The 255423-nt window shown below is 42.1% G+C and overlaps 3 protein-coding genes, 1 long non-coding RNA gene and 2 other non-coding genes across 7 annotated transcripts; 2 read left to right on the top strand and 4 right to left on the bottom strand.

Moving 5' to 3' along the window:
- Positions 1-48257: 48257 nt before the first annotated feature.
- Positions 48258-169932, top strand: GTF2F2 (general transcription factor IIF subunit 2). The gene is made up of 8 exons (XM_033104974.1): positions 48258-48498; positions 59740-59813; positions 70125-70143; positions 71318-71462; positions 112925-113006; positions 145157-145256; positions 158374-158517; positions 168951-169932. The coding sequence occupies exons 1-8, from the start codon at positions 48433-48435 to the stop codon at positions 169068-169070; spliced, it is 750 nt and encodes a 249-aa protein (XP_032960865.1). The 5' UTR covers positions 48258-48432; the 3' UTR covers positions 169071-169932.
- On the bottom strand, positions 99648-108202 carry KCTD4 (potassium channel tetramerization domain containing 4). The gene is made up of 2 exons (XM_033104972.1): positions 107876-108202; positions 99648-101301 (listed from the first exon to the last, which is right to left on the bottom strand). The coding sequence occupies exon 2, from the start codon at positions 101103-101105 to the stop codon at positions 100326-100328; it is 780 nt and encodes a 259-aa protein (XP_032960863.1). The 5' UTR covers positions 101106-101301; positions 107876-108202; the 3' UTR covers positions 99648-100325.
- Positions 169933-203802: 33870 nt separating the features above from the next.
- LOC117021862 (small nucleolar RNA SNORA31) lies at positions 203803-203932 on the bottom strand. The gene has a single exon (XR_004422947.1). It is a non-coding gene; the product is annotated as a small nucleolar RNA SNORA31 (small nucleolar RNA).
- Positions 203933-204411: 479 nt separating this feature from the next.
- Positions 204412-208456, bottom strand: TPT1 (tumor protein, translationally-controlled 1). 2 transcript variants are annotated; one of them, XR_004422874.1, is made up of 7 exons: positions 208288-208456; positions 207952-208025; positions 207211-207401; positions 206692-206797; positions 205787-205903; positions 204763-204934; positions 204412-204676 (listed from the first exon to the last, which is right to left on the bottom strand). XR_004422874.1 is itself a non-coding variant. In XM_033104687.1 (6 exons), the coding sequence occupies exons 1-6, from the start codon at positions 208313-208315 to the stop codon at positions 204932-204934; spliced, it is 519 nt and encodes a 172-aa protein (XP_032960578.1). In that variant the 5' UTR covers positions 208316-208456; the 3' UTR covers positions 204728-204931. The 2 variants fall into 2 exon arrangements, 1 of the variants encoding a protein (XP_032960578.1); XM_033104687.1 differs by lacking the exon at positions 204412-204676 and having other exon boundaries at positions 204728-204934.
- Positions 205003-205133, bottom strand: LOC117021860 (small nucleolar RNA SNORA31). The gene has a single exon (XR_004422945.1). It is a non-coding gene; the product is annotated as a small nucleolar RNA SNORA31 (small nucleolar RNA).
- Positions 208457-217362: 8906 nt separating the features above from the next.
- LOC117021502 (uncharacterized) lies at positions 217363-227492 on the top strand. Its single transcript, XR_004422875.1, has 4 exons — positions 217363-218525; positions 220429-220607; positions 221964-222072; positions 227172-227492. It is a non-coding gene; the product is annotated as an uncharacterized LOC117021502 (long non-coding RNA).
- Positions 227493-255423: the final 27931 nt, after the last annotated feature.

The following is a 255423-nucleotide window of genomic DNA, read 5'->3' as shown; positions in this document are numbered from 1 at the left end:
CTATTGCCGTGGACCCTGGACCTCACAGCTGCTTCTACTGAAAACACTGGACACTGGATGCTGCCAAGGTCACTGTCTTCGCCCAGCACCAGAACAGTTCTCGGCACTGCACCTGCTTCTTGCAAGTACCAGCTTTCTAGTCAAAGGCGGGGTGAACGTACCTGACTGGCACGTGCCCTCGATGATATTCAAGGAAGGCTGGGAAAGCAAGTATCTGGTACTTTCTGGTTCTGTAGTGAGTGCAGGCTCTGGGCAAACAGAGCACAGGGCTGCAGAGCTTAGATGGTCAGCATGACTGCTGTTTCCCCCACGTCGCCTTTTCCTACCATAATGCGGAGTAATACTTGCTTCCCTGTCCTGGAACTTAGTGGGAGGATGGCGGGGCGGGAGGGGGGTGGTGTTAGCAAATGGAAGCACAACGTGCGCAGTGCAATTTGAATTTCAGATGAACGGCGAGTAATTTTTTAGTATAAGTATGTCCTGCACAATATTTGGAACACTTTCCACTGAAAAGTTATTTATTGTTTATCTGAAAGTCAAATTCAACGGGCATCCTGTGTTTTATCTCACAGCCCTCCTTGGAGGTACCTTTTCTGTATTATGTTATGTAGAAATATTATACCAGGGCCTGCTTCCTGGGGATGCTACTGTGCAAAACTCATGTTCAAGACAGCAATAGCTCAGCCGCCTTACCCTGGTTTTGAACACAAAACTTGGAAATTACCCGGACTTCCTCTTTGCTCCCTTCCCATTACAGATGCTCACTCCTCCAAGTCTAGAGCCATCCGGGTTGAAGGTTATGTCTTTGAGAAAGCAAAGGAGAGAAGCACGTTAAAATTTAAAACCTGCTTACCCAGTCACAGTAAGAAACAGTAGAATAGAGTAAGCAGTGCAGAAAGATTTTATGAATTTTTTATACTAGGCGCTCTCAATTTCTAGGGCCTCAAGCTTACTATGACTACACTTAACAGGGCTTTGCTGGGAGGTGAGACTAAAAAGTAATGCAGCTGACTTTCATGCGTGGTGTATGGAAATGTGTCTCTGTGAGCCAACACTTACTGGGGCTCTCTCAGCCCGCGTGGCAAGCTGGATCCATCACCCAACTGCCAATTCGTTCCTTTAATGGGAAAAGGCAAGTGCTTTGCCAAGCCACTGCATTTCAATATATTATGGACAAAAAACTGTTGGACTATTTCCTAGTGGTGTGTAAAATCATAAATAGCACACACAAGGCACACAACTTTGCCAGATTCTTCTAAGGTCACCCACACAAAGACTTGACTCATGTACCCAGGTCTTACATGAAGGATAATTAGACCTTCCCAAACCAATGTCGGCTTTCTCTGGCCTGCCAGAGAAATGTCCGCAGTGGATATTCCCAAGGACAGAAAATAAATGGTGTCTTTTAGAGCTGGTATGAATGTTAGAATATATTTCACTAGCTATAAGGATCAGGTCCTTGAGAAAGAACTAATTTATGTGTTTGCTTAAATTAAACTCTTTTCAATTCCTCCAACACGCCTTGTCCCTCCAGTTTCAGGGCTTTTGTGTGTGTTGTTCCCTCCTCCTAGAACACGCTTCCTTGCTTGGTCTAGTTAACTCCTTTAGCTCTCTACTCAAAATCGTTTCCTCAGGAAAACATCAATTGCCTGACCCCTGAGACTAGATCAGGGCTCCTTTTAATGTTTTCAGAGTTGACGCTACCATTTCTTTATAAGTTTTATCATGGTTGATAAGGATATAGTTGGATTCCAGAGTGAGTCAAAAATGATACCATCCAAGAGATTTTTTCCATTTTTCCTTCTCACTCAATTTTCATATATGCTTTTACCCCTGCGAGCCACTCGTAAGGTCCTGTCCTATTATTATAAATGAGTAATTTGGCTCCCACCATGCAAGACAGCAGGCCCTTCCCTCGTCAGTCAGGAGAGAGGAAATGTCTCTCAGAGGTCAATATTGTTTAATTAAGTCTGCCTCAATCCTCAGCCTAACAAGAGTGTTTCAGAGACGATGGCATCACAGCTAAAGAGCATCCGTCCCCTTGACCTAAGGAAAGAAGTAGTTAATTTTTTGTGCATATTTTTAAAACATTTTTTTCTATACCACACAGAATTTTATGTAAATGCATGTCATTTGTTCTTTTATTATTTGGGTGCAATGTTTTTGCTTTCTTCTGTTCTACTTGGTTTCTTCCGTCCTTTCTGTTTTCTTCCCCTCCCTTCCAACACCAGCCATTCCCACACCAACACACACACAAACCAGACCACTAACCAAAGATGCCTTTGCCCATATTTTTCTCCAGGCTCACAAAATCATGTAGAGAGATTTGGAGGGCTTGGGATTATGTTTTTGCTTTACAGAAATGAGATCGTATTATATACACATTTCTGCATCTTTCTCTTCTCATTCAACAATACCTCATGGAAAGCTCTCCAAGTCAATTGGTTTAGATTTAATTCAGTCTTTTTAATGGCTGAATAATAATTCTTGGTTCCACTATGCCATAAATTATTCAGCCATGGGCTTTGTCTCCAGCTTGGTGTCACAACGAATAATGCTATAATAGCATCCATGAACATGTGTTTTTATGAATAGTGGTTTCATGTCTGTGGGATAGATTCCCAGGTGTGGGCTTGCGGGATCAAAGGCACACTAAATTTTAATCTTAATAAATATTATCTTCAATTGCAATTGCTGTTTCCCTAGAGCCATTCTTTTCTCCCCTTCTCTCCCTCTAGTTCTCCTTTCCCCACTTTCTTGCTACATCCTTTCTGTCTTTTATTTTTTATAATTAAAAGCTTGACTTGTTCATCTTCGGTTTAATTTTATACGCTAAAATGTAAGTTATTTGTGCTAATCTATGAAAATACAACAATATTATAAAATTTAAAAAATCATCACCGTGTTAAAAGTCTCAACAGGAAGAAGCCCTCTTGGCAGGGGGCCAAGTAATTAAGAATGTGACTGTAGGTATGTAACCTGATACCTATTTTCTTTCTCTTTCTATATTGAATCAAGATATATATTCATAAACACCCAAGCACTATGGCAACTGAATATTATCAGTAAAAAATTGTGCGATCCCCCTGCCAATGTTTCCTGGGTAATGCATTATATGGGACACTGGTTTTCTGAGCATATTCTGCCCCCAAACCCCACTCCTAGGACTATTTATTCACTTGACAAATATTTAAGTGTCACTGCTCTGTGCTAGGCACAGTACTAGAGGGCGGGGGGCACATCGCAGTAAATGATGAACGTGATCCCACGTCACAGAGCTTATCTTCCAGCTGAAGGGAAAGATATTAAACTAATTACGCGTGTGTTTAACACTTTTATTGTAATAAAATACATATAAAACTTTTAAGCCATTTTAATTTGTCTTTTATGAAAGCAGCCTATATTCTGTGAGTGCAGATTTAAACATCTTTAAGTGTACAGTTCAGTGCAGTAAGTATAGTCACATTGTTGTATAACCATCAATACCATCCATCTCCATAACTCTTCACTTTGCAAAACTGAAACTCTATACCCATTAAGTAGCTCCCGTTCCCTTCTCCCCCAGCTCCTGGCAACCGCCATTCTGCTCTCTGTCTCTATGGCTTTGAGTCTCCTTATGTAAGTGGAAGGATACAGTTTGTCTTTTTGTGACTTATTTCACTTAGTGTTATGTCCTTGAGAGTCCTCCATGTTGTAGCATGTGACAGTGTTTCCTGCCTTTTAAAGAACAATGTCTTATTGTCTGTGTGTAGACCACATTTTGTTTCTTCATCAGTGGATACATGGGTTGCTTCCACTTTTTGGACAATATTTCTTAATTTTTTTCTTTACTGTTTTTCCCCCCACACCGGACTAATTGAGCTGGTAAACACAGGCAAAATATTTCTCCCACATACCGTGTTTTCCCGAAAATTAGACCTAGCCAGACAATCCACTCTAATGCGTCTTTTGGAGCAAAAATTAATATAAGACCCGGTCTTATATTATACGTATTATGTTCGATATTATGTTTGATAAGACCCAGTCTTATTTTACTATGTTAATTTTTCTTATGTTAATTTTTGCTCCAAAAGACGCATTAGAGCTGATTGTCCGGCTAGGTCTTATTTTCAGGGAAACACGGTAACTGTCACTACACATTCCCAAACAGAGTAAATGTATGTTTGAACCATTATTTAAGAATTTTTTTTTCTCTTTCCATCATCATATATTTGATCCCCTTTACCCTCATCTACCACCGCCGCTCCCCTTTACCCTCTGGTAACCACTAAACCATTATTGTCCATGTCTACGAGTTTTGTTTCTTCATTTGTTTTTCTTGTTCTTTTGTTGTTTTCAGTTTTATATACCACATATCAGTGAGAAAAAAAGAGAAATATTAACTAGAGATTTCTCTCTGGTGCTATCTCCTTTCCTCTCCTTGATTCCTCCCTGATGAAATAATGAAGTTGTGTTCATTGCTCCAGATGAGGTATGGCAGGGCAAAAAGCTTTTCTGAGCGTTTCTTGGGCTGCTGTTGTCTAACAGCCTAGGTGCTTAAGGAAATGGAACCAGGTAGGACTCTAGCTATCTTAACAGAAAGATTCTTGACCAGATATCACTAAAGACAAAGGGTCACTCCCAATACCTTCCGTTCCTCCTCCTTCTCTGTATAACTATGAACGCTTGCCCTACAGAACTGTCGGACCCTTTGGGACCCCAAATCAACTGAGTATATTTCTACCACCACGGTTGAACGGGATCTTGAAATATAACTTTATATTTCTCACTCACCAGAGCTGCAGACTGAGATCTCGACTCCTATACACAATTAATGATTCAATTACAACATATAACACCCTATGAACGAAGGACTGCTTTCCATGGGAGCCTGTGACAGGGGCCTCACCTGAGTGGGGGGAAGGGGCGGCAGAGGATCGGGTTAGGCTTCCTTGAATTTGAGTTCAGATATCAAGGATGAATAGGAAGCACCTTGACAAGGGACGTGGGTGAAGCGGTCATGTCTCACTTCCAGTGCTGCTAGCTCCTAGCATACCCCTGTCCTCGGCCTGAAAAAAAACATTCCACTGCTTTTTACCAGGAAAACTTGTCCAGCACGTCCTCTGGCAATAACCCCAGCTTCCCATTTCTGATTAGTATTGTTGGGATGCCCAAAGCTCCATGTGGATGTCATAATTTCTAGGAGTTTTACATTGAGCATTCTCTGGATATTTTAAGATGCCATCTTGATCTTCGCAGCATATCTGCTAAACATCTGAGCATTCTTTACACAACATAGACAAATCGGCTCACATATTTTTTTCTCTTGTAGTATTCTTATTGATGTAAATGATGTTGGATCTGCTGGCAGTTTCTGGGTGTGGGCCAGGATCCTGTCTTGTGAGACCGAAGAATGTAAACACGGACCCAGGAGAGGCAAAGAGTTTTAAAAAGAGGAGAATTTATTGAAAGCAAAGGGTCAGAGCTCCCAAGTGGGAGGGGGTCCCAAATGGGGATGCCCAGTGACTGAGGCAAAAGTTCTTACTTTTATTTATATTTTTTAGTTAAATTAAAGTTTATTGGGGTGACAATTATTCGTAAAGTTACACAGATTTTAGGTGTACAATTCTGTAAATACATTATCTGTATCTCACATTATGTGTTCACCACCCAGAGTCAGTTCTCTTTCCATCACCATATATGAGACCCAATTTACCCTTTTCTAGAGCCCTGCTCCCCCCTCCCCCCTTACCGTCTGGTAACGCCTAAACTATTGTCTGTGTCTATGAGTTTTTGTTCTTTAAGTTGTTTGTCTTGTTCTTTTGTTGTTTTCAGTTTATATACCGTGTATCAGTGAAATCATATGGTTCTCTACTTCTTTTGTCTGACTTATTTCGCTTGGCATTATAATCTCAAGATCCATCCATGTTGTCACAAATGGTACTATTTCATCTTTTCTTACCGCCGAATAGTATTCCATTGTGTCCACAACTTCTTTATCCATTCATCGATTAAAGCACATTTTGGTTGTTTGCAGTGCTTAGCCACCATAAATAAAGCTGCAATGAACATTGGAGCACACGTGTCTTTATGTATAAATGTTTTCAGAGTTTTTGGGTAGATACCCAGGAGAGGGATTGCTGGGTCATATGGTAATTCTATTCTTAATTTTTTGAGGAACCTCCACACTGCCTTCCATAGCGGCTGCACCAGTCTGCATTCCCACCAACAGTGTATGAGGGTTCCTTTTTTTCCACAGCCTCTCCAACACTTGTTACTATTTGTCTTGTTGATGATAGCCATTCTGACTGGGGTGAGGTGATATGTCATTGTGGTTTTTATTTGCATTTCTCTGATGATTAGTGATGTTGAGTATTTTTTCATGTCTATTTGCCATTTGTATGTCCTCTTTGGAGAAATGTCTCTTCAGGTCCTCTGCCCATTTTTCAATTGGGTTGTTTTTTTTGTTGTTGGTGAGTTGTATGAGTTCCTTGTATATTTTGGGTATTAACCCCTTATCGGAGGCACTGTTTGTAAAAATCTTCTCCCATTCAGTTGGTTACCTCTTTATTTTGTTGATGGTTTCTTTTGCTGTGCCGAAGCTTTTAAGTTTGATATAGTCCCATTCATTTATTTTAGCTTTTATTTCCCTTGTCTTTGGAGTCAAATTCATAAAATGCTCTTTGAACCCAAGGTCCATAAGTTTAGTACCTATGTTTTCTTCTATGCAGTTTATTGTTTCAGGTCTTACTTTTATACCTTCCCCTGTCTGCTTGGGGAAGGGGGCTGGAGCCCTCTAATGGAATTCGTCTATCAGGTCGGTCCTGTTTGCTCATCTGGAGGGATTAACTGAAATAACCCATTCCTGTCTATCAGATCTGCTCCTTTGTCCGGCCAGAAGGGATTTGAGATAATTTATTAACCTCGAGGCGCATTCTCATATCTTTGTCCTGGAGTGAAGAAGACATTCCAGAACCTGGAGTTTCAGGATATGTCTGTTTTTTTTGTTTATTCTACCAGGGACCTCCCTATCTACCTAGCAACATACTAACTAACTTGTCTTATTATTCAATCCTAGCATCTATCCTTCATCATACAAAGCCATCATGTTAAGAAGCAACTAAAGGAAAAATAGGTTCCCGACATCATTAATTACTCCATTTTTTAGCAGACACAAACACTTTTTTCCTCTTTGGCTTTGGAACAGTGACTAGGCTGCCAGCTGCGACTGGTGGGGTGGGGGGGCATTAAAAGCTTTAATCACCAGAATGAGCTTTGTTCTTTTTAAGGAAAATAAGACTAAATTAAAGGCACACTCAGATATTTTTCTCCTGGTTAGGACAGACACAAAATCTGGTGATTAATTTCTCATACACCTATCACTGATTTTTTTTTGTCAGATGCTATGAGTTTAGTAAAAATGTATTGAAATATAAGCAAATTATAATTTAATTATTTAGACTATTCTATTTTCTGTGCTCCAAACTCATATCCAATTACTTACTACGTTTCCCTTAAATATCTCACAGGCATCTAAAAGCAGGGGAAATGCTTTGTAGATTCACAATGCTTCTGAAACCAAATATGTGGGGGTTTTTCCCCCACACCAAGCAATTTTCTAATTCTCTGTGGGCACTAGGTGTTCAACAATTCATTTCAATTCTGACCCCGTCTACCTGAAGAGACCTTCAGATGCCACACGCTAAGGGCTCAGTCCCACAAGACTGCCCCCCTTCAGACACCAATCACAAGTCCCAGGTTGCCAACTAGCTATAAATCAGGGGTTCTCACAATCCCCTACTCGGGTTTGTGAACTTGCTAGAATGGCTCACAAAACTCAGGGAAACATTTTACTTACTCTTACCAGTTTACTATAAAGGGTGTAACTCAGGAAGAGCCAAGTGGGATTGATGCATAGGGCCAGGTTTGGGAGGAGGGGTGCTTGTGTGAGGAGCTGCCCTGCCCTCTGTGGGTCCGCCACCCTTCCATCGCCTCCATGTTTTCGCCAAGTCAGAAGTTCTCTGATTGATTGACTGGTTGGCCATTGGTGATTAACTCAATCTCCAGCCCTGCTCCTCTCCCTGGAGGCCAGAGTGTGTGTGTGGGGGTGGGGGGGGATGAGGGGTGGGGCGGAGGAGGCGGGGCTAAAAGTTCCAAACCCCTAGTCAGTGGTCAGTTCCACTAGCAACCAGCCCCAGCCTCCAAGAGTCACTTCGCTAGAGTAAATTCAGATATGGTGGGAAAAGGCTTATTATGAATAACAAAAGACGCTCCTCTCAGGAAGTCAGGGGGTTTTAGAAGCTCTGTACCAGGAACTGGGAGCAGAGACCAAATGTATTTTTCTAATTAGGTCACAGCATCTTCGGGTAATCTTGTCCAAAACTGAAGTCTTGACTGTTCTTTCCAAATTAATAAATATTGCCGATATCCCCCATTTGCTCTATTTCCAACTCTGGAAAGCATTTACACACGCTGTCCTCCCTGCCTAGAATGCTTTCCCCACTCCTGATCTGACTGGCTCCACCCATCTTTCCGACCTCAGCTTAAATGTCACTTTGTCAAAGAGGCCTTCCCTGACCCTCTCCCAATCTAAATGATATTTTCTCATGTTCTCCTTCATAGCACCTTGCAGTTTTAATAGTGTGTTGGATGATTTTTTGTGTCTTGTCTGGCTCGCCCACTGGTGTGTGTGAAGACACGGGAGTCCTGACTCTTTCTATGAGTCCCAGCAGAATGCCTGCCATACAGCGGGTGCTCAGTATTTGTTGAATGAATGAGTGAATTAAATGTCTATATCTGCATTTCTTAACATAAGCTCCCCAGAAATTGTTCTCCTGGATGATGGTACATGTTTCCTGATAGAAGGGGTCTGTAGTCAAATAGGCCTGATCGATAACTGAGTTAAGCAAAGTTAGACGGGGTTCTGTACTGCAGGATTCCTCAGGGCCGGTAATTTGCTACGGACACTGCAATACAGTACTTGAGAGGAGAAATCAATGTGAGGTTTGTCAAACAAGTTAAATTGTAGAGCCCTGACCTCACGGAGTATCTTTCAAGATGAGTGTTCTGTGGACCACACCAGGGGAAATTCTAGTAAACAGTAATTACTTAGCATTTACCTTAGTAAATGCTCTGCATATGTTCATTTTTTAGGTCACTATCTAAACCTTCTGTATTGTTTCACTTACTTTTTTTCACAACTTCAAAAAAAAAAATTTTAGAGCAATTTTAGAGCAATAAAATTGGGAGGAAGGTACAGAGATTTTCCACAGGCCCCTCACCCCTCTTTTCAGAGCCTCTCTTGTCATCAACACCCCGACCAGATGAGACATTTGTCACAAGTGATGAACCTGCGCTGACATGTTGTCATCATGCAGGGTCCACAGTTTATCCTGGGGTTCACTCTTGGGGTTGTACCTTCCATGGGCTTGGACAGATGTGTAGTGACAGGTACATGATTACGGCTCCTCCATGTCTTTGCATGACGTGATAGCTAAGTTCTTCTTAGTGCTGAATGATACGCCACTGGCTGGCTGCACCACAGTTTATCTATTCCCCTACTGAAGGACACCTTGCTTGCTTCCAAGTTTCAGCAATGATGACTAAAGCTGCTGTAAACATCTGTGTGTGGGTTTTTGTGTGGACAAGGGTTTTCAGCTCCTTTGAGTTGAAAAGATACCAAGGAGCGTGATTGCCAGATCATATGGTAAAAGTATGTTTAGTTTTGTAGAAACCTCCAAACTGTCCTCCAAAGAGGCTTGTGCCAAATTTGCCTTCCCGTCAGCAGTGAACTCTCAGAAGGACCTCTCCTTCCTGTGGCTCCACATCCTCGCCAGCATTTCATGTTCTCACTGTTTAGGATTTTGGCCATTCTAATAGGTGTGTACATTTCATTTATTTTTCAGGATATCCCTAGATGTTATGTAATTTATGAAATATCCAACAGCTTATAAGAGTCAGGATTTAAATCTGGTCACTTAGACTGCAAAGCCTGAGCTCTCAATTATGCAACACAGACGCTCAAAACAGCCTCCAGAATCTTCCACATTATCTGCACATATAATCTCCTGTCAGGCAGACAGATGCTCTCCACATGCATGTCTGAAGCTGCATGTATGATATGAAAACTTTCTTGTATTTACTATTACTCTCTTTCCATGCAAGTAGTAGTTTTCTATTGCTGTGTAACAAATAACCACAAAATTAGCAGCTTAAAACAACCCTCAGACATGAACTCACAGTTCTGTAGCTCAGAAGACCAGACAAGCTGGACTGGGTTCTCTGCTCTGGTTGTACGTGGCTGATATGGAGGTGCTGGCCCTGCTGTGTTCCTTTCTGGAAGCTCTGGCAAAAAACTCGCTTCCAAGTTCATTCAGGTTGTTGGCAAATTCAGTTTGTTGTGGTCGTAGAACTCAGATCCATCTTTCCTCCCTTGCTGTCAGCCAGGGGTGGCGCTCATCTCCTAAAGGCCACCCACATTCCTCGCCACATGGCCCCCTCCATCTTCGTTGAAGAATCTTCCTCACATTAAAACCCTCTTGCACTTTAAGTCTCTGACTTCTCCTGTTTCTGACACAGATTTAAAGAACTCATCTGATGAGGTCAGGCCCATGTGGATACAATTTCTTAAGGTAAACTATTTGGGACCTTAATGACATCTTTGGAACCTCTTCACAGCAGCACCTGGATTATTGTTTGATGTACTAGCTGGAAAAGGGTGTGTTGCGTACACCGGAGGCTGGTGTCTTGGGGGACATGGTAGATTCCTGCTTCCAGAAGACATGTGCACCCTTTCTTCACTAGATTGTCAGCCATCCAAAGGCAGGGACCATATCTTTGTTCTCTTTGCATCTTTTGCGTCAGCACTTAGCATAGAAAAGGCACTCACTTCCCATTTCTTGATGGTTAGTTATCCTCACCCGTCACCATTATGCTCATTATGCATAGTCTCCTCGCTGGAACTGGTTCTGTCCTGAAGCTTTCATTAATTTATTTTGCTCTAAGTCATACTTTTCAAAATAATGACTAGAAAAGTGGAGTTCTGAGATCCAAATTCAACCTTTTTCAGAAATGTCTGTGATGCTTGGTGTTAATTCTCTAGGAAATGGGGAGGAGAGTTTCAAAACTTGATGGATTTTAAAGAATGTAGCTAGGTACCGAGATCTAAAAAATTCCATAACTTCTTCCCTTAGCTATTTTAGAGTAAAAATGTCAGAGAAGGAGTGTACTTGTAATGTTGGGTGCATTCACCACAAATTTCTCAAGGTCATGAATACGTGCTAAGCAGAAAGAAGAGTGCACTATGTACTGCTAGATGACTTCCTGTCAACAAAATGTGGTGCCGACAACTGAATCCTACGATATACAAACGGATAGCTGTCGCTCTGTCGTGCCCAGTAGTTCATATCACAGAAACCTGTTTTCTCAAGAGTGCTTTTCATGAAAAGAGGCAGTGTCGATAACGGCATCTCTCTTTGGCTCATTGGCCTATCAGTACCTGACAGTGACTCTCCAACGGAGGCTGGGAACAGTGAAATGAGAGACAAACTGATGGGAAATTTTTAAAAACTTCGACTGCCAGATTGTCAGACTTGTAACAGTGGACGTGGGCCATGCCTAGCCATGTTCTCCTCTGCTTTACAAAAATTAAGAAACGGAGGCATGAAGCCACTACCAGGATAGTTTTCCATTGTGATTCAGCTAAAATGATTAGGACAGATAAGGAGGTAAGACAGGACATGAGGGACCCAGAAGATTGCATCACAAATGAGTACTGCATCTATCAGATCCTTGGTGGTCTTGAAGCTCTGTTTCTATGTTGGACCAAGTGGCCTATTTCTACCTGCACTCCTTGACATCTCTTTGGTCTCCTCATACCTCTCATTAGCACCTGCTATGCTGACCTAGTTCCGCCTCCTCCTTTTATAGACACAGCACCAGGACTCCACGGTGTTTTCCCACAAAGGACAGAAGTCCACCTGGGCCGAGAACCACTTTCCAAACTCCCAGCTCTGGGGACAGTGCTTTGTAGTAGCCCTCATGTGGTGCTTGGACCACATTCCCTTCCTTTCACAGTAGCACTTTGCTCACACTGCAACCAAGCTGGATATCTTCAGTTTCATCTTGATTCCTGGGGTCTCCCCCACCTCCATCCTGCAGAGGAATAACAAAAACATTAAGTGAGTGAGTGGAAGAAGAGGAGTCCATGAAAGTCACTGAAAGAACTAGCTGTTTAAGCTAAAGGGAAAGCAGTTTAAAAAAAAATTATTTTAAGGCTTTGGGAGAAGAGAGAATTTTAAGGAGGGAGTGATCAGTGTCGAATGCTGCATTGAGTACAAGCAAAATATGCGCCCATTGCATTTGGAAACTGCAACATTACTTTTAGTAAGAAGACATCACAAGAAAATGAATGAAAATGAAAACAATTAGAGCTTGCCAATTTGCTTAGAGAGAAATTTATAGCTATAAGCACCTTCTAGAAAGAAGAAACCTAATGACCCAAGTTTTCACCTCAAGCCATTGGGAAAAGAAGAGCAAGTTGAACCCAAAGAAAACAGAGAAAGGAAGTAAGGATTAGAGCAGAAATGAATGTAATAGAGAATAGAAAAATAATAGAGAAAACTCAATGAACCCAAAGTTGGTTCTTGGAATAGACTGACAAAATTGACAAACCTTTTTAATGAGACTTGTCGCGTCCCGCGAGACAAGGGTTGTGGGGAGCGAGAAGGGCAGCGCAGGGTTACGAAAAGACAGTAGCCATGAATAGAGTTTAAGCAGGGCCAAGGGACCTGCAGCCTCGAGGACCGGGCTGGGGGTCCTAATGGGGCCTACGCATTAGCTTTTATTAGTTAGGTGGGGAAGTAAAGGAGATAAAGCTTGTCAATCTCAAGATCTGTGAATATTCAAGCTAAGCACCCTTGCCAGCAGGCAGCTGGACCAAAAGTCTCAGGATGTTTGTACTTCCCCAAGGGACAAGACCTATATACATATGAATAGATGGAGAGCACCTCATTGAATCTCTTCCCCTGCAGGTTTTGGGAAGGAATGCAGCCACAGAGGCAGAGGCTCTCCTTAGCTGGGGGAAGGTGGGGGGCTGTGCCCACCTCTATCAACCCTGTGGGTTCTCCTGTAGGTCCCCACGACTGCGCCTGGCTTAAGTTGTCCTCCCCCCCAACCCCCCGTGGGGAATCTTACTTGTCATTGGCTGACCAGCCATCTTGCTGGGGCCAAAAGGGAGACATAAGGTGTAAGCACAAAGGTGAAGCAAGGTCCCTGAAAGGATCGTCTCACAGACCCTCCTTGCTTTAGGGGCAGGTACGAGGGGACAGATGGTAGGCTGCTGCGTGGCAACATAGACTGACCAAGAAAAAAAAGAGAGACGATTCAAATTACTTGAATCAGAAATGAAAGAAGGGACCTTGCTATTGACCTTCCAGAAATGAAAGGATTATAAGAGAATACTATGAACTGCTGTATGTCAACAAATTAGGTAACTTAGATGAGATGCACACATTCCTAGCAACACAGAAATTATCAAAGCTGACTCAAGAAGAAATAGAAGTGAGGCTAACATTCTGGCGGGTGCCTAGGAGGTAAGGAGGTGCAGATATGCGTAGACAATTCTTTGAAGAAGGTTGGCTGTGAATGCAAAGAGAGATGTGGTTTATTAGAGAAGGATGAGACCCACAGAGAGTCAGGGTTTCTTTTTTTCTTTTCTTTTTTTTTGGGGGGGGGGCGGGGGGTTCTGTGTTTAGGATGCAGAAACTTGAACACAGTTTTGTAAGGACCAATGGGGATGAGAGGTGGAAGACACAAGAGGAGAAAGGAACAGGGTGCCTGAGGAGGCAGGGGGTGGGGTCGTATCCAGAAGGAGAAAGTCAGTGCCTTGCCTGCCCTCAGCCTCAAGGACCAGGGAGGGGGGAGACAAACAGCCTCTAGGTGGGGCGGGTCACAAGGGAGGCCGCGTCTCCAGGCCGTGTCAGAGTTACACTAAGGCAAGAAGACAGAGGGTGTAGATAGACTGAGAGTGTGTTTTCAAGTGAACAGGGGTCTTGGAGAACACACAGAGAACGATTAAAACAGAGGCCAGTAGTGGGACTAGTGGGTGGCGGTACACTTGAGTCTCGTCACCATGGAAGCCAGGCAGAGCTGCATTCCACGTCAACCCTGCGCAGAGGACTGTCCCCAAAGTCCTTCCCTCGTACTCCAGCCTGGGCTGAGTGACTTACCCACACACCGGCTACCCTGTGATTCTTCTAGCATAGAAGTTAATTGCGTTGTACCCTGGCATGTTTACTTGCTTATTTCCCTTACTAAATCATGACAGTAATTAGTATCATCTTTCCATAGCAGTTTTTGCAGTTTTCTTTTCTCACTTATTTTTTTAGATTGCCAAGTCAGTAATTATAAAGAGGAGCTTTAAAAAAAATCTTTTACTGTGCAAAATTTGAAACCCGTACAAAAGCACAGGCAATAGTATAATGGCTCTTGTCAGCACCCAGATTCAGCAGTGGGTAATTCATGGCCATGCTTCCTTCATTTACGCCCCAACCACGCCCCCACCCTCATTCTTTTCGGCAGTGGAGTTGCAGGTAAGAAAATGGGGGCTGAAGGGCTGGAGATGAAAAAGGAAAAGTAATTCAAACCAGGAGAGGGAATTTGCATCAAGTGAGCCTCGTGTGCTGTAGTCTGCAACTAAGGAGGAAAGAAATGAAAAGGCAAGGATGTATTACGAGGACACGGTGTTATTTCGTGGATGCCGAGAACAGGAATGTGTCTGGGCTGGGCTTCAGAAAGGAACTGAAACGAAGGCCTGTGAAGCTTCCAGGTCTCTCTCCATCTCCCATCTGTGCCCCTCCATATGGATTTGTCTCACTCCTCTCTCTCCACAGACTTATTTCTTCTTCTATCCTCTGCAGGCTCGCAGTGAAGATGGCTGCTTCACAGCTGGTACATTTATAACTTGCAGCTCCAGCCACATAATGAGTATGACCTAATTCTTCCTGCATCCCAATTAAAAATTTTCAGAAAAGAGAATCTTAACAGGGCAGCAAGCACTAGATACAAATGCCAGAGGTCCCACACTGAGACCTGTGGATCGGGGTGGCACTTCCCAAAGCGGGGAGTCCTATTGAGCTGGGCAGGTGTCTACTTGCAAATGACAGTGCAAGAACCAAACTGACATTCAGGCACGGGTCAAAGGGCATGGAGATTGGCTGACTCCCAAAATCTCTGTTTCCAGGTCATTTTGTTTACACCAACCAACGCATCATTTGAAGTGGGTCTTAAAAGACCCAGCCTAGTTTTCCAGGTGGAGTGGGGGAGGCAGTCTGGACAGAGGAAATAACGTTGTTGGAAACAAGGAGGCATTGAAACGGGCTTCCTGAACGAGGAGTGAGGGCCCCTGAGGAGATCACTGCTCCGAATCCATATTGGGGTCCCAAATGGGGGGAAGAAAAGCAGGCAGAATAGGTGGGGTCAGATTGTGAAAGACTTTGGATGACAGACATTTGAACACAGCGTTGTCACGTGTCATCTACAGTTAAGAAAAATAAATGCAGTGGTAGAAACAGCAGCGTGTCACGTTAAACCATTAAAAACAAACATGGCTGCCAATGGAAATTATTCCTGGATTTCTTCTGGTCTTCACTTAATTGGTATTTATAGGCGACTGTCTCCCGGATAAATCGGAGAAGTTAAGCAATCGCTGCCCTGGGCCAGCAAATGATGCAGTTTGTTCAGCGCCCTCCTCCTCACCACCTGCAGAACAGAAGGCAAAACACTGCACCGTGCCTCACAGCGAGGTTGGAGGACGTTATAAATAGAGTCCACGGGAAAGGTGCATGGAGCCTCCCAGGAGGTCAGCACACTGCGAATTCCGCCTTTGAACTGGGGGTAAGAAACCCTCCGAAAGGAAGTGGTATATGAACGAGCCAGACTTCCAGTGAGATGTCCAAATCGCGGCACTTCCGTCTGATACCACTATTTCAGCCTAACTCACAGATGAAGGCCACCTGTCCTCTGTGTGCTGCTCACCTTCTCACACTAATGGACTCAGCCAAAATCTGGTTTCAATAAGTTTCCACAAGTTCCCCTTGACTTTGAGTAGCTAACCAGATTCCTACAGTGATAATACTGTAACCCATGCGTGATGAACTCTTCGGATAGTCCGTTTTTATTTCAGCTAATACCACAACAAGTTGTGAGCAGAACTTGAATTAACTGTGCAGATCTGAGTAGCGGATGTACAGTCATGATTCATCAAACGGAAAATGACAGGAGCAAGAACACACATTGCTGGTCGGAGGATGAATGAGGCAGTGACGACCCCTTTAGACACAGCTTTGCCATGTCTGCACGTGGAAGGCCGAGAGCATGGCTTCCTTTCTCTCTGCCCCATCACGTCTTCCTGTCATAGGCAGGAGGGCAGTTTATGTCCCCTTACACAGTGAGGAAAGTCATGAAAAACAGATGTATTTTAAAATAGAAATACCATGTTTCCCAAAAAATAAGATGTAGCCAGACCAACCGCTCTAATGCATCTTTTGGAGCAAAAATGAATATAGGCCACAAGCGGGTTGGGCCTCTCTGCTCTGGCTAGAGCAGGCCATGACGTGGAGGCAGAGGCCCATTGGCCCGGCTCACTTTCATCCTCCACACAGATGACATCCCCAGGCACTGGGCCACCCAACAGGCTCCAGAGGCCACTGAGAGAGAGCTCGGATCAGCTTGCTCCTGGCTGGAGATTTTGCCTTCAAGTTCATGTCTTGACCTTGGCTTCTGTAGGTTCTCTCTGCTCCAACAGAGATGGAGATGGAGGAGCTGGTGAGCCATGTTTTCTTCACCCTCCTCCTTTTCAGAGGCTTAGTAAGCTACGCCCCTTGCACTGATGGGAATCGGGTATGAACAGTGGTGTCTAGACCACAGAAAGTTAAGAGTCCTGAGAATCCCTACGAGGGATTATGGGGCCAGTGTGGACAGCAATCATGTTTTATTCAAGTAGAAATAGTTTTTGGGTGAACAGCAATAGACTGGGCTCCTCTTGTGGTCTGCTTCCCAAAATCACCCCTTCACTATACACTAGAAACGCTACACCTTCTCTGTGTCTGGCCACCGTGGCCTCTTCTTCCTCCCTGGCCTTTAACTTCCCCTAGTCTATTTATGATCTTTAATAAGCAATACCCTTTCCATCTACCTTTGTGTTTATAGACTTACATTTTTATCACGTGGGAACTCCATATTTTGTATTAAAGTCCCTCCATTATAGTATAATATGCATAATGCATAGGCAGTCACATCCCACCACAATTTCATAGCATGCCAGGCATAAGTCCAAGATGCAAGATGTTTCTATATTTTCATAATCCACCTTGGGCTTTAATTACAATGAAACAATAAAAGACATGAATACACCGGTCTTGTGGTTTCATCTTTGACATTGGCTTCATGTTGACTATTCCTATGAAAATTCAAGCATTTCTCCTCCTCAGATGTCCCCCCAGTCTGCTGAGAGCATCAGAAACAAGGTATCTGCAGCCTCGAGTGTCCAGCTCATTCAGTCCCACTTACCTGCCCTGACATACAAACAAAACAAACCTTTAAGATATTTATGTGCTCAGAGGCAAACTTATCGTTTACCCCAAAGTGAACGACTTCGATGAGCTGCTGCTCTTCCTGAGTAAACTTGAACTCACATTCCTGAGAACTTTTCACACTTCACACAAAGAAACCTTCAGCCTGCTACTTACATAAAGCCAGACGAAATGGTGAAAGGACCCCCAGAACATAGACAGATTGTCCAAAACAAGCTTTCATTGATGAAATGGAAACATTTGGAAACAGAGAGCCCGTTTGTCTGATCTCCTAAAACTGCTCCCAACAACCACTCCCTCCTTTTCATTCTCTTTCCAGAAACCAGGTGGTTAATTAAAAACAAAGTGGGGAACTGCATACACAAAAGCCTGGAGGCATGGAGAAGCCTTTCATCTGAGAAAATGAAAGCAATTGAGGACATTGTGCTGAATTCAGGGGCATAGTGTGGTTAGGGCCTTAAAGACGGTGGAGACTTGATGATCAACGGCCTTTCGTTAAGAAGTTTGTGTTCTCTCCCAGGGTTCCTCTGAATGGGGCACCCTCTGTTATGAATTGAATGGCGGCCCCCAAAAGTTATGCCCACACCCTAAGCCCTGGAACCTGTGACCGTGACCTGATTTGAAAAGAGGGTCTTTGCAGAGGTGATTGATTTAAGGATCTTGAGATGAAATCATGCTGGGTTATCCAGGTGGGCCCTAGATTCAATGACAAACATCCTTAGAAGTGACAAAAGAGAAGAAAGCCCCGTGAAGATGGAGGCAGAGATTCGAAGTGATGTGGCCACAAGCCAAGGAAGCTGACAGCCACCAAAGGTGAAAGGGCAAAGAATGGACTCTCCCCCTGGAACCTCCAGAGGGAGTGTGGCCCTGCCAATGCTGTAACTTCAGACTTCTGGCTTCCAAAACTGTGAGAGAATAAATCTGTTGTCATAAGCCACCAAGTTTATGGTCATTTATTACCACAGCACTAGGAAACCGATACACCCTTCCGTACTCTGGGCTTCTTGGTGATCTACCATTCCTGACTTTCCTGAGCAGCCCGCGTAGTCAGGCCCTTCCTGTCACAGTGGCTGTCACACTTCCCATGTTGTCTCTCCCATTGGTCTTGTTTCATTTTCTGGTGACACCCAGCTGTCCTTGGTCTTCTCTTCAGCACAGTTGTACAATGCCTCAACCCTTCAGGGACTGTCTGCAAGGATTCCTGGACCCCTTTCCACAAATGGGATCGGAACCTTGGGACTCAGCCTCCCATTTCCATCCTCCCCTTTCTCCCCTTCACTTGGGTTTTGAAATGAGGGTAAAAACAGATTTAGATTTGTTCCTAAGACAGTGCCTAGAGCAAGCCTCCTGATAGGCTTTCTTATCCGTCAGTGGGAACATCGCCTCTTTACCTTCTTCCGCTCTTGCCACCCGAAATTGGCTCTCCTTGCTTCTCTTGACTGAGTTGAAATAACTCATGGAAGCTATACAGATGCCTTCCTGGGAGAAAGGCCAGAACTAATCAACTCACAAAATCTCTAATAAGAGGTTAAAAACATAATTTGAGGCACAACTGACAGAAACAGAAGGGACTTCTATGAACTTTACGAAATGGTACGTCCGCTTCCAAAATCCCTTTCTACTTTGCTGTGTCTGGGTTTACCTCCATCTTTCCCCATCCCAGGTTCATTGTCATTTGCTTCTGGGGCCTTCTTCCCAGAGTCCCCATCCCATCTGCCAACTTCAAATGTTTTGCTCAGTGATGCAGCAGGTTCAGTTCTGCCTCCCAGCTTGTGCTGAAATGCAAGTTCAGCAAAGCCAGAAGCCCACCCTCCCAGAGGAGGTCCTCACCTAAGCAACCCAGGTGAAGACCGCTCTCACCCCAAGCAGTTGGTTCATGTATTTATTCAAACACATAGAGTGCTTTCCATGATAGGTCAAGTGAAAGAAATTTTTTTCACCTCAGAAACATATGTAACTTTGATAATCAGTAAAAAAAAAAAAAAACCCCAGAAAACAACAACAACAACAACAACAACAACAAAAACCTTTTCAAAAATTAGACAACACGTGTGAAACTGTAGTGTGTATGATATACCCAGGCAGAAATAAATGTTGTTAAGACACAGCCTAACTGTTGATAGAATTATGGAATCAAAACAATTTTTTAGGAAGTGTACCAAGATCTATCAGCATTGAATATGCTTTCTCTTAGGCCTGGAACTCCTCCTCCTAAGATTCTATACCACAAAAAAATATCTCCCAGAGGTGTACTCAGATATGCTTATAAGATGCTAGTGTAATAGCAAAATACCAGAGAGAGAACTGCTTACAAATAAATAAGAAAATAGTTCAATAAATGACAGCATACCCACACAAGGCATGCTGCAGCCATTCCAAAAACATGACTTAGACGTATGTATTCTGACCTGGAAGGATGTTTATGGTACCTGGGTGGGTGTTTATTCTTCACCTGGATCAGGACTGTGAATTTACTCACTTTACACTCTGGTATAGAAATAGAATGTTATTTCCTCATATCCCATTATAGATCTGATCTTATGAACGCTCATCATTTGGGGTCACAAGGGTACAAATCTCATCCAGAACCAGTCTTAACCCAATCTAATGATCCCCATAAGCATTTCAGTTACTCTTTCTCTGCTTGGATAATTCAGGCAAATGCTCAGTCCTAGTTCTCTCCAAGAGGAGGTCTGGGTCTGTGGGGAGGAGTGTGATTTTGGGGGACCTCCTGGCACAGTGGGGCTTCTGTGGGGTCTCCTGTGGGGTCTCACAAAGTGTCCTGAGGTGTGGTGTGTCCAGTCCCAATGCCTGCGCCCTCTGCTGGCATCACACTCTCCCCTTCTCTCACTGTAGCCTAAATGATCTTTCAAAAACTACAAATCTAATCATGTCACTCCTTTGCTAAACAAACATTAACACCTCATTGCTCTTAGGAGAAAGACAAAGCGGAACCCCATCTAGGAGCCCTTGCATGTGTCATCCCTCAGTTTCTGCCCTGCCTCAACCTTACAACCCCACCCCACCCCAATGCACACGGCCCTTCTTTCATTCCCTGGATATGCGAGCGTTCTGTACGTACCTGCCATCCTCCCGTGTCCACTTCCCTTTGTTAATTCCTGTGGTTCTCCACATCCTTTCCAAGCATCCACCTTCCCTGAACTCCTTGATGTCCTCAATTCTCCCCATGACGTGCCACAGTATATCTCTCCTTAATGCCCTTATCACAGTTGTAACTTTATATTTACTGGTGACACATAGGGTACCCGAAGCATGTCACATGCTTGATGAGTGTTAGTTTTTCCTTCTCCTTCCTGATTTATGCTTCAGGCCTGTGTGCCAAGTGGTGTCCCCTCAGGGAATGTCTGTTATCCTGCCAGCTATTTCTCACTACAGATTAATAAATTGAAATTTGAGTTCATAAAGCAGTTGGTGAATTTTGATTAGAATGAGTCAGCTCCCCAAAGCCCCATTGCATAGAACACTGCACTGTTGTATTCATTTCCTGGAGCCATTGTAATAAATTGTCACAAACATGGATGGCTTAAAACATTTCTTCTCATGAAATTATAACAATGGCAGTGTGATGGGAGCCTCTTGAAATCTCCCCTGGAATTTACAACAAATTGAACAACTATAACTCCACAAAGGACTCCCTGCACAGCAGACAGTCAAGACGAAGAGGCCCACTACTGAATTCACCTAAAGGTGGGTGAATCGCGATAGCGGGGGAGGAGGGAAGGGAGAAGTGCGGAGACGGAGCCGCGCAGGCGCAGGACGCAGACCTAGCTCAGTGCTCCGAGCTCACTGCATTCCGGAACTACCGCAGCTGCAGGACAGCGAAGAACTCGGACTGCTAGGGCTCCACTTATGGCCCACAGGGCTGAGGGGGCAGCATATAACACGGCTGAACCCAACGCTCACGGCAGAGACCTCAGAGAAAAGACTGAGGGAAGAAGGCTGAAAACGGTGGTTTAAGCCCTCACTGCCGAGCAGAGAACGGAAGCCTTAGGCCCTGAGACTAGCCGCCCCTTCCCTAGCCTCCCAGAGCTCGCCCCACCCCCACCTGCCCAATGCTAGAAGCGGAACAGTAGCAGTGTCAGATCAAAAGAACAGAATATTTGCAGTTCTGAGAACTATGGTCCACAGACACGGACTCGCAGCCCAACTAGTTCCAGCAAAGGGGAGGGAGCTGTGGAAACAGGACCGGCTGTGGTGGTGGTGGCCGCCATTGCTCTGGGCTACTTCTCACAACCCACCCCACCACTGTCCCCACCTATCTGGGCAGATCCCTGCAGGAGTAAACAGAACTGCTGAAACACAGGAGCTCTGAATCTGGTGCAGGAAGAGCTTTGGGACTTCAGGAGCTCTCCACATCCCCCCACGGAGATGGTGCCCTATGACCCAGATGAACTGTTCACAGAAGAGAAGCCCGCCTTCCAGGGAATCCCCCCATTGTGTGAGAAGCCAGAATAGTACAGAGAAAATATAACACTGCCATGTGAGAGAGAATAAAAGGCTGCAGTCGGACAGAAAATAAAACCAACACCTACTGGAAAACGAAAGACCTCTTTCTATCAACCTGTTGCAGAACCCACTCCTGCAGATGTCTAGGAAGAGAAATAATAAATCATTAATTACCATGAATAACCAAGGTAACAAGACAGCTCAGGAAGAAAATGAAAAGTCTCCAGAAAATGAACTTTAAGGCATGGAAATATGTGACTTAAATGACAGAGAATTCAAGATTGCAGATCTGAAAAAACTCAATGAGATGCAAGAAAACAGACAGGCAGTTTAATGAACTCAGAAACACAATCAAAGAACAAAAGAATATTTTACCAAAGAGATTGGAATTTTAAAAAAGAACCAAATAGAATTTCTGGAGATTAAGAACTCAATAAAAGAAATGAAGAATGAAATAGCCAGCTTAGGTAGTAGAGTTGACCAGATGGAAGAAAGAATCGGTGACATCAAAGATACAAATCTGGAAATGACACAATAGAAGAAGAAAGAGACTTGAGACTTAAAAGAAATGAAAGAACTCCACAAGAACTTTCTGACTCCATCAGAAAGAGCAATATAAGAATAATGGGCATACCAGAAGGAGAAGAAAGAGAGAAGGGAACAGAGAGTATATTCAAACAAATAGTCGATGAGAACTTCCTAAACTTGTGGAAAGAACTGGATCCTCGAATCCAAGAAGCAAATAGAACACCTAATTACCTCAACCCCAACAGGCCTTCTCCAAGGCACATTGTATTGAAGCTGTCAAATAAAGAATCCTCAAGGCAGCCAGGGAATAGAAGACAGTAACCTATAAAGGAAAACCCATTAAACTATCATATTTTTCAGCATAAACTCTACAAGCCAAGAGGGAGTGCAATCAAATATTCAGACTATCGAAAGAGAGAAATTATGAGCCAAGAATAATATATCCAGCAAAGATATCCTTTAGATATGTAGGAGGAATAAAGACCTTTCCAGACATACAGAAGCTGAGGGACTTTTCTAACACAGGACCTGCATTACAAGAAATACTGAAGGATGCTATTCGACCAGCATAAATGGGGATAATTTGTGGCAACCAAAACATAAAAGGGGGGAGAGTAGCTTCTAAAAGTTAAATTGTTAACAACAGTTATTTATGGTGAAGGGGTTGAAGAAGAAATTTTTACCTTCTACTTTAAGCAGTTGTCTGTTTGAATTCTTTGCAACATACATGTAATACATATATTTAACTTTTTCCCCTCAAGAAACACCCAGATAAATCCAGACTGAGACATTTTTGAAATAACTGACTTATATACTTCAAAAATGTTAAGGTTATGAAAGACAAAGACAAACCGAGGAACTGTTCCAGTTTAGGGAAACCAAACTGACTTGACAACTGAATGCAGGTTATGAGTCCAAATTACATCCTGGACCAGAAATTTCTTTTTTTTTTTTTTTTACTCTAAAGGACATTATTGGAACAATAGGCAAAATATAAAGTCTGTGGACTACGGGATGGTATGGCATCAGTGTTAAGTTCCTGATCCTGGTTTGTACTGCAGTTATGTAAATAAATGTCCTTGCTCTGAGAAAACACACGGAAGGGACATCATGTCTACAACTTACTCTTAAATGCTTTAGAAAAAAAAATATATTGTTTGTGTGGAGAAAGAGAGAATCAGAGGTTATAAAGCAAATGTTGTAAAATATTAACTATGGGGGATCTGGGTGAAAAGTACACAGGAGTTCTTTATACTGTTCTTGAAACTTTCTGTAATAAAAAGTTACTTCCGATACCCCTTCTCCACCTTCAGAAGAGATTGGAAAAGTTGCTTCCTCATCTGCTAATAAATAATGGTACTTTTAGCTCTTGGTCATGTGATGATTAAATTAGATAATGTAGGGATTAGCAGGTCACAAAACCAAAACTGAACAGTCAACTTCCAAAGTGGTTGAGAATAGAATCCTCTCTAGCTAGTAAGTACAATCAAATTTATTGAGGGTATATGGAGCTCACAGAACTGTTTAGAAGAAGAAAAAAATAAAACAAAAACTGAAAAAATGAAACAACCTAGACCCATAAACCAAACCCACATTAACCAAAGAATTAGTCTGCCAAGATGGTTGCTGCCCCTGCCACTGCTAGGAAGATAGAGACTCGGGAAGCCACCAGCACAGATGCTGTCTGACTACACTGCCTCCACCATCATCCAAACCAGCCAAGGGAAGTTTCATAGCCAGCCTCTCTCTCCACAGTCTTCATTCCAAGTCAACGTTTCATGTGTATTTACCTAATCAGGGAAGCCTAAAAAGTATCTACTAGTTATGGAATTTTCCACAGCATGGGAGGTCAGCTCTCCTAATCCCCAAGCTGTTTGTTCAAGGGTCAATTGTAGATCGAACTGCAAAGGATTCTGGGAATGTAGTTTTTAGTTTCCCAGGCTTTGTGGTCAGACAGTCATGTCAGCAGGTGGTTGGAATGGGTGTGGAGAGTCAATATCTGCCAACAGTCCACCACTGTAATCATTCAACCTCTGAACCTTCTTATATTTACATTTCTGAACAACAAAATACCTGTTTCACCTAAATGTCTCCCCTTCTCCCTAAAATGGGAAGCCCAAGGCACCTGAGTCCCTGCATCTATCTCTAGGGAATTTCTAGTTCTCTTCTAAATTAACCACAATCCTGTCTTGATATCCTGTAACCTGTGGACTAAAATAAAATTTAACCAAAACCAAAACACATGTAAAATAATAGGGAAAATTGGCGGGGAGAGTGGGAGTAGGGTAGGGCAGGAGTGCAAAAACTATGCTAATACATATAAAAATATATACCTAACAGAAAGACTTAACAGATACACAAATTGGCTCAATGCTTAGTGGCCATATATTAAAATAAATACTCTGACAAAGGCAAGACCAAAGCTAAATATGACCATCGTAGAATGGACTTCTGGGATATGTGAATAAATCTCAAATGTTATCAAAATATTTAAATTATAAATTTTAGTGCCCTACTTAAAAGTTGTGACTAACAGTGCAAACAACATTCTCAGCCCTGGGTTTCTCTCATGGTCACCATACTAAGCATTAGGAATACTAATTCACCAGTTCCTTCCAGCTGCAGTTGGAATTGTAGCAAGACTTTTTTTTCTAGCTCTGCCAATAGTCTTTGGCTGATGGGGAGGTTACCACTGCAGTATAAAGCTTTCCTTCTTTTCTAATTACAATTGACTAAGTAAAGATTTATCTGCACCTCCTGGTCTCGAAGATCAGTAGATCGTGATAATGCAATTTCGCTGAAGCCATCTCACAGACTGAAGCTCTGCTTGGAAACGCCTTCCGTGAATTTTTAGAAGTACACTTAAGACTGCTGTAGTGATTAGTGCTCTTTCATTTCTAATATGTTAGCATGCACTTTTAGCTTCATCACTTGAGAAAATTTTGTCCTTACGTCTTGGAAATAGAAATTTTTCCGTGGACAGTATAATTTGCTTAACTAGTGAGAACAAAACATGTTTTGGATACTTCCGTTTTCTCCACCACTTTCTTCTCGTCATACATTTTTAATCTTTATAACACATGGGTCGTGAATGATTGTCACGCTCCACATGATTTTGGTGGGTTTTCTTGCTTGTGAAATTTTGAGGTGGCAAAGTTGATACTCTAAAATTAAAATTCAGCCTTATAAAGTGTGAAGAAATCTCTGCTAGAACTTTTAAAAAATAAAAATAAACCCAATGACCTAAACTTAATTAAATACTAAAAAATTGTATATATTCTGAAGCACATATGCCTGCCATTATGCTTCAGCCCATTCTAGAAGGGAAGGTGGGAGTGGGAGAAAAACAGCCAGAAGAAAGGAGAGACAGCAGGGCAGACCTGGGAGGAGTAGATGGGGAACTAGATTTTGGGAAGCACAGTTGTGCTGAATCTGCCCTTGAGCGTAAGTGCCTCCTTATATAAGTGTCTCCTTAAATCTTGAGCCCTGAGAATCTTGCTAGCCTCACCTTGGTTGGCCCTCTGAATTTCCATTAGCATCCCGCAGCCCTACCCCAGAATCTCTTAGAATTTACTCTTGGTATGTAGCTTTTTAAAATTTATTTTGCTGGGTCATCTGAGACTTAATTAAAACACTTAAAGTTTTCTCTTAAATTCTTTTTTTGTAACTATTTGTTTAGTTCTCTGTCTTTCATGTTGGAGGGCTTAATAAATACTTAGTGATTCCAAGCTGTCCAATCATCGAAGAGCGAGAACTAAAAATCTGATTGGCTTCCTCTGCTGCCAGCCACGATGGAATAACAGTGACCAGATTTATTCCTCTATTTGAAATAAAACAACACAAGAGAAATATATAAAACAATGGTATTCAGACATTTAGCATCCGACAGCACTGGACAATGATTCCTGAGAACAGGAAAAACACATAACATAAGCCCTACAAATGTTCCAGCTTACCGGTTAGAGCAAGGTTGCAGATTACAAGTTCAGTACTAAAAAGCAACTGTCTGTATAGTATACTAGTTAAACTCATAAATTGAAATTTAAAAACAATGTCATTTATCCTCACATCACAAATATGAAATACTTAGGAATACATTTGTCAAAGGACGTGTAAGACCTGTACACTGAAAACTCAAAACATTGGTGAGAGAAATCAAAGACATACATAAATGGAAAAATGTATTATGTTCATTGACCAGAAAACTCAATATTACCAAGAAGGCAATTTTTTCCAAATTGATCAATAGAGTTAATGTAATCTCAATAAAAATCCCAGCAGGTTTTTTGCAGAAATTGAAAGATGTTTCTATAATTCATATGGAAATACAAAGGGCCTATTCTAGCCAAAGCTATTTTAAAAGAAAAACAACATTGGAGGACTTACAGTACCTGATTTCAAGCTTTATAAAAAACTGCATTAATCAAGGCAGTGAGGTACTAGAGTAAGACAAACACATAGTTGAATGGAAGAGAATAGAGATATGACCATATATGACACATACGGTCAATTGATTTTTGACAAGTTGTCAAGGCAATTCAATGGGTAATCTTATACAATCAATAGATAATCTTTTCAATTAATGATCTTGAAACAATTTGATTGTCATATAAAAAAAAGAACTTTTACCCTTACCTAACACCATAAATAAATTGAAGAAGATTAATTATATACTTAGTATAAGAGTTAAAACTATAAAGCTTGTAAAAGAAAGCATAAGAGAAACTGTTGATGACCTTGCATAAGCAAAGATTTCTTAAGAGACAAAAACCATGAATTGTAAGAGAAAACTTTATTAAATTGGACTTCATCAAAATTAATGATTTTTGCTCTTCAAAAGATACTGTTAAACGAAAAAGCAAGCTCTAGATTAAATGATAATATTCACAAAACATAATATTCACAAAACTGCCAAAGGATTTTATCTAGACTATACCAAGAACTCTTAGAAATCAATAATACAAAACAAACATCATAAGAAAAAAATGGACAAAATATTTTAACAGACATTTCACAAAAGAAGATATATAGATGGAAAATAAATACCTGTACATAAAAAGACGCTCATCATTAATTAGTAACTGGGAAAATGCAAACTGAAACCACAATGAAATAGCATTACACACTCACTAGAATGGCTTAAAGTATGAAGACTGGACTCAAATACATGGTGATGGAAGGAGAACTGACTCTGGGTAGTGAACATACAATGTGATATATATATGATGTATTACAGAATTGTACACCTGACACCAATGTAACTTTACTAACAATTGTCACTCAATAAACTTTAATTAAAACAAAAATTATGAAGACTGGACATTCCAAGGATGTTGCAAGGAAGTTGATCAATTGGAACTCCCAAACTATGTTGGTAGGAATATAAAATGTAACAACCACATTGGAAAACAGTTTGGCAGCTTCCTAAAAAGTTAAATGTACCTTTACCTGTGCTATGCCAATCCTAGGTATATATCCAAGAGAAATGAAAGCATATGCTCAAATAAAGACTTGTACACAAATAGCCAGAGTACTTTATTTCTAATATCTCAAATGTCCCTCAGTCAGTGAATGAAACAATAAATTGTGATATCTGCATATAATGGAACACTATGCAGCAATATAACAGAGCAAATTATTAATCTATACAACAACATGGATGAACATCAAAATAATTATAGTAAGTGAAAGAAGCAAGACAAAAAGTACACATCGTGTAATTCCATTCATATACAATTCTAGAAAGAACAAATTAATCTGCAGGGTCAGAAAGCAGACCAATTTTGCCAGGAATGGAGGGACAGAGAGGACTGGTCACAAAGAGCATGAGGAAACATTTGACAGAGATCAAAGCGTTCATTACCTTGAGAATGGGCTTGGTTTTAGAAGTTTATACATATGAATTAACTCATACATTTATATGAGTGCGATTGGGTTCTCTGTGTGTGCAAGTTGATTCAAAGGTTCACTGTGTTGAACTCTCTAGCAATTTTCCTCCTGAAGAATAATACTCATTGTTCCTTGTACTTTGCCTAATCCCAGATTGATTAACATTTCAATAATAATGTTCCTTTAAATATTCAGAAACTACTAACACAACTGATAAATCAAAGTCATAATTTCACAAATGAGTCTTCCCAGGCATTCAAACATTGGTTTGCAAATGTAGTCAATTAAATTCTTTGCAAGTCTAATGCCTTAGATTCCTTTAAATGCAGCAATTACTTTAAACGCAAGCAAAATATTTACATAATATTTCAATGATTATAAAACTGATCAGAATACTCATAATAAATAAGAAGGAGCGGGCCAGCCTGGTGGCTCAGGTGGTTGGAGCGCTGTGCTCCTAACACTGAGGTCACTGCTTTGATTCCCACATGGGCCAGTGAGCTGCGCCCTCTACAGGTAAGATTGTGAACAACCGCTCTCCCTGGAGCTGGGCTGTTGTGAGCAGTGTCCGGTGGTCACACATGCTGAAAAAGTTCTAGAGATCTGCTGGGCCACAGTGTGCATAGAGTTAGCATTACTCTACTATACACTTACACACTTAAGTGGGTAAGTGTCCAGTTTAAAAAAAATTTTTAAACCAACCTTTAAATCTACCCACTTGTTCCTTGCTAACAGGACATCAATTACCTTTAAGATAACCAGGTGCCTGGCCTCAGGGGAAGTACTTACTTTCGCAGCCTCCCTTGTAGCCATGAGAGACCACCTACCACCACGTTTGGTGTAGGCAGAAATGTGCTGAGAGACTGCGAATAGCCTTTTCTTACTAAAAGGTGCAGATGTGACTACCATGAGGCTTCCCCTTGACTCATTCTTTCTCGGAGGCAGACATGATACCGGGAGCTGCAGGGACCAACTTGTGACCATGAAGCAAACAAAGATCAACAAGCGAAGGCTTGATCACCAGTAAGATAGAGCCTGGCGCAGGTGAAAAGCTGAACCAATGCTGGCAACCACTTTCCTCAGGACATCTAGTGATATGAGATAAAAAACAAAACAAAACAAAACAAAACAAAACAAAACACCAAAACCCTCTTCTATTGAAGCCTCTACTTGTTACACTTTTTATCGCATCCCCACCTGATGCAGAGGTATCTTTGCCCAAGCACTGAGATGTAACTTTCTCCATGTAGCTGAGTCTGTTTCTAGGCTTCCACCTATCATCTAGCTTCCAAAATTGTGCTGAGCTCTTTCCTCATTTGTTCTCTTTCACCATTCTATTTGTACTTAAAAAAAAAAATTAAAAATACATGCAGCATCCTTTTAGTGGGGATTTGGAGGAAGAAGCAATAGGAAATAAATGTTTGACTGGAAGTCCTTCAATAACCTCCCTGCTCTTACTCTTTCCCACCTGGTCCACATTCTACTTTGAGAAATCTTTCTAAATTGCAAATCTTACCATGGTCCTCATCTGCATAAATCCATTTGTGTCTGTCACATAAAAGAAACAGTGCATTTCTCCCACACTTGAAAGTAAAACTCACATGGAATAGATGTGATTAGCTATTTGTTCCAAGACCCAAATGTATTATCCCAAGTGGGAGAATGAGCCCATCATCCCACCATTCCCACCTGGGGAGAATCACAGGTGCAAAATGCCACCATTGCCAATAGATGTGTATCTGGACGTCTCGCAGATGAAAAGGTAATTAAGAACCACGGTTTAAAGAGACGTGTGTAAAAGGGGAAGTGAGTGGAGCCAAACAGAAGTGAACCAGTGAAACATGAAGTCAGCAATGAGCTGGTTCTTTCTGCCTGACATGCAATATCTGGGCAGAGTAAGGTTTTTTGTTAGGGAGAGTGAGAGGTAATCATGATTGTGATGTCCACAGTGACATGCCATCCGTAGACAATCCTCAGTGAACTGCCCAAGCTGCACAGGCAAAGGTCATGCCCCTCCCTGGGGAAGCCTATATCAACAACCAATGGAGGGTGTCTTAGCCTGGGCTGTTACAACAAAATACCTTTGACTGGGTGGCTTAAACAACAGACATTTGTTTTCTTACAGTTCTGAAAGCTGGAAGTCCAAGATCATGATGCCAGCATGTTTGGGTTTTGGGTGAGGGCTCTATTTCTGACTTGCAGATGGCTTTCTTGCTGTGTCCTTACATGGTAAGGAGAGAGCGCAAGAGCTCGGGTCTTTTCTTATTATAAGGACACACTAATTCCATCACAGGGCTTCACCCTCATGACCACATCTAAACCTAATCACCGTTCTAAAGGCTTTCCCTCCAAATACCATCACCCTGGGATGTCAGGGCTTCAACATACGAATTTGGGGAGGACACAAACATTCAGTCCATAACAGAGAGGAAAACAGGCCTGGGCAGCTCAGCCCTACGCAGGACAAGCCTGTAGGGCCATTCCAGCTTCAGAGCTCACCCGAGGGCTGGCTGAGGCCGTTGCTGGGCTTGCATCATTCCCAGCTCAACTCAGCCTACTTCTTTCCACAGGTGCTCGTCCTAAGGGCTCCTTAATAAACATGCTGGTGGCTAAACTCCTGACGTGGGGGGCGGGGGGAGGGAAGCCCCTGGAACAGCTGCTTTGCAATTTAGCAGTAGGTGTTGACCACATGTCCTCATTACCGTCTTCATCCTCATGAACAATGTGGTGAGGGATCACTATTTTCTTGCTTTAAGGACAAGAAAACTGAGGGTCAAAGAGGGCACTTGCTCAGGGCCACATGGCTTATTAGAAACAAGGCTGGCATTTTTTTTTTATTAGTTTCAGGTGCACAAGACAAAGTAATACTTAGACGTTTATCATTTGTATCCCTCACACTGTGTGAGCCCCCCGCCCCCATCCAGTATCCCTCTGACATCACACAGAGCCATTACATTTCCATGGAATTTTTTTTTTAATTAAAGTTTATTTGCGTGACAGTTGTTGTCACACAGCGGCATGCCCCTCTGTCCCCTCGTACCTACCCCTAAAAAGAAAGAAGAGTCTGTGAGACTGTTCCTTGCAGGGACATTGCTTCACCTTTATGCCATCTCCTCGTTTGGCCCCAAAGGATGCCTGGCTAGCCAATGAAGGGTAAGATTCCTAAAGAAAGGAATGACCTAAGACAGGCACAGTGATATGGGGCCCACCAGGAGAATTCACAGGGTCAATAGAGGTGGGCACAGCCCCCACCTTCCCCCGTCTAAGGAGAGCTTCTGCCTCTGTGGCTGTATTCCTTCCCACAACCTGCTTGGGATGTGATCACATCAGTTCTCCATCTCAGTAAGTTTTCAACATAAAGGTTTTGTCCCCTGGGGAGGGACAAACAATAATTATTTACACATCATGGGACTTTCGACAGGCAAGGGTGATTGGTTTGAACCAGTTTTCTGGTATGGTGTATGAGACTCACAGACGTAGTAAGAACAATGCTACTTCCCTGTATGTGCCTCAATAAAAGCCACAAGGTGGCCCGATTCGGGGCTCGCAGTCCTTTGAGGCTGTGAGACCCTTGACCCTGTTTCAAAACTTTCTTGATTTGTTTCTTTCTTAACCCTTCGCCGCCCCTTCTCATTCTCTCACTGCCCGTGTTGTGCTGGATGCGACAGACAGTGGTTAGTAAAGTTACATAGATTTCAGGTATACAATTCTGTAATACATCATCTATATACATTGCATTGTGTGTTCACCCAGAGTCAGTTCTCCTTCCATCACCATATATTTGATCCCTTTTACCCTCATCTACCACCCGCCCTCCCCACTTACCCTCTGGTAACCACTAAACTGTTGTCTGTGTCTGTGAGTTCTTGTTTGTTTGTCTTGTTTGTTTGTTGCTTTTGGTTTTATATCCCACATATGAGTGAAGTCATGGTTTTTTACTTTTTCTGTCTGATTTATTTCGCTTAGCATAATAATCTCAAGATCCATCCATGTCCTAAATGGCACTATTTCATCTTTTCTTATGGCAGAGTAGTATTCCATCGTGTTTAAGACTAGAATTTAATCGTGGTCTCTGGACTTGGATCTTTAGAGGGGGTGAGTAGCCATGGGAAAAAACAAAACAAAGAAATAAATAACAAAACAGACCTGTGCATTTGGTGCCCGGGGCTGACCATTCAGGCCTCTACTTTCTTTCTTTTTTTTTTTTTTTAAAGATTTTATTGGGGAAGGGGAACAGGACTTTATTGGGAAACAGTGTGTACTGCCAGGACTTTTTTCCAAGTCAAGTTGTTGTCCTTTCAATCTTAGTTGTGGAGGGTGCCGTTCAGCTTCAAGTTGTCCTTTCAGTCTTAGTTGTGGAGGGCGCAGCTCAGCTCCAGGTCCAGTTGCCGTTGCTAGTTGCAGGGGGCACAGCCCACCATCCCTTGCAGGAGTCGAACTGGCAACCTTGTGGTTGAGAGGACACGCTCCAACCAACTGAGCCATCCGGGAGCCCAGTGGCAGCTCAGCTCAAGGTGCCGTGTTCAATCTTAGTTGCAGGGGGCAATGCCCACCATCCCCTGCGGGAGTTGAGGAACTGAACTGACAACCTTGTGGTTGAGAGCCCACTGGCCCATGTGGGAATCGAACCGGTGGCCTTCGGAGTTAGGAGCACGGAGCTCCAACCGCCTGAGCCACCCGGCTGGCCCGCACGCCTCTATTTTCTAACAAAATTGCATTGCCATGGCTGAGAGTATATTCATTTAGATGCCAACATGCTCACAAGTTATACTCCAAGGCCAGAGGCACTCAAAACATTAAACCAACCAGCAGAATTTTAAAGTGTTGGTGCTTGAATGCATTGTCAGGTGTTCTTTCTGGGAAAGTAACAGGCGAAGCTGTTGTAACTCTTTCTAAGCAATATGGTACCTAGGACACACAGATTCCAATGGTCTCCTTGGCAACCACCCCAAATCGAGCTGCTCGAAGATGAAATCCCGATCTTTGTTCATGCAGCAGACCACATGGGGTCAGGCACTGTTTACCTCGCTAGCAGAAACCACAGTCACTGGGATTTTAATTGCATCCTTAAGATCAGTAAGAAAAGAAGTAAACAGGAGAAATGAGAGCAGTTACTAACGAGCACATAGTGACCATAAAACATTCAGCTAGCTTCTTTGAAGCATGTACTTTGTAAAGTGTGCTTCAGAAGCCATTGCTTACACACATACACACACACACACACACACACACACACACACAACATCTTTAGGGCTTCAAACACTGCTTTCTCTTCATTATAATTCTAAACTCACAAACCGAACTCATTATGTGAATGTTTGCTTTGGGAAGATTTTTCAGTTATATAGCAAATTGACCATTATATGTTCGCCTCATCCAGCATTGCTTTTAACGGCCTTGGCTCCCAGAAGACCGTAATATTGAGCAATTGTGGAGTCAAACTGAAGCTAAAGGATGGAGATCAATGTTATCCCTTTTCATTAAAATAGCCTTGCTGGGGTAGCAGGTGCTGACTGGTCACATAACCAACTGCGGAGTCCTTGACAGATGGGGTCTAAATTACATTTTCTGTTCCCTTTCTGAACTCTATTTCATTTATTTATTTAACTAATAATTATTGATGTGTTCTTGATATGAATATGTCAGGCGCTCATTAAGACTTAAAAGTACTGATACACAGTAGCATAAGCAGGTTAACAAAATTACTCCACCAACCAACCATCTGCACCATATTGTTTAATCACTTGTATGTAAATGTACACAGGACTAGAGATATTACGGCAGCATGGCACCGTGTTTCTCATGTACATAAAAAGAGAAATACTATTTACAAGGGTCCAAAAGGAGCGATTTTATAAAACTGACAAAGTATCTTGTATCACAAATCCATTTTTTCCTTTACCCTTTAAAAGGAATCACTTTGGAAATCTGACCTCTGAGGAAAGCAAATGACATTTTCAAATACTAGCTTTAGCTTTTTCTTTATTGGCTGCTAACTGAAGGAGCTGGAGTGCAGGCAGGCAGCCCAAAGCACCCCAGACCACTGCATACGATTCAAGTTAGTCCTGATGTATTGTACTCCTCTCTTTCATCTTACTTTCCTTTTTCTCTGTCCTTTTATTCTCCTCCCCATTTTCTTTTTTTCCTGCCTAAGGGCCTATTAATGGAATGTAAAGGATGAAAAGGTTTCTAGTCCATGGCTGGCGGCAAGTCTAAGCAAACTGGGGCTTTCTCACTGCGGATGAACCTCTTCCATTTTCCCGGCATGCCCCGTGGGTTATTGTTAGAGATGCAACTTCAGAAGACACACAGTGGGTGCTGGACATATTGTCAGAATCTCCCTGTTTCCAAAACACGGTGAAATTTCGCAGTGATTTGTGAAGCAGTTTTGAAAGTCAAGTCAGAGACTCTTGGAATCCTTATGGAGGTAATTTGTAGGAAGCTCTCAGCGGCAGCAGTGCGTGTTTTAATGTATGTGCACATACTTCTTCTCCAATGAAGACATTTCCACCCACGTTCTCTGGCACCTGTCTTCCTATGCAAACTTGCGCGTACTGTAACCACTCTCACACGATGGTAGGAGAAAAATAATTCCACTTGTCAAGGAATTTGATTTAAAAAATATTAAACTTTACATATTTTGTAAAGGGAAGGGAATTGAAAATTTCTGATTTGCATTGTTCTCTGCTACCCCCAGTGCAATGAATATTCGAGGAAGAGTTATTGAATAAAATGACTGTATGAACTAACCATCCCACCCCCACCCCCATTCTCAGTGTTTTCTGTGCATATGAATCACTTGCGGAGGTCGTTAAAATGCAGATTCTGATTCAGTAGGTCTAGGGTTTGGCTCTAATTCTGCTTTTCTAACAAAGCTCTCAAGTGATCAGATATCGTTAGTCGGGGGACCACACTTTGAATAGCAAAGTTCTATTTCAAACTTTCCGTTGGTATTTCCATCTTAAAACATACCACTGAAATTTCCTATGGTAGCAGCTATTTCGTTTTATTCATTAGATTAGAGATTGCTAAATTAGACTGTGGTGTAATTTGCCTTGTTGCATTACACATGAGTACTTTGGGACTGTATACTAAATAAACTGATTTACCTAGGTGCTAAAAGACATGGGTAAGAGTTTTTTTTATCTTTGTTTTTTAAATTTACTTTTCAATTACAGTTGACATCCAATATTATATATTATGTAAGTTTCAGGTGTACAACATAGTGATTACACATTTATATAATGTACAAAGTGAGTTATATAAGTCTAGTACCCATCTGACACCATACATGGTTATTACAATATTATTGTCTATATTCCCTGTGCTGTATTTTACATCCCCGTGACTATTTTTTATAACTGGCTATCTGAACTTCTTAATCCCTTTCACCTTTTTCACACACCCTCCCAACCCCCTTCTCATCTGGCGACTATTGATTTGTTCCCTGCATCTATGAGTTTTTTTCTGTTTTGTTTATTCATTTATTTTGTTTTTTAGATTCCAAGTATACATGAAATCATGTTGTATTTGTCTTTCTCTGTCTGACTTATTTCACTTAGCATAATACCCTGTATGTTCATCCATGTTTTCATAAATGGCAAGATTTCATTCGTTTTTTTATGGCTGAGCAATATTCCATTGTATATATGTACCACAACTTCTCCTTCTCCTAATTCTTCTTCTTCTCCTTTTTTTCTTTCTTTCTTTTTTCTTTTTCTTTTTTTTTTTCTTAGCTTATAAACAACAGAAATTTGCTTTTCACAGATCTGGAGGCTGGAAGTCTGAGATTAGGGTGCCAGCGTGAGCCGCTGCCATCCCCCTTCTGGGTCAGACTCCTCCGTGTACACCACCTGTTCTTTATCCATCATCTATTGACGGGCACTTGGGCTGCTTCTATATCTTGGCTACTGTAAATAATGCTGCAGTGAACATAGGGGTGCATATATCGTTTCAATTAGTGTTTTGAATTTCTTTGGATAAGTACCCAGAAGTGGAATTGCTGGGTCATATGGCAGTTCTATTTTTAATTTTTTGAGGAACCTCCATACTGTTTTCCTTAGTGGCTGCACCAATTTATAATCCCATCAACAGTGCACTATGGTTCCCTTTTCTCCACATCCTCGCCAACATTAGTTTGTTGATTTGTTGATGATGGCCATTCTGACAGGAGTGAGGTGATATCTCATTGTGGTTTTAATTTGCATTTCCCTGATGATTAATGATGTTGAGCATCTTGTCATTTGTCTATTGGTCATCAGTATGTCCTAAAAGAAGAGTTTTTAATCTGCGTCCATTGATGAAATTGTCATTTCTTTCATGTACAACAAAATGTTGGCTGATTCAGGTTTCTCTGGATGGATATTCCTAAAGGAAGCACTCTTATTTTTCTAGATGCTATCCCATTTGCCTCTTAAGTTATAAGAAGAGATTTTTAAAGGAGCATGGCGGGGGGTGGTTTCTACCAACCCCAGTACATCTATACAATGAAAGGAGGAGCCTGTATTAGTTATCTGTGGTTGCATGTCTCTGCTCTGTGAGGGCTAGGACCTCAGCTGGAGGATTCAAAGACCAAAGCACTGAAGCCATCTGAAGGCCTGACTGAGGCAGGAGGAGATGCTTCCAAGGAGCCCATACAGCTGGCTATTTGGTGCTGGCAAATTGATTCCTCTCCACATACTCTTTATACATGAACATCTCTAAGCAAGGACATGTCCACAGGGCTGCTGGAGTGTCACTGTGGTGGTTGGCTTCCTCCAGAATGAGAGAGCTGAGAAACACAGACCTTTCCCCTTTTGACTGAACCTGCTGACAAGACAGACCCTCCAACATGGTTCTTTAATTTCCTGTTCTATGTCTCATAATTGATTTGCTAAGATTAGACTGTCCCCCTGAAACTAGCTCACCATAGAGAAAAATCTTTCTCTTCTGACTGTAATCAAGTGAAAGCTCAAACTGCTCGTCACACGACAGCCAATAAGTTGAGAGACAGGAGTTGGGGCAAGGAAACTGACTTCATTCGGAGAGTCAGCCAGCCGCGCAGATGGTAGAGTAGTGTCCTAATGAGCCATCTTGAGAAAGTACAGAATTCAAGCTTGTTTTATGTCAGGGGAAGGGGGTGACTGATGACCACAGACATCTGGACGTCAGCAAGGGTCCAGGGGGGATGGTGAAACTTCCTTGTTCTTGGTCAACAAACTCCAGTTTCCGTAGTCTCGGTCATGAGGTTCCCATAAATCTTTGGATAAACAGTCATTATTTTTGCACATACCTTCCTTATCTCCTTGGTGAGATAGTTTCAAGCTGGGAGGTTTCAGTAATTCCTAGGCTACAGGTTAGATCTCTTTAATGATTAGCATTTCTACGTGCAGAACTAAGCAAAAGTTGCTAACTGACATGTTACGGTAACTGGGTAGGCTCAAGCAAAATGGAGTCAGAAAGACTGATTATTTTATTTTATTATAAAATCACTGAGAATTCTCCTGCTTTTAAGCTGTATATCACTCCATCTGTAACCTGTGACTGCTTCCTACAAAAGTCTGGGACAAAAGCACCCTGCTGAGACACTCTGATCTTTAGATCTAGGTTGCTCCCCCTATTGCAATAGCATGAATAAAATAAGGGGAGGGAGTTAGGGAGGGAAAGGGAGAGAGAGGAGAGAGAGAGAGAGAGAGAAAAATGAATAAAGATGGAAAGCTAGCCTTGTTATGAGAGCCCTGGAGATCATATAACTTCACTTTCACCACATTCTGTCGTCCGAAATGAGTCACCCTAGATCTGGCCAGTGTAGAGGAAGGAGTACTATTGGGCTTCACATGCTGAAGGAAGGAGTATGAAAGAACTGGGATATATTGTAAAACCACCCAGAATCATAGCAATGGCAGCAGTGGCAGTTGCCCAAGAAGATAGGCAGTAACTCTCATCCAAAAACAGCGTCTTCTGGCATTCTCTCAACACAAGTTTTATAGTTTTTGTTTTCCTTGTCTGGCAGAATTTAAATAATACACAGAACATTATCTAAATTCATATAGTACTATAACATATTTGCTCTAGTCTGCCTCTTCACACAAGAGGATATTGGTTAAATCTGTCTGCATATGGAGAGGAATTTTTATCCTAGGATTTGTCTCTCTACCACCTGGCAACCCCACCACCACAACCAGTACAAAAATTCCGGACTGTAAGGTGCACTTTGTAAATCATCAGTGACTCACATTTTATGCTGAAAAAAAGAGAGACATTTTAGTCATTGAGGGAAGAGATTCTTGGAATGAAACCTCATACAGTTAAGCAAGATAATGAATAAGCTGAGTCTAAAGATTCACAGTAATTATTTCATTTAGAAGATGTTAGGAGAAGATAAAAAATATTTACTGAAAACAAATTTGCATTAGAGTTAAATGAAAAATGCTCAGTTATAACTCTTGTAAGTCTAATGGTCCATCCTTCATCTGGGTTGTTAGTAGCTATTGGATTCAAGATTTACAAGGAGGATGTTTGACCTAAGGGAAGGCAATTAACATCCCTTTCACAACAAAACATTCATTTCTCAAGGTCTCTAAAAGCTGGAAGGAATTGTAAAAGAATCGATACAATAAAATCAATTTTAAAATGTTTTTTACATAATGCTCTTTGGATTCAGGACATAGGAAAATTCTGATTATTTTATTAATGAGGGTTACACAGGAACAAAAGAATATAAAATGAGAAGTTACAGCTAATGGCTTTCTCTCCTGCCATAGTGGAATCTGAGCCTTGAAGCCAGAGAATTAAATTGCAATGGAGCAGAAGTATCACTAACTACTGTCTCCTCTCTGAAGTCATGCCATCTTGATCAGATGTGTCCTTCCAAGTATAGTTTGAGTTTATTGGTCTTGAGGCATCACAGAAATGTGTCCCTATGGGACAGTTAGTTACAGAGCAAAAACTCAGTGACTCGGTCCAGTTTATCCTCACTTGGTGGTCACTCAGTGAACTGTCAATATCGGGGAGCCAGACTTGTGTGCAAACCGAGTGGGGTTACCTGGCACTTGATTCTCTTAGTTTAGCAATCACAGCAGGAAGACAGTACCTTTCTTTCTAAATTTTTGACAGGCAAATGCTGTAGAAACCTATTATATCTAGGAATAAAAATAAGTAGGCAATCAGCCAGTTGCAAATTTGGGAGCTCCAATTTTAATGGCCTATGGAAGTTCTTCTTGACAGGTGATCAAAGGATGTGGTGGGAAAAATACAACAAAAACGACTATGGCTTTGAGGTTGAAATATAAAGAAAATGTGAGCCTGGGAATCAGGACATTGGCAGGTGGATGGAGAGCTGATTTCCCTAGGGTCCTCTTCCTGTGTTCAGAATGTAGTTTTGAATTCAAGTGCTCATTGACCAGTGACCCAGCCTTCACCTGATGAAAACGTTACACTGCCTTCACTCCAGGTTATGCCCGAATCAAGTTTTTATATTTTAGTTTGTGGAAATGATGTTGAGGAATTTTCTCCAAAGAAGGAACGGTAGAATTTGAATATAACAGTTTTTCAGTCCCTAAGGAATTACTGGGTCTGTGCAATAAAAATCAATTAGTGGCAAAACCACAGAAAGAAAGAAAACCAGACTGATACATCTCATGCTGGGAGTGCATAGAGCACATATGAAGTAAGTAGTCTTTGCCTCCACCAAAATCAAACCTCGAGATCTAATTACCCATTTTATTTGTAGGAAATAAAAGAGAGGGAGAAACATCATAGATGACATCCTGGGGATGCAATTAGCGAAATCCAGAATGTAGGAAAATGTACAGGACAACTAACCTAGTTTTTTTTTTTTTTAAATAAGAAAGAGAGAGAGGAAAAGAGAGAAAGAACAAAGAGATATCTCAATCACAATGTATGAACAATCTAGACTATAAAAAATGTTATTTATTTTTAATTTTAAGTGTTTCAAAATTTTTTAATTAAATGTATTGGGGTGACATTGGTTAGTAAAATTACATAGGTTTCAAGTGTACCTTTCTATAACACATCATCTATATATCACATTTTGTGTTCACCGCCCAGAGTCTGTTCTCCTTCCGTCACCATATAGTGGACCCCTTTACCCTCTTCCAACTCCGCCCCTGCCAGTTTTAGGTGTTTTTAAAAATTGTGGTAATATACTTAATAATATAAAATTTACCATCTTACCCATTTTTACCTGTACAGTTCAGTGGCGTCAAGTACGTCCACCCTGTTGTGCAGCCGTCACCACCATCCAGCTCCAGAACTCTCTCATCTTGCAAAACTGAAACTTTGCACTCATTAAACAATGACTGCCCATTCCCTCCTCCCCCAGCCCCTGGTAGCCACCATTCTACTCTTTGTTTCTACCATGCTTTTATGAATTTGACTACTCTAAAATCTCATATAAATGGAATCGTACCATTTGTCCTTTTGTGGCTGGTTGATTTCACTTAGCATAATGTCCTAAAGGTTCATCCATGTTATAGCAGGTGTCAGAATTTCATTCCTTTTTAAGACTGACTAATATTTCATTATACGGCTATATCACATATTGTTTTTCCTCATCCATCAGTGGACACTCAAGTTGCTTTCACCTTTTGGCTATTGTGAATAATGCTGCTATGAAAAAAAATATTTTCAAGCTCTGGCCAAAGTGATGTGTAATCCTTTCCCCTTTCTCTTTTCCTGCGGGTTGGAAAAGACAGATGTTGTGGTCCACTATGTAGATAAGAACGATACCCCAGAGATGGTGAAATAATAAGATGAAAGAACCCTGAGTCCCCCAACAACTTCATGAAGCACAGCCACCATCAGCTCAGTCACTTAAATGAGAGAGAAGGAAAAATTGCATTTACAAAGCTACGGCATGAGTGCTACTTATAGAAAGGAGCCTTAAATTCACCTTTTCTCGACTCTAGCCATAGATGGGGGAGGTATGTTCTTGCTGTAACTAATATTTTCACCTAAACCTGCTCCTAAGTTTGTGTATTAAGGTAGGAAATCTCATCCATCAACAGGAAGGCCCCAGCTTTTGCTCTTAGCAGTAATGTGGACATGATTCCTCATTGATATTCAGCACGTATGACTTCTCTGGCTTTGAAATTTGAACACTAGTGAGGATCCATCTGTTTAATATGGTATTTTAGGACTTACTGTTTATTTGTGATTTTTATCTGGGCACTTAGATCAAGTATTTCAGAGCTGTTTCCTAACTATAATTTTATTTACTATAGAAAGTATAAATGTTTTGGTAAATTATATATGAAAACAAATTGGATTTCATTATAGCAACGACAGATTACATTTTATTATGGTTTATTTAACACTTTATTCCCAGGGTAATCCCCAGTGGGCAATCAAAAGACTTAATGACAGTGAAGGCTTCTTGCAGGCCACAGCAATTGTACGTCACATCGGACAGAAGGCACTAACCGAAAGCAATTCAACTGACTGTCATCCATCAGGCAAAACGCATGCAGAGTCTGGTCTCACCTCCCAGAATGAGCAATTTGGTGCGTGTGTGTGTGTGTTTGTGAGTGTGTATGTTTTATTTTCTTATACTGAATTATCACTTGGTAGATGGTATTTTGCTACAGCAAGGAATCATAAAATCTTGTCAATTCTACCTCCTAAGTCTGTGCATTTCCAGTTCATCCATGTGTGCCTTTCCGCTGCCACGTATCTTCCTAATCAAAACTACTACCCTCTCCCACTTGGATCAGTGCAGTAATGTCTGAACTAGCCTGAACTAGTTTCCACGCTGGCCCCTCCAATCCAAAGTTTTCCCACAGCAGCTGGAGGGATCTTTTAAAAAGTGTAAATCTGATGATTTCATACTCAAGCTTAAAACTCTCCTTAGGGTTTACATTTTCTCTGAACTGCCTCCCCACTTGCTCCCTGTGCCCTGTGTACTGGCGTCCTCTTGTTCCACAGACACCAACACGCAAGGTTCTTCTCCCTCCAGGGTTTGCAGATGCTACTCCCTTTTCCCAGAACACTAACGAGTCAATAAATTATATTAAACACAAAGGTAATAAGAACTAAACACTCATCACTTCCTAATTATTTTACTATTACCTATGCTCTTGAAGTGATTTACGTCTAACGTATCCACATGGTCAAATGACTGTACAATGGCATGATGTGACGCCTCTCTTCCAGCTCTGCTTTTGGGGATATCAGATTGGTAGTTTGAAATGGGCTGTGGGAGGACTACATGCACCTCAGAAATCGGCAAACACTAGAAACCAGAGCTTTTTCAGGGGCAGGGTTAGGAAAGCCAGTTCTTCAATATTTACTAGCACTTCACTGCCTATAATAAATTTTTTGTGCTTCCTTTCTGTTATTTAACTCACTATAATTCATGCCGTTACCAAATACTTAAATGTGTAACTAGTGTTGTCATTTTGATTAGTTTTCTCGTTTATTCATGTAAGAACTCTATGAGGTAGATATAATAACCCCATTTTATAGCAAGGAAATTGGTGTAGAGATGTTAAAATAATTAGACCAGCTCGCAGGTGAACCAGGACTAAAAAATATGTTGGACTCTGAAACTCACGCTCTCTACAGAAACAATTTTCTGTTTGCATATGGCTGAGGATACCCGGAATCTCCCAGGGGACGCAAGTATTCTGCGAAAGAAAGACTTGTTGAGGTGAAGGGAGAGGCAGGGAGAATCGAGGAGGGAGTGTTATAGCCTTGGTGTGATAGCAAAGCAAAATCATCTTTCTCTGACATCACTGATGTAGGCGAAATCTAATTAATTTCCACATTGCCACATTCACTGGTAACTTTTGATTGAAAAATATATGTATAGTAATCATTAAATAGTAAGTCTGGATTACTACTGTGTTTCCCCAAAAATAAGACCTAGTCGGACAATCAGCTTTAATGCGTCTTTTGGAGCAAAAATTAATATAAGACCCGGTCTTATTTTACTATAATAAAATAATAAAATAATAGTAAAATAAGACCGGGTATAATATAATATAATATAATATAATATAATATAATATAATATAATATAATATAATATAATTAATATACCGGGTCTTATATTAATTTTTGCTCCAAAAGACGCATTAGAGTTGTTTGTCCGGCGAGGTCTTATTTTCGGGGAAACAGGGTAAGAAGGCCTTTGTGACAGTGTTTTTTTTGTTTGTTTTTGCCTATGTTTCTGAGTGAGTGTGAACAAAGAGAGACTCTCTGGCTTGGAAAGGCACTGGGCCCGTGTGCCGTAGCCAAGCACAAAATTGAGGCGTGGACTCAGCCACCTCTTAATATCACTCTAATCCCCTCAGCTCACTTATAACGTCTCCTCTGCTGGCTTTGCTGCTTGGAACTCTAATGGCTGCATGATAGGATCGTGGTGTTCAGAATTTACCAGGCATGGGGGAATTCCTGCTGTACGACAAATGGCAAAGAGAAAAATTTCCGGTAAACTTTCTCTCAGGCCTCACACCTTGGAGTCTGACCTGGTTTTAATAAACTCTATCAATGTGGGATTAGAACAGCGGTTCTCAGATTTTGGTGTGCCCGAGAAATGCCCAGGGAACTTGCTCAAATGTCAGTTTCCTGACCCACGTCCAGAAACCTGACTTCCTTCATGAGGATTGGGGCTCAGGAGTCTGCATTTTTAGCACATCCCCTCAGAGGATCCTGATGAGCTTGTCCAGGGACCAGGACGCTGAGAACGTTCCTGTTGAATGAAGCACGTTTGGTGGTGGCTGGGGTGGTTGGGGGATTTATTCCTGCTGCACCTGATCCAGAAAACCCACAAAGAGAACGTAGTTCTCCTATGAAGCACATAGGGCTGCTTTGAGGCCCAAACCAGAATCCAAGCCCTAAGGGAAAGTGGAGTCACAGGTTGGTCTAGACACTACTGGACTTCTTGGGAAAACTTCAGCTGGCAGTGAGTACTTGGGCCCTCCCTCCTTGACTTGCATTTGTGTCTTAAAAGACTTACCAAGAATGTGACTAGTCAATCATCTGGAAGAGTAAAGAATTTTAGAGTTGCCTTTTGAAGCACTGACCTCAGCATGGGTGATGATTCGTTTTATGGGTCAACTTGACTGGGCCTCAGGTTGCCCAAATGTTTGGTTCAACATTATTCTTGGTGTGTCTGTGAGGGTGTTTCTGGAGTGATTAACATTTGAATCAGTAGATTGTGTAAAGCAGCTTGCCCTCCCCAGTGTGGGTGGGCTTCATCTAACCCATTGAAGGCCGAAACAGGGAAAAAAGGCTCAGCAGTAAGGGAGAATTCGCTCTCTCTACCTGTCTTCCATCTGGGACATCGATCTTCTCCTGCCTTTGGACTAGGACTCAGATTGCGACTTACACCTTTGGCCCCTGCTTCTCAGGCTTTTGGACTCAGACTGGACGTACAGCGTCAGCTCTCCTGGGTCTCCAGCCTGACAACAGCAGATGTTAGGACTTCTCAGCCTCCATAATTGTGTGAACCCATTTCTTACCGTCTTTCTCTCTCTCCATCTGTTTAATATGGTATTTTAGGACTTACTGTTTATTTGTGATTTTTATCTGGGTGCTTAGATCAAGTATTTCAGAGCTGTTTCCTAACTCTAATTTTATTTGCTATATAAAGTATGATAGAAATGTTTATATCATAAACATTATGATAGAAATGTTCTTATCATAAACATTATCTCTCTTTCTTGGTGTGTCTGTGAAGGTGTTTCTGGAGTGATTAACATTTGAATCAGTAGATTGTGTAAAGCAGCTTGCCCTCCCCAGTGTGGGTGGGCTTCATCTAACCCATTGAAGGCCGAAACAGGGAAAAAAGGCTAATACAGATTTGACTAATACAGATTTGGTACTGCAAATGGTTCTAGAGGAGCAGAATGTTAAGGATGAGTTTTCTGAATTGGTTCTAGGGTTTCTGCAGTTGGCTGTCTACTCTGATCAGATTTAAAGATGTGAATGACTCTATTCCCAGGAGTAAAGAGAGCACTGATGATCCATGGTGTGATTGGGCGATAGAGTTCCGTAAAATATCTGCATTGGATACACCTCATCAACCACTTATAAGAAGCAAAGATCTGAGTGACTGTGTATATGATACTATTGAACATTTTTAGAAACCTAACCGATATCATGAGATTGGCTGGTGGCTTCCATGTTGCTGGATAAAGTGATGACGAAAGAAAGGGATGAGCTCAGGGATTTGAACTCCCAGCTCAAGCACGGCATAAGTGACCTGAAAGCTTCTATGTGTGCCCTGAAGGCGCCCTTGTCTCCTGTAGCCTCTGGGCTGAGATTGCTGAAAATCAAACGTAGACTCTGTCCTGTGACTGGCTGAATTACAACACAAGTTGAACTCCCCGCCTCATAGGGTGTCTGCTGTTAACGTGAAAGCACTGACTGGGGATCCTGGAAGTTGGAATAGGGACATGTGGGAAGACCCTGATAAAGCTGGGGACATTGAGCCCCTGAATTCTGATGAATCGTCTTTGCCCGTGGAAGTGGCCTCCCTCCAGTGGAACCAGCCTCCCCACCTCCAGGGGTAGCAATGCTTCCACCTCTTATCCCCCTCTGAGGGGATTAATCCTACTTGTCTGAGGAACCTGTAACGGCTTCCCCTAAGGTGACAATGATGATTCTCCTGAGGACGCACCACTCACCACCCCTCTTTGCTTCTAGACCAATTCCAGCAGGCCCCTAAGGATGAGGTACAAAGTGTGACCTGTGAGGAGGTGTGCTATCCTCCAAAAGAACTACTTAGGTTTTATAATTTATATGAGCAGAAGTCCAGAGAACGTGTGAGAATGGGTAGTAAGGGTTTGGGATCATGTGGAAGGAACACAAGTGGATGAGGCCAACATTATCGTTGTCTGGGGGATTGTAGGCCTCAGGAGGGGAAGGATCTGGCTGCAGTGTGTTACAGTATCGGTCTCCAGAGCAGGTCTGTAACCCTGGTGCAGAGCCTCTGTCCTCCTGTTCTCTCAACACTCATAAGCATCCGTCCTCAAGCTGGAGGGGGTTTGAAAAGGACAGATAAGGGAAGTTCTTTATTCAACAGTGTGTGAGGACAAGGTGCTCAATATCTTGTTGGGTTTTTTCTTCTTCCCTATATAATCAGTTTTAAATAATCACCTTTTCTTTTCTCCTCTAGCTGTCTCTTCTTATTTAGCTATTTGTTCTCCCCTGATCCCTATAAACACACACACACACACACACACACACACACACACACCCATGACCCATAGATCAAGGCCCGAGGTCCTAATTCTTTAAAGTCCCTTACCAGGGTGCTCCAAATTAGCTTAATTCCCTTCTCTCAAAGTCTCATATTTAAATTTTTTTCCTTCTATTTGATTAAAGCAACTTTCTTTACCCACTTGTCCTTTATATGTTTTAAGGCCTTTTCCCAAGCTGTGACACAAAAATGCAACCTTTCTGGGGTAGCCAGTTAGCTCAGCAGAGCGTGGTGCTTTTAAAAACAAGGTTGCCGGTTCGGTCCCCACATGGGCCACTGTGAGCGGCACCCTCCACAACTAGATTGAAACAACTACTTGACTTGGAGCTGACGGGTCCTGGAAAAACACACTTAAATAAAAATAAAAGTTAAAAGAAAAATGCAACCTTCCTTTTCAATGCATGCCTGGTCTTCCATCTTTCCTATTAGTTTTCCCAGCTGATTTCAGAGACAGGATGGCTTTTCCTTTACCCTCACAGACATGGAATCTCTTTAATTATGTGCATAGATCGGATGCGTGATTCAATATATTAGTTGCCATTCTTACAATATCTTACTATTTATTTCTCTTTGGTGAATGTTCATTGAGCCAAAGCCTATTGAAATCTGACAATAGATGTTGCTAGATGTTGTGGATGTCTAAGATGAAAAAAGCCCTATTTCTGCATAGGAGGAGCTTACAGTCTAGAAAGCAAAGGCAGCATGCAAACACGTATATTATAAAGAGTCATGGGAAGTGTCACACACTGTGATATGTGAAGCAAAGCGAACTTCCTCTGGGGGAGTTAATAAAAAGTCTCGTAGGAAGTGATATTTCTATTAGACTCGAAACCTAAGTAGGGGGGGTCAGGGGGTGGGGGAGAGTGAGGCTAAGTGAAGAATAGGGCCTGCGAGTAAAGAGGATCGAATGTGCAGAGGCCCTGAAATAACTGAGTTAGATTCTGACATGTTTGGGGCGGTCTGATGGGTTCAGTGCGGTTGGATGTGGGGCGGGTGCATTGACTGGCAGGGATCAAATTGAGAGGGCCCGTGTAGAGAGAATTGAATTTTATTCTAGAAGCAAGAATACTGTTTAAGCAGGAGAGTTTAACAACCAGGTTTCCCTCTTTCACGTCCACTGTCACTGACTAAATTACAGGGACCCTGGGTTTTGGAGACCGAAGGGGTGTGCTCGGTTTGCTTAATCAGAGGTGCTCAGGGCAGCCTCTCAGTTGAGACACTGCCTTTTTTTTTTTTTTTTAAGCTTTAGAAACAGCATGTTTTCAGTATCTCCAGAGCTACTCGGTCCAACCCGTGCCCACATTCACTTACTCTGTTTATTATCCCAACACTCTCCTCCTAATGCTGCCTCTCCTCGGCCACGGTTGGACATATACTGACAGCCTTTGTCTCTTTGAACCCCATTTTTCTGTGTCGACACTTTCTTCAGTTCTGCTGCCCTAGTCTTTTAACGTATTGCTGACGTTTTGGCCCAGGGCATCCCACGTTTTAATCACTCGGACGCCGTCGGCACCAGTAGCCACGCCCACTCCCCACAGCGGCCGAAGCAGGAAGTTTGTCTGCGCCCGCGCGCCGTAGTGACGGTGGCAGCGCGCAGGCGCAGTTGCGGGCTGCCGGCGGCGTGTTCCTCTTTCCGGGGGTTCCCAGCTTCCTGGCCCGAGGACGCCGGCACTTTCCCGGGGGCCTCCCGCCGCGGCTCGCCCCGGGCTCCGGACGCTCTCCAGCTCCCGAAGCCGCTGCTCTGGGTCGCACGCCTCCTCTGGCGACAGACCCATGGCCGAGCGTGGGGACCTGGACCTGACCGGCGCCAAACAGAACACCGGAGTTTGGCTGGTCAAGGTACTGTCCGCGCGACTCCCGCTTGCGCTCCTCCTCGTACTTTATGTTGTCAGTAGTTTCAGCGAGTCGAGACGGTCCCACGCCGGCCGTTCACCTTTTAAAGTTCTCCACGGTCATCTCCTTAGAGCTTCCCGTGTCTTGAGAGGCAGGACTCATTGTTGCGCTCGTTTGCAGACGAGGCAATTAGGGACCCACAGTGTCTGTCCTTCAGCCAATTAGGAGTCCGAACCTGCCGGGAACGGGTCTCCATTCCCCACGACCTGGTTTTCCCGGGGCCCGGTCTCGGTGTCCCCGATTCGCGCGGTGCATTTTACCCCAGACTGAAGAATTTCTGCGTCTTCTCCTGGTGAAACTGGTCATCATCGTGAACCTGTACAGGAAGCGGAGCATGTCTGCTGCTGCTGCCTGTGCCATTTTCTCGGCCAGAAAGGAACACTGATCTCCGCGTACCCTTAAAAAGTGTCCTCTTAGGGTGATGGCCCTTCAGGGAGTTCTCGGGCGAGCGGAGCGTGCTGAGCTCACGCCGCGGGGCCGGAGAGTTCCTTCAGAGCACGACGGGGCTCCTGAAACTGACCGTCAGAACGGTGTTTTGTAAAGACACCAGATCTTGATCAGCCCTTAGCCCAGCTTTACTTTTTCATATTGGGGAGTGTTGTCTCTTAGGAGAGTTTCATAAGATACATAATCAGATGTGATTATGAATCTTTGAACTTAAAGGAAAATGTAGGGACCTTTGGTTAGTTAAATTTTTAAAAACTTTTTTTTTTATCACATGGCTGAATTCTCATGAATTGACTCTGAGGGGCCCTCCCTGTCCACCTCTTTAAAATAGCTCATGTCATTCGCTAGCACGCCAAACCTGTGTTATATAGTCTGCAAAGCGCTTTTCAGTGTGAAGTCCTGCTGTGGTGATGTGTTCAGTGTCGGTTACCTCCCTCTCCCCAGCGCGGGCATGCACAATCACATCCCGTGAGAGTAGGATCTTTGCCTGTCACACCCAGAATTGTGTTTGGCACCTGGTAATTGCTCAACAGATAATGTGATGAATGAAGCATCTCTTACTCTTCAACCCAGCCTTAGTCGCTGGCACTCGTTTGACTTGTCACAGCTATATCAGTATGCCTTAAAAAGATGGAGTAAATGAGCGTTTCTCTCTCCTACTGCATGCTAAGTGGAGGAGAATCATTAAGGAGAACTGCCTTGCAGACTGAAAGAGCTTGAAAATATGGTGGAACTTTGGAACTTGAGGTGATGCACTTATGATTGGAGCACAGTAAACGCTCCATAAATGTTTACCTTCCAGGATTCGGATGGGTGGACAGAGCCATAGCGTAGTGTACCATGGAGAGTGGAACAGAAACGCAAGACTGAAAATGCATGTTAACATGGTGTGTCCTGGGAAACAAAGAGGAGATTATTATGTATTATGCCTAGAGCAGAGAGTCTGCGTAAAAAAGGGGGGACCACATACTCATATTGCTGTATTGTGAAATGGGGCTGTCTTTAGTCTCTAGGAAGTGAGGACCCTTTTGGAGGGTTTTGAATAATGCAGCGGTGCAAATGATTATTTCAGGAAGAAAAAGTTTGAGGGGAATCTAACCAGAGTCAAAATTAGAAAATTATCACAGGATCACTGGTTTGTGATAATGAAGTCTGAGGAGTTAGGGAAATGTTTTTAGTAAGTTGTTAAGACTTGGTGATTGACTAAATGTGAAGGTGAAAGAATGTAATGAATCTCAAATGAAGTTCACAAGTTTTAGTGATCTCTCATGTATGGCTATTTGAATATATTTTATCTCTAAAAAGAACTCAACTGTTCTTGTTTTACAAAGATAGTTGTCATGTTTCGTTATTTATTGTTTGCAATATCATTGTTTCCTGGTATCAACTTGGCTGTAGTATTTCTGTTTCTAATCTTATGTGTCAGAATCACAGGTTTGCAAACCTTTCCAGGGTGTGAAAGGACTTTCTTGTCTGTTCTTGTCCAATGACAGCCTTATCTCTGAAAGAGGACGAGAATTGCTAGCAAATACTTTCTGTTCCAAAATCCATTCTTGTTCCACCTTTATTTGACAACTTTTATTTCTGCTCTAGTTAAAGGAGTCTTAGTAGGCAGTGGGGTTTGATTTGCACAGCTGTCAGATGGTTTGAACTTGTTTCCTTTGCACTGGGGTTCACATCCAGTGTGATTTTCATGCCCAGATCTTGAGCATACTTGGATTTGCATCTCTGAATCGTAGTAATAAATTGCATTAAATAGTAATGGTAAATTTCATTTTCAGCTTTCTTTGTGTGATATTAAAATATAACATTTGCTTAGAAAGTGTGTCTTTATTCTCATCCAGTCAGAATTTGTGAATAGAACCACATCCTGATTTCAAGTCTTTTCTCTGTATGTTAATCTTTCTCATTATAAACAATACCTTGAATTCTGGTCTTTGAGGATAACATTGCAAAATAGGTGAGTTTCTTCTTAGCATCTAAAAGTTAATAGGCCATCTTGTACATATTTTATTAATTCCATAACTAGACAGGTGTAGAACAGGTAAGTACAGTCAGAGGTATACTCGTACAAACAAGATCTCTGTGAGTTTTGAGCAGGGAAACAGTTTGGCTGGAACAGGGAAGACTTTGTGGGGAAGGTAACAGTTAAGAAGAGCCTGTGGAGTTGATTAGTTAGAAAACACTTCCCAGCAGGGCTGGGGAGAACTACAGGTATTCAGGAAAAGGCAAATGTAGTAAATTTTGTACCAGAATATCCAGTATGTGTACTGTCTGGCCTAATGAAATGCCATTTCTGGGGTTTGAATATCTTAAGTCTACAAGAGAATAATGATCCAAACAAGCTTTGATAGATGATAGACGTGGTTGGGTTTCTCTCTATAATAGATGTCACCTGTGAAAACACGTAAGCAGTCACAGTTTTCACCTTGTCTGGGAGTCAGTCCCTTGTAGTTCTTCAGTCTGTGCCACTGTTAGGTCACCAACTGGTCACACCACCAGCACACGTTGTCCCTCCACCAAATCACGATTTAACATGGTGGATGATATTAGTTCTGTTGTTTGGCTCCCAATATTTAGACTGCTAGAAAAATCATCTCTCCTTATGGTTGGCTGGGGGGTCAAGTACATGATGGCGAAGAGGAGGAGATAGAGCCAGCAGGTCATTAGGAGTGAGGGGACTTTAGTAAGTAATGAATACCGTCCTGGGTCCTGAGTTATGAGAAGTGCCTCCTCTTTTTTGGGGATGGACAGGTGGAGGCATTGACAGGAACTGCATGTGTAACCAACAGCTCTCTAGCCAGCAAAAAGAGGGGTTCTAGCCCAGTCAGCCTTCTTAGGAATATTTTGACTGATGTTTGTTGGAGGAGAGGATCAGGACAGGAGGGACATCCTTCCCTGTGAAAGTTATGTCCTTCGTTCAGTGACTCAAATGCCACCAAGTTCGGCCTTTGGTATTTCACAGGCAGGTAAGCAGTTGGACATTGGCTGCCAAAGAGAAAGCTATATACAGGGAGAGGTGAAACTGGGATGGGTGATACCCCACAGCCTTGCAGGGGAAAAAGGAAGTTACAGTTCTTGGTAGCAACGATTTTACAAAGAGAACCTATGAAGTAGGTACTAATTATCTATATTTTTCAGGTGGTAAAATTGAGGCTTAGGGAGGTTAATTGTCTTGCCCAAGCATAGGACAGTGATTCAGAGTTAGGTCTATTGGGCTAAAAGCTTATGCCAGCAACAGAAGGTGTCTCCCCTCCCCCCCTCTCGAGTCTCTTTAATGAGTTGCCTCCCTGGAGAACAGAGGTGGCGTGGGGACTTCATTTTTGTGACCTTAGGTCTCGTCAGCTCCATATGTTGACTTTCAAGAGGACACGGGAGTTGCCTGTCATAGATTGGGTTCCGTGGGAAGCTGACTCTGAGATGGAGATTAGCATGCAGGGGGTTACTAGAGAGGTCTCTTGGGATCACCACCTGTGGCCGGAAGGATGGAAGCAGGATTGGGCAGAGGGTGTGCTGCAGTCTGTGAAAAATGAGGGCAGTTCCCCAGGGAGCCCTCGCGCTGTGCCGAGCGGGGCAGGCTGTACCCTGTGTCTGCCAGTCTTTGCGTGAGGTTTGCCCTGGGAAAACCAGAGCGTGTGACCTTGGTCCGAGAGCCGCTCATCATGGAGGCAGTTCCAGAGGGCCGACAGCTCAAGGCCGTGTGGCCACACTCCGGCCGCTGAGGGAACAGGCCTTCGGTCCTAAACGGGGAGGTGGGTGTCACAGCGCACTGTCCACTGCAGGGCCCTTCATTTGCTTGTATTTGGAGAAACAAGGCTTCGGAGACGAGTAGTCGTTGCGGAAGTAGATACTAGAAGCCACGTTGGCAGAGAAGCTTAGGGGAGAAAGTTGAACCTGTCACCTGAGCACCTGGCTTCAAAGGCAGGTTGACCCTATTGGTCACCCAGCTTGATTGGTCCAACGTGCCCTCACTGATGGCCAGTCCTCGTAGGGGCTCGAGTGTGTCATGGTGGGCACGGTGGCCCATGCTCTGTACACAGGACGTACAGTCTGTGCAGGGACAGACATCCGTGAAATGATAGTCCTGATGAAAACACCCACCACAGGTGAGGACACCGAGGCAAGGAATAGTGTTTCAGGAATGTGAAGAACAAAGGAACTTGACCCAGGGGGTCAAGGGAGAGTCAAGGGGAAATAATGCTGAAGGGAGTCGTTTTCTGTCACTTTCTCTGGTTTTGGAAAATCTGAGAAAATAGCCCTTGTACCTATTATCTTGTCTTGGTCTAATTTATTTATTTAATGAATGTGAAGACAGTGGAAACAACACAGATATCTCACAGGTGACATGTTGAGAAGAGTGTTTTGGGGAAATTTACTAAGAAAGTAGATTTCAGGTGTTTTCATCCCAAAAAAGTACTTATGTGAGGAGAGGATATGTTCATTATCTTGACTGTAGTAATCATTTTACTGTATATTAAATCACGTTGTACATCTTAAATATATACAATTTTGTTTTAAAAATGAAACGTTTTAACTTAAAATATCAGCTGTCCAAAAAAAAAAAAAGTGTTTTGGAGCCTTGGAATCATGTACTGTGTACCATTTTTTTCCCCTCACTTTTTTCAGACTTAATGGGCTGGAACTTCTGGGAAGCCCATTTCCATAAGCTGTTGGTGTGGAGAGCTACATGTGATTTACACGCTATCCTTGTCTTCTGTTTTTCGTTGCAAGGGGGTAGTGTTTTGGCAGCTCTTGAATTAAATAAGTTGGTGGGTTTACCTGGGAACCTATCATTTTATTATAATAACGATGACAATGTAGTATGAGTTCCAAACTTGTTTTTATTAATTGACTTCTGGAACATAATCTTTAAGTTGGCAGTTACTCACTTATATTAGGTGTAATTTATTGTACTGAATTTGTTAAATTTGTTTCAGTTATGGTATGTAGTTAACTTAGAATTGTTTTCGTATTGTTTGGTGGCCTGAACTGTAGTCTCCAGCAGTTTGATCACAGTCTTCTGACCTGTTTAATGTGGTGAAGAAGTCGGTGTCGTTCCAGGGTTCCAAGACTCCAAAACATTCTTGTCTCCCCTTTAGCTTAACAGCATTTCAAGGAGCCAGCAATGAGGGGACAGTGGCAGGTTGGACAATGCTCCACTCCACTATTGGCGTTTTCCCTTTTTACCCCTTATTTTAAGGTGGATCTCTGAAATAAGTTTCCCTCTGAGAACGCAATGCGGTTTATTACAACTGAATTCCATATCCTAGGTGTATCCCAAAGCCATCGTTGTCATTACATTAACATCAGCTGTCGTTTCTTCAACAGTATCCAGTCGTTAATGGAACAGCTCTGCTCCCAGTATGTGCCAGCCGATTCTAGATGCTGGGGTAGGTAGTGAACAATACACAAAGTGTCTGCCTTCTGCAGAGTACGTTCTACTGCCGAGGGAGAATAGACAGTAGATACAGAGAAGGTGAAAAGTGCTCTGAAGACAAAGGAATCAGGGTTAAAGGAATCAATAGGACGCTCTTAAATGGGGGGGGGCCTCACTGATAGGAGGACCTAAAGGACATTATGGGGCGTGCCCTGCAGGTATCTGGGGAAGAATATTCCGGACAGAATTACCAGGAAATCAGGTCCTCAGATGGGATGGTTCTGGGAGTGTTCACAGATTCGTATAGTTAGAATCGAGAGGGAGAGGATGAGGCCCTGGGATAGCAGGGGCTGAATCGTCTAAGCCCTCCCAGGAGTCCCACCGGGCCACGTGGAAGCCAGTAGCCATGGGGAGGCGGAATGGCCCGCTGCTTGTGCAGCTAGCTGGGGTCAGGGTCCTGGCTTCACCACTTTGGGCAACCGATAAGTTTCTGGTGCCTCAATTTCTTCATCTGCAGAATGGCAGGATGATCATGGAGTTGTGGGGATTAAGTGGTGTTTGTGAAGTGCTGAGAAGATAGCTGGCGTGTAGCAAGCACTGTGGAGGTGTCTGTCAAAGAAATCGAAAGGCTTCGAGCATAACACTGTCATCTGATGTACGTTATAAGATGTGCACTGTGGCTGCTGCATGGAGAATAAACCGGTCGTGGGTCAGAGCAGAAGCAAGGAAATAGGAGGCCATGGCAGCAATCGCACAGAGACGATGGGACCCGGACGGGAACCCTGGCATTGGTGGCAAGGGGTGGGAGCCGGGATGGCTGATAGGATGTGTCAGGTGGCTGGATGTGGAATGTGAGAAAAAAAGGAGTATTCAGGGAAACTGCACGGTTGCAGACGGAGTGCTGGAAGAATGGAGTTGGCTTCACGGAGACTTGGAACATTGGAGCAGGAGCAGGTTTCTGAGGGAGAAATAGGAGTTCTGCTGTGGCGATTTTACGCTTCACCTGTCTACGGAATGCGCAGATGGAGAGTTTGAGTCGGCGGTTGGATGTGTGGGTTGGGACTTGGGGGGAGAGCCTGGACTTGCTGTAAGTTGGACAACTGTCAGATGGTGTTTAAAGCCACGAGACTGGAGGAATCGCGTGAGCTCAGGTGTGGGTAGAGAAGGGAGGCCTGAGGACTGAAGTTAGGACGTTAGGAGGCTGAGTCCAGAGAAGTAGGAGGAAAATCACGAGAGACTGCGGGGACTCGAAGCCACGTGGAGAAAGTGTCTGAACAGGGAGGAAGCAGTTCGCAGACGCTGTGGATGAGTGTGGCAGCGGAGGACTGAATGCTCACCTGGCAGGACGGACACTGGGCAGCCTCGGCCGTCGTGAGATGCGGTGGGGGCGCGGAGGGGAACGTGTGCAGAGAGACGGCAGAGGAGGAGCTGCAGGCAGTCAGCACGGACAGCCTTTCAAAGAGTCCTGCTGCAGAGAGAGGCAGAGAAATGGGACGGGGTGGACAGACTGACGAGTCAGCCCTTACCAGGCGTGCGATCTCGAGCGCATGTGCTCACCTCTCTCTCCCTCAGTTTCCTCATTTGTAAGATGGGGAAATCATACGATTGTGAAGGATTGAGTGGTTAATGTGTTTAAAACACTTAGAAGAATGCTTGTCACTTAATGTTTATCTCCTGCTATGTAAACATTAACCACAGACTTAGTAGCTTCCAGCAGCACATTTATTATTTCATTGTTTTTCTAGATGAGCCTCCTAGCGTGGCTTATTTGGGTCACCTGCTTCAGGGTCTGTCACAGGCTGTGCTCTGGGTGTCAACCAGGGCTGGATTCTCATCTGAAGTTGTAACTGGGGAAGGATTGTTCCCGAGCTTCTGGGCTTGGCAGAAGTCGGTCCCGTGGGACCGAGGGCTTCAATTCCTAGCTGTCTGCTGGCTGGCGTCTGCCCTGTTTCTTGCCACATGGGCCTCTCCCTATGGCAGCTTCCTTCATCAGAGCAAACTGGGAAGCCAGTGAGAAGCAAGATGGAAGTCACACTCTTGTGTAACCTAATCACTGAAGTAACGCCCAGCACCTCTGCCGAGCTGTATTGATTAGAAGCAAGTCACAGGTCCTGTTCTCGCTCAGGGATCGATTTCACACATCGGTGTGACTATTGGTGTGACTGTCGGATCATTGGGGGCCGTCCTAGTCTCCCCGCTGCATTCAGGGAGAGCCTGAGTGTCACCACCATCATTTTTCTGATGGGGGAAGAAGTAGAGAAGGGGATGGAGGAGAGAAAAGGGAGAATTGAAGGAAAGGTGTTTAGACTACAGGGAGAGAAATTCATGCACAAGTGGGAGGATTGGCCTTAACTCATCTCTTGTTTTAAGGGGGGAGCAGAGTAAGGCCCCACCTGGCCAAGTGATAGATTTCTCTTTTGATCCTTGTCTTTCCTCAGTGGAAGAGGGAGTCAGGTTGTCAGCACAGAGGGAAGCGGAAGGTAGCGGTGATAGGTTGGAGGAGTGAAGAGAACACGCGGCGCATGTGCAGTGAGAGAGCGAACCGACTAGGTGATGGAGTTACGTGGCCGGGCGTCTGACAGGCCTCACTTGACGTGAGTAGCCTGTATTTCAAGTGGGACCGTTTAGCATGATTGTGAATGTCCCTTCACTGCTCATGTGCAAGTGTGGAAGAAGAGGAGGAGTACAATGAAACCAAGTAACAGAGATAAATAAGTTACTAAAATGAGTGGTAGGACCGATTGGCTTTAATTTCTGCCGGGCCAGTGTGACGGAGGGAGACGGGGCAATGGAGGGCCGTGCAGGTTCTTTACAGAGAGACGGGAAGGCGTGAGCAGGTCGGGGACAGTGTGAAGACAGAGCCGGTGATTCCAGGGGGCGGGAGACTTAATTGTTGGAGTGAAGTGCTGAGGGGAGAGCCAGGAAATTAGCCGGAGGTGGTCAGCACGGTGGCTTGAAAGACAGACTGTGGACCGGGCACTGTTACTGAGAAAATCCTGGGGGGTCTACATACAGGGCTCATTTGAGCCAGTAACGTGGAATATAGTGAAGAAAAGACACCGTTTCCCCCCCCGAGGACTTTATTGGGGAGTATAGCTTGCAGTTGATTGGTGGAGTGGGCTGCTGCCTGCACCAGGGACCTTTTGCATTAGAGTAATTGACACCAAGGTTCCCTGGAGTTAAAAATCAAAGGCAAAGTGAGAACCAGAGGCTGCCTTGTCAGGCAGTATTTCCAGATAAAGGCCGTAAGGCGGTGATTTACGCAGTCCAAGGAGGCAAGCGTCTACTTGATGTTGTAGCAGCATTTGTGCCGATCAACTTCACATCACGGGTTTAGTTCTGACGGAATGGTGTGCACATCTGCTCGTTGACTAACCGGTACCCGCTTCCTCTGACGCTGTTAACAGCACCCTGATTTTGCTTCGTGGAAACCTCGGCTCCCCCTTTTCAGTCTGTGTGAGCTAATGGTGTTGACTACGGCTCCGCAGAGGAGCGGCCAGTGGAAGGGTCTCACCTCTGGGGTCAGCGATAGGCCCAAGGAAGGCCACGTGACCTACTCAGCCGTGACAGACACCACATATTTGCTGGGGGCTCTGAGAAGGAGACCTCTTGTTCTTCAGGACCTGCTGCAGCCATCTTGCTACACAAGGAGGTGGCTGTCAGAGAAGTGAGTCAGTGGGGGCGGGCAGGGGGGAGAAGAGGTACGAGGTGGTGAAGAGCCCTGCGACATCATTTGAGCCCTTAATCGGGCCACCTTAAAGCTGTTAATATAATACCTCTGGAGTTTCCAGTTACTTGGGTCAGTAAATCCTCTATGTTTCAGTGGGTTTTCTTCTCACCCATAATCAAAGGAGACCTAAAGGGTAGAAACAGTTACCATATAAGGAGTTGGCCTGGTCCTCTAAGCTTGTATGAAAAAGTGGGGTGTAGTGTAGCTGAAATTATGCTAAGACGTGGAATCTTCAGAATCTTCTTTCTCTGAGATACTGGCTAGCTGTGTTATTGTCACCCTCTGAGCCTCAGTTTTCTTATCTATAGAATGGGGAGAAGGATAGCGGATTTTGTGGGGTGATTGGAGGATTAATTGGGATGATGGACATAAAATGTCTAGCCTGGTACCTGACACTGTGGGCTTCCTTCCCCCTTCCTCTTTTCTAAACTTTGAGCATATTGTCTGATACATAGTACTTATTCAATAAATTTTATTGTAAGGATTGCAGACATGATTGAACAAATACCATTAGGGTTTGACCCTTTTATTCCTGAAATTTTACAATATCCAATGCACTGCAATTTGTTTGACTAATAGTCAGGTGGTTCTTTTTGCAAATGAACTCTTGCTAGATAGATTTTCCTTTCCAGCTTTGGAAGCTCTCTGTGACTTCTTTATATATTCATGTTCCTGTTACCATTCCAGGATTATTATGGGAAATAATGACGACACTCACTGAGTATTTGCTTTCTGTAAGGCATTACGCTTCGTGCTGTATTTATAGTATCTTGCTGTACTCCTCACAATAGCATAACCATAAAGATATGTGATGACTCCAGAGTTCAAACTCTTTAGAAAAAAATGAGATGAGGTACATAGTAGGGATTCAGCATATCGTCCATTAATCTTCTGACTGCATATATCTAGTTACAGACACAGTGTGGTGTATTGATTACATGGATGCTGGAACCAGACTGCCCGGGTTTGAATCCTGGCTCCATCTTTTGCTAATTATGTAACATTGGCTAAATTATGTACAATGTTACATATTTAATCCCGGTATGCCCCAGATCCGTTATCTGTAAAATGGGGGTAATCAACAGTACGCTGACCTCATAAAAATGTGAGGATTAAATGTGTAAATGTGTGGAAACGGCTTAAGTGTCAGGAAAGTAGTAGTATATATATCGTAGCTATTTAATAATTTCTTGTATCTCAGCAGATGCTTCATAGTAGTCAGTTACAATCTCATACATAAGAAAACTTAACTTTTAAAAATCATCTTAAACTCAGTGGTGTCTCAGTAATACCATGTCAGAGTGTTACACTCTTCTGAGAAGCCTGGTAGCCCTTCTCATCTCTGAACTTCTGTTGGACTCGTTGGCAACAGAAGTTAAAAAACTTCATTGTTAAGTTACTTGACCAGTGTTAGTTTGATGTTACCAACTTGGTCCAGCGAGCTCTTTGAGAACTACAGTCATTTCTTGCATATCTTAGTTTCCCTTCAGGGCGCAGAACATACAAGGAGAGCTTGATACTTAATGACCACTTATTAAAGGCAGAAAGTCATATAGAAGCAGGATATCATTTTATGGTGAAAATGATTTGTTAATACCCAAAACCGTCTTACTGCTATTTTACTTTGTTCTAGGTCCCGAAATACTTGTCTCAGCAGTGGGCGAAAGCCCCTGGCAGAGGTGAAGTTGGGAAACTGCGGATTGCCAAGTAAGTTACTTACATATTTTTGACTTTTTAAAAACCTGTTTTTAAAAATTGTACAAGTGCTTTTAAATGTAATTACAGTTCTTTTTCAGATAATTCACCTGGAAAATGAAAAGTAATGAGCATGTCAAGGCTTGTCAAGAGATAAGGTTAGGTTGTAGGGACTCGTGTAGACACACACACACGCACACACGCATGCACGCACGCACCACCCCTCTATTGACAGCTATAAATATAAAGTCAAATTTATTGGTAAAGCTTACTGGCAGTGAAACAGCAGCGTATGTAGTTCCTTCATCCCTCCATTCTCTCCACATCTTGTTGGGAGGTGCGCTTGGGTTGGCATAACTGGATGTACCAAGTTAAGTGCTTCAGTAGAAGGATTTTGCCATCTTGCCACTGTATCTGTTTGTAGAGGCATTGGAAGAGGGTTGGGAACACCTGGTGAACAATGTAACTAGTTTCCTGGTGAAGGAAATGGCCTTGCTTTTGCTTCATAACAAACCACCCCAAAATTTAGAACAGAAACCATCTTATTTGCTTATAATTCTTTGGGGCAGTTCTGGTTGGGGGGGGGCAGAGTGGCCTCCCTCCTGTGTCTGGTGGTTGGCTGGCTATCAGCTGTGGCAGGGCCATGTGTGTTTCATCTGTTGCATGCTCATTCATGTGAGGGTGAAAGGGTTCTTGGTAGCAGATGAGAGGGGCAGCCCCGTGCACAAGCGCTTTGTAAACCTGTGCTTGCGTCTTGTTTGCCCAAGTCCTGTTGGCCAGTGGGACTCACATGGCCAAGCCCAGATTCAAGGACAGAGTAATAGGCTCCGCCTCTTGGAGGGAGTTGCTGCAAGGAATTGTGGTCCGTTTCTGCCAACTCCCATGCCCACATTCCTGATCTGAGAGTCAGCTAGCAGCCCTCTTAATTGATTGACCTTCAGCAAAATTTGACGTGGTTGATCACTTCCGTCTTCAAATCCTTTTCTTCACGTCACTTCCGGTTCACCACTCTGATTCATTCTCGTCTTCCCTCACTGGCTGTTCCTGCTCAGTCTCTATTGTTGGCTCCTTCTCATCTTCTCAGTCTCTCAATGTTATATGACCCTAGGGCTCAGCTTTTAGTTCTTTTCTTCTCTCTCTTTGACTGACCCTAGGTGGTCTTATCTGGTTTCGTGCACATCTGGTTGTATTTAGATACATCTCAAGTATGGCCTCTCCCCTGATCTCCAAGACTCGTATGTTCTTGATGGTTTCTAGTTGGATGTCTCAGAAGTATCTCCAACTTAGCAGTCGCTCTTCCTCTGTTCCTTCTAATGTTCTTTCTGGAACACTATTTCTCTAGATATCCGCATGGCTTGGTCCGTACTTCTTTTAGGTCTGTGTTCAAATACCAGCTCAGCGAGGCCTTTCTGACCACCCTGTATAAAACAGCAGCCAGCCTCTCCACATTTCCCACACTCCGTTTCCCTCTGGAGTGCTTACCACCATTCTTTCATGCAGTTGATAAATGCTCACTCGGCTTTCACAGTGCCCACCTAGCGTCCTGTATAGTGTGTTTGTGTGTGTTCATCTCGCCTGCCAGAATGTACTCTCCACAAGGTCAGGATTTTGTCTGTGGACTGCTGGGTCTTCAGGGGCTACAACAGTTCTTGCATACTAGACATCCGTAAATTCTTGTCGAATCAGCGAGTGAAAACTGCTAAGATAAATTTAGTAATAGTTGCTGTTTTATTCTTTTATTTCCTTAGACAGCAGTTCCAAAAGTGAGATAGTTAGAAAACCAGTCTATGAACATTTTTAAGGCTTAAATTTTTCATGCTTGTTCTCCCAAAGTATAAAACCTAGACCTCTTTTTGCCTGAAATACCCACTGTCTCTGTGCAGGGCTTATATCAGGTTGCTGCAAAAGTAATTGCGGTTGAAAAGGTTGAAAATAATTGCAAAAACTGCAATTACTTTTGCACCAACCTAATATCTTGGGGGGGGGGGCATGTCATTTTAAAGTTTCCTCATTGCAGCCAGTCAGCTGTGGAGTTTGGATTTGGTGGATGCCCTCTGGCTTTGGCCCTTTGGAGGAGCAATGCTGTATTTTTGGATGGTGTCATGTCTTTAAGAAACTTTGATGCTTTCAAGTATTTATGCCCTAAGTATTTTGTTCTTTATCTTACTTGCTGTTATTTGAGATGTATATTTTAATTCCTTATTTTGTCTTAACCAGATGTGGATTGGAAGCAGGTGTGCTTTTATTTCCCAAGTTCTTCAAGTTAGGTAGGGACAAGTAATACATCATTTTTTCAAGAAATGACTGTACATTCTGTAGTGGGACCAGGCTTGAATTCAGTAAGAAAATGCCAGCGTGTTCTAGTTCTGGCTCCGTCTTTCACATCAGGTCACTTAATCTGCCTTTAGGTTCCTCATCCCTCAAGCCGCCTGTTTTGTAGGCTTTTTATATGAATCTAGTGAAATAATATGGAAATAGTCCTCACTTATTTGTTTGTTTGTATATTTGACTTTATAAAATGAACACATTTCTGGAAAGTGGTAGATAAATCACATTTTTTTGTGAGTTGTCCTTCTTTTATTAAAAAAAAGGAATGCATACTTTTAATTGAAATCTGTGGCGATTTTTTTTTTCTTTTTCAGCTTGTAATCCTTTGTAATGCAGATAATTACTTACTTTTTTTTTTTTTATTTCCCCATGGAGCTCAGAATTTCTCATAACTGGTTTTACTGGAAATGGGAGTCACACTGTACAATCTCAGAAATGTACATCACTGAAAAAAGACAGGCTAAAGGAAAAATGTACTTCCATGATGAAGTGTGTGGGATTGTAGAATGACTACACTAGACAGAACTCAAGACGGGGTTCTCGCCCCAAGTGGCTGTTGGTAGTTGTTTTTGGCCGTGGGCCTGAGCCCTCTAAGTCTTAGCTTTCTTGTTTGTAAAATGTGGGTAATAATGCCTTCCCAGCCCACAGAGTGTTTAGGAGACAAATGAAATAGCTTAGGGTTTGTTAAAATACTTTGGAAACTCAGATGTTCTCCTTTTTCTACCATGACTGTTGCATTCCTGAAAACCTCTGTGTAAAGAAAGTACCTGCTTAAGGAATGTAAAATCTTTTGGTATGGGGAGGAGAGGGTATTATGAGAAATAGAGAAAAAGGAAACAGGGCTCAGGGAAAGCTAGGCAAACCCCAAGTATTACTTTGATCCCTAAAGTAAAATAGTAAGGATAGCACACTCAATACGCAATAATGGGTGTGCTGCAGTTTTTCTTTATCACCTGTCAGGGGAAGAGGACTTGGGAGAGGCAGAAGGGAGGGAGCACGCATGCAGCTGTGGGTGCGGCACCTCCCAAATTTGGTTCCGTTTTGATACCTGAAGAAAGGAGAGTCCAGTTATATGAGTAAGCTGAGAGTAACAGCCTTTTTAACAGTTGGTAACATTTGGGCCGCTTTTGTCAAGCAGTTTATGCAATGTTCCTAAACCATTGTACTTGGATTATTTTTATACCTTTGGACATCTGATGTGTACCACATTTTAGTTAGTTTGTAATTTTGTTTTATTTTAAAAACCAGTCTTCTTTCTGCATCATCATCCTGCCTCAGAAAACTTCAGGTTTCAAAATGTTTGACGTATTGTCATATTTTACTGACAATCATGCAGTCTATACTAACATGGTTTATCTCAGAGACTTAATTTCTAGCTTTCTTTCTAAACACATTTAACATTCAATGTCATCTGGGGGCCCACTAATAATAAAAACTATGCAAACAAAAAAATCAATAAGATAGAGTTTTTCTGTTATGAAATTGACTGGGTTTAGAACAATGTTATATTATTGATAGGAGTTTAATTCGGTACAAACGTTTTGAAGGGCAGTCTGGCAACGTATGTGTACACACACACACAGACACACACACACACTGCTGCTCAGAACAAAGTTCCAGTCTTTTCTCTGCCAGTTAGCTCACAGTGCAAGTATTGTGTTCAGTTCTTGGTGACGTCCTTATAGAAAGAAGAGTGGAACTGGGATCAGGAGAAGGCTGGAAATGTTAATAATAGAATAGCATGCCTGTGACGCAGCAATTTCTAGGGACTTAACTCGTGGAAGTAACAGGTTAGTGAGGCAAAGATTGACATACAGAGATACTCATTTCACTGTTGTTACAGAGAAAAATTAATAACATTCTCAAATTCTTTAGGGAGTAATTAAGTAAACGGGCACATTTTTAAATTATTTAATATTTTTATTTTAAAGCAATCACAAGCTACAGAAAAGTTAGGACAGTAGACAGAACTTTTTTACTACAAACAAGGACATTGTCCTACATAAGTATAGCACACCCCGCCAGTCAGCAGATTAACCTCAAATACTGCTGCTCCTCGTCCTTCGAGCTCAGCCCAGGTTTGTCCATTGTCTCCATAATGTTTTACAGCAAAAGGAGCCAGTCCACAACCTCCTCTTGCGTTCAGTTGTTAGTCTTTAGTTTCCTTAAATCTAGAACACTTGGAAGTCTTTCCTTGACCTGTGCACTGTATAAATAAATGTCAACACTATTGATGCTTACAAGGCACTTATAAAATTTGGGGTCATTTGATGTTTTTTCATGACTACATTCGGGTTATTATGCATCTTTGGCAAGAATGTCACAAAGGTGAAGCTGGGTTCCTACTGTCTTCTAGGAAGGTTTGTATGTTTTCATTTTGTCCCGTTACCAGTAGCGGGAACTTTGATGAAGGAGTGTCTTCTAAGCTTTTTCACTAAATGTAGTCTCTTCCGCCTTTGTAATTATTAAGTGTTCTGTGGGGTGGTGCTTGGAAACTATGTAAGTGTTCCATCCCCCATGAAACTTTCCACTTTACTTATTTATCTGTGTTAGTATGAACTCATGCATTCCAGATTTATTCAGTGGGTCACTATTTGTCACCATTATCATTTATTCTGATGTTCAAATTGTCCAAAATTTAGCCATTGGAAGCTTCTTCTAGCTGATTCCCGTGCCCTTTTTACCCCCCTTTATTGTGATAAACAAACACACAAACACATAACATTTAACATCTTAACCATTTTTAAGTTTACTGTTAAGTATTGTAAGTCCTATGGTCTTTTGGCATGTCCTCACCATTCATTAAGTGCTTTTTGTCATAGAAAGATGTTTTAGACTCATCTGTACATTTTTGTCTGAGCCCTGGAGTCATTAATTTCTCCCAGGAGCCCTGGTTCCTTCTAGAAACTAAGATCTGGGTACCACAAGTGCACATTGCTGCTCCCAGGCCTCTCAGTGGGCAGAGCTAGGGAGTATACGATGTGTGACAATTAAGTTCGTGAACTTGCCACCGTGCGCTTACATTGGCAGTACTGTACAAACAGCTCGGGAAGGTTTCATAACCTTGGTATATCAGTGTCTCACAGCTGTATTTGTGTCGATGTGTGGCGGTGTTTTGATGAGTGACGTTCATTGTTGTTGTTACGTGTTTTGTGTGCCATTGTGAGAATGTCTGAGCTTGAATTAGAGCAGCGAACAAACATTAAATTTCTTGTTCAACTTGGCAAGAGTGGAAGTGAAATCAGGAACATATTAGTCCAAGTTTATGGGGATAATGCCATGAAGAAAACGGCAGTGTACAAATGGATTAAACGTTTTTCTGAGGGGAGAGAACGCATCACTGATGAAGAGAGGTCAGGGCGGCCAGTAATGAGGAGAACTGATGAAAACATTGCAAAAATTTGTTGAATTGTGCGTCCAAATCGTCCACTGACTGTGAGAAGCATAGCAGACCAAGTAAACATCGATAGAGAAATAGTTAGGAAAATCTTAACTGAAAATCTTAGCATGAGAAAGGTGTGTACAAAAATGGTCCCGAAGGAGCTCACCAATGAACAAAAGCAAAGGAGAGTTGAAGTTTGCCAAGACCTTTTGGAGAGGCAAGACGATGTTTTGGGCCGTATTATCACTAGTGATGAAACATGGGTGTACCAATATGACCCTGAAACAAAGTGTCAAAGTGCACAAGGGAAACCAGCCAGTTCTCCACGACCAAAAAAGTTCCGTCAGTCCAAATCAAGAGTCAAAATGATGTTGCTAATCTTTTTTGTTATCAGAGGGATTATTCATTATGAATTTGTACCAACTGGATAAACAGTTAACCAGGTTTACTATTTGGAAGTGCTGAAAAGGCTGTGTGAAAAAGTTAGACAAAAACGACCTGAACTTTTCACCAACAGTTCCTGGCTCTTGCATCACGACACTGCACCAGCTCACACAGCACTGTCTGTGAGGAAGTTTTTAGCCAGTAAACAAATAACTCTATTGGAACATCCTCCCTACTCACCTGATCTGGCCCCCAATGACTTCTTTCTTTACCCAAAGATAAAGGAAATATTGAAAGGAAGACATTTTGATGGCATTCAGGACATCAAGGGTAATATGATGACAGGTCTGATGGACATTCCAGGAAAAGAGTTCCAAAATTGCTTTGAAGGGTGGACTAGGTGCTGCCATCAGTGCATAGCTTCCCACGGGGAGTACTTTGAAGGTGACTGTAGGATATTCAGCGATGAGGTATGGAGCACCATTTCTAGGAGGAACTCGTGAACTTAATTGTTAGACTTTGTATGGACCCACACAGCTTCACATCTGTATTTATTTCTGTACATACATGGGAAATCATGAGGCGACAGCAATATCCAGTTGCAGTCCAACATCACAGGGTATATCCCAGTCTTCTCCTTTTTCATATTCTTACCTCTTCTGAAAGTGAGAAACCTGATTTCTGTTATCTGTAAGATGTTCACTCTTTTGTTCAGACCTCTATTCTTACCAGTGTGTGAATGCCCTCCTCACCTTGCTTGGACTGTAGCACCCCTTTGCTCAGCTGCTACCTTTGCTGTCCTCCCCAGGGATGCTCTCTCAGCCTATCCAGGCTTCCTTCCATCCCCTGTTCTGAGGCTGCCCTCTCCTCGTGGCCATGCCTCCTTTCCTCTCGGGCTCTACCTGCCTGCTTCCGTGTGTCTTCCCACGTGGATGCCCTCACCCTGCTAGATTCTGACACACTCTGTGCTGATCCATTCTTTAATGGGGATGCCCTCCTTACCCTCCTGAGCTTGGACACCTCGCCCTGGGTGCCACCCCAGGCACTTCCTTTCCACCACACTTGGACTGTGACCACCCTATTCAACCTGCTCTGCAGATACCTGCTACCTTACTTGGCCTCACCTTGGTTTTTGAGCTGGATTGTCCAAGAGTGGGATGTATAAGAATTAAAATCAAAACAAAATGAAAAACCCCTGAAGCAGTTAAAGACTTGGTATTATTTGATTGGTTTTCTTATCCCAGAAAAGTATGTGCTTTATTGACTGTTGGTCATTAGTGAAAAGTCTGGCCTCATTGGTGTCAAATCCAAGAAGTGCTTAAAAAGTGTAAGAGAAAGGAAAGACAAATGATTAGAGAAAAAAAAGGAAAGAGGAACAGACTGGAGTCTAAAGAAGGAGCTGTGGGGTGTTGAGAAATGGATTCAGTAATGAAGTGGAAACCACGCAGCTTGATGAGGCGGTCGGTAAGAGGATGAGCCAGATGTTTACTTGTGTCATTTCGGAAGATGTTACTGTGTAGTCGGTGTTCTTCATGTTAACCACAGGGCATCATGGAAAGGGTCTGTTGGTTATAATGTAGAACAGCAGAAGTCACGGGTGCTTCATACATTCACACACCAAGACCAAAGAAGACGTAATCCTTTTAAAAGAAGTTTTAACTTTCAAAGATTAATTTTTATTCTAGAAAATTAACTCATCCAGACTTCATCACACAGACTTCATAATTAGTCATCATCCAGGCTTCATAATTAGCTAAGATGCCATTGTAATTATGTATATGTGAAAATGAAGTTGTCCTCCCTCAAGTATTTCCTAATTGCACGGGTGATTTTCTGATCACCCAGCTAGAAGTGGCAGCATGATCTCTAATCCATTTTTTTCCTCTTGCTGCCCATTTCCGGTCATTTCCTCTGTCATTCTGACTCTGCCATCCATGGCTCCTTGCCTTCTGCAATTACCTGGCTCAAGCTTTCATTAATTTTTTTTTTTTAAATTGAGGAACAGTGTGTTTTTCCAGGACCTATCAGCTCCATGTCAAGTCGTCGTTTTCAATCCAGTTGTGGAGGGGGCAGCTCATTGGCCCATGTGGGAATCGAACCAGCCACCTTGGTGTGATGAGCCCTGCGCTCTAACCACTGAGCCAACCAGCCGCCCAAGCTTTCATTACTTTGTGTGGGTTTTTGCCCGAGCCTTAGTTCGGTTCAGTAAACATGCGAGTGTCTGTGTCTTCGCCTGCAGTGCCTCTCTCTTAACAGGCGTGAAATGCGATGCCTGTGGACGCCAAGTTCAGGAGTGATGGGGGAGGGACTATATGAATTCCGTGCCTGCCTGTCTGTGCAGGACGAGGGGGTTGTTGTCATGCTGACCTGGGCAGGCGTGATTGCCAAATCTTCCAACTCTTCATAAGAGAGTTGCAAATTCATATTTTTATGTGCAATCCGAAAAAAGGTTTTTCAACTTCTTTTTAGATAATTTCCCAACAAAAAGAAGATTGACAGTGCATTTGAAGATATTAAAGACTCTGAGAAGTCCTACGGTTAACAATTCTGTTTAAGATTCTGGACTCTGCAGTTTGTGTGAGAGGCTCTTTCCCACTTGGCTCCAGCCCACCATTCACTGATGTTAGAAAGGATGTGCTGGACACCGTCTCGTTTCTGGGGTTCAGTTGGATTATTCTCTTAGCCTGCAGGGCTCCCATGTTGACCTCATCCCTCACTCAGTTCATCTTTTCCTAGCTGACTTTTCTGCATTTCCATGACAGCATGTTTTACCTCTGTCATAAAGTTATTATCTTGTTGTAGTTGTTCATGATTGGATCTTTCTCGTTAAACTGGGACCTTCTTGAAGATACAGACCTGTGCTCCTCTAGACTGTGCCCCTGGCACAGTGCCTAGTGGGTGGATAGTAGGCCCTTCGTGTCAGTGAGTGAGTGACAGCACTGAGTGAAGGCTGGTTGGAACATCAGGCTGAGGCCTGATGCTGGAGCAGCAGGAGTTTTCTAACTGGCCTTCGTAGCCATTCCATGTAGATTTTTTGGTGCAGGTTTCTTGGAGCGTATCTTGGTATTTGTTATTCTTTTGCTCAAGTCAGTACTTGTGGCTCTCCATTTCCTACAGAACGGAGTCTGTGCTCTGTAATGCGATATGCAAGCTCTTCCATGGTCTAACCCCAGCTCCCCTTTAGAGATCATCTTTCACTTTTCCTTATTGTGTTCTCTCCCTTCCAGCCAAATCTGATCACATCTGCGTGATCAGACTCTTCTGTGGCTTTGTTCAGCTATTTACTTCTGCTACTGTAGTCTCATCCCGTCCTAATGAAACCGCATTGCCCTTCAAGACTTAGCTCAGACCTGCCTCTTTGGTTGAGCCATTCCTTCTCTCTTAAAATGGAAGAAATGGTATCCTGCCTGATTCTGGCACATTGTGACGCTCTTAATTAAACGTTAAAATTTGTCTTGTTTTATAGTTATGAGTATAGTTTTTATATCTTCTGCTGGCTGGACCTTACACTCAGTACTTTGCATATAGTAGGTATTTAGTACGTTTTTTTAAAATTAGGGTATTATGCAAGGTGTACATTGGTTCCATATTTGTAAAAAAAATAACATTTAAAAGCATGCAATTCAAATATGTAGAAAATAGTCTGAAAGGATATTTACTGTACCAAGACGTTAACAGTGGAATTATGTCTGTTTTAAAACTTCTGTTGGCTTGTCTGCATGTTTATATATGGGTGTATATTGTTTTTAGAGTGGAGAAAATTATTTATAATTTTAAAATATTGTTAAATTTAATTTTGATCTTTGAGATTTTGTTAGGTAAATGAAACATCTTCAGCTAGACAAAATAAATAGTAAAATTTGCTGAAATACTATATATCTGGTATTAAATATTCATTTACATGTTAATGAATGCTAAAAATGCTCAGAAATAAGATAAGAATTGTAATAAGGTCATTATTTAGATAAGATCTTGTTAGTACAGGTTGTAATAATGTTAAGTGACACAAACTTATAATAAAATGCTTCTGTGGAGTTAATGAGACTTTTGTTTTTCCTATAGGATTACAAATAGGATAGTGGAGGAAAGCTAAGAGTAAATATTAATCTCTGTAAATGTAATATTGTATGTAAATATTCAGTAGTGTTATTTCTTTTAATCCTCATCAGAAACTTGTAAAAAACATATAATCTAAATAATTAAAGTTTTTTTCCTTTTCTCTCTTTTAGGAATCAAGGAAGGACCGAGGTAAGATTATTTCTGTTTAAATTTTATTTAAAACATGAGATTATTTTACTATGAATTAGTAAAGAGAGGGTGGTGTCTATATTCTGGAAAACTCCACATCAAACTAGTAGCTGAGGGACAGGAACACATAATATTAATAGTATAAACGTCAGTCTTGTGTGAATGAATGAACTCTTTTCTAGTTGTTCATTTTTAGCATTTTTCTACTTTGACCTAAAGTATCCCCTCTTCCAGTGCTTACGCAACTTAGTATTACTTCAGTAATATTTTTATATTATTTCAGTGTGGCAGAGGCGTGTGATGTGGATTTTTGAGGGCTTTAGAAGTTGACCCATTAAGTCTAGGACATAATTCGCGGTAGAGAGATATTTAATAAATGCTTCATAATCTTTCCGTGTGGTGAGGAGACTAGTATTTTATGTTTATAAATTCCTTCAATGTAAAATTTGATGTTCTTTTGGGGAAGATCTGGTATATAGTAAAAATCATTTTGAAAGAGCACCTACTATGTCTTTTTATTCTAAACTTCAATGTTGAGTTATCCATTTAGACATTCAGTTGTATTTGTTAAATTTTCAAAAAGAAAACAGCACCATGTACTCATACAGTAGTCATTAAGACCTAAAAAAAGAAATCTGTCCTCTGATTATGGGAGTGTTTAAGCTTTCTAAGTAGCTCACTTTTCCGCCTTCAAGTATAATTGCTTTCTTAATATTCTTCACATACTCACTTATTCAGCAAATCCTGTTTTCCTTGTATGTGCCGGGCACTTTGCTATAAGATACATACAAATACATACATATATATTTATATGTTTTTACTTAAGGTTATAAATGTAACGAGACATGGTCCTTTGACCTCAGAGACCTTAGGGGGGAAAATTCTGTTTCTATTTTGGAAATAGAATTTCTACAGCCGTAGGTCAGAGAAAACATCTGAAAGCTGTTTGTATTTATAACGGTAGAGGAGCCCCATTATTCTGACAGATGGGAATTGATTCTCTTTTTATGACTATTAAAGATTTTTGGATGAGATTTTTTAAATGCTTAATAAAATGACTAGAAAAGATTCACATTTTAAAAAAATTACTTGAATTATAATCAGAATTTCTGCACAGATACTTTGAATATAAAAGTCTATTGTAACACGCGCTGCTTAAATTATCTATTATTAGGTGTCATTTACCCTGAATGAGGAGCTTGCAAATATTCATGATATTGGCGGAAAACCAGCTTCAGTCAGTGCTCCGAGAGAACATCCATTTGTCTTGCAAAGTGTTGGAGGACAAACATTAACTGTATTTACTGAGAGCTCATCGGGTGAGTGAGAAGTATTTAATATGATTCCCGCACATGTTGTATAGATTTTTCTGTCTCAACATAGTCTCCGAGGTCATTGCCAAGGCTGTTCCCGCCTCTGTTACTCATATCACGCTTCCTCGGTGCTCTGAGTACTTTACTGTGATTGATGACAGATTGGCTGTTACTCAAAACGTTTAATTCCCATTTGGGGCATGAAGAAATAGAACAAAGCAGATGGAAAAGTGTGGAGCATCAAGTTGCCTTCCAGGATGTTGAAGAAACAGTGTTCTGAGTTTTGCCAAGAGAAGGTCATCTGGGCCTGATTTGGTACATTGGTATTCAGCAACTATAAGTTGTTTTTTAAAAAATACCGCTTAATATTAGGGGATATTTTAGTCTGAATTTTTGCTTTCGCATGCTTTCTATACTAAGAGGGACTGTTTAATGCAGAGATTAACTTCTTTTAATTGGTATTGATTTCCAAGAATATAGTGTAAATAAGCTCTGCGTAGAAAATATTTCAATTTTTTGTGTTTGCTCTGAGATATTTTAACAGTTCAGTAGGTCAGGAGCAGGTATTTCAGTTTGTGAATTAAACGTTTTGGGGAACTTTTTTGCGGCATATGTTTATGAATATATGTTTATTTTCATTGTTTCTTGGTTTTTAACCTTCACTGAATTTAGAATATTGCTATTAAAGCAGCAGGCCACCTCATTTTAGTAGGGTTAATTTCTCATATGTAATTCAAAAAGTTTATTGGTGATATAAAAGAAACGATCCATGATTTTGGTGTATCTTCATTAAACATTACAGAAAGCTGTAAAAAATTACAGTGTTAAGAACATCATAGTTAAAAAAAGGAACACGCTCACATAAATTTTTTGTGGTGTCTTGGATTATCATCAGCTTGGATTACCACAGGCTGAACTAAAAAAATTAATTCTTTTTCCTTTTTTTCCCCCCTTGGATGTAGAATCTAAAATACAGTAAACTGCAATTTTTCTGTCATCTGGTTTTAAGGTAAAAGATTTGTTTTATTGCATTATTCTGATGCTATAATAATTGGTAGTGTAGTATTATAGGAGGTAGAAAATGGTAAGCATTTTCTCCTGAAGGAGATTAAACCATTCAACAAACATTTGGTGTTTGCTGCGTCATGGGAATCATTGTGAGTGCATCCGGGGAATCTGACATTTGTCTGTGGTTGATGGGATTTAGTCGGACCTACTGAACCTGTGGAGTTTTCCCTACTTTTTTGGTTGTCCTGGAGTGGAAGAGGCACAGAACCAAGATGGTGAAAAGGAGGCAGAGCTGGAAAAAAAGTTTGAGGTAGGGGAGCTTGAAGTTCCTCTGCAGAAAAAGAAACCTGATTTCAGATTTTTTTTCCATGTTATTATGTTGTTGGTTTTTCCAGAGCATGATTTATTGCTGGTACTTACACAAAAGACAGTGATTTTGAAAGCTAGGATTTCTTATCCTCAACATCAGTCTTCCGTTTTTAATGGCGTCCATCCTGGAGTTAACGTTGTGCCCTTTTTGAACAGTTTGTGTTCACATTATATTCCAAAGTGAATGTGGTGGTAAGGATTATCTTGGCAGGAATGTGGAAAAGGATCAAGATTGTCATCCTTCTTCTGGAATTTGGACAATGTGTGCTGCTTTGTAGAACTGTGATGATACAAATACAGGGCTAAGTTGCTATTAGATGGTGTCTCTATAAGGGAATTTTTTCTTAATGGCATTAATCATTTTCGCGTCATTGTTCATTGACATGAATTTCCTGATTTATGAAATGGGAATAATAATTTACATTTATATATAAATATCGATATATTTAAATCATTTAGAACAACACTCAATATATAGTAACTGATCAATAACTGTTATTATTATTATTAGATCTTATTTTTAAGCACTGTAGTTTTCCAGTTTATTTTAAGGTACATGCATGCATTTGAGCTTTATCTGGGTGTATATCACTTGATAAAATTCAGCCAATTGAGATTTTTATGTTCAGTGTTTTTTGATTGCCCAGATGACCAAGAAAAAAGCTCTAGAGTTGCTCTTAACAGTTTATTTTCTCTTTGAGGAGCCTTATGTCGTTTGCTCTTTCTGTTCATTAAGACATCAGTTCTGTGACGGGGTTCCCTGGCTCTGTGACTGCCATGACATACCTAAAATGCTGGGGGGTATCGATGTATGTGCGCACGTTTCTCTGTAGGACAGGACCGTCGCTCTCAGTGGGGTCTCAGAGGGGACTGTGACCCCCAAAAGCTTCAGAGTCACTACTCTGCTGTTGCGTTGGTTGGTCATGAACCTGCCAAAGTATATGTAACTGAGCCATTTTACATCGAGTGGGCATGTATTTTACACTGAAATATACGTGAGGCACGCATTACCTGACTATTTTTATGTTTTCCCTCAAGCATACACCTGTACTGCTTATAAAAAATTGCTTTCTAGACTCTTCACTTCTTTGTAATAGTACACTAAAAACAGGTCTATAAAACATAGAATTTTATAAGAAAAAACCTCATTTGAGTTTAATGTGTTAAGTTTAATTTTAATAACTTTATTCCTTCTGTTAACATACTTCTACTGGTCTTTAGAGGCCCCTTTCAGCCAGTTTTTCTAATGATTAAATTCTGTATATTTGAATGTCTTTGGGAGGATGGGATTAGGAGGTACTGATATGTTTTACATTGCTTTGTCCTTAAAACAATCCGTTTTATGAGCATTTTAAATTACAATTAATTTGTATCTATTTGGGTATCCTATCTGAGAGAACATGTCTTATTTTTAAAGGCTGTTTTAGGTTTACCCCTCTTCCACCTCCACATTTCTCTGTGAAATTCTGAATAATCTATTTCTCTAGTAACTATTTTCCTTGGGATTCTATAGCTAGTACCCTTATCTCTCTATCCTTATCTAGGTGGAACTGCCTCATGTGTTGGGCCTTTATTCGTCCCCCCACCTTGGGACTTCAGTTTAGTCATTTTTATCTACTGCTTGTTGGCAGCAAGATAACTTGTATTTCTTTTTGTCCTTTGCACCCTTGCCTGTGTTCACACTTCGGTTTTCCTCTTTATAATTGCCAGTTCTAGACTAGAAGTGTTCACTCACTTGTTCAACAGACATTTTTAATGCTAGGCCCTGTGCTAGAATACCCCTGGACTTGTGTTCAACTAGGCAACTGATATGTGCAAAAATAGTTGCTACAGAAAGTGCTCTAATGGAGTTATATACAAAGAGGCGGAAAGTATGCGTTCTGCCTGAGCAACTGGGAAAGGCTTCAAAAATGAAGATAATACTGGATTTGGGCCTTGAAGTATATGAATAATTGTGCATGAGTAGGAAGAAAGAAAGCGAAGATAAAATTCCTTTTTCTCGCCTTCAAGTATTCTTCTTCACTTTGCTTTCTCCTACCTATCATACTTTGTCATATCTATGTAAAAATGTGTTAAATCGCCTCAGTGAGATCTAAGGAAAAAAGCTCAGGTATGGAGTTCGTAGTCTAGTTTAGAGATGAAAAGGTTTGAACTGGAGCAGTGGGAGTGGAAAAGTGGGAGCCTGTTCTGGAGGTAGTAGAGGTCATTTTAACAGTTTTTGCTGATGAATTTACTGTGTGGGAGTTGGGAAAGTGAGAAATCTTTGGATGGTTTCCACGCTTTTTTGGCTTGAGCATCTGGATGAATGATGAGACGGTTACTGAGTTAGAAAATATTGGGGAAAATGGGCAGGGGTAGAGCTAGCCGATGGAAACACGGTCACCTTTTGCTCTGAGTTTTCATTATCTTTGACCCCCTCTGTAGCAGTTCATTGATTCAACAAATTGATATTTTTCCTTACTTTTTTCAGGCCCTTTTTTATTTAGACTAGGATACTTTAGTGAGCAAAATCTCAGCATTCAGGGTGCTTACATTTTAGTAAGAGGAAACAGCAACAGACAAATAAGTAAAATGTATCACCGGCTACAAGGTGGTAAGGTCTTGGAGGAAAACGTGGGACGTGCAATCAGGAGTACGGGGTGGGGGCGGGGCGGGGTCAGCGTGGGCCCGTGGAGAAGATGGGATTTGAACAGTGTCTTGAACTCCTTCAGAAGAGTTAGCCATGGGAGTCAGTTGGCCTACTAGACATTTTCAAGTCAGAGGGTACACTTTTACGCTAAGGTGGGAGCTGCCTGGCACATTCTCGGAGGAGCAGGGTCCGTCAGTGTGGGTGGAACAGACGGGCAACAGGGTGGAGGAGGTTGTTAGGCCAGAGAGGAGGGGTTTGGCTGTGGCAGATCCTAGAGGATTTGTAAAGCATTGCAAGGATTTGGGGTTTTACTCTGAGTGAAGTGGGAGCCACTGGAAGGTTTTGAACAGAATAGTGATTTGATCTGACATTTTAAAGGTTCACTCTGGCTGGCAGGTTGAGGAGAGACCTTGGGGGGCACGGGTGGAAGCTGGAGATTATGGTGGCAATCCAGAGGGGAGAAGACGAAACTGGGACCAGGGTGGCAACAGTGACAAAAGCCTGGTCTCTCATCTGATGTCCAGTCCCATCTTTAGTTGATTCAACAGGCAGTCCACTTGGGTTTGTTTATCACCTGAAACCCAGAAGGTATGAAATGAAATTCATGTCTTCATTCCTTTATTCGCCATCTATCCATATTGCTGTCAGTGACACATTCTGTAAGTCTCTTGGCCATAATAATTCTCATCCTCCTCTTACTCTCACAGTCAGTCAGTTGCCTCATTGGGTCATTTCTATAGTATAAATCGCACACCCACCTTTCTTTATTCCACTTAATCCAAAGCGGTCCTCTGAAAACTTCGCCTCCCTCTCACCCTCTTCTAGTCCAATTTGCTGGAATCCCTTACCTTTTATAATACCTTCCTGACGACTGCCTCTGATTTGCCTCGGCCAGAAGTTTGTTTCCCTTTCACAGTCATAAGCATCCCTCCCTTCGCTGCTCTAGCCTTTGTTGATTCTTCCTGCATCTGGACTAGTATGGCACTCAGGTTTGTATTACTCTTTTGTCCGTTAATTAAACCTTGTGGGCAGGGCACCATGGCTCATGCTTATCTCCGTAGTGTCTAGTGTAGGATTGAGCACATAGTAAATGGACTGGTTTGTGCCAGCAAATGTGTTGAAGTAGTCTATTTTAGACTGGTTTTCATGTGAGGTGACTTGTTAGTGATGAAAGGATGGGTTTTCTTCCTTCAAAGTTAATAGTGTTTTTCCTAAGACATTTGAGATTCAAAACTGAATATTAAATTTCTTTGTTCCCTACTTTATTTCTTGCTCATTATATGTTTTTTTGGTGCAGATGATTCTTTTACTTTCTCTCTGCTAATCCGCTTAGTTCCGTGCTGTGTGCTGTGACAGTTAGTTAACAACTGTACACATAATAAGACATATTTCCCAGACAACTCAGCAGCTGATACAAGTGGAAGTATGCCGGAATTTGTTTGGTGGTGACCTACCTATTTGCTTTCAGCTTGAATTTGGTAACATACACCAATACACATGTCTTAGAATGTATTCATTTATATTTGAGGAAAACATGTGTCTGTGGGGATGCTCTTTGAAGATGCTGAATTACCAGTCATTTTCAAAGCTGAACTGATACTGTAGAATTTATAACGTGCCTTGTACGGTGCTGTTTTGCAAGTGGGGTAAATGAAGCATAAATAAAGGTAACATTTTCATTTTTAACTTGAATTTTTGGGTGCTGATGGAAACATTAACTTGAGAAATGGGATATCAGGTATATGGGGTGAGATCAAACAATATGGTGAATGTTTAAATAAAAAAATTATTATAATAAAAGAACATTGCCATTAATCTCCTTCAAAATCCTCCCCCCCTCGCTTCAAACACACTTATCCCATCGTTCTTGCCACTTTCTGAAGCAGTTCTGGAAGTCCTCTTTCCTGAGTGTCTTTAGTTGGGCTGTCGTGGCTGCCTCAAATGAATCATTTTGGGGAAGAGCCAGAGGACACATGGTGCCGGATCCGGTGAATAAGCTGGATGAGGACACCCCATAATGTTTTTATTTGACAAATATTGCTGTACCAGAAGCGATGTGTGACACATAACATTGTCATGATGGAGGATGATTGACGGCACACTTCAAAACACACATTCTCTCTACTGTAGCTCACGCCTGACTGACTGCACTGAACAAGTTGACACTTGTCACACACTGTTACCAAGGTTCCACGTGCCTCTTCCTGTATTGAAGATCCTGCCTTTCTGTTGGAGGGCACTCGGCAGCAGCATTCACCGTATTTGGTGAGCACAACGGATCACACATTGCTTCTGGTATACGGCAATTTCTGTCAAATAAAAGCATTCAGTGTGTCGTCATCAACCTTACTCACCAGATCTGGCACCAGGCAACTTCTGGCTCTTCTCCAAAGTCAAAATGATTCAGGACATCGAGGCAGCCAGGACAGTGCAACTAGATACGAAAGAGGACTTCCAGAACTGCTTCAGAAAGTGGCAAGAATGATGGGATAAGTGTGTTTGAAATGAAGGGGAGTGTTTTGAGGGGGAATAATGGCAATGTGTCTTTTACTGTAATAAATTTTTTAAATTTAAACATTCACCATATTTTTTGATCACACCTTGTATAATTTTTAGAGATTTGAATTCAGCTTCGTGTATACGTATGCATGCTTGATAGCATTCAAACAGCAGCTGTTTTCTTCTTCATTGAATTTTTTTTCACACTGCTCTTAAACATTAATTACACTCTGTTGCCTGAATTATCACCATGTGCGTATTGCTGGTTGCAGTGCAGTTGGATTCCCTGAGATTATTTTAGCCTTATCATAATTGTAATTATCCTGTATCACTTTAGTACAGTGGTCTCAAACTTTTTAGTTTCAGGGCCCCTCTATATATTATATGTTAACCTAAATGACACATTTTTATGAAAAACAAACAAACCATTTTCCAAAATAATTAGTGGGAAAAGTGGCATTTTGCCAGTCTCGTAAATGTCTGGCTTAAAAGACAAGCTGGATTCTCATATCTGCTTCTGTATTCAGTCTATAACAATGGTATTTTGGTTGAAGAATCTGAAGAAAATCTAACCTTTTGCAAATATGTAGTTAAAAATGGGAGGAGCACTTAGTAGCACTTTCAGATAATTCAATTCTTTTGATACTATACCAAAACTCTACAAGTGGTAGTTTCTTTCTTTTTTTAATTATTTTTTTCCAGTTACAGTTGACATTCAGTATTATTTTATATTAGTTTCAGGTGTACAGCACAGTGGTTAGACATTCATATATAACTTATGCAGGGATCCCCCAGTCAGTCTAGTACCCACCTGGCGCTGTACATAGTTGTTGCAACATCATCTACTGTATTTTCTGTGCTGTACTTTACATCCCAGAGCAAGTGGTAGTTTCTTAAAGATGAGTTGCAAGACAGGGTCTGAAATTCTATCAGCAAACTTTTTATATTGTTACATTGAAAGCCACTGGTTTTATCTTGTACTTTGAATGAATCTTTCACTTATGCATGATTTTGTAACATCATGCATCCATCATTTGGTGAATAATGATTCACTGAGTAATGCAGTTCTTCCACATGTTGACACATTTCATTATACAATATCAAAATTTTGCATTCATTAACTTCACTGATTTAATCAGAAAGTCTTTAAGTAGTGGAGAGTTGTCAAGCTTGTGGTGGGTACAAGTTTTTCAAAACTTCTAATTTTGACTTCAGAGGTTGAATTTTATTAATGGCAATAAATACTGCCAGTTGTTTTCTTTGAAAAGATGGGCTTATTCCATTCGTTTTGAGAAAATATCTTTCAGCTACCTGAGTCTGACTTACCAGTTTGTCAATCATTCTTACAAATAAAAAATCTTCCTGAAAAAGAAGCTCCTTCAGCTTTTAACTCCGACAATCACACACATGCTTTTCTTTGACACAGGCATCCTGTGTTGGTATCCAGCAGAAGTGCTTTATGTGATTTCCCATTTGGGGTCACAGAATATTAAAGGATGTGTACCAAGGGTCAGAGCCGAATAAACCACAATTTTTACTGTTCATCAAGACAATTCTTAAGTGAAACTGCCTTCTTAACTGTAGTGGGAGGTGGTAAACAATACACTGGTACAGTTAGATTTGTGGTGGCCCCAGGAGTTTTACCCACCATTGCTTTTGCACCATCGATGCAAATAACAGTGAAAAAGGCAATTGCGTATTTTAATGAAAATATTAATAGTTTTGACTTGGTGGACACCACATGGTCTTGAGGACCCCTCCTGTACTCTGAGGCATGCCGGTTTAGTGCTGTGTTAAGAGAAGATGTACGCTCCGTTTTGAAGTGTTGTGTTGTGTTGAACCCTTTTTACTGGCTGTCACCTAATGGAGACACTTCCTCCACTCATGGCAGTGGACTACTGCCCTGTGTCACGGCTTGTTGTTGGTGTTTTAAGAGTTCAGTACCTATTTTTCGACTGGATTTGAGCCTCTGTTAAACTATTTCCTTTAAGTATTTATTATTACACTTATATGTTGGTATATAACCTGCCTTCACATTCTTGTCTTATTTAATTCTCTCCACAATCCCAAGAGGGAATCACTTTTAAATCAACTCTCTGTTGTGTGGATGAGAGAACGAAAATTCTAAGAGAATGTGTGACTAGACCCACTGTAGTTCCTCATATTTAGAAATACATTTTTAAAACAAGCTCTTTTTAAAATAGGTAACAGAAATGCTGCTAGGTCTGCCTGAGAAATGCCTGCCGACCGAGGTCTGCTGAGTTCTTTGGCAGCTCTGGGTGGTCTCACCGCCCTGCCCTCACATGGCAGCCATCGCCAGGTCCCATCCGGGCTTTTCAGCTCTCCCAGTGAAGAGTGGGCAAAGGCCCCTGTGGAGAGAAAGCAAGCTCTGTTTTTTTGCCTACTCTGAGTAACAGTCATGCTAGTCAACGTTTGGAATCATACCAGTTTCTGACACTCGTCTACTTGTGAGGAAGAACAAACTGAAACAAAGATGTATGACTTTCGTGTTTTGTACATTTCCTGAAATGCCCCCAAGGTTTGAGGCTGACTACAGAGGTTCAGCGTTGAATTTTACTGCCGACTGCCTGAGCCATGTCTACTCTCTGAAAAATTAAGCCTAATAGCAGAAGATGTTTCTTATTTAGTGTCTAGAAAGAATAAAAGGCATGTTTATAGGCTTTCACATTCAGTTATACATGCATAATTACACGGTTAATACGTACTGTAGCTCTAATAACCTGGGGATGAGGATGAGGGGAAGAAAAGGCAAAAGCTGGATGGAGTGTATGGGTAATATTAAGGTTTGGAGTCACAAGTGAAATTCATTAAAATGTATGATTTACGGGGCAGCCGGTTAGCTCCGTCGGTGGCCAGTTAGCTCATTTGGTTAGAACGCAGTGCTCTGAACAACCAGGTTTCCGGTTCAATCCCCACATAGGCCACTGTGAGCTGCGCCTTCAAAAAAAAAAAGTATGATTTACTCTTCACTTTTTTAATAATGAAATATTTCAATCCTATGGAAGTGTCGAGAATAGTGTAACCTGTGGGTCATATTTTATAATTGTTAATATTTGCCGTGTTTGTTATGTTTAAAAAGGAAACAGAACATTTTAGATAGAGTTGGTATGCCATTCTTTTTCCCGCTCCCACGCCCACCTCCCTTTCCAGAGGTGATCATTACCCTGGAGTTAGTGTGTATGGTTGTGCCTCATTGGGATGAGCCTGCAGTTGCTACAACAAAATCTTTACAGTTTCACTGTAAAAAACCCAAGACCGTTTTTAGAGATAGTTTAAGCCGTGTTGTCCAAATTTCTAGCAATTAGGGAAGTTCAATGCTTAGACTGAATAGAGATTTTTTTAGTATGGGGTATGTCTATCTTGACAAGCCTTTGTTTTTGGTTTCTTCTGTTTCTTTAGCACATGAATTTTTTTAAATTTCCTGAATTTTAGCATAAATGATGTGATCAAAAATGCTTACTAAGAAACTTAAAAATTCAGTCCCATGTTTTCTGGTGGAAATACTGATGGATCAATGAAGAGTGTAAGGTTGAAAGAAGACTTTTGACTTCTGTTTCAGCCTTAGCACCTTTTTTTTTTTTTGGTAATATAGTCTCTCTATATCTGTCTTGTAATAATCACACTGACAGTGTATGAATTAGATAATATTTATAGCATTATTCCTCCAAAAAATTGACCTATAATTTATGCAAGGAATATCAGCACATTTGTTTTTTCTTCAGTTTTAGTAATTGTTACGAATTTATTAATGTAAACAAAATCTCCAGCTCTAGTACTCATGAATTCCACTTAAATATGCCTAAAATTGACTGAAGTTTTGGTTGTGATTTCTGTTAAATAACTTTATCTTGTACCTCTGCTTTTTGTATATCCTTGTTTATGATTTAGAATTTTTTTTTAATTAAAGTTTATTGGAGTGACAATTGTTAGTAAAGTTAACTAGATTTCAGCTAGCTAAAATGTACAATTCTGTAATACATCTATATATCACATTGTGTGTTCACCACCCAGAGTCAGTTCTCTTTCCATCACCATATATGTTTATGATTTTTATGGAGAATGTCAGACAGTATCCTTAAGGTTTGTGTTTTTTTTTTTTTTACCTTTACTGTATGTTGTATTTGCCTATTCCTAAAATTTTGTGACACTCAGCTTTTATTATCAACCCTGCCCATTTCCTGTTTTGTAAAGCAGTTGAGAAGAACTTAGGAAGTTTTTATCATACCTAGAGGAAATGACAAGCTGTACAAACACAATTTTTTTCTTTTGATTTTTCTATAGCTTCCAGGCTGTAAAGTTGGTTCATTGTTTTGATTCATGTATACCTAAGATCTTTGGAAGAACCTGGCTTCTTTACAAACTAAACGCAGCTTAGTAAAATCAATTTTACTGTGTAAATTACAGAGGTATAAAAATGAAGTCTTTAAAACAATTTTAATTTTAAAATATTTTTATTTATAAAAACTCACTCATTTTCTCTGGCTTTTTCAAATAACTATTGCTTTAACAAAAACACGTCATTCAAGGTGTTTGTTGCACACAGGCATGGTTCTCTGTCTTTCTTTGAGCATAAGTGTATTTATTATTGTAGCAAAATTTAAATTAGAGAAAATGCCAGGTGGCTGGTTTTCTTTCTCAGCCACGTAGCCTCTCATTATAGAAATAGAACCCACGTTCCTTGGATGGCTTTATATTTGTTGCTTGAAACCATATTCTGTTGATACGGTGATACTACTAATCCACAGATTCCCTATATAAGCTGAGGCTTTACAGTCGGTTTATTACTTTAAAAGGCCATGAATGCATAGTCCTTATTTTAAAAATCATGCAGAGTACAGACGGTTTTCGTGTATAATAAAAAAGTCGCAGCCCCTCCTCCCACAGGCTCGCTAATCCACGCTTTGGGAGCCCAGTAGAAAACCTACATCACAACAGAATAGGAAAGGCTACTGAAATGAATTTGAAGCCTGCACTTGAACTGTATTCTTGATTATATTGGCTGTGATACAGAGTACCTTGTATCATTTAAAATTCTCATAGCTGTTTGATTTGAAAGAATTACAGAAACTTTTCATCGAAGCATTTAAATTTACATTTGCATCTTAAGCATTGATAGCCAACAAATAGGCGTACGTAACTGATTGCGCACTTATTTTGTTCACTGTGGTGAGGACTTTACATGAATTATTTCATTTCTCCCATGCAACAAGCCTATGACGTAGGTACCACTGTGATTTTATTTGACTGATGAGAAATGGGGTTTACATAGGGTATAATTTGACCAATATCATGTAGTTTGTAAGCCTTGCCCTAACTCATTATACTAGTGGTTTTCAGAGTGTGGATGCACAATCCATTTCATGAGTAATAGACAGCATTTAAAACAGAAAGAGAAATAGAATGGAAAAAAATTAATGTTTTATATCTGAGCATTTCAAACATATCCCAAAGCAGAATAATACAACGAACCCTATGTACTCCCACCCAGCTTTAAGGATTCGTGGTAGATTTTTCTTTTCCCCCACCTCAGCATTATGGTAGATTTTTAAAATGTACTATCAGTGATTAACAGCAAGTTACTTTTATAAGAAGATACCATTTTACTTTATTCGTGTATATTTGCACCCCTCATCGCCCTGCTGAATTCTATCTCCTCCGTCTCTATAAGGCTGTGTGTCACTGTGATGTATAGCTTCACTTAGTGTAAACCTCAGTGCCTTCATAAACTCCCTCCTGGGTTTGCCCTGAAGACACAAAAGCAGTCTGTTCCATCGTTGTCTGTAGATTATGGATGTATTTTTACCGTGCCATCTTCTAGATGTATATTTATGGATTCATATGTTTTCTAGTACAGTGGTTGCTACCTGAGGGCGACGTGGGCGACATCTGGACACAGTTCTCATTGTCACAGCGAGGCAGATGCGTGCTGCTGGCATGTGCTGGTCAGAGATGCACAGCCTGCTGTGCACTGGCCAGCCCGTCACCTGGCTCCGCCTGCCCGCCGTGTCAGCAGTGCTAAGGAAGCCTCCCGGGCTGCGGTGAGGGAAACTCCTACTTCTAGGGACGAGCAATCGGTGTAACTACGAATGGTTTTCAAGTTATAAGATACAGCAGTGTCCCCTTATCTACTGGGGCCCCTTCCAGGATTCCTGGAACTGCGGGGAGTGCCGGAGCCTGTACACTCATTCACCATGCTTTTTCCTGTACATGCATATCTATGATAAAGTTTAATTGATAATTAGGCACAGATGAATTAACAACAGTGACCAATAATAAAATAGAGCAGTTATAACAATATGCTGTAATGAAAGCTGTGTGAATGGCTTGCCGGCCATTGTTAAGTACGGTAAGCGTGACCGAGCACGAGCTCTGCGATGCCGCGACCTGAGGTGATGACCTGGCCGCTGCCCTGTGACCACGGGCGGGAGCCTATGGAGCGGGGCCGCGCTGGACCGAGGGCCGGGCCACGTCCTGTGTGGGGCTGTGCGCGGTGGCGCGTGGTTTCCTCGTGCTCCTCGGATCGCGCGGGCTTGGTGTCTTCGGACCGTGGTTGACCGCAGGTGCCCCAAACCACAGAAAGAGAAACTCCGGATAAGGGGGAACGACTATAAACGGTTATTTTGAAGGAGCCGCAGGAGGGACCAGAACCTGTCACCTCCCCAGTGGTGGTTTTTCTGTTGGTCGCCTTCTCTCCTCCCCTCCCCCTCCTGCCCTTTTCTCTGTGTTATATCAGAAACAATTTGTGTAGTTACAGGAGACTGTGCTCCAGGCTTTATCTTTGTACTAGGTTTTAAAATTTTTTTTAATACCTACTCTTAAGCACCCTAGTTTTTCACTAGCCCTTGTCAGACTACTCCTTTAAAGCAATTTTGGGTGTTTACCACAACCATAAAACCAGGTTTTTCTTATTCTGTACAAGTCCTGACTGAAGAAAATTCTTAGAGTAAGAAATATGGTGTTTCAAACATTTTACTGCTCTTGAAAAAATTGTTACATATAGAAATATGTCCTCTGTGCTTCTACCTCAACCACTTTAAATCAAGCTTGGTTGTATTTTAAGCTTAAAGATTCATATGTAATAAAGAAAGACAGGCAATATAAAGATAAAATGTGGCTGATTTCTCACCTATATATTAGTCGAGAAGAACTATTTATAGGGCTTCTCATGATAAAGCTTACTAGGAAAGAAAAATAAACTTTCCCATCCCCCCTTTCTTTAACTTTTCATTGTGGAAAAACTTTAAGCATATACAAAAGGAGAGAAATAGTATAGTGAATTTTCATGCACCTGTCATCCAACTTCAGGTGATTAACATATACCAGTCACTCTTGTTTCAACTACACGCCAGCCACTGCCCTTTGTACCTCACTGGATTATTTTAAAGAAAATCTCGCACAGTATACCATTCCATCCTGAAATTCTTCAGTACGTGTCTCCATAAGTATTCCTTTCTTAAATACGTATATAACCACCATTATGATACAAAAAAAAAAAAAAGAACAGTAATTCCAAAATAGCATCATAGATAAGTCAGTGGGAACTATTTAATGCTCAAATTCCAATGGTTCTTCATTTTCCCCTCTTTATGTTCTGCTTCCTAATTTATTATCCAACTCTATTTGAAGTCACAGTTTAGAGCTGTACAGCTTATAGCATCCACTTGTAAAGGTACCACTGGAGAAAATACAGTTCATCAGGTCATTCGTTTTACTCTGAACGCATGAAGCGTCTTTCTGCAGAACTGTTTGAGAAAGTTGGCTGATAAAGTGACAACAGAAAATCATTTCTAGAGCTGTACCAAGACACTGATGTCAGACTGGTGACAGTGGTGTTTTTGGGGTGGGGTTAGGGGAGGGGAGTGATACTTAAACTGTGTTTACTGAATGTCATGATTATTTTCAAGTTGAAAATTACAATTAACAAATAGATACGTTTTAGTATACGTGCTGCCAAAACGAACACAACAAATAGATCCAAATAGATCTATCAGTATATCTCAGTATAAATAATAGGAACATTATATACAATTTATGTACAAGCGTCAGTTTAGAATATCAATTTCTTACTTGGAAAGTTAAAGAAATTGATCAAGAAGAATAGAGAAACCGATTTCATGTAAGTTGAGTTTAAGTTTAAAATAAATCTTTTGAAAGTTAGGTCAATTTTTATGTCTTTAATACTGACTTAGTGAACATTTTTAAGTTCTGAAATAGAATCTCATTCTTCCCTGTTCTTACCAGCTGTTAGAAATGGACAGGTATGACCTGGCCAGGGGTGAAGCAGCACTGATGGAGACCCAGCTTACTCTGAAAGGCTGCTGTGTTTGAAAAGAAATTCAGCTCAAGTCTCTCTCTCTTTTTTTTTTTTTAAGAACTCTTATGTATATGCATCAGTCCACAGTTTCTTGCTGTACTCTATCATTAGCTATTCCACAAGCAGAAAGGGGAAAACTCTGCAGACACATACTGTTTTGTGTTTTTTTTGGTTCGCTCTAAAAGAGCCTTTCTTGAGAACATTTTATGGTTTGATGTTGCGGCCTTCTAGCCTCTTCTCATAGAGAAAAAAGCACACCACCGAGAGCTGTTTACAGCACCAGTTTCTTTCAGATAGCTATGCAGAACTTCGTGACTGAGGATTTGGCAGACTTTGGTCTTCGTGTGTAACTTGTCATGCATGTATTGGAGTTACTGTTTCTAGAGACAAGCACCTATACTGTTCAGCAAAGGAGAATGATGATTTAGAGCCGTTCTCCATCCTTCTTCAGCTTCTGGGTGAAGGGTGATGTTTCTTACATTCCCCAGTTAGGCACTGACTCCTGTGGATCAGGGACTGTGGCATAAATGCCGTGGGTACCCTCAGTGCCTGCCCATTGTCCCTCAGCCATTCCTGTTTCTGGGCACGCCGACCAGCTTCTGAATCTCAGCATCCGTGTCTCTGCCTGACAGCTTTCTCTGCTGGCAGCTACTCCAGCCGCCTGGAGGGCAGGGCAGATCTGCCAGGAGTTGGTGGTTGATACCAGCTCCCTGGGGAAACTCTGGGCACACGTTCCACACTGTCCTCCAGCGTTCGGCAGCTTAAGCAACAGTTGTCCCCCAGGCTACACAGCTTGTACCAATTTTCTAAAATGATCTCTTTATTGACTTCTTTTCTCTTCCTGCCTCCCCAGTTCTCTTTCAGTGTTTTGGGGTCACCTCGCAAATAAGCTACCTGAACGTTAAAACCTTGTCTCAGAGTCAGCTTCTGTCTTGTTTTGAGAGCTCTGATGTCTTTCAGCCTTTTCTTTCTGGGTGTCTGTGCAGCCAAATGATTTAAACCCTAATGTGATTCTTAGGGACACTGCACGTAAAGCATCCTGTAATAGACCCAGACAGCCTGAGACGGAGGTGTAGGTAGATGTGAAGTAGGAAGGCAACAGGCAGTTTTAGAGCAGACAGTGCTCTCACCCCTCCAATGCTGCCTGTTCCAGCTGCCGTCCCACAGCTGCGTGCTGCAGAACATTCCGACAGCCGGCTGCTCCCACTCTGTGCCTGACCACGTGGCTGCTGCCGTCACTGGGCTTCATTACACGTCCTTTTGTCCTACCATTCTCTTCCTTTGGACTTCTCCAGTTCTACCATGAACCATCGTTACGATCTCAAGAAGGTTCTCTCAGATACCGCCTCTGAGCCTCTTTCTGACTTCAGCCGCTAGTCTTTCAGATATGCATATTCTCTATATATCCTCTATATTCTCCAGCTTTTTGAAATAACTACTTAAAAGCCATTAGAATATAGTTTAGTCAGGAAGACAGTTGCAAGGGAAAAAATTCTGTATGCACAGTGCCTCATTAGCTGAAAAAAGCTATCATTTGTTGGAAACAGTTTCATTTTGAGACTATAAAAATCATGAAAATAATTCAAATAAATTAACTGCATCAGTGATTCAACTGACATTCATTTTCCACAAAAGCCTTTACTTGCTACTAAGTCTTGGCAGAAGAAAAAAATATTAAGAGGTATTAAGTGAGAGGAAGAAAAATTAATTGGAGCCTGTGTAGAAGTTTACCAGACTGTGTGTCTCCCAAAGATAATCATAGTCTCTTCCTGTTAAAAAAAGAGGAAAAGAAAAAATTTTTAAATGAAGTTTAATGTTTCTAATATTGCAGTATTTTTAAATGATACTGGTTATGTCCACTATGAGACATCTGCTTGAAAGTTTAAAAAAAATAAACTATATTAGAAAGAAAGCAAAGTTACTCAGGAAATATAAGAGAGTAGTGTAGAAAATTCAATCTTGAATCTATAAATTAAAAATCAAAGCACAGCTACCACTATTTTATATTTTGATCAGAGTGGTGGTTACATGGATATATTCATTTTATGAAAACTCATTAAAGCTGTAAACTTATGATTTGTGTACTTTTCTTAAATGTAGGTTCTATTTCAATAAGAATAGTAACAAAGAAAGCAAAGTAGAAGAAGAACACACATTTTTCTGAAAATCCGTTCACCTTAGTTGGTTCAAAAAATTAGATGACAGGAAGAAAAATGAGATCACGGGGATTAAATCCCATTGTATGAATTTGCTAGGGCTGCCATAACAGAATACCGTGGCCTGGGTGGGTGGCTTAAACAACAAATTTGTTTCCTCACAGTCTGGAGACTACAAGCCCAAGCTCAAGGTGCTGGCAGGTGTGGTATCTCCTGAGGCCTCTCTCCTGGGTGTGCAGACGACAGCCCTCTTTACGTGGTCATTGGTCGTCCTCTGTGCACACGCACCTCTGCTGTGTCTCCATGTGACCAAGTTTCTTCTTATAAGGACACCAGACAGACTGATTAGGGCCCACCCTGACTGGGGCGTTACCGTTTACTATTTCTGTCTTGGTTAGGCGTTCTCCTGAAGCTGCCCCTGTGAGTTACGATACGACATTTGCTTGGGAACCTGAGAATGACTGTGCCACCAAGTTTTGTCCGTCCTGTCGTCTGTGCATCACTGGGGAGTAGTACATGCATGGACTTTGACCAGGGGACTCTTACTGGCTTAATTTATAGAATTAGAAATAGAGCTGTTTAAAGAGTAATTTTCTCACGTTACCAGTGGAGGAGGGCACTTGCCTTTTGACCCAGAGCATTTCTCAATAGGAGGAGTTGGTGTTGTGTGTTGTTGGATATTGGTTGAAAGAGAACTCATTTTACTAAAAGTAATTCTGGCGTTGATAGTAGTGGCTTTGCTGCACAGGTGAAAGGAAAGTACATTGAGAGAATAAAGTCATAGACTAAAAGTGGAGTGTTAAGTAGTAGACCACAGATGTTTTACGACAAGACATTAAACTACATCGATTTATTATCAGAGTAAAATAGGGGCCAGCAAAGTCTGGCCTTTTGAAACTGATATCTCCCAGATGTGGATTCTATGATTTGGAAAACGTAGTTCTCATGGCCCTTTTCTTTGAATTAAAGATAGAAGACGAAGGTGCTTAAAGATGAGCAGGTCTGGGGGTGAAGTCAGGAATATAACTCATGAATTTATGTGTGTTATGGATACTAAAACATTACTAGGATAAGAAACTGAATCCAGCCTGCAGGCCTGTTTCATTTGTTTTTTTTTTTTTTTTTAATAAATATTGATGATTTAGGGCATTCGTTGTCCAATGGCCAGAATAGTAACCATTATTTCTTATTTTCTATTTACTTGTTTCACATACTTATTTTACCTGCCCCATCCCTGAAAACCTTTGGACTTGAGACTCTGATTTCAGCCCAGTCTTCTTTTTTGAAGTAGCAGAATTATTTTAAATGTTTCTGAGAAGCAGAACTAGAGACCAGTGTTCTTACTCTGTCTGTGTCCTTCCTGCCATGAAAAGGACAGGAAAAAAGTGAAGAGATGAGGAAAAAGCCAAGTGATCTCCGTTTGGACGCAGAGCAGAACTGTAATGTGCTATGTAGTTCTTGCTTTAAGAGTCAAGACAAAACTTTAAATTAAACAAGTTTAAGTACTTTGGGATCCTGCGTGACTGTTGCAAAGCATTCTGATACTCGTTCTCAGATAAAGAAATCCTGGAGTGGGAATCTTAACATTCCTGAAGGTCACCAGACCCATGTTAGGGATGGAATCTATCGTTTTTTTGGTTAGGGAATTAAAAAATTCAACAGTGCAGACTAGTGGGGTATGTATGTTTCCCAACTATAATTTAGGATGCAAAGCACTCTCTAAAAAACAGTGTAGCCTATAAATACTTATCATTTGTACAGTGCGTTATAAACTTGTGTCGCGGTTCTGTCACATGGTCCTCAATTATTCTGGGAGGAACAATAACGCCAGGTGATTTGAGCAGATTTAATTTGATCATCAATTACCAGATTGTTATTATGCTAAGACCCAAATATTTTGAAGAGACACACAGTTCCTGTCCTCAGAGTTAGTGTCTAAAAGGGGGTGAAAGGGAGAGGGGTTTCATGGGAGCAAAAGAGAGGAAGCAACCCGTTCATGCTGGATGGGTGAGAAGCAGCACTGAGAATCTAGCATCTGAGTTAAGACCTGAAGTATTCGTGAGGGGTCTGCCATAAGCCGGCAAAGTGTGCGTGTTGCGCGCTGAAACAGCACGCAGACATTTGCCAGCACGACGGATTCGGACACTGCCAGTGCGGAGTGAGGAGACGTGGGGCTATTGTGTGTGAATCCAGCTCTGATGCTGGCTGCTTCCCCTCATAATGGGTCTCGGTAGCTCCTGACAGCCGAATCTCGGTGAAAATGCTTTGGGAGCGTTGAGGACGGGCAGGAGGCAGGGGCTGTGGTGCCGGGAATCTCAAAGACTGAACAGAGCTTCTCAAGGAAAGGTTTGGGGGAAAGGGCTGGAGAGATATCTCTCTCTTGTGATTTTTTTCATTTTTCTTTCCATGCTATATTCTGGAAAATTTCTTTTTCCTGTATTCCAGCTCACTAAAGCTTTCTTCAGTTGTGTCTAATCTGCCATTTAAGCTTATCCAGTGAGGTTTAAATTTTACTTATTATATTTTTTATTTCGAGATGTCTTCTTTGGCTCTTTTTTGAATCCATGACAATTTTCCTCCTACAAGGACAGAGAAATTCTTGGCAGTCATCTTCAGGGACAGTCTGCTCAAGGCTTGACATGTCTCTGGTAGGATAGCCAGAGGATTGAAACTAGGTGACTGTTGGGTGACCATGTAACTTACCATCCAAACAGAAACATCTGTGAGAGTGAAACAGTGTGTTATAAACTATATACTGTGTTGGCAAACTAGGACCTGTAATCATCCTAGTTACAATTCATCAGGGACTTTTCCAGGCCCTGCCTCCCCTCAGAAGGTAGACGCCTTTGGATGGATTGTTTGTTTGTTTTTAAGGTAAGGAACTCCTGTTAGGCTTTCCACCTGTGCAGCCTCTGTCTGGACTTGGAGATCTGCTCTCCCCACAACACATACACACCGAGCCTTGAGAGACTGAACAAAGGGTCTCGTTTGGGTTGGCCCATGATCTCGGGGATTCTTGTTTTCCCTATATTTGGAGCTTGGTGATTACTTATTATCTTGTGGTCTTTTGGATGCTTTTAACATTTTATTCAGCTTTTATAGTTGTTTTCAGTGGTAGATTTGATCTAAATAACCTAGCCCTGGGGAATAGGAACAAGTATAGTTAATTTACTTGAAGTAACAGAAGAAAGAGAACAGAAAGAACTGTTGAATATCAAATAAATATTTCTTTTCCACAAGAAATAAAGAGTTCTCAAGTGGAGGGCAGAGGGTGTGAATGCGAGGGAGGAGGAATGAAGGGATTGGAGCGTTATGTTATTTATTTTTTTTAACTACAAAAAGGTTTCACTTTTTGACAATCTGTTGATTCTGTTATAAAAATTAGGACATTGTTTTCCTCAAACCACAATTTCTGAATTTTTATTCATTATATTTTCACTTTATCAAGGTTTTAAAGTTAACATTTTGTTCTACAATTAATTCCCCTGCTGTTTAACCTTAGGATTAATTTTAAATAAATTTGTGCTTTCTTCTAGTCTTCTAACCAGGCCATCTTATTCCTGAATTATTGACTTTCATTTATCCCTTCATTGTCTTGATTTCAACTTTAGATCCTCTCATTTTTCTTTTCAAAAAAGGCCTATGGGTGACTTTTACAAAATATGCATGGTTTCTTTTCAGCTCCGTTGTAGAACTTTAGTCTCCATTTTAGACTCAGTATTTAGTGTCTATTTTAGATACATATTTATAATTTTATATTGAGAGAAAATCAATAATATATTTTATGCAGTTATCTCTTTTCCTCAAAGAGTACTAGGTGATTAATAAATGTTTATTTTTAAGCTGACTGTACACTAAATGCTACTGTAGAATTGATTTACTTATTGAACTATACTTTTTTCCCACTCCACACTTCCTGTCTTTATTTCCTTTGATGTCAAAAGAAATAATTTTGACATCTAATTTTTAATAAGTACATTTTTGTCTTAATTATAAGCTCTGATTTAATTTGGTCAGTATTGCATATAGCATATAAAAAATTAGTGCTCATTTTAGTTTTCTCTAGTTGTGTATGTTTGTAGTGAAATGGATTGACTTGTTATTTTTGCAGGCTTATATAATTGAGGCCCATTAATTACCTTAATGCATTTCTTTAATAAATTTTTATTCAGTAAAAATTGTTTAATTAAATTTTCATGTATCTCTTAATGTTTTCTTCAGAAGGGTACAGTGACATGCTGATGGCATGACTTTTTCTTTAAAAGTATATTTTTGTACTAGTCAGTTGCCCATCTCTTAAGTGATCCTTGCCGTATATAGTCATAAAAAACAAAAGTGATATTCGTGTATCTGGGATCAGTTCTCTTCCTACACCTCACTCCCTTCTCGCTGGCTGCCTCAGAATGAAAGGGCCACACATTTCAACTAACTGCAGCTTGGAATTTATTTTCTTATTCATAGTAGTTTTATTTTATTTTATTTTATTTTTGTAATGAGAACAATTAAGATCAGTTAGCAACTTTGAAGTTTATGATACAATATTCTTTTCATTTTATTTTTTTGGAAATTTTTATTGGGCAATATTGGGGGACCGTGTGTTTCTCCAGGGACCATCAGCCCCACGTCGTTGTCCTTTAGTTGTGGAGGACGCAACTCAGCTCCAAGTCAATGTTAGTTGCAGGGGGCGCAGCCCACCATCCCATGTGGGAATCGAACTGGCAACCTTGTTGTTCAGAGGTTGGCTCTAACCACCTGAGCCATCCAGCCTCCCCTCATAGTAGTTTCAAGGAACTTCATTGTTACTACTCTAAAATAATGTATCATTGTGAAAAAAAGCTTGGCCCAGAAAGGTTTTGGGGGAATCCTTGAACAAATAGCTAAGAGTGTTTTAAATATGTCAACCTCTAACATATATAAACATTTCTTTCTAATGTTCTTAAAAACAATCATATTTATATTATAAAGTTGTTTGAACTCTGTTTTACATAGATGGAGCTAAAAAAATACAGTTTTCTACTTTTCAAAGCTAAAGGGAGAACTTGCTGTAGTATTTGAGAGTGGGTTCTAGAACCTGGCTTGACTGATGAGTTAAAACCCTCCTCAGTCTCTCAGGAGCTCGGAAACCTTAGTTAGACACTTCCCCCCCACCCCCCAAACTTCAATTTTCCACTTGTAAATTAGATGTAGCAATAACAAAAGTGCCTGGCACTAGTTACTGCTCAGTAAATAGTAGTGGCCTTTTATTCTTTATTTTACTCTTTTATTTTTATATTTATAATTGTTGTCGTCATTGTTATTCTACATGTGTAATATGAGCCCCTAATTGTGAGGGCTAGGATTTTGAACAGAGATGAGCAATAGACTAAAGGTAAAGAAGGGTCTTAGGCTACAAAGACAGTTTGAAATAAGTGTCCATACAAATATGGGTCTAAGAAAATGAATTGCCTTGGCCTGTACGAACTTACAGGAACATTCAAAAGAAATGTGTCATTAATGTGAAGCCCAGCAGAAGATATTATTAGCAGCTTTAGCGAGCTGGGTGGTCAGTCCAGAACGACTGACCAAGCACTGCCCTTGGGCCTGTCCTTCTCTGTTTGATTTTATACGAGATTGGTAGGGACTAGGTTAGCAGGCATCCTTCTTGGGTGCTTTGAATATGAGCAGTTCTGTCTTCATCCTGTTTGATTAGTTCATACCCTCGCTATAAGTGACTAGAAGCTAAAAGACGCCTGGGTTCCAAGGCGACAGTCGGGGGCGGGGGGCTCTCTAACCGTATTGGTTTTGGTTGACATCTTTCATTTATTAGTTTGCCGATTTTCAAAAATACTTTTTCCTTCCAATGGATTCTTCTACATGTGTATTCTCGTGTTTAAGTCTTCTAATGATTTATAAACAATTTGCCTCCCAGGTGGCTGTGGAAAATAAGGTTTTAAGCAACAATAACTTTATATTTTATCTTTTAAACCCGTGTAATACAAAAACAATGAGTACTTATTCAGATGTAAATATAAAGAAATCTTTCTGTGGATGAGTGGGTATTGCTTCCTAAAGGATCATCAGATTCTGGTTATAGAACCGGAAAAACTCACCTATCATTTTCCTTTGGGTCACGTTTGATCTTTTTTTTTTTTTTTTTAAAGTATGTGAGCTTTAGCATTGGTGCCCCAGTATTTTAACTTAAGTGTAAGAAGCTAGCAGTAGCTCTTCTCGATCCTTCCGTTGCCATGTTCTTGGGGGGAAATGTCTAATTATTTGAGTAGTTCACTACAGGCTTATTAGCTTAGATTAGTTTATTACCTGAAAGTAATACTAGCTACTTAGAGAACAAACAGTTGCCCTGCTGCTTAAGGCTCCAAACCCTCTCTCTGTCTGGGGGAAGCTTCTTAGCTAACTTTCTTCGTTTATCCCTTTTCTTTCTAAAAAATTGGTCACGTCTGTCTTTCAGCTTTCACCAGTGCAGTTTTTCAGGCTCTGTTTCCTTTCCCTAGTTTTCTTACTTTGCTCCCTCCCAAAAGACTCAAGCAGCATACCGGATCTTAAGCGTGTTTAATTGGATCTTAAGCGTGTTTAATTGCTTGATACTGCAGGGAAATGAAGGGGGTTTCTGCCCTTCTCCAGCCAGCCTCACACTCCACCCCACCCCAATGCGAGGGGGAGGCGTATAGTGCCACAGAAATCCGGAAAGTTGTTCCTTTGCCTACTTGAAATGGGTTCTCTGTCCTAGTTTTTTCTTGTCTCAAGCTGACCAGACTGAGCTGATTCCCTCTCGGTTAACTTTGGCATATTCCAGTATTGTAAGCCAGTTCTCAACCTAGTCGTATGAATGGAGCTGCCAACCTTCATCAGCATCATCCTGCCCGTTTTCAAGGCCCGAGTCTTCTGCCAAGTCCCTCACTGAGCTCCCAGGTCTAATCCGAAGGGGGTGTCACACAGTGTTTAAAGCTTGGCACTTGGGAGGCTGCAAGTTGCTTAACTGTATGGGTCTCTTTCTCATGTGTAAAACGGGTTCTACCCACTTCTACCTGTTAGGATTGACAGACATTCCGAAATAGCAGTGATCTAAACATACTTTTCTTCTTTGCAAAGGAAATTCCGTGGTAAGCAGTCAGCTGTGTATGGCTGTCCCATGATTTTCAGCAATGGTCTGCCCAGGAGCTTGTGGCTTCCATCCTCACAGTGATGCTGGAGGATGTGTGCAGGTACAGCCATGACGCCCGCACCCCAGGCAGCATGATGGAGGTGGCAGGGCCACGCAGAGCGCTCACCTGGCTTGGAAACCCTGTACAGGACTGAATCCAAAATCACACCCTGCGAGTTTTGCTTGGATTCCATTGGGCGGAACTTAGTACTTGGCCACAGAACACTGGGAAATACAGGTTTTGATCCGGGTACAACTGCCACAAAGAGCAGAAGGCTGGGTATTGGGAGGTAACGGGCAGTCTCTGCACCTCGCTTTAGAGGAGACAGTGCACGGGAAGTACTAGTACTGTCTGCTGCCCAGTGGCCCTCGGGGTATGGGCAGGGCAGGGTAGACTCAAAGGTCCAGGTGTGCCAGCATGTCCCCCTTTTCTTACTCCTTTCCACCCATGCATACACTTTTCAGGGAAGTGTCTTTTATAATATCGTAATTCCTGAAACTCAGAGAAACAACCAGAGATGCTCTCTTTGAAGGGAAGAGGGAGGTAAATAGTGGTGGTTCCCTTGTTGAGAAACCATTACTTTTTGTAGAAGAGGTTTTTTACTTCATTGGGAATTCTTAACATTGGTAGAGTTGATATGTCTCTTTCACTTTGAGTTTTAAATTCTCAACTGCTTTTCTTGCCCACTGCCTTAAACCAAAAAGATCATTGTTTTGGTACATATTCATTTTTTAAAAGATAATTAAAATGAATTCTACTTAAAAATGTTTTATTACATACTTTCGTTACATTTAAAGTCTTAGCGTGATACACAGAATGAAGACTGGGAATGAATTTACTTAATGCATAGCCTTTGGCTTCACTCAACACCTCAGTGTTAACTGTTAAATTTTTTTATCTAACTTTGTTATTTTTCTGTATACCCATCATCTAGTGAATTTTACAGTATACAATTTTTTGTTCTGTAATAGCAAGAGATAGTGTTAACATTTATATATGATACAATATTAAGCATGCATTTGTTAGAAGGTCTCCATTCTGTTCTTGTCTAAATAGAAAGTCTAATTAATGTAAGTGTGTGTTTTTGTGCCTGTTATTCATGGTTATGTCAGGAAGATACCTTTACACTAGATAAGATAATAACCAAGGCTTATTTAAAGTCTTGTGGTGGGTGAGGCACTTTGCATATCATTTATCATTTATAGCCTTCAGAAAGCTCTATCAACTAAGCATGGTTATCTTCATTTCACTGTGAGGGTGTTGACGTTCAAAGAAGCTCAGAGTCTTGCTTCCAGTCACGTAAGCAAGTTAGTGGAAGTTAATCGAACTTGAACCCAAGTCGGACTCGAGTCCGCGAGTGTTTCCCTGTGCCACATTTTTCCTTCATAATCTGTCCGTTAGGTGGACTGGACAAGTCCTGAAGTTCACCTCCTTTTCAGTTAACCTGATGTGTGAACATCTGGGTTAACCAATAGATAGACTTGGGGTATTCTTTATCCTTGTGAGATGATTCAGGTCATGTTCTTTAAGTGAAATGACATGAAATTAAAAATATTATTTGCCTTCCCAATATCTAGTTTTTCACTCAACATTTTAAGAGTTCCTGCACTGTGAGGTTTTATCAAGTGAGGCATACCTGTACTTTGGTCTTCTGTACTCAGCACATGTGTTATGGATGCCTGTTTTATGCCACTTTCTAAGTGTGAGAGAGATAGGCGGCCTGCAAAAACCACCTGCTCTTGCTCTGTAGCTCCTGCTCGCTCTGGAACTGCTATCTGTACTTGGGTTTCAAAGCTTGGCTCCAGCTTTAGCTCCTAGTAACTGTGTGATCTTCGCAGGGTCTTAGCCCTCTATGCCTGTTTCTTCGTCTGTAAGAAGGAAAGAATAATAGTACCTTTCTTAGCGTCAGCGTGAGAATTGATTGAGATAATGTATGTTCGTAGCATGGTATCTGCCATGTGATAAAACAATGTTACCTTTCATTATCATCTTAAAATAGCATTTGAAGTATAAGTAATTTTCTTTAAAAAAAAATAACTGAACAAGCTTAATCAGTAGTATCGTTTTCAGTCTGGGATAGTAGTCTTCTTATATTATTTGAAAAGTCTCATGAGTGTTTCATTTGTTCTGTGTGCTGCCATAGACATTTTAGAAATATAGTACACTAAGAGCTATGTTTTATTTTTCATATTTTAAAGACAGTGCTATTATCACTGTATGGGGTAATTCCTAATACAAGAATATATGTATGGCTCATGGCAGGTCTAGTAACCTACTGTTTTTTTTTTACCTTTCTTCTGAAAAAGAAGGAAAAGTCACTGTGATTTATTCCTTGGAGGAAAGATTTGAGGAAGAAATTCCTCAGTCAGTGCAAACAAAAATATTATGACAGCTTCACTGTGACTTACAATTGGCACTTTGTATGATTTCTTGAGTTTTTTGAAAGGAAAGTATTTCTAAGTATTTTTTTTAAATAGCAGAATTTAAAAAATAGATATTTTCTATACACGTACAGCACAGTATTTAGGCACTTGAATATGTAAATCCAAGTGTAAGCAATTTTTGAATTTTAAAAGGTACATTTATGAAAAGTTATATAAGAGTAATCAATATAGTCAGAATTTATTTAAGTTGTTTTAGGATATAATGATTATTAAGTTGTTTTAGGATATCATGATTTATCAAAAGCTTGAGAAGGAATTAAATACATCCACATACGATTTATTTAGAGACAGACATAAAAATGAATGACAGATTTCTTTAAGTAGTTGTTTCCATCAATAATAATTTTGTTCTAACAGTTAAATTCTCTTGTGAATGGATGCAAAAACCTTACTTATAATAGTTCTAAGGAGATTTATTCAATTATTATCTCCTGTAAAAAGATATATCAGGGTTACTTTTATTATCTATAATGAAATCCTGTTAGAGAAAATCTTGATTTGACTTTAAATCACTACCATGTTTGTAGTTACTAAGGTCCAAATGCCAAGGAAAAGTCAACTCACAAACTGGATAGGTATATAAACTGTTCAGTTATAGTATCTGCTAAAATAGATCTTACTATTTTTTCTGTTTTCATAGTTCCTTTAAATCCTGGGTAAGCCATTTTCAAGTATATAAGAGAAAATTTCATGTTTTAGTAAAACACAGTTTTTTTCTTGTTACACATAAAAGAAGATTGTGTGGTTGATGTGGACTGTTTTTGTTTTTTTTTAATGTGGAGTTTTTAAAAGGACTTCTTTGTATAATAGATTTTAAAATATTTCTTTTAGTATGGGCAGCCAACTTTTGTATTACCTTAGATGTAGCTGGAAGTCAGTTATAATTCTGAGAGTATCAGCTTTGCTGCTAATTTATTCTAAATTTATATGTGTGACCCAACTTTTGGCATGTATGCTAATTTATGTAACCTCAGTCAAGATTTTCAGAAATCTTTTGTTGAACTTTATTAAAATTAAGATTTAGTTACCAGATTTAGTGGTTAAATTTTAAAGGAGCAAATAGAAGATGTAATTTGTTCTTAGAATCCAAAGAAAATAAGTGGCATAGAAATGATTTAGCTGCTAATTGGGAAGAAAAAAATGCACTCACATTTAAAGCCAAGTGTCTAGATCATTTCATTGAGACAGCCACATGTACAACTTAATTTTAAAAAAAAATAACTTCTTGTTTAGCATGAAGAAATTGAACACAACTGGGTGAGTCTGAGATTTAGCACCCAAATTGGTACTGCAAAGAATCAGTGAAGTTCTTGCATAAGAATAATGTTTAGTGATGCTCATTTAACATTTTTGAGCTTGAAAAATGAATAGACACTTAGGGTGATTGTGAAAATGAGTTCTGTATTATTCTAATTCCATGCTGTGTTGGAGTATAGCCTGCCGAGAAATAAAATCGCTGGTTTTTGTCACTTGCAAGACCAGACAGGGATACTGTAGCCTGCCCGTCACTACATCGATGCATAATAATGTGTGAAATCATCAAGTGGTATATTTGTTTTAAAAGTGACACACGTAACTTTTTATTGTAATTATTAATACAAGCAAAGAAGCTAGTAGTGTTTTTATTTTTATTTTTTTATTTTCATCAGGCAGTTTTCTAGGAATGTTCAGCAGTATATCAATTCAGCTATAATTCTGGTATGCGGTTACAGAAACTATGAATAAGCTTTTGGTGCCTACCATTAAAAATTAAATCAGTAGCTTTAATACCGTTTTACAATCTCATTTGGTTTCACTGTGCTCTGTTTTAGTAGATCTGCACATTTTGCTCTCAATGGTTAATTTTACCAGTTCAGTTTCTTTGTAGATTTTTGCCATAGGGAGAAAGGATTTTAAATCTTATAGCCCCTTAAAATATTTTATTACCATTTACTTAACATGAACGATAATGTACATGCTTGTTTACTGTGGAAGTCACCAAGACAGTCTGATTGAACGACAGCTTAAGGAAAAATAAACAAATAGCGAAAGCATTCCGTCTTTATTTACAATGTATAGAAGATCACTGTTTTCATTTTGCGTGTAAGAGTCCGACCAGCAGGAAACCCTAGGGAAGGACATCTTGAGCAATGGAATTTACATACCGTTAGCTCCCAGTAATTGAGTAGCAGCAGGGCTCTGAGTACACAGCTAGCTGGGAGTTACTTGGATGGGATGCCTTTGATGCTGTGCTTTTCCGAGGCGAGCTGGCTGCATGCTTGTCCGTCGCCTTTGTTTGTGACCCAGGTAATCACTTGATAAAATGAAGGGCGTCGCTGTGAACAATTGACCCTTTGGAGCAGTCCAGGCTGGTCAGCAGCCGAAAACCACACTTTAATGCCATCATGATAGCCTCAAACTTAAGAGTTTCCAAGGTGCAGACAAAGGTGTTATCTTCCTTCAGTACAAGTCGAGTGCCATTTTCAGACTTTATGAAGTATTTAAATTGAATGATATTTGACGATACGGAGAACTCCTCCGGAAATCCATCCAGCCTGCTTTTGGACACCAGGACAATGCGTGATTTTATTTTTGATATGAAATCAGGAGCGTTACAGAAGATTCTCAGTCCCTGTGAGCGATCATGGTTATCTGTTATTTCCAAGAAAGTAGTCTCTCTGGTTGTTAGCTGTTCTTTCTCCCACCTGGATTTCACTTCTTCCGCCAGTCCTTTGAGCTGAAAGAATTCTGCCTCTTGTGCGAGAAGTTGATTTTCTCGAAACCCTTCGGGCAGCAGAAGTTCTCCATTCCGTAGGAAGTTTAGGACATGCCTGAAGAGGAGCCCATCCCTGTCTATGAAATAATGGCCATCAGCATCACACGGGCAGAGGATTTTTCCATTTACTATACCTTCAAGGAAAGTGTCTGGGTACTTGGCCAGTGTTTGTTTTTGAGTAATGTACAAATATCCACCAACGTTGAGGGTCATCAGTGTGGATTTGCAGTGCTTTCCCTGGTCGGCATCTTCCAGGCTGTTGTGTTTCCCTTCATATTCCTTTTCTTTTTCTCTTCTGTTTATTTTACGCTCCATTTTTGCAAATGCTGTTGCAGCTTGTTCTTCTTGGCCTTGAGATTTTTAAAACAGAAACCCTGCCACACAAACACGCCTTTATTCAGCTCCAGCCTGGTGGTGGAATGGAAATGCTAGCTGCATCGCCTGCTCGGTCAGCTCAGTTTTGCAGTAGGTGGCGTATCAGCTATGTATGCAGGAGCTTTCTGGAGTAAGACTGGGAAAAGATAATTTGCATTTAACTGTATCAGGGAAGGAATTTGTTGGGAAAAGATTTTCATGTATATTCTTTGACGTAATTAAAGTTCCTCCGAATAAATTGAATTTCCTCTTGGCAGTTAATCAATTCCAAATGTTTCCTTCTCCAGCTGAGTGTGAGTTTTTATCCATTTCTAAATACCTATTAAGTTTTACTTAGTAAGGCAGGCTTAATATTGAATAACACTATCATCTTTTGGAGAATAATGTATATTGAATTAGTATCATTTTTTTGTAAGTAAATTATAACTAGGAAAACCTAAAGAGAAAGGAATGAGGTGTGTGGAATTTTCTTTCATAAAAAGTCACACATTTCACAGTGGTGTAGTCTTTTTAGAGACTCAAATGAGAATATTTAAACCTGTTATTTGTGACATTGCACTTGAACTTACGTGGATTTGCATGTGATTTAGATTTGGGGATCTTTAGCAAGTGACAAGAAATTTTCTCAATGTCTTTTAACAAAAGCTTCTATTTTTTTTTACCATAAAGATAAAATATCAAATATATTTTGATATTGCAAAATATATTCGCAGTAATCATTTACATTTTTTCAGTTAAAATTTCCTATGGAAAATTTATGAGCTTGTTTCACCATAAACATGCTTCAGTGCTGAACAAAAGAATTGGGCTGATGTAGAAAATATAACTGTGTGTGTGTGTGTGTGTGTGTGTGTGAGAGAGAGAGAGAGAGAGAGAGAGAGAGAGAGAGAGAGAGAGAGAAAGGGAGAGGGAGAGAGAGAGAGAGAGAAAGAGAGAAAACAAAAGAAATTCAAAATACCTACTATATACTGTAACAGCTATGTACGATGTCAGAAGGGCAGTAGATTCGGGGGGTTATAACTTTGTGAGGGGTGTAAATGTCTAACTCTTACATTGTTTTGTACACCTGAAACTAATAATAAAAAAATAAAAAACCACAAAATACCTACTATAAAATAGTGTCATGGGAAACCTAGTTTGTTTTTTTGTTGTTTGCACTGTTCACAGAGGTGTTTTGTTTGTTTGTTTGTTTGTTTTAACTTGGGAGCTACAACAATGTGTTGGTATTTTTCTCCTTTCTTTTTTCCCCTGTAACTTGCCTTTCAAAACATTTTGTGGTCTGAGCTTTCAAGTCTAGACTGTAAGGGCCCAGTGCTAAGAAATGTGAGCATTGTCCCTAATACACTGTGATTTGACTGGTCTGTCTGCTCCATTATTCTAAGGAACTACATTGTTCTCAGAATTAGACTAGATTTTATATTAAATTGATTTATATGTCCCTTACATTAAAGGTACTTTTAAATTATTCCAGCTATATGTTGATAGAAATATCGGGGCAGATTTTTCTAAAAATGCTTACCTTGTATTTTCCCTAAACAATGTTAAGTTTTCTTCAGATATGAAAAATTATATTCTTAATTACAGCAGATTTTGAATTTAACTTTTATATGTCACTGAGATTACCAAAAGTCCATTGAAATCAAATGAGAAATCTAAGGCATAACGTTTTTTAGGACCGAATTTTCACTTCGGGAACATAAAATTCAACCTCTTCATTTTACCAAAAATAAAATTGCACTCTAGGGTGGCCAGTCGGCTCAGTGGTTAGAGCGCGGTGCTCATAACACCCAGGTCGCCGGCTCGATTCCCGCATGGGCCAGTGAGCTGCGCCCTCCACAACTAGATTGAAGACAGTGACTTGACTTGGAGCTGATGGGTCCTGAAAAACACACCCAATACTCCCCAATTAAAAAAATAATTGCATTGCAGAGAGTTTTTAGTGTTTCATCTAGAACCTCATAGCTTGTTGATGGCCACCGCTGTCAGCCCTGCATCGTGTCAGAAGAGTTTACTATGAGAGCCTAACAAGTTCACGTGTGTGATGACTTTACCTCTTTGGAATCAAGTCTCTCCTGTGAATGTGACTTTTTAAGAAATATTGAATAGATTTTTTCTTTTTTGGTACAACTTTGGAAATGTTTTCATGGAATTCTTATGTCAATAGTGCAGCCCGTGAGTGGCACTATATACTAGCAAAATCAACGAAAGCATAGCAATTTCATTTACAGGGGGAATCCTCCTTTAATGAACTTTATGGGACATCAGCCGGAATAGAACGTGGCTATAGTGTAGTCGGAGAGACTGTGCTAGAATATTCTTTGTATGTTTAAATAAAGTGATGTAGTTGAATACTCTGGAATGCTAGATCTGCTGCTTTACGCCCCGTACGGCGTTTGGGGATGTGCGGCTAGAAGACCTGCTTCCGCGGGTGGGAAGGTGAGGACGCCGACTGTGAGGCCGTCACTCCAGGGCCGCCGTACATTAGCTAACTCGCGCTCTTCTGGCTGCTGCTGCCTGGTTTTAAACACTACGGATGCTTGTCCTTTGTTTGTGCTGCTGCCTCGGGGGACTGAACCACCCCGTCTCGTGCCTCTACGCCTCGATCACTTTTTCTCACTCCAGAGTTCCCTCCGGTCATCCTGGCTTCTGCACACCTGACATGTATGGTTTGTTTTGCCACCTGTGGCCTGGCAACCATTGTGTAGTGACTGCCATGTCTTAGGGCCTGACTGGACACCGAGAGGAATCCATAGGACTTGCCTTTTGTGTCCTGTTGCCCCCAACGTGCACTGTTAAGAAAGAAATGGCCCCCAGCGGGCCCCACTGCACACTGTCCCCATTGAAAGGAGATGGTTGCAGGTTAAGGGGTGCGGATCACGGCTGCCTGTGACGGTCCACAAGCCCCTCAGGAGAAAGCCAGCTCGTCGTCTTTTTCTCCTATTCTGCATCTGTATTTACGTGTTTGGGGGAGGAGAGTCGGGGAGATCTTGTCCTCAGGGGTGTCAGTCAGGCCCACACGGCCCAAACGGTCAAAATGGTGCCTCAATGCCAAGAGAAGTACCCACTTTATGTGACTAGTTCTCCGCCTCGCTGCACATACAAACTGGAGTTCATCGGTTTAGTAGTTTCCGCAGAAGAGCTTAACCCATGCATCAAAGATGAGCTCACTGACATCCACTAGACTGGAGGGTTTCAGCTGTGTAGGCAGAAAGATATTTTGTAAAAAGGTGGGGGCCCCGTTTTCTACTCAGTACCTTAGCCCTTTATGGGAGTTATATTACCTCTTAGACATCTGTAATCACGCACATGCAACACCCCTTTACCAACGTGAAGATTTAAACAATGCCATCGTCAGGTTCTTGGTATGAGTATATCTGTTGGTTAGGCCCGGATTCCCAACCGAAGTGTAGCAAACCCTTCCAGTATATGGTGATGTCAATCTTCCCTGAAGCTCCGGTTTAAAATGGCATCATTGTCATTACCATGATTGAATGTGAGAAACATTAATTGTGATATTCAGCTATGACTATTTACTGTAGCGCTTTTTGTGTGTTAAAAAGTAATAAATTGCACAGTGTAATGTACTAACATTTTAAGAATCGAGAATTTTTCCATTTTAATCTCATTCTATTTGAATGTCCAGACTTTTGTGGGGTTTTTTTGGAAACAGAAAATCTGTTAGCATTAGATATTGTCTGGCGCAGGGCTTGTACTAACACAGGTGCATACACCTCACCTCCCTTAGGGAGCTGGCCGACCAGTGTCTGACCCCCGTGCAGTGGTTCTGTCCTCCTGGCACTCACTGGACATAACCTCTGGCAGGAAGGGGATGGGGATGGCAACTCGAGTCAGATGAATACACTTGCAAAATGTTCTGCAGTGCTCCACTGGGTCTTTGGAGAAGCCCAGGAAACTTTGCTATATCGGCCAGTTTTTAAGCCTCATTTGAGGAGTGTGGAAATGAATAAAGCACTATGTATCAAAAGGAGCACAAATCAAAATGACAGACGAACTGAGCTGTGCAGGCCAAAAGCCACATTGCTTAACTTTTCATTACAGAGGTAATCTTGAAAACAATTTACAAATCATATTAATTCATATTTTAAATGTGCTTTGGGCTGTTTCAGGGAAGCCTGTGTTTTATAATTCTATAAGCAGATGTCATTTAAGTTTTTTAAAAAACGATTTTTCTCTTTTTTTGAAGTGTAGCCTATGCATTATTATTCACTGGAAAATTTTATTGTAAGCAGATGAGCAGAGCACTTCTATAAGCCGTCAAATGAACACTGAAGTTGTATTATTGTATTGAACTCATCTTTATAGTGCTATTTGGCAAAACAGAATTTTGCCTTCTCTTTGGGAAGGAGGTGTTAGACGTTATAATCATTACCTACAATCTCAAAATGAGGGGCATGACTTAGAAACCTTGGAAGTCATATTGCTCTGAAATCAGTGAACAAAAGGGTCTCTGGTCCTGAATGCTGTCCCCACCGCTGTTCTTCCTCTTCTCCTCTTATCTTTAGATCCTCTGTGTCTTTAGTGATGAGATGGTGTGGAGGGGAGAAGGGGGCCCGACCAGCAGAACGGGATATGATGGCTCAGAGGAGCAAATGCAGTTTCCTCCTCACAGAGAGTAGAGTGATTGCAAATTGGGAATGGAGAACTCTATTATATTGCACATGTTTTGACATTCAACATTTCTGAAATGTTAAGACATTCAGGGTATATGTTAAAATTATTGGCTTATAAATGTTTCTTGGCAGTATTTTATCTTTCTTAATGACATAAAATATTGGTGAATATTAACAATGGACGATATCTTAGATTTGATGAAATATTTGAGCAGTTCTGTGTGCTATTTCTTCAATACCACCAGAAAATAAAATTAACAGAGATACAGGAAGAGGAAAAGGGAGAAGGGGGAGGACTATTAAGGCAGCAGTTTTCAACCCTGGCTGCTGCATATTAGAATTAACGAGGGAGGTTGTGCAAACCCCACCACCTCTTGCCTCACAGTGTAGTTAGACTACAATGTCTGGGAGTGGGCCCAGGAGTTTTTAAAAAGCTCTCTAGGTGATTCTCATGATCAAACAGGGCGAAGAATTACCATATTAAGGACACTGAGGAGCTCAGGAAAGGAAACTTCTGTCCAAGGAGTTCTTAATGATGGGGCGTAATTCCTGCCCTTAGTGTGAGCGTCACTTTACTATGATCTTCAGGATTGAAGATCAGGAAGAACTAAAGTAGAGCGTGGTATTGCTGCTGGTACTAGTTAAACATGGTGAAGAGAACGGGAGTTGTTGAGGATGAAATTAACGAAACTTGGGTCCTACTCAGTTGATTTAAAAATACGTATCATTGGATCGTCTGTAAGTATTTCATTAACATTGAGCCCTCAGCTGCATCTAGTCTAAGCACAGGGTCCAGGTTTTCCTTCCCTTGTGCCGCCCCTCGCCGCTAACACACGCTTCGGCACTATTTACCTGAAGTATCGAACTGCTGTGAAAGACTTCTCTGCGGGAGACTTCATCTTTCCGGGAAGGATTTGTTTTGCTACCCATTTAATCACTTTTGCTGTTGTTTTTGAATTCTTTCTGATTTCAAGGGCAGCAGCCAAAGCTTGATTGTACCCTTTGATGAAGGTCTAACCGAAACAAACTATTACAGCCCTGTGGTTTTCCGACCCCTTTTCATTTTTTATCACACCACAGCATTACTTCCTATTTTTATAAAACTGTATTTTATTTCTGGGGTTTATTCAGCCTCTTACTCTTGAAAGCAACTTTGAGATTAGAGATTAAGTCTGTTTCTACAACATCACAGCATCGTGCCCACATTAACACTTAAGAGGCTTTTGTATTGATTAATTGTACTTGTGGTGTAACAAGCAAAAAGGAGACTGCAGCCTGACTTGTGAGAGGGATGGTAACTTAGGAACTTGCTTTGTAAATATTAAAACATTCAAAGGTTCGTTTTTAAAATGCTCAGTCACTAAGTTATTTCTTTGATCAAAGGTCTGTCGTGGGTTCTGTAGACTCAGAGAACAAACTCCTTTGCACACAGGCCTCCGTCCTTGATTTTGTGCCTTAGCTCACCACTTTCCTTTCTACTCCTGGGCAGTCAGTCAGTCTTGTAATTCACAGATACTGTCTGCTCAGAACTACATACAGCACCCCGTGTGGAGGAATGTCTGCACAGCCTGCTTTCTCCCCGTCTACAGGGGAAGAGTCGGAGAACAGTTCTGTGAGTGACGGAGTCGAGATATTTTCTAAATCCTAAATCTAGTCCTCAAATTACGGTTTCAATATTTGGTTTAAAATTGGGAATTCCCAGTATATTAGACATTTGTAATTTGAATATTATTAAAGAAAACAATACGTAAACAGATACATTTTGAGAATACTTGTATGACTGTTCATTTGTTACTTTTGAGGTTAAGTAATCAAATGCTAACTCTAGGTTTACTGAAATCTGAGCTTGATCTTTTATTCCTGAAATTTATGAAGATTACATAGAAATCAGAACATCAATTCACAAATTTGAATAGAATAAAGGTCACTTTCAAATGCCAGTTCGCCTAACTGGTTTGTGTAGATGCCAAGTCGCGTGTGTTAACAGGCCTTACCCTGTGAACCACATGTAAAAAACTGCTAGGAAAAGATTTTAAGTGACGAGAATGGAGACAACGAGGAATATTGAAAATGATTTACCTTTTAAATGCACCTGCTCTGTGGAAATACTATCTCTTCATTCCTTTTCCAGAGAGGGTGGACAGATGTGGTGTCAGTGTGAATCGGGAAGTAGCTTCAGAAGTCTCGAGGATCAGCGCCGAATCGCGGTTACGAGCCGCTGGCTTGCTCGTCTGCTTCAACTTGAGCTGTCGGGGCTCTTCTGGGCGCACCCATCGACATGGGTCCAGGGCGGCCTCGGGGGCGGGACTACCTGGAACTTCCTGATGCCAGCGTCTCCCTGACATACCTGCTCTCATTGCTTACGTGCCAGTGCTAATAAGCACCCTTCCTGCTTCCTTCCTTCCTTACCTCGCTCAAACTAGGAATGCCCTTGACTTCTAAAAGGGCCAGTCACTTACTTCTTTTGGGTTCTTCAACGTAGAGTATATCTCAAATTGAGATACAGAGGAGGAAGGTTCAGCTTAGAGCAGACGTTTGTATGTCTTCAAGCCTTGGGCAGCTTCTCAACGTTTTGTTCTAAGAAAGTTTCTTTAATTTCTAGTCAAAGAAAATGTAATCATATCTAGATCTTTTAGAAAGTATTAGAGCCAGCAAAATAAACACTAATGAGATAATAAAACTTATTAGAGGGAAGAGTTAGAGAGAAAGGCCAGTTGTGTTGGGTTTGTTTGTTTTTTTCTTTTTCTAAAGAGATCTCAGAGATCCCAGTAACTTCATTGCTGAGGCCCAGCAATGTGAAGTAACTTCTCCATAGTGACACCGTTCTTTGTCACAGCATCAGAACTAGAAGCCTTCAGTTCTTCTTATAGGATGTGCTCTGCGTACTTAACTTTTTAAAATCTTCTCTCAGTTTTTTTTCTGAAACTAGATTGCAGGATACAGGTAAATAGAACACCACCACCAAAAGTATGTGTTCATACTCATTAAGATTCTTTTGGTTGCAAGTAGCAAAAACCAATTAGTAAACCGATCTAGCAAAAACAAAAAGGGGTGGGGTGGGGGGGGTTGAGGAGTGACTTTAGAAAGGATCCTGGCATATGTACCCAAATCCAAAGAAGAGTTGAACAAATGGCCACGCCTGAGGAAAGGTGGGAACTGAGCCAAGGCCAAGGTCTTCCGTAGAAGGAGCTTATGTGGCTTCTCTTTAGAGTGCATGCATGACATCGTCCTTCTAGTGATCTCTGGTGTGGGTCCCTTAGTTTAAAATTCCAAATGAGAGAGGCAGAGACAGAGAGGCAATGAAAGCTGTCGCACACACTGCTCCCACCACCTTCAGCGTCCTTCTGCCTTACCTCCCAGTCTAAATCCTACCTGGTTTTTAAGGTCCAGCACAAGCGTTGCTTTCTTTGTTACAGCCCTTTTTGATCCCCAGCTAGACATTGTGTATGTGTGTGTGTGTGTGTAGCCCAGTATTCTGTGTGAGTCTCTGTCTTGCAGCCCTCATAACCCTTAACAAATTCTCCTTTGTGCAGTAGAATCCCGCAGCCCATCAGTCAGTTAAGCTCAGAGGTAGGGAATCACAAAATGACGTCAGCATACATTCCTCCTGCCCCAAACACTGTATCTTCAAACTTACAAACGTACGTGCAGTCACCAGTGTTCACAGTGCAGCATCCTGATGGAGCATCTGCTTTCCCTTTCTTGTGAAAGTTTAACCCACAATTTAGTTTAGATTTTCAATTTTAGTTTCTTAGAAAAGGAGCGAGAACGTAGACAGTGTGAAACAGCACGAATGCAGATCCTGGACTCTATGTTTCTCTGCCCGTCTCCAGTTGTCTCTCCAGTGTGTGATTTGACAGCTTTTAGTAACTTATCTTTATATCAGATCTTACCAAAGCACTAAATCTAATTTTCATAGAAGCATCTCCCTCCCCGTACTCCTAACGGATGGGGTTGTGTAGTAGGTAATCACATTGCATAATCACTAACAGTGAAACTAGCATAAACGAGTTCGGGCATAGTTTGAATAGAAGTGTGTGGGCGGGCGTGCTAACGATGACCCCACACCCACCAGTGTGTGGTGAGCTGTGGGCACCTGTCTTTGGATTTAAAAGAGGGGAGCTGAGAGTCTTGGTAATCTGGGAGTGTGCTGAATGCTTCTGGTCTACAATTATACAGGGATTCACTTACCTGCCTTATCGTCCTGGACCAGCAGCTCTCAGAATGTGGTCTGGAAACTGCTGGGTAGATTCCCTGAAACCCCTCAAGGGGTCTGGGAAGTCAAAACTATTTTCATAATACCAAGCCTTTTTCATTCTGATTTTCTAAACCTTTCTTAGTGGTAGCTTCTAATAGAGTCAAGATCGGTAGACAAAACCCACATGAATGGAAGCTCTGGCAGTCCTCAGTCAGCAGTTTTTAAGACTGCTGACTTAAGACTGCATGACCCTTTGTGATTGGCTGTACTAAACTCTGCCCCTCTTGAGCTTCGTTTATCTTTGTGATTCCTGATGTGTTTTTGCATTATCTTTTACGTAAAGGACACTCAGTAAATAGCTGATACGTGGATGAGCCAAAAAATGGATTATTTTTCAAGTATTTATTGTTTTTCAGACTGGGCCAACAAAATAGTTTCAAATGAGGGTTCCTGTAGTAATGAATATGATCTGTCATTAAGAGCAGTGGTGTGCACATGCTTTAAATAATAAAATGTAATGTTGAATACCTTTCCCCTGAAATCTTAAGCAATGTTTTGAAGAACAAAAGAAGCATGGTTTAGTGGAAAGCATGTTCCTGTGAGGCTTTAAAAGGTGTGTGAAGGCTTTAAGTCTTGCTTAGGGAGCTGTATCATAAATAAATTGGCTTTTTTAAATTTATTTAAGAGGAGAATGAAAACAGGCTAACAGATATGTGGTGTTAAGAGCAGCCAATTAGTGGGAAAATTTATTGCTGATGATTAAGACTTTTCCTTTCCCTTGAGAAGCATTAAGAAGTGACTTTAGGTTTGAAAAAGGGGATTTGATGGTCAGAAAACTGTTGTTTGGAATGTGAATTGTTTTGCTTTGTGTGAGTGACCCTGATTGAAGAATAGTGATGAGAGTGGTGGGCCCAGGTGCTTTGGATGCTTCTTAAAGCATTTGGGGTGTAATATGGAGAACATTGACAGCCAAAACCTTTAACCAGAAATTAAATTCAGCCTGTCCACGTGAAATAGGTACTGCTAAGTAAGCGAGGAATGTTCACAAAAGGTAGTTCTTCTGGTATTCAACATTAATGAGCATATGACCTACAAGGAAACGATTTTCTGTGACAGTTTTCTACATGTATTTTGTTTTTAAAAAAGGAAGAACATACATTTCAATAGTAGACTTTTCTCACACATTTAAGACACTTTATACATTGAAATTTCACCAAATCTTGCTATTGTTAAGACAAGAAATTTTCTAGATAGAACTTTCAGCTTCAGTGAGAGGCAAACTCAAATACAAGATTTGTTTTTGTTTGAAGAAAATTGAAGTTTTAATCTTAATCTTATTCATAAATGAGAGGAAATTATTTTGGGATGTTTACAGTTAAATTTAATATAACATAACTACGGACTTACTGTGCTTTCCTTCCTGGCATACTTTCCTGGTAGGAGGTGGGCACTCTTCTCACCATTGCCCTTGCCGTCAGCGCCAGCGTACACTTGAGATGTGTTGCACCCTTGAACCATTGACTCACATGGTGTGTTCCCAGTTAGTACATAGGGGCTGCAGTCGGGAGTCCCCTGGATCTTGGAGATAAGCTTAAGGTTACCTTATGAAGTATTTTCTAGTATAAATCACAGAGATGTGGTTCTGTGTGCACTCCACATTATGGCTTATCTATCTGTCTCCCCGAGTGAACTGTACGCTCCGTAAAGGTCGTAATGGACCTTAATCATCGTGGATTCCACAGCGCTTGGACGGTGCCCTTCGCACAGGAGGCATTTAGTTAGTGTTAGTGGAATGTTTTGAGTCACTCACTGTAGGGAGGTGAGTCCTACATGCATTGCTGATGAGCCAGAGGGTTTCCTGAATCTCTTCTCAAAACCTGGGTGAATTCTCACAGAAATATGACTGAGCCACAGCTGTTGCTAACCAGTCATGCATTTCCAGACTGCGGGAAAGCTGGTGCCGCCAGGGCACTGTCACGTGTATTATCAGATAAGATAAGGTCTGTCAGATGACTTGACATGATGCTTGGTGCCTAGTCGGTCCACAGTGCTGGGTGCTAACTTTTGTGTTCCTTTTCTGCTTCTCCTGAATTCTGCGTTGGGGTCACCAAGAAAATTCTTTCTAATGGTAGGACAACTGTCCTTGTGTTTGGACAATTATTCATAGCAGTTAAAGCTCCAGTATGGACACACCCAAATTAACAATTCTGCTGAAAACAAAAGTCGAGTGACTGGCAGGCAGAACTGGTACAGAGTAGAACCTGGGCAAAGAGTTGCCCAACGTCACGGTATCTCCTCGGCTGGCTGTTCTTGTCACAGAATGTTCTAGACTTTTATTTGCGTATACTGAGGGTGCCAAAAAAATGTGTACACATTTTAAGAAAGGAAAAAACTGTATTAAAATTGCCATACTCAATATATACCGATACCAAAAGATGAATACAAGTCATGGGTATACATTTTTTTGGCACTCCTGGTATACGTATGTGTACATACGCACGCAAATGTATTTGTATATACATACATATCTTTGATTTAGTGGTTTAGACTAGCTGTGTTTTCAGAAGTTACTTCTCTGTCAAAGATGCTATCACTTCCATACCCTTTAAAATTTTTTTGTTTTGTTTGATGCCCTTTTATGCTACCTTCTAGAAAGAGCTCAGTGTACAAAAGCTATTATTGTCAGGGGCTGCAGCTGCCCATTGAACAAACCTGACAGGAGCCCCGTTTTTTACTAGCCCAGAATAAGGATTTTCTTCGTCTGACCAATGCTACTACTATAAACTTAAAAATATTCCTTTTGTTTCCTTGATTTTTATTATTATATTTTATTGTAATCATTACTGAAGTTAGCGTGTTAAAATACAATCTTGAAAATGATAAATGTTATATCTGAATACATTTGTTAATTTTTTTTCTTTCCATTCAAGATAAGCTCTCACTGGAAGGAATAGTGGTGCAAAGAGCTGAATGCCGACCTGCTGCCAGTGAAAACTACATGAGATTAAAGAGGTTGGTGGTTTTTACCTTTAACATAGTACCTGATGTTTCCTTTTCGGGATTGAAATACATACGTTAGATTGCCTATTGACGGCAAACTATGTTTATTGTTGAAAGTGTTTTCTTCAAAGGCTGTTTGGTTTTAAAAGCAAGTAAGAACAAACTTCCAGTTATAAAATAAGTAAGTCTCAAGGACGTATGTCAGCGTGGTGACTCTAGGTAATAATACTGTATTTGCATATGTGAAAGTTGCTAAGGGAGTAGTTCTTAAAAGTTCTCATCACAAGAAAAAATAATTTTGTAGCTATGTAAGGCAACTAATGCTAACTACACTTATTGTGGTGATCGTTTTGTGCAGTATGTGTAAACTACACCTATAAATGTAACGTTATGCATCAATTACTATATTTCAATTTAAAAGTAAAAGCCCAATAAGAGTTTCTTTGACAAGGGAACTTTCAGAACCTGGACTGTTTATTTGGGGTATTTGAAGCTACTGTGTTAATATAACCTGGAGTCAGACTCTTTAAGCTTCTCTTTCTAGTTGCCCTTATAAATCGTGATTCTCTAAAGATACATAATAATATCTTTGTACTATTTTCAAAGGCTACAATCTTCCCATAATGAATACTATACAAAGTAAATATATTGCTAGAGTAGCATCCTTTTCTCTTGACCTACAGAGAACTTTTTATAAACTTACTTGTTAGAGATTTTGCTTCAGCCCCCCCCCCCCAACACACACACACACACACACTTTTGTATGTGGCTAAAATTTTGTAAGTAGTATTTAAAGATGGTGATTGCGAAGTCCAGATACTCTAAATTTTGACTTTCAGTGAGTCAGCAATTTTGTAAACCCCAAAGAAATGTACGAAACTTGCTTTATAGTGTATATTGAATGTATTTCACCCCCGTGTAGTGGAGAATTAGAAATGTGTTAGTTTCAGCACTTACTATGTGAAATGGCAGTGAACAAAACAGACAGAAACCCCTGGGCTCCCGGACTTGCATTTTGGTAGACTTAGCGACACAGAACTGGTAGTTGAGAGCACCCCCTTCAAGGGTAGCAGCAGCTTCTCTGGATTTCCGTGCTCTCATCTCTAAAAGAGGCTGCTGGACCATCTCTAAATTGCACATCAGCTTTTTAATTTTTCCCCTTTTCTCAATTAGATTAGAGTCTGTCTCTTGAGAATGAAACAAAGAGACTGGTTTTCTTGTCCAATAATTCCTCTAATTTGAATGCCTCCCCAGGGTAAGTAAAAGGATGACAATCAAAATGAAAAATTTTATAATAGAAAATAACTTTGGAACACAGGCAGAAGATGCTTCTCTCTTTGTTTTTAGCCTGTAAAGTTCGTTATATAATGCAAGTCTTTTCTGAAAAATTGTCTTCTTCAAATAACTACTAAAATTGGGAAATGCAAAATCTGGTTACAGAGCTGCTTGCCAAGATCTTTTTCTGTAGTCTTAATATTCTCTAAAGGTTTCTAAAGATTTCTTACGATGAGAGGCAAGTCACCTGTGTATGAAACGGCTGCTTCTTTCTTACCAAAAGAGAAATTAAAATTGTTCAGCCTTTGGAGTATGCTAAAAGACCAGCCATGGCATATTTCAGTTACTTAAGGGACTTAAGAAAATAGGATGTGCCTGCCCGTGCACGCGCTATACACCTGAAGCTGAAGTAGAATAATATGGAATGTCAACTATAACTAAATATGTAGGTGTACATAGTCACAGGATGTTGAGTACAACATAGGGAAGATAGTTGATGGTATTGGAACAGCTATATAAGATAGCAGAGGGCTAGTAGTTTGGGGTTGTGTTATCACTTTATGAGGGGTTAAATGTCTAATTATTACATTGCTGTGTACACCTGAAACTAATAAAAAAAATAATATCCTTTTAATAACATTAAACAAATGCTATAATGACACCACCAACAGCAAAACAACAGGGTGATTCAGGAGATGAGAATCATCTGTGTTTATACAACAGACGATGCGTGACGTTAAGTCTTGAAGGCTGAGGTGTTTTGGACAAAGTGGAAACGACGGGAGTAAGAATACTCTAAGGAGAAGAGTGCAGGCACCAAGATTTGGGGAGCTCCTCAGGGCCCTGCGTGCAGTGCTGCCAGCCCAGAGCGCAGGGTTTGTTGGAAGCAGAACAGGCAGAGGCGCCAGCCCACACCTGTGTTTTAAACTCCATTTACATATCCAAAAGCCTGGTTCCGCGGCCAGTCGACATTTTAAATATGTCAGAAATGGAACTCCCAGTCTTCCCCCAAAACCTGCTCCACCTTGGTTCCGTTCTTGACTCGTCTCTGACCCCACGTGCAGTGTGGCAGAGAACCTTACTGACTGTACCGTTACAACACTGCACGCGCAGGCTGACCCCGTCTCGCCACCCACGTGACCTGCCCTGTGGCTCGCCTGCGTCACCGCAGGAGCCTCCTAGCAGAGTTCCTGCGTCCACCTTGGCCCCACTGGTGTCTGTGTCAGTACAGGCGCCGGAGCAGTTCTTTTCAAATCTCAAATCATGCCATTTCCCTGGTCACATGGCATTGGCAGTGCTTTCTGTATGAGTCAGAATAAAATCCAAGTGCTTAGGTCGTCTGCGGGGTCCCACACGGTCACCCTACCGCTCCCTCCTCTCCGCCCTCCTCTCCCCTGCCCCGCCCCCCCTCCTGCTCCCGCCACCCTATCCCCTCCCCCCGCCCCCCCACGCTGCTCTGACCACGCCGACCCCCTGACAGCACTGCCCAGGATCTCTCTGGACACACTTCCGTCTGAGGGCTTTGGTACTGGATGTGCTTTTCTGCCTGGAACGTGCTGTGTCCAGGTACCTGCACGGCTCAGCTCCTCACTCTTGCAAGTCTCATCTCGGGTTCTACTTTAATAAGGCATAGGCCATCCTACTTCCTCCTGGACTTGTGTTTCCCTCCTAGCACAGAACACTTGCTAATATACTATATAATTTATATTTATTGCCAGCTTGCTGCAGTGTGGCTCAGGCTCCCAGAGTTGGTTTTTTGTTTTGTTTTGTTTTGTGTTTCTGTGTGCCTATTTCGTGTACACACACACACACACACACACACACACACATCTAGAATAGTTCATTACGTATAGTAGGTAGTCAGTGAATATTTGCTGAATGAATGAGTGGCAGGAGATAAGGTTTGAAATGTTAGAGTCTTGGGTGCTTGTTAAATTACTTGTTAAAGAGTCTTATATGGTAAGAAGTTTGGACTTGTGTGCTGAGCTATTAGGATGGTGCTGAAGAATTTGAAGCTGCGTGGATGGTGAAGGGGTTAGTGTTTTAGATAAGTTGTTCTGGCCATAGTAGAAAGGCTGAAAGTGGGGAGATAAGCTAAGACACTGATGTGATAACCCAGGTACAAAGTGTCTAAATCATAAGTACGCTGATTCCCGTTAGAAGGAAGACGAGGGGCGAGGTGCCGAGGACATTTGGAGGTAGAGTTGATGGACTTGATGAACTCACCTCAAACATCAGTGGCTGTGGGACGGACTTCTCTAGGACAAGACGGATGATGGTGGCCTGGGTACACTTCCTGCTGGGAACCCCCAGACTGACCCCGTGCCACTCTGCCTCACACAGGGCAGAGTGTGACGGGAGTTCTAGCAGTTCCCGTCTCTGTTTTCAGTTAAGTTCTGGCTGACAATTTACATAAAAACAGAGAAGAAGAAAGTACTTAAACTGTGAGAAGAATACTGAAGGGTGAATTATTAAAACAGGAAAGTAACCTAAGTCGCGCTTGTATCTCATGTATTTTCTTTGTCATTATTCAACATTTTTCAGTGCCTGCTGTGATCACTAAGTAAGGCTCAATTAAAAACAAGTTAGATACTATTCTTGCTCCTGTGAGTTTAGTCTTTGAACCTGAAGAAACACACACACACACACACACACACACACACACACACGATTATCTAAAACAACATTTACTGACAATATAGTGGGGGTGGGGAATAGAAACTTGGTGGCAGATTTCCAGATATAGGTGACAGCAAAATAGAAGTGTTTGAGGACAGAATTGGCAGTCCAGTACTTGGGATAGCCTCTACCTACATGTGTCACACGTGTGCTCCAAGTCCCCAGGGCCTCCTCCTGACTGCTGGCTCCAATGACATCCAGGGTTTTTGATAATCTGGCTCTTGTCTCATTCCTGGCCTTGTGTCCAGGCGTCGTCCTTTCCGTGGATGCCCACACTGGGCACTTGCACGTCTTACACCTCTGTGACGTACTGCATCCTCTCCCTACAAGCCTTACTACCTTCTGCCAAGACCCTTCCGAGCCTTTAATAAGCCACGCGGTTGTCACTCACTCAGGGAAACCTCATCGCTCCTACTCCCCACTCCACTTAGGTCTGCCACCCTCCTTTTCTATGTCCCCTCGTACGTACATGCTTGTTTATTCTTTAATGGCATACGCGTATATAAATATCTGCATTTTCTACCGCTTAGGTGTAATCTTCCATGAGATTATGAATTTCATAAAAACAGGGACTGTGAGTTTCATTTTTCTTCTTTCCGCCATCTCCCTCCTTGCTTTTTTGTATTCTCAGCACTTAGCATAGTGTATTAGAAGTGTTGAAGATCCAAAAGTATTTGTTGAGTTGAAATAGCCTGAAGTAGAAAGGAATGGCAAAACTGGGTACAGAAACAGGCATCAGCAGCACTCAGCTTCTTTAATTTTCATCCTCAGAACAGCACTTGAAACTTGGCGTTGATTTTTTAGTTCATATACACACGCACATATGCGCACGCGCACACATGTGTATCTTGCTTTGAGACGGGCAAAGTGCTTATAAAACAAATACAGAAACATTTCATCAACAATTAAGTTTTTCAGAATATAAAGAAAGAATTAAATAGTCTTCCATTTACAGAGGTCTAGAAGAAAAAGTTTTTTTTATCAGACCTTTCTTAAGTCAGTAGGTTTTTTTCCTTTACCCAGTGAGTTTTTACTGTATTATATTTTAGCAAATTTCAGCTGAACTACATACTTAGTAACATAATTGGGTATATTACAAAGTGTATTTTATACTTATAAATAATGCTCTTTAGTGTTACTTTAGTGGGAATTTTTAGTAATAAATTCTTACAGCTCTCTGCTATTAAATTTTAGCTGATGAATTAGTCAAATATTATGAGAATTATAACTCCCATATTAATCAAAGGTAAGTAAGATTCTGTTCGTTTATAAAATTCTGTCATTTATTTAGATAAAGGTAGAAATTGGTATTGCATTAAACCCAAGAAATACGTAAACTCTTAAATCAATGCAATTCAGGCCAAGAAAGAAGAGAATCCTCTGTTGTAATTTTCTTTTGTCCAATTCCTTCCATAATATACAATCCTGCAAGAATCCATTCAGCCACCATGAAAACGTAAAAAACAAAAGGAAAATAGTTTTCCACTGCTTCTGTTGCTTTCTGTTATCTGACATAAATCTGAATGGTTCTGAATCATACTATATTAGGAGGAAATTTATTTCGAATTGAGAAATGTAAGTATATTTAACTTCAGCTCGTATCTGATGTACTAATTGAAAATTTTAAATTTGTGTTGTTTTAGTAAGTGTAACTTTTAGTTAAGCATCTTGAGTTTTTTCTTAATAATAAATTATATAATAGTTGAATAATAAATTATATAATCACCCTATTTATAACTCATGTTATAAAGGTACATAAATATAGCACAGTCATCCTAATATGTATTTTCTTGTAGGAAAGTCACAGTAGTAGGAAAATACGTAACTTTTTAACTTCTGCATGTTTATGTCACCAACTCATCTAAAAATACTGGTCTCAGAAAATTTTAATTCTTTCGTTGTTTGTGGGTTTTCTTCAGAAAACCCGAGAAAAGACTTACCGTTTGGGAACAATGCTGGCTGTGAAGGGGTGGAAAAGAGAAAAATCAGCGTCTCTTTTTCTGTGTTGAGACACTGGACAGTCAGAAGCGAGTTGTGATTCACATTCGTTCCTGGGGAGAGGTTTCCAGTCTGTACCTGCCTCGGTTCCTCATGTTCCACATTGTGGTGAAGATGTCTTAGAATGTCTTATTGTAAGGGAAGAGGAGAGGGACCCTCCCTGTTCAGTAGATCTTTACGTAATTTGTGGGTGATGCAATTCACTTGGGTGAACTCGATTCACGCGCAAAGAAGTTCCTGCAGATAAAATTTTTGTTTAACATAATAACAACACTGAAGCATTTTTCTCACTACAGGAAAAGCCGTATTTGAATATATTTAGTGCTTGTAATTTTGACTGTTCTCCATATATAAATTTTATAAAGAATAGTTCCTTTTAGAAGTGATTTTTCTTATATATCGTTAAAAAAATACAAGATGAATTATAGCGGGGATGATTATAATTTATTGTTCAAAACGGGATACTTTTGAGAATGAAAATGGGCACTAACCAGAGAGGACACCATACTGAGACAACAGTGTAAATTGTCCCAGATAAACTGGGGTGTGAGATTACCCTTGTTATGGATAGCCTGCCTGTATTCACTGAAATGCTAACCTTCTAAAACAACAACTAAAAGTCAGAGTCACATAGTGAAAGTGCTGGCAGTCAGGAAGTGCATGCTAGAAATTCTAGACTGGAGCAAACTCTATGGCTAAACAAACTGTTGTGTGTTTCCCAGTAGCCACACAAAGTTGGGAATGTGATAACGCTGTTATCATTTTCATGTAAGTTTTTATAGAAAGTTCATTAAACAAGAAAATGAATAATAAACTAAAAATAGTTTTATAGAGAAACATTTTTCTATTAATACTCAATAAGAGTTGAGGTCATTGCAGTAACTCAGAATTCTATAATGATAATTAATGACCAGGGAAACGTAGTATTGGATTTGAGCTTCCTGGTAATCTTATTCGAAACAGAGTTTTTATTGAACAGAATTTTGGAGGACCACTGAGGTTAATAAGGGTTAATGTAATTATATCAGGATGCTTTCATTTGCAAGTATCAGAAAACCCAATGTAAACTCGCTTAAAAACAAAAGGAATTCCTTGACTCACATAATCGGATCCATGGGCTTTAGCCATGGCTTTCTCTAGAAGTTCTCAGTATTGTCAGTGCTCTAGCTCTGTTTCTAATTTTCTTGGGTCTGTCTTCAGCTGGACTAGCCTCAGGTTGGCTTTTCTCCTGGTAGCTAGATGGCTACCTGCAACTCCCAGGCTTATCTGAGTCTATCCCTGAACAGTGAACGGGTCAGTAAAGGTGGGATAGGTACACTGCTTAGAGCCCACCTGTGCAAGTGTATGGGACGCAGGGTCAGTCCCACCCCAGTACATGGCTGCTCCTCAGGCCGGAAGGAGTGCAGGGGCCACTAGGGAGGCGAGCACAAGATTCACAGTGAAACCTCGTTTACCAGAAAGCATCTGAGGATCAAGGACATGCGCACCTTTGATTGCTTCCCTGAAGAGGGTCAGGAATTTTATTAGAAAGCAGTTCTGGATCTCCGAAGATGCTTGGTAATGGGGGCAGGTAGTCAGGAGTTTGGGTTCTGGCGGCAGGCTACCCAGGTTCAAAGACTGTCTTCCCCATTTACCTGTTGTGTGATCTTGGGCAAAGTACATGACTTTTCTGTGCCTCAGTGTCACGATAAAGATTAAGTAAAATAATACTGCACAAGTACGATACACGAGGTATCTGACACAGAGTAGCTACTCAGTAAATATTACCTCTTATGCTTATGACAATTACCTGAGTAAGAATTCCTGACTAAAAACTCGACTGGAGATAGTCCCAGCCCCATCCCGTTCTCATGGAAGAGACGTGCATACAAGGATTCTTTTTGAACTCCTGCCCTCCGGTAGATAAATTAGTTTAATAAAGTTTAAAATCAAAATAGAGCTAAGAGAAAGAATCTGGAGATTTTGGTACAGAGCTCAGGGTAGTAATCCTCTGTTCAAATCAGAAGTCCTGAAGCGGTATTTGTGAACTGCCGAGATGCTCACCCAGACCCTGCCTGGGAAGCGGGCAGGTTCTCTCTTCACGGTCTTCTTTATCTACGCTGTTCTCCATCCCCAACGAGTCCTTGATGTGGCCCCATCAAGTATGTGTGTATATCAAAAACCCCATGGCTTTTTAGTGTATAAATCTTCTACTGGCTGTTCTGGCTGTTCAGAGTCTTTCTGGAACGTGTAAAGGGTAATCTCAAAAGTTCCCCAAGCTGGTTTTATAAACAGTCTTATCATCCTCTCCTGAAGTGATACTTTGATGACTCTCCTGAAGTACCTGACTGTGTGGTTTTTAAAATGTGGGACTATACATCTTTTTTAATCCAAGATTTTTCTAAAAACCTAGGAACAGGAAGGCCTTCTGAAGAGCCAACCCAGGAAGACAGCTGACCTCTGCCATACGAGTTTTCATGCCCTTTTCCCTTGAACTGCTTGCTCCTTTTTAATTACCATTTTAAAATGGAGTACGTGGAAGAAGCTGGATGTCTTCATTAAAATATAATAATTTTAAAATGGGTCAGAGAGCTGTAGTCAAAGTGCGAAAATACCAGTGGAGTAAAACTACATAGAAAGCTAGGCAAGTGTTTTTACTGAGTGTTTTTTAAAAGACAGACAGTCCTTCTGGGGAAGGAAGGCAGGCTTCTTCGGGGCCTGGCAGGTAAGGATTGCCCTCTTTCCTCCCAGACTAGCTGTCCCCTCAGCCCCGAGCTATAGACCGCCCCTGAAGGTTTACTACTCTGATGGAATAGGGGCTTCCCAGTGATTGTAAAAGGCCATTGGGAATATATATAAAGAATTAAGGCACTGCCCTAATTCAACAGCAGACAAACATTTCATGTAATTTCCTCTTTTAAGTCCCCTGATGCTTTCACTTTGAGATAGGAGGAGGAGAGGAATTTAGGGTGCTGTCTCACCCTAAATTCTGGTGGTTGGGAGTCCCCCTCTTCTGCCCACTCTTTGGTGTGCCCGGGGCTCTGGCCCCTTCTTACCCTGCTGCCATTCCAGCTCAGGTGCGCACTCTGTCACAACATTCATTCTCACTCTTCCCCAAATTCTTCATGTGGTGTCGTGCCCCCCTGCCCCCATCTGCAGACTTCTTCCCCTGCTTCTCTGCCTGCCAGGCTCCTATTCATCCTGTACGATTCAGCTCAGACGTGAAATCTCCCCAGCCCTTTTCTCCACACAGCATAATCGCAGCCTGCACCAAGCTCCTGCTATACCTTTTCTCATAAACAACTAATTACCTTTTGCTCTTTGTTGTGCTTTTATTACTTTTATGTCCATAGGGACTATATCTTGTTCATCTTTGTTCTAACAACTTTAAGTTCAATAAATGTTAGTAGAGTAATTGATCAAAAATCAGCATTTTAAAGTATTTACAGTTACACTGTGATAAGTGAGTCTCTCCTGAATTAATACTCTTTTAAAAATGCATTTAGTTGTGCTTAAGACTCAAATTGTAAGTCCTGAGAAGCAATATTGGCATGTGGTGGTATTTCTACAAAGCCTCACAGCTTTTGCAGGATAAAAATACTAGAGCACACAATTTCTCTTTGTTCACTCACAGTTGAAAATCAACAGAGCTAACTTCAGGCAAAACTGTGAGGTATGGAGGTTTGTCTTTATTATCTGGGTAGCTCCTGTTTTCACTCCTTTCCCTTAATAATATCTACCTTTAGGCATCTACTTTTTATTCTGTTCTGGTCCTTTCTATTCTATCAATTCTGAATACATTTTAAGAATGAATGGGCATAAGTTTAAGCCTTTTATTCCTATGTGTGAAATCATAGCCATTGGATTACCTGTTCACAGTATTTTAGGGGGCAGATTTTTTGTTTTTATGGGAAAGGAAGAAAAGTCATTAAAATTATACCATTTCTAGATTAGCCCGAAACACAAACTTGAGTAGACCTTTTAGTTTGTGGGTGGACTTGTCACCAGGACAACCATCTCTGCTTCCTGGGCCAAATGGGTAGATTTGGGGAGGATTTAAAACTCGCTGCTGCACGTGCCCCACAGAAGTGGCCAAATTCCCTTAGACGGACCAGGACCACCACAACTAATCCATCTGGTGCTTTGGTACAAATTTTTAACACCTTCCTCAAGTGCTTTTATTTTTATCTGTCAGAAAACTGGTGACATACAGATTTCGTTAATCAAGGCATTACTGCCATCTTCCAGAAAAGTGTCACAGTAATTATACACATCTGTGCTGGCTCTGATGGGAACGTGCCCCGCAGGGTGGTACCCTTGTGCAGCCTTGGGGAAGAGCTGTGCTCTCCCATTGGCTGCAGGCCTGCATGTCCTATTGTCTGACCACTTGGCTTCACATTTATGTTGCCTGCCTGGTCCTCGCAGGCACTGGAATTTTCAGCCATTGGTCTGTGATTCTCTGAAGCTTGAAGACTAAGGAAAGATACCACGTGCTCCTTTATTTGGGGAACGATGGTCCCAGTTAGTACATTAAATCAGTAGGAATGATATAATCAAGTCTCCAGCTTACTACTAGGAGGAACTAATTAAGTCAAAGTACAAGAAGTACAGGGAGCCTGACTCATAGATACCTTTTATACTATCATCCCTCTTGCTTGAGACTCTAGTACAGTTGCCATGGGATGTATTGTAAAGAAAACTCGAATTGTAAAAGAGAATCCTTGAGTTTACAAGTAGCAAAAACATTTTGGAAGACTGCTTAGGGCAACTGGTTATCAGGCAGGCTAGGCTAGGTCTGTCCGCTCTGAAATGGCTTCATACCTTATTAACTAGATAATCATTTTAGTTACGTTCTTTTTTAAGAATCTTATTTCCATTTTCACAAATGAGAAAATTGAGTCATAGAAAAATTAAGTGATTTGCCCAAGCTCACAGTTTGTAAATGGCAAAGCTGGAATTTGAACGCAGACGCAAATGGTCCCAGTGCGTTGGATGGATGGATGGATGGCAGACTGCCTTCTCGGCCTTAACAGTTCAGAGGTCACCTGGCTTCCCAGCAGGAAAAGGGACAGGAGCTCAGCCTCTTTCTCTTCTCTTGTGTTGGATGACCCTTGCCCTAACACCTGACAGCTTAAACTAACATTGGTAGTACCGTTGTTCTGTCACATGACACAATAAACAGAACACAGGATTTATGTAAGATACATAACTGTTTCGTTGTTTAGAATTTTTATCAAATTTCAGATCCTACAACTTAAAAATGAACTTTGATACAGTAACTTAATTAAATTTCAACGTAATTAAGTCCCAAAGCTCCATATATCTGCAGGAAAGAGGTAGAATTTTAAGGGATTTTTTTAAGTGGAATTTATTATTTTATTTGTGTGAAGTTTATGTGAAATCTGTAATGCTCTGGGTAGTTCTGATGAACTAGTATTTGTATCATTTTGAAGATCTACTTCTCTTTACTGTACCCTAGGATATTACAGTTGTCGTATACTGTCCACTGATTTTTTTTTTTAATTTTATTGGGGAATATTGGGGAACAGTGTGTTTCTCCAGGGCCTATCAGCTCCAAATCCAGTTGTAATTTTCAAACTTTACTTGCAGGGGGCGCAGCCCACCATCCCGTGAGGGAATTGAACCGGCAACCTTGTTGTTGAGAGCTCGCGCTGTAGCCAACTGAGCCATCCGGTTGCCCCTAAAACCTCTTTCTTATAATGTGATATATATTTGAGGAAAACTGAAAGGATGGAATTAATAATAATAATAATAATAATAATAATAATAATGGTAAGACAAACTTTTCAAACTAAAAAGTAGTGGACATGTGGGAAAAGCAGGAGAAGAAGGTGTGGGCTTATTAGTAAGCTTATTTAAAACAAAATATGGCAATGAATGACATTCCCAATGAAACACAGCCCCTGAGGGCAAGACTTTGTCTACTTTAGTCACAGGTGTTTCTCTAATGACGGGAAGAGAGCCTGGCACCCAGTAGGTGCACAATAAATATCTGTTGAATGAAGAAAGGAAGGAATGAGAGGTATGCGACTTAGGTTTCATGCCTTTTGTCTTACAGGCTGCCCGGGACTTTGATCACAATGAGTCATTCCTTTTTAAGCTGTTGCTTGCCAAGTTGATTTATCTAACTTCTGTTACTTCCCCATATTTCATAGCTTCCAAGTGTCGTTTATTACTCATTTATTCAACAGATATTTTTTGAGCATCTTAATGTATCGTAAGCAGTAACATTAAAAAGCAACTAGGGCTTATCTGTTTAGGGAAATGGGTCATACATGGGTATTAAATAATAATTTAGGATATTTTACTGTTGTATGCAATGTAAGAGGTTGGCGCAGGCAGTAAATACATGGTTTCGGAAAATTGTGATTTGGTGAAGTCAGAGAGAAAGGAGCCATAGACTTTCAGTAGATAAAGAGGAGGCGGGAGGGCTTCTCAGAGGAACAGCACAGCATGATCTGGAAGAAATCACCAGCCGTGTTTTAGGAAAAGTAGTAGATGAGCCTGGCAGGTAGAGCAGAGGGCTGAGTGCAGGTATTTCAGTGTTAGTAGACCGAGCGGACAGATGGTCCCCAGGTTACTGATTGAGCATCTTTCACTCTCAGGGCTCTGTCCTTGGTACTCTCCTCCTTTGGTTACGCTGACCCTGTGGATTTTCCTCTTGCTTAGTCGTCTTCTAGCTCCTGCTTATCTCTTGAACTCTTCCCCCCCCCCCCAACGTTGTCTTGCTAAGTGATCTCATCCACTTAAAAAATATATACACGGCAACTCTAGAATTAGTATCTGCAGCCCAGACTGCTGTCCTGACCTTCAGCCTCATGTGTAGACAACAGTCCCCTGGACAGCTCCACTTGGATGTCCCACGGCACCGTCACTTCACATGCCTGAACCTGAGTCCTTGGTTGCTACCCACCCCATCACCTCTCGTGGCAGTTGCTCCCCAGTCTTCCCCATTCCCACCGTTACTCAGGTGAAAAACCTGGGCGTTACCCACAGCTCCTCTTTTCTTGACAACACACATCCAGTCCATGTTCAAGTTCCTTCAGCTGTGCCACTGTGTACCCCAACCTGCTCTTAATACCGGGGCCCTCTGTCTGCTGCCACACTAGTCTAAGCTGCCTTCTGCATTCACCTGCCTCCGTCATTTGCACGGCCTATTGCAAAATGCAAATACAGAGCTCATCAATCATTAAGAATTTCAAAATGGTGACAGCGCCGCATGAAATCCCGAGCAGGGCCTTTGTGACTGCATGGGGTGCCTGCGGTGGAGCTGACCCTCCCAGCTCGGGCTTCACGCGTAGTCATTAGCGTAGGTCACTTACTACTCCCTGCTCAGGACTTACAAGATCCTGCGGGATCTGCCTTCCAAACTCTGTGATCTGATCCGAAGCTGCTTCCTCTCCCGCCACCACCATCCTCTCTCATTCACTAGGCAGCAGCCAAAATGGCAGCGGTTTGTCCCTCAGCTAGAACCGGAGCCGCCCATTTCTCTGCTCTTCCTTTAACCTCAGCACAAGTCTTTCACCAGATCTACAAGCGTCAGCCTGTCTCAGTTCTCAGGTCACATGACACCTCCTCAGACAGGCCCTTTCTGACCACTCTGACCACAGAACAGCTTTCTCCCCCCCGCCTACTTACTTGCTAAGCCATGACCCAGTTTTATTGAATTCTTAGTACTTATTTCTGTGTGGCACTATCTTTATTAATGAATTGTTAATTGTGACGTTAACGGTAACCCCATCACCTGACATATCACCGACTGCGTGATAACAATGCTCGATAAATATTTCATGAAGGAATGTTTTTCATCTTTTCAGCCTTTTGCATTTTGGAGATTTACCTGAAGATTAACAGGATTTTTTTTCCTTTGTTAAATTCTAACAATTTTTTATTGCTTGAATTCTCATAAAATTGAGTTAACTTATATTTAATTTACAGACATTATAAAGTTAGTTTTAAAAATCCCAAAGAAATCATTTTCTCTTTTAAAACAGCATGTCTTTGGTACAACACACACTACATGTGTTAAAGCTTGGAAAGGAGTTAAACATGCTGTTACCTGTTGAAACTAAAGTTACTGCTATAGGGGTAACAGAGTTTCACCCTGAGAATCAATATTGTACACCATATTACCAAAGGTTTCACAGCCCAAGCTTTACAAATTTCTGTAAATGCATTCATTCAGTAAACTTTGGACACCAATTATGTGCCAGACATTCAACAATAAACCGGGAAGATGTTTCCCTGCCCTTGAGTAGCTCACTGTCAATAATTTGTTCTTTGCTGTGCAACGTTGGGTGTGTAGTTTCAAAAAGAAAAATTCTAAATCTGCTTCATGAACTACCCTTGATCTTCTAGCTTTTTAAGACTTTACTGCAAAGTCCAAAATGATGCAGTTCTATAGGAGAAACACACACATAAGTACACTGTATGAGGCTAAGTGAATGTGAAATATTTAAAATTAATTTACAAATGTGTTGTTTACCAGTGCTGTCTGGTACACACACCATTTTTGGAGGGGGTAGGTGTGGTGGCAGCCAAATGCTATTGTTCACAGAATTTTCAATACTTATTACATAATTACATTGAATGCCATATGGCGTTTTATTGCAGCTCATTAAATTACTAGGAGTGTATACTTCTATTTTTGTTATTTTCAGTGCATTTCAGTAGCACTATTTTTTGTTATATAAACTTTAGATGTTCCTTTTTCGTAAAAAAATTATCCTTCAAGATGAAAATAATTCATGGAATACAGACTATTCCAGAAACAATTCCCATGTCGATTCTGAATGGTGACTAAATGACAGTCTGTATACTGCATAGCCCTTCATCTATAGAAAATAAGAATAAGAATTGCCAACCATGTCAACAGAGAGATAACTGAAATATAAATATCTCCTTAGATAACTGAAATGATTTTTTTCAAGGACATTTTGTTTTGAAAACCACCTCTGCTGTTTTAGTATGTTAGTCTCTTTTTCCTTCCTGGAACTCTAGAGGAATGAGTCTAGAGTAATGAATTCTTTTTAAAAGTTCGTTACTTAAAAAAAAAAAATTGTAATTAGCTTTAATGAATGAAAATCTTTCTAAAATATATTACATAGCGTACCTATATCCATACTGCATATACAAAATGTATTGGGAACATGATTCAGCCTTCTCTTTTAATTTGGTTTTTGGTGCGAATGCCTAGTTTTGAATTGTGTGGCAGATGCCTTCAGATACTGTCGAGAAGAGGGGGGTTAGTTACCCTTTTACAAGATGGTCACAGAGTATGATCCTGTGGGAGTTCTTCTGATTGTTTTCTATAGGTCTTCACTCCCCTCTGAGCAGCTGTCATTCTGTCATGTTGATTGTTGTGTTACTGTCTGTTGCAGTTCTCTCTTTGTTCTGATTTAGTGTTTTTAATTTCCTGTGAGCTAGGAACCCAGTTTTAAAATTCTATTAGAATGAATAATGTGTGTAAAAAAAAGACTGAATAGACTGAGTGAAGGTCTCCTGGGCTCGCCTGTGAGTCAAGTGCCCAGAGCTGTCTTGCTCAGCCTCGTGACATCTGTTTTGGTGGCTGAGATGCTCTTTTTTGCTTCTTTCCTGGGTCTGGTTAGGGCAGATGTCACTATATTTAATAAATCACAAAATAGAAAATATGTAGGCTGTCTCGTTTTAGAGCCCTTCCTTTGGGTCACTCGATCCTTGTTGACATGACACTCTGGTATCACCTGTCTGAAACTCAGCTACATAATCAAGTAGTGCTCGTTAAATACCCTGACATCCTTCTCAGTGCTTTGCTTGAAACTGAGTCATACAGCTAAATGAACTTGATTAGGCTGTTGATTGCCAAAGCTCATTTCTCTGCTCTTTATTCAAATTTCTATCATGGATGAAACATGCAATTTCAAAATCTGTTGGGTGTTGACAACATACCACGGTATCCTGCAGTCAGTCCCCAGTACATTCGTGAAACCTTCAGCATACACTCCAGACTACCTTATTTGTCAGGCATTGTGCTAGGCAGGCGCCATGCTACAATGAAGAAAAACAGGGTTTCTGTGTTTAGGGGCTTATGTAGTACCTGTCGTTCTCTAATGTCTATGTGTGTATGCACGTGGGAGCTTTGTAAAAAATGTGGATTCCACGGGCAGCTCCAGCCCCCAGAGTTTCTGACTCAGCAGGTCTTGAGTTGGGACTAGAAATGTGCATTGTTAATAAGCAACCCGATGATTCTGATGTAAGGGGTCCTCAGAGCACATTTTGACAAATATTAGTGTAGCTGACAAGGAATTCTCAATGAGGAGGTACGGTTGTCAGATTATACATGGACGAGGACAGTATAGTGCTGTGTGTAAGCTGATTGCCATTTCATCTGTAATCGAAACTCTCCCAGAAGTCTATTTTCTAAATCACTGGCTTATGTTTCTGCTTATTACCTTTATGTGGAGATAAAATGCCAGAAAACTATGATTAAATCTAAGTGTGGTGATTTCTTATCTCTTAATACCTGCCACCAATTCATTTTTTCTATAGGAATAGCATTGGTCTATGACAAGCTGTCTCCCAAAGATAGCAGTTATGAGAAAGCTAGAGCAAAGGCAACACATTTCCATTCAACGACTTATTTAAAAATGAAGTGTCATCAAATGCCTCTTGAAGTGTACATAAGAAATTGTGTCACTGGTTGCCTCCAGGGAGAGAATCTGGAAGTCTGAGGGAGACTGATTTTTAATCATGTATCTTTTTGTACCTTACACATTTTATACATTGTGACCGCATTAATGTAACAATCAAAATTCAATTGGAGAATGTGTGTCGTGTTATATGTATCCTTAGCTCTAAAAGTATACTATTGATTGTTATTCACTTGGATGTCTCTTAAGCCTGCTTGCTTTTTCTTTTTCTTTTTTTCATTTGCTTTCTTTTTGACATCTTTCCCTATCAGCATATTCTAGAGGGTGGAGCTTTTCCTCTTGTAAGCACATTATTTGAATCTCTCTTCCTTTATTCAGGGGTTTGTGATACCACTTTATCATAAATTTCATTCTTCCACATCCTAGGGCCTGTTTCTAAGCTGTCTTTCCTACTTCAGCTTTCTAATTTTATACTAGAAACGTGTCATTTTAATTATTGTGGCTTAATAACATTTTAATGCCTAGAATGTTATGATCCTCATTCTTCTTTTTTTTCTTAATTCTTCTTACCTGTTTAGTCTTCCATGTCAATTTTAGAACAATTTTTTTTAATTGAGAAAATCCAGTAAAATTTTTTATTATAAACCTATAAAATCATTTGGGAAGAATTAGCTTCTTGACACATTTTATCTTCCTATTCAGAAACATAGCTGTCCCCTCCATTTATATCTTTTAGTAACAGTGTGTGGTTTTCTTCATATAAGGTTAAACATTTTTATAAGGGTTGCTTTGTATACTTACATTTTTGTTGCTATTGCAAATGCTTTTCCTTTAAAAAATATATTTTTTTATATTTTATTCCTGGAGTATAGGAAAGCTACTTTTGTATATTTATACTATTTCTAGTCTGTTATTGTTCAGTTGTTTCTTTTTTTAAAGCATATATTATTATATTGCCTGAAAACGTATACTGACTTTTAAAAAGTATTTCTTTAATATATGAAATGTAGAAGAGTTTGATATAAATATATATGTTCATAGTTATCATTTTGGTTAAAAATGTAAAATAAAACTTCTGTGTCCTTAAGTTCCGGAGATTATTGATCAGATACACACAGTAACTTGAAACATGCCTGTCCTTTGTTGCTTTCTTAACCCGCCACAGGGCAGACAACACTCAGCACTGAGGGGCCCAGCTTGTAAGGCTGGGCTGCTTTTCTGAAACAAATATCACAGGGTTCGGCAGGTATATATGTGTGAAAACGTAACAAATTGTACACTTTAAGTCTGCAGTTTATTATATGTCAGTTACACCTCAGAACTGTTGAAAGGAAAAAAGTATCACAAAATTTGCTTGAGTTACGGTTCCTCTCAAATAGTCTGGCCTTCATTTGCTTTCTTTAATGGTTTCTGTTTTAGTTTTTGCTAAAGGACTTTAAAAGGAGTGTAAATCAGCAGTTGACACAGTCCCTGACAGGTAATGGACGCTGAATGTATTAGGCGACATGTAATTGGGTAACATCCTGGATCATTTCTACCTCAGTAACACCAGGCTTCTTAGGTGGCTATGGGAACACGGGATGCTCTAGTGGGAGCTGCAAGACAGAACGGTAAAGCACAAGGAGATGGAGCCACAGCCACCTCGGGCCTGAGGGGTGGCTTTGCTAGGAAGGTGCTGGCCCAGGGGGAGTTTGCCAGGCGAGAGAGGGAGGGAGAGGGGTGGAAAAGAAGGGGCAAATTCCAGAATGGCAGGAATCCTCAGGAGTGCGGGAAGCTCTGGTATGAGACTGTCTTGCCCAGTTCACCAGCTTGTAGCTTTTTCATTCTGCTTTCGCCCCCAGTATCGGCAGCTGACGCTGGGTCTGCCTTACCTTAGGTCTCCAGGATACTCTTGAATTCGGTGTCACGTCCAGTCCTCACGCACCGGTCTGCCCTCCAGCTCCTGGTACCTATAGCTTCTCTTCATCCCTTGTTTGTTGTTCTTCCCCGTCTCTCCCTACCCTGGTTCCTTCACCTCATTGCTGCAGAACTAAGGAACTAATGGTCAGGAACGAATCTTCGTTTTACAGGGAGCTCCTTCCAATAGATAGTTCTCAGGTTTTAGCGATGGACTCCTCAGAGTTTAGTCTGGCATACAGGCCTTTCATACCGTGAACTGACATTTATTTTACCACTTATTCTTCACTTCTTCTCCTTCCTTTTCCTTCCCCTCCTCCCCCTCGCTCTCTCTCTCCTTCTCCTCCTAATTCTTGCATTAATTTTGTGTCACTTCATCAGAGAAGTTTATATCGAACTTTTATTTTCATTCTTAAATGTGAGTTTAAATTTTTCCCAGTTGGAACTTGTTGAAAACTTCTTTTCACCACTCCCTTCATCCTCTTGGTGGAGAGAAAGTGAAACCATATGACCTAAAAGCCTATTCATAGTGGCAAGTCTGAGGCAGTGAATCGGTAGGGAGTCCTGACCTTTACAGTGACTTTCACTCTTCCTGTCAGTGTCAGGACCCTAGCAGCTGGTCCCAGCCAGGGCAGAGCACGCTCCCTGGGCCCAACCACACCTCCTCTAAGCTTTCCTCCTGGCTTGATTGCGTTCTAGCTAGCACCAGAACCTCTCTTTGTAATTTTTCAAGGTTGCTAATGCAGCGTATTACAATTTACCTTTTCAGAAATTCTCTGAACCTCAGTGTACTTGGTGGCCACATACTGCCAGGTTATTCCCATCGATGATTCTAGCATTTATAGTTTCATGGAGTCACTATTGAAGTAGCTGTTTGCTGGATTTGCTTAGTCACCATAGCAACAGTGGGGTGGTTAGTGTACACCCAAGTAGCTTCCTGCACTTTGACATGATATGCAGCTAATAATCTGGTTTCTACTCAGTGCAGAATGGTATTTTTAAATGTGTGGAATCCAAGTTGCTTGATTCCACTGTTGTGTTCAGTTGGCACCATCACATAGCCATAGATCATAGAGATTTTAATTTGGAGAACTGATGCCTACATGCAGTGTATAGTACAGGGGCTGGCTCGAGAAATGCTGCTTCTGTCACCATGAGCAGCTTGTTTAATCTCTAACCTAAATATTTTTAGGAGTTAGAGGAATGGATGACAAAGGTAGCCATTGGGGCTGCTTAATAATCTGAGGTGCTTAGCTTTTAATCACTTTAAATAATTCTCATTACAAGCCTTCAATTTATAATATAACAAATATGAATATTGGAAAGTGCTTCTCATCACGGTAGTTTTTCTAATCTTTGATAACTTCTGTTAGGTCAGCCTCCTTGAGCTACATTACCACATTCATTTCCCCTCCTACACTCTCACTTAAATTCCTTTAGTCATTATTTCAACTAACAGTTACAGGAATCTATTTCCATTTTTTAAAAGTGTTTCCTGCAGATTTCATGTATTAAACATGTATCTTACAGAAAATACACATTCTCCACTATCCATTACTTGGAGAACATAGTCTGTTAGTTCAGTGTCAAGAATCTGATCTAATCTAGTGATGTAAAGATTATTGCTCTACCTTCTATTATAAACATGTAAAGACTCTCTTTAAAGCCCCAAGTTCACTTCACCCTAAATTGCTTTTATCAAACACACCCCGTACTTGAACCCACTACTTTGTGTGTGAATTAAACCCGAAGCCCACTTCCCTTTCATCATCTGTATTCTCATTTTGATTTGTATAAAAAGCAAGTTCAAGACCTTATTCATTGTTCTTTTTTTGAATCAGGCTCTATATATTGAACCAGGAGAAACATGGGCATGTTTTAGATAGAATGTGTTTATTCAAATGTGTATGTGTACATATACATCATACACATTTTCTCATCTATTCCTGCCTAACTCGGTTGTTGAATAGATTGTGCTAGAAGACAAGCTGTAGGTCGGTTGCTATTTGAGCAGGTTACCTTGGACTGTTCCATGGACACAGATGTTTCCTTTGCCTTCGGCTAGCAACACTCAAGGGAACGGGGAAAGAGCTCGGTACAAAACCATCACCACAAGTGCAAAACACAACGTGGGAGTTTATGCTTTCTTACTGGTGTTTAGCCTTGTTAAAAATGTCTGCCAAAGCAACATTTATAAAGACAAATGCCCCAGATGCAGATAGTATCAACAGTTTAGCAAAATGAAGTGGATTTTGCCCATCACTTCTCGAATGTACATCATATCATGACTGTAAGTAGCCTGTATAATAACTTGGACCATCCATGCCTGTTGATGATGTAGAATACGTTTTTATGCATTTGTTTTGGGCCCATAATAGCAGTCATTCTGTGACTAACTAGAGCTTCATGAAGAATAGCCTGGTAAAATAGCTCTCTTTTAAACAGAGCTAGCAATGCACATAAAATAACACATAGAGTCTAAATCCATAAAGCATCAGGACTTTTTTTTACCTACACCTTGTTTCGAAAGCCATTGCCTATATGCTAAGTCTATTGTCTTTGTACTAAGACCGCTATAAAAAACATAGGTTTAAATTGAACCAGGTAGTATTTTGTATTCTGAGAAAAACCAGACTAACACGTTTCTAAAATGCCTTCTTCTCTGTACTAATAGCAAGAAAAATTATTAAACTCATCACATGACATATTCAGTTCTTACTAAATCTATCTATAGGCTGTATGTAAGAGAAAATTTGCATGTTGGCTGGATAACTTCATGTCTGTGCCACACAAGTCCCCACCAAATGACGGCAATCCAGAAGCCTATTGTTCAGTCAGTGGATAAACAGTTTTGGGAGCTTTAAAAAAGTAGTCATAGTTGAATGTCTATTGAAAGGACTGGTAGCATGAACTGACAAAATTGTGGGGGAAAAAATCTTAGTGTAATAATTATTCTCAGCACTTTATCAATATGATGAACATAAGGATTAGTATTTCTGTTACAAAACTGAGTTAATTTTATTATATTGGTAATTTACAAGAATTTTATCCACAAATGTAAAATCTGTGTGGGACTTTAAACTCTCAAAACCAAATCGGAACCTTAAATTAATGAATGCATTTCATCCTCAATGAAAAGGAAAGGCTTTTGCATTCTGTTTATCTTACATTAACAGAATGTAACGCATTAGAGTTCATTATTTTGGCACATTGAAAGGCTTAACTTGGGCTTTCTTCTTAGCTTCTTAGGACACATTTAGGATGGAATAAAAAGGCACCTATCTTTATTTTTATTTCTAATCTTTCATTTGCAGTTTCAAATGCTAGTGAAATTAGCAAATTAAATGGGACTTTTATGAAATTAATTATTCCCATATGCTTTAATTTCTCTGTTAACATCATAACCTTTGCAATACTTATTTTACTGTTTACCATAAAAATTACAAAGCTAAAAATTGCAAAACTGGAAAAGTGGTGCTGAAAGGAACTCTTATTGTGGCAGTCTTATACCTAATGGCTCTGTCTAGGTTTCCTTTAAATCCTTGTAGAGAAATTAGCCAATTTGTAAGTGTTTTTAATCAAGATATGTATGATGTGATTCAAAAATATTCTAGAGCTTGGCAGTCCCCAATACATCACAGTGACTGCTTGTCCTCCATTCTCTCATCTAGTTATTCCTGTGAGTCACACATCATTGTGGGATTTGGTTGTGGGGGTGGGGGGGCACCCACAGGGAAGCAGAAAGTGGGGGTCAACTCAGCTGGTGGGGAGACCCTAGAATTAGTACTTAGGCACAACTCCTTTTCTGTGTGTGAAAGTAATCTGGGAGAAGAAATGGATGGTGAACCTGAGTTGCGTGTGGTGAAATGCTGGTGTCAGGAAGAGCTCTAAATGCTGCCTGAATTGACCCCTCTCCCCAACCCCACACAGACGTATATGAGGGTCGGTGTAGGTAAGTGCCGGGCAAAGTATTTAAAGGATATAAAAATCTAAATTAATCCTTAGGGGTTACGGGTGGAAATGGGCCTACGTGTTTTTACTTAATGTTCCCTGAAGGCATTAGATTTGGCCACTGAGGTAAAATAATGGATATGAAATAATCCGGAGCTCGCCTATAGAAAAGTCTAGGGGAAATCAACTAAAGAGGCCAAGGAGGTGAAAAATAGGGACACTGGCCAACATAACGTAGATGTTCACAGTAAAGGGAAGGGAAGGAATAAAAGAATTTCAGTTGTACCCACTGTTCAGTTTGTCTGAAGGTGACCAACCTTGTGTCCTGGGAAGAAAAGTATATAATCTTGAATCGTATTTTAATATGATGAGGAAGACAGGGGAAGATCATCTTTGAGACTATTAGTTTTAAAATGATCATGAGTTATCTACAGAGATGTTCTGCTCACATGCATTTTTCTCTTTTTGTTAAACTCAGACACATCTTCTACTGGTTGTAAGTCATATATATATATATATATATATGAGATTGAATTGAATGCCCTAAGGATTAAACCCAAAAATATTTTGCGGACATCTAAAATTCAGTGAAATTTTTGAATCACATGTATAGTTACCACCCAAAGCGAGAAGCTACCCTATTTTTCTGTCTTTTGGTGCTTTGGTTGAATTATAATGGGCTCTAATTAGCATTTCCATGAGCATCACATGTTTTACCTACAGCTGAATGGCATTTAGAAGGAAATTTTCTTATCCTTGAAAACATCAGAGGGGAGATCAAAGAAAAGTACTTTTAATCTGATGTAGCCAAATATATCCCATCAGAATAAATAAAGGATGGACACAGTTCCATACATCTTGGTTTTAAAATCTAGTCGGTGAACCAGATAATTATTAAAAGTTGTTTATTTCAATAACTCCCATACATTTCTGTTCACTGCAGCTACTTGAGTGATAATAATAACTACAAGAATAGCTAAAACGTCCCGAATACTTATTATGGGACAGGCCGTTTATTGAGGGTTTTATAATATAAAAATTATCTCACCTATTTCTGTTGTTATAATCCTCATTTTTTCCCATGAGGACAGCACGGTGTTAAAGAAGTTGATTAACTTGATCACTGCTGTACCATTCTTTCTAGACTAAGCGTTCTTCAAGGTCATTTTACATGCCATAGCTTTCCTTTCATCGTGATGTTTTTTTAATGCGAAATTATTGGCATGAATCTGAATACAAACGATGGTATTTCTTTATTCCTCTTTTGAGTATTAAGTTATAAATATTACTGAACCTTTTGATAGATAAGCTTCCCCCCCCCCACCCCTGGGAACCATACCAAATTGTTTAGGTTTTTTACTTTTGGTGGAATTTGGAGGAGGAAAATAAAATGAGAAGTTCTTAGTGAAACTTAACCTATTTTTTGTCATTCAGCATCCACTGGAGTTTAAGGTAATTTCACTTCTAGCGTAGAAAGAGTAGCTACTTGGTGATCAGTGAAACACTTTTTCCTCTTGTATTTCTTTATGCCGGTACTAAAAATAGAGACTGGAGTATTTGATTACCACGAAAAGCATAATCTGCAAAGGGTTTCTTCCATCAAATGCTGTTCCTTCTGCTTCCCCCTTTCCTCTTTCCTGCCCCCTTTTTCTCCTCCCCATCACACATACACTTACATTGGAACCCAAACGTTCCAAGGTGAAATGCAATTTGCTCTCTCGTGAAATGTTATAAGAAATCATGCCTGACTTGGACTAATGAAAAAAATATATACTGCAGTGGATAAGTTGCAAGTGACCAAAATTTATAATTATTTGAACAAAAACGTCAACCAGTGCAAACTTGAGCTGACCTGTTGCTTACCAGACTCCTGAGAACCAGTTGTGGTGCCGCTTCCTGACCCCCCGCCCCCATCTAGGCGTGTGTTGTCCTGGTGTGCAGCCAGCTTGCTGGTGACTTAGAAGCGCTGCTCCCGCTTAGGTTCAAGGTACCCAGTGAACATGCCTTCAAGTTCAACAGGAGGAGTCCACTGCAGAAGGAAAGAATATAGGGAAAAGGATACTCGGGCTGCACGGTAAGCTATTTATGTTTTGGACTGGTGAGTAGAGATTTTGTGTTGTTCAGCTAACAGAGGTAAACAGATATGCTCTGGAATGCTGGCAATGGACTTTTCCTGAGAAAGTGAACATTTGACAAGGGATTGAAGGTCTTACATTGTTTCAGTGAAAAACAGAAATTAGGCAATAATCAGAAAAACAAAAACACGACACTTACATAACAGTATTCATTACACTAACCGTCATTTATTTCACCTGACTAAACTTAAACGCATACCAAACACTTCTGTGGGTGGCTGTTGTTTGTACCAAAAATCTAGGAGAAAACCCAGTCCAGTGTGACTCGTCATTCCCTCGCTAGGTGTAGGCCTCTTCTGAACATCTTGTCAGCTAATGTCACAGACATATTTTGGGCATAATACGTCTTCTTAAATAGCTATAAATATTTTAAATTGGGAGAGTATACCCACTTGAAAAGACGTCTGAACTGCTTCATTATATTTAAGATGCAATTATGATACAGGTGAAGAGCCCTGGACAAGGAATCTTGACATTTTCTTCCCTCTCTGCTTCTGACAAACTGTACGGTGATGGGCTTACATTGGGACTTCATTAGTAATGTGAATTCTTCTGTTACAGAAGAATTCAACTCAGCGTTACGTCTTTCATTTAGAGGGAGATATTAGGTTGACTCATATAAAATTTCTAGTTCTATAAAAAGTCAAGAATGATCACGTTTCTGTATTTTATCAGAGATATTTTTCAATTTTTAGTCTGAATACAATCTGGGAGAGTCTGTCAGTCAACTCATGCATTCGCCTCTGGGTGGGAGTGTGGGATTAGAGATGGAGGGAATTGCTGGTCCTTCAACAAAACCTTTGTCTGGATGCCAGTGGTTATGACACACTTGTGTCCTGACTTTGCTACTTTTAGTAATAATTCGTAATTCTTTGCTGCTGCTTTGCTTAAAACAGAAAACAAAACCCCTAGGGTATAGATATACAAACCGGAAGGCTACTGCCTCGTAGCCCAGAATAACTGGTGTATGTGTTCTTGGTTCTGAGGGATTGTTTTTGGTGGGTTTTTTTGGGGGGCGCGGGGGAAGGGTTTCCTGTTTTTTAAATGGAATTAGTTGGCAGTATTTAATAAATGACTTCACATAAAAATCTGACTCTGCGTTTTCTTGAATAATTAGACTGTCAGGTAATGGCGGGCTTGCATTCCTACAGAGTAAGTCAGCGGGTGCCGGCTTGCTGCCCACTTGGGATGGAGGTCTGCTCTATCTCCAGTTCGCTGCAGCCCCACCCCACTGTTACTTTCTGCTCCACTTGACAGGTCACTGTACATATTCGAGTTTGTGATTCTCTTGCGCTGTCAAGTAGAACATTCTGCGGAGATAGAAGTGCCCTGTATGTTGGCCGATATGGTAGCTCCTATAGCTCTGTGGCTCTTGAGCACGTAAAATGTGGTCGGTGTGCCTGAGGAACTGAGGTTTTCATTTTATCTAATTTTAATTTCTTTAAATAGTTGCGTGTTGCTAGTGGCTACCATGTTGAACTGCGCATAGATAATCTATATATTCTATAGAAAATAGAGTATTTTCCTTTACGGGGTATTTCCTGCAGAGTGAAAATTAAACCTTAATGCATCTTATAGTCTCTTTTCTTAAATGCCAGATCTAAAAGTTAGCATACTATTACTGTAAATCATATGATTTGATAACCAGATTACCATCCCTTAACAAATGCAGCCTAAAACTTTTCTTCTTATCTTTTTGTTCCCTCACTTATTTATTCAACACTTTATATCACATGCCTATTCTAGGCCCTAGCGATCTGAGGAAGATCCTTGTTTTCATGCTTACAGACAAATACATATTTGTAAGAGACTCTTGTCCAAGTAATTTAATATTTACTACCTATAATCCTTCTAGTAGCTTTGCCAGTTAAAGGATATAGTTAGATTACTTGTCAATTGCAAGCCCTAAAATTTCTTCATTGCCACTCAAACCCACATTCGAATTGATAAAAGTGTACTAGTGTGATAATTCCTTTGAGAAGCTCTTTTTGTCCTATTCCCCAAATATTGAAACTTCCTATAAATAAATTCTCTTAAAACTAGGCGTCACCGGAACCTTTTCATATTAGTTGTCACCGGAACCTTTTCATATTAGTAAGTCAGCTTGGTGCACACCTGCTTATTACCTCACCTGGCCTTTCTCCCAGCCTCTTCTGGGCGCCTGCTCCCACGCTGAGCCTTCTCTGGAAATCTCCCGTTTTCTTACCTAACTCGGGGCCAGGTGTTGGTGCGAGGGCGCTTTCTCTCACCCTGCAAATGTCGGCTCCTTTCCCACCGTGGGAGGCAGTATTTACCTCCTTCACTGCCTTGCTTCTCTCCCTTTCAAAAATGAAATCAAAATCTTAAGAAAATACACATTTTGTGAAACCTGTCATTTTAAGATTAGCATAAATTGCAATCAAGTACCGCTATCACACAAAGGCTAGGTGAAGGTAAAATACTGATATTTACATTGCAAAGTAACTCCTACATTGGCAGTTGCTCATGGAAACATTGGCTGTTCAGTGTTTTTTTGTTGTTGGTTATTTCTGGAGTTGATAACCAGATCAGCAAGGCAGCAGGGTTTTCTGCTTAGGTGTGAAAATAGCCTTGTGTATAAAATCAGGCATCATTGTGCTATTCGTTAATACGGGATTCGGCCTTTTCCTTTGCGATCTAGTTGTGCAATAAGGTGTCACGTGTTCATTTACTTAACAATTATGTATTGAGTTATTTTTGTGTGAGGAGCACTGCTCGTACCAATGGGGTAAATGAAGGATCCATTGACTTAACATTTGTAGACGTCTCTTCCCCAATCTGCCAACAGCTTACAGCAGTAGAATTTGGCTTTTTCCCCCATTTTGTTAGATCTTACTAGTAGTCATCCTTTAAAATATTTTTGGGATGTTTCTGCTACTCTCTCTTTTTTTTTAACGTGAATTTTATATTTCTAAAATACACTAAATCATTTAAATTCCCAGTATAGTACATAAATCTTAAAGTATAGTGAAGATCTTTTAGTAATTTTAAGTAAAGGTGATTATGGACCATGATTATAGCCTAATGACTAGTGACATTGCCCTAATAAGCACTTTTTTTTCAGTGTTATAAAGGAAAATGTGCTCGTGTGTGTTTTTACGGAATTGGGCTAATTGTGGCAAGTTAACGAGTATCAAGGAGAATTACTTATTTTGAACTAAACTCTGAGGTTTTATTCTATTATATGGCCTTTTAGGAGACTATATAGAAGGGACTGCATACTTTTAGGGCCTGTATTGATTAACTGCTTGAACCTTGGGGTCAAACAAAACGATCTGAGTTCCAGCTCTTTACATATCTGTTATTATTTGTAATAGTTGTTGTCATTTTATTAGTACTTTAGTTTTAAATCTTGTAGCCCTTGAGCTTTTTATTTGTCAGGGAAAAATTAAAAGATAAAACTGACTCTTTATTTCCAGAAAGACTAGTAATTCAGTGAGTCCTAGCCTTCTAAGAATGTGGAAATATAATTCTCTGGAAGTGGTGGTACTTATTAGCAATAAGTATTTTTTTAATGGTTTATAAAACAAAAGAAAAGCAAGGCCTGGCTTCATCTAAATGATTGCAGAATATTATTTTTCTAGTATTGTTTCTTGAAAATAACAGCATATTTTAAAACTTTCTGGAAAAGTGAAGACCCATTTTTTCAAATGGTTAGGACAGTGGGGCTTTTAGCTTGTTCCCAGTCCAGCCTAAAACCCTTGCATGTGGTTTGCTGTTCAGCATTACAAACCAAACATTTCCAAATTATGTTACTTTGTGCAAGCTCAGATAAACCTCATTTTGACTTTGAAGTCATGTTGAAGTCATGATGTTTAATTTAGTGCATTGTTCAGTGGTGAAATAGAGTTGCAGATTGTTCTGACACTTCCGGAGATAATGTTAAATGAATTATTTAGTGTTAAGTAAAGAATTCTGCTAAATTATTTTAAACTGTTCAAGGTTAAAGTATTTTAAGATTTAGTTCTTTAAAACTATATTTGCAGCCCATAGATTAACCTTTTGCATTAGGAATCATAAAATATCCTCTTTTAATTAAAATAGAACGCTTGAAATTGACTGTTTAAATGTACAGTAAACAGGGTTAAATTTTATATGTGCTCTTTATTTTAAAGTTAATTCATTGTTTTCCTGTATATATTTAAAAGATGAAATACTTTGAGGATCAGAAGGGCACGGCACTCGGTGGGTGGTGGCATTGGTTTTTAGAACGCTGCATTAGAACTGAACAGAAAGTGTGCCATGTGACTCTGAATCAGGCCACAGTGGCTGCAAATAAATTCTTCAAATACATTCAAGTGTCAGAGCATGACCAGAATAAGCTACTGTTTATAAAGACACACTTACCTCGGCAAACTGAAACCCTGAGGAATTTTCAAATTGTGAAGTAATGGGAACAATCTTTTAATGTGGAAGGAAGGCGCTGGTACCTGCCTCCCTCCTTGAAGGTGTCGTAAGATTAAACTGTGGCGTCAGATGTGGGAAGCAGGGAAGCCTAACATTACCGTTTGGAGAGGCCAAATCCCGGTAACTGCATTAGGGATAGGCCAAGGGTGGGCACAAAGAGATGATCACAAACAGGTTGCCACTTAGCGATATTTTTTGCTCCAGGAGTTACGCCTGCATCCTTCTAACCTTTGTAAGCATTCCTGTCTGTCTTCAATCCCTTTTTTTCTCTCTGAAGGTTCATTTATTAGTCACTTTGAGACACCCTCTCAGCTTGGAGGCGTGGTTTCCCCCCAGTCTTCTTGGAAGCATGAGCAGTCCTGCTGCAGCTTACCCGGAAGTGCACACCTGGGGGTAATTTTTCACTTCATAGCCACATGCTGTCGATTGCCACAGTACCAGTGCCCTGCCCCTCACAGAACTGCAGCTCATTAGTTACACATAAGCGTTGTTTAATGTCCCTCTTCCACCAGAGCACGTCCGTATGGCAGCCTCGCCAGCCCCTCCAGTGCCTGGCAGAGGGGGAGGCCCCCAACCAACACTTGTTGGATGATTGGCAGCAGAGGGCTCCTTCTAAAGTCTGGTCCTGGCACAGCTGCAGCCTGGTGCAGAGTGGGAGACAAGCCATGGACTAGATCCCACAGGGACGTGCAGTCACCTGGAGGAGCTTGTGTTTCATCCAAAAACAGTTAAGGGTTGTTGTAAGTCCAAGTGCATCTTTAGGGGGGCATCTCCCTTCTAGACCTCTGGCTGGTGCTTTCTTCATGGTTCATAGAAAGTGTGTTTGTCACATGAAAAGGAAAGTAACGTTGTGCATATGATATACGGTTACATATTCAGTAAGTTTCTATAGACCTATTAGAGTACTTTTCTTACACTTTATAAAATAATCATTTTATGTACTTAAAGGATAACTGGATTTGTAAATAATTGGAAGAATTAAAATATTTATATTTCAATACAGAAATGACTGTACTGAATTTGGGGACCGTAGTAAAAACAAAACCTAAAGTATTTATGGCTTTCAAATTAAAAAAGCAATTGGTAGATATCTATTATCTTCTGAGTCATTTGATGTTGTACACCTAAAAATAGGCGGAAACAAACAGATAAGTAATTTCTTCTAAGGAATTAAATAATAAGAATGTTATAAAACCAGGTATCTTTTATACTGCAAGTTGTGCTTTTGCAGGAATTTTAAATGAAAATCATTTTTAGTTCCTATTCTATTGAACCAAAGAATTTAAAGTCCCATTCAAATAAAGTAATATATGATGTTGAACATGTATGGCCTTTAAATGACCACCATTTTTATGACTTTCAAACTAACCTTCCAAGAAAAGATCTTTATTTAAGAAAGTATACTTCCTTTTCTGATTATAAAAGTAATAGATGCTTGTGACAATGTGGATGAACCAAAAGGGTGTTATGCTGAGTGAAATAAGTCACCAGAGAAAGACAAATAGCATATGATCTCACTTATACGTGGAATCTAAAGAACAAAATCAATGAACAAACAAAACGGAAACAAGACTCATCGATACAGAGAACACCTGATGGTTGCCAGAGGGGAGGGGTGTCGGGGAGCTGGGTGAAAAGGGGGAAGGGATTAACAAGTATAAATAAGTAGTTACAAAGTAGTCACGGAGATGTGAAGTACACCTAGGGAATATAGTCAGTAACTTTACAACAACTATGTACAGTGCCAGGTGGCTATTAGACTAATGGTGGGGGAGGGGGTCGCTACGTAAATTATACAAATGTCTAACCACTGTGCTATACACCTAAAACTAATATAAAGTAATGTCGAATGTCAACTGTAACTGAAAAAATGGTTTTTAAAAGTAATAGATGCTTATTGCAGAAAATTTAGAAAACATACAGAAATCTTAAAATGCATTAATTCTAATCTCTTCCTTTCCACCTTTCATGTTAGTTCCACTTACTTTTTTTAAAACCACATTCTTTTTTTTCTGTTTATTAGGCAATTTTAGTAGGCAGTTTTCTAACATGGTTCTCGATTTCTTTGCTGTGACCATGACATCCCAGTAGTTCCTTTTGAGTTCATTTTCCTTTTTACAGAAACAAAATCCTTGAGTAGTTCTCTCAGTGAGGATCGATGAATGATAAACTTCTTTTCTTTGTCCAAAAATAGTTTTATTTCACTCTTATTCTTCAGTTATAATTTAGCTAGATATGGTTGGTGATTTCTTTCTTGTAGTACTTTAAATATATTCTTGTATTCTGATGTCTTGCTGGTGAGAAGTCTAAAGGTACAATGGTACCTTTTGTGTCTTTAAAAATAGTCAACTTGGAAAGCTGCACCTTTTCTCCCTTAAAACACTTTTAGATTTACTGTGTTGATATACCAAATGAATTAATCTAATTTTTAAAATAAGAAGTAAATGGTGGATGTGTGGTTTACTAAATACAGTAACATTTAGTCCAAAACAAAACCTCCTGAGACCGCTACTTGAATAAGTAGGTACTGGTCAAGTTCTGTGGTTTGTAATATTCTGTACAAGGTGTCATATGTTTTATTGTATGACTGTTTTTTCAAAGGTGGCATTTTGGGTTATACTTTAATTCAGATGGAGTCCTGCGATAGACTGGTGCTGTCTGATAGAAGTTTCGGTAGTGATGGGACATGTTCCCCCTGTGCGCTGTCCAGTGACACAGCCACCAGACCTGGGAGCCACTACGTTATCTTTTTTTACCTTTATCTTGTCAAGTGACTAGAAGTTTTGAATTAATAATTAATTTTTGAATTTTGAATTAATAATGTTAATAAATTTTAGGCCATATACTTTAATTCATTTTTACCTGCATTTTTCCCCCCAGAAATTTTAAGCTGATTAGCTTGTTTTAGTAAAGTTTCGATTGTACAGTATAAGATTAGAAGGAGATTGCAGGATTATAATGAGATTGTATGTTTAGCTTGTGGTCTGGTTTCTGCATTATAGTCATGTATATTCAGTGTGTTTTTGAAGAATTATATTAAGGCTGGTATGTCTTCTTGAGGTTACTTTTTATATATTAAGTATTAGTTCTTGAGTGAGAAGAATTATAGGAATAACTCTTCAGGTTTCACTCTAACAAACAAGTGAATTTGTTAATCATACCTTCTATTTTTCAGATTGCAAATAGAAGAATCTTCTAAACCTGTAAGGCTGTCACAACAACTGGACAAAGTGGTGACAACCAATTACAGACCTGTGGCCAATCATCAACACAATGTAAGTCCTTGTGTCTTTCTTCATACTGTTATATCCTTATTCTTTTCTGTATCATAGACTTGGGTTTCCAAAGGACCTTGGCAGTCACACAACTTGCTGTTAGGTGCTGGAGTTACCCAGACTTTAGTAAGGAACATGACAATTTGCCAAGCAGGGAAAGGTGTCCACTCTGTAACCTGAGTTACATAGTCGAAGAAGGCAACCCCTGTTCCAACTACCCTTGATTAGTTTTCCAGAGCAATAAAACACATTTTTCACTGTTTATTATGTTTTAAATTACAGTATCCTTACTCAATGAGTTTTACTTTTTTTTTTTCATTTCTCTATACCTTCATAACTGAGAGTTTTTAATGTTTTGACAAAAAAATGTAAAGGTCGTAAAACAATGGGGATTTTCCCCATTGATTATTAAGATTGCTTTGCATAGTTTCGGCTTTCACAGGCTTTTTACAGTCCCACACTACCATGCAAAGTATGCGGTACATACACGTATTGTATACATGCCTTGTGTTTTAAATCTTACTAACTGAAGCATATCATGTATACTCTATACAGTATATTCCACAGTATACGGTACATGCACATATTGTATACACGTTATGTATACTCAGTGCCAGGCACTGTTCTGAGCGCCGCATCAACAGTGGCACGTTTAGTCATCATACCTGTGCTCTGAAGTCACCACTTGTCTCGTCCCCGCTGTGCAGATGAAGTCCCCGAGACACAGAGCGCTTGGCTGACTTGAACTGACAGCCAGTCATGGGCGGTGTAGGTGTGGAACCAGGCAGCCCGGTGTTGGAGCCTGTCCCTTAATTAGCCAGAGTGCCCTGTTGCTGCAGGTCGCCAGCCATGCTGACAGGGCACGGGCTGGGGGTCCTGAAGTGCCTGTAATGTAAGGAGAAATGTGCTGATTCTCTGACAATAAAACGAGGCCTAAGTTAAGTAGCAAGGAACAGTCGCTATCTTGTGTCCTACTTAGTTGTTTAAGATCCTTTTGACACCGAGTCTGGGAAGAATAAACCCTCCTGAAGAAGGGCCTCACTTGTCCAGACTCGTTAGTGATGCGGGGTGGTGCCTGGCAAGCCCCTACTTTATGCTGCTGGAGTTTCCTGCTGTTGTTTTATATGAGGGATGGCAAGTGCCTGCCGGGCTGGACAGGCGTCCTCCCTGAGCAGAATGCTGGAATTTCAGAAGGTAAAGCAGTAGGGACCATGGAGAACTGGAGGGCACGTGCCCCTTCCAGAGACTTTCCAATTTAAACAATTGCTGCACTTTGTGGATTCAATAGAGCAGGTCAGAGTTCTGTTGCCTCCAGGCTCTGATGTTAGAGCCTCTGGTGATGCTTTAGGGGAAATATAAACTCAAGAAGAGGACAGGCGAGGTAGGTGCAGACAGAATTGTCAGATTGTCCAGGAGAGGTATGTTTCTCTTTTCTGTTGATGGAGACAAGTAGATGAAAGTCTACTTTTGTGTCTTCTTCTGTTCTCATCTTTTTCTGTTCTTAAATGGGAATACGTACAACTTGCTGAAACCAGGTGGAACTAGAGAAGAAAATACTCCAGGTCGTAGCTGTCTTTGCCTTTCTTCCTTGGTGTGTTTCCCCTGTAGCCCCTGACTGGGCTTTTTCACTCCATGTAGGAGCCGGGCTTCTGTATACAGTTTCCACTCCCATGTGTTTTTACCACAGTCAGGATCATATGGAAAGATCTCCCTTTCCATATAAAGACATGTATCCTTTGTGGAGAGAAGACAAGTGCCCAGAAATGTGTATACAGTAGTGCTTCTCTCCATTCTTTAAGATGGAAAAGATTGGAAACAAATGTCCAAAAATAAAGATTAAATACTTGAACAGTCGTTATTTTTGGATGGGAGGCATAGAGTGATTTTCATCCTAATTTTCTTTATAAAATCATTTGGAATTGTTGGATTTGTCACAGTGAATACACAGTGTCTGAATTGGTGCAATGGGCAGTAAAGCTTTTCCATGGGGATGAAAAAGGAAAGCTATGGATGTGTGTTAGTGCCTGGCCATGACAATTATCTAGGATTTGTCTTCTCTCAACAAATGTATTTAAATGCCTGCTTATGTCTGTGACACCTACTCCTGTGAACCAAGGAGATAAAATCCCCGTCTTCAAGGCCCTATCAGTTCTCTTGATTCTCTGGTCTTGCCTTTTCAGAGCCCACGTGGGTGTAACCTCTGTTTCCTTTGAAGGAGTAAGTCTGCATTTCCATGCTGTAATCATTTTTCCTACATTCCACTGCTAGAGTCACTCTTGTTATACTGCTACAGACCATAATTTCCGGGCAAAAGGAAAATCTGTCTTGGGTCAGTCAGGGCTGGCACTTCACTAGTATCAAATCTCTGACCTTTCTCAAGGTGATAGTCTTAGTGACGTTGGCACTGTAACCACCTGGCTGGCAGATATGGAAGATGGATTCCAAATGTCAAATTTTTAGGATCTTTGTGTGTTGTTTTTACTAGTAAAATAAGTATGAATGAGTTCTGTTCTGAACTCCTTGTGAGAACATAAAGTGTAACATCCACTCGAAAGACGCTTTTTAACATTAAGTCACATTTCAGTTCATGGTATCAACCTTTGTTAAGCTTGTGATGAGTCATTCTGCTAATGTAATTATAGTAATGAGTCATAGTAATTTTTTGTTAAGATTTTGTTTACCTAAAAACAGAGACTTTTACCTACCATGTTGCCTCTTTTGAATGTTGAGTAATTTTTTTCCATGGAAGTGTATCAGAGTGGTTGGGGGTACCTGCATAGCTTTTAAAAGCGTATTCCGTATTATAGTATAATACCAACTATAGGTAGAGTGTGAAAGTTTTATTGTTATCAGAGGGAACATTGATTTTAAGATTGTGAAACATCAACATAGTTCAACAACAATGACTTAGTGGTTGTATAACCAAGACATTCAGTAAAAAATGTTGAACTCAGTGTAACGTGGAAATGTTTTCCAAGTTTTGCCAGTTAAAACTATATAAACATGAGTCCTAGTATTTTAACAGCTGAAGTTCTTTGAATACATTTTCAGGAAAAAAATAAGAAAAAAATTAGTGCAAAAATGGAAGAGGGGGTGGAAAATGGTACATGTATTTGTAAAAATCTACATCTACATTTGACCAGAAAGAAACCACTTGCATTGTACCCCAGAAACTTTTCATCCCCCTATGGCACATAGAAAAATTATATATACATATAAATAAGCATCTCCAAATATTTGAATTCCCACTTTGTACATGGAGCTATTCTAAGCATTAAATTTCAATTTATCTCTTTAGTTCACAAACTTTCTGGGATGTAATACTTACATACTTTCCATTCGGAAAACATTTATTTGGCCCAAAACAACTCTATAGTTAGCTTTATCTCTTCATTTACTTCTCCCTGGGGCACTTGGCCTGAACATTCTCCCTTCCTAGGCTTTGAGCTGCCAGCTTTCTCCCCTACTGGCCTTTCCTCTGCCTTAAATCCTCATTAGGTTGTGAGCCTTAAACCTCTACATGGAGGTCAACATTTTCCAAAGTATGTTTTTTGAAACACTAATTTTGTGAGAGTCTCCTTGAAAAAAAAGAGTTGTGTAAAAAGGATTCTGTGTTAAAGGAACTCGTAGATTCTGATTGTATCCCCCTCTTCAAAATTGATGTGCATTTAATATATTAATGTTGGTAACCTTCAGGAATTTGTTTAATCCTGCATTTTGCAAACATTTGAACCTTAAATCCGCCCTCCCCGATCCTTTGAAGCAGTGAAAACTTTGGGAAATAATGGGTTGTCTAAATTGCAATTGCAAGGGGGCCTTGGGTAGAGGGTGATATTGGAACTTGCATGTATCTTGTTTTTCACCTAATAAAGAAATTGAGGTTTAGAAATATTTGCTATGTGAGTTCACCCTGGCACCCTTAGGCTGTCCCTTTGCTAGTCAGTCATTTTTCAGAAGAATGGAAATTACACAACAGAGGGGTTGACAGTGGTGCTTTCAGCACCTCACATTTGTATTTCCTTTCAGCTTTTTAGGTTTTTACAGGAATTTACAGAATATAGCATCTACTATTAACTAAACCCAATCTGAAAAGCATGAACAAATGGCTTGAAAAGATGCTTGGGAAGAAACTGTAAGGATAATACTGGTAAAGCACATCTGTGAACAAGAAAGTGGGAAAACTGACATTTCTTTTACTTCCAAAATGATCTCTTTATCTGTCACTTTATGAGGTAGAAATAATGATGACGTAACCTGATTTGACGGGAACTTGGCCCTTCCAAAAAGGAAATTATCAATATCATTTTAAATATGGCTTGCCATTCCCTGTCTTTAACGATGATTCATTTAGTGTCTGTCAGGGAAAGAAAAACAACTCTAGATATTTCGAGCAGAAAGGGATGTGACGTGGGGAATTAGTTACAAATGGTGTACAAATACAAAACAGAAAGGCTGGAGTTGGAAAAAGGGAGAAGGGGCTTGCTTACCAGAGATTGGAAAGCTGTTGGTATCCAAGGTGCTCCCACAAGCACAAAAAAAACAAAAAAAAAAAGAAAGAAAAAGAAAGAAAAAAACCCTGTCTTCCTCCTACTTTCTTTCTCCCATTGGCGGAACTCCAGCTGGAAACCAGCTGGCAAGGGAACTTGCCACCATCCCCAAGGCCTGGAGCTGGAGGCTTGTCAAAATAACTGACATCGGTGACCCTTGACTTTTGCGCGTGCCATATATTAAATTATATTAGCTATTGCTGGTAGGAAGCTATCACAGTTTTAAACTCATTTAAAAACTAAGCATCCAAAGCATGAAGACAGATCCCTATATTTGAGAGCAAAACAAAAAAATGTAATTTTGACAAATTAAAACTTACTCTTAAAATGATGTTTTATTTTTATTTTATTTCTTTAAATGTCTGTGTATGCTTTATAGTATCTATGCATGAAGTACTAATACAGTACTTTTTTCCAGTTTACAAATAGATATACATAAGTTCATGCTTTAAATTTTTTGCCGAAGGTATATAATCAAAGCTGACGTGTACGACCCCGTCCAGCTCCCTCCACCTCTGATTGCACATCAGGCTGCTTCTGCTCATGTATTTTGGTTGACTTTGTGTAAATTTCACAGCATTCTTACAAGTAGTCCACAGTCTTAGGACCTTTTCTCGTGAGGAATCATGTCCTCTGTTGTCTCGCTAGTGGTCCTCAGTGCTGGCCGTACGCTAGAATCACCTGGGAGCTTGTAGAAAAGCAGAGGTTGATTTAATTGATCTGATGGGGAGGCCAACTCTCTTAAAATGTTTAAGTTCCCTGGGTAATTCTGGCGTCAGCCACCGGTCCAAAGAGACAGCAACGTTGTATAGGTCTGTCTGCCGTCTCCCGTGGGGGGTGGAGGCAGACATGGTACCTGACAGAACAGGAAGTGTCTTTCCACCACATTTGAGGTTTTAAAAAATGAATTAATGTTCTTTTTTGTCTTTGTTATAATCCCCCCCCACAAGCCCCCCACCTCCTCCAGCCTGTAAAAAGATTTCTCTCTCTCTCTCTTCTTTTTTCTGGCAAGAGCACTTGGTTAGAAAGTGATAGAGAACTAGAAAAATTTAACTAGGAAATTACTGTTGGAAGGAATAGAATTATATAAAATCTTGAGGTGAGCCCCCAGGAACTAGAGAGAAAATTCGTTTTTATGCATACTCTGCCCTTCAATGTGGCAACCGACTGTGTTAGTCTGCAGAACTCAGGTGGGGTGGAGTTTATTGCTGTTTGTTGTGTATAAATTTGGAATTCTGCTAATAAAATAGATACCTGCAGGACGATATCACACAGGCCTTTCAACAGGGTTTGCCTGTTGTGGTATAGTATAAGTATACTCCATGCTTTTGTCCATTTGAATTTGCACGCCAGGGACTGACCAACTCTAAAGAATTAATTTCGACACACTAGGCAGAAATAGAAGCATTGGGAGTGGGGGATCTTTCCTAAGGATTTAAAATGCAAACCATGGTAATCAAGGCTGTCATGCTCACTTCAAAAGTTAAAAGCCTCCACAAAGACTGCCTTGACTGGTAAAGTATTTCTGCAAACAACAATCTAGACATTTACAGACATCTGGATTGTAATATTTTAATTGGCAGTGGGTGGCATTTATAATTTAGTCAGTGATTAAGGTTTCAGTAATGACGGTTGCACATCTCTATACCACATCCATGTGTGAAAACACAATGGATTTTCAGCATTTGATTGCATGTTAGTTTTGAATAATTCATTTTCTGTTGTGAAAGTAAAATTGTGTATGGTAGATTTTTGGGATTGTAAACATTTGTGACTGGAGACTACATTTAAAGTTTGTTCTGAATTGACATTTATTCTGTGCAGCTGGTTATGAAGTGACCTGTGGTCATTGTGTTACCAGAGACCTGGCCCTTCTCAGCGCGATGCCCGAGCTTGGTTCCCACACCGGGGGTTAACCCTGGGCCTCCTGGAGGAAAACAGGGAATCCTAGATACTACATTCCTGGAGGATGGTCCCTCATTGGTGTGGTGTCCAGGTTCTTGGCGTCTCAAGCAAAGAATCGAATGAGACACAGAAATAAAGTAGTGAAAGAGAACTTTATTAGAAGAGATAGTACCATGTTTCCCCAAAAATAAGATCTAGCCAGACAATCAGCTCTAATGCGTCTTTTGGAGCAAAAATTAATATAAGACCCAGTCTTATTTTACTATAATATAAGACTGGGTATAATATATAATATATAATACTGCATCTTACATAATATAATATAACATAATGTAATATATAATATAATATAATACAATACCAGGTCTTATATTAATTTTTGCTCCAAAAGACGCATTAGAGCTGATTGTCTGGCTAGGTCTTATTTTCTGGGAAACACGGTACACTCCAAAGAATTAGGAGCGGGCCTGAGCACAAAAAAAAGCGGCTCGAGAGGCTGTGGCTCAAAGGCCCTGACTGGTGAGGACTTGGAGTTTTTAATCCCTTTTTTCTCTAGAATGGGCTGTTCCTCTCTGGGCATGGGACCACTTGATTGACATCTGTGATTGACAAGAGGCTATTACCTCATCTTTTTAGACTGTGCATGCTCCTTCCCAGAATTCAGTCTGTTATAGTGATTTTATTGAATGATGGTATAATGAGGCCCAGGTGAAATGAAGGTCATGGCCTGTACTACACAGGTGCAAGTGGTTGATCTAATCTAGTTGGGTATTTTGTACCCATTTGTTTCCTCGTAGGGGTAGATAATTACAATGAAAAGGGGAAGTTTTGGGCAGAGAGGGAAGGTCTTTTGGAAGGTCGCATTCTGTGGGTTGTGTTAGACGTACAGGAATGCAGAGACCCAATGCCTGTCTAACTGCCTCCCTTGTTTTCCCCTTGAGAGACGTGATCCCCATAAAATCTCTATGGGAAGTTGATCTCTTCTTCTGTATCTGCTTCCTGCTGGGCAGGGCGGGGAGAGCTTTCCCTACCTGTGGGGATTCACGGAACTCTCGCCTAATCTGATCTTAGATGAGAGGAAGGGGTATCGAGATCTGCCTGGAAGACCATGTTGGCTTCTTTGGTTGGGACTGGTAATCTTGCTATGGTATCCTCTGTATCCCCAAGGCCCCTGAATGAGGAAAAATAGATTTTAATTAATAAAGTTAAAAGTGTTGGCTTAAAGAGCAGAGCTCAAAGCTGTTGATGCAAGATGGCTACGTGATGGAAAGTCCGTCAGCTCTTGTGGAGCCTGTGGCCATTCAACCGGTCACTCAGGTGACGTTAATTGTCCAGGAGCTGGGCCCAGAATGAGCTGGGCTGGAAAGAACATTGGGCTTCAATGATTACAATCAACAAGTATAAATCACAAGTTTTAGGGTAATTATCTAAAGCAGGGGGTAGGAGATTTCTATGATTCAGGTTAAAAACAATCTATGATTGTTTATGATTAAGAAACTGATTTATAAAATGATTAAGCAGGGGGACAGGAGCTAAAAAATTGGGAAAAGGGAGACTTTAAGGAAAGGGAAATTTAAAATCTCTGTAAGAAAGAAAATTTAAAAGTTTTTCAGTGGGGGGGCTACTTGGCCTGTATCAATTGGGGGCAGATATAAATTCGGTAATGAAAATTCACATAATATAAAAGCTTTTTCTAGCCCAATCACTATACTACTGTTGGGACAGAGTCCCAGATAGCAGTTTTCAGGCTCTCGGCCTCACATGGAAAGGTGCTGGCTCGGGTAGTAGATGGCCATCAGCTGTAACCAATTAGCCACTGGCCACTGATGTAGCTGCCGTGGCTGCGTTGGTTGGTTGGTTGGTTGGTTGACAGGCAGAAAAAGTGGACGGCGGATTGCGGATCGTGTGGATCCTACTTCCTGTGTCTCACCCGGCTGCCAGTGAGACTGGGGTGCAAGAAGACACTTTGTTGGGGTACTGGCGGATGTTTGCTCCCTGTGTCTCCAACCCAGCCGCCAGCGAGAATATAGTGGTATGACTCCCCTATCTATGGCTCCGTGGGTGTTCCTTTCTGGCTTCACCATGTCCTATGTTCTTGTGTGAGGAGCGGGACCAGAGACCCCGCATGACACCCTGCATGACAACTACTTATATTTGTGGTAGCTGCTAACAAGGTAGATACCTTACTGCTTTGAGTATCGTTTCCTTCCAATGCCAGTACACCAGTGCAAAACAAAATGCCCAAAGGGCAAAGAGGTAAAAAAACAGAAGAAATAACATTATGTCAAAACTGTAGTCTCCTAAACAGACTGGTTCATATCATGTATAGTTTATTTCTAGAATTAATTTTAATGGTAGTGTGAAGTTGTAAATACAGTATTAAGATCATTATTTCTACACTGTTGAGTTTTAAAAATAGAAGTTACCTAAGGAATATTAGTTTTGTCCTGAGTATAAAATTAATTATCAGTAATTGAATGACCATAGAAATCATTTGAATTCCTTTTTAAGTTACGTGTACATTGGACCTGCCTGATACCACAGAGCAGAACTTGGATTATGAGCCTGTCTTGGAAATTATCAAAAAAGATTTAACTACTGCTGTAGTACAAACATTTTGTTTTAAAACTGCTTTTTCTATAAGTTGTCCCAGGACCATAGTGCAGGCCCTGAGGACATTGAAGAGATGTTCCACTTTTTCTTTTTAAATAAGTGTAGGGTTAAATTTCTAGTCCTTAAATTTCTCTACTGAGGGATAATACTTCCATTTTTTTCATTGCTATTATTATTTTATGTGTCTGGGTTTTCAGATTACTTTTAAGTGTTTTAATTTCACTAGTCAGAGTAAAATTAGGCTGCACTGCCCCCAGTATTAATCTGTTTTTCCGTAATTTGAATGAGGAGAGCACAACATTAAATGCAGAATTTTGGGGACTGAAGCATGAAAACCAAGATTAAATGAAAAAAGATCTGGGTACAATTTGGGACTTTTCTCACTACTCGTTAACTTTACTAATCACAACTTAATCTGACCCTTAATCTTACCCTTTCAGTTGTGATTTTAAAGTTTCTTTCTAATTTAGTCTAAATCTTATCTTTGATTTTTGGGTCTGACATGTGGCTCTGAGTTGGGATAACTTAATAACAAACACTACAAAAGTTTTCCTGTCCCCTGCCAACTGGAGTGTGTGCCCTCTCTGAAATGGGCCATCTTGCTTTACCAGCAGCCTTCTTTATTTGAAAACATTTTTCCTATTAATCTTCCTAGCTTCTCCAGTCATTTTACACAAGAGAGAGAGACTTCGAAGGGTGGAAGTGGAATATACCATCATTCTCCTCTTTTCTGTTTCCTGAATTTAACTTTTTCTGTCGTCTTTCAGCACAAATGAAAGCTGGGAAAGAAGGGCAGACAGTATCACACCACTGTACCTCCACACGGAGAACACAGAAGCCTGGCCCTGGTCTTTTGCTAGATCCCTCCTTCCTTTGTATCGTTTTGAGGACCAATGGCCTTTGGCTAAATGAAATCCCCACCAAAGCCACATCCCTCCCCCAGCCTTTCTTAGTCTGATTCTCTCTCCTTCTTTTCTAGATTCCAAGTTCAGGTTTTCTTATCCCACACTGGACCAGAGTAAAGGGTTGTAACAGCTTCATCCTCGGTCTAGACTTTTTCTTACTTTTTCATCAGGACCCACTTCATGACCATCCATCACAGTACAAAACATCAACCCGTCACGTGCAGTGCAGCAGTGGGAGGGGTGTCAAGGTGTAAACTAATAAGCACAGTTGTAAACAGGGAACAGATATCTTTTAGTCATTGGTCAGTAAAGCAGGGCTTAAAATATTAGACTCTTAAGGCTTCATGATATCATTTTCTTTTTAATCCAGAGGCCCTCCTGCTTGGATTTGTGAGTTTTGTCCTGATCTATCATGTTTTCTTTCTCCATAATGCAGCCATTCTCTCAGTTATAGCCTTCTGCTGACCCTAGCCTTCTCCTGACCCTAGAGAAAGATGTCTTTCTTGAATGGCCCTCAGGTCTATCCTTTTTGCTCCCGGCTCTCTTGCAGTCTCCTTTCTTGCTGAGCTGGGGCAGACTTTATACTTCTGCCTTTGTCCTACATGCATTTTTTTTCATGTGTTTCTCCATCTTCACACTGGGAAGACTTGGGTTTTCTCCTTGGTCATAGGCTCCTCTGATCTCTCCCCTCTCTAGTCTTGCTTGCTCCTAGCTCTTTAGTCCCTCTGTTCTTCTCGAATAAACCCTTTTTAGCTGCCCATTGTTGTTTTCTTTCATGCTCTTCCCATCCAGAAAATATTCATTCCTCCCCGACAGTGCAGTCTGTCATGCATTTGCATTTTTCAGTGATCTACTCTTTCTACATTTAAAATGCTCAAGGCCCCTCTGTGTACATTTTAATACATGAGCCCTGAGAAGGGGATACATTTTGCAAGAGGCAACGCGAGAAGCACCTACGGTAGTCCACCGTCTGTTCTGTTAAAGAGGTGAACGGATTTCTTTTAACTGAATAAATGTGACATGTAATGTTGTGTAAATTTAAGGTGTATAATGTGTTACTTTGATACATTTATAGTAATATGATTGTCGTAGTGATATTTATTACATAATTACAGTACAATATTGTCTATTCATTAAACTGTACTGTATCTCTCTCTCTGGCTTATTTACTACTCGTTGCAAGTTTGTACCATTAAACACCATCCGTCTTATCCCCCCCGTCCCCTGACATGAATGGATTTTGAGTTTTACTCCCAGGATCTACATGTCAAAAAAATTAAGATGATTTCCCCTTGTCTAGTTCCTAATTTTATTTGATTGAAGACACTCATTGTTGTCAGTTACCTCTTGCTGCTAGTTGAAAGTTTCTGATTTACGTATAAGATATATTTTTAGTCTTAACATGAGTAGAAACTAAATTTTATCTTTTTATTATTATTTTTATTGGGGAATATTGGGGAACAGTGTGTTTCTCCAGGGCCCATCAGCACCAAGTCGTCGTCCTTCAGTCTACTTGTGGAGGGCGCAGCTCAGCTCCAAGTCCAGTTGCTATTTTCAATCTTTAGTTGCAGGGGGCACAGCCCACCATCCCATGTGGGAATTGAACTGGCAACCTTGTTGTTGAGAGCTCTATTGTTAAAATAGAGTCAGCCCGACTCGATGAGGCTGGAATTGATGCAGTCATTTAGTTGGAAGTTTTGAAACGCATTTCATTACTTTTGAAGCCAGCCCCTAGCCTTAGTTATTCCAGTAGGTGCCCAGGAGAGTGTTCTTTGGCGGCTGTCACCCAGCCTGGTAGTGCTTTATTTACCAGGTGCAGTTTCTGTGAGGTGTGACCAAACACTGCAGTGAATGTTTAAATCAATACAAATTATCACAGTAAAAGACACATTGTTATTAATCCCCCTCAGATACTCCCCCTCACTTCGAATACACTTATCCCGTTTTTGCCACTTTCTGAAGCAGTTCTGGAAGTCCTCTTTCATGAGTGTCTTTACTTCATCCTCCATCATGACAACGCTCCATGTCACACATTGCTTCTGGTACAGCAATCTCTGTCAAATAAAAACATTACGGTGTGTCCGCATCCACCTTATTCACCGGATATGGCACCGTGCAACTTCCGGCTCTTCCCCAAAGTCAAAATGAACATGAAACGTAAGCATTTTGAATCGATTCAGGACATCGAGGCAGCCACAACAGTGCAACTAAAGACACTCAGGAAAGAGGACTTCCAGAACTGCTTCAGAAAGTGGCAAGAATGATGGGATAACTGTGTTTGAAGTGAGGGGGAGTATTTTGAGGGGGATTAATGGCAGTGTGTCTTTTACCGTAATAAATTTGTTTTATTTAAACATTCACCATATTTTTGGATCACATGTCATACATATTTCCTCTAACAAGTTCCTGATGCCTCATCAAAATGAAGTATTTCTAGGAAAATTAAAAGCTTAATCAACTGAAAGTTGCATGTTTTCAATAAAAAGCTAGTATTTTTACAAATGAGCAGTTCCCTTGATGGTAATGGGAGGAGAGTCTGTGCATTCCTTCAGTGCCATTTTTCACCTTTTATAGGAGAAGAAACAAGTGCAGGGAGGTCACACACAGTCGGGGTGACAGATGGCCCCGTCACTGACCATGTTTTTGCTTTTGTTACCAGTTCTTCCCAAACTTGTCACTTCCTGGAGAACCTGTTCTATGACCTGCCATCCTCCTTAGCCTGTGCCTGGCCCCAATTTTGAAAGATGTCCCCCACCAAACTGCCTCTGTTAGATAAACTTAGGGTAATCAGAAACAGAAGAACTGCGTGCAGACTTTCTGATCAGTACGAGCTAACCAGAGCCACACTAAAGTGATACAATTTTGGCAAAGAAAACCTCTTTTGGGAGAAACGGACGCATCACTAAAGCTTTGAAAGTAATGAAAATGGTTTACGAGGGGCGTTGATACCCATCTAACCCTCTTAGAGCCTCAGAGACCTGAGGAGCCCTGGGGGCGGGGAGGACCCCGGGTTCTGAACCACTGCTCTGCCACCTGCTGCCTTGAAGCTTAAAATCTAAGTTATTTGGATAGCGCAAAAGAAAATGGCTGTGTTTCAGAGTGAGTATGTTGAATTGATGCTTTTATTTCTTTTGCTTTTGCACATAGATTGAATATGAAAGGAAAAAGAAAGAAGATGGAAAACGAGCTCGTGCTGATAAACAATACGTTTTAGATATGCTGTTTTCGGCTTTTGAGAAACATCAGTATTACAATCTTAAGGACCTGGTGGACATCACCAAACAGCCTGTGGTATGTATATACATGCGTGCTGTGATCCTTTCGGTGTGTTCTGCTCAGTAAGTGTGCAGTACTGGGAGAAGTGAGTCATGAAGGAGTCCACGGGTACCTATGCTAGAGCAGGTTTTAATTCCACACTCAGAAAAGATGTTTTAATGCGGCTTTTTTTTAAATAACATCAGCTTAATTATTTTAAATTCCAAATACATTTAATGTTAATAGTTTCATATAAAGGGTGGATTTATCCTCCTTTTGACTGATCCTTGACACCTGTTTATATTATTTCCAATCTTATTTTTGAAAATATGTTTCAGAAGAGTCATATTCTTTTAAGAGTCATACTGGTCTGTCACAGTGAGAGAGTTTATCCCCGTCTTGTGGGCTGCTCTCTAACAGATTTTTTTTTTTTTTTTAAATCAGAATCTACCCAACACCAGCATTAGGTCCTTTTAATAGAGAAGAGTGCTGACTCACAGTGTTTGTTGAGATTGGAGTTGGGTTGGCCTATTCTCCATTTTTAAGGAAAAATTTAATCAATTGATGTTTTAGAAATTTTGTTCTATAATCATTTTTTAATCACTTCTCTAGACTTTTGTGCCTATCTGCTAATAATTTATATTTCTAATCCATTTAATATGCTGGTGACGAGTTAGGAATCCAAATCCTTTCTCCAGCCTTTGAGTCCCATTCCCTTCCATTTAACTTTCTCATACCTTCAAATGTTAGCAAAGAATCACATTGAATTTTATCAGTATCTGTTTCCAGGTTTTAAAAGTCAAATGGAAAACCTTTTATTTTCTGGCCTTTTGTCTACCTTTCTTTATCTTTTGTTCACTTTGCCAGTATCCTCCAGGAATATGTTCATTCTACCTGGTCTGTTTAGCTGCTTCAGAATACGTAACAGGATAGCCAGTTTTTAAAAACATTTAACCAAATCACTGTTTATGAAAGGGCTTGGCACACTTTTTCTGATTTATTCAAAGCTTTAGGAAATGATTTATGAAACTTTAGTATTGGTTGTACAGTTTCCCACCTCTACAGATATTTCTCTACTGTTGTACTTCAACCTTTTATGTTTTCATTAAGAAATTAATTTAAATTGCAATAGATCTAAGTAGTTTTTTTAATAGAGAAGAGGAAAGTGCTCGTGCTGCACTGTTATCAGCTCATCTTAATGACTTCGCTTCCATTCCAAATCAAAGCCTTAGGCACGCGTTCCAAGCGAGATGATAAATTTGAAATGGAATAATTCATTAGCTAAGCTGTGTTTCTTCTGGTTTTAATGAAGTTTATCCTTGTGTTTTATATCAATATGAAGAGGCCATTCCAGAAACTCTGAATGCAGACAATATAATCTCCTGGAGTAACACACACAAAATCATACATGGGAAAATAGACGTTTGTAGAGGGACATTCCAGTGATACTTGGGAAAACAGTTTCTTTGCTTTAACATGGAATGACCTGTTTTTAAAGTTTATTCATTTTGCGTCAAAGGAAAGGGATAACTAGTATATTTCTCAGTTTTGGTTCTCCAGATAATTTTTATGTGGTGGTACTCAGTGAATCTTATAATAGAGCTTCCTTTAATTCATGGGCTTTAGGAGATCCAGTAATCTGCATATGTCAAAACGTATGGGTTTTTCTGGGGAGCAGATCCATAGTTTATATCAGATGCTCACAGAGGGCCTGTGGACCACTGATCTAGAAACTAAATCATTTTACACTAGTTTTTATTATTTAGAGACTAAATTGCCTTGGCAAGCATAATGTTCTTGAAGGCAGAGTTATATGTTATTCATATCCCTAAATGGTCATACTACTCTATAACACAGAGTGGAAACTCAGTAAATATTAGATCAGTTGATTTGAAAAAAAGGAAATGGTTGCATGCTTAGTATCCAGGACCCCCGCATTTTCCTCCCGTGGATTTGACAGGCTTCAGGTCATTTGTGTCGGGGTGGGGGACAGAGAGCCAGTTTTAAGGAAGTGTGGGATGGTCAGGCCACCGGTATCCTCTCCTAGAGGAGCGGGCAGGACGTGGTCAGCACGGTGCCAGTCCTGCCACTGACCTCAGTGGGACCTGGGGAAGTCACTTCCAGTTCTAAAATGAAGGGAGCTGGACTAGATGGTCTTTTTGATCCCTTCCAGCTCTAAATCTGTGACTCTGTCCTATTTCGTCTCTCCTCTCTACTTCCTTCTCACATTTGAACTGAGTTGGCAAAACCCATTGACCTAGAAAGAAAATGGCCAGAGCCCAGCTCTCCACTGTGTAGGTAACTATCTCCTTTCAAAGGTTCACAGGACAGAAGTGAGTCTGTACTAGGTCATCTGCACACGCTTACTAATTGACTTCAGCCTGAGCAACAGCAAGAGAATAAATGAGCCCAGCGTAGCCTGAAGATCAGTGACCCAGGAAAGGGGCTTCCTGAGGTGATGAAAATCTCACGGTTTTATAGCGTAGGAACCTCAGGCCACGTCCCAGCCCTCCTGTTAGCCATGTAGTCCTGGCCCAGGTTTTTAAGTACGTCTAATGTTTAACGCGTTGCTTAATGTTTATTACTGAACACATGACATACCTTGTATAAAATTGGCCAATAGGCTCAAATGAAATGTTTATAATATTACAATATTAAGATGTTAAATATGTTTACTATAATACCTAGTTTACAGAATCCCTATAAGAGATTTATGTTTATGAAAGCTGCATTGTCAACTGTAAAGTCATTTACAAATATGTATTATTAGTATTATTAACAAATTTGGAGTCCTGTGTGAAAGGGAAGAAAAGAGACCTTATTTGTGTCGATGACATCTTTAGTAAACACGTTTAATGACAGTCCCTCATTTTCTGATGGCCTCCGGGGCCACTTTTGGTGAGTTTCTAACCATGAAATGTGTCATTTAACAACGTCCCCTTTGTCATTAGTGCTGCCACTCTATTCTTAAGTTACCATCTGCTTTCTGGCCTTTAGAATATCATTTTTGACATATTCTGAGTGAATTTTAAGTATTTTCTTGTTTTTCCAGTTCCTTCCTTTCTGTATTCTTCCTAAAAACCTCACTTCTACAAGCAGAAATGTTGATTAGGGAAACTGTCCTCGGGTCCCATCTTTTTCTCCTTTCCAGTATGTGACTTGCATAAGCAATCAATGAGTTACAGAGCAAACAAGCCATTTTAAAAGGCCAGGCTCTGTAACTGATGCGGAGTCAAAAACACAGTCGCTATCCATTTAAAGGGATTTTTGATACAGATTAAATTTGGGCTTTTTCACCTTCTCTGTAAAGTGAAATATCAGAGGGATTCTATTATTTCTCCCTTGGAAATTTTTGATCTTCCATCTTGAATGTGTTATGTCTAGTCTATATATTTTACTGTATCTTTAAAATAGAAGGATATACAGCATTTTCAAAACTAGTTAGAAACTCTATCTAATTGCTCCTTTTGAAACACCAAACTGCCAAGACCAGTGAGCCTCACCACGCTCTAACACAGCACCCATTTACCGTGTTCCTGTAACTATACATTTCTAGTAAACATGTTATCCAAAACCAACTGTGATTACAACTGAACCACTTCATTTCCTTGTGCTATATCCACCCACTTTTAGGTCAAGCTTCAGGGAAATTTATCTTTAATTATCAATGCCCCGTCTAACTCAGCAGACCCAGTCTGGATCCAGTGGACCATTTTAAATTCAGAATATGTTATTCAACAATTTGCATCTTTTATTAAAGTAGGTTCAAGTGAACAGAAAACCTTGGCAAAGGTTTGAGTGACTTTGATTTTGAGGTGGCTTGATGGCCATACTTCAAGTTCGTCAGCACTAAATAATGCTCAGCAGCTGTTGTTTATTTGCACAGAGTAGGCTTTTGATAAGCAGCAGTGCAGCCATACGGAGATGTTCACCTGATCCTCAGAGTTTGTTTCCAGACAGGCCAGATAGAGGCTTGAATAGAAGCAATTCAAGCAAAATTCGGCATCAGTAACATCCAGGAAGATGTTTTTTTTAAGGATAAAATGACAAAATTCGACATACTGAGAATTTCTCCTGTCAAAAAATAAAATTTATTTACAGGTGTGTGCTATTATAGATCTGTGAGTTGGCTAGGACTCCTTCAGTGCAAGGAATAGGAACTCAACTGAAACTAACTCGCTTAAACAAAAATAGACATTCTATTGACTCCTGTAGCTGGGGAGTCCAGAAATGCATCTAGCTTTAAACATGGCTCGATCCAGATTCCGATGTTTTCATTAGAATCGTCCCTTCCCATCCCTCTGCGTCTCTCCCCATCATTCTGCCTTTCTTGTGTGCTGTCTTTATTCTAAGGCAGGATCTTGCCATGTGGTCACCAGAATGATCCCCTGAAGCACCTCCCAGCTGGTGACCCCTAAGCAAAAAGAGGGCATCTGTCCGGTTATTCCAATTAAAGCCCCAGCGGAGGTTTAATTAACCTGGTAGGGGGCGTATGCCCATTCCCAAACCAACAGGGTAGGGTAGAAGTAGTCTGCCTGCCAGGGCCCATTGCCTCATCCACACTGCCTGCTGGAGTTGGCACCTAATCTGTATTAATCATGTTATTGTAATAGCAGATCAATTTAGTGTGTTCAGAACGGAACTCTTGATTTGTACACCACCCCAAAGCTTCTCCCAGACGTCGCCATCTAAAGTGATGCCACCATCCCCAAGTAGCTCAAGCCAGACACCTGTGTTCCTATTTACTCTTCATGTTGTAATGATACATATAATAGATAATTATGATACGTGTGTGATCTGTACGTATCTCAGAGCATGTCAATATGATACATGACGTGTGTGTGTATCTGACTCAGGATCTTAAAGGTAACAGTACCTGTAGAGATTATCTCGTCTTTCTAACTTGAGCGCCAAAGAAGGGACTTACTTGCCCAGTGGTTGGAATGCCCAAGTCCCGACTTCAGTCTAGGAATGTCTCCCTCCACGTTGCCTCTTCTGTATTCAGATACGTGTGTATATCTGTAGACAAGCAAGGAAAATATTTTTCTGACAATAGGAACCCCTTTTTAATGAAGGAAAAAAACCCTCATTTCTCTCTTAGGCAGGCTGTTCTCTAATTTCTCTGTTATTAAGAATCATCATTATTAATCTAAATCAGGTATATAGAGAATAGAATTGAAGCTTTATCTTAGCTCATTTAGTTCCTAATCCAAAGTGAAAATAGGTATTTTTAATGTTTGAAGCTCATTCCCAAATTTACTAAATAAGTGCTGTTTTCTCTCTTTTTTTTTCGTAATTCTTTATCATTTCCTTCCTGTTCACATATTTTCTTTCAGTTCTCTCTTCACTTTTTCTGTAACTGGGAGTTTTTATTTTTGAATGATACTATTAAAACTAAAATGACCATGCATATCCCAACAGAGCATATTAATTAATGCAAACCTTTGTGAGACGTCTGTTTTAAAAAATAATTATTTGCTAACTTATGAAGTGGAGCCTTAATTAAAAGTTTTAGAATGTGAAATGCCATACTAAAATAAATTATTAACTATGTTGAATATAAATGGATGAAATTTAAATATTTATGAAAGTTTAATGTTTTCCTCATGAATAGAAGGTTCTGGTAACCAGTAGATCTACACCAGTGGTAGGGTCATGTTTTTGGCTTACTTAAAGCTTTATTACTTGGTGATCAGCTCTCTGTCAAAGATACCTGTTTTTATCAACTTCTTGGAACTTATAGTTAATTTATTATTATGTATGTAATGCTTAACACTGAAATTCCTGATAAAATGAAATGCAGAGAAATCCTCCATTTAGCTGGCAGAGCAGTAGAGGAAACGATGATAGGAGAAATGGCTAGGGGTGGAGGGAGGGAAGGAAAGAAAATGAGAGGAAAGTACTATATTAGGCCACTGTTTTTGTGAGCCTGCATGGGTTTGTCTTGAAGATTAGGAGTTTGATCTTCTGGCCCTTTGGTCCCCACAGTTGTATGCAAGCCACATCCTAAGCACTTGGCTTCTTTGGTCCAGTGTGTGCTTTGCCTTTGCCTTCAGAGGTAGATGTAATACTCTGTCCCTTTTTTCTCTGCATCCAGACTTACTGTAAGTACTCTCCCACACATCCCTTTGATGGAGAACTTCTGGACCTCAGCCAGTGTATTATTTCACATGTTCTGCAGCTCGGCACATAGTCAGCAGTGAGAAATCTCTCCAGTCCTGTGTGAAGTGAAGGTGATCTACTCAGGTCCAGAATCCTTTAAAATACTGTTTCTCCGAAAATAAGACCTAGCCAGACAAGCAGCTCTAATGCATCTTTTGGAGCAAAAATTTATATAAGACCTGGTCTTATTTACTATAATATACTATACTACAATATAAAATATATAATATAATGTAATGCAGGGTCTCAGGTCCCTGCATAAGAACCGCTCCCCACATAAGAACGCAAGACATGGTGAGGCCAAAAAGGAACACCCATGGAGCCATAGATAGGGGAGACATACCCCTATATTCTTGTTGGTGGTTGGGTTGGAGACACAGGAGGCAGGAGCTGCACGATCCGCAATCTTCCGCTTCTCTGCCAACCAACCAAGCGTAGCCACAGCTGTTATATTAGTGGCTAATGGCTAACTGGTTACAGCTGATGGTCACCCAGCCACAGTGGATGGCCATCTGATTATAGCTGACGGCCGTGTAATAACCAAGCAAGCACCTTTCCACGTGAGGCCGAGAGCCTGGAAACTGCTCTCTGGGACTCTGTCCCCACATACAATATACAATATAGACCGAGTCTTACATTAATGTTTGCTCCAAAAGACGCATTAGAGCTGATTATCCAGCTAGGTCTTATTTCCGGAGAAACATGGCACAAGTGGTCATGCCAAGATTAAATTGGAAAGTCAGTGTTTAGACTAAGTAAGAGGGGGAGAACGAGTTTCTCTTGAAGGCTGAGTGGGGTGCCCCTCCTCAGGGCTCCCCGTAATATCCCATGTGTGTGTTGTTACTGTGCTTCTGTTTTAGCTTACGATTGTCTGCTGTGTGCCTTTGTCTTGTTCCCCACACACCCTTGTCTTAAACTGTGGACTCTGTGAGGGTCAAAGCTGACTTGTAGCACTCTGCCTGGCGCGTAGTAGGTGCTAAAATACATATTTGTGTGAATATACAGAGTTTTAAAAAGGAAAATTAGATTACCAATTAATCTTCAATCCTGTTAGAACCTTTTAACATTTCCCTCTCGGTTGGCTTGGTTTCCAACAGTATTTTATCACTGGAGTACAGATTTTAGTAATAAATGTCATTCACATTCAGGTAATATAATTTAATCAGTCAGCTTTTATTTTTCAAACTGAGTCACTGCCCTGTAAGTTAAGTAGAGCCTGAGTTCTAAAACTAAAAAGGGCCCAAGTTAGCTTATTCCTGTGGCCCTTCTAAGTGACCCCCCCCAACCCCAGTCCTCTTAACTCCCTCGTTTACTCTAAAGTACCCTGCTCATTCAGCGTAAGTGCACGGAGCCTCTGTGGTGTGCAGGCAGGCGGTGTAAGAGGAACAGACACATGTAAGGAAAGGGTTATAATACAGTACGATACAGGCTGTCACTGAGACGTGGGCCTGTTAGGGAAAGTGTTTTTGGGAAAGTCTTCGAAGGTAAGAAGTTCAGATTTGAGAGAAGGGGATAAGCATTACTGAGAAAGGGAAGAGCATATGGAAAAAAACTGGGAGCCTGTAGACACGGAAAGGGCAGGTGTGCGTATAAAGGGAGATACTAGAAGAGGAGGCCAAATGTAAAGGCAGACCTGAATGGATGCCTGTAAAGAGCTGGGAATTGAGCCTGTCGGCCAAGGCGAAGTCACTGAAAACTTGTAAACAGAAGAATGACATGGCCTCATTGTTTCCTACTGTGTCTTCCCTTCGGGGCTTTTCTGACCTTGTTTCTCCCTGTCATCCAGCTTTCTCTGCTGATGCTTTGTACCAAGTTAACTTGCTTGGCTAGAATAAGATGGTCTTACGTTGCAGTTGGGAACATTCTAGAACTCCAGAAGTTTCATTCCGTGCCCTTCCCCCGCCCCAAGAAGTCTGTACTATGGCTAGATAAAATGACCTTAATCCTACTTGTTACTGACTAATTAATTGACAGACTGAATATTTCATTCCATGCTTACTGTTAAAAAGGAAAAAAGAGGGGTGGCCATTTAGCTCAGTTGGTTGGAGCACGGTGCTGATAACAGCAACGTTGCTGATTTGATCCCCACACGGGCCACTGGGAGCTGTGGCCTGCTTTAAAAAAAAAAAAAAGGGACATCTTCATAAAAAAAACAACATGCTCCCTAACCTTATTATACAGTTTTAACAAAGCAGCGGTGGACTACACGTGAAAGTAACTGAACTTGTACACTTAAGATTTTTTTTTTTAATTAGTTTCAGGTATACAAAGCAACATAATAGTTAGACATTTACACCCTTCACAAAGTGATAACGCTCCATCCCACTTAAGACTTTCTTAATATTTTGTGTTTATCCCTTTTTTGGGCTTTGCATGTTCTATATGTAGATTATAAATGGGCACATTAGGCTTGAAGTCAGGAGAGCTTCTGTTAGGTGAGCGTGGTGCCCCTGCTGCCGCCCTTTGCCCCCTGTCAGGCGAGCGCGTGCCCCTGCTGACGCCCTCTCCCCTTTGCCCCACTGCAGAGCATCCACTCTTGTATGACCTTGTGCACAGGGTCCCAGTCACTCTCACAGTAAACCATTCTTGGGAATTTTACAAAGATGCTGTGGTTGGCTGGATATCTAAACTGAAAATCATTTGTGCCCAACCCATCATTGTCCGTTTACGAATCCTGTTTCATTAGAAAGTAGTTAGTGAAGGGCCCCATTTTTTAAACGTGGTTTGAAGGGGCAGGTGGCAGACATGCTCATGCCCTGGATGTGTAAGCCTTCTTGCTCATTCACAGGGGCCCTTCAGGGAGGCCCGCTGAGGGCACGGGAGGCAGCCAGCCTCCTCCTGGGCCGCCCAGGCGTCAGTTGGTTCCTTGCTGCCACCTGCTGGCGCCTGAGTGAAAGGACTTTGGAAGCTGGAGAGCGTCCTACCATCAGTGTCAGGTGGCGTTTAATGGCTAAGGCATGATCTGAGCAGTGGGAGCTTGGAGAGGGCTTCAGGGACGCAAAGGTCCTTGAGTATTAGCGCGGGGAGATTCCTAGAAGGACGCTGTAGCTTTAGTTCGATCAGAGGCTGGGGGGGGCGGGGGCGGGGCTTTGACAATGCAGATTCCCAGGCCTGGACCCAGAAATGACTCACTGAGGCTTAAGTGATGGGGCTTATTGAACAGGCTTCCCACGAGGTTCTGAATCAGGTAGGCTAACACCACACTTGGGAAGGGCACTGCCTAAACATTACCTGGGGAAGAGCTTAGCAACCGTTTTTCTAATTAGTGTGTCATCTCAATAAAAAAGTATTACATTCTCCATCAATGGGATGAGTCACTGTAATGCTGTAGCCAGTTCTTTGAAGCATACACACAAAAATTATCGTTGGATTAGTTTGTTCTGCAGCCAGAAAAAAATCACTCTTAAATTAACTTTTGTCTCTCCAAGAGGGAAGTATGGCACTATAATTTATATCTGTCAGTTTATAGTGGAATGCTTTTTGGCCTTGGGCATTAGCAAGCAAAGGTGGGATTTCATAACATTTATCATAGCCATCATTTCCACGAATATAGTAATCATTTGGTTAATATCTACTGAATTTTCAGGACCTAAAATACCATAATGCAGAGTTCTGCCCCACATCGTCACTCTACCTCTTTCCTTCAGAGGAGCCAAGGACACGAAAGCTGCAGCCCCCACGGTGTTCAGCATATCTTATTATCACTTCTTATCCCTCCCCTGTGTGACAAGCTCGGCCAAGATACAAGTAATAGCAAACACAAATAATGACTTTCCTTATTACACAGGAAAAATAAGGGGCCTGATAGCAAGTCTGAGAACTCACCTTAGAACTGAGAATTCTGGATGCCTGTCATGTGCTTGCTTCATTGAATATTGTCCCAAAAATATTTGTCATCTTTTTATGCATGGTGCTGCTTCTGAAGTAGCTGGTGCAAGAATCACCCTCTCTGACTGTGAGCTGCGTGAGGCCGTGATGCTCAAGGGCAGGGCATCCGAATAAACATTGGGCGCCAGTTTTCTAGTGTGTTTTCATCTAGACTTTCTTTTTTTTCAGCTCTCAGGTTGTTGGCATTCAGGACTTCCAACCTCTTTAACGCACACAATCATACACTGAATGCCGTTATGGGGTATTGCACGTGTAGAATCAAAAGGCAGTTTGTTGAACTCTATGGAAAAATCTTGTTGTGCTTTTAGGATCCTAATGTTTGAATGTGGTTTGGTGTATCATTTTATTTTAAATTGTGTTCCTGCCTTCATAATCTCATCTGTTTGGGTTTTTTTGGTTTTTTTTTTTTTTTTTTGAAGGTGTACCTGAAGGAAATCTTACAAGAAATTGGTATTCAAAATGTAAAAGGGATCCACAAAAACACGTGGGAGCTGAAGCCAGAGTACAGACATTACCAAGGCGAGGAAAAGAGTGATTAAGAAGACTCCAAGCCAGCATGCTCACAGAACAACACTGATACATGAACTTGAGCAGCATCTGTGATAGGGGTAAAATGGCTGATACTTTCATATCTGTAGGTAAATTTTTAAACAATAATTCTTGAAAATTTACCTAAGTGTTTTTTGAGGAGAAAGAACAAATTTATTTATAGACTTGTATTAAATCAGATTACTCATGATGGGGTTAGAGTTTGGGGGCTAAGAGGCTCTTCTTTTTGAATATGAACTTTTAAAATGTAAAATTAGGAAATGGTTTCTAAATGAGAACTCTGTCCTTGTTTTTATATCTGAGGAGCTGAGGTTATACAAATCCAGAATGAATGGCACGATAAGAAAAACATAGTCAAGGACAGAAACTCAAAGGGAATAAAAAGCCAAAGTTCCTTATTCTAAAATTGTCAAAGAACAGAACTGTCTTTTTTTTACAGGTGATCATGTTTCATATTCACACGAGTTAACAAAAGAAGAGCATTTATGTTTATACTAGGATAGCAGTTTTCATCAATAGTGACATAAGAGGTGGAGAAAGTCATAGTCAATTGATGTTTATTTGCTTTTAAAGTAATTAGAAATTAAATATTTTTCCAACAGTTCAAGATATGTCTCTGACATTGAGGTTATCAGGTTCTCTAAGACTGACTTTGCCCCAGAACTTGACTGTACACTCCCCAGAAATGTATGGACTGTCATATGACAAACGGTATTGACAAAGTAAGGGACAGCTAGCTATCGGGTAAGGCTGCTGTGTATACACAGAAAGGTTCATGTGAGTTTCCGGGAATGTTTCTTATCTTTCTTTTTAACTGATTTTAAATAAAAGCAATACATGTCCATGGTTAAAGTTTTTCTGGCACAAAGTATTATATTTAGGCAATCCAAAATCACACCCACAAACAAGACCAAAACAAAAGAAGTTTTCGCAAACTAAACACAATGAAAAGTTGCTTTTTACTTACTTATTTTATCTATTGCTTCTATATGCTTGCAAGCAAGAAGTAGCAAATGCCAAAAAGTTAAGGAAATGTTAGGTAATTAAATCAAGGAAACATTTATCCATTGAGATCAATATTTTTCTGTATTATTTGATTTTTAGCAGCAGAACACCAGAATGCTGAGGTTGAGTACCACTGCACTAAGAAAAATTTCGTCCTTGCGTTCCCACTGTAAAATAAAACTGATGGAGGAAGGTGGTCCCGTTCCCCACCCCCACCTCCACGTGTCTGTCCTGCCTTGTTCTGGTACAGGAACCAAATGTCCCCCCATTGCCTTCCCACTTTGATTACCCGAAGCTTGGTGTCAAGGAGCAGATGGATGATAGTGTGATAAATCTGTATGGAACCGAGAATTCTGGATACCCGTCACGTGCTTGGTTCATGGTGTGTATCTTCCCTGAAGCCTTGTCTTTTTGATGTACGGAACTGCCATGAAACAAACCTGTGTCCTACCCCTGCCTTTTGTGTTTGTGGTGACAGTGCCTGCCAGATTGAACTTGGTGGCCGCTAGTAACGTTTGCAAGGCAAAGCTGTGTGTCATTTAAAGCTATGCTTTGGTATTTCTGCAAACCTGATTTCTTCAGCTTATTTTAGTTACATTTTGTCTCATCACATCTGACAGCATCTGCTTGAGCCTTAAACATTTGTTACCTGTTCAGTAGGATAGCTAATCTAGGTAGTAGACTGGTGCCATTCCCGATTAATTTTCTGGAATTGCTTTGTTATTTAATACTAAAATATGGTTGCTGGCCGTGGAAGAGACTCCCTTTCATCAGAATTCCCATATTCTTTTATTTTAGGACTCTCTTGCTCTGATAAACATGCTTTTGACAGCCAAAAATCAGGAAGTAGGAATCCCGAACCCTCTGACTGCTGTGAGATTGAGAGAGAGGAATGCTGATAAGGGAGATGGATATCTGGGAAGATGTCACATCCTAAGAGAACAGGAAGGCCATATTTAATAGGTGCAATTGTTAAACTCAACCAGTACACACACTTAAGGGATGTTTTCACTGTCAAAATGTAATAAGATTGTGGTTGCCGGGCATTGGAAAGGTTTGAAATTACATGTTGCCACAGTAACTTCTAAAGTAACATCTTAAAAAAGAAAACAGGTTTTGTTCTGTTGTATCATAAGCAGCTCATGGATTTCAGCAGGATTGCAGTTGTTCCTAATGGTCTTTGAACGAATTTTCTTTGAAGCTTATTTTCATCATTGTTGGTACCTATCAGTGAAATAAGAGGAAACACTTACCAGGTCCTTATGTGCCTGGCAATGTGTTACATGCTCGAAAATATTGGATCCTCAGAAATCATGCTGACAGGTAGATTAAATTTCCATTTTCTAGAGCCATTTCCTGCCCAACAGACCATCATGTGTACTGATCCCTCTTTGGGGGACTTCTACCCTTGGGGCAAAGCAACTACCAGCGTGTGCTTTCCCATAATCCACCCTCCCCCAACACTCCCAGTCTCACCTCCAAACCAGGAAAATGGCGCAGACGCCAGAGCTGTGGAGGAGAGGTGTTTGTCTTTAGCGTCCCTGCCGGGATCCAGGCACCTAAACATCCCCGCCCTAGGAGGAACAATAGTCTCCTTCCTCTTACAGTCAAGGTCCTTTGGCTAAAATTTGAATTTCCATTACACGTCATGTACCGGGTAGGGTGTGCGACCTCAGAGTGGACCCTTAGACCTTCACGAGAGTTCAGGAGCCCACGGGTGTGACAGCAGGAGGGGGCGCTGAGCTGAAGAGGAGCTGCCTTATGTGCAGACTTCACTTGCTGCAGACCCACCTTTCGTCTCAGCACGTCGGCCATCTCCCTGGCGTTTGTGCGAGTCCAGGACATGATACGCTGGTTTGCTTTTTGATTTCGGTTTTCTTTCTGACGTGAGTCCAGAGCAGCGAGCCTAATATCCTTTTCATGATGTGTAAGATTGCTCTTGAACCTCACTTTTCTTCACATACTCCTGTCCTTCTTCCTGCTTCCTTTCCTTTGAGCAGGTGCCACCACGCATAACACATAAGCGCAGTGTAACACCTGACAGACAAGCGGTATAAGCCTGTAATGGTTTATTATAAGGAAAGGAACCGCTTTCGCCTGATATTGTTAGAAATCATCTGACTTAAGAAGGGCTTTTAAGATGCTTTAGTTTACAGGTAAAAGTGGATTCTATCATTTAGTCTTAATGTTTCGGGTTGTAAAGAATGATTTTCTTAAAAGTATACCAGTATTTTAAATATTGAAATTTGTATTTATAAGGTCTTAAGATACAAGATTTTTATTGTTTTGCGGAAACCTAAGTACAGCATAAGTAAGCCGAAGAATATTTTGTTTTGCTGGACTGAAAATGTTCTCCTGGTGCGATTGTGGGACATGCTGGCTGCTAACTGGCCAGGACTGACTGGCTGCGACTTTGTCCCAGGCTCCGTGGGTACAGAAGCACCAGGCAGAGGCGCGTCCACAGTCTAGTGGGAAACACAATGTGGATGAGTGACCATACTACATGGGTACAGGAATGTGACCCAAGTGTCAGACAGTCAGAATATCCCAGTTAATTCCTTGTTGCCATTTCTGCTCTACATGGAGTTCCAATTTTAAAAGCATTTGAATGTAGAAATATATGCTTAATTTTAGAACTTTCTTGACTATAATTTACCATTGATAATTCACAATACACAGAAGGATTTCTACAATGCCTAAGAATCATTATTATGACAGTGGATGTCTACCGTGTTGCCCTGAAAATAAGACCTAACTGGAAAACAAGCCCTAACATGATTTTTCAGGATGACATCCCCTGAACATAAGCCCTAGTGCGTCTTTTGGAGCAAAAATTAATATAAGACCCGGTCTTACTTCGGGGAAACACAGTACAACACATCAATCTCCTTAATAGAATGCTAAATTAAAACATTTACTGGGCTAGTCCTGGTGATATTTAAGCCTTACTTCTGATCGCCATTCTAGTTTCTCTCCTTGAACAAAAGCCTGTGAACCACTTTGGCCACTCGTTCATTCATTCATTCATTTACTCAAAACCTACCGAGTGCCCACTGTGTGCCAGGCAGCAGGGGTAAAGGTGACAGGTGTTTGTGGCCTTCCATGCCACCAGTTCTCTGCCTGCGTCACTAAGTAAGCAGGAAGAATAATAGCTTGTGTTTAAGGGACCTGTTCTGTGCACCAGGCAGTGTGCCAAGCATTTGACTTCCGTCACTCATTTAATCCTCACAGCAACCCTGGGACGTGGGTTCTCTTATTATTACCCTTGTGTTATAGATGTGGAGCCTCGGGTACTGAGAGGTTAAAGAATCAAGGCCACGCAGTCGTCAGGGGCAGAATCAGACTCAGAACCTAGCGCAGCACCAGGGAATGGAGGTGCTGTGTGGATAATGGGCTCTGTGCTGGTGACTGCCCGCAGCTGTGCTTTACCTGCCAGCCTCTTGTGCTTGCGGTTGCGGTGGTGGTGGTTTTAGTTGTTATTATTGAGATATAGTCTACATTAGCTCTCACGTTTGACTTCTCCTCACCAAGTAATGGGTAGCAAAGTCTCAAGAGTTGTCTTTCCTGAATCAAAAAGTGTTGATTCTGGATTCTACCTGAGTTGTCTTGGCTCCAGAGATTCGCCTCCAATTCCTGTTCAGGTTCTGGAGGTGCTTACTTGGGGAATGATGTTCCTTTCTTCGCTCTAGTTTCAGATGCGCTAGTTCCCAGGACTGACTGCAGGTGTCCACATGCTAGGTCCCCTTTCCTCCTAGACCACCCAGTGAGTGTTCAGCCCCAGGCTCATGAGACAGTTGCTGACGTAGCTGTCACAGTGGAGAGGCTGCCATGGCCCGGTGAGCACACAGGAGGCCCGTCAGGTTGGGACTGGCAGTAATGGGGGGTATTGAGCTGAACACATAAGACAGTCCTTGCTTTGTGAACCTCATAGTATTGAAGAGGACTTTGTTTTAAACAAATAAATACGGCAGCACTGTGTGTTAAGTGCAGCAATAGAAATCGTGGCAGAATGCTTTAAGAGCTACCTGGATTCAAAGCCTGTGACTTAGCGCAGTTGTTCACCTTCTGTTCCTCAGTTTCCTCATCTGAAAAATAGGATTAGAGTGTCTCCTAGAATTGTGTGCACATTAAATGAGTCAATGTATGTAAAGCAGTGAGAACATTCTAGGACACATACGTAGAAAGTACTTTATCAGCATTTGCTTTGTCGCATACAAACCGTAAAACATGGAAGGAGCACAGAGAATGAAGTGATTCGTGACACGTTTGGAAAATCAGGAAAGCCTTCTTACAGGAGTTGGTCTCTGGCGTGGGCTTTGAAGGTGACTAGGGGTTCGGTAGGAGTCAAGAGGCAGGAATACAGAAAACGTGGAAGGGTGTTAGGGAGCAGCCTTGCTTCACAGTATGGTTGGAGTGAGAACCCACACCTCCACGTGCTTACAGACACTGCTGCTCCCTGGTGATGGAGTGTGCTAGACAGTCTCGGTCTGACGGGAGAACTTGCAAGTCGGGTCATTTCATGTGGGCCCAGGTGGAAGGGATGAGGGGCGCGGCCGGGCGAACTAACTAATCTATTTCAGTTGTGTACACAAGTTCGAAATGATCAAAAACTTGGTTGCGTCCTTATTTGCAGCCAGCTTCTTCACTCCCAGAGATACAGGATGCTCCATTCTTACCCCATTGGGTGTCAGGGTTAGGGAATGCCTTACATCCTGCCATCGAGGAAGAATCTTTCCCTAGAGGAAATGTGGGAGAAGGGGAGAGACTGCACCTCCTCTGACAGTTATCGAATTTGACCTGCCGCACACTAGGCGCCACCCTGGGTGCTGGCGTGGCGGGGCCAGGACGCCTGGGAGACTCGGCTCAGCATGGGATTCTGCAGCTTTCTCCCCTGGGGAAGAGGAGAAGCGGCCCCTACTGCAGTTATATGCCTGCTGTCGCCTTGAGGGATTCTAGGGTTAAGGGAGGTAAATTCCAACTCCAAAAGGGAAGAAAGTGCCTGGTGTGTGCAGAGAGGGAAGTCAGTCCACGGGCGGAGACCCCCAAGGCCAGGAGTGGAGCGGATCATCGTATCCCCCCAGTAAACCCGGGAAATGAATGCCACTGAGGAAAGAGACCTAGCATGCTTTGATTTGCTAAATGTTTGAGAAAGCAATTTCAAACAATTATTTCCTACTGTAGTAGGAGAGGTGAGAGATCTGCTCTTTCTAAAGCCGAGAAAACCACTATGACCTTGTGGAGAAGCGAAAGCTAAAACTCAAGTCAGCTTGAGCTGACGCTTTTGTGGGTGTTGCTGACCCCACAGTCCACTTCCTCGAGTCTCCTGCCTTGGGGCAAGGAGCCTGATATCTGCATGGAGCCCAGGATCTGAGAGGAGAGCGGGTGAGCCAGCCTGGCAGTGAACTCCGGCAAACGGACCTGTTCACTGCAGCTTCTGGAAGTACCGAGTCCTCGTTAGTCACCAGGCTTTATATCCTCTTAGAAAATAAAACTCTTAATCACTTCGATACAGCGCTGGAAGTGAAATCTTAGTGACGTCAGACAGTCAGCTCTGGAATCACGTTCTGTGACCCACCCACGCAGATTCATCCAGAAGCCCACACAACTTAGCCTGCAGCTCAGCACGTGGAAGAAAACACCTCTGAGCGTGGATGTCTCAGGTTGCATACTGCTGGCGACGGGTACCACGTATCAACTGGGAAAGGAAAGAACAACACTGTTTTAAAGTGACTTTATTTAATTTTTTAAAACTTGGGCCCAGTTGGTTGATTTCTTCATGAAAAAATAGAGTATGTTGATGGCTGGAGCACCACACGTGCTAGAAAAGAACAGAACAAGGGAAGAAGCCAGGAAGTTAGAACTGGGGTTTCATGTTCTCCCTCATACCCACCACTTGTCTCTGCCAGATGTTTTAGGCAGTTGCTGTCACCAGTAATCTGGGTTGGGAAAACTCGTGGTTTAGGGGACATGGCTGGAGAGGGGCTGAGCAGCAGAAAGGGGGCTCAGTCCTTCCTGGTTTTAAGGTTCTGTAATTCTGAACCCAGCTTGCCTGTCAGTCTGCCCATCCCGAGGCTGCAAAGGGCTTTGCTTCACTGTTCTCACGTGGAGCTGCTGCACATTGCCCGGGCCCAGCTACGGCACGCACAGAGCTGTACGCGTCCACATCCCACTGAGGACCGGGTGGCAGGCACGAGACAGGAGTGTGTGTTCCGGAAATAGACCATTCACTGCTTCCCAGCATCCCCTGCCCCCTGCCACCGGCACACCTGCTTCTCCACACGCTTGCGTGCAGCCCGAAATGCTCGTCTGTCACCCAGTCCTTATGGGCTCCGTCCTACTCAAGGCTCTTTGGGCTGTGAAGAGAAATCCACTCAAGTTGGCTAAGAGGCAGGAAGGACAGCTCTCCGGCGGACTGGCCCTTCTGCCCTCCATCTCGGGCCCCGTGGCCTGCCTTTCTGCACTCCATCGTGTTCTCTGCGGGTTGGCTTTCCGGGCTCCCCCAGGTTCCTGTTCCCGCCTGACCAGCTCTGCTTTGTGGTGACACGGTGCCAGCTCCGCTTCCCACAACGGGCTGACTAATTCTGGCTCCCATCTCCAGATTTCCCAGAAGAATCTGATTGCTGCCCATCTCAGGTGCGGTGTCCATCCCCGATCTGATCGGTGGGGAGAAGCTGTATGGCCACAGAGACCCCTCCAGGGGTGGCTGGAGCTGCAGGGGCCAGGAGGCGTTCCCAGGAAGGGTTTGTGTCTAGAGAACAGTCCAGAGAGTGACCACAGTGCCGTCCAACTGGGCCAGTTGCCCAGGAGCACACCTCTGGGGATGGAGGTGTCCTGGGGTCACGTCCGTCCCATTGTACCCTCTCCAGGAGGAGTCGGGGCCTAGAAGTCTGCAGCGAAAGGGCCTGGGAACACCGGGGAGAAGAATCACCAGTGGGTTTCAAGGTGATGGTGAAAATTATGAGGAAAAGGCCTCCAGCACTAATATTCCTGTGATTTCCACATAGAGAGACAAGAACGGAGAACACACAACCTACTGAAGGCAAGAGTGACGTGCTTGTATACAAGTTCAGCTATACAGAGGACTAATGCCTGGGTGCATAACAAGATGAAAGAGCCTAAAGTGCAGTGAGAACGAGGAGAACTACCATTGTGTACATTCTGTCAGCAGCAGTTTAAAAATACTTGATTCTCAGCCCTAAACAGGCCGAGGTGATAGGTTAGCTTAGACGCCGCCAGTGGGCACTGGAAAAGCACTTACAGCATCTCAGAGAACTTCATGCTTCCTGTCCCCATTTCACGGACACAAACAGGCTGAGGAAGGGAAGCCGTTCACAGCACACTGCCTGCTAGTGGCAGGACGGGCCGGTGTGCAGTCTCCCAGCGGCAGGCCCCGCGTCTGGGTCAGTGCCATGTGGGTGGGGAGGTGAGATGCAGACCACTAGGTACGACCTGACCTGCCTGCCTGAACCATATCCCTTGGAGGGGTCCTAGCTGTACTGTTGATATAGCTCAACAGTGATTTCTGAGGATGAGCCAGGTCTGGAAACAATTGCACTCGTCAAAATTTTCAGCCAGAAAACTATTAATTAAAGGGTGGTTGTGTTTTCCTGGCCACGAACGGCTTATAGGAAAGCTGCAGGCTTTCTTGGCAAAGCACAGCCAACGCTGAGATCGGAACGCGACAGCATGACCTGGATGCCTTAAGCTTCCCTGCTCTCATCTGAAGCCCAAAGATGTGAATACCTGTCCCCAGTGGGGTCCTGAGGGTACCGCAACATGTCTGTGAAATGGCATGGAGCCTGCCACATAGTATATGCTCAGTTGCTGTTTGTTGTTGAATCTCTTTCCAGAGCTACTGTCACTGAATGACAAACGGAACCTGCAGTTCACAGCTTTCATTTCTAGCCATTGCACAGGAAATGCCCAAAAGCCATTCACAGGGATGAAAAGCTTAGGACCAAGGAAATCCAATACTGGCTAATGGCAACTGTTTTTATCAAACAGACCAAATGGTAACTCCAGTTGGTGATAAAACAAATGAAATATTGAGTGGCCCGAGAGTCCTTGCTGACTGGTTTAGCACCCTGTGGGTTCAGGGGCCCCAAGGCCAGGTCTCTCCCCACTCTCCTGACCCCCCGCCCCCCCGGGCTCCCAGAGCGTGCAGGCCAGTTCTGTCCCCCACACCCTGCATAGTCAGCCCTGGATCCCCCACCTCCTGTGGGTTTTCCTGATGAGTGTCCAGTGTAAACAATCAGCGGAGGAAGTACTTGTCGCCCAGTGTGTGTGAACGGACCCTGAAACGGCCATCGGCATTTGGGGGTTTAGGTCCCTTGGTTCCTTCTCTAGGTCTGCTCTGATTTCCTTGCTATTGGAGGTCTGATTTCTACATCCAAGGAGATAACGCACTAAGAATAGGTGCAGAAAATGCTTCTTTATGGAAGACAGGCACTTTCAGTCATACCCTTTTAAGTCCTGTCCGCTTTGGAGTCCACAGAGGTGAAAGTTCGGCATGTGATGCCTAGTTCTTCCTGGGTTCGTGCCCTAGTTAGCTTTTGTGACATGGAGACAGACATCTCTGAACTGCTAAGACCCTCACATTGTTGCGTAACAAGGAGTCCGGGCACATTTCTGTTTTGCTGCAACACTTGGTTTCTCATACCTTGAACCACCTTGATGTGAGAACTTGTTCAGATCTTTTTTTTTTAATGATGAATAAACCTTATTTTGAAAACATATTTGCTTGCCTTCCGTCCTCAGCTGAAATGAATGCACAACTCTTACTTATCAAAGGAGCGACTACACCTACACAGAATCCACTTTTGAGCTTGGAGAGGGTGGTGATGCCACAGCTCATGAAAGATGACTTGCCAAGTTAATTTAAAGTGGTGTGAATAGCAATTCTAGTCTGCAGGCTGGAAACACTGACCTGGGATGCTGAAAAATAGCACCATACAGTTGAGAGCAGGCAGTAAGGTCAGCCTGGAGGCTGTCTTAACATCTTTTTCAAGGACCTGCCAAAGGAAATTGAGAAGCTCTGTTACTCAGACCTGCAGGCACTTCATCTAGTGTTCCTGGCACCTGGTACCGTCCCTGACTTGGCTGCAGGGAGACGATAATGGAGGAAGAAACAGCTCATTCCTCCAGAGTGGGGAAGGAGAAATGTGCTAGGCCGAGAAGGTAGCAGCGACCTTAAGGCTTTTGCCTACTTGTGTAAAGGGAAGTCAGTCTCAACAAAATTACTATGTAGTTCAGGCCCCATTGCCCAGAACTGGAAAGAACGAATGACCTAAAGAAATCAGACTGGGAATATTCAAATTAATGATTACTGAAAACATTACTAATGTTTTCTACTTGAATTTATCATGTCCAGACAAGGTGAACCACACCCACTCAGAAAAAAATTGCAACCACATGAAGCTTTCTTTGCAGATGGAGGGGCTGTCTGGCCTAGGAACACCAGCTCAGATTTCAGCCGTCTGGGGACAGACTCTGCATTTTCATTTCTTCCTTGTAAAGGGCACAACCAAAGTGCCAACCTTCCACTGTTTATTGTAAAGATAAAACACTACTTTAAAATCTGTAACGTAATATACAAACGTTAATTATTTTATTGGTGTGCGCCCTTTGAGTGGCAGGTGACAAACTCAAATGGGCTTAAGCAAAAAGGAGAATGAATCTGTCCCATGGACCCTAATATAAGGGATGAATACGCGATGGTGGCATCTCTAGATCGGTTTCCCGAGCATTCGTTCCACAGTGTGATCATTTATCCAAGGCCAACCAATAAGGAACTAAGGGCGTGGTGTCCAGGACACCACACCCTGAGACAGATTTAACACAAGTACTGAATTTACAAAGCCTGCGGGACTGGTAGTTAGCTTGTCCCCTACAGCCTTTCTCAGCTCTCCACCACTGTCCTCAGTGGTGTCACTGCTAGCAGACATGCTCAGGGGGACGCGTGAGAATTCTTTTCACTTATATTTTAAATTTCCTTCTTCAAGAGGTGCTGGAGTCACAGGCTGCAGGGAGATGTGGGAATTGTGAAGTAGGGGCACTGCTGAAACCCATGGGCCCTTGGGAGCAATTTGTTTGCTGGGAACTGCTTTGGAAGCCCAGATTGCCTGGCCCAGCCTGTTAGCGGGGTGCGGGAGGGGGTGGGGGACACCACGCTGCCACACGTGAAGGACACTTGTTCATTGCTTCTCACTAAACTGACTGCCTTCTACCAAGTTGGAATTTGGAATTAATGTTTGACCCTTAGCACAGTGCTTGGCACTGTGAGACCTTTAATAAATATTTGAGACCTTTAAATAAAGAGACCTTTAATAAGTATTTGTTAAGTTAATCCAGTGATAGATAACAAAGTTGAGAACAAAGACGGAAATGGGCAAGAAGAGTAGAACAAAGATGTCCTGAAAAAATAACCAGAGTTAGGAACATATAAGGCGGATGAAGGAGAAGGTCCAAAATGAAATGACTGTCTCATTTTTTCACTGGATTAATATCAAAAAGCACTGACTATTTACTATTGATTAATACAGACAAGCACTGATGGTTTCCATTTGGACTTCACAGGTCTGGCCTGCAGTCAGGGCATGAAAGATGAAACTAGAGACTGGAGGTCTGGAGTTAGCAGTCAGTGACATGAAGGTGACAGTTCTTGGAACCGGGGCAGATGAGCCAGAGAGTGAGACTGGAAGAGTTAGGCAGGGAGCCGAAAGCATCAGCTAGATGGTGGTAGCGATGGTGGTGGTGGTGGTGGTTGTGGTGGTGATGATGGTGATACTTTTATTTAGAGACGAGGAGGCCTGGGCATGGTGGCAACATTCCTCAACTTAGAATGGCCCCCTAGGGTCACTGCCCTTCTTCATGCCAACAAGCCACAGCCCTGCACCGAGGGACAGATACACGTGTCCCCCTTTCCACCCCAGAGCGCTCCGGGTGGCTTTCCGGGAGGAGCTCACCTCTGTCTCCATTTAGCCTGCTGTTTCCTGGGCAAGGGGGTATTTGGGCAGGTTAAAATTTAAAAACTGAATTTAGCCATTGTCTCTGTGCCCAGCAGCGCTTGTAGAAGGTTAATTCTTCCCTCTGTTGGAGGAAACTCCAGAGGGAGATGAGGCCTTCCCGGCTGCCTGCCCGTCAGACCTGAACTGAAGGGAGTCCCAGCAGGCAGAGGGGACCCAGGGCCCTGCAGAGCCCCTTCCTCTCCACCTCTGCTCCCTTCCTGCGTTTGTATCTAGGTCCTCAGGACTTTCTCCTTCCCTGCCTGTCCTGCCCGTCTCCACTCCCCACAGGTCCCTGGTTCCTCCCCCATGCTCAGCTGCAAGGAGAAACTTCCCACCCACAACTTCCCCTAATCGGAATTTACCAGGATGCAGTTTAATTTCTAATTTGATTCCCACCCGTGTCAATCAGGAATGTATGCCCCTTGTAGAAAATTGGGAAAGTATAGAAACGTGCAAGAGGCAGAAAAAAATCATCCATGGGGTAAATAAGTAGTTAAGTCTTCATAGAGGTTAACATTTGGTCTCTGATTCTGAGCTGTGCTTTTCAGCCTACCTGTGTGACCTGAGGCCAGTTCCCTGCCCTCTGAGCCTGTCTGCATCTATCGTGTAGCGCTGTCTGAGGAGAAGAGGAGCTGATACTTGTAGCGCACAGTAGGGCTTGACAAATGATGGGCACTGGTATATAGCCACTGCGTGGTAGCTATTATTGTAATTAGACGCCAATCCCCGGAGCTGTGGCCGTCACTGTCCCCTGGCCCGCCCCCTGGAAGGTCCCCCGTCAGGACAACACTAATCGCTGACGCCGCTGGGTTTGCACAGGCTCCCAGGGAAGGTGGACAGGAGCCCTGGGCCCCACGGTACGTCAGCCCCCCTCGGGACACCGCGCTCCGGGGACCCGTCTGCCCAGCCGCCGTGCCTCCCTGCCCGTCCCTGCCAGTTCCTGCTGCTTCACCCACCAGCCCTCCCCGGCCTGTTAGCCTTGCCTCCTGGTTTCTCTGACTCACCCCTCACTCCCCCAAAAACACTGATGACAACAGTGAGAGGCCTCACACATTTTATTTTACTAAGTAGTGTTTTCATGACAAAAGTACCTTGTGGGGCGGGGGGCAGGAGGAAACAAGAAACATGAAAGACCAAAGAAAATAATAAAAACAAAGTACCTGGTGCAGTGTGTACGTGCACGTATGTTTAACACAAGCAGACGCAGCGTATACACTGCTCTGCGCGCTGCGTCTTGTACGTAACATGGGGGACGTCTTTTGACGTTAGTCCACGCAGCTCGGCCTCCTTCCTTGAACTGTCTCGTAGGCTTGATGGTACGGATGTCCCATAATTCACTGAAATGTTCCGCCACTAATAGACACCGAGGTGTTCCCAGGCTTGGGTTTTGTTTTCCGGTGCTTTATGAGGTGCAGCGCTGAGCACCCTCGGCCACAGGACTGCCCACAGGTGTGCGTGCCCTGCGTGCCTGCGCCGTGCTGAGCAAGGGGTGGTGTCGTGACGAGCGTCACGCAATCGCAGTCACGCTGTGTCCAGCCTGACTCCATCCTGACCCCACGCAGGCCTCAGGAACCAGCGTGTGAACAGTTTGCAAATCTGCTACAAAAATCCATCGGGGGCTAGATGTCCATAAACACCAGGCTTTACCAGCCCCTTCAACGCATTTTCCCAGCTTTGCTTCAAATTGCCTTTAAACTTTTTTTTTTTTTTTTGGGGGGGGGACAACTAAACAGGTTTATTTCTACCTATTCAAGGTCATACTTTTACTGTGTAAATTCTCTTCTCTGAGTTCAGATGCGCTCAGTTTCCCTGTTTTATTTTGCTTCAGAATCTTGCTGTAGAATCAATGCCTGCATGAAAGAATGAACTTCTCCTTATTTCAACCCACCCAAGTATGGACACTTAAATCCTTTAAAAAGTTATACCTAGATGTAGATATAAATTTTGACATCAAAGCGCTATGTGTGTGGTGATCACAGATCAACTAGCATGGAGGGCTTATGAAGAAAAGCAACAATCCCTACCCATCCCTATCTGCTCCTTCCCAGCCTCTCTTTATCTAGACTGACATTGTTCTACAGCTTTCTGTTTTCCTGCAGTTTCCTTTTTCCCCCCTCTTGTATGTTTACTATACCCTCAAGTTTTTTAAGTTCTCCACAATGCTAATCCATTCCATAGAATTCCTCTTTCTCATCCAAACCCTTTAGTCATCTTTTCCACGCTGGATTACCCATCTGTCTTCCTGGGACTTCTCTTATTAGTCTTTTTTTGTTTTTCTCCCTCATTTTTAGGGATTACATCCTCAAATAACTTCCTAAGAGAGACTATATAGAAAGTAAGTGTTCTCAGTCTGAAGTGTCTGAAAATGTCTTTATCGTCCATCATACTTCGTTGATAATTTGGCTGGGTATAGAATTCCAGGATGAAATAATTTTCTTCAGAAATATTGATGCATTGAGCCATTTTGCTTTAACAGCCCAACTTGCTGAAGAAGGCTGTGTCTCTTTCCTTGTCAGTGAACTTTGGAGAGGCAGTATGTGTAATGGTTATAGGTGCAGGCTCCAGAACTGGGCTGCCCGACTTTCGACCCTGGCTCTATTACTAGTTGTTGGCCGTGTGACTTCATTGTCCTTGTCTGTGAAATAGGAATGATAATACCTACTCACAGGGTTATTGTAAGGATTAAATGATTTACTGGAAGAATAGTGCCTAAAAAGAATACCTGGTATACGGTGTCATTCCTGGGACTAATACTAATGTTTTATTTCTTGGAGCTTTTAATTTTTCTTTCTCATCAGTGTTCTGACATTTCACTAGAGGTGATCCACTCTAAGATACGTCAAGTATTTCTGGTCTGTCATAGTGAGCTATCTGATGTGTCCTAGCATGGGTCTTTATACATTATGAGGCTCGACACTCAATGTTGAAGATGTCCCTTCATCTCAGGGAGTTTATTTATTTGATAATTTCTTCTCTATTTTCTCTGTTCTCCTTTTTTTGTTTAAAACTCCTGTTATTCAGAGGTTGGTTCCTAGACTGATTAAGTATATAATCTTTTCTTCCAATTTCCTACTTTGTCTTTTTAAAACTTTGTTCTGAAAGATTTCTCCATCTTTATTTTCTAATCAATTTATTTTCTTTCAGTTAAAATGTGTTAATTAAAATGTTTCCATCTCCAAAATCTCTGTCCTTTGATTTTTATTTTGTAGCATCATGTTCTTCTGTTACAGTAGCTCTACCTTTGTGAATATCTCTGAGGATAGTACTTAGGGGTTTTATTGTTGTTATTGTTCCCTTTTGTCCCCTGAATTATGTCTGTTTTCTGTTTGTTCATCTTGGTCTTTGTCTTTTGTGCTGAAGGCTCTCTTGATGATTCTTGCCTGCTCACATTTTTTAAAGGAGGGAGTTGGATATTTGACTAGGAGTTCTCTGTGTGTAGGCAGGACTTGCCAACTAACAGACTTCGCTTTATGGTGAGCAGGTGGGAACTTGGCCATGGTTCTAAGGATCCAGAAATGCCAGCATGTGCAGGACCTAAATTTGGGGCATCACACATTCTCCCTGAGCAAATTTTCCCAGAGAGTTTGTTCAATTTTTTAAAGAGAGAAATACTATTTAATGTCATGTTATGTTTCAGATAGATAGATAGATAGATCTACATAGAGATAGATAGATAGATAGATAGATAACCTCACAACTACCCAGGAAGGCAAATATTATTATCTCCACATTGCAGAGGGAAAAATTGAGACTTAGGTTAAATAATATGTTTGGACTCACAACAGCCAATGAGAAGTAAAGGGAGAATTTAAGCTCAGGTCTCTAACTCTGAAAGCCAAATGCTATTAACTACAGTGCTGTTAGCACAACGATAAGTCGTCCCTGATGCTCCTGTAAACGTGGTACAGAGCTGCATAGTTTCGGTGGAACTTGGCTTACCCCCACCCCTACCCTCACTCCCCACAGAAGGATCATTGTTACTGGTCTTACATAGAAATTGTAGAGTCTTAGTTTTGAGACAGTCACTTTGCTTTTAGCCTCGGTTCAGCCTTATTCTTCATCCTCGAAAATAACAACCATATTCCCTGGGTGTTTGTTAAGGTTACACTTGACTGCCTTGACTCAAAGAGAAGCTCTTGGCTTGGCATTATCCTGTCAGGCCTTTCCCCACTGAAGGGCATCGCAAAGCACACTCTGGTATTTTCCTGAGACCAAGGGTCACTCGCGCAGTTTTTGCAGCAATCAGTGTGTGTTGAGATCAATGGCATCGCTGTTTGATGCCTGGGCACTGCCTGTGCTGTTGACAGAAGTGGAGGCTCTCTGCTGAATGACTGTCAGAGCCCTCCCCTCTTAACTTTTTAATGTCATCCAAGGTCACTGTGAGAACTGTGAGTTCTCAGCCATTCTCTCATTCTGAGAGTGCTTAAAATTTCTGTCTTAGAGCCCTCGTTTGTGAAAAGAGAATGTAAAAATCATTCCAGCGACCTTTCATTCCAGCTAGTGTCAGGTCGTACAAGAAAAGTCTTCGGATGGTTAATTAGGAAGCCGAGTGATCCACTAGCGAGCTCCCTGGATGACTCTTCCTGAATTTTATTGTTTCATATAACTTGTCATTTTCTGGAAAGTCTGCATGCAGAAAGAAATGAGAACATTTCCAGCAAGAAAGCAGACACCTTTCACATCAGTTTGCAGTTGTGAGATATTTACACACACACACACACATAATTAAAGATAGGACACACAAACACGCACGCACGCACCTCCTCAGAAATTGTAAAATGTACATTTCAAAGAATGTTTAAATTTGCATTTTGAAAACATGGTGTGGGGTAATCAGCCTCTAGGAGGGTCTCCCGTAATCCCCACCTCCTAGTATTCACACCCTTGGGTACTGAGTCCCCTTCCACACTGAATAGGGCTGCCCTATGTAACCATCAGGATATTAAGGAAATGAGAGTGTGACTTCCAAAGCTGGCTCATAAAAGGCATTGTGGCTTCTACCTTGCTTTCTGTTGGACCGCTCACTCTGGAGAAAACCAGCTGCCAAATTGTGGGGACACCCAAACAGCCCTATGACCAGGTCCACAGGGCGAGGAATTGAGGCTTCTACCCATAGCCATGTGAGCTGATGCTTTGGAAGTGGATCCTCCAGCCCAGTCAGACATTCTGTTGATTGCAGGCTCAGCTGACGTTTTGACAGTGACCTCATGACAGAAGCTCCCAAGCTAAAACCACTTAACAGTGGGGCCTGAATTCTTGACCCACAGAAACTGCGAGATAAATGCTTATTGTTCCTTTACAACACTAAATTATGGGGTTATCTATAACACAGTCATAGATCATTAATACAGTGAGTCACAGTAAACAAGGTAAAAGAGAGTGAGATATATATTAATATTTGAAAAGAAAAGGGAATCCCAGTAGTTTTTCAGAACTTGTAATTTTTGGAACAAATGACAGTTCCTTTGGTAAGGTAGGGCTGATGTCACTCATTGTTTTTCTCAGTGGGTGTACATTCATACCTGTGTATTCATTAGGCTGTAATTACACCTTTCCAGGGACTGTCATTGTTCTCCAACACTACAAGAACCTTGGAGGTGGAGACGGTGAGAGTGAGGGGAGAAAGGCCTTCTTTCTAAGCGCAGCAAACCACAGCTGAAAACAAGGTCAGGACTTTGTAATCCAGCTTGAGCAGTAGCCCAGCCACCTTCCAGTTCCTACCAGTGTTCCTGAGGTTATCAGCCCTGCCTCTTCAGGCCCTTTCCATCAAGGAGACCTCCAAGTGTTGAAACCACCACTAGTTGAGTCCCAGTGTCTTTTGAACTGTAACTTACCTTGGAATTTTGTAAACTTGAGCGCCCTCTGGTGACCGTCCAGTGAACTACACCAACCAAACCTTACCAGGGCCAATTTAAGTACATTGGCCATAGATGAGTTAATTTAACGAAGTTTTATTTTTCTATAAATATGCTGTAGATGCTGCAGCTAGGAGTATGATTTCCAAAACGGAAAACTTTACCCACATACTTTTTTGTAAACGGTTGCAGATAGTTTTTCATTCCTTCCCACATTTATCCATACCTTAGTGGTGCAACTAATGGGTTATGGCTATTGGTTGTACACATTTTAATGAAATCACAAGTCTCATTGCCCAGTCTAACTCTCCAGCGAAGTCTTGGAGAAGTGGTTGCTAAATCTGTTAAATTTTGCTTGAGAGCTAGCATACCATCGATGGACTCAATTCCTCTTATATTCATTTTCATGTTTGCTGGTTTCAGAATCCACTAGTGTAAGATTTCAGGTATTAACTATCAGTTTGGTTACCCTCCCCACACTTCACCCCTGCCATGTTGTGGGAGTTCAGAACAGGTCACCCCAAGATGTGCCTCTGTGGTTTGCAGATTGTTAGGAGCCAAAGGCAACTTTAGCCCCAAGCCCCAGAGAAACTTCTGCCCCCACTTAACTGCCTCTTCTTAACAGAAGAACTTGAATCAAGGGCCTTGTCCATAATAAGAGATTATTGGAGATAACGTCTTTTGACCTGCCTATAGGGCAGGGCAAACTTCTATTTACTAAGCATCTGCTCTTACCATCCTGCAGGGCACCGTGCCTCAATCCTAGCTCAGGCTGTCTTACACACCCATCTTCCCTGTCTGTCTCTGAACCTTTGGTGTATGCGGGGGTCTCTGACTCTGACGTGTGTGGGGCTCCCGTGCAAACATGTGTATTAAATCCGGTTATTTGCTCTTGCTAATCTGCCTCATGTGTACTTGACTATTGGACCCACCAAAAGAGTCTGAGGATGGAGGACAGTTTGTTCTCCCCAGTGTCATCACCTTTCCCGCCTTCGCCCTTCTCTGGAGTTGAGAAGGGCAGGAATGAAGGGCAAAACAGCAAGATACAAAAGGGTACTGCAGATGTGTGTGTGAAGAGCTTCGTATAAATAAAGAAAGTTCTGTGCTTTGCACAGTGAGTACTTAATACCTTCAGAAAGAATAAACTTATAATAAACCCATGCTAATAATTACCTTGGCTATCTTAGAATGCCCACACCATAAAGTAGAGGCAGAATCAGCCTGGACTTAATATACCAACAGCTCCACTTCCGTTCATTGGCAGAGGAATATTATGTATCGTTCTGCAAAGAGATACTTGGAAGCAAGACTACCTACCTCTCTCCCCAGTTAGCCATCAAGCATTCAATAATGAGCTTTGTACCACCTGTCTTTTGTAAGTTTTCACCTTTATGGTTCTTACTAACACTTTCTGTTGCTAAGCAACACAACAAGTCTGGGCTGTTCTCCATCAAGCTGTAAAAATGTCTGCTTAGTCCCCCCGGTTTTGAAGGAAACTTGGCTGTACCAAAAAGATGCTCTTTATAGTTGTTTTCTCCTGACCTTTTTTCTTTTTCTCTCCCTGAACTGCTCCCAGTGTGGACATATTGACGCTTCTAGACATCTCCTACTTGTGGACCGCCACTTGGGGAGAGGTCAGAGGCAGGGCAGGAAGCTGTTAGAGCTGCAAGGCAAATCATGCATTAGGGATTCGGTTTCCTTCTCCCAGGCTGAAGCCAGCAACCTGTCGGCCTATGCAGTTGCTGCAGCCGCGGTGGGCCGCACTCTGTAATCAGGGGACGAACACATTTCCAGTCAGAGTTCCAGAAAATAGGCTGGAGGAGGAGGATATACATGGAGATGAGTTGCTTTTTTTTTTTTTTTAAATTTGGACAAGTCGAGTACACTCTGCTAGGAAAAGGCAGTATAGGAGAGTCTAGAAAGATGGAGGTGTCTCCTGAACAGCACTTACCTCTCCTTAAAAGCAGTGGCACAGGGAAACCTGTGGTCCCCTGGGCCCCACCCCCTGCAGTGGGCTGCCTGCGTCCTTGCTGTCCCAGCCCAGCTCCAGCCTGGGCCCTGAAATGCCCTTTCAGGGAGAGACGCTCCGGGGAGTGATCGGCCTCTTTGGATCCCAGCCCCTCTCCTCTCTGCAGCTGGCACAGCGTGGGTCTCAGGTGGCACCTCCTGGAGGCGCCCAGCTGTGTCCCTCAGACAGGAACTTGTCTTCTTGGCTGGCGCTGTGGGTTTGTTTCTGAACAGTGATCGTTGAATTTTCTATGAGGTGATAGGGTGTGTGTGTGTGTGATTGCACGTTTTCCAAAAGATTTGACACCACCGAAAAGAACACAAACACATTTAAATATCGCAATAATTGCTGTTTTCCAGACAGACGTCTTGAAATGTGTGCCTCGCAGGAGCGGGCAGCACTGGGTGAGTCCTTTTTCTCTGCTGAGAAAGTTGGGGATGGCAGAGCTTAATGCTTAACTGCTCCGCAGAAATGTGGATTTTAGGCCTTTCCTGGCATTTTCTCTTTTTTAGGCAATGTAAATTTTGCTAATGTCAACAGTCTTGCTAGATTTTAAGCCCATATTCTTTTCTGATTTCAGTTCTTGCTTTGTGCTTCATTCAGCAAATATTTACTCACTATAAAATGCCCACCAGAGAGTGTACTAGACATTAAAACTGAAACAAAGCCTGTGTCCCTGCTTTGGTGGAACTTACATTGCTGGAGGTGCAGGGAGGGGGATAAACAGTAGTACACAGATGTATACTACATCAGGAGGTACTACCTGAGGAATACAGCGAAGAAGTAAAACGGAGTCACTGTAGCCAAGCTGGTAAATTACTAGTCAAGTAAGTTGAGCCACGAGGAAACAATTCTGTCCTTGTTTTAAGCAGCCTGGGAACGTAAACTTTCCAGCCCTGGAGTCAATGCCTGGGTACACAACAGACCTCCAGATAACCCTCTGGTCACCCCTTGAAGGACTCCCGTATCCAGAACCCCTGACATCCATCCCCAGACTGACAGCTGACAGAGGACCGTCCTGGACCAATCCTAGGCCTAAGAGTGCAGGGCTGATTATTCTCAGGAATGTACTTTTTACTACTATATAAGAACTCTTAACTTTTTTTTCTTTTTGGAACACTTCTGGGGTTTTGCCAACTGTGTTTCTTATTTGCAAACCCTAAGACCCTTGAATAAATCTTTATCATTTATATCTAGCCAAATCCTCTAAATTTTTTTTGAGTTTGTTCAAAATACTGTATCAAGCAGGATAAGGGCTAGAAGGTGATGGGATTGCCATGTTAGATGGTTGGTGATGGAGAGTGATGGTTGGTGAGGAAAAGCCTCTCTGACAGGAGAGCTGAGACCTTAAGAAGTGAGAGCATAAGCCCCATGAAACACCTGGGGAAGAGCAAGCAGAAAGGCAGGAGTGTGGGGGACGTCTGAGGGACGACTGGGTCGAGTAAGAGGGACGGTGCTGGAGCTGAAATCACAGACCACATGGGGCCTCACAGGACAGTGAGGCCTAGGGCTTCTGGTCTCAGTACAATGTAGAGTTGGAGCAGGTGATAGAGGGAGGAGTGACTTAGGTTTTAAAGCTCACCCTGCCTACTGAGGACAGAGAGCCAAGCAGTTAGACAGCCCGTGGATAGTCCAGGGGGGAGGACAGTGGCCTGGGAGAGTCCAGTGTGGACTGAGGGAGTGACAGATTGTCATCACCGGGATGTGAAGATAAATTCAGGTTTTAGAGGACCTAGTTTTTCTTACACACTTTAAATGGGTGCAGTTGGTTGTATATAAATTATACCTCAATAAAATTTGATAAAACTACTTTAGGGATACATTTTTCAGATTTTGAAAGTGAGGCCAAAGAGTTTTGAAAGTTTTTGAAAAGGGAGTGCAATAGTTGGCTTGCAAAGTTGAGAATTCACAACTACGGTAGGTAAAGTTCAGCCCAGTGCTGCCTGGAGCATAGTGACTGAGGGTGTGGTCCACAGTCGGGGGCAGAAACAGAGTTTAGAAACTTTTTAAGGCATTTGACAGAATAACTTCATATTTGTGGTATATAAAGATAAAATTGAATAACCTGAAAATAGAAGAATAAACACAAGTCTAGAACTGTATTTCGTATTTTTTTGTATTTTTCCTGCAATATTGTGTTGATAACAAATACGTATTTTGGTCTTCACTCAGCACAGAGTGAAGCTTTGTAATTTCCTAAGCGTTAAGAGCAATAGGGCCATCTTTTTTCATGGCTCCTGAAATAGCTCCAAGGGATAAAGGTGAAATGTATTTTTCTAATGCATAACAAGTCCCTTTCAAGCACACCTGCATTTATGTCAACAAGGAGACTTTTGCAAAGCTCCTTGTGGTAAGGGCTGTTTGCTGGGTGGGGCGGGACACAGACCTAGAGGATTGGAACTTTCAGCCCCACCCCCCAGACCTGTGGGGAGGGTAGAGGGGCTGGAAATTGAATTCAATCACCACTGGCTAGTGATGCAGTTAATGGTGCCTATGTAATGCAAAGAAGCCTCAAAAACCCCAAAGGAGGGGGGTTTGAAAAAGTTGGTGAACACATGTACAGGCTTCTTTCCTTGCTTTGTACACCTTTTCCATCTGGCTGTTACTGAATCATATCCTTTATAACAATCTGGTGACCTAGTAAGTACAGTGTTTTCCTGAGGCCTGTGAGCCACTCTAGCAAATTGATGAAAGCCAAGGAGGGGTGGTGGGCACCTCCAGTTTACAGCCAGGCGAGTCAGAAGCACAGGCGATCGGACTTGTGAGTGGCCTCTGAGGGGTGGGGGCAGTCTTGTCGGACTGAGCCCTCATCCTGTGGGAGGTGAAGTGGTCTCCAGGCAGTGTCAGCACCGAGTTGAACTGCAGGACACACAAGCGGCGTCGGAGCGAGTGAACACACACACACTGGGTGACCAGAAGTGAGGCAGGGGATTGAGAGTAGAGGAGACACGCAGGCATGCTTTCCTTTCGATTTTATAATTCCCTTTTCTCGTAATCATGTTTATTGTATTTTACAAAAGTTAGCAGTCCTCAACAGATTGGAAATGTACGGAAAATCAGCCCTCTACCACAGATAGTTTGGGCAGGACTGGACTACGGCCAGAACAAGGCAGGGCAAGACTTTTCTCTGATAGTTTAGGGGGAAAGAGAGGGAGCTGATTAAAAGTTGGCTGTTAAGGAACTTGTGGTTTGCTCAAGGAGCGGAGCTATGAAAGGAGCGTGAGCAGCCAGGGAAAGCACGATTTACAGTGGCAACGTGATGACAGTGGCAAGTTGACGCCAGACTCCTGGGGTGCCCCCAGAACCTTGTACTATATTCACATTGAGGTCTAAACTGCTATTAAATTAATAAAGAACAGAATCTTGGAAGGGTGGGGGGGAAGAATGGAAGGTTTCTTCTTATGCTAACCTCCTGCTATAAACTGGAAGGTTATAGCTACTTTCAGATTTTCAAAGAAGTGATTTATATATAGGGAAATGTTTTCAAGAAATGTTATAAGAAAGAAAAGGAAAGTCTTAATGTTACAAGACACTGCAAGGAAATGTCACTGTGGAATGACTCCCATATGGGGTAGGTGACAGGTATTAAAAACCTTCACGGCTGAAAGCTTTTCTGAGCCATACAGTAGCCAGAAAAAGGACCAGGTCCTGGGATGCGCAGTCTGAACCCCCAGCAGCAGGGCTGGATGGAGAAGACGGACACGTCTGAAGAAAGATGTAAGTTGTTTGAAAGAATCAACATTGGCTGTAGATAAAGGAGGCGGGAGAAAGTGAAGCAAGGATGGTTCTGGGATAGGTGCATAGCCGGTGAGGAAGAAACGTTTGCCACTTTTGGACTGGCTGTGGGCAACAGTTTGGGATGTTCACCCGTGAGCAGGATGTGGTGGCGTCTGGTGGTTGGTTCGCCGCTCTCTCTAGATAATGGCAGAAGTAGCCACCTGGAAGTTAAGTCCAAGTTTTAGCTTACATTCAGGAATGCAAGCCGTCTTCTGGTGGTCTCTGGCCCGCAGCAGGTAACTGCTAACCCACTCTCATCCCTTCCTCCCACCCTCTGGCCTGCTGTAATTTAGTTTAGGATCCAGCGCTCATCTCTTGTCACAGGAGTTGGGCCTCATGCATTGTCACGTGATGTCACACACCTCGTCTGGGCCTGGCTTTCCTCCGCAGCAAACCCAGCCTCCTGCGACGCCGCAGAACAACCAAGTAGGAATGCAGACGTCGTCTCAAGGCAAAAAGGCAGTTGATTAAAAAACAGGTCCTTTGAATGTAGTGAGGCAGGTTATTTTCTTGAAGACTGGTACACTGTCAATATTATGACTCAGGTCTCCCAGTCTGCCTAGGTCAGGGCGCACTACTCCATGTGGGCAGCCAAAGAGCCTCTTTTGAGATTTTTAACCCATGTTAAATGAAATAAACCTGTAAAAATGCATTTCAGTCTATAAAACATGGTGCGAATATGAGGAAGATGCTCTGATTTTTCCCTGACCCCAGAAGCTTCTATGTGCCCTTTTCTACAACTGGCCCCTGTGTTACCCACAGACCCTGGACACAGAGCCACACACCGACAAGGCAGTCTCTTCACATTCAAGTCGTGAAATAGAAGCAGCATGGAGGTGACGAGTGCTGCGGTCATGCCTCAGCCTCCTGACGCCTTGTACATAAACTGTCCTCCTTACGGGCACTGATAGCTGTGTGCTGCCCAAAATTATGGTGAAAATCACCCTCAAGAAGCATCTCAGGAGACCCCATATCTGACGAATAGGAACCAGAAAATAAGAACTGAGAAGATGGAAGAAAAATATCCAAAAACATTTTTTCCAAGAAAATTTCCAAGAAATGAAAAACATGTTTCCAACTTGAATGGACTGACCAAGTGTCTCATAGAAAAGAAACATACCAAGGAACAACATTATGAAATTTCAGAACATCAGGGACAAAATATATCCTAAAAATTTCCAGAAAAGAAAAAAGCAAATCATATGCAAAGGGTTGACTATTAGAACAGCAGACTTCTCAATAGCAACACTGGGAGCTATTATAGAAGACAATGGTTTTTTGGACAATGTCAAAAATATGACAGATAATTATTCCTAATCTAGAAGTCCATACTTCATCAAATTATCAATCAAGTATGAGAGAAGAATAAAAATATTTTATGCAAGCAAGGTTTTGAAAAAAACATGGCAACCTCTTGATAAGCTATTAGAGAGCTGCTTCACCAAGAAGGAAAGAGGAAACATGGGATTAGGAAGGGGAATCCCGGGCTGAAGGGCAGAGATGTCTCCACATGACCACCGGGCAGCAGGTGTGGACACCAGTCCAGACTGGAGCAGGCTGGCAAAGGGCTCCACAAGGTAGCTCTCCAAGAAAATACCAAGTGGGTCCAGTAGGTTCCTGGAGCACAAAGTTTTTTTGTTTTTTTAATTTTATTAAATGTGTTGGGGTAACATTGGTTAATAAAATTATATAGGTTTTAAGTGTACACTTCTATAACACATCATCCGTATATTGTGTTGTGTTCACCACCCAGAGTCAGACCTCCTTCCATCACCGTATATTTGACCCCCTTTACCCTCTTCTACGTCCTTGCACCTCACTACCCCTCTTAGTAACCACTAAATTGTCTGTGTCTATGAGTTTTTGTTCGCTTGTCTTGTTCATTCGTTGCTTTCAGTTTTATATCCCACATGAGAGAAATCATGGTTCTTGACTTTTCCATCTGACTTATTTCAGTTAGCATGATAATCTCAAGATCCATCCAAATTGTCACAAATGGCACTATTTCATCTTTTCTTATGGCCGAGTAGTATTCCATTGTGTCTATATGCCACATCTTCATTATCCAATCATCTATCGAAGGACAATTTCGTTGTTTCCACGTCTTGGCCACCATGAATAATGCTGCAATGAACATCGGGATACATATATCTTTACAGATAAATGTTTTCAGATTTTTTGGTATACACCCAGGAGAGGGATTGCTGGATCAAATGGTAATTCTATTCTTTATTTTTTTAGTAACCTCCGTACTATTTTCCATAGTGGCTGTACAAATTTACATTCCAACAGTATATGAGGGTTCCTTTTTCTCCACATCCTCTCCAACACTTGTAATTACTTGTCTTGTTGATAACAGCCATTCTAACAGGTGTGAGGTGGTATCTCATTGTGGTTTTGATTTCTGTTTCCCTAATAGCTAGTGAGGTTGAGCATCTTTTCATATATCTGTTGGCCGTTTGTATGTCTTCTTGGGAGAAGTATCTATTCAGGTCCTCTGACCACTTTTTTAATTGGATTGTTTCTTTTCGTTGTTGTTGAGTTATATGAGTTCTTTATATATTTTGGATATTAACCCCTTATCGGAGGTATTGTCTGCAAATGTCTCCTCCCATTCAGTTGGTTGCTTTTTTCTTTTGTTAGTGGTTTCTTTTGTGTACAGAAACTGTTTAATTTGATATAGTCCCATTCATTTATTTTTGCTTTTACTTCCTTTGCCTTTGAGGTCAAATTCACAAAATCCTAAGCCCAAGGACCTTAAGTTTAGTATCTGTATTTTCTTCTATGTATTTTTTTTTTTTTTTTAGATTTTACTGGGGAAGGGGAACAGGACTTTTATTGGGGAACAGTGTGTACTTCCAGGACTTTTTCCAAGTCAAGTTGTTGTCCTTTCAATCTTAGTTGTGGAGGGCCCAGCTCAGCACCAGGTCCAGTTGCCGTTGTTAGTTGCAGGGGGCGCAGCCCACCATCCCTTGTGGGAGTTGAACCGGCAACCTGTGGTTGAGAGCCCACTGGCCCATGTGGGAATCGAACTGGCAGCCTTTGGCGTTAGGAGCACAGAGCTCCAACCGCCTGAGCCACCGGGCCGGCCCTCTTCTATGTATTTTATTGTTTCATGTCTTATATTTAGTTTTTTGATCCAGTTTGAGTCCATTTTTGTGGAAATTTACATTTCTTGCCGAGAGCTTAGGGGGTGGATTAGTGTTGAGTACTTAGTTGAAAACTAAGAAGTAGGGAAAATAAGACTTATTAACTCCAGAAATAATTAAGAATTAATTAAAAAATTTAAAAATTGTACTATATGGCTCAATTAGGAAAAATACATAGTCAGGTCATGATTATGAATTTAACTAAACTGTGAGATCACTGTATGGGAGGGTGGGGAAGAAGTAACAGGGAGAGAAGAGATGGGAGTCATGGGAGCAAGAAGGCTAAGTGTTCACCTTCCACAGAGAAAGATCATCTAAACCGTGAAGAATCAAGACATCATTGTTGAAGCAAGTTATTTAGAAATAAAGATTTAGAAAAGAAGAAACAATAACTAAGCAGCTAGCGATGACTCCACAGGTAGAAATAGCCTGGATGGAGCGGGGTAGGGCAAGGGACTGATATTGGAGTTTTTTTGGGGGGGGGGCAGGGGGTATAATCATTAAGTTAAACAATTTAAGATATGATATGAAATATTTTTATTTTTTTAAAAAGAAGCATATGCAGGCCACACTCGGCATACTATGTGTAGTATCTCCCATCATTCTCTATCCTGTGACAAACTTGCATTGAGCACCTACTGGCTAAGAGCCAGACACTGTTCTGAACACTCAGGATACAGCAGTGAACAAACTGAAACTGAGCAAGGCCACGCCAAGCCCTTTTGGCGTTTCCATGGGGTTGAGGTGGAGACAGATGGTAAACAAATCGGCACGTCATATATCCTGTATGTTAGATGGCGATAAGCACCAGGAGAAAAATAAAGCCAAGAAGGGGGTTGGCCACATCAGGGTGGAGCTGTAGGTTTAAATGCGGTGGTCGGGGAAGACTTCTCTGATTCTGACAAGATGACCTTGAGCAGAGACTTACAGCTGGTCAGAGTGTGAGCCACGTGGTTATCTGGGAAAAGCATCTGGGCAAGGAAACCGCCAGTGCGAAACCTATGACGGGGATGTGTGCCTGGTTAGGCTTGCCAGGTAAAATACAGGATGCACAGTTAAATTTGAATTTCAGATAAATGAGGAACAATTTTTTAGTATATGTCCCAAATCACATTGCGGGTATTTGGTGTGGGAAGTATGGAAGAGTGTAGTAAGCAAGGAGAACAGATGATGTCATGAAGATGGTGAGGGTCCCGATTATGGGTTTCTAGGACATTGTAAAGACTTTGGATATTTACTCTGGGAGAGACGAGAAGCCACTGCAGGATTCTGAGCAAAGAAGAGCCATGATCTGACTTAGTTCTAGAAGGATCACTCTGACGAGTGTGTTGAGAATAAACAATAGCCTGGTAAGTTTGGAAGCAGGAAACCGATTGGCAGGTATTGTAATGATCGCGTCAAGAGGTGGAGGATGCATTAGGTGGTAACCATGGAGGCAGTGAAGAGGGCAGGCTCTGGGGAGATTGTGAAGGTAGAGGCCACAAGATTTGCTAATAAGCTGCACAAAAAATGTGAAGGAAAGAGAAATCAAAGATGAGGCCAAGGTTTCAGGCAGAGCATCTGGAAAGATGAGTTTTTATTCATGTATTGAGATAGAGAAGGCTGTGGCTATAGGAAGGTCAATTTGGGGTATTATCAAGAGCTTGCTTTGGGCGTAGAGATGTTGGGTAGGTGGTTGGATATATGAGCCTGGAGTTCAAGAGAGAGGACTTGGCTGGTGCGCTGTGTGGGAGTCACTGTGCAGTGGAGCCTTGAACTGGACTGGGGCACTGATCCCCCGTGCAGCTGATCTGCATGTAACTTTTGACTCCCTCAAAACTTAACTATTAATGGCCCACTGTTGACCAGAAGCCTTACCGATACGTTAACAGTCCATTAACACATATTTTGTATGTTGTATATGTTACATACTTTATTCTTACAATAAAGCTAGAGAAAAGGAAAATGTTAAGGAAATCATAAGGAAAATATATTTACAGTACTGTATGTATTTACTGAAAAAAAAAATCCACGTATAAGTGGACCTGCACAGTTCAAGCCCAATGTTCCAGGGTCAACTGTAGTTCTAATTATCAGAACCATTCCTTTGTCTTCTCCTGAAAGTTAACTGTTACCAGAATGAGGCTGTGTAATAAACTACCCCAAAACTTAGTGCCTTAACACAACCATTTGTTTAGGTTAAGATTTTGTGTATCAGCAATTTAGCTGAACCGAGCTGGGCAGTTCTGGTGTTTCATTTTGGCCAGGCTTTCTCATGTATCCGCTGGCAGCGGGCAGGTCATCAGCTGCTCTAGGAGCACCTCAGCTATGACGATGCATTTCTTCTCCACTTGGTCTCTCATCTTCCAGCAGCAGCTAGCCCAGAATTATTCTCCTGGTGGAGGCAGTGCTTGCAGAGGGAAAGAAGTGCTCAAAGTCTCTTGAAGCCTAAATTTGGAACTATCACACTGACACTTCTGGCACATTCTCACGGTCAAAGCAAATCACAGGGATGGTGGTGGAGGGGAGGGAAATCGATTTCACTTCTTGGTGGGAAGAGCACAAAGCCACAGTGTGAAGGGCTGGGGCACAGGTAGGCCACTGGGGCCTGCATTCAGTTTACCACACACCCCAACTCTGAAACACTTTCAACCTAGTCATACTGAGGTTTGGAGTCTTCTTTTCTCTTTGAGGAAAAATGAAAAATCTGCCTGTGCTAGATATAAGTGTGGTTGGCCTAGTTTTTGGCTTCAGTTAGAACCAGAATCTCAATGGGAGGGAGGCAGGATCCAAAAATGCCAGGACAAAGTGAAGTGAGAAGATAGAACAAGGCCCCAGCATGAAGAGAAGGAAAACAATATCATACAGCAGCCGTATCATGAAATCTCTAAGCCATCAAGTCACAACGCTAGAAGACCCACCTGTCATCTCATGCTTTCATGCAGTCAGTTGCCTCGAAGAAAAGATACATGAAAAACATTCTGGAATTACACCCATCTTTGCTACATTATTCATTCCTAAAACCTTGTTAAAAGAAGTCGTGTCCGAGTCTGATAGCCCTGGGCAGGTAGGATTCTTCCTTTTTTGTGTCATCATCTCTACTTCTACAGCACTAAGTCTGGATCTTAGATCTCAGATACTCAGAAAGGAGAGAACAACGGTGTGTTGCCTCTGATGTCTTTAGCATTACCAGCTACCCAGGTAGTCATTCTCCATGATGTCCTTGGATGCGTATTGTCCATCCTGCTCTGTCTGGATGCTTGTGGAAAGTGCTGTGGTGCTGTGGTCCGGCCTCTCCGGCCAGGCCCAAGCACAACAGCACGTATGGGCCTTTCCTCCACCTTTCATTCTTTCAAAACTGGGCTGAGAACAGAAACTAGCTTTCAAGAGTGGGTCAGTTCTGCATTTTCAGTGTTCTGTTTTGGAAACAAAAAGTGTATAAAGAGTACAGAGAAAAGGATCACATGATATAGGAAGGTGTTAGTATTGCCAATTTTAACCATTTGTTAGCCCTGGACAAGAATCTTGGAATGGCTCAAATGAGATTTAATAAAGAGCCAATGCTCGAAAGGATCAATAAGTATCTGTGTACAGAAGATGGAAAGTACCTAGAGATTAAACTGGGGGTCATCCTGTTTAATCATCTCATTTTGGAAGAGGGCTGTGCCCTTCAGGCTCTGGATTCATGGCTCCTATTCAGTTTACTCTAGACCCACGTTGCCAGCCATCTCTCAAACACTAAGTGTGTGATGCCAAGATTTGGAGTGAAAACAGTGTTTGAGGATAGCAACCAAGGAGAAGGTAATACACATGGGCTAAACAGATTCATGAAATATTTTCTCAGAGCTACACAAAAGTCTGAGAAGAGGGCGGCTGGTTAGTTCAGTTTGTTAGAGTGTGATGCTCATAGCACCAGGGTTTCCAGTTCGATCCCCGCATGGGCCACTCTGAGCTGTACCCTCCACCACTAGATTGAAACAACTACTTGACTTGGCGCTGATGGGTCCTGGAAAAACACACTTAAAATAAATTTAAAGTTAAAAAGTCTGAGAATACAAACAGGTATCCTGTATATAGCACCTGATTCACTGTAGAGACCAGTATTTTAAGAATTTCTCAGTCAAGAGATTCCTATGATAGCCTATTTATCAGCCAAGGGAAGTGTTAGTACAGTGGTACCTTGGTTTTCGAACGTCTCCGTTGATGAACATTTCAGTTTACGAACACCGTAAATTTTATGGATCTATGGTATCATTAGATAGTAAAATTCATGCTAAATTTGCAGTTTTAGGGATTGATTTTTAAAGGTCTGAAATGGATTAATCCATTTTGTATTACTTTCTTTGGGGAAACCGTACCTCGGTTTTCGAACGTTTCAGAATTCGGTCTTCCTGAACGGATTACGTTTGAAAACCGAGGCACCACTGTATCTGTTTCCTAGATAAGAGTTAGGGAAGCTAAGATGCTACAGTTATCAAATCTAGTTAAGTGGTGGACCTTTACTTAGAACCGATTTTTAAAATGTCACTCATTCCACATGACTTTTAAGTTTGCCAAATTGATGCAAAATGGTAGCATCTTTCATTCGTTTTAGCAGATCCAAAACAGAACTTGAGAAAAGAAAAAGGCATTAAGAACGAAAACGTACAGCACAACTGAGATGCTGAAGCATCTGGTGTGCGGTGAGAAAAGGTATCACAGGGTAAGGTCCTGTGGGTGTCTGTAGGGGTGGACCTGGTTTGCAGCAGCAGTCACAAGAAAACTTAGTTTTAGCTGGTAGGAAGCTGAATGATTGCTGTAATAAACGGTCTCTCTGACCCAGAGGTTGTGTAGCTTGTGTCAAAAATGTATATGAACCTGTGGTAGGTTAACTTGTTAGCCTGCAAATAGGGTGAAATCTCAGCCTTAACACATAGAACCTCTCTGTCTGGAATGTGGAGTGCAAAGAATTCTATCAGCATTTTAAAGTCATACCAGGTAATTCTGAAGATACCACGCCCCTACCATGGAATCACATGTTGGACTTAACTTTGGGGTCTAGAAGAAAAAGGTCATAAATGCAGAGCATTAATTCATTTTGGACACTCGGGAAAGGTAAGTATGCACCCTGTTCCTCCCAGCTGCTTAGATTATAAACCTGTGCTCCAGATGAGGCCGTGTGCAAGCTGCACATGTAAACTCCTTCCACGTGAGGAAAACCACCAGGTACATGACTGGACTCCTAGTGTCCAACTAAATGTTAGAAACTCAGTACTGAAGGTCTCGTAGCCCACAGCACCAGAAAAACGCTCTACTCTGCACTAATGATTGCCCTCTCCCAGTGAGAACCCTAATCACCTGATACTGGAATTCTTCCATCTGTCAATTGACTCATACATGCAAAATCTTTCCTACAGCATTCCCTGTTGCTAGTCTCAACCTTGAGCTCAGAAACGATCATGATGCATAAACACGGGGACCTCAAGTGTATGGGGAGGAAAAGAATCAAAAGAAGCATTGAACAAGTAGTTACTTCGTAAAGAATCTTCCAGCAGGCTCACAGTTGGCATTTTTCTCCCTGAATTGAATGGACATCCACTCAAGGCTCCCATGGCCCAGCATGAGGACTCTTCAATGGGGCAAATATAAACCACCAGCACTGATTTACCTGTAAACTCCAAGCCTAGAGAATCTTACTGAGATGGCTGTCACAGCAGCTAACGTTAACTCAGTGAGAGGTGTATGGCACCTTGTTTAGTTGCTATGTTAAAACACTTTAGACTCTTCCTTTGGAATAATGGAATGTTACCCAAAGAACTCAATATGCTAATAAGTGGCTGACATGCAGAAATCAAGCATCTTTCAACCCAGTGATTTTCAAGTGTGGTCCATGGTCCCAGAAGGCCATAAATCTAGCCAAAAACATCAGGTTGGGTTCAGTTCTTTCGAGCAGTCTCTGGAAACACGTGCCAATTGTCACCATGATGGAGCTTTTTTCAGGAATAGATTTGTGGCCCACCAGGCAGCTGTTGGTCCTCCTTTGACTATAACTAAGGGTCGTGTAGGACCTACCAAGTGTAAATGATGGGTCACTGAGATGTGGTCTCTATTGATTTAAGTTCCATTTTACTGCATCTTCTGCCAGCCAGTCATTTAGCTCCATGCACGCGCAGACTCCAAACTTAGGTTGTTACCGGAGTTTTTCCAGGTTGGTTGAGGTTTTTGCTGTTCTTGCGATTTTACCTTAACTGTCATTGTTAATTTGTAGTTCTGGGTTAACCCCGCAGGTCATTTACTAGTCATTTAAATAGACCTTAGGAAAAAGTCTGATTCAAGTTAAGTCATTCACACACCTATTGCTTAAGCAGATGCACATATAATGAACACCGTACTTGTATTATGACATTTCACAGGCAATATGCTGCCTGTGCACTTGCTGTTCTCCCAAGCCTATTTTAATCAGGCTTTCTCCCCTACTACTCACTCTTCTGAAGTTTACCATCCTTACTGCCCATCTCACAAGTAACCCCGCTGACTGCATCCTTTCTTTTGTACACTTGATTTCTAGGCTGCTCCCTTGTTTTTCAGACCTCGGGGGCCATTCTTTGTTAATCGCCTTTGCTGACAAATCTGTTGGAAGGCTGAGTCTATCCTCTCTCTCTAGGTGACCTCATTCAGTGTTTCGGCTTCGTGTCATGCAGTGATGTCTCCAACTGAGACCTCTCCACTCTCAAATCAAACACCTGCCTGCCTACCCAATTCAATTGAATCAAGAATGGGCATCTCAGGTTTAACGTGTCCAAACCAAATTCTCGATTTCCCATCCTCATTGTCTTCCCCACGTCAAGTCAATGTTCACTTTCTCCCAGAGCTCAGGATACGTGGCTTCACCCTTAAATCCATTTTCACCTCATTCAACATGTGAACAGATCCTGTTCTCCTTAAGTCCCAAGCACTTCCACCTTAGACCAAGCCACTGCCACCTCACATAAAAGGGCTGACACACCCTTGATCTTCGCTTTTACCCCACTACCCAGTAGCCCACATAATCTTTAGGTCACGTCACCCTTCTGCTCCAAGCCCTCCTGTGGCTCTTCTCCATCACCTTGTTTTCTTTCTCCTGTGCACTTGCCTACCTCAGCTTCTCCTGCCACCCCGGGGCCAGCATTCTGGCCACCATGTCCCCAAGACACGGCAAGCACTCCACTTGACTCTGAATTCGCCTGGAAAGCTCTGCCCCAGATATCCACAGCCTTCCGAGTGAATTACAAAGGCTTTCGGTACACTGTTAAAATCCTCCCCACCAAACTGTTCCATACACGGAAGTGCCGAGGCCCCAAAGGCCACTAGCAACATGTCTGCATCACACAGCATCAGTAACCCAGAACTTACTGATAAACCTTCAGAAAACACACCCCTGACATCTTAAACTGACTGGGAGGGACTAGACACAAGCAGCACTGAGGCAACTACTTGAACTCTTCATCTCCCGGTTACTCCTCTTCTCCCCTTTCCCATGACTACCTCACTGCATCAGGTTCTTTCCAGCTTTGACCATTGCTTGAAAGTCATCTCACTAGATGTTTCCGAGGGCAGGTGGGTGGCCTCCTTCATTAGCGACTGCCACTTTCTCTACGTTTTCATCAGAAATCAAAATGCTATTAAAGCAGCTTGACTGGAGTTTCCATACTTGGCTTTGCTTCCAGTCACCAGGGGGCACCACTACCCCGCTTAGCTGAAGCACTGTGGACGTGGAAGTCACACGACAGCCACACTGTGCACCCTGGGTTCATGTCACAGGACCAGGTCAAAGTGTCACTGGCTTGCCTTCAGTTTTAACCAGAAGACATGGGTGGAGGGAAATACTTTCCAAACTTCACTTGTAAACTCCTCTTTTAGATTCTTTGGAGTAAAACAGGATATTTAACTATTCACAAGGTAGTTTGGAAACGCCCATGCTTTTTCACTGTATTCCCCCATTCAATCTTGGCTGCCACAATGAGACAGACAGAAAGCGCGAGGACTCTTTCTCTTGCATCTGTACTGGGACCTCAGCAGCAGACAGTAACTGCTCCAGGTCTGTCAAAGATGCGTTTTCATCTTCCCACATCCACAGCCTTTTCAAATACAATACAGACCAACAGTTGCTTTTTCCTCTGCCCATCAGCCATCCCACATTGCATCTACAATCTCATCTTTAAAATCATCCCCCTTTCCTGGGAAGGGCCACACGTTTTAGGCTTTATAGGCCTAAAGGTCTGTCACTCATCTCAGCTCTTACAGTGCCAGAACCACTCAACCCATAAATAAGTGAACATGGCAGTGTCCCAATACAGAGGGACACAAATTGGATTTCCTGTTTCATGTCCCATAAGCTATTTTGATTTTCACCATTAAAAAATGTAAACACCACCTTCGAGTCATACAAACAAGGTGGCAGGATGAGCCAGTTTGCCAACCCTGTTCCAGGGAGTTTGACAAAAGCTTATCACACAATTCCAGGAGATGTCTAGATTTCTCTAGAACTTGGTCCTAATGATCTCTGATAAAGAAGCTCAGACAATACTTTGCTTCCAATTGTATTAGTCTCTTTTTATTCTTTTGGTAATCTCTTCCAGAGTTAACTACTTCCGTTTGTAGGTGATGAAATGTCTAAGGAATCCACTTGAAATGTTGGCTGTGAGCATGGTCTGTCTTTCCCTTCAACTCCGAATTAAGACTTTTGATCCTTGTATTTTATATTCCAGTCCCAGAAGTAGTTTTCACTGTAGAAGTTATCTGAAGACAGTCTTACGCTTTATAGTAGTGGTCTACCAGGCTCTAGCTTCTCCAGGAACACTACACAGGATGGATTTAAATACGTATTAAACTAAGAGGCATTCTCTGAAATGAGTTTAAATGCATTTTATTTTTAGACAACCTACATGACATGTTTTTCTTAAAAACACTGCCTCTGCTCCAAATAAATCAAGGTCAAGATAAACGAAGAGCTCCAGGTGACATCAGTCCCGTCTGTCCTAGTCCTGGTGTGTGGATGAAAAGCGGCTGCCAGTTATGATGATGACAGGTGATGGATCCCAATGGCCAACTGTGTTACTGTAAAAACAAGGAAAGCTGTATTAACACTTTTTTCCGATGAGAAAGCACGAAAGTCTCTAGGCTGCACATGTATTCCCCTCTTCAATCTGGGCCGCCACAAAGACAGGCAGAAAGCGCAGGGATTTTTTTTCTTTTGCATCCTAGTGCAAACCAAAAGAACAACATCCAATTGTTCAAGGTCTATCAGTGGATGCAGAACCATTCTTACCAAATCAGAGGGAGAATTTCTAGAAGTCTCATTTTAAGCCAAGTCCCACTCACTCACACTTTGTTCTACCAACAAAACCCTCAGGTACTCTCTGGATAATTCCCTTGGCAGCCATTGGCACTGTCCTTCCTGTGCACTGCGGCTGCTCATCCTGTTTAGTGTAGCCTTACGTTTATCTACTTCCTCATCTACATGAAAGCCTCTGAAAGCTAGGATAACGAATGCCTTCACTTCTGTACTGCTTCCAGCAGTTCCTTGCGTAGCAGACATGCACTTAATTTTACTAAAGCGATTTGCATCAGTTTAACAGCCAGTTCCAAACAGTATTTACTACAAGCTAGTAACATCAAGGCTTTCGATGATCAATCGCCAATTAGCAGTAAACTCAAGTGAAAAAGGTTTTGATACAGTCAAGTTTTCAGTGGGTAATGAATAGTCTAAGCCTTTCTATCTCATTGAAACCTTTTACATGTGAAACACCCTCTTTAGATAGACCCCAAAGAGAAACCAGACCTGGCCCCCCCATTCTAAAAGGACTGCTGAGCCCATGCTAGCGAACCCGGTGGCATGCAGGAGCATCACACCTACAATGTCTCCTTTTGCACATGACTGATTATTTCCACCCACTTCCTTGTACTTACACATTTTTCCATTTCTAAACCATCCTTAAAGAAAATCATATATGGGGTCACACCATCCTCACGGTAGTCCAGCAGAGCAACCATGCCATCTGGATTCATGTTTTCACCAATAAAGAACTTAGGAAGCAAACAAATACTCAGAATTAGACCATTATATGCAGATGTACCGTATCAAAACAAACGGAAGTCAAAAGGATCCAGACCACCATGATTCACTCAAGAGAATTTCAGGAAAACGTGATGCTTAGGAGGAAAAATGTTCACTGATAAAACATCTGCCCATATGTCCAAAGCACTAGTAACGAGCAAAATACAGAGAAACACATAAACATTTAAGGCTTTCTAGAAACTTCCCCTCAGCCCCACATATACAATTCCAAACCCAACAAGCCTGTTTACACAGTCAATCACAGCACCATAAAGGCTGCCTGTCAATGAGAGCACATCATATGGGGAAAGGAAGTATCTCACGGCCAGAGGATGTGTGAAAGCCAGAAAAATGAGAGCCAGATTGTGATAGGTTTTTTTTTCCCCTTTAAGTCTTAGAAGTAAGGAAAGTCACTGAAGTTGCCCAATAGGACAAGTTCGAATCTATCAGAAAGCGCTCCAGTGGCAATGAAACACACCATTTAGGAGGTAAGCAATTCATGAGAGGAAGAATAAATGTCATTCAGATAGGGAGAGATTCTGGAATCACAAGACAGGACAAGCAACACTTGGGTGCAGAGAAGGCTACCTTCTATGGCCTATAGCCCTGGAAGTAAATCTATGAAGTACTCAAACTGCTCAGACACCAGGAAAACAACCACAATATAATTACAAAGGCTCATCAAGTAACTCATTTTATGCCTTCGCAGTTCAAATTGTACAATCCTTTCGTCCAACTATTTAAGGTATTTATTTACCTGGTAGTTTTTGAAGTTAGCAAGAATATGCTTGATTTGTTCTGCAGCCCCTGTCATAAAAGGTTTTACTCTTTCTGGTCTCTGTTCTTCAAGTTTCCCTTTGATTCTAAAACAATATTTTATTAACAGGTTAATTCATCGAGTTCTGAGCAAAATGTTTTTTCTTCATTAAGTCAATACCAAAAGAACAAAAATCTCACTGAAAAAGGCAAGCAGCTGTCACTGAACAAATCACGAAACCACTAGTTCACAGAACAGATGTGTCAAGACTTCACCATTTTGAATTTCATGTTAACTTATTTCCAAAGTCCTTTTCTCAAAAGCTAAAACCTGACTGCTTGCTCCAGTATGCTCACATTAGTTTATTTATAGAAAAAAAAACAAGTAGCCCTGTGAGCTCATCAATAAAAAAAGAAAAGGCCTTGCACAAGTATGGCTGCTGCTCAAGAACCTAAAGTTTGCGAATCCCTAAATCCTACAGGATTCCAGACATCAGCTGAGTGTGCCAGTATCACTTACGATTTCATGTAATCCTTGATGTACTTCTTATATGCTTCTTTTGTGAAGCTGGTTTCCTGCAAATGATGGTTCATGACAATATCAACACCAGTGACTACCGTGCTTTCGGTACCTTCGCCATCGGGGCCTTCAGCGGAGGCATTTCCACCAATGAGCGAGTCATCAATGTTACCCTCTGTCCTACTGACCATCTGCATCAAAAAATAGTTTAGTTGAAAATGACGTTCTTGACCTTAACATAAACCCATCCCCAAAAATCCGTACCAGCAGTTCCTGCATCCATCATCGTCCCAACAAATATACGTCTACTTGGTTGTTGAAAACCAAGGAAACATTTCAGGGAAAAAAGCGTATGTCCCCCGTCAATTTTCCTGAGACACCTTAACTCAACGAGAACTTTTTGCTGACGGGAACGAAATGGGGTCATTTACAACCCAGTGGAAGTTTCCTGTGGGTTCTCGGGTGGCTGAGCGAGCAGGAAGGGCACAAGTCGAAGGGTTGGGGGGGGGCTTCCCAAACCTCAGACAACCTGTCGCGGACTGCACAGGAGGAGGGCAGGCGCCTAGGCGGCGGACCTATTTCCCGGCGCAGCTCCGCCTCCACTTTTCTAGAAAAACCCGAGCCCGGAAAGAGCGTCTCCTCCGCCAGGAGGCAGCGGAGAGGATTGCACAACGTCGCGGGGGGAGCGGCGGAAACCCGAGCCTGCCCAGCCCCGTCTCCCCCACGCCGCGGCGCACTCACCTTCCCCTCCACCTCCAGGCACAGCCCGTCCGCGATCTCCCGGATCTTGTAGATGTCGGAGAACATCTCATCATCTGCTCGGAGACACAGACCCGCCCGTCACCGTGCGCCCGGAGGCCCGGCGCCGGCGCCATTTCCCGCGCCCGCCGGCCGCACGCGGCCCCCGCCCGTCCCCGAGCGCTCGAGACCCTGGCGCGTGCCCCGGGCACCGGCCCCTCCTCACTCCCGGAAAGACCACCGAGGTCCCCTAGGCCCACGACAGCGGCGGCGTCCGTCTTCCCCGCCCCCACCCCGTCCCCTGCGAGCGGCAGTAGGGGAATAGCAGTCTCCACTCACGGCTGATGAGGTCCCGGTAGATGATCATGATGGCGGCAGGCAGGCGACGACGGCGGCGCTGGCTTAGCAGGAGCTCGGAGCGAGCGCGAGGCAGCCGGAGCGGCGCTCGGGGGGAGGGGGGAGCGGGCGGAAAAGGCCGACTCAGCCGCTCCCCAACCTCATATAGAGGGCAAGTCCTCCTACGTCATCGCCCGCTGCGCCTTCGGAAGCGCCGGAAGCGGTGACGTGGCACGCAGAGCCGCGTGAGGGGCGGGGCCAGGGCGCGGGCCGGGGGCGGGGGAGGTGAGCATCCGGGGACTTGGCCCGGGGACACAGTGCTGCGCTCCGCAGGGCGCGCCGGGGAAAGAGTGGGGGAGGAGGGAGGAGCGCGCAGGAGTGAGGAGGCAGGGGCTCCCGGTCCTGGCGGAGGGAGAGTCGGGGAAGCCGGGCCTGAGGCGCCCCGGGAGGTGCTGGGACTGGGTGGGGCTTAGATGAAATTACGTCAAGCTTCCGCCCCACGCCGCGCTCAACGCCAGCTCCCGCCCCTTTCTGGGAGCAAAAATGTCACGTTTCCAGGTTACTTCCTTGGAATGCCCTGTTGTAGGGGGGTGTCGCCCTCACGAAGGGTCGGGCCCTTGGGGCCCTGGGAGACCACGGGGCTGTCCGAGGGGAGGCGGGCCGGGGACGGGGCTGTTGACCCGCCTCTGTGATCTCCGAGGGCCTCGGAGAACTTTTCAGCATTGGGCCGAGGGCCTGCCGCGGCTGGAGGTTGCGGACGCCTTTGTGTGGCCGACTGAGTCAGGACGGGGATCCAGGTCGTCCCGGGAGCCCCCTGGGAATAATCGTGGGGGGCGCGAGGTCGGGAGGGAGGGGCTTGGGGAGGAAGGAAGGTATCACGGCAGTTGGCACAGCTTTCCCGTCTCTCAGTTTGGTCCCGTATTTGAAAGATTGCGGATTCCTAAGACAGCTGAAGAACTCTTCTTTCTGTGTTGCACTTGGTCTTGAATTACGTCCTTTGTTTGGGGGAAAAAAAGGGAGGGGGCTGTGTTGTCACATTAGGATGAAGTTGAAATGATACCCCACGTGCTAGAGGGTTATACTTAAACATATGGAGATTCCCACCTGCCCAAGTTTTATTTGGACTTCAGCCCCAATTACTGGATACTAAAAAAAGCTCAATTTCCCTACCTTGTTTCCCGGAAAGTAAGACCTAGACAATCACCTCTAATGCGTCTTTTGGAGCAAAAACTAATATAAGACCCTGTCTTATGTAAGACCCGGTCTTACAGTAAAACAAGACCGGGTCTTATTAATTTTTTTCTCCAAAAGACGTGTTAGAGCTGATTGTCCGGCTAGGTCTTATTTTCGGGGAAACACGTTATTTAGTCACACCTTTGGTTTTAGGCAATGATGCATAGCAGTATGAAACCTGAGAGTTTGTTCCATTCCAAATATTTTTTTGTACTTCTCTGCAGTTTTATGTTCATTTAAAAGCAGTTTTTCAAGTTTTATAAAAATAGTCACAGGAACAAGAGTACTGACGTTAACAGTCAAAGCACTCAAGGACTCAAGGTTGAAATCTTGACTTTATCTGTTGCTAGTCCTGTGACCTTGGGAAAGTCAGCCTCTTTAAGCCTAAGATTAAGTGGAATTTTTGTGAGTTAAAAGAGTTTAGGGATTAAGGTAACGAAAAAATGCCTAACATCCTCACTAGGTTATCAATCAATATTGGTTCAATTTGCATAATTCTTCCCAAATTTTATTACTTTTCAAGGTATTCCTGAAACTATTCCATTATCTATGTTATTTGGAAGTATTTGGGGGATTTAGTTGCTATATGTCTAACTAAAGACATTCTACTCTTCAATCACAACACTAATAATAATGGATCACTTAAAGAATTCACCTTAGTCCTTATGCGATTTCTATCTCAGGTTCATATTTAAAAGCTCATGGCAATCAGTGACTAGACATCCTAAAACATAAAATCTTAGGAAAGTCTTATTTGAATTCAGGATATTTTGTAAGCTCCATCCTATGGCCTAGAAAATCTGTGCAGTGCCTTAAAAATACCTACTTAGAACACCAGTAATGCAAATAGGGAAAAGTTAGTCACTAATTGCAAGCTACTGACAAAATTGCAAGGATTTAGCTTTTATCTAAGCTGATTAGCTTCTACTTAGGCATCATTTGAATTTTTTATAACATTCCATACAAAGCAGTGATTTCTAACAAAATCTAAGATTCTCCTAAATTTTACAGCTGACTATGACTTGGTATCTCTTGCAATTAAAGATTTCAAAGACAATGTCTTCTAGCCTCTTGGCACAAGTCCTCATGTGAGGAAAGAACTTCAGGAGGAGTTGCCATTTTGTCAGTTAGAGATTCACTGCAGTGGCTAAACCACATGAGGGTTTATTCTCCCTTATAAAAGAAACTCAAGGGTATGTAGTCCAGACTGAAGCTATGAAGCCATGGTGGCTTCATGGGCGTTGGAGATCCAGGGTCTTCTTTCTTTTCCACCATCCATAGGGTCTAAAACAGATTCCAGAATTCCGGCCATTACGTCCATCTTGCAGGCGGTGAGAAGAGGGGAAGGACCAAAGGGGTGCATTTTACTTGTGTGTTTCCCTTTTAAGGAGCTATTTTAGAAACCCCACTGAACAACAAGGATGCATCTAGTTGTGGGGAAGGCAGCAAACGGTAGTCTTCTAGCTCAGTGACACTGGCCCATTGCCACCCCAAATAAAATCAGGATTTTGTTACTAAGGAAGAATGTAGGCAGCTAGAAGTCTCTGCTGTACCCATAGTACAAGGGTCGGTTCTCAGAGGCCTTCACTTTGCTCACTGGGGGTCAGGTTCAAACGCATAAGACTGATTTGCAAAGCAGAATACCAGTGATGTAGGATAAGGAATTCCTAGCTGGTTAGATGTAGTGTGGAATGTAGTCAGCCAACTTCCAGAAAGTGTGGTTTGATTGATAGGGAATTAGGCGAGGGGATGGGGATGCAGTACATGATTGTGACTGTGGTGATTAGGAGTGAACCCGTCAAGCGGGGCTGTTCTTGGTGTGCGGTCTGAACCGCTGCGTTTTGAGGTACGTTAATCAATTCTCGTGGCTCTTTTCCCTAGATGTCACACTCTGCCTACAAATCATTACTTTAGTCAAGTTGCAAGGCAACACTTTCCTTTAGAGCAGAGCCATCCCAAGAACTTGCTGTGATACGGAAATGTTCTGTATCTGCTCTGTCTGACCCAGTAGCCGCCAGCCACGTGCAGCTATTGAGCACTGGAACTGTGGCCAGTGTGACTGGAACTGACGTGCACATCTATTTCATTTTGGTTCATTTACATTTAAATACCCATGGCTAGTAACTTGATGGGACAGCCGAGCTCTATAGTGTAAGCTCCGTGAGGTAAGGGGCTTCGTTTGATTAACTGCTGTACCCCAGCGACTAGAACAGGATAATTGTTTTGAATGAATGGATGAAATGAATTTCTCTTCATTTCTGTTAATTAGAGTAAATCTAATGCCATCACTTCGATTTAGCATATATGTAAGACCTATTATCACAGTGCTTTTCAAACTGAGTTGAGAAACGATTTGGTGAATAACGGCCAACTTTATTAAAAATGAAATAGAATAGAAATAAAATAGAATCAGTGTAGTGAAGGTGAGTATTGTTTCGTGATTTATAGATTTAATGTGTGCGTATGTACTGGATTTCAGTGGAAGAAACATTTCATGTGGATCTAGGTTTAAAACCCATTGATTTAGGCAAATTGTCTCTTCTAATACATTTCTTGGCAGCATCAACTGCTCAATTTCAATAGAGAATTTAAAAATATGCCCCAAGATTTGGCAAATACTTATTTTTGATACTGTAGCCTTTTGGACAAAGTTCATGTTTTTGTTACAAAGTGTCCATGTCTGATATTAGCCTGTGAGATGGATTACGCTCAGCAGGGGAACACCAATGCCTGGTGGGGAGCGCCTGGCAACATCCTGGCAACATCCGGGCCTCGGGCCTTGCTGAGTCCCCTTTTTTATATGGGAAACCAAGCAACACAATATTTAACTTCCACTAGTGTCTTTTGTCAGTGTAAAATGGTCATTCAACTCGAAGATGTTTTTAGATATTTGAATATTTCTAACTTTGAAAAATAGATTTTTTTTCTGATTATAAAAATAATAATACACATTATAGAGCATTTGTAAACCATAGAAGAAAGCACAGATAACTAATGTTGACATGTTAATATTCTCTCTCAATCAATATTTAAAAAACGTCCCACTGATGATGTTAAAGCAACTTCCCCATCAGATGACTTTTAAGTATAGGGCACTTTTTATTTCAAGCTTGCTCTAAGAGAAGAGATCTATGAATAAGCCAATTCAAAGATCTCTTGGTTGGAACTACTTTTAATCATTTTTAGACTAGGTTTTAAAAAATATCTAGTAAAAGATTATTAGGCTAATTAATTAGGAACTCCAGCTTCCCAGTTCTTAATCTTACTTAGGTCAATCAGAAAACTGTTCAAGTATGTTTAAATTTATTTTCCTATGTCATTAACTGTTAATCTAAAATCCCATTTAAATTATTATAAATATTCCAACTGACAAATGTGCTATAATTTGTTTTGAAATTGTAAGTCCCTCAAATTGGAAAATACACATAAAATTTAAAAATTACTCAAGTATCCACGGACTATAAATAACTGCTAATATTTTTTCATATTTGCTTCAAGTGTTTTTTTTAATGAATGAAGAAAATGTTAGATAAAATTGAAATCTACTTTATCCTCTATCTCCATGAGGTCCACCCACCTTCCCCACCAACAGGCACTCAGGTCATCTCATCACCCGTCTCTACCTCCCAGTGGAAAAGGGTGCAACAGACATTGCAGGGGCGTGGCCCACCATTTGCACGTATCACTAATTTTATCTTATTACAAGGGCCTAGTCACACAGCCTTTAGTTCCAAGGGTGGCTACAAAACATATTCTTTGTATTTCCTATGGGTGGAAAATAGGTAAGGAGTTGGATGAACAAGCAGTGTCAAACTCAGCTATCTTAGCACTTCCATGGTCTGTGGCATGTGGGAAGAGAAACAGTGCAGAATTCAGTCAGAAGGAAATGTGATGCCCACGGAGCAGTGGCTGACTTTAGCCTTAGGTTTCCTATGTTGTTTCACAGAATTATCATTGGATGTATAAGCGCTTTGTCGTCATAGGAATGAATGAATGAATGAATGGATAAATTGGAGTCGTTCCATACTTTTTTTCTAATTAATGAAAGTTTATCGAGGTGACAGCTGTTAGTAAAGTTACATAGGTTTCAGGTGTACAATTCTGTAATAACATCATACACTTATTTTTATTTCCCTTCCAGATTACTCATGTGTCGGCGGGCTACTCCTCCTTTCCTGATGCATCCTGCCATTCTGCCCACTGCTCCCTATAACAGTCATGGGATTCAGCTCATAGTAGGAACCCAGTACAATTTTAGGATAGCAAAGAAAATTTCGGATTTTGAAAGAAAAGGTCTGAAAATCATTAAATTTCATTATGAGAACAAAGCATAGAGTAGTACAAATAGTATCAGTATCCCTTTTGGAAAAAGAATATACATGTGTTTGCATATGTATAAATTTTTTTCAGAAGTTTCATAATAAATTATTAATAGTGATTACTATGGGAATTGTGATTGGAGTTAATGTGGAGAAAGGAGTTAGCAAGTTTTTTATTTTTAATTTTATAACCAGTGGAACTCTGAATCTTTAACATGTGTGTTACTTTTATTATTAAATTAAAATATTATAGTACAGTGCTTCCCAGACTTAGGGATTTTATGCACCAATAACATTTCCTAAGATATTTGGAACTCTGTATAAGTTTGCCAATAATGCCCATTAAAAATACAACCACAGCCACAGTCTACCATTGCCATTTCATGAATGAAAGGACAGTCTCTGAATGATGGCTAATTATCTAAATTGAATACATTTAATTCTATGAAAAATTCATTACATTCTCCTTACTTTTTTCATTTTTGGACAACTAGTGGAGAGCAGAGGGGAGGGGTCCAAGTTTATGGACTTCTGGCTCCCAATTGGGTCCTTTTGTTTCAATAAACAAATAAATGCATCCTTCAATGTGGCTAGATGCTTTGAATTCTGACCCCAGTGTTAAGCTTTTTTGAATGAGTGAATACAATACTTGTCATTAGGATATGGGCAGCAATTAATAAAATAGTGAAAATCAATTACAGGCTATTTTGGAGGCAGTATTTAATTGGTCGAAGTCATCTTTGAAATTTATTACATAGTTGAGACAAACAGAAGAAAACAAGCTGTTGTTATGGCAACAGTTATTTTTCAAGTCTGCCTTAGCAGAAGTCACTGGAATGTTAATTATGGAAAAGCAAATTTTTTTAGATCTCATAGGGCACACTAGTGCATAGTAATTTATAATGGCTTTTAAAGCTAAGTTTGAATTCTATCTGAAATATCATATATGTAAAAATTTGTTCGAAAGTCCAAGAAGTAAAGTTATAGAAATGTATATAGGAATATATATGATGCAAATATAATAAAAATATAAAATATATTTAAAATGTGTAATCTGATGTATAAATAGATATAATTTAAATATATAAATATAATTATAAAAATACATACATTCCTAGATATCATACATATAATATAAATCTACTTATGGAAATCTGTTTGAACATAATTTTTTATTAGCCCATTTTTGTCTTACGCTATATTGTATATCCTTTACTATAGGTATAGAGGCTGATAGTATTTTCACAAACTATAACAGTGTAAAGAGAATTCATTGTGAAACAAATGTTTAGATGTTGCTAAGGAAACACATTTACAAGTGGCCTTACTCTTCATAGTTCTGTGAAGGTGCCTAGGGAAACAAACACCGTTTTCTTTTACCTTCACATACAATACCTCCGACACCTGATGTGTGGGGTTTTATCCCCATTGCGACCAATTCTCCACCACCGGCTGGATGTCCTGTAATTCAACTCAATTCTGACGCTTTAACTATCCAGATCCCACCGGTGAGGGGCTCAGTCCCACAAGACTGCCCCTCACTCACATGCCAATTGCAAGTAGTAGGTCCCCGGGTCACCTGCAGCTTCTGTCTGACGTGGCTACAAATTGGAGGTTCCCATGACCCGCTCCTCGTCAGCCATTTGCTAGAGCAGCTCCCAGAACCCAGGAAAATAGTTTACTTACTATTGCTGATTTATTATAAAGGATTTTTTAAGAACACAAATGAACAGCCAGATGAAGAGAGGAGATTCATAGGGTGGGGTCTGTGGGATCTCCCCGAGCACAAGAGCTTCTGTCCCCGTGGAGTTGGGATACACCACTCTCCCAGCACAGAGCTGTATTCACCAACCCGGGAGCTCTCCGAACCAGGTACTTGCAGGATTTTTCTAGAGGCTTCATCATGTAGGCCTGATGATTAGCTCCATCTCCAGCCCCTCTCCCCTTCCCAGCAGAGACAGGTCCAAGGTTCTAATCACGGCTGGTCGTTCTGGTGACCAGCCCCGTCCTGAAGTCATCCAGGAGCCCACCATGTGATGCCTCTGTCACCAGACTCTCCTACAGGGCATTGAGCCCTGGTATTGTGTCAGATACCAGGTCAGATTAAATATTAGAACAAAAGGTTTTCCTAGCACCCCTGTTTACAAGGGTTGTAGGAGCTCCGTGTCAGGAACCAGAGACAGAAAATACATACATATGTATTAATCCTAGCAAGGACCAGGGGAACTTTTTGCTAATTTAATGCTTGGATTGTAGTTGATCACAATAATATTTTCACATGTAATGTCCCATTTAATTTCTAAAATGTTTTTCTATAGATACCTAAGTGATAATACAAATAAAGTATGGGGGAAGAATTTATATTGTACATAGACTATGAATACACATTTCACAGAAGGATAAAATCATTTCACTTTCAAATATTCATCATCTTTAGAGTACTTTCCAATTTACAAAGGGCTTTTGAGTATATTACTACTTTTGGCTCTTCATAACAGCCATGTGAGGGAGACAGACCACTTATTTCCTTCATTTTGTATGTGAGAGAGTGAGGCACAGCGAGGTTAAATGACTTCCCAAGGTCACACAGCTAGAAGGTGGAAGAACCTGGGTCCGGGACCCATTATGGGCTCTAAGGTCAATACATGCGTCTTCCTGGATCACATGATGCCTTCAGGGAAAACTAGACATAACATAAGACATGTAAAGACAGCTTTCTCATCCACACTGATAAGTACACTAGTTTCAAAGTTAGAATAGTTGGGTTCAAATTCTTGTTCTGCAACTTATAGCTGCATAACTTCAGGCAAGTCACGTAACCTCTCTGAGCCTGAGTTTGTTTACAGAATAACTTTAAACTGAATTCCTGTATGACCAGCAAGTTGGGTTTTCGGTTGTGCCATTGACTGACAAAGATGGAAGACCAGCAGCTGGTGGCCAGAGGAGGCTGTCTGGATAAGTTAACAGAAAAGAGCTCTTCCCCGGAGCAGAAAAGAGCTCTAAGACATATTGTTCAGTGGAAAAAGCAAGTGATAAAACAACACATGTACAGCAAACCATTCATTAAACACACAGACACATAATAAAATCAGTATATTGCTATAGACACGTATATATTTGCAAAACCACAGAGGACAGTCTAGAAGGCTATGCATCAAACTGATAACTGGCTAACTGGGGGACAGCTGGGTGAGGAAAAGCATGGATGGGGAACTTGCAGCTGATTTCATGCTTGGATTGTAACTCATCACAATAATGTTTTCACATGTAATGTCACATTTAACTTCTAAAACGTTCTTCTCATAAATATCTAAGATAATAATACAAATGAAGTATGGGGGAGGAATTTATATTGTACATCGACAATTTATAAGGACAATGAACCAAAGAAATAAGAAGCATATATGCCTGAGAAGAGCTAAGGGAGATCTATTTCTAAGTTCTGTGGCTGGGAGGAAATGGGTTTTCTGCTCACTTAATAAGCATAGTGTGTGTGTGTGTGTGTGTGTGTGTGCGCGCGCGCGCACGCGCGCTACTGTGGTTTTGATCTGAAAAACTTACCCATAAATTATTTTGTTAAAAATGGCAGCAAGTACTTCTTAGCCGTGAAGAAGGGGTGGGTGGATGCTTGCTGACACGCTGCAGGAGGAAGATAGCTTATCTCCTACTCTCCACTCTTTCAAGTGAAGAGCGCACTGCGTGGGAATTAGAGATAACATAATTTGGAGAATATATCGATTTCTTTTCCTTATGCTTTGCCTTGCTTGAAAAACTATTGGTAGCAGCTTACTGAGTTCTATGTAGCACACAGCCTCTTCAAAAATTAGCGAGGCAGTTGGTGCACAGCAAAAATGAGAGCAAGACAGTCAGATGAAGCCAGAGGTGAGGATGGCATCAAACGGTGTCTTCCAGTCCTGCACAGTCCTTAGAGGTGGGCCCCAGATTGGTCAGAAGCTTCTTCTAGCAACAACAAGAAAAAGTCCTGGGTGAGGGCCAAGGTGGTGGGAATATAAGTAGTTATAAGATTAACCATCATTTTTGTGTAAAAAAAAATCATTTTTTCTAGGAATTTTTTTTAGTGTCCAATAATGAGACATACAGACATTTCTTCCATCGGCTCTCATCAGTAAATACCCCTACAGTAAATTTATTATGGGTTTCATATGGCTTATTTCTTATAGCCTTCTTCAATGTAGGCCTAATCGCAGAATTAATAAGATCAGAAAGTTTAAGAGGAAATTCCACTTAAGTTTTCATTTCCATAACATTTAAAAAACGGGGGCGGGGGGGTGACATATTCTTTGGAGGAATATTGGAGCCTATAGCTCAAAGATCATAATTTTACCTAAATAGAAGATTCCTTTTTATTTAGATTCTTTTCATTCTCCCTTCTTCTTCCTCTCTCCATTTTTTGTCAGAAGGTGCCATCTTGAATCCATTCAACTCTCATCTTAGCTCCATTCATTGGAAGCAGACTCTGCAGTCAGCAGCCATGGCTATTCTTGGGTCCTATGCCCTGGACCAAGCTGTGGGAGTTGCCAGGTCACTGCCAAACCCGATGCACCGGACATGGAGAAGTCACTACAGTTTCCTTCTGCTCGTCAAGAACAAGCAGGCTGACCAGTCAGGTCTAATTTCACTTCTTGGATAATTAATGAGTGGAAAGGACTATTCCAGCTCGACACGTCGGTATGCATTCTTTTGCATTCTAACAACCTAAGTAAGCAGTTGCGTATTTCCCAAAAGTAACATCTGAAGAGTAGAAGGGACTTGTTACTTTTCAGAAAAGGTTTTAGGGAAGTAGAATGCACATACTGAAAAGCGTACATATTGTAAGTGTACAGCCCAAAAGCTTTTTACAAACTGAACGCTCCTGTGCCGCAGGCACCCAGGTCTGGACAGATCATCACCAGCACCCCGAAAGTACCCTTTTTGCTCCAGAACGTCCTCTGAGAAGTTATTTTACACATCTGTCTGTCTTTAGACCCATGTCTGAATCCTCCTCCACAGACAGGCCGACACTCTCCCTTCGGATTTTGTTTATTTCTATGAGCATATTATGTGTGCTTGTTTTGTGGTGGCAGGAAATGTCTTCTCTTGCTTGGCTCTCCTGTGTCCCTACCCCCCACCCCCATGTCTCACCACCCTGCAAACACCCTTCGCATCACTTCCCAGGCTAAGAAATGAAACAGCTTTGAGCCTCCGCGGAGCTGCTCCTTTGCCCCACAGCCATCAAGCGTTTATCCTGCCTTTCCAAATAACAGAGCAGGAAAGTGTCTTTTTATAGAAAGGGTTCCAATTACTACATTTTACACAAGAAATGGTAGGCAACAGAGTTTCTGTTTGGAATGATACAGAAGCTCTGGAAATGGAGGTCATATTTTTCTCTTTAATGTTTCCACTTGAAGTGAGTGTACGGTTTTTTGTTTTTGTTGGAAGGGGGTGGTAGTGAAGAGATAAGAGATGGGGGCGGGTAGACAGGCCCTGGGGTAGAAAGTTCAGGTACAGAGGATTACGGTCTCACGTCCTGAATCAAGATGAGGCGTTCCCTTTCTCCTCCCAGGTAGATAGGACAGTTTTAGGGAAAGGCATCCCTTCAAATGCAGTTCCCCCACGTGGGCCTTGGAGGGGAAGGTGAAATGAATTCCTGGGTGGGGTGCATGTCAACTGTTTAGACAGCTTTTCACTTGCTCCGGCTCTTTCCCTCTTGAACCTGAGTGTCCTTGCATCTGACTCACCTGCTGAGGAAGGAGGCAAAGCCAGGCCGGCAAGACTAGACTCCTTCTGGCCCACCCTCTCCCACCCCACACCCACCGTTCCAAACAGCCTCGTGCCACCCCAGGGGCCTCACCTGGATCTGTTCCCTTTCTAGAACTCTGGGTGCTGTTGGGGGGAGGGGAAAAAAAGGGAGGGACCCCAGTGTTGTGAGCTATTTCAGCATGGAAGTATGAGTGGGAAGCAGCATGTGCCGTGTTAGGAGACAAAGTCACAGTTGATTTGTGTCATCCTAGTTATTCTGTGTTTGTTTGCTAAATCCTTGGCACTCAAAATATTGTCCGTTCACCAGCAATATCAGTGTCACCTGGGAGCTTGTTAAAAATATAGCATCTCCTTGGGGCCGGCCCGGTGGCTCAGGCGGTTGGAGCTCCGTGCTCCTAACGCCAAAGGCTGCCAGTTCGATTCCCACATGGGCCAGTGGGCTCTCAGCCACAAGGTTGCTGGTTCAACTCCTGTAAGCGATGGTGGGCTGCGCCCTCTGCAACTAACAACGGCAACTGGACCGGGAGCTGAACTGTGCCCTCCACAACTACGATTGAAAGGACAACAACTTGACTTGGAAAAAATGCTGGAAGTACACACTGTTCCCCAATAAAGTCCTGTTCCCCTTCCCCGATTAAAAAAATATATATATACACATATATATGTACATATATAGCATCTCCGTCCCCACCCCTGACCCCCAGACCAGAAGCTGCATTTATAATAACAAGATCCCCAGGTGATTGGGGTGCTCATTCAGTTTGAGAAGCTCAATCCTATAGTAAAATACACTTTCATAATGAAGAAAATGGTAATTGTTTTTCAATGGTAGACCTTCCCCAATGAGGCTTCGATTTCTGGGCTGTCAGGCTAGAAGCCGGAGACTACTCTGCCTAGAAGTTCAGCTCCCTTTGTGCATGTTGGACATTTCAGTGAAGATTCATCTTTCTCCCCACCATGGAGATAAAACCTCGTAAATGTTTATGGCAGCCATTCTCAAGCATCCAAAAGGTATGTGAAAGAGAACATTGTAACCAGCATATTAACTAACAATGAAATTATTGTTATTATGGGAGTGTGGGGATAAAATGATTGCTAAAATCATGCTTTCTGGGGGAAGATAATAAAGTGAAAAGAGAAGTGGTTGAAATCTGAGGCAATGGCAGGGAAAGATAAAAAAAAAGAACACCACCACAGGAAATGACAACAAGAATAGGACTAATAATGGTTAGCCCCACCTGCCTTCAGAGTGGAATCCGTCTCCCAAAGATTTGTGACACCCTGTCCACTCCTCCATGTCACCCTGTGAGCCCCACAGGAGACAGGCGTTACAGGGAAAGCGTGGATATGTTTTCTATTCGGGGTGCACCCACTACTTTACTGTAGTGATGAGTGGACTTAGACAAGTGTCTGGGCTCCCTGCTTGCTAGCCTAGATTTTGACACTGAATGTGAGTCTGGGCCAGTTCCTCCCCACGTGTGAGAAAACAGGAAGGAGGTGTCTTCATTTTTCAGAGGCTAATATGAGCACAGCCCTAGCCTGCTTCTGTCTTGTCGTTTCTTCCGTCCTTATTGGCTCTCTTCAGGCTGTCTGCTGTCTCGTTCTCTCTTTCTCCTTCTCTTCCTCCTCCCCTTCTCTTCCCAGATCCAATTTCCAAATGTAGGAGTTTCTAAGGATTTGGTCCTTGGACTCTTCTCTCCTTAGGTAGTAATATACATTTCTAAATAGCACCCATTATGCTAAAAACAACATATTTCCATTTATAGCTTAGACATCTCTTCTGAATTTTAGAATGAGGTGAATGAAGAGTTCACTTTTACACACACTGAGTTTGAGATATCTATGAGTTTTTCAGTAGCCTATTTGATTTATCACTTAAATGTATCATTAGCATCTCAAAGTTAATGTGTGCAAAATTAAACTCTACTCACTCTTCTAAATTTGCTCCCACCTCCATCTCGGTCAATGGTCCATAATCCAGTTTTCTGAGCTTGGGCACCATCTTTCACAGCTTCCTCTCCCTCATCCTGAATCTAATCTGTCACCAGTCCTGTCACTTCTGTATTAAATCCTTCCATTTTTTTCTTCATCTCCACTGCTACCCCCTTGTCTAAGCCACCTTCATCTCTTGCCTGGACAACTGTACTTCCCTTCCATCTGTCCTCCTTCTGCTTTTGCCTCCCTATAATCTATTACCCAGTTAGTACAATCTTGTTAAAATATAAGAGAGATCACTCAGAACCCCTGCTTCAAAGCTTATAAAGATGTCTCATTGCTCTTCGAATAAAATTCGAGCCCCTTATCAATGCCTAGAAGGCAGTACAGTTGTTCCCCTCTTATCCACGATTTTGCTTTCTGTGGTTTCAGGTACCCACGGTCAACCATGGTCCAAAAATATCAAGTGGAAAAATTCTACTTCACTTCAGCTCATCATGTGTGTATTGTGTTACCTCACACCATCACAAGAAAAAGAAGTGTGAGTACAGTACAATGCAATACTTTGAGAGAGAGAGAACACATTCATGTAACTTTTGTTACAGCGTATTGTTATACTTGTTCTATTTTATTGTTAGTCATTGTTAATATCTTACTGTGCCTGATTTATCAATTAAACTTTATCATAGGTATGTATGCAAAGGGAAAAACATAGTACATACAAGGTTCTGTACTACCCACGGTTTCAGGCATCCACTGGGGGTCTTGGAATGGGTGCCCCCCAGATAAGGGAGCACTGCTGTAACAGATAAGCATTGAAGCTGCGAGCCGAGCTGGACTGCCCGGGTTTAAATCCTGTTTTACTAGATATTTTACTGTCTACAGAACTTTGGGCAAAGTATGTAATCTCTCTGTGCCTCCATTGTCTCATCTATAAAATTCAAAAGATGAGACTATTATTTACTTCTTCAGACTGGAGGAGAGCGAATGGGACCATGTGTGGACGGCAGGTGGAACAGAGCCTGTCACACAGTCGGGGCCTATTGTTAACCTTTAGCCGCTGCTCAGTGCTCAGCCCCCTTATTGGGATGCCCCAGCCTCTCCGGCTTTCTGTGAGCCTCAAAGGAGAACCCCCCAAACCCCCTGGAAGCTCCTCCCTGCTTTGCATGGCTCATTGCATCTGAAACGTCAGATTTTGGCTGCAAGTCAGCTCCAGGGCGAGTTCTCTCTTGACTGTCTTTTCTAACATGGGGCTCTCAAAACCTAGTGCCTTTCCTTCATAGCATTCCCTACCACGTGTAAGTAAACACTTACCTGTTCGTTCATGCCTTTATTACCTGTCTCCATCACTAGACTGTAAACTCCGTCAGGGGAGACTTTTTGTCATGTTCCGCGCTAGAAGAGTGCTTCGTATTTGCTAGGCATTCTATAAATACGTGTTGGGAAAGAAAGAAAGAGTAGACGAATAAATGAAGTCTGGGCAACTCCTAGGGAAGCAACTCTTTACCCGGTCGTGCCCCAAACTACTAAGTAAACCAAGTAAGTGTATTTCTCCCAAGCGTGTGGCTAGTACTGTTGTAGTTAAAAGCAAATTTTTGATTCATTTGTTCATTAACAGAATATCACTATGCATTTTCTCAGTAGTAGTCATCTCCACATCAACGTGAGGTGTTGTATTACATTTTTTGACGTTATAAAGGGGTTGCGAAGCGCGGCTTGGAGCCGCTAAGCCTCCCCGGCCGAGGGAGTTGGTTGCAGTTAAGGTTTTACTGCGTGTCCAGCAGAGGGCGCTGCGGAGACGCGCCTGCCGCGGGCACAGGCGCAGCCCCATGGGAGGGACACAGGCAGAGGAGGATGAAGTTCAAAATGACGACGGTAAGGTATTGGCAACATTCCCGGGACTCTTTTCCAGTTGCTAAGTGGCTTCTTAGCCCGTTATACTGTAGTGGTTTGCGAGTCTGGCCGAGTATCACTGGGACCGGGAGGGCTTTCGAAAAAGACAGGTATCTGGGCGGCACCCCTAAAGATTCTGATTCAGGAGGACCTGGGCGGGCCCTGGACCCTCTTGAAGATGTTCCCACTGATTCTGGTAATAAGAGGTTTGGGACCCCTAGCTGGGAATTCCCACCCAACTGGGGGAGCAGAGGGCGTGAGGAGGAGACAAACCTGGTTTCCACTCCCAACCCAGTTGCTTTTTAGCTGGGACCTGTTTTGGCACCGCGCCCCGTCCTCTACCCCCGTCTTCTCCCACGTCCCCACCTTGTAAAATGGAGATGATGAAGATGGAGCTATAATGCCTACCTTGTAATGTTGTTTTACGGGTGAAAAGAGAGCCAGGAGTAGAACTGCTAATACGGTGTTCAAAGCAAGATAGTCTCTGCTCTGAACCAAAGGCAGAAGAGGCTTTCTGAGACCTCTTCTGGGTCTCCCCGTCCCCGGGGAGCAGGAGCCTGTGCAGCGCAATCATGTGGGAACTGACAACAGTATTTAGTTCTGGAACCTCCGGACTGCCTCTGCTTCTTTAGTTTATTTGCTTTGCTTCCAGGAGGTAGTCAAGAACAGTATGAGGAGATGAAGGATGTTTTTAGTTAGAAGGGCTCTTAGGCAGCATCTAGTGAATTCCCTTTATTTCTTAGATGGGGAAACAGATTCAGAGAGGTTGAGAGACCTACTCAAGGGCACACAGCTGGTTAGCACAAAGCCATCAGCTTTGTGCTCGCCCCAGCTCTCAGCGCTGCTTCTGGAAGTTTTGTGGTGAATCTCTTCAGGTCATGCCCTTGTCCTCCAGAGAACAGAAAGGTGACTTTTGAAAACATCAATGCTTTCTGCTTTCCCTTTGTGAGGTCGTTATTACTGCCTTATCCAACAGATCAGACTTGCAACACAAGAGGAATGATGGTAACAGTAAACAATGATAAACGCCATTGTTTAGAGGCCTGACACTCTGCTGGTGCGTAAGCTCATTGTTTCATGTAATCCCCACCTTGTTCTGTGCATTCATTCGTCAGAGATTTATCAAAACTTCAAAGGGTTCCAGGCACTGGGAATGCTGCAGTGAGCCGAGGAGCCCCTGCTGTCACGCAGCCTGCGTTTTGCTGAGAACAGACAGATGAACAGTAGCAGTCACATGAGTACACAGGACCATTTCACACGGTGTTAGGAGCTTTGAGAAAAATAGAAAGCAGTGATGTGATAGGAAGTGATTGGGAACAAGGAAACCGAGGTTGGTGTGTGTGTGTGTGTGTTGTGTGTGTGTGTGTGTGTGTGTGTGTGTCCGGAAAGGCCTCTTCAAAGAGGTGACCTCTGAGCAGAGGCCTGGACAATGAGAAAGAGCCACCACACCAGGGTCTGGGCAGGAAAAGAAGCAAGTTATCAGAAGCCCCGCGGGTGAGTTCGATGTGTTCAGAGAAGGAAGGTCAGAAGATCGGTGCGAGGAACAGAAGCCAGAAACAGCTGGAGAAAGCGGGGAGCGCAGTTCTGGGCTCATCCAGCCTAACTGTCCACTCTCTGCCCCAGGACTGACTGAACACAGGCAGCCGCTGTTCCCTTCCCTTGGGAAAAATGTGGAGGCAGAGAGGACTTTTGGGGAGGGGAAGGGGCTGACTTTTGGAAAACAGTTGTAAAGTCTAAGAGGTGGGAATTATTGAACTCATTTCGCACACGAGGTATTACGCCGGGGCAGGTTGAATGGTGGCTTCCAAACCGAGCCTCTGGTTTTCCTGTGTCCTTCCATTTATTTATACCTGAGGCTTACCTTCCCTGCAGCCCAGCCCTGCCCCGCCCCAGGTGTCACTCGGCCCCACCTCCTCTCTCAGCAGCCTCTCCTGGCTCAGGGCTAAGCTCCCAAGGGGACACCGGTAGCTTGCCTAGCTCTCAGGTTCCTATTCCTATTGAATTTAAAACCTACTTTCCCGCTTGGTGTTGTATAGTCTATGGATTTAGGCAAATACATAATGAGTATAAACTCTGAATCGACTGAGAGCAAGAGTGGGGGAATTGAGATCTAATTTAAGCTCAATTATAGAAAATAAAGAAAGTCAAAGTCGCACATTAAAAAAAGAAACACCCACTTTCCCTTTGTGTAAACATCTATCATAGTTTACACTGAGTCCTTTTCTCCTCTTATTAAATGAGGCCATCTGGCTTCCCATGAGGGGCTCATGCTTCCCCTTAAAGGCTTCCCAAGAGGCTGCTGGGGTGGGAGCATCCTAAGAAGCATATCTAGTGACACTAGTCAATTAGGATAGATTTCACTTCGGATGTTACAAATAAGTGACTTCAGCTTTGGATTGCTGAAAGCAGACCCTCCTCCCTTTGGGATGTGGGTGAGTGGTCATTCCTCTCACAGGGCTCCCTAAACACTGCGGGAAAGAATGGGTTAGATTTAGTTCATTCGGTTGTACATTTACAGAAGCCCCAACTACATGCCAGGACCCAGAGCATACCACGTTTCCCCGAAAATAAGACCCAGCCAGACCAGCAGCTCTAATGTGTCTTTTGGAGCAAAAATTAATATAAGACCCAGTCTTATTTTACTGTAAGACTGGGTCTTATTTTACTTATTTTATAGTAAAATAAGACCGGGTGTAATATAATATAATATAATATGATATAATAATATAATACTGGGTATTATATTAATCTTTGCTCATTAAAGGCGCATTAGAGCTGATGGTCTGGCTAGATCTTATTTTCGGGGAAACATGGTGGAATCAGTCTTTGCACTTCAGGGAGTCCCAGTAGAATAATGTCAATCTATAACATATTCCCATGCGTAACCTCATTTGATTTTCATAACCAATCTCTGAGGCAGGTGGGGTGTGACAGTCTCCTTGCATGTTCCTGGCTGGATAAGATAAGTAACTTGTGCAAGGTCTCACAGCTGGCTCTCAGAAGAATTGGGCCTAACCCACAGCTTTCGACTCAATTTTTATTCCTCTGGAATCTTAAATCCTTCTGACTTTAGAATGAGTGGATTCAGAACTGGGCTATTTTACAGACTTTTACTAATTTATTACATCATATTTCCATGAGAGGAACAGAAGGAACCCTTTTCTACGTGACCACTGCTGGAACTGGGACTTTTCAGTTGGAGAAGTTCTGTTTTCACACTGACTGAACTTCCTGGGAGGCTGGGGGAAGTTAGGAAGGAGTGAACGTGAGAGGGAGTGAGGGCGAGTGAATGGTGGGTTATTAAATGGCCTCTTCTAAACATCCCGAACAGGGTTCACTTCTGGTAGCAGCAGGTGACCTTTTAGCACACTCGTCCTCCGTAGGCAACAGCGATACACTCTGGGGGTTAGAAATACTACATGAAGGCACTGAGCGTGAACAAAAGCAGGAAGATTCTGAGCACATGTGGCGAACATATGGGTAATAGGAATTCCAAAAGAAGAGAGAAAATGGGACAAAAAATATTTGACATAATGATGGCTGAAATTTCCCGATTTGATGGAAAATATTTATAGATACCAGAAGATCACTGAAATAGCAGAATAAGTGAAAGTAAATCATGTCTAGGCACATCATGGTCAAACTGTGAAAAAACAAAATAAAGAAAAATTGTGAAAGCAGTCAAAGCAAAATGTCACTTTATATACAGGAGAACGATAACTCAAAAGTTCTCTGACTTCTCATTAGAAACAACGGAGACCAGAAAACAGTGGAACAACATCTTTAAGGAGCTGAAAGGAAACAAACAAACAAACAAAAATCCAAAACACCTGTCAACCCAGAATTCTGTATCCAGAGAAACATTCTAGAATGAAGATGAAATAAAGACATTTGCAGAAAAAAGAAAACGAAGACGTGTATTACAAGAAATGCTAATGGAAGTTCTTCAGGCTGCAGGAAGATGATCCCGGACGGAAGCTTGGGTCTTTCTTGGTAAGGAATGAAGACCATCCAGAATGGTAAATGTTCAGGCAAATACAAAGCTCAATGTGTCAGAGGGGCAGGAGGCCAGGCAAAGTGCAGAGCCTGGGCTGCACTAGTACAAAGCCGGCCCTGGTTGGATGTCGGCTGGGCGAGGTGGCTTTGAGTGTGGTGCAGGTATGTTGGTGATACAGTGACCCCTGCACCCTAACCCCCTTCCTGGGAACTTACGCCGAAGCCTGGGGTCGAAGTTGGAGAAGAGGTGGGATATGATTGCTTTATTCATCCAAAAAGGAGCACAAAACAATGCTTCATCATTGCCTGAAAAGCAAACGTTACCTGTTTGGGCTGTTTTAAGGGATTTTAAAGAGGGCAGGAGAAGCTGTGACCCCTGTCAGCGATAGCAGTGGCATGACAACACTTGTTTCTCTTCAGTTACTTGAAATAACAGCCTTCACGTGTGTTCTCAGATTTCTGTGGCTCCTGACTGCAGAAGACCTCGGGGTGCCGTGAAGGAGAGGAAACACTTAACATCCCACTTTTACAGCACTATTGTTCTGGCAGCTCTGAGCATCCGTCAGCTCAGTCCAATCGACACGCAAAAGGAACCCTCACAGTGGCCTTCCCGCTGGGCCCACAGAGAACCAGGCCTCGGAACCTGCTGGGTGGAGGCTGCTGGGGGGACCTCTGAAGAGATTCCCTTTGCAACCGTGTGTCCCCACCAGTGAAGGCCTGACGGGACAGGTGTGCCCTGCGGTGCCCTCGGCCCCGAGACCCACGGACACTGCACATGCCCCGTTTCTGCACTGCCTTTGGTTCATGAAGACACACAGCTGGGAGAAGCTGAGCAGCCCGCTTCGCCTTTTCGTTGGCCGATTTTATGGAGACGTGTTGCAGGCCGGCCAGGTACTGTGTGTGGAGGTGGTGCACCTGGGCAGACGTGACGCTGTCGGAAGGAGCCCACAGTCCTGGTCAGCTGAGCAGAGGCGACACACATGCATATAACTCACTGCACAGAGCAAACCAAGCAGTGAGATCGTGCTCATGGAGGTGGGCCCAGAGCTAACTGGAACCACGGTGACCAGTTACCAACCATCGTCCCTACACATGGCCTGCTGTGGAGCTGTGGAGTGTGATACAGGAAATCTCAGCCAACGAGCATCCTTTTAAAACAGAGGGCATAGGATGCTATTAGGCTGGGAAATAAAAATGCCTGTAGAATCTTCCCCCGGCCTTGTTTCCTAACGTGGTCCATTTGGGCTGCTATAGAAAATGCCGTAGACAGGGGGGCTTATAAACAACAGAAATTGATTTCCTCACGGTTCTGGAGGCTACGAGGTCCAAGATAAGGCGCCGGCAGATTCAGTGTCTGGTGAGAGCCCGCGTCCTGGTTCACAGATGGCCGTGCTCTCGCCGTGCTCTCACAGGGCAGAAGGGGGGGAAGGGAGCTCTCTGGGGTCCCTTTTCTAAGGGCACTAATCGCATTCATGAGGGTGCCACCTTCATGACCATGTAGGAAAATACCATTTCCCAAAGGCCCCACCTCCTAATGCCATCTGGGGATTAGGTTTCAACAAATGAATTTGGGGGACACAAACATTCAGTCTACATTGTCTCCCATGACTCCGTTTCCAGCCACTCTGGCCCCCTTGCTGTTCCTCCAACAACCCAAGCACACCTGCCTCAGCACCATTGCGTTTCCTGTTGATTATGTCTCCAGTTCTTAGAGGTGTTGTTCCCTCTGCTCTTATCTCCCATACGTGCAAGCACGTGTTCTCATTTCCTTCAGTTTCCTCTCAGACATGCCTTTCCCTGGGCCCGTCTGACATGGCACCCCACACCCCACCCTGCCATCATGCTCTTTCTCTTTACCCTGCTTTATTTTATTTTAAATAACATGTCTCACCAGACATTATTTACTTGTATGTTTGTTTATTATCTGTCTCTCCTAAGCATAGCGGAAGGTCCAAGAGGTAAGGACTTTGATTTGCTCATTGCTACATGTACCGTGCGTGGGAGACTCCCTGGTGTACCAATACAATCCACATGTGTTCGCAGAATGAACAAACACATCATCGACCTGAAAGACTGTACGTTTTAAAAACACAACCAAATGAGTGCCTTGAAACCAGGCTGTCATCGCATTTTGTTTTCCCATTCTACATATTTATATTGGTTTAAGTCAAGAATAAGATTTTATGAGAATAAAGCATGGAGGAAATGAGACCTAGATAATTGGGGAATCGACTTATTCGCTTTCAGTTTCTTGGTGCCTAATGAATTTCCTGTAAGTCATCAAAGCAGGTCATAAAGGAGATTAAGTATGATACCAGTTGTGTGTATTAAGCTCTAATTTCTAATTAAAAGCCATGGAAAGTTATTGCTTCCGAACCGGTTGGCCTAACTAGCACAAAAGGAAATAGGGATTCGGCAAAATAAACAGCCTATCTACATAAAATCAGGGCATCTGACATCCAAATTGGTCAAATTATGTACGTAATTGCCAAGTGTCTATTTCACGTTGTGATGACCAAAGACAATTAAACTCCCAAAGGTTTGACTGATTAAACAATGAGAGGATGGGATGGAATATCTGTCCCAGTTAACAATGAATTATGTTATTAACCTGGGCTTTCATTTAAAAATGAAATAAAGGCCTGGCACTGGTAGAAACTTACTGCTGAGAACCCTTTGGGAGGCAACAGCTTTGGCACACTTGCGGTGAATATATGAGGACTGTGTGTGCTGTGGGGCTCAGTGACGGCCCCTCACAGATCCCAGGGTCCTAACTGCTGGGTCTTGTGATGTGAACTTATATGACAGAGACTCAGCAGAGATGATTAAGGACCTTGAGATGGATAGTGATCCTGGGTTATCTGGACGAGCCCTGAATGTAATCACCGGGGTAAGAGGGAAACAGGGAGATTTGAAGGCAATTGAACGATGGAAGCAGAGATTGCAATGATGTGCTTTGAAGATGGAGGAAAGGGCCAGAAGCTAAGGGACAAAGGCCATCATCACTAAAGCTGAAAAAGGCAATCAACACCTTCTCCTCTCTCAGAGCCCCCAGAAGGTTCTACCATTGCTAATACCGTGATTTTTGGCTCAGTGAAACTGATTGCAGACTTCTGACCCCCATAGCAGTCAGAGAAGAAATGTGCATTGTTTTAAGCCACTGTTTGTGACGACTTTGTTAGAGCAGCAGTAGGAAACTAATCCTTGTGCTTTCTGGGAATCTTGGCTCCTGAGAGGACTGGGTAGCATCTGAATTAGAAATGAGCTTCTTAGCTATGACATGTGCACCCTGGCTGTGGCCTAAGCCTTGTCTTCTAGAAAGCTGGACTTGCGGCAAAAGTTAGGACATTAGCCATTTCTTTACAGGTGCAAGCCTGGAGCAGTTAGGGTGAGAGAAAAGCAAGGAAAGATACGTAGATTTGCTCTGAGATATGTTGCTGCCCTGACCTGTGCTCTGGAAAGGACTGAAGTGACACAACAGTTGCTCTGCACCCCGTCCACTCACATAGGGGCTTTGCAAAGAGGGACTGGACCTCAGAGTAGTTCGTGGAGGAAAGGAGAGGAAATGGATCCGTCTGGCTCCCTCCAGTTTTCATTCCCAATAGGTCAAGTTTCATCCATGGGGGGCATAATATCCAGGAGCTTCTGGTTTTTTGTTTGTTTGTTTTTAACGCCCAAATGTGTTTATTGGAATGGTTTCCCACTCATTCCGATTCAAGGTGCTTTTCACGCTGCTTCCTTCTGCAGGAGCACCCTCTGCAAGCCTGGCCTTTCCTCCTGTAGGCGGACAGAGGACAGTGGAGCAGCCAGCACACAGAACTCCCACTGGGGCAAGGCTAAGGACGTCGGTGATTTACAGCCTCCTGCGCTTTTCACACCTGTGAAGTAGGAATTGGGACTCTGCCCCAGGTGCTTCTTCTTGTGTTTCTTCTCCTTTTCTGGAGAGGGTTGAAGGAGATGCTTTTCGAGAAACATGTTCTCATAAGGAGATCATCACTGCTGGGAAGTGGGAACTTCTGGTTTGTTCCATCCAGCACTTCAGAAGCTACCTAGGAAATCATGTCTCAAGCCTCAGGTATGGTGTTTCATTTACATCCGTAAATGAAGGTCAAGTTGATACAGTGGTTGGGTAAGGGTCCAAGGCAGTAAGGCCCAAGGTCCAAGGCCCAGGCTCAGAACCCACAAAACGCACTCCCAGCACGTTTTCACAGTCAGAGCAGGTCTCAGGCCGGTCCAGATTTAGTGGGTGTGGAAATAGATTCGTCTCTTGACGAGGAGAGCTCAGAGGCAACTTGCAAGGGACCTGGATATCCAGAAGGCAATAACTGGGGCAGTTTTCCCAAAAAACCCACCACCGGGATTTAGCAGAACAAAAGGAGTAGGAGGGGGCAGAAAGCATCCGGCACAACCACTGGCTGGACCTTCCCCAGAGTGAAGCTCTGTGCTCAGTGCACGTGGCATGGAGGGACAGTGGCCAAAGCCAAGAGCCGATCACCAAGGGCCCTGGGTCCCTGCCCGGGCATTTGGATTTGGTTCTGAAGGCAGCAGGGAACCACGCAGGGGAGGGAGACGGGCAGGCTTTCTGGTTTGAAAGCCCCTGTGAGTAGGACGGAGAATAGCCTGGTCACCTGGGCAGGCCCGGAGGCGGGGCCCGCGGGCGCCTGTTCCACGCACATGTGGGACGGGCCACAGTGTAGTATGCAGGAAATGTCAACGCAGGAGAAGCACTAGGACGTGGTGATAGAGGTGAAGGAGACGATGGAGGTCTGACTCGGACAGCATAAAGGAGCAGGACTGAGGGGCAGATGTGGGCTGAGAAATGGGGTACCATGGTCAGGAGGTAAGGAAAGGAAGTACAGAGAAGGGCATTCAGAGGAGTGGAAGAGCTCCTCGCTGGTCTGGAACAACCAGATTCCCTTTCTTGTTCAGTTTAATACCTGGTTGATTTTGAGAAGTTCATTGTCCTGTATCATCCAGGGGAGAGAAAGTCACGGATGCCATCCACCAAGCCTCAGAGACCACTCGTGAGCACAGCTCAGGTTCGATGTCTTTTTGAATAGTTCTAACTGGCTTCTGAAGAAAAGGTGGTGGTGGAGTTTGGGGCAGGGATCACCACTTCCTGTTTGTAAGGCTTGCAAACAAACTCGAAGGAGTCTGGGCTATAAAAGTCAGAACGCCACTACATGTATGTTCAGTGGAAAATACGGATTAGGTGGGAAGCTTGTATTCATTGGTCAGAGCATTCTCTCCCCGAAAGCAAAGCTATGTAGGAAGTTCAGTGATCATCAGAGTACTTGATAAATTCATCTCCTGCGCCTCGACTTTCCTGCCTAAAAAATGGGGGTAGCAAATCCTACTTCCCATGGATTGTTACAAGGATTAAACAAAATAAAGTATGTAACACACACGGCACTTAGATATTACTTTATATGCTGCAAGCCCAAGAGTCAATTGCGAAAATAAATTTTAAACTGAGCATGTATTTTATAAATTAATAACAGTATGAATTGCCATACCTTATTCATTAACAGAAGTCTTGACGATCAGACCTATTTAGTTGAGAAGTCAGAAAAATCCGATCCTTACTGCAGTGGAATGAATTTCTTCCCTCCCCCAAATCCGTATCTTGAAATCCTAACCCCCAATGTGATGGCATTAGAAGAGGGGTCCCTTAGAAAGTTTAGTTCACGTGGGTGGAGGCCTCGTGAATGGGATTACTGCCCTTATATTAGGGACCCTACACAGCTCTCCTGCCCTCTTTCTGCCGTGTGAGAAGATGGCAGTCTGCGTCCTGGAAGACGGCTCTCACCAGAACCCCATCATGCTGGCCCCCTGAACTCAGGCTTCCAACCTCCAGAACTGTGAGCAATAAATCTCTGTTGTTTATGAGCCACCCAGGCTGTGGTATTTTGTTACAGCAGCACAAACTGACTATGAGGCTTACCAAGGTTAATTCTGAAGCTTCTAACGAAGGCCACACATAAGACAGGGTGGTAAAGCTGTCAGTCAAAGCTGTCCTATAAAACCCACATTTTGCTCGGTGTCGGGCTTGTGTTTCTGGTCTCAAGTCTTTAAAACTGTATGCTCTTAACTTGGTTTTCTGGTAATTCCCCAGAAATCTTTAAAAGAATAGCCTCTTTAGATGAATTCCACTGTAGCCTTTGCACATTTTACTGCCTTTGTCAGCTCTAACTACTTCCCATGTCAAGGTCACCGCCTCATGATTCAGTTTATGGTACAGAGTACTTCAATATAACTTAAGTCGGCCCTCCGAGTCTGAGGATTCCCAACTGCTAAAAACACTATTGGTTGAATCTATGATGTGAGATTTGAGGATTCGGAGGGCCGACTGTATATTTATTGGAAAAAATTCGCATGTATGTGGACCTGTGCAGTTCAAACCCGTATGGTTCAGGTGCCAACTGTAATTATTTGTCCTCAGAACTTTCGGGAAGAATTATTTTCAGTGTGGTATCTGCAGTCATTCAGCATGCTTTCCCAAGAAACTTAATTCCATTTAACTGCCCTCCCTGAATCTGCTGTTTTCTCTCGACTGTTCTGGGTTTTTCTGGAGATTAGAAATTTTCTTAGAGGGCAGTGTTTAAAGTCAGAGGTTAAACAGGGGCAGAGTAAGGATTAATGTAGCGAGAGCCCAGGGGAAGGAAGCCCTTTGGCGAAATTCTATATTCTCGGTCAAATGACAAGTGTGACTGAGCCGCTATTACGTACAAAATTCTATGCTCACTGATGCTAAAGAGAAGCAGCAAGACGTGGCATCAACACTAGAGTTGAGAGATAAGCTATAAACTTTTGAGAAATTAAGTAATGCAAGAGAAATACCAAGATAGGTTGATGGTTGATCCATTAATTACTGAAGTAATAGTGTCAGCGAGACCGTGATGGAGTCTACAAGCCATTCCTGTCCAACGTACTTAGTCCTGGCCACTGGGTGTGATGGTGAACAAGCCACTGGGGAGGCTGCGCAGAGCACTGGGCCTTCAGTTCTAACTCAGAGCCAGAAAGAGGGAAATGACGTGTGGACAGAGGCACTGAAATCCCAGATGGATGCATGGGACCTGAGTGAATCATTTGAATTAGTTCTCCCAAAGTGATCAGCTGGACCTGGATCCCTTCAGTAGCTGAAATGAAAGGAAATGGTTAAAAGTCATAATTTTTGATAGAGCAGCTCAGAGCTCTCCAAAATAGGTCAGTTGCTTTCACTTCTTGGTCAGAAAAGGCCTCTGTTGCGTTGGAACCTGGCACGACGTGCAGGCTAAAGGTCTGGGACAAGCTTGTGGCACAGTTGGGAAAAGCTGAGAGGAATGTGGGAACTGATGCGTCTCTGCTTGCACCCAGCCCCCCCGCAGCTTCGCAGACCTGTAGGCACGGGCCCTGAGCTAGCAGTGTGTCACTCTCGCACACGCTGGGGTTCCACCCGGGCCTCGGTGGCCTTGCTGAGCTGGGGCTTCTAACCAGGAAACCAGGAGCTCCCTACAGGGTTCTGCAGGGTACAAGACCGCTGCAATTCACCTCATCCCACCCACCACCGTACCTGGTATAATAAGCTTCCCTGGGGCTCAGTAGGACCTTCTGAGAAGGCTAGCTGGAGAGTAGGGCTGGGACGCCATCTGTGCTAAGGGAGTCCATCTTCGAGGAAGAAGGCAACTTAGGGATCACCCAGGCTCACCTCTTAGCGGAAACATGGTCAAACACACAAGATGGCCCGGCTTGTCAGTGACAGCTGGCCCGGACCTCTGCCACACTTCCTCATCGTTTGTGGGCACATGGTGCTGTTCCACTCCTGAGCTAGTGTGTGGCACGAACTGCCATTGGTAATCTCAACCTCAGTGTGTCTCCGAATCCGACACTATAATTTGCCCTCTTCCTCTCCAAAGCGTCCCTTTATCCTCTTTTTGTCCTTCACTTCTTCCTCAGAATGAGAGGTGAGATGCCCCCACCCCAAAGTTGACCTCATTTGTCCTTTTAGTGATTTGTTGGCCAGTCCCTTCTTGGGGCACTGCCCCCTTGCCCACAGGCTCTCTGGCTCACATCTCCATGTTGGCATCTCCTGAGGTGGGGCCTTCCTCACTGCCATCATCTCACTGCCCAGGGAGCCCTCAGCCAGAGCAAGGGATTCGGCTACTGCTTGTGTAACTTCAGTGATTCCACATTCGCTTCCAGCTCCCACCTCATTGCTGAGCGCCAGACCTATATAGTCGAATGCTAGACACTTCCACGTAAAGCCCCGTAGACACCTTAAACCAGCATATCTCAAACCTTTCCTTCTAGCCTGCTGCCTTTCCCACAGTCTTTGCTCTGGGAGTGGCACCACCAGACACTTCAGGACACAAGCCAGGACACCAGGTGTTTGCCTGAACTACTTGTCTTCCCTGCCCATGGCAGTCGGTCACGTTCTGTGGATTCTTACCTCCTTCATCTCTCTTGCCTCTACTCGCCCAGTCCCACTAGCACTATGTTCTTCATTGAGCTCTTCCACTGCAGGACCTCATTCGTGCTTTAAGACTTGGTCAGCTCAAGTGTGCTCCCCAGGAAGTATTCTGAAAGCCTGTTCAGACTCCTAGGTAGTTGTCGGGTTGTTTATTTTTTCTCTTCCATCAGACCGTGAATCTGTCAAGGCAAAGGCATTTTTTCCCCAATCAGTGATTGTTAAATATATGAATATTCTCATATATGAACAAAATGAGGAAATGATATTTATTTTCCATAGCTGCACATAGAATTTATGGTCAAATGTGAGTGTTTCCATTTTTACCTGATAGGTAAAAAAAAAACCACTCTTCACAGGTTTTACCAGTTTTTTTTGTTGTTGTTTTTTCTGGGCATATTTTCTTCTGTTCTGTTTCATCCTCTACTAAACACAAAAGGAAACAAGACTCAAGATGCCAGATACACACTAGTGGCTGGAAATTAAATTCTAGTTTCCTGGACCAGAGAATTAAGTGACTTTGAATCTTTCAAAGAAGTTACATTTGTAAACTGCAGTCTGACAAAATTAGCAATGGGAAATCCAGTTGTCCTATACAGGAGAATGTTATTACACCCCTCCCATGGCAGGCTGTGGAAACACCACCGTTAGACAATTTACTTTCCTCCTGTCCTTGCTGGAGAGGCAGCTGTTATGGCTCATTTTAAGGTACAGTGTTGTTAGTGCGTGAGAGCAAGTAATAAAGTGCAAACTTAGAGACATTCGTCATGGACCAGGCCCGTGGTATTCTCACAGAAAGTGAAGGACAGAAACCAATTCTCAGCCTCCTCTTGTAAATTTCCAGATTGGCTTTACTGATTAGAATTTACCTAAATGACACACTTACATCGTGCTGCGTGTGATGTAGTCCCAACTAGAAAGCCCTCTGGCCATCCCATCAAGATTTTCTTCTTTATAGCCTAAATGGAAAGAGGACAGTGAGCACTACATACAAACCAAGTCGTCAAATCACCCTTAGTTTTGATTTTTCAGTGAATTCTGATTAGAAGAAACATATTTGGGGAAAGGGTCATCCTGTTTATTTAAAAAAAAAAAATTAAAAAAAGATTTGGGAAAGAAACACCAAAGTGTGGAGGGCATTCATTCCCTTGAATAGATCAATATGCCCCAGCCAAAGTCTAGTTAACATTTTCTAGGTGAGTAGGTGAAAGGGTGACGATGTCATGTGGGTCCTTGCTGCTCTGGCTGCAGAATTTTCCCCGTCGATGGAAAATCCAAATGAAGGCTGGGGTTCCCGGTCCTACAGAGACCTGTCTCTCACAAAGCCCTTCTGTGGTGTTAGTAGAAAAGCCTGGCTTCTCTCCACTCTAAGAGGCGTGCATGTTCATGTGACCCAGACCATCAAGTAAAGACCGGCCTTGACCGCAGGGGCAGGACAGTGATGATGAGAGGAACCCGACACAACACTGGTATCAGTTCCAGCATGAGCAAGGGGTTGAAATGCAGCTGCTGTTTGATCTGCAGAGGAATTTGCTAGTTCACCAGTATTTGTGGAGTGTGTGTTCGACGGGGCTAGCTGTGTATGTGCTCCTTAGCTCATAAATATATTGAACACTTTGGGAAGACATTTAATACGTGTGTGGCATTGCGTTTCTCTAGGAATCGTCCCCTGATCATTTTACATACGGCTGCATTGATTCTGGAATAGCTCCCTTTCACATATGCAGTGATGAAGTGTGCTTAATTGTGTACAGAATTTTCTTCTCATTCTTACTGCATGAAACTCTGTACAGCAGCTCATGGGGGCAGTGTCTGTGTAAGAGGAGGTGTTACCGGAGAGTGAGCCCTTCTTGGTGCAATGCCCGGGCTTGGTTCCCACACCGAGGGTGAACCCCGGCAGTGTCCAGGATAGGTTCCCACACCGCGGGTTGAACCCGGGCCTCCTAGATGAAAACCAGGAATCCTAGCCGCAACGTTGCTGGAGGGTGGGCCCTCCTCGTCGTGGTGTCCAGGTTCTTGGCATCTGGAGCAAAGAATTGAACGAGATACAGAGGTAAAGTGGTGAAAGAGCAGTTTATTAGAAGAAAAAGTACACTCCATAGAGGTAAGAGCGGGCCAAGCAGAAGGCAGTGGCTCAAGGGCCCATTGTTAGAAGAGAAACTACACTCCAAAGGGATAGGAGTGGGCCTGAGCAAAAGCGTGGCTCAAAAGGCGCTGGCTGGCGTGGACGTGGTGGTTTTATTCTTTTTTTTCTAGGACGGGCTGTTCCTCTCCAGGCGTGGGACCACTTGATTGACACCTGTGATTGACAAGAGGCTATATTACTTCATGTTTTTAGACTGCACATGTTTCTTCCTAGAATTCAATCTGTTATAATGATATTAATGAACTTCCAGGCATATGGATGATATTATAATGATGGTATAATGAGGCCCAGGTGAAATGAAGGTCGTTGTGGCCTTTACTGTGCAAGTGTGAGTGACCGGTCTAATCTAGTTGGGTATTTTGTACCCACTTGTTTCCTCATAGGGGTAGATAATTACAATGAAAAGGGGAAGTATTGGGTGGAGAGGGGAGGTCTTTTGGGTGGTCGCATTCTGTGGGTTGTATTGGACATGCAGGAATATCCAATGCCTGTCTAACGGCCTGCCTTGTTTTCCCCTTGAGAGATGTGTTGGGACAGAGTCCCAGAGAGCAGTTTCCAGGCTCTCGGCCTCATGTGGAAAGGTGCTGGCTCGGTTGTTGGATGGCCATCAGCTGTGGCTAATTGACCATCAGCTGTTACCAGTTAGCCAATTAGCCCCTGATATAACTGCCGTGGCTACGCTAGAGGGTTGGTTGGTTGGCAGAGAAGCTGGTGGCGGATCATGCGACTCCTGCTTCCTGTGTCTCCAACCCAGCCGCCAGCGAGACTATAGTGGTAGGACTCCCCTATCTATGGCTCCGTGGGTGTTCCTTTTTGGCCTCACCATATCCTGCATTCTTGTGAGGGGAGCGGGAGCTGAGACCCTGCATTACAGATGTGATCCCCATAAAATTTCTATGGGAAGTTGAGGGACTTCTCTTTTGTATCTGCTTCCTGCTGGGCAGGGAGGGGAGAGCTTTCCCTACCTGTTGGGGATTCACGGAACTCTCGCCTTATCTGATCTTAGATGAAAGGAAGGGTTGTCGAGATCCATCTGGAAGACTGTGTTGGCTTCTTTGGTTGGGACTGGTAATCTTGCTGTGATATCCTCTGTATCCCCAAAGCCCCCGAATGAGGAAAAATAGATTTTAATTAATTTAAAAGTGTTGGCTTAAAGAGAGAGCTCAAAGCTATTGATGTGAGGTGGCTACGTGATGGAAAATCCATCCGCTCTATGGAGCCTGTGGCCACTTAACCGGTTATTCAGGTGGCGTTAATTGTCCAGGAGCTGGGCCCAGAATGGGTTGGAAAGAACGTTAGGCTTCAATGATTACAGTCAACAAGTATAAATCACAAATTTCAGGGTAATTATCTAAAGCAGGGGGTAAAAACACTTCTTATGATTCCGGCTAAAAACAATCGGTTGCCTAAAATTAAGAAACTGATTTACAAAATAATTAAGAAGCAGGGGGGTAGGAGCTAAGAAACTGGGGAAAAGGAAACTTAAAATCCCTATAGGAGGGGCCGATCCGATGGCTTAGGCAGTTGGAGCTCCTAACTCGGAAGGCTGCCGGTTCAATTCCCACATGAGCCAGTGGGCTCTCAATCACAAGCTTGCCAGTTCAATTCCTTGAGTCCCGCAAGGGATGGTGGGTTCTGCCCCCTGCAACTAAGATTGAACACGGCACCTTGAGCTGAGCTGCCTCCCGGATGGCTCAGTTTGTTGGAGCGAGTCATCTCAACCACAAGGTTGCCGGTTCGACTCCCGCAAGGGATGGTGGGCTGCTCCCTCTACACCTAGCAACGGCAACTGGACCTGGAGCTGAGTTGCGCCCTCCACAACTAAGACTGAAAGGACAGCAACGTGACTTGGAAAAAAGTCCTGGAAGTACACATTGTTCCCCAGTAAAGTCCTGTTCCCCTTCCCCAATAAAAAATCTTTTTTTAAAAAAAATCCCTATAGGAAAGAAAACTTAGTTTTTCAGTGGATGGCAGGGGTTGGGGGGGGGCTTACTTGCTTGGCCCGTATCAGAGGGACACTGATATCAGAGGGCTATAAATCGTTCCCTCTCAGGTACCCCGCAGAGCCTGGCCTGGCATCTGCCAAGGCTGGGTCTCCTGTCTGCCTCTCTGTAACAAAATCCAAAGTGACTTGTAAAACCAGAGATTGTATAAGAAGCGTTGAACTATTGGACTCTACTATGGAATACATGTGATTTGCTGAAGTTTACTTAAGGAAATAATCTATAAAGATACATTTTGTTATTAGTTTTACAGTGTAATCAGGAAAACTGCAAGTCACGATACCTAGCTAAAGTAGTATTTTTGTAACAAGACAAGAGTCTGGACGTAGGAAGTGGCTGGTGGTTTGATGGCCCAGCAGTGCCACCAAGGTCCTTCAGGACTCTTTTTATCTCTTGGTCCTGCCCTTCTTAGCACTGGAGTTTCCTCCTGTCATTTTTTTTTTTTAATTGTGGAATATTGGGGATCAGTGTGTTTTTCAGGACCCATCGGCTCCAAGTCAAGTCATTGTCTTCAGTCTAGCTGTAGAGGGTGCAGCTCACTGGCCCATGTCGGAATCGAACCAGCAACCTTGGTGTTATGAGCACTGCACTCTAACCAACTGAGCCAACCGTCCGCCCTCCTGCTGTCATTTTGTGCCACAGCTCCAGGTACCTTGTTTGTAAAGAAGGCAGGAGGATGGGGGAGGCGCAGTGCCAATGACGGCCGTGCCTGGGCTTGGCCCTTTCAGACAGAAGGAAAGCCTTCCTCAGATACTCCCCCAGGAGTTCCATTTTTGTCTTGCTGGCCAGAACTTGTCACTTGGCCGCGCTTAGCTGCAGAAGGACGGGAAAGAAGGATTTCGCTTTCTCAGCATCTGGCCTGGAGGCTGACCAAGCAGAGGACGAAGAGGGACGCGCTGTCCTCCCAGCACCATCAGCGAGTAGCCACCAGCCTCTCGGCAGGGAAGCAAGGAGTCTCCCGGATCCTCTGGTTGCTTCCTTCTGTGGCCCTCCTCTGTAAATTAGATTCTTCCTAGTTTCAAGGCTCAGACACCTCCTCAAGTTACTTCCAGTGACAAGGGCTGAGCATAAGGCTACAAAGGGAAATCAAGGAGCCAGGAAGTTGTGTCAGGGTCAGGCCTTGCTGGATGGTCCAGATAAGGCCGTCACCCCATTACTTCAACAGCAGCTCTGGTGACATGGTCACAATACCTCATCAGCAACCCTTCAGAATCGGGCACTTATGGACCCCTGTTATGGGGCTCAGCCGTCATGGTGACTCAGATATCTGGCCTCTGAAGCTACTGCTCCTGCCTTCACCAGCAGACTATCTCCGTATGTCTTCCATCAAACATCCTGAGAAACATGTCCCATCTGTTGCACAGCCTCCAGGTCCACCAGAAGTGCCCCAGTGAGGTGGATTCTCGCACAAGGCCACCCCAGGCCTCTGGGTGGCCCAGCAAAGGCTCCCTTGGTCCATTTGTGTGACCGGGTGATGGGTCGTGAACGGCCACTCTTGGTCACCTCAGATGGGGATTGTGAGGACGTAGGCTCCCTGTGACATTACAGAGGAAGTAATGAAACAATGAGTAGTCCTGGAGGTCCCGTTCCAGGCTATCTGCTGAGCCATGTCAACCTGGCCACTTTAATTTTTTTTTAGATTGCAGCTGTTTTACTATTTTTTTTTTAAATTAAAGTTCATTGAGGTGACAATTGTTAGTAAAATTACATAGATTTCATGTTTACAATTCTGAAATACATCAGCTATATATCATGTTGTGTGTTCACGACCCAGAGTCAGTTCTCCTTCCATCACCATATATTTGATCCCCTTTACGCTCATCTACCACCCTCCTCCCCCATTTTACTACTTATAAAGAGTTATGTGCCCTTCTATCTTCATTTGCTCAAAGTTATGCCCTAAACATTTTCTGCTTTGAGTAGAGTGCCAGAAAAAACATAACAGGAACATATATGAAGCAAATATACAATAAATGAAACACATATAGAACAAATGAAACAACCAAAAAACCCCACTACATTTTCATTGCTCTGGTGGTATGTGTTCCTACATGTTTTTTTCCTGTTTAAAAAACGTTGAAATTCCCATAAGACTTAACCATTTTAAAAGTGTCTTTAGTGGCAGTTAGTGCATTCACAACACTGTGCACCCATCACCTCTTTCTAGACCCAGATGACATGTTTTTGAGTAAATATTCATGATCCTGGGGAAGATCTGGTCCTTTGTTGTCGCTGCTTCCAGAATCACCAGAAGCTGTAAGTTTATGGACCTGAACTTCTTTATAGACTTGACGTAAGAAGAAGTCTGCCTGACTAAAGGCTACCAGACAACCCTCGCGCTTCTCAGAAACTGGCTCTCCCAACTTTCAAACCTCCCTCAGCTGCAGAAGTTCAACAAGAAACTGTTTGTTTGTTGACGATTTATTGTTTAACCATTTTATGACCGCTTAGACAGCAGTTAAATTCACAGAAAAACAACAAATGATGACCAAACTGAGGCAGGTACAAGGCCACGGGTGGCTTTGGTCTGACAGGAAAAAAAGAATCTCTCTTTGATTCACCCCTGCCGGGAGAGGAATTTCCCAGGTCAAGGCCAGCCACTAGTCAACCTTTCCAACAACTTTTATTTGCACAGCCCTTTACTCTTCCGTGGCACTGCCACAGAATCAGCTCCTCGGATTGTCACCCAGTCCCTGAAAGGCAGGTATTGCCACCTCATAAGAAGAGACTGCGAGTATTGCCCAGTCAAGCAGTGGCTGCCTTTCCCTTTGCCACTTGCCTTCTCTAACTCTAGAGATAAAAAAGACGGCCGTTTAGGCCCCTCAAATGACAGAATGGCTCAGAAAGACCATAACGTGATTGGACTTTTATAACCAGTATTCTTCAAACTGAGGGTTTAGAACAATATGAACAAAAAAATGAAATAGGATGGAGTAAAGAGTCCACTGTAGTCATAATAAGTATTCTTTCTTGAAATGTTGGCCTGTGTGTGTGTGTGTGTGTGTGTGTGTGTGTGTGTGTGCTGGGTCATGATGCAAAATATGTTTCTTAATGTGGGTTACAGTTTAACAAGTTTGAAAGCCGTGGACCTAAACGGCTGTGGTTCCATCAGAACTGCTCAGCTTTGAACATTGTCAGCCTCAGGCCTGGCCTGCTGCCCTGACCCTCCCCTTCAAATATCACCAGGATGGTAATGCCCGCGGTGTGTTCCGAGTCCCTGTGCTAAGCTCATGCACACTCATTAGCAGTGGCAAAAATTGAGCGTGACAGTCTGCATGTAGGGCAAGTTCCAAGAACTGAGAACTCGGTCCTCGTCAGGTCATACAACTTTCCAATTTCCCAGTGGTAAAAAAAAAAGGGTCAGCCCTGGCTTTGCTGTGCCCAGGCACTTTGTGAATGTACTGGAACATTCTAGGGCATCCCCACAGCCACAGGCCAGGGCCTCACCTCCCTTACTCTCCTGAGATGCCTGCTGAGGAATCTTTGGCTAAAATTATCGCACGGAAGCCACCTGTTGAGTTCCTTTTACACTTGTGCCTCTCAGGATTAGGCCATCCCAGATCTCTTCCAGTTCCCCAAGTTCTGTTTCATGGAAAAAGCCTTTTGTTCTATCTGTTGGAGATTACAGTTTGCCTTTTTTATTTTGCTTCCGTGATACTTAAGTCTGATGGTTTTCTTAGGCAGTGTCTATATGAAGGCAACCCAGAAAATTAGAGAGTAAAATATTTAGTCAAATGATTGACCAAAAAAAAAAAAAAAAAATGCAGACAATTACAATTAAGGCTCAGATTGATGTTTTTTTTAATCATGTTGAGTTGGTTAGTTTTCTTAGTGTCCCATAGAGATAACTATATCTAAGTAGCAATAATGGCAAATAAGTAGCCACTTGGTTTCTGTTCCTATTGTATTTTGGAAACTAAAAGTTCATTGAAAGTGTCGAGTATAAACCTTAGGAAAAAAACCACTAAGAAATAATAAAGGCATTTTACTAACAATTGTCACCCCAATAAATTAAAAAAAAAAAGCTAAAAAAAAAAAGAAATAATGAAGGCTTTATTTAGACTTGTAACTCTTTAGCAATACTGGTTTTTACCTAAATGGAGTGGCCTTTTGTATGTAACACGAAGAGACGCTTGGGGTAATGCCGGTCGTGATGACGGCCACACTACGACTGGCGATAGTAGTAGTTTTTATACGGAGGGCACTGTGCTCATTCTTTCATTGATTTCCTTTAATTCTCACAAAACCCTCTGAAAAAGTATGATCATGACTTCAATTTTAAGGAAACTCAGGATTATAAAGAAGATAAGTAACTTTTAAGCTCTCATGGGGTAGGATGCGAGATTCTCATTCTGAATCTTCATGAAGAGAGAAGAGAGCCAGGCACAAGGAGCCCTTTCCCTCATTTTCGTGTAGAGGTTTGGACTTTTTGTTCACCCTCCTGCCTGACCATTCTGCCTGTCAACTCACCAGGTGCCAGATAACTGGAGGGGAAAAGGATTCAACCCATTCTGAGTGTTTATGGGGAGACGTGAAGGTCAGGCTCCCGGAGCATGCGTCAGGAGGCCCAGGCATGGGCCTGCCTGACATCTGGGCCTGCAAGGGGAGAACACAGGGCTTGCTGTGAGAGAAAATTAGATGCATACCCAGTTAACATGGCAGGGGGGTGGGGAGGGTAGGACACAGCTGCGTCCGGGAGGGTGGATTCGTGTCCTGCTGCTATAAACTGCCAGGTTTTCCCTGGCATAAAACAGCACCCATTTCGTGTCTTATTGTTCTAGAAGTCAAAAGTCTGAATGGGACTCTGCCAAAGTAAGGCTTCGGCAGGGCGGTGTTTCTTTCTTGTGGCTCTAGAAGAGACTCCGTTTCCTTGACTTTTCCGGCTTCTAGAGGCGCGCACATTCCTTGGCCAGTGGCCCCTTCCACCTCCAAAGCCAACAATGGTGGGTTGGGTTCTTCCCACACCAATTCACTCCAACCTGTCTCTGTAGTCATATCTTCTCTGACCTTTTGGCCTCCCTCTTCCACGAATAAGGACGCTTGTGATTATATTGGGCCCACTAGATATTCTAAGATAACCGCCCCCAAAGGTCAGCCGATGAGCAACCTTAATTTCACCTGCAATCTTAATTCCCATTTGCCATGTAACCTAACATTTTCATAGATTCCAGGGTTAGGACATAGACTTCTTTGGGGGCCACTGTTTTGCAAACCACAGTGGTCTCTTGGATGAAGCAACATTTGACCTGAGACTAAAATGATGAGTAAATGTCAGGTTGTGAAAAGAGGGAGCAGGATAGGTAGTATTCCAAGCAGAGGTTACAACCTGTGCAGGACTTATGTAAGAAGTAAAGAAGAGCTGGGCACATATGAGGAACCCAGACCGTATAGGCGTCCTACGCTGGGTTAAGGATTGGGGTTCACGCTAAGTACAGTGGAAAGCGATGACAGGCTTTTCAGCAGCAGGAAGACTTGATCCAGACCACTCTGCTCTGTGCAGGTGGGCAAGGGATGCAGGAGTGGACATGGGAAACAGTTATTGTCATATACCCGCCCTCACAGAAATGCATTCCACTAAAGTTGGACAGAGATTGGCCAGATGTTCACCAAAGTTTGTTTCTTCTCCCTACATACACAGTTAAACTACATTTCACAGCATCCTTGTATGTAAGTGGGGCTTTACAACTGACTACTTCTTGCCAATGGATTATTGCCAGAGGTAGTAGAGAGCAAGTGTGTATTTAGAATCTTGGAACTAGGTGAGACGATTAGGGAGAAGGTATGGTTGGAGAAGAGAAGAGACTCAGGATAGAGCCCTGAGCATTCTAACATTTAGAGATCTGGTAGAGAGAAGGAAACTGACGATGATGATGGATGAACACTAGGAGTATCTTTCTTTCTTTCTTTAAAAAAAGTTAAGTTTTCAATCAGTTATACATGTTCATGGTTTTAAAAGTCAAATTGCTCTGCAAGGTTTATCATAAAAAAACACGTTTTCTACCTTATTCTTTCCTATTATTGACCCCTCATTCTCAGAGGCAACCACTTTCAACAATTTCATGTTTCCTCTGGTATTTACTTCCTGAATGTCTAAATAGCTGTTTTATCTGCTATTTCTTCATTTTTCTCTTTTAGTATCTATATATAGATTTCCTTCTACTGAAGATGGAGATTTCCTTTTTATGTCTACCCACACTCACCCCTCACACACACTCACACACATGTACGCACGTGGACATGCAGCGTTCTTTACTATCCTCTAATTACAATTACATCACAATTTTGGGTTAAATCAATATATAGTGTTTTCATCACTCTGACTTTGTAAATGTTATTTACAGCTGAGCCATGTAGTATACTCTATTTCATTTTTTATTTAACCTCTGGTTTTCCCTGGAATTAATAATGGTTTTCATTTAAAAAACTATTTTGGCTTACTTTTTTGTCTATTAGAAGGATAAAGCCTCCTATCAACACTTTCATAAACATCAGGTCATTTACCAGTTTTATATTTTTCTTGGCGACGTATTTGTAGGATCTCTTTGTACTCCTGTTGCGTCCAATCTAGGCTAGTTGCTGTTGTCCTGAAATTTACTGTCATCTTGGGAAGTCCTTTCCCCACCATCCTGTGTTGGCTCTCCTATTTCCTGGATCCCATGTCTTCATTTTTAAAGTCTATTCCTTAGTATATCCTCCATTAGCTTTTCTAAAGACACTTGCATGAGAGGCAATTCTTTAAGACTTTGTATGTCTATAACTTTTTTATTCTCTTGGTTAGAAATGGTATTACAGTTTGACAATAACTTTCCCTTAAATTTAAGGCATTGCTCAATTGTTTTCTAGCTTCCAGAATTGCTGTTGAGAAGTTGGAAGTTATTATTACTCTCAGTCTTTTAAATGTGACTTGTTTTTCTCTTTCCACCTAATTCGGGTTATAAAAGTTAAAACAGGACACAAACAAATTAGATTTGTGGGGACAACATGACCAGAGGTGAAGGTAGAGAAAATAAATTCTAAATGAAAGGTTTAGACTTTGATGTCCCTGCTACATTTCAGACATAGCTCTGCCATAAAACGGGACACATAACTAGACTATGGCTCCCAGGTTGGGTCCCAGTCTCATATCTCTTCAAGATAAACAATCTCATCGATTTCCCTGATTTTTTTCATTATCCAATTACTCAGCTGATGTGATAGATAAATCTGTTATTAGTTGGGTACGTTATTATGTGATTATATAACACCGAAAGGTTTCGAATTAAATATAGAAATGATGAGCTAAATCAAACCCATAGGACTAATATTTTTAGCATTAACCTTAAAGCGTAAGACAATCTGTGTATGTTTGTTATTTATGTGAAGTCTCGGTAATAAAAACAAGTTATACTCTTTAGAGAATCTGACAGATTACCTTGTGATTTCAATTTGAAATTGATTTTATACTTGTGCAATTGATTTTATACTTATTTTTTCCCTCCCCTTCTTCCGCCTCCCCCCACCCCCTGGTTTTATACTTGTGATTTTAAAGTGAAGGTGCAAGAGAAGTTGGTTGAGTGTGTAAGCTGCTTTGATTGTACCTAGAGAATTGTGGTACAGGTCTGCCACCAGGCTGCCCGGAAGTCTCTGTGAGGGACTCACGATAGTTGTTGCTGCCACCACTGGCTGTTGGGGTTGTGCTATGTCCCCTCTGCCAAATGAGCCCCAACAGATTGGAGACACGATAGCTAAAACACAGCTGAGACCAGACTGGAATATTCAAACGTGAATTCTGCTTAAGATATAGCAGGGATCAGCAAACTTCCTTTGCAAAGGACCAGGCTGTAATCATTTTACTCTTTGCAGTCCAAGAGGCAAAATCAAGGATATTCTCTAGGAACTTACATAACCACTTCAAACGTAACTGTTAAAAAGTATAAAAACTGTTATTAGTTCTAGGGCCACACAAAACAGGGAACTAGCTGGATTTAGCCCATAGACCACAGTTTGCCAATTCTTAGGTATAAAATGAAAAGGATAATCAAAAGGAAGTAAATGCAGAGAGTAACATAAAGTTAAACAAATGAGGTTTCCGGTACAACTCCCCAGAATTCACGTGGGGTTCCCTGCACTGTTTCTCACACTGGCTCATCCCCAGCGTGCCAGCTGGGAACACTTGCCCATGCAGGCGTTCTTGTTAGGAGTAGCCATGGCTCATTCATTACTTTGCCCCGGGGAGGGGAAGGCGACCAGATGTCTGAGATACAACCTCCTCCCCACACAAACCACTGAAGGCGGCCCTGAAACGTGGTCTGATTCAGGCCCTTCATTCTGCATGACCCAAGCATCCAGAAAAATCCAAGAGATGCTATCCTGGTAAGGGCCAGATTACAGTGTATCAGCATCATTCCTGTAGGTCAGTGTAGTGGAACACACATTTATGAAATTCTAGCTGATTCTAAGGCATTCGGTCTTCCTCATTACTACACAGTGCAAATTCAACTGCCAAGATGATGAAAACCAAGAAGAGGGTGAGCAGTGGTTCTCGCCCAGCTCTTCTTGGGGCCTGGCGTGGTCCAGCTCGTGGACAGTAGTGCTGCCTTGTGATTTTGAGGACTGTCCTGCTGTAAACGGTGGCATACACAAGGTGCTTGCTAATAAAGGGCCTCAAAGGAAATAGAGCTGAAAGCCCAGCTCCTTGAGAAGTGCCTCAGGGGCCGGATGTGAGAACACAGGGTTTCTTGTGACAGGAGAACCCACGGTTAGGGGCTTGTATTCCAGGCTGAGAGGTTGTCGTAATGCTGAAAGCACTGGGGAGTCCATGAAGGGTTTTAAGTTGGTGACATGGCCTGATGCCTTTGGATGTTATTTCTACAGCACTTATATTTTACCAAGCGTTATTTTATACACATCACCTCATGTGACGTTCTGTTGGGTAAACATTGTTTCCATTTTGCAAGTAAGGACTTATAGACGTGAACAAATGAAGGACAGAGAGCTACTAACCCTGTGGCCAGAACTGAGTAGAACCTGGGTCTTCATCTGCACATGTCATGTGGTTGTGTTTATTGTAGTGAGGTAGAAACACACACAAAGAGCCGGTGTAGGGGCCAGTTGAAGGCAAGGAGTAGATGAAAAGTTGGTTGGGTCCCCAGGGACTGGCACTGAGTCGTTAATAGATGTGTTGTTTCTAGGCTTGCCACTTCTTTTTTGTTATTCTCCTTGTTTCTAAACTGGTTCTGATGATGTAACCAAGTTATCCCCTAGAGTAGCGATTTCCCACCTGTGGATCAAGACCCCAGGCAGTCCCTGAGGTTATTCAGAGGGTCCTCAAGTTCAGAGTGCATTTTCTTGATGGATGCTGAAAGTATTACCGTTTATTTTACAGGGACTCCAACATTCTTAAACGGAGTGTAGTTTGCATGACAAAGGAATCCTCATACTTACAAGGTTGGAAACTGTGTATTGCTAAGTACTGAATATAAATCACTAGCTATTATGTGTGTATTCCTGAGCATTGTGTATACATTAGCAGAGGCTGGAGGCACACAGGGTAACAGTGGAGTTCAGGTGTTGAAAGGACCCACAGGAAAGGGGCAAATCCAGTGCCTTTGTACGCACGTGCCACATAGTTAAGAGTCTGGAAGGGACTTGGTGAGATGAGAGTGGGGCTAGGAAAAGTCACATACTTCTTTCCCCGCCCTAGAAAGGAAAGCATTGCCACGACTTTTCCCACAGGCTGGGGACTGGACTTGTTTTTATGACAGGATTCAAGTGATGCCTTGTGGGGAGCCATGATTTCTTGTTTATTCTGTAGCCTTGTAGACTGGCTCAGTTTATGGTTAACTTGTTTTAGCTCTTAAGGCATTGTCTCTGCTTACACCTGGAGGGTGCTTGCAAGCTGCTAAGGAATGAGGTGGGAACGGCCAGTTCCCGGACACAGATCACTGATGATTATCAGGGTAATTGGTGGGCTTTGTCATTGAGATAATGACTTTGGGAAAGTTTCAGTGAGTCTGTAGTTCCGCCACAATGCCTTCAATGGCTCCAAACTATTGATTTCAAAACAGTGTGTGAACAAAACTCCAGGGACTCTCTTAGTGTTCAAGTTGGAGAATAGAAACGGGATTGTTTAAGCCCAGTGTGAGGCCTGCGCTGGAGAAACGGGAGAAAGGAGTGAGATGGCCCTGGGTCTGGTCCTGGCACCGGCCAGTTAGCTCCTGGGTCCTCAGTTCCCTCATGTGTAACATGGAAATAGCGCCTCTTGGGCTTCATTTTGCATCAACAGATGCGGGTTTTAAACATATGTATTTACTCTTTGACTCGGCAGTCCCACTTCCAGTAATTTACCCTGAAGCTACACCTGCTCTAATAAAAACAACATATGCAAACGTTTATTCATTATATCATTATTTGTCATAGCAAAACATTGCAAACAATCTATATGTCACATGTACTAGTCTTCTATTGCTGCATAATACGTTACCACAAGCTTGAAGCAATACCCATTTATGAGCTCACAAATTGGTCGGTCAGAAGTCTGCATGATGTGTCCAGGTTCTCTGCTCAGGATATCACAAGGCTGAAACACGGTGTTGGCCAGGCTTAGTTCTCATCTAGAGAACTAACGAGGATGCATGTGCTTCCATACTCATCCACACTCATCTGTTGGCAGAATTTAGTTTCTTATGGTGGCTGGACTGAGGTGCTTTTCCTTAGTGGGTGTCACCGAGGTCCACTCTCAGCTCCTAGAGACCACCTACATGCTTTGCCATGCAATTCTCCATCTTCGAGGCAGTGAGTCCAATCCTTCTTGTGATTTGAAGCTCTGATTTCCGGTCTGAGACCAGCTAGAGAAAGCTCTCTGCTTTGAAAGGGCTCGTAAGATTAGATCAGGCCCGCTGAACAATCTCCCTTCCATGAGGCCAACTGATTTGGGACTTTAATACATATGCAAAATCCTTTCACAGCATCTGTAGATTAGTGTCTGACTGAATAACGGGGCGAAGGTGCACCAGAGGCCGATCGTCTTACACACGGCTTAGAAGTCTGCTCACCACACCATAGGAAGCTGAATAACTACCCCGGATCCGTCCACACCAGGGAGAACTATGCTGCAGTAAGAAAGGGTGAGAAGGGACTCTATGAACTGCTTTGGAATGATTTCCAGGATATGTTATATATTGTTACGTGAAGAAAGCAAGGTGGAATAAAATGTGCTGCCTTTCATGTAAGAAAGGAGAGGTAAGAAAAAAATATATATGTGGCAGACAGCTTCTAAGATGGCTCCAGTGGACCTTACCTCTTGTTTTTCATGCCCTTATGCAATCTTTCCCCCTGAGTGTGGGCTGGACTTACTGACTTGTTTCTAGCAAACAGAATATAGCAGTAGTTCCCACTACTTCTGTCACCAGTAAATTAGGTTACGAAAAGACTGTGGCTTCCATCTTGGAATCTTGCTCTCTCTGTTTTCTCTCTTTCTAGGGTAAAGCAGGCGGTGTAATAGGAGTAAAGCAAACTCCTATTATTAGGAGTTTTATGGAGAGGCCACAGGAAACTGATATTTCCAGCTGTTGAGGGTTAAACTGTGACTCCCAAAAAGATATGTTGAAGTCCTAACCCACCTGAGTGTGACCTTTTCTGGAAATAGTCAGTGCTGATGGAATCAAGTTAAGCCGAGGTCAGACTGGATTAGGGTGGGCCCTAATCCAATACCAGTGTCCTTATAAGAAGGAAATTTGGAGGCAGAGACAGCCACACAGAGGGAAGAATGCCATGTGAAGGCAGATGCAGCAATTGAGGTTACCCAAGACCACCAAGGGTAGCCAGCCCTCACTCAAAGTCAGGAGAAATACAAGGAAGAATCCTCCCTTCAGAAAGAACATGGCCCTGCACACATCCTGAGGTTGGGCTGTCTCGTTTTCAGAATTGTGAGAGAATGAACTCCTGTTTTTAAAGCCACCCAGTTTGTGGTGATTTGTTATGGCAGCCCAGGAAACTAATACGTTGGCTGACAACCAGAGGACCTGAGGTCAGCCCACAGCCCCATGAGTGAACTTGAAAGAGGAGCTCCTGAGGCCTGCCAACAGCCAGGCTGAGGGAGCTGGGAGGCAGGTCCTGTCCCAGTTAAGCCTTGAGATGACTGCAGACACAAGTGATTGCACTGCATTCCCGTGAGAGACCTGGAACCCGAGGTACTCACCTCTGAAGCCCCTCTGGAGATCTGACCCACAGTAACTCTGGGATAAGACATGTTTGTTCTAAGCTGCAGAGCTTAGTTATACAGCAGTAGATAACTAACGAATGTGTAGGTATGTATGCTTACTTTGGGGAGGATGGAAGAACAAACTAGAAACAAATGAAAATTTACTGATAAGAGGTGAATGGGAACAGAGTGCAGGAAAGGAAATGGCAGTCTTCGGACTATCACATTTGTAAGATTTTATTTTAAACCATGTGAATGCTTTATCCAGTCAAAAAATGAAATTGAATAAAAAGGAGGAAAAAGGCAACTCTAAAACTGATGCAAATAAAAACTAATCTAATGATATATCAAATTAATAACCACATTGAAAAAGAAAATTAAGTAACTTGAACACTAACCGTACACCATTTGGAAGGATGTATCTGTAGGGGTTCAGAACAAGTCACCCCAAGTTGTGCCTCTGTGCTATGTGGATTGTTTAGAGCTAAAGGCAACCAAGACCCTGAAGGCTCAGGATAAACTTCTGCGTCCTTCACCCCTGTACCTTTACCCAGAAGAACTTGAATTAGGGACCTTGACCATAATAAGACATTATGGGAGATGACGTCTTTTGACCTATCTGTAGGGTGGGGCAAACTTCTAATTACTGAACACCTGCTCTTCTTGTGTCCTGCAATGGCCGTCTTCCCCTCTGAAGCCCAAGATACCTCATCCTTAGCTCAGAATGCCATATCTATCTCATGTTCCCTTTCTATCTTTGAACCTCTCATGTATATAGGGTCCCTTACTCTCTCATGTATGTGAGGTTCCCATCCATATGTATGTAATTAAATTTGGTCATTTTCTCTTGCTAATCTGTCTCATATCTATTTGATTAGACCAGCTAAAAGGATGTTGAGGGTAGAAGAAAGTTTCTTCCTCTCTCACATATCATGAAGATAACAAGAACTGCAAAGAAATCTTGAACTTAGAAGAAGGTTTGTTGCTGGTGGTAGTCGTGGTGTGTAAGTCTCAATTCTTTTGTGGCTATTGTAGGATAGAATAAATGAGTAAATCTATTGGTGCTGACATGCGCCAGGGTTTTCACTATGGGAGAAGGAAGATATGGAAAAGGGAAGATTAGAATGAACCCTGTGGTGCTGGATTTTGAATTGGAGGTATCAGTATGAACTCATGACTTAAAACAGTACTGGGTTGTGGGGAGCCATGATTTCTTGTTTATTCTGTAACCTTGCAGACTGGCTCAGTTTTAGCTCTTAAGGCGTTGTCTCTGCTTACACCTGGAGGGTGCTTGTAAGCTGCTAAGGAATGAGGTGGGAACGGCCAGTTCCCGGACACAGATCACTGATGATTATCAGGGTAATTGGTGGGCTTTGTCCTTGAGATAATGACTTTGGGAGAGTTTCAGTGAGTCTGTAGTTCATATGTAAAAGTTGCAAATTTTACTTTCAATGAGGAAATGCTCACTCGTGATTGTTAAGCTGCACGTACACAGATGGTATATATTGGTAAAGGAAAGTAAACTCCGCGCTTCAGGATCACTGAAGACCGGCCGCATCATCAATTGTGTGAGTGTCTCTTTTTCATTCCCACTCCCCTTGTCAGGAACTGTTCGACTCGTAACGGCTGGTCCGCTACACTGGGTGAAGGGTATACTGTTTGCTGTTTTGTATCTATGTCTATATGAATATCTTTTGTCCACTGAAAGGACCTAGAAGAAATCCTATCCCAGAAGCAGTGAGCACACCAAGTACTCAGATCTAATTTTCTAAGTGCCATTTTCTACTAAAAGGAACTATGATTTCTCCGGCTAAGGCAGAGAAAATGCAATGAGAGTTAGTAGGTCTTCTGTCGGAAAGCAAGGAAGTACTCAAAGATTGATAGGATATATGTGAGGATAAAGGAGGGTGATTCCACTGTCCAAATATGGGCAATTTGACCATCCATAATAATAATAATAATAATGGTATTTGATTATAATCAGTGAATTAAAAAGAATCTAGGAGGAGGATGAGGAGACAAGAAAAAAAGAGAAAAGGAGAAAAAGGGGGAGGGTACTCTTCTTTATACCAGAATGACTGCTAATAAACGAAGAAGGAATGATAGAATTAGAAAATTACTTTCTAACCAATGTGATCAGTGTTTATCAGTGTGTGCTACTCCCACTGGGTGAAAATACTCACCTGGTCTCAGCCTATCACCACAGATACTATCTGTTGCGGAGCAGGAGAGGTATCTTTGTGGAGAGATCTGCCAGACCACACCTTCACCAAGTGATCAAACTTGGCATCGTGGATAATGGGACAAAATGACACCATGCCTCCCTGCAGGAGTACACCATCACCTACTTTTCTTACTTAAAAGTTTATCCTGAATTTAATCATGAAGAAACAATTTGATAAATACAAACTGACACAGTCTACAAGACGTTTGGCTTGGACTTTTCAAATACATCAAAGTTTTGAAAGATTTTTTTTTTAAGTGACAGTCCTGGTACTAGAGTAGTAGACTAAAGGAGTTTATGTAGAGTGGCGTGAAATCAAATGCAGCAAGTGAGTCTTGGGTAGATCCTGAATTGAAAAAAATGTGTGCGTGTACTCGTATGTGTTTATGACGTTTTGGGGCAACAAAGGAAAGTTGAATGTGGATGATATACTGAATGATATGACTGAAGTGGTGTTAAATATCTTGCATATGATAATGACGAGATATTTAGAGGTGAAGCAGTGTGGTTTGCAACTTTCCAGTGGTTCAGGGGCAAAACACCTACATAAAGAGAGAGAACATAATTGTTGTGAGATGTGAACATTTAGTGAAGGTTATACGGTTCAACTACCATTCTTTCTACTCTGGTTAGTTTATAAATTTTCAAACTGAAAAGCTAGGTTTAAAAAAAAATTGCAGCCACTATGGAAAATAGTGTGGAGGTTCCTCAAAAAATAAAAACTAGAACTACCTTATGACCCAGCAATCCCACTTATGGGTATTTATCTGAAGAAATCCAAAACACTAATTTGAAAAGATATATGCATCCCTATATTCATTGCAACATGATTTACAGTAGCCAAGAGATGGAAGCAACCTAAGTGCCCATCGATAGACAACTGGATAAAGAAAAGGTGATACATATATACAATAGAATATTACTCGGCCATAAAAAAGAATGAAATTTTACCATTTGCGACGACATGGATGGACCTAGAGGGTATTATGCTAAGTGAAACAAG

The sequence above is a fragment of the Rhinolophus ferrumequinum genome, chromosome 4 (assembly GCF_004115265.2).
Source record: "Rhinolophus ferrumequinum isolate MPI-CBG mRhiFer1 chromosome 4, mRhiFer1_v1.p, whole genome shotgun sequence".
Taxonomy (NCBI): domain Eukaryota; kingdom Metazoa; phylum Chordata; class Mammalia; order Chiroptera; family Rhinolophidae; genus Rhinolophus; species Rhinolophus ferrumequinum.
This window is presented reverse-complemented; position numbering and strand designations above follow the sequence as displayed.

Excerpts from the sequence above, each read along its gene's own strand:
- TPT1 (XM_033104687.1), bottom strand. The coding sequence starts at position 208,315 with ATGATCATCTACCGGGACCTCATCAGCC. Across the intron at positions 207,402-207,951 it reads GCCTGGAGGTGGAGGGGAAG|ATGGTCAGTAGGACAGAGGG; the intron begins GTGAGTGCGCCG and ends TTTTTGATGCAG. Across the intron at positions 205,904-206,691 it reads CTAACTTCAAAAACTACCAG|TTCTTTATTGGTGAAAACAT; the intron begins GTAAATAAATAC and ends TTGCTTCCTAAG.
- KCTD4 (XM_033104972.1), bottom strand. The coding sequence starts at position 101,105 with ATGGAGCGTAAAATAAACAGAAGAGAAAAAGAAAAGGAATATGAAGGG.
- GTF2F2 (XM_033104974.1), top strand. The coding sequence starts at position 48,433 with ATGGCCGAGCGTGGGGACCTGGACCTGACCGGCGCCAAACAGAACACC. Across the intron at positions 113,007-145,156 it reads AACTACATGAGATTAAAGAG|ATTGCAAATAGAAGAATCTT; the intron begins GTTGGTGGTTTT and ends TCTATTTTTCAG. Across the intron at positions 158,518-168,950 it reads ACATCACCAAACAGCCTGTG|GTGTACCTGAAGGAAATCTT; the intron begins GTATGTATATAC and ends TTTTTTTTGAAG.